The sequence below is a fragment of the Centrocercus urophasianus genome, unplaced genomic scaffold (genome assembly GCF_019232065.1).
Source record: "Centrocercus urophasianus isolate 14NV4802_14NV808 unplaced genomic scaffold, USGS_Curo_1.0 seq_16, whole genome shotgun sequence".
Lineage (NCBI taxonomy): Eukaryota > Metazoa > Chordata > Aves > Galliformes > Phasianidae > Centrocercus > Centrocercus urophasianus.
In genome coordinates, this window is record NW_024884711.1 from 6,274,579 (window position 1) to 6,526,397 (window position 251,819).

Below are 251,819 nucleotides of genomic sequence, written 5' to 3' on the forward strand. Positions count from 1 at the left end.
GTGAAAGATAACCACATCAGCTTAGCAAAAAACTAGAAGAAAGGCAAGCAACACCAAGTAGGGAACAGAACTGTGCAACAGAGAGCTGTGAAATGCAGGGCAAGACCTCTTCCTTTTACTGAGCTTTTATGACAGTTTGAATGCTTATGAAGCTTTAGATTTACTTTTCCATCATATATTTCAGAGGATACAAAGAACAAGGAATATCCCGAATCGCTTCTAGCCTCCGGGAAGGACACGAGGAAGGTGGAATCCACCTGAGTAGATCCAGTTTTGTCCTTCAGCAGGTCCCGGTGTTATTAAAGTAGGGCTGAAGGAGACGAGAACAGACGAGCAGTTCTCCTTAGTCACAGGTTGGAGACACGCTGCCTAATTAGCAGTTACATACTTCCTGTGTTACACCGCTCGCAGCATGCATGCCAACGGCTCGGTGTCCTTCCAGTCGGGCAGCTAAGGACACAGCTCCTTTGAGGAGCCCTGCACACCACCGACCTGCAGCACAGGCTGCGACCTGCCCCGAAGCGACAGCAGAAGCGGCTTGGAGTCACCGCACGGCCTGTTAAGGACTAAGAGGCTTCCGCACACTTGCGACTCCACAGCTCCGAGCTTGCAGACTTCTTATACCCCCATCTCCATGGAAACAGCACAGCTCCCAAATTAACGCACCTTTCGCATTTAAGGAACTTGATTTCCAACCCAAGCCACCAGAGCCGCGTTCACCGACAAGAAAAAAGCAGGAAGGTTTTCCGTCGCCCTTGCTCCAGCCAGAAAGCCGCGAGCACCCCAGCGTCAGCGACACGCAGTGCGAGGCCCCAAACACCAGCTGCCAGCACTCACCTCGCGCTCTCACCGCCACCACCACCACCACCACCACCACCACCACCACCACACATCCCAAGCCCTCCCAGCAGCGGCTCCCCCGGCCGGGCTCCGCGCCCCCAGCAGGCGCAGCCCCGTGCCTCCCGCGTGGCCGCGGCGGGGCAGAGCCGCCCGCACCCCGCGTGGCCGAGACGGCGCCGCCCCGGCGCTCCCCCTGCCGGCAGGAAGGCGCCGCGGCCCCGCGCCCGGAGGCGGCCGTGCCCCTTCCCCCAGCGCCGCCCCGGGCCGCACCTTGCTTTTGGCGGAGCCGCCGCTCGAGGCGGTCGCCCCCGAGCCGCCACCGCCGTCGGTCGGGCGGGGTCCTCCGGCAGCAGCGGCCGCTCCGGCGGCGTTGGAGGCGGCGCTGGAAGCGCTGGAGGCCGTGGAAGCCGCGGCGGCGCCGCGGCCGCTCTTCTCCTTCCGTTTCTTCTTGTCCCGCTTGGCGAAGAAGTCGTCGAGGCTCCTCTCCTCGGTCTCCGCCATGGCGGCGGCGGGGCCGGGTGCCGCTCCTAACGGCGGCGAGAGGAGGCAGGAAGCGGCCGGGCCGGCAGGTGCGTCCCCAAGCGCTTAGCGGCCGGCCGGGCCCGCCCGTTGCGCGGCGGCGGGAGGCTGCCGCACTCCACGCCGGTGGCCGCCGCTTGACACGGCACGAAGCGGAGGGGGCGCGGCTAGAGCCAGGGGGTGGTGTCTTCCGGCTGACGCGCCGCCGGGCGGGAGAGCGTGGGGCGGGCAGAGACTTCTGCGCGTGCGCCGAAGCCCCTCGGCCAACGAGCGGCCGAGGAGGAAGCGCCCGCCGGCCAGTCAGAAGCCTCCGGGGCGAGCCGCTGACGTCGCGACGCTAGAATGCGTGGCGTGCGGGGAGGTGACGGCGCGGATGCCGATTGGTCGAGGAGGCGCGAGGGCGGGCGCACCGGGGACCGTTGGGCTCAGGCGGCGGGATGGGTGGGGCTGTGGTTGCGCGTGCGCGTTGGGGCTTCTCGGCGCGTGCCGGGCGCGGGTGGCGCCGAACGTTGGCTGCTTCCCGCCTCGGGATAACGGCTCATTCCTCTCAGCGCCCGCGGAGTGGTGCTCGTACGGCGCTCCTATAGCCGGGATATCAGTGTGTCCCTCGTGAATCCTGGGGCAAATTAGCCAAGGTGGGGCTCGTACCCCGGGGAAACGCACCTCACCGGGTGCCGGTGTGGGGGCTCAGCTCTGAGCGGTGCAGCAGGAGCGCTCCTGAAGGTTGTTCACCCAGTGACGCTGAGAGTGCTGCGTGGTCAGCGAGGCTTTCTGTTTTACCATAGGCACAATTGCATCAGTGGAGAACAGATTCCACGGTGAAGTCTCGTTCTCTGTGTCCATAGGAGCACCTGGTCTCTCACATTGCCCTCCTCAGCTGGTAGAAAGTTGCTAAGGACAGGTAGGTGGGAAAGTCTTCGAGTCTCTTTTGCCTTCCCTTGCATTTGCATTGCATTTCTGCCTGGGAAGCTCCCCTATCTCTGCACTGCACCAGGCCGTGACTTGCAGGCTCAGTGCTGATAACAAAATGCAACTAAGCAGATAAGTTGTATCCCTCAGCTTTTGTAGCAGAGAAGCTAATAATGGCCCATAAGTACAGTGCTGTGGGTGATTCTAAGATACGCTTTTTGCATTTCAGCTGCTGGTAAAATGTTTTCATTGCATTATTATGGGAAATCCCTAGTATCAGGCTAAAGAATGTGAATCTGATACTTTTTTTTTGCTTTTAGTGTCTGCGTCTCTTATCCCTTGCAAACAAAATAGCGTAAGGCTGGAATGACCAACTCTGGATTAAAAACTTAATACCTGTCAGGAGCCAAGTACTAAGAGAAATTTCAGCTGTTAAATGTGGAACAGACTTAACATGGTTTCAGTGGAAACCATGGAAAATAGGAGCAATGTTTTAGGCCTCTGAAGGCTTAGATCCAGATTTAAAGACACGACTGAGTTGGCACTTTACAGGAAGCATTAGTTACGTGGCTATGCCTAGATTTTCCTCCCACCTCTAGCTTTATGCAAAACTGCAAAAATATGCTGATGTGCAGAATTTGTAGTCAGCTGCAAATGTGTTGCGTTAGCTTATATGGTTGAGATTGTTGTGGTGTAATATATTAGAGTCATTTAAAAAAAAAAAAAAAGGTCATTATTGACGTTCTTTTCCTCTCAAATTCGGTGATCTTCAGTCCTTGAGTAGAGGACAGTTGGCTGAAGAATGGCTTGCAGGCACAGACTAGCAGAAATAACATTTGCAATGCAAGGACTTTATCCAGAATGCCTCGCAGTGGTGACGGGAGCATGAGCTCAGCAGACAGGTTCCTACTGCATGACATATCACTGACCTGTGCAACCAACCCTTGGAAAGATGCAGTGTTCTGTGTGCCTCTGCTTAGGTTCAGATTTGCAGGGAGGACTTTGTCTCTTTTCTCCCCCATGTTAGTGTGTGGCGCAGTGTGCTTGCCGTGGCGTACTGCCATGCCTGCACACCTTCACTCTGTCCTGTGGTTATGATGTTTCTTGCCAGGACACTGTTCCCTGTGCATCTTGATGCATTTTACATATACCAGGGAATGAAGCAGTAGTGCATGTTGTAGAAATGCAGCACTAATCACTATGCATGTGGAGAAGCTGCAGAAAGGGAAAGCAAAGGGTGCTGTGGGTGACGATGCAAAACTTGGGGAAGAGTTAGGAACAAACTTCCAGTCATTTTGTGTTTTGCCTTATCCTGACTTATCTGTACCAAATTATCTCCATCCTGTGAAATGAAGGTAGGAGTACCTCAGACTGCTTTGACATTTGCGGATCACAAGATAATGCAGAACATTAACTTGGTAACTCTTAGGCAGATGCCTGCCGAAGGGAATTGGAGAAGGTGCTCTTAGGAAAGTGCAGCTGCTGGGCAGAGCAGCTTGCAAAAGGGTTCTGGTTCAGTCTCTGCCACAGCAAATCTGCTTAACAACAATCCAAGGATCTGTGTCATTGCATCTCATGTACGGCTCTTTATGGCTATTATCTATCATCACCACTACTCTTGATGGTTTCTCAACTTGGTAAATTCTGCACAGATGTGGAAGAAGGTTTTATCACTGCTCTGAGCAGCATACATTCTGTAAGAGAAAAAAGGGGTTTGCCATCATTTTGTTCTTTTGGGTTGCTGGCTAATCTCTTAATGTCTTAGAAAAATCTTCCAGGCAGTGCATGCTCACAGGGCTTTTTGTTTCCAGAGATTAGTCAAGAAATTGTCTGTCAAATAATTGCACCAGGAAGGACTTTCCACATGTGGGGAAACGTGCGTGGAAAGGTTTGACAGTTGTGTGCTGATTCCTCTTATTCACTGATGGATCAAGTGTAGTGGATTTGCAGTGGATTTGAATCTTAACTGTCATTAAAAATGAAATAGTTTTGTTAGCTAATGTTTCAACTAAAAATTGAAATATCTTCAGCCTGTCACAGCTGCTATATGCAGTGTTCTCTAATATATGCCATTTCTAAGTAGTCTTTGAGTCCACTTAATAAACAGTCTTATCTCTTTTTGTATCTGTGTTGTGAAATCCTGATCCAACAGAGTGGACAATAAAAGGATGTGACCCAGACTGCAAACAGAGATGCTGTTGCTCTCCTTAACCTTCAACTTCTCCAAAAGTTTAGTTTAGAGTCAAAGCATATTTACTAAGTACTGTTTGGATGCTTGCATTAGTGCTCTTACTAGCTTATGCATTGCAGAATTAATTGCATCAAGTTGATGTAACAGTTGAATTGCTCGGGCTTCATTTTAACTACATTTCACTCTAATGAGCCACTGGTCTTGTAACACAAGAGTACTTGTCATTTGTGCTGGTTGCATAGTACAGGAGTAGTCCAGTCTTAATGCATTTGTACTAAAACCAAGAAACAGACCTGGTGGGAAGTAGCGGCACTATGCTGCTAACATAGTCCCCCTCAGCTATCACAAAAAATACTGAAAGAAAAAGTCAAACAAAAAACCTCTGATATTCTTTATTTTTATTATAATTTTAACAACATGAGTAAATTGAAATCTGTAAGCAAAGCAATTACATGAAGAGGGTCTAATAAAGTTGTTCAAGCTACAACCTACTTTGATTGTTGAATCAAACTGAATAAAGCAGGCTGCTTTGATGGGCATTTAGCTTCCAAGAACATACTTAGCAGTGACATCTTCTTTTGCTTTGAGTGGCAATGATCTTCTATAGAATGGGAATTTCATGATCAACTGAAAGTTAAAAAATAAAATAAGATTCATTACTACAAATAAGACAGTTATTGAACTAAATGTTCACTTCAGCTGCTGAAATCTCCCCAGGACCTGACTGTGCAGCAGAAAACAAATCTGATACACTTTTTATTTCAGGATGAGTAAAAATTTCTCCCTGACGTGAGCAGAAGAGCAAGTCAGAATCTGGGATTCAGATCCTCAGAAGTTCCACGACTAACAGTGAATAAGGATCTTAAAACACACACTCACACAGATAACAAAAAACAACCAGACAAGCAGTCCAATGCTGTAGAAGAGTCTACAGGCCGTTCCCTGAGGATGACTGTTAGAAATCTGAAATACATTTCTTCAAAAAGGGTCACTGAACAGGCCAAATTCTGTTCTGAGACTTCAGGAGCAACTTACGTGATTAGAAAGGGAACTTTCCCAGGAAGACAGCTTTAATGTTTTGACTGTATAACTGGAAGAGGAGGGAAGGTGTAACGTACCCAAGGCAAAAAACAGAAACAACAGCATGGATGGTTTGCAGCCAGAGGCATAGCCCCCAGGTGGTGCAGCTGCTGTTTAATTTCAGATTTTGCCTTCAGGGAAGCGGGGCTGATGGACCTTCTGCTGTATTTTTAAACTTCATCCTTTTGTGACTACTGAAAAGCTGTTCTGTCCCACATATCAGGAATTTCACCATGGCTGGATGTGGGGTGTTCTTCCCCTTTGGCAGCTTCTCCAAACCTACCCACCTACCACCCAGCTTTAAGAAACCTGAGAACTGCTCTAGTCACATTCTCTTCCCAGAGTGCCCATGCGTGTTTCAGATGAAAGTACCTGCTTTGCTCTCCATCCAGAAGGCAGTGATATGCAGCAATGTCTTTCTCTAGCTGCTGCTTGTTGGTCAGCAGATTCTCACGATCCCGCTGCTGCTGCTCAGTTTCTGCTTTGATTTCTGCCATCTCTGCCTCCAGCTTGGAAATGACAGAGCCCAGGTTTTGCAGTTCGATCTCATGCCAGTGCTTGGCATCGTATAGGGAATTCTCCAGACCCCTCTTCTATAAGGCCAGATATTAAAATAGTTTTAATATGCTTCAGAGTAATTTTTTTTTCAGGTTTGGCCAATATATTCATTGACTATGCTGAAGTGGCAATCTAATATTATGAGAGTTTCTCTTGTTAAACTGTCTGAAAAACGTGTATTATCATTACAAAAGCTGAATCAGTTTGGTTCCAAGGTACTGGGCTCCTCTTGAAAGCAGGCAGAGGAGAGCAACAAAGCTTGTGACAGGGTTGGGAGGCATGTCCTGTAAGGAGGGGCTAATGGCTCTTGGATTACATTGCCTGGAGAAGGCCAAGAGGTGATGTCATTGCTCCCTGCAGCTCTACAAGGAGGGGAAGCAGAGGGATGTGCTGGCTCTGCTCCTGGGAACCAGTAGCAGGAAGGGAAGAAAACAAAGCTACACCAAGGGAGGCTCAGACTGGACACGAGGAAAAATGTCTTTACTGTGAGGGTGGTCAAATACTGGAACAGGCTTCCGAGTGAGGCGGCTGGTGCCTCATGGCTGTCATTGCTCAAGGCGTTTGGACAATGCCCTCATAACATGCCTTAGCTTTTGGTTACACCAGGAGAGGTCATGCAGTTGGCCTAGATGGTCACTGAAAGTCTCTTCCAGCTGAACTGTTCTACCTTACAGAATACAACCTGCCCAGCAATCTCAGTGAAACTTAATATTAAGATGAGTATGGAGACACTGAAGACACAATGAGGGCATGCTCTCTGCAGAAAGCATGATGAAGTCGCACAGAAGATAACCATTCAAAACCACTGTTACCTACCAAGGTTCTCAAGGACTCAGTTTCGGCTTGCAAGCTCTGTATTTTGCAGGCAGTTTCATGGAACTCAGTTCTCAGGCCCTCTACCAGTTCTTCCTCTTGGCTTCGCACTGCAGCTGTCGCTTCAGCCTGTTGCTGGTGCAAGATTATGGCTTCTAGTTACAGTGTACTCAAATTATGGTTTAGTTGTCTTACATTCCAACATGACCATTAATATTTTTTTTCAGTTTGTGGCAATTCTGATTTTGAGTTTGATCACTGTACATTAAATTCCATCCGTTATGGTTTGGTTAGTTACTAGTGTCTAGGCACTTAATGTAAAATGGCCTATACATGTAAGCATACATACTTTGTCTATGTCAACAAAAGCTATCCAACATTCCTACTGGCAAGTTTAAAATCACCTATGAAAAGAAAACATTGCTGTAATTATACCTTGTCTTTTTTTTTTTGTGGCCCTACTATAACAATTTTCAGAAGTTAAGTGTTTTCACTTGGCCTATTTGATTTCGGATATATTCACACTGCCTTTATTCACATAGGATTCTAATGCTCTTGTTGCTTGCCATTTTTTATATATGCTACATTCAGGTGCCTCTAATATTGCTGAAGGAGAATATACTTTAGCCAAAATAAAATTTCTATACTTCTAATGATCTTTTAAATGCACTTTCATATACTTCTATGCTATTTTGTGATCTAGGTTTTCAGGCCGTAGCTCTGGGCTCTCTAACAAGAGTAATTGATTCTTCAGTCAAATCCAATCCAGATTACCACTGAAGTTAAACCATGTATAATACTTCCATTCTACCTTGAAAATTCATTTTGGTTCTCTTCTGATTTTCTAATCATGCATATTTTTATTGTACATGTTAAGATCAAATAACAATAATAAAACATCACTAGGTATAAACTGTTTTTCTGCATAAATACCCATGAAAATCAACCCAAAATTGCAAGTCTACCTGGAAGAAAAAGTGAGGCAAAGAATAGATCAGAAATTAAGGAGTTCTCATCCTCTTTCAATGCTGCAAAAGTGAAAAGACAGATTTGTCACCATTTGGATGACAAAATGGTGTGACCCAGAAGCACAGGGAGGCTGGAAAATGCACTGGTCATACTTAGCATAGCTCCTGCTACCTGTAGAAATAGTAACAAAGTGTATTTATCCAGATGAGATACAAAGGTGCATGATCTGAGTTTAATTTGGGGACAAAAAGAACCCAAGCTAGAATGTTGTACCAGAACCTGTTCAAAACCAGAACTGTTCTTCCCAGAAATCTCTGATACTCTGGTTCTTTCTGCCATTAGAAAAGCAAATCAAAACAAGTACAACTGCAACAAACTGGGTTTGTAAGGAGGGGTCAGGCTTTGTCTGCCTATCAGTTTCTCTGCTGCATCTGATGGTGGCCTCGATTGAAATCACAGCTGTGGGATCAAATGGTCATTTTGAGCTGGCAGTTTTCTCTCCAAATCATATCTGTGAGCAGATGAAAGGTTGGAGGTACGAAGGAAATGGAGAGAATGAAGTTGCGACTGACAGTTTGCACATACGGAGGAGTAATTAGAACAGAGAAGTGGGGACATTGAAGAATGTGTGTCCTCCAGGATAAACTCCTAGTTGGCCCCTTGTACATTCCCTAGCATCTTAGATATCACTGTCATACGATCTGTTTTCTTCATTTTGAACATAGACACCCACTCAGAACTTGCACACGTCTTTGCAAACGTATTTCTTGCTTTTCTCTTTGGCACCACCTCTCCCTTCCTCTCCCATAGTAACTCTGTATCAAAGGACAGATGAGACTGCATCTTTGCTAAATATCTTTGCAGCACAGCTGTAGTTATGAGTTGATGTGTCACTACCAACTCAGAATTAGATAGCTGTTAAAATACAGGATCATGAACTTAATGCTTCAGTTTTGCACAAATACTTCAGTTGGGCAGGAAAATGAGTGATTCTTTGTGACAGAGGAAGAGCTGCATTAGAAGGCTGGTTTAGATTCAGCATCAAGAGAGGAGACAACTTCCAAAGAGAATATCTATTATCACTTTTCATTTCCAGTTTTCCCCCTGCTGCCAAAGGAAACAATTTCAAGGAGAAATGCATGAGGAATGCGTAGCTGTATAACTAGCACAGAGTGAGGTATTTTGCCCTTTTGATTTATGGGTCTCTGTACATTCTCCAGAGAAGGAAAGGCCCCAGTAAGTAGGGTAATGATTGGTGCATCCTCTACAGGAGGTATCAAGTGATTAAGTTCATTTTTCTTAGCCAATGTTGCAGAGCCCTTAGAATCTCCCACAAATACCTGTGATACCAGTGGTGCCATTTCCAAACAAAAACACCAAAACCAAAAACCAGCCCTTGAAGTTATTGCAAAGTGCTGGGCAGATTTTAGGTTTGCTTTGAATCTCTAGACACTGGAGTAACTTATGGACACTGGCATCAGTGCTTACCTTGGTACGGAGCAGGGCACCTGCCTCAGCACGATTCTTTTCAATGTCTCTCTCCCAATGGATTCTGATTTTTTCCAGTATGTTGTCCAGGCCACTTCCCAGAGGAACATCAAGTTCTTCCAGCTGAGATCCAGCAAGCTGTTTGTACAATACCTTCACATCCTTGAACAACAATAACAGACATAAGAAAAAGTGAAACGGATCACTGAATGGTAGCCTCAGAGAGGAGTTTGAGGAAGAACTATTTTGGTGCCACAGAGAAATTAAACCTGGTCCCCAGTGGTGGGTGCCCTCACTGTTAGTGATTTAGTGCACAGGAGGGTTTCTTTTTCAGTGGCACTGGCTGAATGCAGAGGGAGAGGAGCTGCTGGGAAGCTGTTGTTTTCTTTGTGCCACATGTACAGGTGGAGAAGAGCATCAATGCCAACTTTGTTTCACAATAAACACTGCAGTAATACATGGAAGTTTAGAGGGGATCTTGCACATCTATTCCAATTTTCCATGTTTTCCTTCTTATCTAAAAGAAACTCCATCTTTCTTGTGGCTTGCAGCGGTAGTGAAGCCACCGGTCACTTTCAGCAAAAAGCCAGTCCCAGGCATAGGCTCATGAAAGTGGGGACAGGATGAAGCTCTCCCTCAGCACCCCAACCCTCCACATGCCTACCAGTATTGCCAAAATCTCGTATCTGGAAAAAATCAGCTAAAAAAAAAAAAATCAGCTGAAAGAAATGTAAGGACAGAGCCTCACATCCACAATACATCCCAATTCAATCTCTCCTCTACTTTAGAGCCATCAGCACAACTGCTGACTGCCTCCTACATGAGTTGAGTAGCAGCTGCCTAATTGAGGCCCCATTGGTGAAGATCTGGGCCAGATGCTGAAATCCTTGCTGAAGGGAATAAACCACAGTCGTGCAAATAGTGCAGGTGACCGTAATGAGTAACTGGGGATGTACTGCAAGGCTGGGCAATATGGCGATCCGCCTCAGCTGCCTGTTCCTGCTGCTTCCTTCAGCGCACTGCTCGGAGGGTTCGATTTTGGGAACCAGGCATTGTGCTCAGCTACATCCTGAGCCACATTGAGTTAGGACATTGTCAGCTCAGCACGACTGGAGCCAGTCCCCTGTACAGGCATTTTCTCTTTACATCTCTGTGGCTGTGAATCTGACCTTTTGCTTCTGGGATTTCCACATTCAGATGTCCAACCTTGTGAACGTCTTGTCTCCTATCCAGCAAAAAATGGGGTATGGACATCTGTTCAGTGCCATATTTATCAGACAGGAAAGAGTTGACACTCACATCTGTGTAACCTTATCATGCCTCAAAAGTTAGCACTGTAAATTAACAAAGAGGAGAACAGTAGGAAGTTTCCCCCATCAGGAGATGGCAGGTGCAGTGCTCCAGTGCTTGCTCTGCCCAGTGCACGATGCCAGCCACATGAAGCAGGCACACATTAGCTCTGCAGCACCCCAAGCCTGGACTTACTTCTTCGTGAGTCTTTGACAGCAAAGTTAGCTCCTCTTTCATGCTTTCTATCTGGCTCTCCAGATCCATTTTAGTTAAATTAGCATCGTCAATCACTTTGTAAAGGGAATTAATTTCATCTTCCACTGCCTTTCTGAATGGCTGTTCATTTTCATACCTGTAGAGAGGAAAATAAAACAGGCACAGCTCAGCAAGAAAAATGTGCATCTTTTTAATGACACCATTTTGTTAATTAGCTCTTGTGTCCCTGACAGGCACATGAGATGTGCTCTGCCTTCACCTTTGCCTCAACGTACCTTGTCATTAACATTGAGCCTAATGAAAGAGGCCTGCCAGCCAGCTGCGGTGCAGCAGTGTCAGGCTGACAGCACTGATAAGCATGGGGAGGCAAGTTGTCTTCCACCAGGCCTGATGTTTGTATACCATATGAATACGTGTGGATTTTTCTCTTTCTCAGTGTGACTGCTGTGGCAGCTGCTGCTGCCTGCTCCTCCCTGCCATACTCTCAAGTCATCAGGACATACAAGCACAACAACAGTGTGGTGTTTCTCTTTCTCTCCACTGCACACACACTTTATTTTTTAAACGACTTAAAATACGTGTGTAGCCTAGTGGATGTAAAGCAACAAGCAACAAAAAGACAACCCTATGAACATGACTAATGCACATTCTGATGTGATTAAATAAAATAAAGCTGAGGGGAGAAACAGAAGTTTAAGGGATGACAAAACTCATGGGAAATGGCTATTTGTAAATGTGCAAGTCCATTATGAGTAAAAACTAGAAGGGTCAGGCCCTGTGAGTAATACTTACAGAGCTTCACGTGTTCATGTACATAAATATTAGGCTTTACAAGCAGAAAGACTTTTTAAAAAGTCATTTATCATTACTTTGGATCTTCTTTCACTATTCATTTCTCTCAGTGAAGAGAAGGAAAATAAATGCAGCCCATTTCTCTTCTGTTATCTGATGTTTCCACAGCAAGGTTTGTAGTGGTGCACTGTTTGTGTTTCAGGTGCTGCAGCAGAACAGCCAACAGTTCACTGCTGCAGCACTGCAAATTGGAACTAAAAATCACACAAACTCTTGCCTCTATAAAGTTTCAACGCTAATCTGAATGAATACTGGCCTCTCAGGAAGAGATCAATGCCCTTATATCAAAGAATAACACTACACATGATTAGATTAATAAATATTAATCTTCAGAACCCATTTCAAAATAATGCTAGAATTGTAATTATTTTTCTGTGTTACAACAACCCTCCCACATTAGTTGGGCTAATAGTCACTAAGCCTTACAACCCCACTGAGTAAGCATTTGCCAAGGCAAAGCGTCAGGGAAGCAGGCCAGCCAGGTGCAGCCACAGGTCTTACCTGTCCTTAAAGTCTTCAGCAGAGGCCTGAATGTTCTCGGTGTGCAGCATGAGACGGGCGTTCTCAAGGACTGCTTCGCCCACCTGGAAGGGAGAGACAACACAGCTCAAGCAATTAGCACCTCACACAGGCACTACCTGCACGGCCCATCTGTCTTAAGCAGATGAACAGTTCTTATTCTGAAAATAATCTTTCAGCCTGGGGCTGTTCACATGACTCATTCCAGGTAATTTAATCAATGAGTTTTGTACATATCAATTCACAGTTCGTCTGCAAATTGGCTGTGATTTTTCACCAACACGTTCGTTGCTCCTAAAGATTCATCTTCTTGTAGAAACACATTCATCCTGACTGTCAGCTGGTCACAAGGGGTAACATTCATTACTGCACACAGGGTATGTTCAGCATTTAAGTCCCACTTAGAGTTTCTAGATACAGTTTAAGGAGCACTTATGCAGCTCCTATTCTACTTCCCATATCAGCAGTCCTCCTCAGGGTCGTCATCTTCTGTGAGCCAAGGAATATTTGATGCTTGTGCCTTGAGAGAGTGGTCCTCAGTTCCCAGAGCACTGTTTTTCTTCTCTGATGGGATTGCATACGCTCTTGCTGTAGATACAAGACCTGGGAAGCAGTCAGTCTTCAAATATTACTACAGCAAATGTGAAGAGCTTTGGAGAGACTGTGCCAATAAGACTGTGGTATTGTTGCTAGGATTCTTTGGTGTAGCTTTAATCCCCAGGAGGCACTTGAGGGGCAATCAAATCTGAAAGGCTTGTGACACAGCACCCTCTTGGGATTCAAGAGGGTTATAGAAAACGATAAAAAAGGCCACAGCCTGCCCTAGAGCATCACATGCACTGGCTGAAGAAAGGTCCAATTTGCTATTAGGGTGACAGCAACCACTTAAATCAGAGGCTCCACAGGCCCAGCCACCTGAGACCGCTGCTGCACTCTGGAGGAGCTGAACCGAGCTTGAAGCCAGAGAGGCCATGATGACAGCTGGGACCAACCTCCAGGATCAGCAACAAGCTGAAGCTGGGGACCTTCCTGGAAGCTCACTCAGTACAGACCCAGTCACATTGTCTGCACCTCAAGTCCTTGCTTCAGGGAGTGGCTGCCATGTGACAGGGTTGGTAGTGAAGGACCAAGAGTGGGAGGCTGCATGGTGCTACAGGAGCCTGTAGGGCTGTGACAGTCTGAGTAAAGAAGCATCTCTTTGGTCTCTTCCAGGAGATACGTACAGAGATTTGTGGTTGAAACCAAACCACCACAGGAATAGGAGCAGATTCTTAAGTGAGCCAGGAAAACCCTATATATAGAAATCTTAATTTGAATAATTAAGTCTGCAGCTGTATGGGATTGCAAATCCCTTGAAGTGTTCCGTCCTGTTCTCCCAAGGTGAAACACACTGTGGAATATGGGGCATCAAGGCTGCGTTCAGACAAGTCACCCCAAGTGCTGCCAGTGGGATCTGTGCTGCGGTGCGATCCTCCTACCTCCTCCACAGCCTGCTGCTCAGTGAAGGGGGTGGAGGGGGAAATGCAATGCCGAAACCTTGGTATGTGATGTGATAATTAACATTCTTACAAGCTCATAGAGTAGGAGAGAGCTAGGGAATATTATTGTCTTATTCCCTACATTGAGATGTTCTTGGTGGAGGTTTGGAAGTTAGTAGCAGTCTACATTTTTTAAATCTGAGGAGGTACTGGAGTAAAAGTAACAACTTGCTTACTTCTCACCTGCTGTTATAAGCAACAGGAAAAGATGACTGTACAATCAATAAATATACAATCAGCAGAGCAACATGGTTAGATTGGTATTCCACAGGTCATGTAATTAGGATTATCATGGTAGAAAGAGATAATCAAAAATAAATGAAAATGCTCACCCACATCCCAGGCTTGCAGAAAAAACTCCAGAAAGAAACCCTTCCCTGTGGCAGTCAGCCCTTAAATAGGTCTAGGAGAGGTGCAGCCAGGCTCCAGCCCTTCCATCACACAGCTGAATCGCCTTCACCTGTGCTCCATTGCTGACTCAGTGCTCACCTCAGGTGATCAATCAGTGCTTCAGGCTGTGACACAACAGTTCCCATACAGTGGCCATGGCTGGAGGCCCATTCCTACCAGCTTTAGCTTAGCCTGGCTTCCAGAGGAAACAGAACTTGTGCCATTACATGTTGAGCTGACAGTTTTTCTTTTATAACACTGGGATTCCTAGACAGAGGGGCTGAATTCCACAAATGTCACCAAGGGCCAAGATAAGCCTCAGTTTAGGTCTGAGAAACCTTCAAAGCACAGAGTAATGTACAGAAGTCAAAGATGTTACAAAAGTTACAGGTGTGGGCAGAGAACATGCCTTGTGGCATAGCAGCCAGACCAGCCACGAGACCCTTTCATGCTCTCCAGCACACAGCAGTGGCTCAGTGTATGGGGCTGCCGAATCACGGCCTGAGCCTCTGATTGACCACCTGAGGCGAGCACTGAGTCAGCCAGAGGAGCACAGGTGAAGGCAATTCAGCTGTGTGATGGAAGGGGTGGAGCCTGGCTGCACCTCCCAAAGCCTTTGGGGCAATGCTGTTGTGTCCCTTTTTTCCCCTTGCAGGATGGAGAAAAGGCCACGTGGCAGCAGCATGGTTGACCCACACACCGCTTGAATCTTCTTTCCTCAGTTTTAGAAAATTTGATCCTGAAATCTTTTTTCCCCTTTGTTTCTATAGAAATTACTGCTTATTGTTCTCCTGCTGCCACTCATAGATGAATTGGATGAAGCTGATATTTTTTTCCCTCACTCTACTCAGTGTAAATAAATGCTGCCCTGTGATTTGCCCTGACCTGCCAAAACAAGTCAATTTGCCTCCAGCTGTGAGCCCACACGGTTACAGTATCTGACCGAATGTCTATGGAAAATGAAAGCCTTTGAGGAAAGCGGGAACATTTTGCCTGCAAATATGTACGGTGCAGTTCAGAGAGATGTTAATCACAAATGGAGAAGTTGAGTTCAGTGCAAAATGGCTCATGGTCTGCAATGGTAGCAGGAGCAGGAAAGAGCTGCTAATTTTCCACTGCTGGTGTTTCTGCCTCTATGCGGAGGCAAAATGTTTTTTCCAGGTGCTTTGTAATAGTAATCCTGTGGTTTTGCTGAAGCACTTGGGATAACCTGTTGGTCACAGCTGACCCCCTCCAGCAGGCAGTAAAAACCCCTCACAGACCTGCTGCTGGCACCAGATGCCTGGTGGTAACTTCAGGGCTTTGCATCATGGCACAAACCTGAACAGTGCCACAGAAATAAAAGCGGTATGAAAAAAGGATTCGGAAGATGGCAATCACCACTGTAATCAGCAGAAGAGAGCTGTGTACCATTGAAATGCAGCAGTGAACCTGGAGGATTATTACTCCGTAAACCAAGTTTCATGAGAAATTCCAATTTACATGAGCCCTTTTACTGGCTTAAAAAGAGGAAGTGTAAGACTCCCATCTAGTGGCTCTCCCCTTTGATGTAGATCTCCTAATCAACAACTAGATCCAAACACATAGCATTATGTGAGACTGATTTGCAGTCACTCTGCTGACACACATAGGAAAAGATGCAATGCAGCACTTTAGGAAACAGCCTTGCTTGTGTCTGCAGGCCATGGGAGGGCCCTGCTGGCTCCATTTGCAAAGCCCAAAGCAGGACTGTGCTGCCTCGTGGGGCTGCTGCAGGCTTTGCTCTCTGCCAGGATGGCAACTTAGAGCTCAAATACAAATAATAAAAGCTCCTTTAAGCCCCATGTTGTCTTTCTGCATTTGGATCTGTGATGCACATGCACCTTCTGAAAGTGTGTTTTTCCAGCTCAAGTTAACACTGAATATTTGTGATACGAAACAATTAGAATGCCTCAACCGTTTTCTTTAACTTCACCTTGTGGGTGTGAAAACACAACTTGAACTTTTAGCAAAGATATCATTTGAATAGAAGCTACTGATTCACCAGGCTGCACCAACACCCACGTTCACGGGGTTATGTCTGGCAGCAAGAAAAACCGTGTGCTTCGAGCATGCAGACTGCATCCTTGCTGATGTGTGATGGCACTTACAGGCCAAACTTAGCCCTGGTGGCTGGCAGTTTCTCATTTTAGCAGAGACCTGTCCAAGTTTGGGACTGCACAATTTACCACACCTTCCGAATTCTTAGCTATGCTTTTTTAATAGCTTTGCATAGTTCTGCTGTTCTTACCAATGCCTGATGACTTTCTGGATGCTGCTGAGTCCATGGCCTCAGGTGTGATAACGAGTCTCATGTGTTGATTATTCATATAACAGAAAATCATTTGGGCTTTTAATTTTGCACGTGATGCCTTCACAGGAAAACTTTAGGAGACCCTGGCTTAATCTTTCCTTCTACATGCTGAAATGAATGGTTTCTATCATACCACTGTCTCCAACACATTCCAGTTCAAAGCTAGGCCAGACTAAAGGCTCATGATCCACGTGCTGCTGCTCAGGTGCCAAGCACTGATGTTGCAATGCCTTTGGGCAGCCTCTCACGGCTGGGCCTGTTTTCAGAGCCCAAAAGAGAAAAGCATGAAACTAGCAAGAGTGGCCTTTTGTTGCGCTGCCTTGGGAAAAGTAGCAGCTGCATAGAGGCCGGGGAGATTGATGTGTACCCTATAAAACCTGTAATGTTGCCTGCACACAAGGTTAAAAGCTAACAACCCCACCTCACAGCTGAATGTGAAGATGGTTGAGGTTTATGCTGTCATAGAATTGGTTATCCCATTGCACATGGGGTTCAGGCGGCATTTAAGGCATTCTGGGTGCAGCCCTGCCCTAAAAGTGCAGCACACTAACAACACACCCTCTTTCCTGAGCCAGAGGTACAACTCTGTGTTGTATACACCTGTGGCACAGCACAGAAGTTCTTGGGGAATGTGAAGCTGCCTTTCAGGCCTCCTGAAGACCATCCAACAGGGTCCTAAAAGAATTGCCCCCTGTAAGACTGTTGTAAGACATCAGGGGTTACGAGTGGCAAGACTATGGGCTGGAGAGCCAAAGAGCTGCAACCTTCAAGGAGCACTGAAGGAAGGAAACAGAGCCTCATTCTCCCTGCAGCAGGACACTGGCAAGCAGAGCCCGACTGCTTCCAGCTCCTTTACTCCCAGCAAAAGGAATCAGGAGGATGTGATCCTTTGGGGCTTGTTGCTGGTCCACGGCATCAATGTGAGCTTGGCACCCCCAGGCAGTGCTTCTCTTTAGAGCCTCCCAGGACTGCACAGCCTCTGCTCCGTGGGGATGCAGGAGCAGGAGATGGCCACAATGGGAAGCAAGGGGATGGAGTCGCTCATTTGCAGTCATGTAATGATCATTTTTCAATAAATAGAGCTTTTGGAAAACGTGATAAAGCAAACAAGGGAATAAAGTAAAAATCTGAATTGCTAATTAATAAAAAAACTGCCAACACAACCAACAGGCTTGTAATGATATCACGATGATGGATAAGCTAATTCGGTCCTAGCAGTTTCCTTTTAATAATTTTGATGCTCAGCTTAATAACCACAGCTAAGGAAGAAAAATATTAAAGAAATCGCCCATTTCCACGAGAGCAGAGTATGGCACTTCAGGGTGCATTTCAATCACTCCCATGCACAGGATGCCTCAGGCAATTCTCCTCCTTAATAAGCATTTTCCACGGCACGCTGCGAAACGATAAGGCTGTAATTATCACGAGGACAGACTTAACACCCTCCGTGTCGGCTGCACACACCAGGTTATGCTGCGCTCCTCCCCAGCCCTGCGCTCACCTGGTGGTACACGGCCTCCCAGCTCTCCCGCAGCGCGCCCCAGCTGCCCACGCTGGAGGACTTCTTGTCCAGGTAGACTCGGATGTGCTCTTCCAGCTCCTGGTTGACCTGCTCGAGGGCCCGCACCTTCTCGATGTACTCCACCAGGCAGCCGTTCAGGCTCTCATAGGAGAGCCCCCTGCCCTTCTCCAGCCCTGTGGCCAGGGGCACGGCGGAGCAGGAGCTGCGCAGGCCTTGCAGGAAGACGCTGCTGATCCCCAGTGCTCGGCGGGACACGCGGGTGCCCAAGCTGCTCACTCCTCCGGTGGGCACGGCACCCACATAGACACCAGGCGGCCGTGACAGGCTGCCCACACTCACCCGGCGCCCCGGGCCCCCCACGCTCTCGGTGGCAGAGGAAGGGGCTTGCTGCCCCAGGAAGGACGACCGGCGCCTGGGCAAGGGCATGGTGCCGCTGTGGCCCGCTCAGCCCCGCCGCCAGCCCCGCACTGGCGGGAGGGATGTGCCGAGCCCAGCAGGTCGGGGTTCGGTGGGGCTTTCGGCTTTGTGCGACGGCTTTCTGGAAGGCGGGCTTTGTGCATTGTCTGGGCGGCCGCTGGGTCAGCAATCCATTTCAGGGGAAATCTCCCTGCTGCTGCTGCTGCAAATGTGGCAGATGAACAGCACAATGGTGTTTACAGGCACAGCGGGGCAGGAATTCATGACAGCGTAAGCGTGAAAATGCCAGCGGTGTTTTCTGAGCTGACGTCCGGATGATCTCCTGCCCTAATCCATCTATCCATGAATTACAAACACACTAGCTGCTTGCTTACTCTAGACAGGCCCTCCTGCAGCAAGACATTACTTCAAGTTAACTAAAACCAACCTCTGAGGGGCCTGCAGAGCCGTGGCCATGCCCAGCTCACATTTTCGTGCTGCAGGGACTTGAATCCCTCCTCATTCTACGGACAGCTTCTGGATTTCTCGGTGTTTCGGCCTCCCCAGGGCACGCAGACCTGGCCCAGCAGTCTCAGCTCAGGGGCAAGCACCCTTCACGTCTCTGCTTGACTTTTAAGTACAAACACAATGAGATTGCTGGAGGTCAGGTTGGCAATGCGCCTTTGTGTGAAGCCTGTGGACACCACAGCATCTCAGCTCTGCATGTGGCTCTGAGTACTTTCTCAAGTGTTGTGGACTGAGGTTTCCAAGCAAACTGGACTGGCTAAGGGAGAGGAATCCTCCAGTGAGTTTGTATATTCCAGTGACAACTTGATTTGTTTCTTTGCCAACTTGTTCTCCCCTTACACCCCCTTTTCAAAATACCTAATAGCTGAAGATCTGATTGCTTTTGCTTTTTGCAAGATGCTCAGGAAACCTTTACTCTGTCACCTGCCAGCAGTTTGCAGGAGGCTGTTTGGTATTTCATCAGGAGGATCACAGGTACCTCACTGCATGTTGCTTGTCCCACACCTTCCCTCATGCCTGTCCCTGTCCACACACAGTTGTGTCTTACTGCCTGCCCTGCAACTTCTGAGGGAAGCAGTGCATCACTCTGTGATTCCGAGTGGAAGCATCCAGTATCTCTAACATTTCAATTGCATTATCTTAGGAAGCCACATCTGTGCTTCAGCACAGAAGAAACGCATGTGTGGGACAGGGAGAAAGAAGGGGTGAAGATGCCTTTATGGCCCCCAGCCCCTGAGGGAGCTGCATCTTGGTGCAATTCCAGCCATCACGTAATCAATCTGTCAGATTGCTCTGGGGATCCACAGACAATGGGACTCTGCTGGCAGGTGGTACAGCTGGATGAGATGTGTCACAGCTAGAATTCCCTTTTCTGTTACCAGATGTGGCTTGCTTCAGCAAGGCGTGTGGTTAGCAATGCTGCTCTGACCTTGCCTTGCCCGAGGTACCTTTCTGCTGATAACCTTGTGCAGCCGGTGGTGCAAAGCAGCCAGCCAGAGCATGGGGTAAGCTCTGTGCTGCCTCATAGCCACTCTCAATGAAGTCAGGAGTGAAAGAAGAAAGTACTCTACAAGGACCAATGGCTAAAGATGGATGGGAGACGGCTGAGGCCTCAAAGGACAGAAGCCACTCCACTTGCTGAGCAAAGTGAGAAAGACACTCTGCAGAGCAAAACCAAAAATTGGTCCCGTGTTAACAGTTCAGGTTTACTTGAAGAGAGAACATCGATTTAGCAAAGTCATTCCACATTCCATGTTACCCTCTGCTTGTAATGGCCCATTTCTAACCCATCATTTAAGGTTCATTCGCCTTTCCTATTCCCACACTATTATTACAGCTTGCAATCTGGTGCTTAACTGGGTAGGACTGAAATGCCAATTTGCTCCAAAACACTGCAGAGATTTCTGTTCCTATGAAGGGGACACTCTACTTGCCTTCTTTGGAGGTTGTCTGCTCTGTGGGAAGTAATTCAGGACTCATTGGGCTGGAGAAGAGCAGCTGCATGTCCAAAGTGTAATTGTTAGGGCATTTATGTAGGAAAAAAGGCCATTCTGATCTCTGCTCTTGTAAAACACTTTCAAAGCTAAAACTAGAGCTCAAGTCTTCCTATCTAAGAGAGATAGCATAAAAAAGTCACTGGGCAATGCTGCTACCCAGGTGGGTTGCCCATCTCCCGGACCCCACGGGTGTATTAGGTTCATTCATCATCCTGCTCTATCCCAGCTTTCCTGCTCTTTCCCTGCTGAGTTTGCAGACCCCAGTGGGATTCAGACTCTGACTCATCCCACTGGGTGCACAGGCAGAACTGGAGCCATGCACAGGATGCATGACAGGCATGTGAGCCACATGGGCTGCTACTGGAGACCACACTGGTCCTGTTCTGCCTGTATCCCAGCCTGGCAACCTAAAGGAATGACCTAAGCCAGCTGGCAATACAGTGTAGGGAGGGGATGGTCACCAAGCAGGAACACACAGCCAGGCTGAGAGACATCACATAACTTCAGATTGCTCTGAAACCATTGCAGGATGCTATAGCAAACACACTGCCTGCATCAGAACCGGCTTTACCCAGTGTTCTTTCAGGCCAAGCAGATTTAGCAACAGGCTGTAAAGGACAGGGAAGAAAGCAGTCAATCCGACAGGTGTTTTGCTTAGAAATACCTTTATTTTATAAAGCCACAGTTTGTTCTGTAAAGTTTTACCACACTTATAAAAAAGGGGTTGACAATTCTGAGGGAAAAAGAAAAGAAAAGCTGAAAACATTTCTTGTAATTCAGGGTTACACAAAGGTTATATTTATAATATATATATTTATTTATAATTTGGAGACAGTAGAGATGAAACTGCAGGAGGAGGGCGGCTGTGGGCTCATATCTCAGAGACTTGCTCGTGGCCCACAAACAGCGTTTCCTGACAGAAGGGGTTCACGAGCACCATCCCGCTGTCGCGGTAGTCGCCGTTGGCAGGGGAGCGTGGCTCAGAGAGGTGGTCCTAGGAGAAGGGCAGAGAGCAGCATGAGCGTGTCGCACCGTCGCCCTGCGGAGCGCACAGAGCAGCCCTCAGGTGTGAGAAAAGGGCTGTTCCTTCTGTCCTGGGGCGCTCGGTCCCATCCCGCAGAAAATGCCTGAGTCGTGGGGGGCTCCAAAAGGAGATCTAACCTCAGAGAGCCAGTTCTGCAGGCAGCGGGAGCCGTGTGTGAAGATAAGCACTCACTGCTCTGATAATCCTCTTTTCTCTGACAATCCTCAATTCTGCTGATAATCAGGCTGATTTTTTTCTCAGTAAGGGGACCCACAAATCAGACACACCAAACCAGTGTTTGACCTTCCACTTCTCTTTTTTTTTCACTTTCATGACGTATTCCCACCTGACAGCATGGCTTAACTTGTGAAAGATGCATTTGCACTACTTTTTGAGGTCAGACAACCGAATAGATGGCTTGAAGCTACCAGTCCAGTAGCATTCCAATCAGTTTAAAATGATCACATGGCACTACTGGAGGCCATGTGAATGGTCCTATCATGTGAAAGCTGCTGCTTCCTAAGTCTAGAACAGAATCCTGCTTCAGCGGGAGCTCCATGATTGCCAGCAAAGTGCCATTGATGAGGTGATTGTGAGTGCTTATCTTGTCACATCTCACAGATTTCTTTCTGAACACTTTTTTATTTCAATCCAATGAGTTAGTTAGCCAGCTGATCTCTTGAAAATCACTTCAGCTTAAGCTCAAACTCTTCACTGGTTCTAAGTTTTAAATACCTTTGAACTAAGCTAAATTATTCTTTTCTGACTCTGAGGCCAGCTAGTATTTCCATCAGTAGGATCACCTGCCCATACAGGAATACTACCAGTGAAACACAAAGAACCCTTCAGGAAAAGCTGAGGAGTGTGTGCCAGCCCTATACACTCCCATATGCTGATGTTTGGATCACTAATGTACTGGAGGACTCACTCTCTGAACTGGCACTTGAAAAACTATAGGCTTATTTATTATTGTTTATTGCACCTTATGATAGACTTGCTGGACAGAGGTTGAAGCTTTTTGAAAAGCTGTTTCCCTGAACATGCATAGAGATTTCATAGAATCATAGAATCATAGAATGGCCTGGGTTGAAAAGGAGCACAATGCCCATCCAGTTCCAACCCCCTGCTATGTGCAGGTCGCCAACCAGCAGACCAGGCTGCCCAGAGCCACATCCAGCCTGGCCTTGGATGCCTCCAGGGATGGGGCATCCACAGCCTCCTTGGGCAACCTGTTCCAGTGCCTCACCACCTGCTGTGTGAGAAACTTCCTCCAGATATCTAGCCTAAACCTCCCCTGTCTCAATTTAAAACCATTCCCCCTTGCCCTATCACTATCCACCCTCGTAAACAGTTGTTTTCAGGGCTTTATTAATATGACTTGCTCTCCTTGTCTCCCAGTATGGCTTCAGTTACAGTTTTCAACCACTAGTTATGCAAGTGAGGTACCTCTGATGTTTCCAGGGACTGGATCTCTCTCGGTAACTCCACAGCATGCCTGTTGAAGTAGTCCATGGTAATAGCATTATTCCAATAGCTCAGATTGTTTTCTGGGTTGGATGTCTTTTTCTTTCTCCTCATGCAGCAGACTGTCAGCAGAACTGCTGTTAACAGAAACATATGAAAAATTGGTTATTTCCTTTCAAGAAGGAGTGGGGATATGGCTTAAAGCTACTTAAAGAGAGAGCTGGTGACCTTCATTCATACAGTTCACCCTCAGTTAGATCCAGCTCCAATCTAACAGGAACCACATAGTTAAGTCAGGATCTGGCCCAAGAAGATGAGACTTTGGGCTTGGCAGAATACGTAGTTTTTACTTTCTTTTTGACATGAGTTTGTAAACCTTCTGATGTGGCTGCCTGGCTAATGAAGAAGCTCTGGTGTTGTAATGGATGGCATTTTAACAGCCTAGCCAGGGACTGACAGACGCTCTTGGACAGAGGACTGCAAATGATACTTCTGCATAGATGTCTTATGTTTCTGGCATGTTCAGACCCTGCAGTTGTGAGCAGAGGGCAGTGACAGACACTGGCCCAAGGCTCAAATACCAAATTCACAAATGCATGTAGTTGTACGTCCTCAACATCCAAAGCCCCTGCTACTGATCCCTGCCCCAGTACCTCACAGACAGAACATGGAGCATGTGACCACTCCAAAACAGAGACTGCCATGGGAACAGAGGTCCTGTACAGGATGAGACAGCAACTGAGGAGGGTTGGGGATCCTCTCTGGCACCTGCCTTGTGTAGCTGACATTTCCAGGGTAGCCCTGGGCCAAGCCGACCAGAACTGGGATTTTCCTGCCTGTCTACATCTGAATGGCAGCAGTGGTGCCAGTCTGTTTTCTGGAATTGCTCTCATTTTGATCATCTCTGTTGCAATTCAGTTTTGTAATCTCAGCGATTTTATGAGAGCTGGGCAAACCCACTGTAACAGACTTACTGCTCCCACTGGCCATTGCTTAGGCAGAATTTAGGTGCATACAAGGGTTTATTCGGAGGAGTAACGCAAAGCTCGGTGTGCTTATTTTACACCTGTGGAACAAATTGAACATTTGGGCTCGTAATCTACCTGATTTATACAGACAGACAGGTAGCTGGGTGCATACTCACTTTGATTTGTACCAGTGAAATAGGGAATGCCCTGCTGTAAATTCACTCCATAATTTCTAAACCCCTCATGATAGAAAAGGAAAAAATATTCATGAAGCAGGAAAATATATTATTTTCTCAGCTACAGCTAAAATTATTTATTAGAATTATAGCCTGGGGAAAGAAAAGACTGCAGAGAGGTCAGAACTGCCTTGTATGTTTTGACAAACATTGCAGCAACCCATATGCCATGGATCTAATTTCATCTCCCATCTATTCACATAAAATGGCAATGCGAAAGTGCAAGGCTAGAGCTCTATTTGAAACAAAAGAATAAGCTACCAAGAAAAAATGGTAATAGGTTTGAGTCAGGCAGTTCATGTCTCATTCAAAGGGAAAGGTGAGCTTATGCTATAAATCATCTTACAAAACTAATGGGAAAATCTCTTGCACAATTAAAAAAAAAGGTGGCTATTATCAAACTTACTTTTATCCAGTCTGGGCAACAGTCAGCAACTGGTGCTGCTGAGCTCCTGTGCAGGCAGCCCCCTCCTTGCCAGCAGCACTGCTCTCTGCCTAGGGAAATGCTCGACCTCCCCAAGGGCTGCGTTTTCACCCCATGCTTTGCTGGGGCCCAGGAGGCTGCTCCGAGTCCCAGCCTAGTCTGAAGGCTTGTTAGGATGAGAAAGTGAAGTGGGACATACAGTTCATCCTCCCAGTGCTCTCTGAGGCACGCCGCCATTCTGAAGTTGCCTGAGGAGACGAGAGCCCCAGGAAAGCACTTTCTGTGCAAATATTTTGAAAACTCAAAGTTTTACAGCTTATAAAATATTGTGGCTGCTGACAGGGAAGGATTGGATTTAGGTTTTAGGAGCTGCAAAGCCAATGACATTAAGTTGAAGGAGGTCTCTGCTCCTTCCAGCAGGAAATGGCCTTGCCGTGTGAAGATGTGTTTGCCATATAGCAACTGTGCTCTCTCCCTTAATTATGCTCCTGGCCTCCAACCTCAGCGCATAAACAAGCAAATGGATGAAAGGCTGTAGAAAATAAGTTCCCAAACTTCCTCCAACCTAAGATATTTTAGCAGAAGGCTGTCTGCCTAAACTGCTTCCAAGCAGAGGAGATGGGGTTTAAGAGGGAGAGAAAGGACAGCAGGACAGCAGGGCTTGAAGAGGGGTGCTCCTCTTTCTCTCAAATTAACTAACCTTCTTACAGCTGATTTTAGTGAATCTAATGTAGCTCTTAGAACAAAAATAGGAATGGTGTACAGTTCACCTTATCTATTCAGTCCCATGATTAGTATTATGTCTATTGTAGAAACCCTCTTTCCAGGCAGGCAGTTGTGATGGTCAGCGAGGACATCTAAATGGATGACACACAGAAAGGGCAGAGATGGTTTGGAATGGAAAAATGGCAGCAACAATACAAGGGAGCTGGAAGAGGAAGGCTAGCTGCAATTCCCCTCCTATCATCCCTGTTATGACATTCCCCTGTAAAGATGAGAAAGTGCTGCTGTTCAGTGCTGCATATCAACTTTTCCTCAGAGAATGATGCCCTTTGGGCACAGAAAGTTCTAATTTTGGTGTTCTGACACTCACCTGAATCCTTCCTGGGGTCAGGGAAGCTGTACTGACTTTTTGCTTTGGCTGCTCCATTTTGCAGTTAATCCCAGGTGCCACAAGAAGGACATCTCAGTGATGTCCCTGGGTCAGCATGAAGCTCCCTGTACAATGATTACTATACATTTAGGAAACGTGAGGAATTTTGTTCAGAGAGCTTGGAAGCATTCTGAATATGTATCCACTGGCCCACTTCTGGAGAGAGAAATGTCAACACGCACATTCAGGGGCTGAGAGTTGCTGATGCACTCGGGCTCTGACACCAGCTTCTATCTTGTCCAAGAGCAAATTGTGTCAGCACTATCTGATCCCTTACCTCTGGCACAGGACATGATGTATCCCACAAACAGGAGAAATGGGATTCTCACACTGTTATAGGTTTCCAGGCTGGTGAAAGCACACCAATCATCTACTCTCACCTGCACAACACCTGCACACCAGGAGACCTTTGCCTGGTAACTTTGGTCCCCTGCCCATAAGCTGTATTTCAGATACAAAACACGATGCAGGAAAATGCCCCACTTGGTTTAAGGATCTGGAGTAACTGCATTTCCATCACATTCCCAATAAGTTTGTTCAATACTTAATAACCATCATGGAAATGTGCTTGCATTTCCCTTGTAGGCTGAGCTCCTCCAGCTTCAGCTCCACTTTCTCAGTCTCCTTTTGCCTTTTTTGTTTTAAAAGCCTCCACTATGCCATCAGCAATGTCTCAAACGTGTGGGAAACATCTCAAACCTGTGGGCTTAAGCCTTTGCCTGGACTGTGTAATTTCACAAGTGGAGTTATGTTAAATTTCTCAGCTCCTGAATCATTCATGTGGCTCCTTTCTGAACTTCAATTTTGTTTTATTTTATTTTATTTTATTTTATTTTATTTTATTTTATTTTATCTTTTAAACATAAAGTATGATTATACACCATGTTCAATACTGGCTTTACAAAGCATCATAAGGAAATGATACTAACTGCCTACAGTTACCTGGTAGCCTTGTGTCTGTTCTTTTAACTCACATAAACGTTACCATGCCTATATAGCTACATACCCCCTCCACATACTCTCTGGCTCCACATTAAACACACTTGAATGCTGAAAGTTAAAATTCAGGAAATATTCAGACTGTGGGATGTTAGTTTTTTTCTCTGTGTCTGTAAATCATAGATAAACACAGCTTGTGGAGAACCCTCACCTTGATAGCTACAGTGGCATTTTATCCAGATTTTCTTCCTTTTTTTCTCATTTACTGTGACTGTATCTTAACTGCCCATCATTAAGCACCTCTGTAAAAGCGTGCCTGTCACTTGGGCTGTCTGCAGCATTACAACCTCAGCTGTGTTGCAGGTATCCCAATGGGTTTTGTTATTGACTACCTGTAGACAAGGGGTCTCTAAGGCTGGGTCAGACCTCATCCTTGAGGAGGAGACTCAGTGCTTGGAATCATTCTTCAGACTGGGGAAGCAAACATTTGCAGTTGTAGTGACTGAGAAAGTAGGTGAGATGATTTTGAAAGTGTCACAGTGTGTGAAATGTGACTGCACAGGGTTGGGTTCAAGGCAGATCTTCATCTATTCTTTGAGTTCTGCTGATGCTTCCATTTGAGGCTCAGCCTTTCCCTTGTGTTTTCTCACATCAGCACAACTGACGGACTGAACTGCCTTCTGTGCATCTGATTTACAGGTTTCAGTTCTTCAACATTTTATTGTGCCACTCTGTAATTACAGAGTTCTAAGTTCTGGGAGCCCAAGGACTGTGCCAGTGAGTTTTAAAACAAGTTCATATGGAGCCTCACTCTGCATTGCAGCCACGTGAGACAGGGGCACACACACGTGCAGAAGAATGGTCAAGGCTGTCTGAAGGCCACTGTGAAACTAACTGCAGCTGTGACATGCAGAAATTACTGGTATCTGTGTAATACAGCACTTTGCTTTTCTGGGAACATAATGATACGCTATCCTTCAGTTTTGCAGCCCTCAACTGGAGCAAGCAACATTACTCTCATTATTCATACCACAAAACTGAGGTACCGAAAGGTGAGATGATTTCCCCAGATTCACACAGCAGACGTGGCACGTTCCTTCCTACTCAAGCCATTACTTATCTGCCTAGAATGTGAAGGCTTTTCAGTGGGACTCAAACCTCTGCATCTTCATGAGGACTAGGAGGCTGCTGTGCGGAGGCTGTTCCTGCTTAATGCAGCTCAGTTATAAACAGCACAGGGCTGGGCCTCGATGCCCTTAACACTTCCTCTGGGCAGCATCCCAAGGCAGGAGGACAGTGTCTTCTCAGCCCATGCTCACCACAGCTGTGAAGACCTCTCACTTAAAACACTTCACTTCCTTGAAGAAGACACGAAACCCAAAGGGCTTTGTCTCTTATCTGTCTCTTAGCATCCAAAGCAGAAGTGAGGAGCGATCGCAGCATGGCTATTTCTTCGGCTGTGAGCTCTGTGCCCTGGAGGTGGCGGCAGTCCCCTTCTTTGGCACTGCTGCACACCGTGTGCTGAACACTGTGCACTGTATGCTGTATGTGCACTGTATGCCACAGAAAACGTTTACGTGCCTGTCTATCACGCATTTTAGCTCTGAGCATCCCCAGATTTTAAAACGAGAGTCCCACTGAAGACCCAGAAATTTGTTCTTGAAAGCACGACTTCGGTATCTGGATGGTGTAAAAACTCAGTTGCATTACAGCTGGTGTAGGTAACTGGCAAAACAACAATTACCTGTTCTAAACTATAGCTTTCAAGTACAAGAAGCAGGATAGATGCAGCCATACAAACACACACCATTTATGACACATACAATAAGAAGAAAAGTTCTCACCATATAATGAGCAGTAGGTTAGAAATCATGCCGTCAGACACTTATTCGTGTTATTAATACCTATCCTGAGTTACTGGCTTATATATGGCACAATACAAGAAGGCACATACACCAATGGGCACACTGGTCATGCTTCCTCTGCTTGTGCTGCATTTTGCATTTGCATGCACTCTACTCAGCAACTTTCTTTTCAAGTTTCTACTTGCAACTTTCTTTTTCAATACTGGCCTCAAACATAGTGAAGGGAAGAATTTATTTATCCTCTATCTCTAGTGATTGATAGACAAAGCACTGTTCATTAGGTCATCAAATATTGCTTCTTATTTTCATGCTGTACTTACTGTAACCCACGTTCTCTTCTCCATCTCATTCTCCATAGAAGTATACATGCACACTTGTGCTTTTGTTTCACTTTGTTTTGATTGTCAATCTTTTAGATTTAAGCCTTGTTTTGACCAGTGGTTTTAACCACGTTGGCAATAGCAGGACTGATGGCCCCAGGGGCACAAGCTTAACAGGTATGCTGAGCCAATCCAATAATTCTCAGCTGCCAAGAGTATTGGTCCTGCTTCCTTTCCAGGTGTGCACCCTGCAGCTTGTCTGCTCCAGATCTCGTGCTTATTGACCTGCAGGGAGCTGACTCAGCCCACTGTGTGCGCAAAGAGCAAAGTGAATATTTCTGACCACATGAGCAACCTGAAAGTGGCTCAGAGAGGTGCCAGGTGAGGACAGCACTCCCCCTTTGGGAAGGAGAATGCTCTGAGTAAGACTGACTCAGTCAACACATCTAACCATGAACTCAGCACCACTCATAGCTGTAAATAACAGGATTAATGCTCACTATTGCTGGCAGCTGCCCTTTCATTTTTCCACGGGCAGCAAAGGCTGGGAAATGCTTCTCCAAACAGATCAGTGTAACCACATCCCATAGCATACTGAGTGTCTTTTCCTTGGCTCCAAAGAGTGAAATACCAGAGACTATATTGTCCTACATTGCTAAAACAACTTTGCTAGGTAGGGGACACAACAGTGCCCACTCAAGCTTTCACATTGTTCAACAACTTTTTTTTTTTATTATTTTTTTTTTTTGCTGCTGCTGAGACAAATGATGAGACCCTAAGCCAGCTCTGGACACTAAGTGATGCTGGTCCCTCAGGTGTCTGATTCCTGTGGTCTGGAAGCCAGCACTTCAAATTCTTCCTGCTGCTGAGGCAGTTCCAGGTCAGACAGAATTAAAATGGAGGGAAATAACAAACTGGTTATCAGAATGATGTGACTTTAAAACTGATGGTTCACAAACTGCTTGCAATTAAATATTTCATTGCACAGGTAAAGCTGTAGTTCCCTAAGGTACCAGTCATAGTAATTATCATTAATCTTTTGGGTTAGCAGTGGGCTTTTAAAAAACAGTTCCTGGGCAGAATGTAGCACTCAATAAATCAAACAGTTGCACGATTTTTGGTCACCAACTCAAACATTTTGAAGTAAAACTGCTTTGCCTTCTACAGTTGTTCAGCCTTTGCCTTATACCCTCATGCGGAGAGCCCCCAAAGACTATGTGATTTCTAACAGCATCACAGAAAGTATGCTTTGTGTGTAAGCATTATACTCCTGCACTTGGAGCTGCTCTCCACATGCACTTTGCTCAGTGAACAAGTTAGAACAAGTCTGGTGACTTCTTCTCATCTATCTCAGTCTATCCTGACACTGTTCAACTTCACCATGAATGGCTCGAAACCCAAATTCCAAAGAATGCGAGAAAGAAAGAGAAATAAAGCAGCAGTTAACTTACAACATGAGGATATCGGTACGCTGATGGCCAGAATGATCCAGGCAATGTCCATCTTGCTGAGACAGATGGTAGCTCTGTGCTGGGGCTTGTCTCCCTCAGTGACATGGGAGATATTTCCCTGCACCCCAGGTTTCCAGGTCCCGGCAGGAACCAGCCTGTTGAGGAAGTTTCCAGTCGCGGTGGAACCAGCAGTGGACATGGAGCTGGATGACCCCGTGGCAGGCATGGTGGAGACAGTGCTGCCCAGTGAGGTCGTGTTCGTCACCAGGCCCTGCTGTGTTGGAGCAGTGCTCTCGAGGTCCCCCACTGCCAGGGAGGAGATGTTGACATCAAAGCTGGGCTGGACTGAGTGACCGGCTGCTGCTGGTGCAGTTCCAGGGCCAGAAAACAAGGGGACATTTGTACTGAGATTCAAGCTTACCCAAGAGTTGTTTTTGCTCAGCATATCCCATACACCATAGTGGGTGGGTTTAAAAGGCACCGACACTGCTTCGGGATCAGTTGGCGGTCCAGCAGTTGTGGTGGCAAACTCTGCATTCTGCACAACTCGCTCGGCCCCGTTCCCTTGCTCTGCTTCCCTAAGGCTTCCCGAGGTGTCAGGGTGGGGAGAAAGGTCTGAGGGCGTAGTTCTGGCCAACCCTGTGCCATTGGGGTCACTGGAGGTTGCGGTCTGGGACTGAAAGGGATGGTCTGTGAAAGGGCTCCTCAGGGTAGGGAAGGGAGAGTGCAGGGTTGTCTTTAGGTAAGGTTCTGAAGACTCTGTGAAGTTGCCTTTGAAAATCTGGAATATTTTCCCTTTGGGGCGAGTGTGTCCTGAGTACAAAGCACTCTGGTTATACAAATGATACGTTTCCTTTTCGCCAACACGAGGGCTGCTCGCCTGCGTTTGAGCAGTGGAAGCATCGCTCCCTGCCAGGCTGACAGGATGGGGGACGGCGCGAGCGGAGGTGGGGACGGGCTCTGCCGTGTGGCGGTCCTTGTGGCGAGGCGTCGTTCCCATGGCTGTGACAGTGGTAGTGTCCATCAGGAGGCCCTGAGAGGAGGATACAGCAGGAGACAGTACCTGAACAGAAAACACCAGCTCTTCCGTCAGTGCCAAGATCAGTAGAACACCTGGAGGAAGAAACAGAAAGGGTGAGACACAGGGGAGGGACAAGAAGATGGAGGACAGCGTGACTGTGTGCTTGTGCTTTGCTCCTCCCAGATGACAACCAAGCTGGCAGGAAAGCCTACCTTCCTTGTGCCCTGGAAAAGAAGAGTTAGTGCCTCTGGGAATTGGAAGAGAAATAGATCTGCAGTGGCTGTTTGGGAGTAGTGAGATGGGAAGGAGAAGGCTGCACAGAATCTCTGTGGTGAAGGAAGAAAGGGGCTTGCCATGTGGGTATTTTAAAGCATCATACATACCTGTAGGCGACCCCCATGAAGAAGATACAAAGCATCCTACTCTTCAGTGGTAGAAACAAAAGATATTTTCATTTTTGTTTTGGCCAAAGGCCTCCAGATGAATGGCCATTTCATGATGGGGAACCTTAGTCTGCTCATTATTTTGGCTGCAAAATCCTAAAGTTGGCTGCCTCCAGTCTTGGATGCCATTACGCAATCTGTTCTTGAGAGAGCAGCTGCTTAGCCCTCACTGAAAATTAGGTCAAGAAGGGATGTGCTATGAATGGACTTCCTAGCTTATGATGCACCCTTAGAAACTTGGGAAATCTCATCTCTGATCTCAGAGTATGAGATGTGGAAAATCCACAAATGTCAAAAATAAACAAGAAAATGTAACTAACAAAGACATTTTAAAAAGCCATGTGATTACTGAGGATCTCACCATCTAATACAACTGCCCCTTTTCAGATACTCACACACAAATTTTTGTTTGGGTCCTGTTCTATACTTATAAGTGCTGTGGGATTTGATTCTGTGAGATTTGCCTCCCACCTCCCTCTTTAGAGCACGTTGTTTCATGAGGTGCCAGATTCACGCCACTGGGAACATCAATTCTTACATCTATTCAGAGTCCAGTTAATGGACATGGGCAGCTGCAATAGCATAAGGCTCTCCAGGACGCAGGGCTAACATGCTCTGAGTTAGTGTGACCTGCAGGGACCACATCAATCACATGTCACCATTTCCATATGTGGAAACTGCCAAGTGTCATGCAGACCTCTGCCCACTCTGCACAAGGGATGAGTCTGTTTTGCACAGTCCACTGAGCATCATCAGATGGCACCATTAGCACACTACTAGTGTGAATTTCAGCCCAGGATCTCAAGGGGAAAGGTGACACTGTCTTAAAAAAAAACAGGGAAATAAGTTCACCAGAACTGCAGGACCCCAAACAGGGTAAGGATCTTCCAAACAAGACTGTAGAGTGCCTGCCTGCACATTCCCCACCCTCTGTGCCTCCAGGTTTGCCAGCTCTCCCTGTCAGTGTTGATATGCCATTTACTTCTACCTTACAAGGGAATATCTGCGGTGGGCACCAGCAGAACATTGGAAATGGGAATGGGGCAATCTCTGATTAGGTGCCCACTGGGTCTGAAGGCTTAGCCAGAGGCAAATGCCATGAAATGTGTGTATTCTGACTCAATACACGTAGCAGAAACTCACCGAAGGAGCAGTACTTATCCCTCTCATCCAGCTAAGAGCGATGCTTTGATCACCAACCATCGTTTCTGAAGCAGAACAGCAAGGAGCTCTACAACCACCAAAATTCACCTCACCTTGCCACAGTTGCCTCCTGCTCCTTCGCAGGGCATCCTGAAGATCTGAACACTTCAAAGAACTCAATAGTGCAGTGAGAGCCACTTACAAGCAGTGCACTTTCCCAATACCTGATGCTAAAATTAGCTCATATTTTTTTTATTTCTGAAATAAATGCCTGTCGAGTAAGTGATCCTTGGGGATACCGCTTCAAAATTCCTAGCCTACCACAGACAATATGCTCATAAAAGAATGCCTAGTCAAGGAGAAAAACATATTCTGTACATTGAAGTGCAACCCAAAGATCAGATTGTGGTGTATTCGTGGAGCATCACTTTTGGAAATGAAAGGCAGGAGTCATCTTCACATTTTTGGCAGCACTCACTCTGAGGTCAAGGTCAAAGCAGATATTTCTGTGTCCATATGGCTCGTATTGCATGCCAAGACAAGTTGCTGCTACAGAACAAATACGAAGAGGAAAGGATGAAAAATTATTTTGGGTTTGGTGTGTGGAAATAATGTTTCAGGAAACTTCAGGCCTGCTGTTCTGGGCACAGATGACACAGGGCAGTGGCTGATCTCAGAACACATGAGATTGCAAGGATTACGGCAGTCTTTGTGCAGCTACTTTCTTTCACACCTCACACAGAGAAAAACCTCCGTATTGGATTAATGCTTTTTTATTTTCTGCAGGATATTCCTCAAGTAACAAGGAAGCAGTCACCTCTTCTGCATGCTGTGCCCTGAGGTCAGCAACCCTCATCTTTGGCTAAAAGCCTACTATCCATCCCTACCACTTGAAATGCAGATAAATCAGAAGCCTGCAGTTGCGAGTATTTATGATCTCTCAGGGGCAGCCTGTTGTGGTAGTAGGCCGCCATGCATCAGGCCTGGGAAGCCACATACACTTAGCTAGTACCTCTGTAAGACTTGTAAAATGTTAGTAACTATTCAAAGGAAATGCTACTCTGTCATAAGCCACTTATTTGACAATAAAAAATAACACTGATAACATTTGGCTCTTTCAGGCTGTGACAGTCAGCTTCTGCTTGTCTGCTGGCCTCCCTTTAACAGTCCCTGCATGACCACCACGGCCCCATCAGCTGCAGCTCTGTAGGACATTTTTATACTTGGATTAGCAGGCAGCAGTAACTCTCTCAGAGACAACCAGAGCTAATGTGTGTCCATAACTACTTAAAACATATTTGGCTTGGTAGATCATTGTAAAAATAGCTGGTGCTGTATATTTAGGGAAAACCAGCTGGTAATAATGACTTCACAGTGGGCTCTGCTGGTCCTTTTAAGCAGAACTGGCATTCTAATTGATAAACAGCCAATTGGAAAGCAAAAGTGAAGTTGGAATCCGTATGTTCAGCGCCATCCATGCAGGGACATCTAAGCATGGGCTGCTGGGACTTGCAGTTGCCTGGGTGCCCAGAGCTCTGGCTTGGATTACTTTTAGGTACAAAGGGAATATTATTATGGTCCCTGATATCAAACTTCCCTGTTTGGCAACTGTGGCCTGAGCCCAGGAAAATGGTTTACTGAATTTCTCTACCAAAGCATTCATCACAGAAAGGGGCTTAACCAAACCCTCCAGACTTCCTCCCTTCCCAACCTTGCTCTGCGTCTCAAATGGCCCTGCACTAAGGACCGGGCCCCCAGCTTAGCCACGAGCAGATTACCACTGAAATGAAACCTATTGGTTGGTATAAAGTTGTCATGGCCAAAGCGATGACATCCCAGATGATACAGTACATAGGCAGATGGTCTTGGTCAGCTCAAAGCCCAGTTCTGCAGCCTTTGCCAAAATCCTTCAGTCCCGGCTGCTGGAGACTCCTCGGTCTGACCTTAGGACACAAGCTCTTTGAGGTAAGAACTGGCAGCCCTTTCTATATGTTGCCATCATGGCAATAAAGACTGATATAAGTACGTTATAGCAAAAAATAATTAATAATTATATTTTCAAAGGTCAAATCACATCACTAGTTTTTGGTGGGTTTGTTTTTTGTTTTTTTTTTTTTTCAGGAAGGGCCATTTCTAAGTTATAGGAGGAGCTCATGCTCAAGAGGGGTCATAGTGGTTTGACTTTTAAATGCTGCATGTCAAATTCCCACTTTTGGAGTCCAAATTTATGACTGCATTAAAACCATTCAACCCTGATGAGAAGGTTCAATGGCCTGATGTCTCAGCAGCCTGAACTGTGCCATCCCGTGTTTTTGCATACAGTACCAAGAATTGAACGTTAAGCACAAAATAAATGGACTCAAGGATGAAGCACAGCAGAGTGACAGTAAAGCGTACAGAGAGGATCAGTGTGTGTTTAGCCATAAAAACCTTTATTGACAACATGGTGCAATGGTTCCAGTCTCAACAGGACCTTACTGCAGTGCTTCTTCCCATCGTATTCTCACAGGATGAGTCCAGAAATGATGTGTACAGTTTTGCACATCAAAAAAATGAAGAAGCTCCAACAACAGCAATTTTTAAAAAGACTGGAGTTGATGTCCTCAACAATATCAAGGAAGCTAAATGCCCTTTAGAGATAGGAGTCAGAGCTGAGTTTCTCTGAATCAGAAAAATGAAGCAACTTGGGCCCCAGCAGCTCAAGTTCTTTCACCATTTTATCTCAAGACCTCAGCAGTCCTTGCCAGAATGAGGTCCTGGTTTCAGGTGGGAGTTAGTACCTCTCGGTGCTGCACTGGCTGTTCTGTGGGCACACTGTGTGCCACCATTCTGCATGGGATGGCAGCCGTGTGTGCAGCTGCCAGGTCAGCTCTCATATTCAGCCTCCCTGGGGCACCGCCGCTAAACAACACAAACTTATATAACTGATGATCTGAGCCCCATGGAAAGGTTCCCAATGGCTTTAGCAAGCTTTGGACCAAGCTCTAATTGCTGAAGACACAGTGGAAACTTTTGAGCTGCACATTCGCATTTTCTACAGCCAATGAATATGCACAAAGGGCTCAATTTGGCGCTTGACCCTTTCTGGCCTCTGCTACCTCAGGCCTCGCAGCAAGACAGATAAAGCCACCCTGAGCAGCACTTGGCAAACATTTTTCCTCTAGGAAGTCAGGAGAGCTTTCTGTGCAGATAAGTACTGCTGGAGTCATTATTTCACACTGCCGTGGGCAAAGGAGACACAGGGAGCAGCTTTACAAAGGACCCATTATCCACGGATCCTGGGGCCAGGACGCACGTGGGCAGTGTGCAGGATCTGGAACTCCCCGTGCTTCTGACCACCTCACCATACGTAGTGATGGTGAGGGTCTTGCAAAGCCTGCTCAGAGCACCAGCAACATTATTGTTGCAGAGAAAGCTTTCTTCCCAACACAATTAACATATCACGCAGCTCTCCGCAAACCCAAAACATTATAGGCAGCAAAATGGATCATTAATAGGTGGAAACTGCATAGAAAGTGCATATGATTTATTTTTGTTATGGTCATTTTCTTTGCAGTCTCTCAAAGCAGTGTGATTTTCACACAGTGCAGCAGCCGCTGTACAAACAAAGAGTTAAGCAAATGTCATCCCTACAACTGGTGGAGGAACCGAGGGAAGAAAAGTAGGTTACTCTGCATAGAAAATTTCTCTTCTCTGCCTATCAGTGGCTGTCAGGCCAGCACTCACAGGTATTAACTTACAAGTTATTGTCTGCTTTCCCTTGTAAGCATGAGACAGTGCGATCAAGCCCAACTTCAGTACCCAAAGTATTTGATAAAATGTACAGAATGAGGCACATGGAGTAACAGCTCTATTTGCAGTAATGTAGCACAGCATCAGCAGAAGCTCTGGAAATCACATGTATAAACACCAATTAAACAGTGCTCACTGACATTCCCTGTGAAACAACATTAATGGTAGCTATGGTTTTCATGTAGCAAGTATGCCACGGTCCTTTAAGAACACAAAAACATTGCTGAACACCATTATTGTTCCTAAGGTGAATTTCCATCAGAGATTTCAAGAGACTGACTCCGCAAATAATAACTCATTTCTGGTCCTCCAGGCATCTCCACAATGAGTGATACAAACACTACAGCCTCATGCAGTTACAGAACAGGCATCTCTCCGTTCATTCCCCTCCTGCACTGACAACTCTCAGATAGCATGGGTATCCGTGTCTTAGAAATGCTTTTGATCTCCAATTTATCTAAATACATACAGACATCCAAGCTGTTGATCCTCCCAAAAAGGCTCACTGACAACCCCGGACAACGATAGTTATTGAGGGGAGGATAATAGAAAGAAAGAACATGACTCCAGCTGCTCAAGATAATCACTCACCTGAAAATATCATTTGGACTTGTCAGCAGACATCCTCACCTTCTCACATCACACAGATTTGGAAGCTTCATCGCTCAGTAGAGAAAGGAAAAATACATCTTCTCCCTAACGAGGCAGCTGCAGGCAGGAGTTGCTGTTATTGTTGGAACTGGTTTGGAGGAATGAGGACAGAGACAGCCCAGGCAGGCGTGTCTTGCAGGGCTGTGCAGCGAGAGAGCTCGCTCCTTTATGAGTACCTTTGGAACTGCAAAGATCACTTACGGAGCCAGTCCCCCTCTCTCTGCAAGGAGATCGAAGGGCTGCTTGGTATTCCAGCTTGGTTCCCCATCAAGTCCAGATACAGTTTGTCTGACACAGGTCTATTCAGATGCCAGAGGATTGCTGGCAGTTCTCGTTCTCTGGGAACAAAACAGCAACAAGCACCCCAGCTGCACGTCCTTGTGAGACTGCTCCTTCCCTCTTTCGAGGCAGAGTGCCCTCCCTCCAGTGCAGCAGTGAGCTTTTTGTGTCTGGATGGATTTACAGATCCACCTCCTGCTTCTGCACCCCCACCAGATTTTCCACTCCGTTCAATTCTCTCTAATGGTATTAATAATCCTGTCAGAGGAAAATACGTGGAATGAAATAGGGATCCTCTTCTCTCCTTCTTTGCCATCAAAATACATGCTCTATATTTTATGATATTTCCATTCCTCAGTGATGAATGGGTAGTTTCTACTTTGTACCTATCAAATAAGTCCACAAATCCTGTGATTCTTAAAGTCATAATCCTGCCCACCTTCTGCTCTGGCACAGCTGACTGTCTGGAATTACACACAGCCCAAAGAACACAGAAACGTGCCCCGTTCATCCAAATTCCTGAGAAGGCATGGGCAAATGCTGAGTGCAGCAATTTGGGGGCTGCTGGAAATCCCCCAATAATCCCTGCTCCTCAGTCTTTGATTCAAAGTCCCCATCACACTCAAACAGCCCAAGCAATTTGTTACATGGGACCTCACAGAATTTGTCCCTAATATTTTGCTACCGAGCAAAGCCAGTTCTCCCTTCTCTCTTATCATATGGGTTCACAAAGGAGTGACACCACGACAACGGGTTTGAGGTTTGGCAGCGCCAACAGCAACAGGACCTCAGAGTGTGACCCCAGCGGTGACTTTAGGAGCATACAGTCCCTACGAGGAAATCTGGGCAGGTGCATATACCATATCACAAGTATATTTTTCCCCTATTTACACACAGAGTATTTTCACAACCACGATTATTTCATGGAGGAGTGATGTGCAGTGATGGAGTACAAACATTAATCTCAGATCTGCTTTGCATTTCTGTGCTCTTGTGCTGACGTTCCTTTTCTCCCTGCCATTTGCAGTTCACTTTTCATCCCTAAGGCTGCCAGTCTAAAGGTTCCTCTAAATAAAGATACTCAGTGCATTATAGAAAAAATCTCTTTACAAATATCAGCTTGTTTAGCAGTTTCTGGAACTCAGGGTTATTAAGAGCTTGCTGCTGAAACAATGATTGAGCATGAAGCTGCAGCTGGTGTAACAGGAGAGCTGTGCCATGTATTTTAACCTTTGCTGGAGGATTTGCCACATCTGTAAGCAGTAACTCAGCACAGACTTCTTCCCTGTGTGTTGTCATGGATGGAAACATATGGCTCAAAATTGCAGATTGTCATTTGGAATTTCACATGAAAACTGCTCACAAGGACAGGTGCCCTGTGCATTCCCTTGTCCAAAACCACACAGAACAAATCGAAAATAATGTTAAAAGCACACAGGTCTTCCCCACTCTGACAGCTTCCCCTTCACACAAAGCTTGTCCAGCCCCAGGTTTGCAAATGCACATCCCTTCCTTTGTAGCCTTTGCTTGGCAGCAGTTTTTGTTGGCAGGATGCTGTTGCCAAGGGAGACAGAAAGGATGTGCAGCTGGCTTCTCTTTCACCTGCACTTAGTGCTGCTGATCCTATTTATGTTGCTGCAGAACCTCTGGCTTCTGAGAGACCTACGATCAATGTCACCGGACCTTCTGAAGAGTTTTGACAATGACACAAATAGCCAAGGCCTCTGATGAAAAGCTTAAAATAGGATCTTGCCAAAGAGAGGATGTAGTTGATGTCATGGATGCTGACTCAAGCAAGGGTATCCATTTCACAACCAGCAATAAAAAGGGGGAAAAGAGGATTTAGAGCCATCTTAGCAATGGTTTCTGACAGCTTCCCAAAGCAGTGAGTAACCTCACTATGCCAAAGTTAGATGCCTGAGGTAGCCGTGGCTCTGGCAGGCAATTCACCTCATCATGAAGTATCTCTGTGCTGCCACAGGTTGACCTGCACCCTAGAGGTGCTCTCTCTTACCCTGATGAAAAGGGGTCCTATGGAGATGATAAACCTTAACTAGATATCCACCTTCCAGATGATGAATGTTAGGTGAAATTAATCATCCCTCTATCTACTTAGATGGCATCGTCACGAAGCAAAAAGAGGATTTGTTCAGAAAAATAAAGGGATTAAATAAAAGTGGTGTCTGAAAAGGTAAAACACAGTCTATGTATTGTGATACTTTCCAGCAGAGGAAGTCTTACCACTTTGGACATTCATAAACAGCTTCTGTACACAGGACACAGCCTTAGAGAGCAGCACCTCATCGGCATGAAGTGTGGATGAGGGCAGGGGTTGGAGCCTTGCTATGGTGATGCTTTAGGAAGCACTTTTTCCCATACTAGAGGGTAAGTGGACAAGCCCTGTCCATTTGAAGCATGCTGTCCATGATCTGTGCCTGACCCTGCATGCACGGTTGGTGCCTGCTGACCTGGAGAGCAGTGGTGGTGTGGTGGAGCTTCTTGGTGTGCACTCCTTTCCAAATCCTTGCAGTTTTAAGTAACCAAGTCACAGACTTCTGATTCCAGCACCAGGAGACATGTCTTTCCCAAAACTAATTTCTTCGGGGCTGATCCACCAGCTCCTACTAATTTACACCAACTTACCTATCAATCAAGAACATTCATTCTAGATTCAAGATAGTCTTTCATTACAGCACAGTCATTTTTAGCCTATCTGAAGGAAATGTGATTTATTACCAGGTTCTCCTTCTTTTTGTCCCTTTTCCCCAGTAACTTTGCTCCATGGCTGATTTCAAGTACTGTAACATGCTATATAAAATCTGGCAAGGAGGCAGAACAGAGAGCCCGACTTGTGGATCCCCTTGCTCTGATGCTGCAAACATTTATTTCCCCACTTGCAAAAGCTGTGCTCCAGTTTTCCAGTTGGAGTTACAAAAACATTGATGCTGCAGCCAGACGGAATGTTACAGCTGTGCACAGCCTGTCTTCTACAACCCCTTAAGGTATTTCAGTCCTTTCATCTGTTCACAGAAAGTAATGTGGGTGATTTATTACTTATGCCCCCTTCAAACTCATTATTACCTCCAAGTGCCTGGTTATCCCTGGATTCAATGTCAAATGAAAGCTTGTAATGAGGAGCCTTCACTGATTTGTTATGAGAACATGTAACACACAATTAGAAAGCAACTTGGGCATAAACTATTACATTTATGGGCAAGAAATCTTCACTTTGATTTTTGACCATTGCTCGGTTTAAGGAAAAGGGACACTGTGCTTCAGAGTAAATGACCTGCTAAGGACTTGTGCTGTTACTGCCTCTGTGAATGCCTTCACCTTTTGGGCAAGTGAGAACCAAACCAAGTCAGGATCAAGGGAGTCAAGCATTTTCAGTATGGGAGAAGGCTTCTAGCTTTGGGAAAAAAATGTGATTGTGACTAATTCCCAGGGCTGACCATGGATGTGAGATTACACTAAAAGCAGCCAGAAAGGCTGCAATGTGAGAGCCTTGCTATCTGCTGGGTTCTAAGGGGCTGGGAAAGCCTCTGGAGTGGGTGTATGTAAGGCTGCTACAGAAAAAGTGAGTTGTGATGCTCAGTGCTGTCTAAACCCTGACAGTGGCCAGGCTGTATGTAGTGTGAGGATGTACCCAGAGAAAAGGGTGGGATCAAGTTCCATTCTTGAAAGTATCAGCTGCTCACTGCAGGGATCAGGAAGGTCTGTTTTGTTCTATGAGGTGATTTGAAAGATTGTACAGGTATTGAGATATGGATTTTTTCTGCCAACCTTTGAAGCTAGGTATTGGCTGGGAAGGAATGATGGTCCAAGGTGCTGCAGTAAATCATAGGTTCTTGTAAGTAAGGTCACAGCAGCTGCTGGATATAATTTCTGCCAGCAAGAGCAGACTCTGCTGCTTGTATTTCGGTATCGTTGCTCCTGAATGAGATTCAATAGCTGGAGATAGGCAGTATCATACACAAAGAACACCAGGGTGAGGAGGTGATACAGTTACTCGATTAGTCAGAGGATTAGTAATTCTACTAGAAATATGAACGACGTTGCAATAAGGACCTCACTTCAAAAAATATGCTCTGTCAACTCATTTCTGCAACTCCCTGTTCAGCACAAATGCTGTTACACAACGCAGAGCAATGTTTCAGCCTTCCATGTGGATGGCACTTTTTACATGCACGCTGGCCATTTTAAAGAATTCCACTACCAATATTGTGTATTGCTTCTGTATGTTATTTTGAGCATGCTTTGGTCTTGCCTTTCCATCTGCACACACTGCATATCCAAAACACCTTTTGCAGTCAATGAGGGTTACAAAGACTTTACAAATCAGAGACAAGTAAAATCACTGATTTTCAAGTGATTTTCTGTTCTTACAGGGGTACTTGCATGAAGTGTGTACTGAAGAGATAATACATATGGGTAAAATTTTAAACATGAAAACCTTTCCTTGAGCCCTTGTTTAAGTGTTCACAGTGGACTTGAGTCATTGGAGTTTCATCCTGCCTCAGATGGGACAGGTGGTGCTGTCACATCTTTCTTTGAACCAACGACACAGAATCACTGTTTAGACAATAGTACTAATAAACATAAGCTCTATAGCAGCATTATTCACACAGTACTTTACAAGTTACCTATTTTATTTGTCTCTTTCCTTCTTTCTGGCTAACCCTGCCTCTATATACAGAAAAGAATCTACTCCACCCACTCCTGAAATGCCATTAACTCTGCACCTGGTTTTATTTTGGAAGGAAATTGTATTGACAGCCCTAAACCTTCTGATTATTCACGCACCAGCCCTTGTGAAGAGATTACAGGCATCAGCTTTGCTGTCTCGTCCTGTCAGCACATGGCCATTTGGGGATTCTTTGGGAGCTCAGCCTGGCTGCTCATCCAGCCGTGACTCCTGTTTCCCTAACCTGTTGTGTTGTTGGTGACAGGATGCACCAACAATAAGGTGACACCTTATCTCACCTTCCCCTGTGATAACTGAGAGCCTTCTGGCCCCATCTTTTGAGGCATTCAAGGCCAGGCTGGATGGGGCCCTGGACAGCCTGATCCAGTGGGTGGCAGCCCTGTCCATAGGCTTCCCCTCTAACCCAAGTCATTCTGTGATTCTCTGATTCTGTGATTCTATGATTTTACATGGCTGCTTGGCTGCAGCCAGAGGCAGTGCAGTACATGACATCCCAGTAGGAGTATAGAAATGCCATGCAATGAGAAGCTCCAATTTTGAGTGGTTTCAGTGTCTGCCTCAGCGGCAGCAGCTGGCCTCACTGCACTGTCCTTTGTCTGTACAACTGATGTGCTCCCAGGGGAGACTGGAGGTTTCCTGACACATCAGGAACAAATTTTAAACCCAACTATGTGTTGTGTCTTCCAAAAAGATGTAAGTGTAATTGTACCAAGTGATGAATTTGGAAAGACAAATTCATCCCTGCCATAGCTAATAACATGTTCCTGCCGCTTATCCCTCTCTGAAGCAGGCTTTCCTTTGGTCTGAACTTAATTTATTAATACACAAAACATAACCTTGAAGCTGGGGCAGAGCAGAACTGTGACAAGTTGTGAACTTTATGTTGGAGCGCTGTGGATGAGCTACAATTAGACACTGCTCTGGGTTCTCTGCAGACACGTGCTGGAGGAGCAGAATGGCAGTCAGATGTTACAATCCCATGAAATGTAATGATAATGCTGACAGAAGTGTCTTGTCACACTTTGCACTTATTACATTTTCCCTTTTCTCCCTCTTGTTTTAAGCATCCCCAGCTGTCACTGCACTGGAGCAGTAAAATGATTCCCGGAGTAAAGGGAAACACAGGGAAGAGATCCTGTTTGGAGCCAGGGCGCTCAGCGTGGCATATCTGCATGGAAGCTGCAGGAGGACATCAGTCTTTGCATTAACATTAACTACCGTGGCTAAGAGAATATATTAGCAACAGCTTCACTAAAGGTCAGGACACAGAGAAGGAATATCAAGAAGCATTGTACAGAGGACATAATTTTAAAGTAAAGTGCTGAGTTTCAGCTCCATTCGATCCGAGTTGAAAGGACTAGATGGAAATAAATAAAGGCAGGCGTGCTTGAGGGACCAATTAGAGGGCCATCGATAGCAGTGTCAGGAAACCCCTGTGGGAAAAATGGTGGCTTCTGCTACAGTGGTGTAAATCAGGACAACCACGCCATGAGTCACATTATTCAGCATGTAAATGACTCTGAGAGGAGAACACAGGAAAACTAAAGGAAACAGCAAAGATAAAATATGACTGGCAGCTGAAGACCAATGACTCCAAAGGAGAAACAGGAAACTGTAAAGACTAACAGCAATTAATAACTGGAATGTGCAGACAGAGGAGCAGAGGGGATCAGGTTTTGTTCTCTCCCAGCTACAGTGCTGGTGGCCACAGGCAGCAGTCCCAGCCATCCCAACCATTCCGACAGGAAGCCATCAGCACCACCACTATCTGGCTGCTTCACTGCTTCCTTCATGTGATTTGCTGGAAATCTATGTTTCAGTCAAGCAGAATATTTAAACAGGACTTCAGTACTTTTCATATCAAAAATACAGAAAGGAGTTGCTTGCTCCAGGAATGTTAAAAAACAAGTTATCACCTGGCTTGTATCAGAAACAGTGCAGCCAGCAGGAGCAGGGAGGTGATTGCCCCTCTGTACTCAGCTCTGGTGAGGCCACACCTCGACTGCTGTGTTCAGTTTGGGCCCCTCACTACAAGAAGGACATGGAGGCCCTGGAGCGTGTCCAGAGAAGGGCAACAAAGCTGTGAGTTCCAACACTTTGCTTCATATGTTCTTCCATATCAGACACCATTCTGTCATACTGCTCCTCTGCTGCCATCTGTCACATGGCAACAACATGTAATGGAATACTGGTGGGAAGGTTTCAGCCTCTATTGCCATACCACCAATACTGGCCTCTGATGTCGCAGACCAACATAATTTACTTTTGGAGCAGCTCTTGTAAAATATATAGAATACAGAGCCACAGAACCATAAAACTAGCAGGATGTTTGACCTTGTTTTTGTGAAACTGATGTGCCAGTCTGATTTGATGGCAATGGCTGCAATTCGTAGTGAGTTCTCAAGGTGCTCGTCACTTTGTATCAAGTTTTACTTTTCCTGTGCTTCATTCATGACAAGTTGCTCAATAATGTGCATGCTGCCAAAAGAAATGACATGAATAAGGCGTGACTGTGAAGCAAGGGATATTTTTCTCTTTGAAGAGAGGTCTTATAAAAGCCCAGTAAAGGGACATGATCCAATTTTGAGTTGGATAGCCAATTGCAACTCTATCCATTCCACTTGAAAATGTGCAGGTAATGTTGACTGAAAATGGAGTCAAAACATAAAATGATCATTTTTTGGGCAACCTTGAAGCCTATTCTCACATTCCTGTATCAAAACAAAGAGCACAGCTGCGTATTTGTCACTGTTCACAGGACGGTGTTTAGCCAATGTACCACACTGCACACAATTATCTGCCATCAATTTACTTAGCTCCTGTGCTGTTACAGGCATAGAGCACGGATTGCTGAAGGGACGTACCGCATGCAGATGCATTGCTCCGCCGTTCTGCTGGGCTTATTTACTGTATATTTATTCAAAGGTGTCCCCGCTGGGAGCTGTTCCTGCATTCTCATTCACTGTCAGTTACATTGCCAGAAACAAGGCAGCACCTACAGCAACGTTACTATTGCATTACAGCTATTTCCTTAAGATGACCTTGGGTCTGAGATATTTATCAGTGGGAAAATAAAACAAAAAGAGAGGAGGAAAAAAAGAGACATAGTACTTTGCAACGATTTGTGAAGGTGGTGTGATCCAAGCTTGCAAACTGCAGGCAAACACATCGTGCTTGCTAAGGCAGTATAAAGGATCTCTTCCTTAGAGCTCTGCGTCAAGTTATGCCTCTGCCTAAATTAATGCTCCCAATTAGTCCTGTTTTATTGTGCATCCATCACAGGAGGTTCACTGTTAGGGCTCTGAACAATACAGATCCATATACCGGTAATTATCAAAAACATACATTTAGCAAGATGCAAATGGTTCATATTCATCAGCAGCGCCTTGGGCCCACTATCATTTTTTTTCTGACAAAATTTTAATTTCCTCAGTCAAATTAATCTTTGCTTTTAGTAAATAAGTGCATTCAAAAACTCTTTGCACTGAGTTCAAGCTTGACTCCTGGTTGTTTGGGTTTTTTTTTCAGCATATCTGTAGAAAGAAGCTCTAGCTGTACCATGCATGTGTCAAAGGCAGAGGCTGAGATTCCAAGCTACGTGGCACAGACATGCAGAGGAAAAAGGGAATCCAGACTTATTCCTTGAATCTGCATCATATTACCTAACTCACTCAGGGCTGCTTCCAAACTTTCTCTTTTTTATGTGTAAAATCTTTGGCGCATGTTAAAAATGCATGTGGAATAGCTTAGAAAGGACTGAAGGGATGGTGCAAGGATTGAATGTACTTCAGGCACAGACCAAAATTACGGTTCCAGAATAAGCCTGTGGTTTTTAAGGGACAAATAACTGCCACAGTAATTATTTAATGGAGCTAAAACTTTCCAGGTTTGGAGTCGGTCCAGCTGTGATATATTTCCAGAAACAGGAAGAGAAGGAGCAGTGCAAGACTCAGCCCTAATCTGAAGCAGAAGAAGTGTACATCATCTGTGTGCTCACTGGAGCACAGGAGCAGCTGAGCATAAAGAGCCTTTCTGCACGGAACAGCCGCTCTCTGCAGAGCATGACTGAAGGCTGTATATGATGACAGTAGTCCTTGGGAGCTATTTTTAAAATGATCTCCAGAAACAAAATAAATGTATATGTTTTTTAAAATGAAACATTACAAGGAATTGTTGGAAACCAAAACAAGTGATGCTAAGCTTTAACTTGAGCAAGGGCTTTCCTCTGGTTTCTTACTGCTCTACAGAGTGGCTCCCTCCCTAAAACCCCTGTGATCCAAGAGGATTGTACATGCAGCACTGAACTGTCCTAACATCTCTGTCTCATCATCTATTCCAGACCTTGATGCCTGTGTGGACAGAGACATGGATGAAGGAGAAAGGGCGTTGCTGGAAAGCCATACTTCTGGGTTCTTGGAATGGCTGCAAGAAAGACGTGCCCAAGGAGAGACTGAGTCACTGTGGAGACAGCTGCTCTGCTTCATTTCTGCATGAAAGGGAAATGTTTTAAATCTCACTCCCTTGATGGGTCCAGAACAGTAATGGCCTGGGCAGGAAGAGGGTAGATCAAGCTGTGGGCTACACTCAACACACAAGTTTTTCCTACTTGCTGCCATGCAGCCCAAATAGCACTGAGAGAAGAACCACCCTGAGATCCTAGCAGGGATGACACCAGCATGCTGCTACAGAAATTAGTCTTTAAAATCCCTCGAATTTTAATAAAGGTCAGTATCTTCTTCTACAACATGCTAACATTTGTCCTGTGTGACTCAACGTAGGCTTTTAACTCCACAATGCACTAGCTTTTCCACTAAAGACTGAAGTCAAGAGTCAATGGATCATTGCTCTCCAGTCACACAGGGATGAATGGGTGGATGGAAGAAGATCGTTTGCCTTTTCTTGCAGCATGATTTGTGGGATTCGATCTGACCCATCATTTTGGATTTCTGGCACAGGCAACCCAAATTTGGCCATCTCACATGCAAGTGAGAGCAAAAGATCAGACCCTTAGCTCAATGAGTCGTTTGGCCGTATGAAACCCAAAAAGCACAGACAACATGGAGCCATCCTGGGGCTGGCTCTGTAGCTGGAAAGTTGCAAGGCCAAGAGCACTTCATTGTTGGATGATATTTTTACAACTCAAAGTCAGAAGTGCAGAGCAACCCCTTTGGAGCTGCAGCCTAACAACTGCAGCACAGGTCATTAATGGGATCACGTCAAAACGTGCTCTGCCCTACTGCTGAGCTACCAGCCTTGAACAAACACACTGATTGCAAGGAGAAAGAGGAAAGGGAAGAGATAGGGTAAGGGAGAAGCTGAGTAATATTTTTAGATAACAGGACAAAATAACCAATTGTAATCTCAATTTAAAAAAAAGAGTCACCCATTCGTTGTCAGCAGTGAATCTGATCAAACTCAACCTCCACAGAATAATTGATGCTGATGGGGATTACGCAAATGCCGTTCTTAACAAATGCCTGACGGTGTACATTTACATTTCTTTCAGTGAGGTGGATATGATTACGCTGAAGAGTCTTCTTGTCCAAAGAAGAAATCTGTGGATTGACAATCCATCCCTCCTGCGTACTCACAGGCACGGGCAGGTGACAGCAGCAGTTGTGGGGGAAAAAGGCCGGGCACATCTGTGTTATTTTTATTAACATACACATTATATGTGATACTTTGATATTTCACTTTTGCTATTGATAAACAGACTGGAAAAAAAATGTTGTCTTTCATAGTTTAGATCCAAGCCTCTCTTCCAGTAAGCACATTAAGATCTTTCAACAGTCAAAAGTTAGAAAAAACAACTGATGCTGTCTGCACGAGAAAGACAGTCCCATGAATCAGGTGGAGCATGCTGAGATGGTCTGAAATGTCCAAGCATTGCACTCTCCTTTGGGACAGCAGATATAAATCCAGATTTGCAAGACTACTTTTTAAAACTGTAAAAGACCCCGGGCCAAACTGTCTCATAGGATGCAGCATGATCCAGACCTACAGCAAAATCTCATACTGAGTAAGCACGGTATATAGCTTATGAAGACAGAAGACATTTAAAAGGATGACTGCTCATTCAAAGTGAAGCCACAATCAGATTTACTTACCTCCAAACGTACCTCACAATGACTGAGGCTCGGCTCCGTCAAGTGCTCTGACTGGTTAACAAGAAGCAAAATAATCTGGAACAGAATGGATGAGACTCTATGTTGATGCACCAACCTGAGCTAAACCCTGCTGCTGGCTGAGCAGAGCACTGCTGCAAGGGATGGCAGAGAACGGCTGTAGGAGATCTGGACTTCCTAAGCTCACCTGATACAGCACACGACAATCCGAAAATGGGCAGGGACATGTGTATGTTTGGTGGCCCTGCTAGGCAGGGGGGTTGGAACTACATGATCCTTGAGGTCCCTTCCAACCCGGGTGATTCTGTGATTCTGTGATTCTGTGACTGGAAAAATCCACTCTCTGTAAATATGCTACAGATAGAAGAAGTTTTAGCATGTCTATTCCTTTTAACCATTTGCAGCTTACCATCCCAAGATACAGGGGCAATTTACCTAAGGGCTCCGTTGGTGAAATTTTGTGGCATTTCCTTTGAGGCCTCAGCTTGACAGAAACAATGTTTCCCTAATGAAAACCCCATACCAAAGGCTGGCTCAAACCCACTCAATGGATGTATGTGACTGATCTCACAACATTTCTATTTAATCAAATACAATCCATGCATGTGTTCTGCATTTCTAAAAAAAGGAAGACTTTCCCAAGTACATCTTTCTCCATGTCACTAACATGTAATATCAAAGCCCCAAACTGACACTTAAATGACAGCATTAACTCTTCAGTTACTGCTGACTGGAATGGGGAGGACTATTACAGAGATCTCTGCAGATAGCAGGTGGAAAGCATTGCTGTGGGGAAGGAAAGGAAGAAGGAAGGACAGAGGAGATGTTCTAGGACAGGGGGGAGGGAGAAAGATGAGCTAGGAATAGGCAGGGAAATAGAGAAAAATGAAATGGTAGAGCGTGTGTATTTTCTAACAGTAATATTGGATATGAGAAATAAATGGATACAGGGAATAAAGAACATTATCTGCAATTGTTCTATTTCTGATCATCGTGCTAGCCTCCCACTGATATGGCTGAGATACCTCCTCTGAGCTGAGTGCACATTATTTGTACTTCAACTCACAGATTGGCATCAGAGCACGAGTAGGGCCTTTCATGCAGAATAAATCTGACATTCTTCCTTTCGATCTCTGTTTAGCATCTGAGGAAAAAAACCCAAACTTTTTCATAAATATGTACAGGATATGCCAAGATGAATCTGCCTTCAGAATGGCATTTTGGTGGGACTGCACTGCTGCAATTCAAAGCAGAATTTGGCCTTCGACTCTAATTGCTCCCAACTCTAGAAGTACTGAATTGATTTTATTCAGACATGAACTGTTTTCTCCTTCATCACTGAGGTCTATAAAACAAGGCGAGTTCAAATTTCCTAGCGTCAGCTCTTCTTGAGTTATGAGGGCAGAGAAGCTGCAACCGGAACAAATAGGAGTAGCTGGTTTCTCTTCATGCCCACATATCATAAAAACAGCCAAGCTGATTTTGCTGAGAGTTCTCAAAAATATTCACCTTTAGGCTGGAGTCAAGCCTGAGAAGTATCTTGCCCCACCTGAGGAATGTGCTTTGGGAAATTTGGTGCAGCTGAAAAATGGAGGGGAGCCTGGAAACAGAAACTGAGCTGAAGCTGTAATTGTGGTTTACTTTCACAGGACTAATAAACAATTCTCAATTCTTGGCCATAAATTAGCTTTGTAAGGATGCAACTTGTTCCTGAGTGGCCTGTGGCTTTCTCCTTTCCTAGAAGTGACAGTTTTGCTCCGAGATCACATAATCATAGGCTGTTTGGGGTGATTTTAATGTGTTTCATATGTCTGGCAGACACAACTCTGCCATGACGACCACTGGGAACATCTGCATGGCTTTACCCAGCTCCTCACTCCCCGCCAGCTGCAGCAGAGCTCTCTTTCAGGTTCAGCCTCGCAGCCAGAACCACACGAGCTGCTGCAAAGCCTGTGCTGTGGTTTTATCATCACCCAACACAATGATGGCTTTTACATCAAGACACATCTTGATCCTATCACTCCTTCAGGCACTGCAGGGACACTGCAGTTGTTGTGACTTGCTAACCCATTCATTTTTCAAGAAACATTTGAGCCCACGCTCATCTTCTGCAACTTTGGAAAGAGCAAAACAGATTTATTAAAATTTGAGCGTGTGGAAGCAAAAGCCCAGGTCTGTCTGCTCATAATGGAGGATGCTGCTTCAAATAGGAATTTAAGCTTGGTGCCTAAAAACTGACCACCTTTGTTGCACATGATGCACAGAATAGCAGCAAAGGACGTTTTGGTTCTAGATGTTCTTGTTTGGCACAAAAATATTCGCACTTAAAAATGTTCTGAGCATCACGGCACGCACATCCTTAGCCAAAGGCACTGATTACAGAACACCATGTATGCTACCCTGCTTCGTGTGTCACTCCCAGGACAGGGAGTCTCCAGCAGAGTGTGCAGCCACTGAAGATATCACATGGGGCCACCATGTGAAAACATGTCATTACTCAGTTGTCACGCTGTCAAATGCTGCAAGCACTCACTGCTCTAGTGAGCCATGAATGACTCAGTTTGATCCTGATCAAGCTCTTCTGGCAGACACAGGAATACTGAGGCAGAAGTGCCCATACCAAAGGATGCTGACTTTTGGGGGCAATCAAGGGCAAGTACTGTGGGCAGAAGACAGCATTTCCTCAAGGACCCAGGTATGTGCCCTGCTGTTTTTGCTTCATGCTGCTGAGACAGAAAACTGGCACAGTCCCCTGATGCTACAAGGAATCCCCACTGAGTTCATCCCCACACTAACACTCATAACGAGATGCAGGGGAGCAGGACCTGTCCTACGAGGCACCTGCCATGCACTGATATTGCAGAGATTACAGGAGCAGAGCTGAGAGCAGATTCTGACACACGGTCTTCTGTCTGATTTCAGAAGTTAACTGCAATAAGGAAGCACTCCTGTTTGGAAATGAGTTACAGGATATGCATATTTATGGGGCTGTGCTACCCCAGGTGCACACATGCAACTCCCATTTAGCTGACGTGGGAATGCTGAGAGGCAGAGAGACAAATTAGGAGGATGTTTACCACTCAGCAAAAATACAGCATTCTTATTTAAAAATAATATGACGATGCTATTTCTAAAGCATCTGCAACACAAGGTTTTGCTGTCCTTCACGCCAAATGAGTTACATTCAGGTGACAGGTGACCCTGTGCTTCTCCCTGGCTTCACTTTGAGAGTGGGGTTTCGTACAGACTCAGCTGGCTGGGGTCTGCATGTGGAGCAGCTCTCAGCAGACCTGGGGGTGCTGCTGCTGCTCACAGCAGCTCAGGAATGAATGATGCCTGTGGTGTAGGGAGCACTGATGTACTTGAGGCTAATTTATTTTACGGATCCACTTCCCAAACACATAGTTAATGAGTACAGGATCTATAAACTACAGACCTCAAGCATGCCCCGTTGTGTCAAACACCAAGTGACTGTGATGAGGCAGGACCTCACGTGGCAGCTTTTTTCTTCGTAAGGCAGCACAGAGCGGCATGCGAAGGAACAGGTGGGATTTGACATCAGAACAAAGAGACTTGAAAAGAAACACACCCAAGCCCATACGCCAGCCAAGCTGCCTTGCTTGCCCCTGCCTTCCTAGGAGCCACTGAATGAGCCTCCAGCAGATTCTGAGCAGATACTTGGAGGAGAGAAGCAGGCAGTTTGCAGCTCCCTGCAGAAACCATCACACATGGCACAGCAGCAGCACAGGAGGGCCCAGCAGCATGGCAAACCACCCCTGTCTTCCTTGTGCTATTTCTGTTCCACTGAAGTGTAGAATACCCAGCTGACTGGCTTGCTGGTGGGACTTCTGGGATGCATATTCAAAAGGGGGAACATTTGCCTGCAGGTACAGAGAGGGGCAAATGGGGAGGGAGAGGGAAACAGTTGATTCACAGCAGTCACTGCAGAGCAGCAAACATTTGCATTAATTTTGCTCATCCCAACAGTACATTCATTATATCTTTCCATATACTGAATCCATAAGTGTGTATGTGCTGAGCCAGTGGACTGCCATAGCAAGCTGCAAATAATGAATGATGTATTACCTCTCTTATAATGGATTGGTTATTCCAGCTATACTTGCCTTGATGCGATGAAATAAATGACAGCAATTTTGCTAATACATGGATTTTCTGCTCTCCCCCTCCTTTCCAACAGGGCAGAAAGGTGTCCTTTAGCATTTAAAGCCATGCAGGAACACAATACTTATGATGGAAAGTGACTATAATGTAAGTATGCCATAACCGTAAGTAGCATCTGGTTAGAAAAGAAGCTGATATGAGGTATAAAGAAGATATTTTACACATGACAGAGGTAATAAATCTGCAGTTTGCTGGAGGATTTAGATCCAACTGGAGATAAATTAATTGTGGATGTTTTTAAAATATGGTATAGCTCCATTAAGAAAGGACTCAGAGTTGGAAGTGTTCCTGGTTCAACTGGTGATATCACAGCTGTGTCACAGATGGATGCCAGCAATCAGTTTGCTGGTTCAGATGGGAAGTGCATTGCATGAGCAGTGTTGCTACATTCTCCATTAAAATGCAGACCCTGATTCAGTGGCAAACAATGACAGAACCATGGCTGACTGCAGAGTGGTCCCTCAATGTCAGTGGGAAATGCAGAGGAAAGATACTATGGTGACATCTTCATAATAAGATTATTGCAGGAAGGAAACTGCCATGCAGAAGGAAGACAAGGACTATGCAATGACTGGGAATGCTGGTGAACGTCTAGGATGACTCTGAGTTCAATAAGATTCAGATTTCTTTAAGCTGCAGAGACTCAGAGTCTGATCCTCAGGCCACCAGCATCTGTGGAAGGTTCTCCAGCAATCTAAAGCCTTAACTTAGGTCTCATTTTATACCTGTGCCCTGTTCCGTCTCTGCAGAACAGCAGTGGCTCAGACTGCCCTAATCCTTGTCAAAGGGACTAAACTTGCCCAGAAGTCAGCAGCCCCAAGTTACAAGGGTTCAGTAGAGCTGGATGCTGAGCCAGATGCTAACTGCTGCCTGCAGCCAGCTGCACTTCCTCCAGCTGCTGCAGCTCTCATCTTCTCTCAGAGCAGCAGCACCAGCCCTGGTGAGATGACAGCTCCTCCTCCTGCTTTCTCTTGGTTACTCATTTTCTAGCTCTCCCAATGCTTACTGGGGTTCTCAGTCCTCAGAGTGTATCAGTCCCAGCTGACAGCATCCCACAGTGAAGGTAATCACTCCTGATGCTTATCGTAATCACCAGTATTACTGTTTTTGGCTACAGATTTTTTTTCCGCAATGAATGCTGACTTGCCTCTTTCCCTTCTGCCACTTTGCTTAAGTCACACGTGCCCTCAGAGGAAAACGTGGCAGCATCATGAACAGGAGCAGAGAGCTCTGTCGTAAGGAGAGCTGGGATGCAACGTGATTATCATGTTAACCGCTTCACTGCCCTTTGGATGCTTGGCTCACATTCAGCAAAGTGACATCAATACGGTGCTCAAGGCAAGTGCTGCTAGGCATCACATTCAACTAAAATGTCAAGAGAAGCCCTGGAGGCTGTGGGGACCCTTGTGGGATGTGGGGCTGGTCAGCCAAGTGCTGCAGAAACTACTGGGAGAGCTGAGAATTGCCTGGGAGGAGCATCGTGCCAGCCAGGTCCACACTCGCTCAGTGACACATGCAGCACATTGCATGGGGATAACATCGTGTGATCTATAAGAGGGGAGATTGAGATTGGATATAAAGAAGAACTTTATTATAAAGGTGGTGAGGCACTGGCACAGGTTGCCCAGAGAGGTGGTGGATGCCCCATCCCTGGAGACATCCAAGGTCAGGCTGGATGGGGCTATGGGCACCTGATATAGCTGTAAGTATCCCTGTTCATTGCAGGGGAGTGGGACTAGGTGACCTTTTAAGGGTCCCTTCCAACTCAAGTGATTCTACAATTCTATGATTCTGGGATGATCTCTGGGAGGCAACCGAACTAAAGGATACATTAACAACTCTCTACAGCAAACATTAGATAAAGCCAAAATATTCAATGCACTTTTGGCCTTGCCTTACTATTAGCCTTTTAGAGTAGACTAGATATTTAGACTAGATATTTAGATATAGACTAGATATTAGAAATAAATTCTTTACTGTGAGGGTTGTGAGACGCTGGAGCAGATTGCCCAGTGAGGCTGTGAATTCCTCCTGTGCAGAGGCATTCAAAGCCAAGCTGAATGGGGCTTTGAGCAACCTGGTCTAGTAGGAGGTCTAGTGGGTATAGAGGCTTATAGCAGGGGAGTTGGAACTAGATGATCTTAAAGGTCCCTTCCAACCCAAACCGTTTTATGATTACCTTCTTGCGTCTTCAGCTTGGTAAATGAATTTTGATTTGTACCTTGAAGGCCAGTTCAGACACTGATGAAACTGTGCCTTCTGTCTGCTAGCAACTAAGAGGCATGGATGGAACCCCCTATTCCAGTACTACCTGTGAGTTGTACCCATATCCCATACCCCATATCGGACCTCAGCTACAGCAGGGCCAGGGCTTTGCTGGAAATGGCTTCTTCAGGCCTGACTGCAGTAGAGCCATGGCCAGAATCTTGCCCCTTTAGCAAGATTCATTTCCTACACAGTCTATCTTTTGTCTACTCCTTAATCCATCAGTGAAGTTACAAAGTCCAATTTCCATGGCAACAGACTGTGAGGTCAGGGAGAAAGTATTATGCAGGACTGAGGATCTGAAGTGGATGTAAGGAAGGAAAGGATAAAATTACTTTAAAAATTAACAGTCATAGCAAAGTGAATAATGAGGGGGGGAAAAAAGACAGGTTAGATAATCTGCTCCTGGTGGGAAGACTCCTGGCATTTTTCAAGATAGCTGGTGCCAGCAAAACAGACCTTTGCAGAATCCCAGTTTGAGTTTTCGCTCCCTTTGAGGTCAACCACAACTCCAATGGGGAGAAGATGTGAGTATCAAGCACTGCAGAGGAATTCCCAGCAATCAGGAACATTTCTCAGCACCTGCTTTGCTGAGCAGGGATGCAATATGCAATGTTGTCCCCAGCCTTCAGTGAAAGAAACCCATCACCTCCACAGATTGCAGCACATGGAGATTTCAGACATTTTTATTTCCAGAGAATGCGTCAATGTTTTTCCCTTAAATATCTGCTCACAATTGGGACCACAGCCTGCAGCTGTATCTAATTAGCAATTAGTTGTTCACACCTAGCACAGCCCTAAAGCTGGCACCCACATGGGTGCTGCCAGGAGTCCTGCACAACAACTAAGGAGAGAGGTAGGAATAGGCCTTTTTCTTGACAACATTCCCATTCATTTGCCGAAGCCTGGGGCTGGACAAATTGTCACACAATTTCTTATTTTTCTGCAAGAAAGCTGGTAGTTCTCTCACATTTTAATAGGGTCTCCTGCTGTGCCGGGGACACAAAGCAGGAGCAGCTCCATGTGATGCCCTCGCCGTGCCATCACATCTGTCATGCTGCAGCATCTCCAAGGGGCTGCAGCCCCTGCACACCATGACACCTACTGCATTTCCACCTTTGTTACCACCTTCCCCTTCTAGGGGATGATCCAGTACCTACAGTTCTCTGGAGACATGTAATTAAGCGTGTCGCCCCTCACCAGATGAAAGCTGCCAATTCATTATGCTAAGGGCTTGCTGCTTGTACCCCAGGATGTATATTTTCCCCCAGTAAGTCTGCCTTCCTCCTTCCTGCTTGCTCAGCAGATGCTGCACATCAGAGACTGAAGCTTGGGGGTCTCTGCTTGCCCCCCAGAGGAGCCTTCTCTGTTGCTCAGGCAAAAAGGGAAGGCAGGTAGTGTCAGTCCTGAAAGCATGCTGGTGCTGCGAGGCGAGGGGGGAGCAGACACGAGGAAAAACCTCCAGCGCACATCTAGGATTTATAATTGTGACTCAAAGTATTGCTTTTTCCACTGCTTGATCTGAGAGCATATTTGAGTTGATCTGAATATCAAAGACATTCAGAAAGGCGGGGAAATAAAAAAGCAGGGGAGGAGGCACCAAGATGGTAGTGCAGATAGCCCGGGTTAAGGATGAATAGAGGGGACATGCCTGGCCAGGAGGTACAGCTGCTTAGAGATGGTTATTTTTTCCTGCTTTATTTTCTCTAGTAAACATCTTATGGTCTATTCATAGGCTACACGTACTGTTTTCGATGACAATGTTTCCTGATGGGTGACACTGCAGCTATATGACACAGCTTTGCCCTGAAGTACTATGGAGTAATATCTGCTGTAAGGTAGTTCCTCCAAACTGAACAAACTCCAAACAGAACAAATCCAGAGCTTGACTTGGCTCCCATGGATGCACGCTTATCACACTGAGCCAGATAAAAGGATAGACAAAACCTGTGGGATGAAATGACACTCTACAAGCCTGAAAAGAGGAATGTATGTGCATGGTGGGACACAGCACAGCTGCTGTGGTGTTTCTCATCCCCTTCACAGTGCATGGCTGTAGGAAGGTGAATGTGCTCAGGTCCATAATACAGAGGAGACAGTATGTTCATAGCTGCCCTGTAGAAGGAACATACAGAAGTGCTAATCGTGCCATTTGGCCTGACAGACCAGATCATCACTTCTTTTATTGGTATTTCCCACTTCCAGCAAAATACTCCTCCTCTACAATGCCAGAAGAGCCTGGGAGGTATTAGGAGAGAGAATGCCAACTCCACAGCATGTTCCCCATCACTCTGGCTCTACATAAATCCTTCACTGGGTCACATACATGAATAAAAACCACAGCCTGCTTTTATTATCCAAGGTCCATCAGTAACAGATGACAGTGTTGTCACCAACAGGATGGCTGGATTGCCAATGGCTTAAAGGGAAATGCAGCTATAAAATCTTATTCATATGTATTGTATCTGTGTGTATAAATATCTATGTGCACCCTGATGTGTATGTGCATACAGATATGTATGCATATATAAACAGAAACCTACAATTACTATTTTCACACTCACAGGTTCTTAGAATGCTCCTACGATGTCATTAGCATTATTATTTTATTAATTCTATTTTCCTGCTGTCTTGAATTTAAACATAGCACATACGGTACTGAAATGTACAATGATCAGTCTTCCTTTAATTCTGAGCTACGATTCCTCGCACTTTTCCCCATATGTTGTTTTGTGGGTTAGCTCTGGTGTGACTTCCTTCCCTTCCTTATTGATGCAGAAATATTCTTGCTTCTGATTCCTTCACTGCTCCTATTGATTTCACACATTTCCTTCACATGATCACGGGTACTTACTGTTTTCACGATTTGCACATTTTCACCCATCTATAAAATGGCTCTCATACAAGTCAGTCAAAATCACATTCTGATTTAAAAAAAGACATTAACAAAGTCTTTTTTTTCCTTCTATCCAGCTTTCAGATCAGTTTTGCAATGACTTAACAAAATCTTGACTTGTTTACCTGTGGTTTCCAGGTTGGATTATAGTTGCATTTGGGGTTCTCTTTTTAGGATCTACTCCAAGCTTGGCAGCTCCTTAAAAGTTGTGTGCTCTTCTCACAACTTGTCATCTTGCATCTTTATTCTGGCATTGCAGTTGGCTACCTTTGGAGGCTTAAAATTAGCATGTTATTATTGTTTCTGAAGACCCATTAGAATTTGACTCCTACCTATTGGAGAAATTTTGATTTCTGTTTATGTACTTGCTCATAATTTGGGTTCTGTTTCCAATCTGTCACTTGCTAAACCATCTGTGCCATCTGGAATGTGCCTGGCCCCAATTTGGGGGGATTCTCTTCCTTATGAAATTCATGAGATTCAGCCTGCAGATGCTTTCACTGCTTCTCTGACAAATTTAGTTAATTTGGCAGCTTTGAGGTTTGCATTTTTCTCAGTTTCTAGGGCTGTATTTGTTACTATGCTATAGGTGCTGGGGGTCTATGGAACACGTATACACTAGAAACCATCAAGTATCAACAGCTTTGACATAAAAGTTAACACAAAGATTTGGCTAGTCAAGATCCTTACGAGCCATTTTTTCTCTTGTGTGCCATAAAATCAAGGGAACTTGAGAGTGCAGGTATAACATAAATGAAATTCACAGCTGAACAGAAGGTCATCATCAAGTTTATGTTTCATATCAAGCAGCACTGCTGACAAAGCATCCTGGAAGAGCTGGAATTGCCAATAGTCTGCCTCAAATATTCCAGAGAGTTGAAATCATAACTTACCTATCAGCAAATTAAACCCTGAAAGGTTTTATAGATAAAGAACCGTTGCTGCTGAGTAACAAAAATATACTGGAGATCTAGAGGGATTTGACTTTGATGCTTTTCAACCAACTTGGTGAATCCAGTAGGTTGATGAAGGCTAATGAGTCTGGCCAGGCTTTTGGTGGATTACCTGAATGACTCCATGTTAATCAAAATATATTGCACCAACTATGGGTAAAATGGAAGTAAACAGAGCATTTGTGCTTCTAAATCTGGCGTTAGAGAGGTTACTCACTTATCAACATCTAGGCTGAAAGATCTTACAGCAACTTATTCTTTTTTTTTTTCTATTATTTGATGTCTCAACTCTTTTCTGGTCACATTCAGCTCCTATAAATGAATGCATTGGTGTACAATGATAGAAAACTTGGTCCAAAGAGTACAGTGGCAACGTAAGACAAATATCTTTCTATTAGATTTCACTGAAAGCAAAAGGAATTTTTCCATTCAATTTCCCCCACTCTCCCAGACAGAAATTATCGAATGTGAACATGTGAAGTTAAGTATGTGAACATATATTTTAGCACCTTACAGAAGTCAGCCCACTGTCAGAAAGGTAATCCCATCCAAGTTGAAGGGATTTGAAGAAAATGAAGAAACCCAGGTAATGAAAAAACTGAAACCAAAAGGCACATAAAAGGCACAGAATCACAGAATCCTTAAGAGTTGGAAGGGACCTTTAAGGGTCATCTAGTCCAACTCCCCTGCAATTAACAGAGACAGAGCAAACACAGAAGGGGAAGATGAACAGGCATGGATGGCTGTGTTTTCTTCTCCCGCACAGGGAGTCTTGGAGCTGTATTTTGCATTATTAACAGCAAGCTAACTGCCACAGCTTGAAGCTCCCACTGAGGTGGGTGAACCTGACACCAATCCGTGGATGTATGCTGTATTTATATATCATTGCCACCCCCTTCAGATGTCTTAGCTGTTCTGGTGATTACAGTTGTGTTCAGTAATACTAAAACACACAAAGAAGCCATCTGAAGTTAAAAGGTTCTATCTGAATTTATATTTGTTGATTTCATTAATGTTAAAGTCTCCTTTGGAAGATGCAAAGTTCTGTGGCTTGAGTTGATGCCAACGGGAAACATCCCAGCAGGAAGACTGATGTGTGCTTCATCAGGATGCTGGAAGGAGTCTGTCTGCTGGCCAAAATCTCTCTCCTACTGTTTATAAAACACTATCTCACTCAGCTAGCCCCCTTTTTACAGTTCATTACTGCACAGTCTTTTAAAAGAGTTGGCTGCTATTCAACCTCATGGATTCAGAGTTGCAGAAAAGCACCTTTCAGGGCATCTAAGCGTCCCTCCAACCTCCTGGCTACTCAAAGAACTAGGTAATATTTCACTAGGTCTTGTGCTTAGACATGCCCTGTTCTTTTCTCCCCCGATAATCCCAAGTGAAAAGAAAATCCATCGATCCTGTGTACCACAAGTAATTAGAACTGGGGCTGCATATCACTCCGGTGAGTAGTATGGGTCAGGATTTTAAACATGAAATGATTTTCAGTGGATTCAGCACTCTGTCTCAGCACAATGCAGCCTATAAACTGAAAATGCCCTTAAAAGATGGAGTTTTTATTCTTCATTGTCTTCAATTAATGCTACTATAATTTAGAAACCAAGCCGATATTTTTTGTTTGTTGGAAGCCAGAATTACATCGAGAGATATCACCATTGTATGTGCAATTACTTTTAATTCTCCTAACAATTTTTACGATTCCTTTCAAATAATTTGTCTCTCTTGTGTATTCATATTTTCACTTTTCATTGCAGGCATTTAATTTTTATTACCACAAGAAAGCATTCTGAAACCCTTTTATGATGTGTTTGTTTAATTCATCTAGTCATTAGCCTGTGATGAAAGTGATGCCTCCAACAGATCAGTCAAAAACCTTCTACTGGCAATATATACAGATCTGTTGTGAGGGGTTAATCTTTTATTAGATTACAGTTACTCTAAAAGCTGGTATTCAGTAGTTTAATAGCTTTTCTTAATTCTAATCTTCTGCACTCTAAGAAATAGCTAGAAGTAGAAGGTCTTTGAGCTTTAATGCAGTTGCATGGTTTCCTTTGGTAATTATTTACATTTTTATAAATTAAAAATTCTTTTTTTTTTTTTCCCTTTCCAGACAACTTCATCAACATTTGAATAAAACATTTAGGAGTAATTGAGAGATACAAACTGTTTCTTGTCCTTACAAGATGGAAATGTAAATCTCCTTTCAGAGCATGTACTTCTCTTGGCAATGAGCAATGGTTTTGGGCTTGGAGGTCTCTGGTTGGACCAAGATTGGCCAAACCAAAATCGTTTGCTGGGGTCTGTTAGGAGTGTGCTTAAAGCTTTTGTGGCTTTGGTACAGTTGTTACCATAGTAAACGTTTTTGCTTACTGACATGATTACAAATTTTGATTAACAGTTTCATGTACAGCAGGAGGAACCTGAAATGAAACCAGCTTTGTAACTGTGGGAACCACACTAAGGAAAACCGAGGAAAACAGATGATATTTTCACGTAATTGGAATATGCTAAGGAGTAAAGAAATTGCTGATTCCTGAGGAATTTGCCAATTTTCTTTTCAAGCCCCTTTCTAATGCACTTACAAACGCATAAATTGTTCTAATGCTCTTTCGGTCATAAAAAGCGAATCTGTAGGGGAAGAACTGTTTTTCCTTGTCAAGTTGGGCACCCTGCCTCGTTACAGAAATGAAGACAGTCTGCTTCCTTCTCACCATGCCACCGTGATCAAAGGAGCAGGATGCGAAAAATTTCCTCGCTGGAACATGCTGTTATTCAAAGCCCTTTGTAGGCACCTCACAGCAAAACACAAGTGTCTGGTTCGAGATAAAAAAAGGCGTGCATGTACTTATTTATTCCAAATAATGTACTTATTCATTCCAAAAAGAAACATACGTATGTATCTGCACATGTGTGTCTGTGTATGCGGTCTCTAAAACTCAATCTGTGGGCCTTCTCCTTCCCCCGGGGCCAAAGCTGAGCCCTGATGAGGACCTGTGCTGGCTGTGCTGGCTGCTGGCAGGGCTCTGCCATCCCTCCTCTGTCACCAGGCAACGCTATCAGCCATGCTGCACGTGTGCGCTGGACATTCATCACCACTTTGTATTTCCAGTTCTGCATTTTACTTTAGAAATGGAAGGTGTTCTTGAGTGAACAAGGTTTTCGTTGGATGTCAGTACGCATACCCAGCCTGCACACTCCAGCCCTGCACCAGCCTCACTGGATACACATCAGCCATTTGTTGCAGTGCAGTTAAACTCTGACTCCCCCAGATGGGTGGGGGGAAGTGTGCAATGTCACCTGAACTGGGGACTTCACTATATGAATACACTGCCATCCAGTAAGCTGCAGTGAGACCCTAGCTGGTTTCGATGTCAGGATTTGGATGTGTGAAGAGGCAGGGTGGTTATAAGATAACTCGGTGCATGACACGGCCAGCACGTGGTGATCCATCTGCAGGGATGGACACGTCGGAACAGATTTGAAAATGTTCCAGGAGGCACAAGACATGACTTCAGAAAGGGAGAATTATCTGCCATTACCCTGCCTATGGCTTCACTTCATTACACAATACTTCCAGTCTCCTACAAGAATCTCCAAGAAAGAATGTAGGGTATATGGCTCTTCTAATCCTCATAAATCTGGAATTAACCCAATTACAAAGAAGGGCCATCATTAAAAAGGAGTGACTGTGCAACCACCTTTTCAACGTCACTGTCACTACACTGACAATTTAATTAAAACTGCAGTGCGTTTAGTTATATTAGTTCCTATCAATACAAAAGATACAGATATTTTTTTTTATTCAAATCTCACAATGTACTTCAGCACTGCTACGCAGAGATTACACCAACAGATTTTATCATTCCTGACGATACATGACTATCTCAAAATAAAATCCTCATCTTCACACGAGATTTTCGTGCCAGAATGTAAATGGAAATGACTAGGAACAATCACCTTAACCACAGAAACATGACTCTGAGTGTGTGAAGATCATGTTCTTTATATCATACTCAACACTTCTGTCTTGTACACCTCTGGCTGATGAAGGGAAAGAAAAGAGAGAAGAAAAAAAGGAAGAAGGAAAGGAAAGAGGAAAAAGAAAACAGAATGTGAGAGAATTACAAGGTAAGCAAGTGAGAGATTAATTTTAAATTGATTGTACTTTTTTTTTTTTTTTTTTCTGGTCAGCAGAACTCCACTGTGATTCTGGTCTCGCACACTCAGGTGTAAAGCTGGAGCAGCTACCTTGATTCCTGTGGAGGTAGGAGGTACAAATGCACATCCAGTGAAAGCTGGTAGAGCTCTCCTTCAAGACTGAAAGTTCTCCTAAGTTTTTCAGTGATTCCTGACATCTTCTGTGGCTTTCTTCAAACATAGGAAAAGTGCAGAAAAAAATTGTCTCTGAAGTCAAGGAGATAGAAGCACACTGAAGGGGCAAAGGTCGTTTTTGACCTCCAGCTCTTTTCTGATGTATTAGTCTCTCTGAAATGTGAAATTCAGATTTGACCTCTGTCTATTTTCCTGCCAAGCACCTGACTTGCAGTCCTTATCAGACAGAAGGAAACAGCAGAGTAAGACAGATTGAGTAGTTTGCATGAAATCAGTATAAAGAAACAGATAATGCTTCAAGTGTCAGCAGGTTGTGTTTGCTGAAGCAAAACCCAGTTCTCCTGAACTGCCATCATGGCACCTAGAAAAGAACACATGCAACTTAAAAGCTGAACGATGCACAAAAAGCCAGTGTTGGCTGGGAGGAGGATCTGGGGCAGAAAGCTGACTAGAAGGTTAAGCTGTTATCTGCCAGAGTAACCAGTGTCTCGTGCTCTAAATGATTATTGCTGTGCATGTAGAGCATGGCTGGAGGGTCCTGGCAACTGCCACAAGCTGATGGATGCTGCTGCCTCAGACTACTACAAGTTGGACTCGATGATCCTTGTGGTCACCTTCCAACTCAGAATATTCTGATTCTATACCAGTGCTGCCTTTACTGCCAAAAGGCAACATGAAGATAAGGTGGATCTGGCACCACCAGAACAATGGTATCCAAAAAGCCCACCTGTAGACTCATGCCTGTATCTTGCCAGACACCTTAACTGGTGAAGAACAAGAGGTGAAGTTTGCTGAACAGGAAGCATCATAGGAAAGGGGAGGGTTAGCTGCAAAGATAATCACCTGGGAGATGAGTTCTGAGTTTTGCTTTATTTGTACATGAAATTCTCAACAAAATGAGTCTTTTTCTGCTGCTGCTTCTGCTGTATTTCACACTTTTTTTGCCTTTTTGGGAGCAGTGTGTGTCATCTCCCAACTGTTCTCCTCAATCTGCATGTCAGCTGCTTGCTAGCACACTTCAGGCTACCAATAAGCATAACTAGCAGCCAGTGAGACAAGAGCATCTTTGAAGATTCAGATGCAGTGCTCCCCTTGGGATGACTTGCTATTCCAGATTAAAAGCCCTTTGTGAATCCAGGCAGGGACACTTCAAGCAGCCAAAATACTAGATGAGTATGTTCACCTCGTGATGCAAGAATATCAAAGTTGCTTAGCTTCTAGAGCCAGATGAATAGCACAGGCAGAATAATTTGATTCATGCACCCTCTCATGCATCATTCCTTCCTTCATCACCTGGATTTTCATTTAAATGCTGTCTGATTTACTCAACTGCACACATCATCTGCAAGGTCACCCATTTGTCTCACATTTGCAACTGAATGTCCCTTTCTGACCTTCCTCTCCCCAGTTCTCACTCTGCTCCTCAGGTAAACAAGTGGAGCCCGAATCTGGTGGTGTTGGATGCAATTTGATCTCAGCAGGATATCTCACTCTGCTCGGTCACACTGACCTGTTGCAGATTGGTGTTTATTATATTCATTCACACTTAGGAAAGTAAGTAAACAAAGAAACTATTCCCCCCAGAATGTAACTCAACATCCCAAAACAATTACGGACTAATTATAAACTGATTCTGCATGTAGGACAATTGAATGTTTAGTGGAAGGACAATTACCACCCTGGAAATCACCACTCTGCATTTCTTATTAGCACCAGAAGCAAGATATCAGGCATGGTGAAGACATGCTGCTCTGCCAAAGACTGAGAAACACACTTGGTTGCAGAAAGCTTGTGCAAGGCTGAACCTCTCAAGTGCAGAGCTGGCAGCAGGGCCAGCTGCTACAATGGTGCTGGGATTGGATCTGTTTCATGAAAACAGGATGATCTTAATACAAAGTTATGCTGTGATGACTGCAGTCGGTGACAGAAATCCCGATAAACCTCAAGATGCTCTGGCTTTGGAAAGAGCATTGATGAAACCTTCTGCCTGCAGGAAGATGGTTGGCTGCCCAGTGTGGACGGAGTGTGCTGATGAGTAGGAGTTGCAAGAGACTGCAGAGCAGCCAGCGTAAGCCAGCACTAACAGGAGCTCCATCTGCAATGGCTTAATCCTGAATGCCCAATCAGAAGTGCTCCTAGTCAGAATTTGGTAAATATTTGCTAAAAGATAAATGAGACCAGTTTTTAACTGTTTCTGCATTACTCTTTTTTCCTTTCCAATTTTGAAAAGGAGAGAAAGCAGCTAAGTTTTAGGTATCATGGAATATAAAAAAAATAATAATCTACTTGTGGTTTTTTTTTTCTGAAGAGAAATGTCCCTCAGGCTTCTCTCTTGTTTCAAAACCTCAAGAAACTTTCATGTTTTCAGTTTTAAACAGGTTAGTACAAAATAATACTGACAAAATCAAAATTTTCAATGAAAAATGTGTTAAAAAAACCCCACCATTATGAAAAATATTATCTGAAAAATAGATCCTTGCTCAAAAAGAACAGATTCTGCCTGGACTTTCCATCATGCCATGCCTGGAGAGAACAAAAAGTACTGCTTGAGTTTCTGGCCATGTAGAATTACCAGCTCTCCAAGAGTACTTATGTGAGTATTTAGAGCTTCATTCAGACATAGTTGCATGGCTCCCAGTAGATGTGGTGAGTCACCCTGCTGTTCTACTCCAGAAGGAAGACCAGGGAACACTCAGGAAGGTGGCACAGCTGCAGACATTCAGACCAATGCTGGTCAGAGCTCTCCTTGGCAGCACGACCGCACCTCTGAGCTAAATAGGTCTGCTTTTGCTTCGTCTCCTCCAAAGTTCATTAGCATTGCCCAGCCTTAGGAAGCAACATTATTCCCTCTCTTTCACTGCAAGAAATCCCAAATCAGTGTCCAGAATAGCTCCTGGGGTCTCCAGTGAGGTTAAATAATGACATACAGATCACTGGTCACTATCACAACTGAACCCAGTAATGGCAACGAGCATAAAGTAAGTCATCCTATATTAGCATTTTCTCTAGCTCCATTAAGCTCCTCAGCCATCACCCCATCTCCCACTACTAATGCCCCTGCTTATGTTTTCTCCTTTTTCCCAGTATCTCCTCACTACACTCTGGTGGGTTTGGTAATCACGTAAGTCACAGGGCGGCTCTACTTCATGTTAACCAAGAGTCTTGGCAGTACAAGCTTTTTCGTGTAAAGCATTTTTTCTCCTTCCTGCTCTAATTCCTCAGGGCTGTGGAGGAGTGGTGTTCAGCGTGCTTGGTTAATTTTTATTAATGTGATCTCTCCCTTTCCCTGTACTGGTTACATGTGGGCGTGAAGTTGATCAGCGAAGGGAAAAGTAAAGTTACACATCATTTATCTTCTCTTACATTTCCATTGATCAATCCATACAACGTTACCCGTTTTCCATTAATTTTCTATTTGTAGCACACCTTATTTCTAGAGCCACAGTTAGCAAATTGATTTGCTGCTCTTAAGCAGCAGTTTCCATTTGCAGCCTGAGAAGCGGGATTAACACAGCGCACTCGCCGTTTTGTCTCTGTCAGTGATACCTCACACAAAACAATTTTTCTGTTCAGTATGTTTGCTGATTGAGTTTTCCTCCCGAAACGACAAGCGCCGTGAGCACGCAGCCCACTCCTTGGGCTCGAGGCCAGGTCTCCAGTGTAGGCACAGATTACAGCTTTTTGCAGCAGCATTGATAGGGTGCGTAAAAATCTGAGGAAACCAAAACATCTCCATTCCAATTCACATAGTGGCGGGTACATTGTCTTCACTGCTGTCACCCCCACTCCTCTACCAGGTTTTAAACAAAACTCGCTCAGAGACTTTGGGTATCTGAATGTGTTTCAATGTATTACAAGATAATCTGTTAATTCATCAGATTGTTTGGGCATAATGCACACAAATGATAGTCAGCATAAGAAACATTGCTGTTTTTCTATTAATACTTTCACATAATGCTCTCTTCCCTCCTGAGAGTTGATTAAAATGTAATTTAAATTGCTCCTGTCTTAGAGCTTCGCTGTCTATTATCTTGAACGGAGTCAGAGACTCCCTATTGTGAGGGTGTTTAACAGCAGAACATCAACTGATCTCACTTCTGGTTCATTGCAGCCAAATTCTCCATCTTTCTCACATACCTGATCATGTTCATTACCAACAGACGACGAGCAAAGGTGATAGCATCCAAAAGAGACGAGCCAATAACCAACTGGCATTTTTGTTTTATTCAGCAAAAACCACCACCAGCTACTGTTACCATCTTTTACAGTGGAATAACACTGCAACACAACAGAATGGGACCTATTGCTGCTGTTGCAATTCTTTTGCCCGCATTAAATACATCTCAGTTGATGTATATTAACTTCAAACACGCTTTACCACAATACATCATTGCAAAATATTGTCTGAACTTTCTGGCTCACTACATGCTGTTTAATCACTGGAAACTATTCTAAAAATGCACTAATGCTCTAAAAATGCTAAAATAACTGGTTTGAAAGGGAGGAGAATTTGCCACTTATTTAAATTTAAAGACTTCTTTTCATTCTTTAATGAAAATAAGAAACATCTGGCAACTAAACACCTTCCTCAAGAAGGCCGTGAAGTAATACACTTTCTTGCTTATCTCAGTGCAAATTCCCCATCCAAGAGACAAAAGCTGTTGCACCGAGCTCTCTTCTAATATTCTAATAATTTAATATCAAAGTAGATCACAGCACCACAGTAGATAAACTGCAGTAAACAAAACTTTGTAACAGAAATCAGCAAGATTTTCAATACAGCTGCTTTCTTTCCCCCTTCATTCTGGTACAAAGCCAGAAGTCTTTCTCCATTTTTCACGCTAGGTCTCAACACAGCACATTTCCACATCAATTTGGCACTGTAAATTAGCTAGGAAAAAGCAAATCCACAACCATTCAACATCACAGCTGCACCAATGCTGATCTCCACGACTAGGGCATCCAGTTTTGGCCAGTGTTGGTGCTCCATAGAGCAACCACATGAAATCTCATCTCACTTCTAAGCGCTTTACACCCCTGCTGTGCTTGCACCACATCCATGCAGCATGAAAAATGATATGAAATCTTACCAGCTCTGAAAAACATAATGCTTGCGTTCTCAATCTGACTTAGGGCCTTGTATTTACGTTCCTTGGAAAATATCCCACAGATGTGGAACAAAGCTACCTCTATCTCAATCAATTAAGCAGTACCTGGGAAGATCCCCAGGTCACGGGTTGCAGTCATTCATATTTTCCAGAAGCAAAAGCATTTCCAGGTGTGGGGCTGGCACTGCTTCAGTAGGGCTGCCACAGCAGCATGGTAGGGATCAGCCACACTGCAGCTTGCACGCAGGCCCTGCTCTGGCAAAGGGAAACCACTGAGCTCAGGGGTGTCAGAGCCCCACAGCCCATTGCTCAGGATTGCTCCCAGGCATGTTTCATTCACTAGCGTACATACTGGCATAAATAGTACAAAGTGCTCATGAGAGACTCAGAATAAGACTAAGACCAGATGGAACCACTTCCAGAGGTGCAATGTTAAATGAATGCTGATTGGGAAGAGGGCTGGGAAAAACAAAGCCTGCCTGAGTGGTGGATTTCACACGTTTACACTACTTGTGAACATGCAAAATATTAATTCTGCTTATTTATATCACCAAAAAAATCCTTGGTCAACTGGACACTGTTGTAATCTAAATACTCTACCTTCAGATAGTTTTTCTGCACAACCGATATGCATTTCCTGATTAAAAAGGGATTCTATATTCCCAGCAGCAGGATCAGATGGATACAAAAAACATTTTGGAGAAGCCATGACCAAGCTCTAAGCCACTATTTATGAAAGAAGGCTTTCAGAGGAGAGAGGTAATCACACAGCCACGAGCAGTGAAACAAACACGCATAAGGGTAGAGTTGTGTTTATGGCTGACAGAGCTAGTAGAAATTTGTTAAGTAGATTTAGTAGAAATATGCCATCAGACAAAGATAAATTATCTCACTTGGCGTAGTATTAACTCTGCATTGTTATTGCTTAAAACATAGAAAGATGAAAAAATTCCAGGATTGCTTCAAGGGATGTTGAAAGAACTCTGTGTTTCACCACAATGAAAGGAGATTTTTTTCCTGTTCCTTCAGGACCCATTATGTAGCATTTCTATTTTAATCTCCCAATTTGAAACCATTTACTTTGAACTTCTATATTCTATATTCAAAGATGGATTTTATTCAATTATTTTAAGCATTTACCCAGTTAGCCTAAGTGCATTTTCTATCACAGGCAAAAGGATTTGAAGAACTGTGTCAAGAGGGATCTTGAAAATGTCGTCATTTGGTTGTGCTGACCGAGACTCCTGAACTAATTACACCTGACAACAGGAGACTCAAAATCAGATAGAGCATGAAAACTGAGAAACAAGCAAATTAAGACAAACATGCATGAGCTAAATGGATAAGTTTTTCCCACTTGCTAGCAATTATGATTATAACACAAGCAGTATGACTGTTGAATTATGCATCCGGTGTCGGTAAGAGCCACACATTCATTCATTAAGACTCCTGCCAACCTAATTCCCAAGAAAAAGTTTTTATCTTCATTTTGACTTGCATGAATCTGTAGCAATTCTTACAACAGCAGTGTTTTTTGGTTTGGAACTCTAAGGGGCTTAATGTGGCTGCAAAGCTGAAATGGTGACCTTTTAGCAACACCTATCTAAATCAGGAATGCTGAAAAAGGTGGAGACCATGCACAACCCAACCTGACTCAAAGCAGTAGAAGACTCTGGAAGCAAGTGCCTGCATCTATATTGGCAAACAGTGTGGTGCAACAGGTAGGTAGCTGTAAAGTGGAGAACATGTACACTACATGTGTTTTGGGGGCTAGTTCTGATTAGCTCTAGTTTGGTTCTGCAGAGTGAACACCTTAGGTGGCTGAGATGCACCAGCGTGCTCTCAGGCTGCTTCTTTCACCTCTGTTTCACCTGCAGGGATGCAACTGGCTGCACACTGAGATTGCTCCTTGATGAGAACCAAAGTGCAGCGCAGGGACCAGGAAGGAGACACGCTTCTTTCTAATCTGAACAAAAGTGTGGCTGACCTCACGTAAACTGCCTGGTCTACATGAGAACTCCTCTCTGCAGTCCAGAGTGCTATACCAGGATACAGAGTAGAATGCAGTACAATGAAGCCACTTTAAGGGCAGCCACTTACGCTTTGGGCACTTGAGAAATCAAGGAACTAATAATGCTATTTGTCTACAGTCAGAAGATTTTAAAACAGTTAATAGACAAAGGAAAAGATACTTAATGAAACAGGAAAAATTTCACAGAAGCTTTGCATTCTATTTGGGAAGGTTCCTGCAGTAAAACACTGTAATTTCTGACATCTTCCCATCTAAACATCTCAGCAGATAACAAACAACCTGAAAGCAGACATCATTCATAGAGCTTATACATTGCTTTGTGCTCAAATTACAAACTGCTTTGCATAGTTTTAAGCATGCAGCTCTCACTGAGTTCAAATGAGTTTCACATGACTGAACCATCATGAGCTGCTTAAAAAATATCCCCCCTGGGTCTTAAGCAAAACCTCCTTGTTTAAGTGTTGATTATTATTTTTTCTCCACTGAGATTAATTAAGATATTTAAGGAGCACAAGGGGAAAGGAAAAATAGGACTTGCTCATCTGATTCATTTTTCCGTGCATGCGGGTAATTTTCAGTTGCAGCCGAGATCCACCGGAAAGAGAAGTCAGCATGTACATGCACACCTCTGGTCACAGACTTTAAGGCAACAACGCTGGTTAGCTAACGAGAATCAGAGCTGAGAAACCGTAAAGACATTTATAATGAGGGACAGATCGACTCGCATGAATGCTGCTAGAAGCTAATGTTAGGCAGCCAGACACTAGAAAACACTTTGAAAGTGTGAACATGTTTATATTTTAACAGAAGCACTGATATTCTAGGAGCTCAAAACCACCTCTTGTTATTTGCAGATCTACTTCGGCTGCAGGATGAAGTCCACTGAAAAAGAAACCAAAATGAAAAAAACAAAAGATATTCTTCCTTGCCTGTAGCATAAATAGAGGCAGATCTGAAAACTGTACTCCACTAGCTGTAACAACCACACCAAGTTAGCCAGTTTACAGGACTGCGGTCCAGGACAGCAAATCAGCCCTGGAAAAACAGCATTTAAGCTCAACTGCAGGTGAGAAATCAGGATCTAACTAACCTTTTTTTCCTCCTATGGGACTGGTTTGCATGAGACTAATTTAAAACACAGAATAATACAGGCAGTGCATGAGCAGTTTAAAAGTTTATAAAATATCCTAATGCTCTCAGTACTCAGACAGCTAATTTAGATTTTTGCTGTGGATTAACTCACAAGCAGTCCAAACTCGTCTTTCCATTAACCCATCTCGATTAGCAAGATCCTGACTGCCACATGAGGAGGGAGCTCAGATGTGCTCATATGGATTTTGAGGCTGAAGTGCCCCGATTACTGTTCTCCTTTGTGACAGAGGGTCCTTTTAAATAGCTTCACTAATCTGACGTACGGGTTAGATGGGGAGGAAAATCTTCAGTCACATCAGCTTAAGAACTAACCTCCAGGATATGCATTAATTGAGGCAGTGCACACTCTGACAGAAGCCAGGGCATGGTCTCAGGCAGACTTTGAAGGCTTAGATCTCCTCCCTCTTCCTTAGACACAAATGATCATGACATAGTAGAGCAATTAAAAAAAAACCCAAGTACCCAATAGAGGGGAGACAAAACAATAAAATACTACTGAAATGTAATGCCTACCTATAGAGGCATTCAATTAATCAGTTTCTGTGCACATGAGGTAACATTAAATACCGTCCCAGCAGGCTATCCAGTAACTTTGTGAGTAATAATTACAGCTCCCAAGAAGGACACAGCAGGAATACTGCTTATCCATCAGTGTGTGACTCTTTGTACATGCCCACAGGATAAATTTTCTTATGCAGAGGAGAAAAAACCCACGTAAGGGTATTCCAAGCTTCCTCTGATACTGAGCCAGAGGTCTATAGTAGGTCTGCCTTCATCCACTGCAAAAGACCATGATGTGATAACAGGCTTCAGAATATTTTCATACGGGCCTAATCAGGATATGGTGCTGAATGGATCATTATTTGGACCTGATAATGCCATTTTATCTGATGATACAGCACAATCTACACAAGGGACATTCAGCTGGTGGCTGTTAACAACTTCTGAAGCAGAGGCTGATGCTCAGAAGCACCTCAAGTGGATGACCAAACTGAAAGAGACCAGAGCCTCCATAAACAATAAACACAAACTTGTCGGCGTGTTTCACTACACAAAACTGTCTCATGCAAATTCTGGGTGAATTTTTTGAAAGAAGCAGCAACACTAAGTGACAGACCTGAGGCAGACCTACCTCAGTGCTGGGAATGATAGTGGGCAGGGAACGATGCACTACTGCCGCCTGCAAGGCTTCCACCCCAATGGTCAGGAGAGGGCCCCCTTCTGCAGAAGTGACCAGCAAGCACCCTCATGAACATGGCCATGTCTTGAGGAACTGGGCAGATACTGGAACATAACCACTCTTTTTAGTTTGATTTTGTGTGTGTTACCCAGTGGTTTCATCAAGGAATTTTGCTCCACTCAAACTTCGTTACAAAATACTTAAATAACACAACATCTGTGTAAAACTGTAGATTATTTAAAATACAACGATTCATACAATTTGGACACTATTGCTTGCTTGTTGAGAATTTTCCCAATTTTTTACTTCATTTTTTCAGAGCTTCATTCCATGCTTTCATGGCTTCCACGTTAGTGAGCAGCCCAGGAAGATGAACAGGGTAGTTCCTATTTGGTCAAAGACAGCATTTCAGGCTATTTGCAAACTTAGGCAGAGACAAAGCCTATCATCCATACAGACAGTGCAGCAGGCACTAAAGGCCACACATTCCCCCCTTTTCCCAGTGAATGACTGCAGCTTGCACACAAAAAGGAGCTGTGGAGCAATATGATGGAGCACAGGTTTGTGTTTCGGACCTTGGCACACACACACATTGTCTAGTGTATGTACAAACCAGTTCTCTTACCAGCTTCCTAAAGGCCCCATGGAGTAGACTAGATCAGGACCCTCTTAAAAATGAGAGCTAGTTCTCGCCAGTGTGAAGAACAGTGGATCCCAGCTCAGGTCTCCCTCCAAGAGAACTCCAAATCAGCACAAGCACAGCCTCTAGTGCAAGATACTGCTCCTGAGCTGAACTGGCTTTCATTAAATGAGCTGTCTCACAGCCTCTGTTGACTTGGGAATTTAAAGACTGATGGAAGCTGGAAACAGCTGCAACTCCCAGAAGTGAGATCTTGTTATGATGAGAAATGGAGACTTTCTGGTGAGAACAGTGAGCCAGGAAACCTTCCTGCAAAATCCAGCTAGCAAAATCCATATGTGTACACGTCTCTGTTAGAAATCATCTGCCATCTGCATAGGCCAATGATGAGATTACAAGGAGGGCCAGCACGCGGATCAGGGCTGCTTCAAGCCGCCACAAAACAGAGCAGGAGACCAATTACCCCAAAGGCTTTTCCACAGCAAGGTATCCTGTTACACAGAGGCCACATTCTTGAGCTTTTCCCACAATTTTTAAGGCTAGAAAGTATCTCAGAGACTTAAACTGAGCCCCTGAAGGACAATTTTTGTAGCTAAGGGTAAATGCAGCAGGTGCTGAATTTGCTCACTGAAATGCATGGTAAAGTCATATACAAATAAATTGCCTGTTCAGACATGCATATTCTGGGTTATTATTTGGACAAAATCTCACAATCTTGCCCTTCGTCAGGCACCACCTGGTTCTTTTACACTTCCCACTAAAAATAAAATAAGAAAGAAATGACCTGACAGTGGGAAGCAAAACACAATTAGTTTGCTGCTGGCTTAGAGAGGACAATCGTTCCACAAGGTGCATCTGTTCAGTGTATCAGGGCTGAAGAAATCACATGGCACGGGATGGAGACATCTACCCACACCAGGCAGTGCTTTCATTCAAATTTGTGCTTTACTCCCACTGATGCCAACAAGGTGGAATTATATATTTAGCATTTACTGATGTAGAAGACACATTCTGCTGAGGACCAAATTTATTTATGTACAGACATATCCAGAAATGCATACTGGGCAACCCCAAAACAGCTCCGTTTTCAATATAAGCAGTAGCTAGCAGCACCTTCTCTTTTCTGAGCTCCGAAAGATTATGGCACATAATATGACAACAATAGCAGAGTTTTTCTGCCGATACAGATGACTTTGCAGCAGGCACCAGCAGTAGCATTTACTTTCACCAGAGATGAAAGCAGCTTAATAAACTGCATCTGCGTCAGTGCAGCACGATGCATGTGTACAGCATTAGAGAACAACAGGCAGCACAGCAATTGATGAGTCAGGCAGCAGAATTATGGTTGTGCTAAAGGAACTGGCCTACATTCTTCAACTAGAGGTCATATCTCCCCAATCATTTATAAGTTTCAGTTAAATTAGCTGATTGTTACAATGTCACTTCTTGGGCTTCTGATCTGTTTACATAATTATCAAGTTGCATTACTGCTTGTACTGTTCTCCTCCTCAATTACATAGCCAATATTCTGCTAGATGTGTCAAAGCAGAAGTAAAGACACATCAGTCAGAAATAGATACAATCAGATAAAGAGGATTGTGTTGAGCCCCAAATTATCAATAGCTTGCGTTTACTGGCAGGAGGGAAAATGTGAATCGTGAAAAATAATTAAAGCTGCACAGGTTTTTACAAGGATAGATTGAAAAAATGGGAGACTTTTAGCTAAGAGAAGACATGCACAGAAGGGGTGGTGAGAGCTTTCTATACACTAGCAATCAGAAAAGGCAAATGCAATATTTGTATTCATGCTGACTGGGAATTCAAGAACTTGCAGACCTCCAAAACAGCAAGGTGCGTGTAAATGGAGAAGCTATGGAAATAAAGCTAATTTGGCACTGGGTCCAGAACAGATCAGGAGAGGGACAGAGGGGTGGCCGCAACTACAGCCTTGCTGTTTATGTAGAAGGGGAATTTAATAGTACAGGAGCCAAACTTCTCAGCAGAAAAACAAAAAACCAAAAACATCATATTAGAAAAAAAGAAAAGAAAAGAACACAGTCTGTTAACCTAAACAGCATTAAATTGAACAATAATCTCTTTTATTTCGGGGCAAAAGTCAATCACTGAATAAAGTTAACAACTGTCCCCCAGGGAATTTCCTGCACTCTCTTCAGCACTGCCTAGCACATTGGGCTTTCTCAGTAAGATAGTATCAGATTAGAAATACCCGGCTCTGGATATTAGCCATGCCAATTTGGATGAGCTGCTATGTTCCTATTATATTAGAGTTCTTCCCTCATTAAAGAAAAATGAACTAAGAACAATCAGTTTCCAATCATGTTGTTTTCAAAGTGACATTAAAACTAATGAATAGAGCAATGGGAAAAAAATACCTCCAGGATGGATGTAGTAAGCTTAAGGGCTTGAGGGCAGTACATCAAACGTGGCTTGACTCTTCATTCAATACAATGTGGTTGTTAATGAGGAACAATCAATAAACGTTCTTCAAATAAAACACCAGAGAGCCACACATGAGATAAGCAAACAGGAATTAGCCAAGAGGGGCTGCACCTTTCTTTGTTATTACCACAACTGCAAATGCCTTGATTTAGACTCAAGGGACTCCGGTAAATGCTGCTTCCTCAACGTGTTGCACATAGTTATCTGAAAACTCTGTCTTAGGAATGCCTAGTTAAAGGGTATCCAAAATAATCCCAACATCAATGTTTCAGTGAAAACAAGGATCAGGGTGGATTTTCCGTGTACGGAAATGCTCAAAATTCAAATCAATTAGTTGTCTATCTTATAGCTGTAGAGAGCTACAGAAATTTCAAATGTTTCCAAGAAATAATTTCCCTGAAAGATTCCTTTCCTATTCCACATGGAAATTCTGAGGTTACACAGCCCACACCATCAATTCTTTTGTGAACTTCATATATTGAACAACCTATATATTTTATGGGAACAATGCAAGCTTGCAAATCCCCTGACTCAGAAGTAAGTTGCCCTTCTTTTAAAAAATGTAAGAATTATATATAGATTTTTAGATAGATACAATCCTTTTCTATGCTTCCCGATCCTGGGACATTTAAGTGAAAGCCTACAGATAAATCTCCAGCTAAAAGTTAAATGACTTTACCAGCTGTCCACAGCAGGGACAGCCTGTAGCTCATTTATTATCTCATCTGGTCTCCCAGCTAAGTGTGTTTTGGTCTGGTGAATTCCAAGATGACAGGCCTCTTAAAAATTGTAGGTTCTGGGTATTGCTGACAGCTGTATTTGTTATTTGTTGGGTGGCACACCTCCGCCTCTGTCAGCACAGAGCATGGTTTTGGATGATGCTGGGGATGCTATTTTTTTCAGATGAAATATAAGACAAGAACATAAGCATTATTTGCAAGGGTGAGACAGAGATTTTAAGTGAATTGCCATCACTGGTAATAACTAGCAATATATCTTTCTGGTAGTTCAGAATTTTTCTTGTTCTATTTCCTAGAACCCAAGTCCCTCCAGATGAAGGGACAGCCATGACAGGTAGCTAAATACTTGGAACATTTGGAGCCACAGCATTGTTCGAAAAACAAGAAAAACTCTGTCTGAAGTGAGCATTAGATATTAGACAGATATCAGATTTTTGAGAGGTTCTGGCAGTCTAACCAGGAAGATCCAGCTGAGAAACCAACTTATTCTTCCCTGTAATGCAAGATGAAACATTTACCATAACGTACAATTTTCAATGTGAACATGCCCCCAAAGAGCATGCAGGATATCAGGTCACAGCACGGCAGGAGTGCTCAGCAGGCACGCATGCCTTCACATGCATAGATACAGAAAGAACCCTGTGGTTCATCCCATTATATGGCCAGCTTAATCCACAATGACAGCTGATATAGGTCAGAGATCCGAGTTACCACTTCAAGCCCACAAGCAGCAGCAATCCTGCAGAAGGCTCTCCAGTACATCTGCTGGAGCTCTGCTGTTTGAGTCTGGAGCTGCAGGCTCACCCTTTGGTGCACACTGCAGGTCTCGGAACATCAGACAGTACTTCTGAAAGGGAGCTCAGCCCCAGTCACTGGAAAGGCCTTTCCCCACTCCTATTGTCATCCACCGACTGTTACTTTTAGCGTTACATACACGAGGAGTGATTACAGGAAAGGGTGAGAAGCAAAGAAATGCAGTGCCTTGGAATAAACGTTGCCAAAGCTAATCCTGCACACACATCCTGGGCAGACCCACCAGTACGCAGAGCAAGGAATTCTAAAATATCAGGAGCCACTTCTTGTTAGAAAAGAAGCAAAAACACATGTCTGGGGGCTTTCAGAAAAAATAAACCTGCCAACTCGTCACTGACTGCCATTTAACCTGCAGGCAAAAGTGCCAAGACCCTGCAATTACAAGAACCTGAATTATTCTGCAGGTATTGATCTCCCCCTGTGTGGAAGAAGAGCAATGTGATGACTCTACCAACCCCTTGCACAGAACAGCTGGTGTTTGACAACAACAGGGAATCGATGTCTGGGCAAACCTGGTTTTTGTGTGTTGCGTTGTGGTTTTGGGTTTGTGGGGGTTTTTTTGTGTGTATTTTTGTTTTGTTTTGTTTTTTTTTACTCTTCAGTGATAATTCAATTTAGCAGCCATAAAGCAGAAGTTAATTCTTTGCCTGACTGTATTTGGGTTTTCAGAGTTTTCGTTCTGCTGTTTCAAAAAGCAGCCCTGCCTAAAATTGTTGGAACACTTTATTCAAAAGTACAGACACCCCCCATCAGTCTAGAGCGGGCCCCATTCTTCCATTCTTATGAGTCTCTTTAGGATGTTTCAACTGAAAAATCATATTTCTATTCCAGTTGTCATGGAACAGCCAGTCTTTCCTGGTGGAAAGAAGAGCTGGCATTATGTTCTGGAAAAAAAAAAGTCCCCATAAATGTATTCTTTATTACTAATATCAAAACCTTGATTCTGCCACATTGACACAAGCTGACTGGTTGATTTAATGGAAAGTCTCCACCTAATGAAAGAGGAAAGAACTGGCACTAAATAAACAAATAGCAAATAATAATTAAATAAAAAAAAGTTCTAAGAACATTAGCATTTCAAGTTCAGGCTTATATCCTGCAATCTGCTTTGAGTACGCTTCAATTTGGCTCAGTGCAGAGCAGCTTGGATGACTGTTGTCATAAATTGGAACTAATTGCTTAGCTATCTGCGCAGAGGAATCTGTCCATTTATGAAGGACTGTTCCCTTGCCAAACTCCAAAATTAATTTCTTGAAACACCAATTCATACAGGAGGTGAAGGTACACGGATGGTGATACTGCCTACTTCTCCCTGTAGAGTCAGTACCTGGTGCCAGGGTCCCTGCTCTTGCTTGGCTGGTAGGGACACCATAATGATTTTGGCAGACAAAAGTAGCACATTAGACAGCAGTGAATCGGTTAGTGGGAGATTGCAGTCTGAGAATTAAGTGTGCAAGGAAATAAAATAGCCAAGTTCTACTGAGTATATGAGTACAAAAAGATGGAAAGAACCATAGGAACGCCTCATTTTTTAAAGTTACAACTTCACTCCATGCCAGACTGAGGCTTAAAGTTGTTACTGCTTCTACTGTAAAAAAGCCTCTCAAAAAAAAAAAACCAAGTGAAATGCTCAGGCTCATTACAAAGCTGTGTTCACTCAGAACACTAACGCTGACAAGCAAAAGGTCATTATTTTAAGATTCCCATCATCTTATTAGCAGGAAGAAATTCTCTTCCATTAGTAGTAGACAGTTGTAATTAACATTACATGTAGCAATACATTAATTTGTTATTTGAAAACTCTCCTCAAGCATACACTTTAAGCTACCTACAGCTTCGTGCAAGGAAGGAACAAAAGGGGAAACTCAAGCAGGCTTTTAATCAATATCAGATAATACTTTCTGAAGTAACAGAAGTCCCAAAAGATGTAGTCTAGTTACCAAAACCTCTAACTTGACAGTTTCTGCAGCACACTGGGGTGCTTGCACATTATATTTTACATCAGCACAAGTACAGCCCACCAGGAGTGCAACCTGGGGGTCAATATGAAATCAATGGAGCTGAATAACAAAACCAAAGGTATACAGATGAGAAGAAAAGCAGAAATTGAAAGTGGGGAAAAAAAAAAAACTTGTTGTCTTTTTAATGTAATTCTGGCTTTGTGTCATATAACTTAGGTTCCATGTCCTGCACGGTCATAAAGTACTGGGAGAGATAATAATAGACCTTACATTCTTATTCCTCAGTAACTCTTAAATTCAGAGGTGTGATTAAAGAGAGGAGTGGATCAGGGCTGGAAAATATGATGTGGGAACATCTGGAAACAGTTTGCAGAGTGTAAAAATAGACTAAATGTCCTAATACATCTATACTTCTGCTTGCAGTGTCTGTGATTCTGCGCTAACAAGCACTTTTACAAACTTTTATTAGCAGAATATCAAAATAATGAGTATGCACTTACTCACGTGGCACTTAATCCTTTATAAGCATGAGATTAGAAGTATCTCTTCTCTCACAGTTAGAGCACGTGCTCAGCCTCATTATTGTCAAATCTCTTACACACTGCCAATAAATTGAGTACATCCATAGCCTGAATAGGGCACTCTCACTGACATTAGGCTGATAAGCCAACCTCATCTGTCTCTTGGGATACATGAAAGGTCTTGATCATGCCCCTAATTCTTTGCACAAACAGCACACAAAAAACAAGTCTAAGGTTTGATCTATAAGAGTAATTGCAAAAGGTCAGCATGAAAGCGTGTTGAACTGCTATTCATAAGCCAAAACAAAACAGACGGCTGAGTCTTTTTAAAAGTCGATACACTGTTCAGACTTGAAATCTCTACTTTCTCAGAAACATCAGCTGCTGTTTTCTTCAAGTGTGCTCACTCTGAGAAGCCTCCAGGGTACACTCGGGTTCCTGCAGAATAAGTGGTTCCTCTCCTACTAAAGCTTACCAACACCAGTTAGCTGAAAACACTATCTTTTCTTCAAAAAATTAAAAAAAAAAAAAAGAAAAAAAAGAAGGAATTGCATCTGTGATTCTTAATAGGATGAAAACAGATAAATCAATGCGATCCTATCTCTCCCAGGAAAAGAGAAAAAGGAAGAGATGCACACAAACTTTTTAGTGTGCGCTCAGTTTACCCATTGAAAGCTCTGGGATCACATTACACTATATGTTATGCTATATGCTAGAAGTTTGGCCAGCTTCTAATAAAGATAGCAAGTGAATGAAGAACAGGACTAAAGGTTTCAGCATACACTACAAAGGGAAATGTACATACCTGTTTCACTGACCTGTGGCAAGCAACGTCATCCCACTAGTCACTAACATTTCACTGTAGCTTATTTACTTTGGTGATAAGTACAAAGCCTTCCATTCTGAATAGAAACACACGTTACTTTTTTCCCCTCATAAATTCAAAGTGATTATGAGGAAACAGCAGGGGACTTTTGCATCCCAGAAGATAAACTTGCTATGTGAGTGGAGTTCTACACACCCACCATCTTCAGGGCTTACATTTACTATAAAGTTCTGAGTGAAGCAGGAGTAAAGACATTTATTTTTTGATAGATATTCTTTGATTCTAGATTATTAAGTCAATACAATTGGACTTGTCAATACAATAAGTGAAGAACTTGCACTGATGCACTGGACAGGATGGAGTTCTGATCTATCATATCTTTAATTTTCTGACTTTGACCATAGAATTGTCTGGGTTGGAAGGGACCCAAAAGATCGTCTAGTTCCAACCCCCTGCCATGGGCAGGGCTGCCACCCACCAGCTCAGGCTGCCCAGAGCCCCATCCAACCTGGCTTTGAATGCCTCCAGGGATGGAGCACCACAGCGTCTCTGGGCAGCTTACTAGGGCCTCACTGCTCTCTGAATGAAGAATTTCCTTCTCACATCTAACCTAAACCTTCCCTCTTTTAGTTTAAAACCAGGACAGTATTGCACTTGTGTACAGGGTTTGAAAAGTGAGTTCTTGTCCCACTTGAACACAACACTTATTATCACTAAAAATAATCAACAGAAAGATTTCCTCAACTTCTATGCTTGTGTCCCACACTTGATGATGGGCACACTCCTGAGCATGCTCTGAGGCATGCTCTTCTGGCTGTAGTAGCTTCATCCTCTTTACTCCATTTATCTATCAACATCTATTCCTAGTGTCTCCTGAAAAGTCAGAGACTAATTGTTGCCTCTGGTTTACAGAAAAGAAGCAGCAGATTCTTGAAGTTAAAGTTTCCACGTATCATTCCATTACTGTGGGCAGACACGGAGATTGCACAGCTTCAGAGCAGTCAATGGGATCAGTCATACCAGAGATTTGGCTGCTCACTGACTGTACCTTGACCATACAGTCATTTTGCTAAATTTAGCAGCTTGCTTTATCTAGCCTTTAAGCTTCATACTATCTGGGGCCAAAGAAGGGAGAACTGGGACCTTTCCTATAAAACACTCAGTTCTTTCTGCCATGGAAAAAGACAGACAAGAGCTGAAAAAAAGCCCAGATTCAATTCTTTCCATTTTTCATTATACTAGATGTTCTCAGCAGAGATTAATGTCTGTTCACGATCAAGCATTACTTCATCCAGGAAGGAAGGAGAACTACTCAGTCATCACTCTGAGAAATGAAAGTAACCTGAGATCAGGCCATCACTCTTTGCTTTGATCAAGCCATCATCTAAACTATGTTCAGTCAAGGAGGAAAAAAAAAAAAAAAAAAAGTGGTTGGAGACAAAACTTCAAAAGTTTGGGTCCACGATCACCAAAACCAGACGATAACCAGGAATCACACAGGCAAAAACATTCTTCAGATATTTCTACAATTTCCAACTGTCAGTTTTACCTCACTTTGGCAATGTTTCTGCACTCAGGGCTGATGCTCAAATGCAATAAAGATTCCCCATCTAGAAACAGGTGCTTGAAGCACTGATGCTCTGAGCACTCCCAGGTCAGGATGTCCACACTCCATTCACGTCAGGGCATGGCAACGTAGTGCTGTAGCCAGATTGCCCTCTGGGGCCTAGCAGGGTGTCTGAAACTGGCACCTCAATTTTGCTCTGCCAGTGATTTGCTGAAGGTTTTTAAGTAAGTCTTGAGCTTCTTCCCAGAATAATTTGGCTTCCCACCTGTAAAGTTGTGCACCTGGTTGCACTCTATTTCTACCTACAACAAACAGTACACCAAGAACAGAAGCAGTTTAGGGCTATCCATTCCTGAATCTCACCTATGAGGTACAAGTTGTTCAGTTTACCTGCATAGAACTGAGAGCTTCAGAAGATGAAATAACACACGCATAATTATTTTGTAACTTTTCACAACTATGCCTGTCTGAATTACCACAGATGTCTGTGTCTGCGGTACAGTGTACAGTAGAAAGGTTTTGCTGGCTTTTTTTTTTGTGTGTGTGTTTTTTTTTCTTCCTGTTCCTCAGTTAAGAGAAGCACACTGTAGCATGCCACAGAAATTCACAAGACCACAGCCTTTGTACTCCTCACAGCCATGCTGGGGGCAAAGGTACATATAACCATATGGCTGGGCATTACTGTGTCTGCTACCTGCTCCTCCTGCACCTGCAGGGAAATCAACCAGAGGCATCCATCTGCCACTCCACTCAAGGTTCCTCCTTGGGCAGGGCACCGTGCTTAGGTCACAAAATAGGTATACTTTTGGGGATCATTTGCTTATAAAGATTCCTGTCCCTTCTAAATGTTCACTATTGGTGTCTGTCTCACATGATATCAATCAGCTTGGAGAGCTGCTTGGTATTGAACTGAAAAATTTAAAGTAAAGTACAACATGGAAGCAGCTGTCAAGAAAAGCAAGCAAGAAAAAGTTATTTCAGTTGGTTGCTTACGTGAGTAGATGAAAAAGGATTTGCAAATCTTTTCACACATGCTTCCCTAAGACTATACTAATACAGAATACAGGAGGACCTTTATTAAGATGATGCTTTAATGGACATCTAACTTGAAACCTTGCAAGCAAACTAGAAAGTAAATGTTCAGAAAGAAACTCAAAGTATTACACAACACACAGAGACTCTACGGTTTACTTCTAGTGAGAACTTCCTTCTAACCTCACCATGTCTCATGTTCCCACATCCTCTATTCACTTGTGTGAAATATTCCCTAAATAGCACTAAAGAGTAATCATCATTTCCTATGCTTTCACATTCCCTTTTTACATGCTGTTACTTTGCTAGTTGACTGGTAATTACTGAGCTGCTTCTCTACCAAAGTGTGTTAATGATTTCTATTTCAGTTGTAATGACAACTTTCAGAGAAGAGAAGCTCAGAACCCTTTTTTCCTTCCTTAAATATTCTGGATTTTCTCTTGAGCTGGAGCTTCCACTCATTCTTTCAGTCTAAGCACTGAATTCAGAGAATGCAAGCGTAGACACTACCACAGGAAGGGGCAGGCATTGTTTTTTTGGGGGAAGCACCTTGGGTAACCACAATTCTGCCTAAATTTTGCAGCATTCCCTTTACAGTCTCATCAATTCTTGTTGAAATTCAATTAAATACAATTAAAGAATAAAAACTGTGGGTACTTTATCATTGCCAGCAGCATTTTAGAATATTCCAGTCCGAATATACTTTAAAAACAGCCCAAAGGCGTTCTAAGCATATTGGCTTAGATCTTAGCAAAGCTCCTTTAAAAAAAAAAAAATATACATATATATCCACTACTTCTCTCCATCATAAGAACTGGCTGTAGAGAGGAGCCATGACAAATACAATTCAGTTCAAAGCAGAATAAATAGCTAGAAGGCTGCTAATGGGAATATTGTAGATGCACGGCATAAAGGCATACTTTTCTAAGGTCGCTTCTTTACATCAACTCCCAGCTGTGCCATGGGCTGAAGACTAGCTATCTACAACACTGGTTAGCCTCCACCTCACTGGGAAGGCTATAGGAGACAGGAAATAGGGCCTCCTCATAAAGTACTTCAGAAGTTCTGTGGTGTTCTTGTCAAATCAGTCACTGCAATACATTTTCTCCACAAGACGGTAGAACAGCAAAGAGCAGAGTGTACTTGCAGACACCCAGTAGCTTTACGTTTGTAAAACACCTGCACAGTGGCTTCCAGGTCCTTGCTGGGGTATGTAGAAACTTCCAGGCTGGAAACAGAAGTGCCACTGCTGTGACAAGAGTGCTGTCCCAACTGCAGACTCACTAATGACTGTTTCCATGATCCTTGTTGATGCTAAAGGGCACCTCTTGAATGAGTTATGAGCAAAGTTACGCATCTCCTTTTTTCCCAGTTGAAAAATCTTCCCACATTCCAATGTTAAGCAGCCAAGGTCCTCCAGAAATTAAAACAGGGTGGAGAAAGGAAACAAAGCACAAGATTGATGCGGTTCATGTGCAGACTTGCCCTAGGAGAAATACCTTAATAATTCACAGCAGCCAATGGTGCACCATAGAGTAGTAAATGCACTTAATGCACGTGCTTTCTTATATTGAACAATGGACAAATGAATTAAATAGTGGAATAAAAACAAGTTTTATTTTAAAATAGTGGCAAATTCAGTGAACTAGGAGGTACCTATCTTCACCTGGATACATACAATTCCCAATCTATAATCCTTACAGTTTAATATAAATGAAAAGTTCTAGACTTACCATGAAAATACATAGAGTTGGAAGGCACCTTTAAAGGTCATCTAGTCCAAATCCCCAGCAACAAACAGGGATAGCCACAGCTACATCAGGGTGCTCTGAGTCTAATCCATCCTGACCTTGAATGTCTCAAGGGACAGGGCTTCCACTACATCCCTGGGCAAACTGTGCCAGTGTCTCACTGCACTCACTTTAAAAGACTTCTTATCATATCCAACCTGAATCTCCCCTCTTTTAGTTTGAGATCATTTCCCCTTGTCCTGTCACAACAGACCCTAGTAAAGAGCCTATGTCATTTTTGGCAGGGCTGTGCTCAATCCTTTCATCCCCAAACTTGTATTGGTACACCAATGACTTCACCTGACTGCCATGAATTTTCGAATATTACTGAAACTGACTTGGCCATCAGCCAGTTCACCCATGTCCCTGGGATATATATCATCAGGACCCAAAGACTTACGGATAGACTAGACCCACAGACTTGCTCAGGTTCCTCAGGTGGTCATGAACCTGATCTTTGCTTACAGTGGAATAGATGATGTTTCCCTAATCCCCTCCTTCCAAAACAATCATTACTCAACAGTAAGGAAAAACAATATAAACTATATCAAGGAAGCTCTAGTGTCTAGATTTTATATATATAAAAATTGCCAAGAGATACTTATGACTGGTGATTTATGTCTTTACCAAAATAGATGTCCTTCAAACACTGTAATTTACTGAAATTAATGGTGTCTTAAAGCAGGAATACATACTATGAATTAATGCATTTTTGAGCTTATATAATGTCAAGTATAATACTATTGGCATCCTACCTTTCTGCATAAAAATGCTGCATGTTGCACTAATACATATTGGCTTACACAGAAAAGCAAACCTAAGAATGTAAGTGAGCTTTACAGATTTACCAGAGTTCCACAGTTTCACACCATAACTCAGCCCAGAGTACTACAATTTTACATCCTCCAAACCTGAGAAGCTCCCACTTTATCGTCTAGAGTGTTTCAGGGCTGTCAAACTGAAGCCATTGGAGCTAATAACTTTGTAAAAGGAAAACCTTCCCACTGCCAAAATCACAATTGTTTCCTATTCTTGCACAGATGCATTGTACAAAATGTGTTCTGCTTTGTCGTGAATGAAAAAGCAGCCACAGATGACTAGTCTCATAGAATGACTTCATTTTCTTTCTTACTGCAGACTAGATGTGCAGGGAATCATGCTGATCTGAGAGCTATCAAGTGGTAGGGTTTCAGGAGGGCTTTCCAGCTGCAACAGACAGCTCTGCCAAACCCTTTCCGGCACACTTGTGAAAATGCACCCAGACATAAGAAATAAGAATAATACAATACAATAAGAAATTCCAGGGTGGCTATGAATTCCTTTGTTGACTATAAAGGAATTACTTTTTTTTTTTTTTTTTTTTTTTTTTTTAACCTACCTTGAGCCACAGAGTCCATGTAACAAAAAAACATGGACCTGTAAGGCTGATCAGGAATCAAGCATTAGCTGAAGAGCACCCAAAGGAGGGCTATAAAGATGGGGAAGAGCCTGGAGGGCAAGGTGTATAGGGAGCAGCTGAGGTCCCTGTGCTTGCTCAGCCCAGAGCAGAGGAGCCAAGGGGAGGTCTGATGGCAGCTGCAGCTGCTCACAGGGAGCAGAGGGCAGCGCTGAGATCTGCTCCCTGTGACAGCAACCAGACAAGAGAATCTAAGGGTAAAGCCAGACTGGGGGTCAGGGACAGGACTCGCACCAGAGGGCAGTGGGCATGGAACAGGCTTCCTAGGGCAGTAGGCACAGCCCTGGGTGCTGAAGTTCAAGGAGTTTTCGGACAGTACTCTCAGGAAGAGCCAAAGAGCTGCCCGACATTGTGAAGCTGAGGAGAACTGTTCCTCACTGGCCCCAGGACTGAGGAAAAAAAAAAAAAAAAAAAAAAAAAAAAAAAGAGTTCTTGATTTGCCCTCTACCAAGTCATTTTTTTGCTTCCCTCATTTCACAAGATCTGGTAGATCCAGGGGAAAAGCAGTGCACTGAACATGAAGCAATGCTGCCTCTGCTGCCTTTTTTTAAACTTGCTTTCCTCTGTCTTTTCTACAAAGTACACCTATGATGGAAGCCTCCAAAATGAGAAGATAGTGCCACAGGCAAAAATCAAAATAGGCCATTTTCCCCTTAGTTTTTCAGAAGTCTCTTTTACAGAGGTTTCCCATTCTGGTTGCCAGGGACTCTCAGCAGCAGGAAGGCCGGCTGAGCTTTTTATGAAATGTCATTTTTGAAAGTCTTCTTATTAATATTTTTCCAGATTTGTTACAACAGCAGAAGATTTACTGCACGTTTTAGAGTTATGTTTGCAGTGTTCATAATCCGTGAACATGAAGGATGTTGAAACTATGCAAAAATGTACTGCTTTCCAAAGTAACATTAATAATACATTCATAGCTATTGAGACCTGCTCTATACTAGTTGAGTTAGAATATGGGTATAATGTATTCACAAGCACTGTGGATAAATCACTTCAATAAATTCTTCATGCTATGCTGTAGCCTCCAAAAGCTCCCTGCCTGATAAAAAATAAAAAAATAATAATAATCAGCCTGGATGAACAGTCTGTGATCCTTCTCACTACCTTATTATTCATCTTTGCTTCTTGTCATAGCACTCAGTAATCAAAGTTTTCCAATATTTCTTACCTGGTCATCCTAGTTATAAAAATATCTGATATAAAGGCAGATTTCTGTGTCCATTTATATTAATGCTCACACCATCCTGGAAGTAAATTTAACAATATGATAACAGTAATATCCTTCAAACAACATCTCTGAATAATTTCTTCAAAAATTGTATATTAAATGAACATACCACATGACAATCCTTTCTTAATGGTGATAAACATCCTCCTCTACTCACAACTAACCTTTGAAGAAATATACTTCTATAAGCTCACACATTTCCTCAAAAAAATAACCCAAACAACTGTAAATACCACTTTTGAGATTTAAGCACCAAGCTGAACCAAACGCTTGGGCTGAGTTTCATTCCTTTGTGAATAATGCTGCCCAGAGCAAACACAGAAGCACATCCTTTCCACTAGACCATGAGCAAGGGAACACACCATTCCTATCAACACAGCCACTGAACAGGAACAGAAAGCCCTGTCACAGCCAGTGACAACATGCCTCCAGTGCAAAAAGCAGGACATACATACAATATTTGTATGTATGCAGTTTGGAGATACGGCAGAACTGCGTGTGATCTCCCTTTCTCCACAGATCTAAGCTTGAATCCCCTCAATCCACAGGACAAAAGAGGCTTTACACTTGTCCATGCCACACTGAAAAGCATCACCTCTGCTAGACTGTGAAACACTGAGCTCTCAGATCTCCCAGTCCCTAAAAGAGACAGTGAGTGTAAGAGGGAGGCTGTCACAACTCTGTTGTCTGAAATGTGAATTTGCAAGTCGTATTCTATGTCTCTACTCCATTTATCTCACATTTATGATTACATGTGTTAGGAGAGGTGTTGGTAACATCATCTGATTTCCAAATGAGTATTTAGATTCATGAATTCATTTGGATTCACCTCCCATCCTCTGACAGCAGACACCTGAGGGTGCCGAGAAGGGTCCCTGTAGGGGACAAATCCCTTTGAGGACTAGACACTGAATCATTCAACCAGGAAATTTAATTTTAAAAGACAAATACTAGGACACAGATTTCTTCTTTCATTTTTCACACTTTTTGTAGTAATTTGAGTACTTCTAAAAATAAAACCAGAACGATGGCATAATCAATGTCTCATAATGGAAAAATAATTGTCTTAAATGAGGCTCATGCTCAAAAGCACAAAGAATAAATGACCAACAATTTTTGAGTGTTACAATATTTTTAGCCATACGGTATTTCTGATTAATTGTTATAATTACTAACTAAAAGCCAACTATGTGGTTGCTTCTGTACGACACATCCAAATACTCTCAAACCCTGTCCCAAAACACTCACAGTTCAGAAGGTGAGACAGGCAGAAAGAGGAGATACCAAGATACATAATGACAAGAACAACAGTCCAGGTGCTCCTTAGCATTAGGAGGCAAACTAGGCCCTGCTCTTTGCAGATGCATGAGGAACATCATTCCTCTGAGAATTAAAAAATGGACTCTAAGCCTTTTCTCCTCCATAGTCAGCAAAGGGAAAGAAGGAAGAAAAAGGGAGCATATTTTGAGGCTTAACAACACACACCAGTTCTACAACATATTTTGAGCCTTTGGCAATTTATGGTAATTAAAAGTAACCCTCAAGCTGTTCTTTGTGAGAGGAGGCTGCTCTGGAGCACAGCCAGCTCTGAGTCCAGAGAAGCACAAGCTTCCATGCTGATTTGTGCCATGCAGCACTGGGTCACAGCAGAACCTATGAAACAGGGGAACAGTGCTGGAAATTTTTATAAACCGCTGAAAACCACTGTGGGAAAGGCATTTAGCTCTGGTACCAGTGAAGCATTTCTAACTGGGTGTCCTGGTTTGAGCTTGGTGCTACAGTCTGCCCATCTCTCTCCTTACTATCTTTTATGAGGCCACGTGCAGGAACCAGTGATGCTCTCAAGGCTGCAAAGAACCATATGGTGTCACCAAACGGCATCATCATCTTTCACAAGAGAGAAGGATATTCTCCACGCTGGAAAACATCAATGAAGACAGATGCCTGGTATTCTACAGGAGAAGCTCAATGGCCAGGAGAGTTGAGAAATGATCCCAATACTGATTCACACCAAGAAGTTTGCCTCAGAAAACCCTTATTTTCTGAAACATTTTGAAACCAAAGCAAGTTACATACACTGTGTACCACTCACCCCAAATTCTCACAGGCCATGTAAACCACAGAGGGAAAGGACTCTCCTTTTTCTGTGGTAGCCCTTCCTTGGAAGACACATGCAAAGCAGTCAGACTTGTGGTGTCTCTTGTCTATCAGTCTCTATCTCAGAAGCCTGAGGATCTACATCTGGTTCCTTATCAGCCACATTTGTGCTTAGTAGTGATTTTGCCAGTAATAGCCCCAGGCATAAGTGTCCCAGGGGTCAAGAAAGATGCACTGCAATATGCACAGCTGAGGCCCAGGGTCTGTTACCCTATCTTGTAGATGATCTCTCTTTATGAGATTGCTCTGCCTTAAAAAAGCTGCAAGTGTCCATTTCTATTAAGCCACAGCAACTACTCCATTCCTGGGCACCCTCTTTGTCCACTCTAGGGAATCAGTCTCAGCACACTCTCCATCCCTAAGCACCAAGCATTCTCTCTCTGTTCTGTCTGGCAGAGCTAACCCCATCTCTCTCCAGCACAGGCTTCATCCTCAATAACTGCCAGTGCATTCTGCACAGAACAGACTGTAATGTGATTAACTTTATGCTTCACAATCTTAGTGTGAGAAGCAGGTCCCGGGGTACGGATCTGACGTGAAGCTCTCAAGCATGTACAAGGCCTCAATCAGAAAAACAGCTCTTCTTGAAATGGCAGAATAAAATAGCTTTGCACTACATGAAAGGGCTAGTTGCTGTAAAAAAAAAAAAAACAGTACTTCCACTACTGAAGAAAAAAGACATAAAAATGATAATTTATTATCATAATTACCATATTATCAATGATAACAAAAATAATGAGATAATTGCTCCATTCTCTCCAAGACAAGGCCAAAAGGGGTTTTAAACGGTTTTTCTTCTCTCTGTGCTGTGCTTTAAGGCTCTGAATTAACTCTATACAAACAGAAGTGCTTCGCCCTGCAAGCATATGCTCACTGCTGCCCATTTACCAGGTACTTACACTGTTTGCTATCTTCACACTTTTCTTTGTTCCTTGACATCTTAACTGTGTGTCTGTATGCTTACTGTTAATGCCTTCAGCAATGGGAAGCTGTGATGTCACAATGAATTTGTAGCCTCTACAGGAGAGAGTGATAACTAGCATTTTAGACCATACTGCAAAGTCATCATTTTCTTTCTCATGAGTTACTAACTTCAAGAAGCTGTGTCTTTTTCAAGTGTACAAAGAATTAGAAACATCATGCTAAAGTACTAAGAGATTCTCATAGGCTAGTTGCAAAGGAATTCCAGGAGCAGCAAAGCCCTGTGACTTACAAAATGGCCTTTCAATCTAGCCAGTAGTCTGCTGCTTTCTCTGCAGTTTACACATAGGTACTGTCACTAATACACCACTGTTCACTCAGAAAGCAACAGCGGGCCATGTGAGGCCTTGTAGAAGTGCCCACCTCAAATTTTCAACTCCTTTAAAGTCCTGCTTCAATACCTCATAACTGCTGATGACACTATCAAGCTATTCAGACCAACGGTCCCAGGTATGAGAGAGAATTGCTTGCTCCTTTTCTATCAGTAGACTAAGATCACAGTCTGTTACATGGCCTGAACACTTCCACCTAAGCAATACTTTGGCTTTCTATGCAGAGCATGCTTTTGCCTCTGACAAGAGTGGATGATGGCAGTTGCTTGAGATGTATCCACATGTACCATCAATATGGAGTAAAAATAAATGCACAGGAAATACAGAATTTGCTCTCAATAAATCATGAATGTTTTAGTATATAGAATAAACTTATCTGCAACAAGAATACGCACTGTATTTGCTCACTGGGCCCCACAGTTGCTTCCTTGATGACCCTTTTATTGACAGGATACGAGGACACCTTACCCTTCTTATCTGAAAAGCTGGAGTTTGTGTTACAGCAGAATTAGCGAGCAATGTCTCATGAAGGCTGTCCACACTGCCATGCAGTTTGCCATGGTCAGAGCAGTTAAGAGCAGCCTTTGAGTACCAAATGCACACGGGAGCATACAGAAAGGACAGAATACTTCTCTTAGAGCATGACACATATCAAATCATTAGCTGTAACATTTCAAACTGGAGACTTAATTTCATATTTTCACTGGAATCTAAATTAATTAATGTTTGGACAGTGCTGTGGCCTTTAAAAAAAATACCAAGCAAGAAGTATTCATTACCACTACAATGAACTGTAAATGAGCACTTGATTCAGTGTCTCTTTCTTTCCTTTCTAAATCTTGGCTTTTGCAAAACCCCAATTATTATTTGTCAACTTTGAAGTAATAAGGCATGTCAAGTTCTGAACAGCATTACACAGCTTCAAAATAAAATCTACTCCCTTACATTAGAAGAAAAGGGATGGGATTTTCCAAAGTATCTTGGTGCTCCACAACACAGTAACACATCTACTGCATTTTTAAATGCATCTGCAGAAGTTTCACACTAAACTACCATTAGGATAACAAGCAGATTAACATATAATTAACCTGCTTAGGTACTCAGGCAAAGCTCACTGATTGCTCTGCTGAGTTATTAAGCATTTGCTGATTTGGAAAACCTAGCTCCAGAATCACCCTTATCTGCGGATACAAGAGGAACCTCATTTCAGATGAAAAAAGAAGCTCGGAGAACCCTTCTGATCACCACAGCACAGAAGAAGAGTTCAGCAATGGCAAAGCTAGAGGAACCATACAGTGCAGTTCCTTCAAAAACTGGGGCAGTGCTGGGGGGTTCTCCCCTCAGTGCTGGTACCAGGCACACATCCATTGGCATGACAAACAGCATGTACACCAGGTACCTCCACCCCCAGGAAACATGGCCTTCAGGATGCAGTTCTCTTGCCTTCTGTAGGTAAAGGGAAGTGAGGTGCTCTACGCTTTATCTCAAATCCCAGAACTTTTTGGGAACCTGATAGAGAAGCAGTTTTAAGTTACTTTAAGAAGCTATAATGCAACAAAAAGCATAACAAGACGCAAAGCAGCAAAGTCTTAGACTACAGTAAGTAAGAATTCAGCTTAGACAAGATAATAATAGATATAAAAATAAGAGAAATAAACTATTTACCTTTAGAAGGCCTGTAAGATCCTCAAGTACACAGGAACATTCAGGCAAGCTACCCTCACCTCTACTGCCAACCCTTAAATGAGGTCTGAGAAGGGATGGATCGTGGCTCCACCTCTTCCCATCACTCAGGTTCTTGCACCTGAGCTCCCCTGGGTTGACTCTGCCTTCCTACCAGGTGCTCAATCACTGGTTCAAGCCATGACTTAGCATTTCCACTACAGAACAGTATTTTTCTTTCCAAGTTTACTTTTCAAATACCTTTTGTGAGACATATAAAAATATTTGATTTTTTTCAAGAAAAATATGGGGCTCCAGGGCCATGTGAAACAGTGCTCTGTGCTTTTCCCTGATCTTAGAAGCAAATCCTGCCCCTGAAACTTCAGACTTTGGAGGATATATGTAGTTTACAGTAATAATGTACACAAAAAAATACATTAATACCAGTTATGTATAGACCTTGATTTGTCAAAGAAGTTTTGTAGATGTTTCTCATGAAAACACAGGCCAGCCATATTGGCTGCTTTGAGGATCAAGTGGCTTTAAGACTAACTTAAATGATATTCCTGCAAGCGTTTTTTTTTTGCAGGGGGAATTCTGAAGTCTTTCAATGAGTTGAATGTGCTTAAATTTTGAACTAGAATCATAGAACCATAGAATGGTTTGGGTAGGAATGGAAGTTTAAGATCATCTAGTTCCACTCTCCCTGTTATAGGCAGGGACACCTCCCTCTAGACCAAGATGTGGACTCAAGTTCTTTGGAGATCTACCATAGAATTGAATAGGACATTTGTATATATGGTACTTAGAAATGGGTCAAGGATAACGCCCACTACAAGATGCTATGCTCTTTGGATGTTGGTTTTATACGTATTTCTTCTAAATTATTTACACAGCTTGCAATAAGCTACCATGGGAGTCCATAAGTGATCAAAACTAACATAATCTCTAGAGTTACAATTTCCTTGTTCGAAAAGTGCCAAGGGGTGGATAGAAGCGGAAACATCTAAAGGCTTTGCAAAAAGGCAAAGCCATTTCTAACACAGCATTTTTAAACACAAGGGTATAAATATCACAGTATTACTGATGTCAGTAGCACATGTCCATGTGCATGGCAGTTCACACGTTGTGGAATATCAGATAGAGATGTTTATTAAGTACTCAACAGTTAGTCATTTTTCCATCCTTCTTGCAGGAACGCTGTCACAAGCACTGGATTATTCATGGACATTAGACAGCAGTGTGTGTGCTACCATACAAATTTTTGTATGTCAAATTATTGGAACACAGCCCAACAGAGATACAAGCGTATGGCTTGTGCTGCTGTAGGAGTAGCCTGCCCGGTGCTACGAGCACTATTTACATATTCAACTGCATTTGCCGCATTACAGCTCGACTGCAATGTTGTCAAAAACATACCAATGTCTCCTGGACAGACAGCAAGAAAATAAGGCTTTGTGGAAGGAGGTGTCTGACAGGATGTTTCTGGTTTATAATGCAACATTAAGCTAAGCTGGTGACATGGAATCTAGGAATAAAATCCAAACCCTGCTGAAGTCAAAAGGCAGTTTTGCCACTGAACTCAGTAGGACCACTATTTCATGGTCACCAGGCAGCTGTCTGCGTATCAGTAACATTTCTTTCCCCACTGACTTGATGCTGAGTCTCAGGGACACACACAAAGTTTCATAAGCTGCTAAGTCTTTGTTCCTGAAATTTCATTTCTCTGAGAGACAGATGAACAGAATTTTGAAAGGGAAAAAAGGGAAAAGTCAAATTTGTACTCCTGCTTATTCACTCTCCTTTTAAAGCTTCTCTCTAGGCTTCAGGCAAACAATAATGAATCTAAAATAGAAGCTTAGACAGATACATTGTGTTGTAACGCAGATAGCTCCAGGTCCAAAACACAAATAATTCACAACAAAGGATGTAAAGGATATTACGGATTTTGATCTATCAAATAATTTCTTTAACAACAGTGAAAGGAATTTTAAAACCAAATCCTTGCAGCCTTTCACAGTTTGGATAAACAACCACATTATGCATATGCATTTATTATCTTGTGGTCTTTGAACATAATGGTCATGGACACTGTTACTATAAACCAACAAGCACGCTTGACGCATACAAACACCGGGAAGTTACGCGTGTTCTCATTAACTTTCAAAAATCTACAGGGTTCTAACATAAGCAGTGCCAGTATAAGCATATAAATGAAGGTACTTAATGCCAAGAACATAATCAGACTATCAAACGATATGTGCAAAAGCATGAATTCCTTGTCTGCCAATAGAGTGAGCAAACATAGTAACTGTCTGTTGGCTTTTTATCCCAAATTCAGTGCGAAGCACTCGAGCCATGACCTGAAATTCTATAGCCCCAGGCCTGCTCCACATGGTTGTGATCAACTGATGGTTGGACTTGGTGATCTTACTGGTCCTTTCCAACCTTAATGATTCTATGATCTTTCTATGTCTCAGCAAATTTGCAAGAGCAGCGGAGAAGTTTACACAATGTGGAGAGCCCGTTTTCCTAAATCTGTGCCTGCTCTCAGCAGAATAAGGCAGAACATCCCTCCACCCTCATACATGTGCCTCAGACTCTTTAATGAGACTGTGTGCTCTGTGAAATGTGACCCAAATTTAAAAATTATTTAAAGACAAGACAGTTCATGGAACCAGCAAATTTAAAATAAACATTGCAGATTGTTCTTGGGAACAACCTCAGGTTTAGAATCACAAGAGTCATCTGATTCAGAGAGCTGTGCTTATGCAGCTGATGAGCAGGGACATGCTGCCTCTCGTGTGCAGCTGAAATCCCACCAAGAGGCACATTAAGGGTGCAGATGGCTACACCTGATAAAAAGACATGTATGCAATTTACTTTCTTTTATAAGGTGTGTTGGTTTGCATTTAAAGTTCTCTTGAAAAGGTCTGTTTCCCAGGAAAGGATTTCAGAAAGGAAATGGAAGCAGCTTCTTTCAAGAAGGCAAAGTTTTGTTAAGGAACAGAAGCAACAACCTTTAATTGAACAGTAGGAAAAGAACGTGTGGATGTACTGCTTGCTGTGTGCTACGATGGGCAGCCTGTTACCAAGCCATGTGACTCACAGATAGAAATCCTGCACCCCAGTGAGCATCCCAAAAAGCTTTGTACACAAAACACTGCATACCCAGAGGCTGTTTACCTTTCTAATTTCTAAGCAAAACAGATGGACTCTCTTGCTAGATAACCACTCCCCCACTGTTCTCTTTGCTTAAGCTATCACCTACCAGTCCAGCAGTGCACTACAAAATTCTATTTTCTTTTCTCTCTGCAAATCCCCATGAATGATAGAAAGAGATTCTCTCCCAGTCTGCATCAGGTAATCCCCAGTATCTTTAAGCATACGTCAGCCATATGTTCCTATCACACAGATTAATTATACATGGCTTGTGCAAACTGAGAGAGCTCTGCCAAAGCAAGCAGGCTCATTTGCACTGAGGACACTACCTACAATATCATGTGGTCACAGGGTCAAAGGATGATGGGAGCTTTTCAAATCATCTAGATAACCCCTGTCTCCCCTGAGAGACGTGTTTTTCCACCAGTGCTTTGTCAGCAGAGCCTCTGACACCCTCCTGATCATCCTGCTCCAGCCCCTCAGTGTCCTACCTGCTGCAGCACTTTGGCCTGATGTCTAATGGTAAGTTCCCTGCTGCTTTATAAATCCATTTCTTCATGCCTTCCCTACTATAGGCATAGAAAAGGTTATTCCCTGGCTTCTGGCCACAGTCTTTTTTTGTGCTGTTACCATGCCTCCCCACTTGCTTACAAGCATCAGTGTGTGCCATCTTATTAAAGCCACGCAGTTATTCACAGACACTGCTCAACAACAGGAGTGATGATCTTGGTTCCTGTAAGAGGCAATAGTCACTGGGGGACAATAGTGCCCAGCACCTCTCAGAAGGCACGGTGAATTGGGTGTTGGATGCCACATGAATTTAACACACTCACATAGCTTCTCAAATATCAGTGCCCTGGACTGGAGTCAGCCTTTGTGCAAACCCTTCCTGCGGGGTGAACTTCCCTGCAAGAGATTTAACAGAACGGCAGCCAGGCTGCTGGGTACGAGGGAGGAAGGCAAGCTGCATGTACAGCAAAGTGATGCAGGGTTTGTGACAGCCTGTGTTACAAGGCACAGCCACTCACTGCCATTTTTGCTCAGCTTGCTACCGAGAGTTGTGAGTCTGCACACAGGCGGCTCGCTCTATTGATATTGCTGGGCACTGTGCCAGGCCTCGGTGATGAAAGAGTGATGCTTGGGAAGGCTCGAAGTGATAATGGCATGAAGAAACACTCAGGCTGGCATTTATTTCCAGATGCTATGGTGACAGGTCCTCATACAGACATTGGTGCTGTAAGTAAATAGAAAATAAAAGTCCTTCCATTTCTTGGGAAAACAAATGTCTGAAGAAGAAAGTCTCACGCACAGTGTGTGTGCCAGGGGCTTCACCAGTTACCTTCCTCCACATTTTTCCTAGTTTACATGCAACTTGGATCATCTCCGTGAACACTGCATGCGTGGCAAATTATAATGTGCATGTTTTATTACAGAAAATGCAGGCATATTGTGGCTTATGCTGTAGGGCTTAAATCATCACATTAGGTCCTTATAAAAAATGGAGATCGCTCAGCCTCATGGGAAAGGCATTTGCATCTTCATCATTATAGAGGCAACCAACTTCATCCATAAAGATGTGCCTAGAACAAATGGCAGCAAATTGTGGACACATGTTTTGCTTTAATTAGTCCTCATCAACTCAATCTAGCTACTGACTTCAAAGAGCTCTCACTAAGAAACCTCTTCCAAAATTTTTGGTTTAATCTTTTCATTTATTTATTTATTTTTAAATATCTCAGAGATCTCAGATTAAAGAGTATTTTTGAAGATACAGTCCGAAAGCAACACTTCCTTCCATTTCTATCACATGTTTAATTACTGATTCATAAATAATGAATGACGAGGTGTAATGCAGCATTGCCCAGAGCCCATGTCCTGGGCCAAATGCAGCGCTGCCATTTTCACAAAGTCTATCTCTTGACAGCTGGGATCAGATTCAAGCCAGCCATAACTATATTCAGAAGAGCAGCTGCTGCTAGTGCCATTTTCACATACTATTCTTGATCAGCGTTAAATGGATAGAAAATGCTCTTTTTGGAAAGCGCAGCAGGGGAATATGGATGGCAGTAGACTGATTACATAAGTCATCCAGAATTCACTAAAAGGATGGATGCTACATTTAGTGACTTCAAATCTTATTTACATATGGGCCTGATTTTTAAAAAATACAGCTAACATCTCCTACTAGTCTATAAATCAAGTAAATCTTCTCTCTGAGCTCCAAAGCTTAACAGTCCTCATGCATATGAGAGTCCCACTGTCTCAGTATATAGACACACAGCTGAATACAGTACAAATGAACAGAGGTGGAAATGAATACACAGAAGGGCATAGCCACTACTGGCCCAATGGCACAGCTGGGACTCAACACATGTGGCAAGTCTCATGGCATTGCACTAGTCTGGGGATGAAATTACTTCTTCCCACACAACTCAGTTTTGCCTCTGCAGCTGATCACTGTTTGTACAAAACCCACCAACACTTTATTCAAGCCATCCCAGTTTATGATGTGTAAGAACACATGCATCATGCATGTCTCTCTATAAGCCTAAGTCTCAATTAGTTGCTCACACCATTCCAGACAAAATGAAAACACAGTATCAGAGTCAGCATCACAGATCCACTTGTAGTTGGAGATGAAGAAGGAAGGCACAGGACATCAGTATATTAGGCCAAGGTAAAACATGATCTTTTGACCCTTTTTCAGAGGTGGTTCTTTTTCCCCCTTCTGCATAGTAATGCAGTAATAGCCATCTTTCCCTCTTTTGTGCAGATAAAATAGATAAGACCATGCTGCAGGTGCTTCATTTAGCATAAATACACGTTACAGGAAATATTTCTTTTGCTGCAAAATGCACACTCTTGAGATTGTTTTTAAGTATTGTGGTGTAACTGGGGAAAAAGTTAGCTTAAATCATACACCTACAGGGCAACTAAGAAAAAAAATACAATTTAATAAGAATTAATCAACTTGGTGGAACTTGCCACAGGCTCCTTACAAATCAACCTACTAACAAATAAACGAATCAGACAGAGAGGAAACTCATTTCAAATGCCTAAAATATAGGCTACAAAGCTGTAACTGTTACATCTGTTTATGACAGCTACACTTAGCACACATATTTGCTGCACTCAGAGAAAAAGTGCAGCTTGTTTATCTACCTATCTATCTATCCATTTATCTATCTATTCATTTAATGGAAATAGTCATTCCTTTCAAATTAAGTCATGGAGTTCACCATATCATGATCAAAATCATGTATATTTAGTTTGCTCAGTCTTTCCCTCTTCATTCTAAGCATTCCTCAGTTTTATGACAATATCTTCAATTTATTACCCTGAAAATACAGTTTAAAGCAGCAGGGGTAGCAATGGGCAATGCCATCAAACAGGGAAGCATGATATTAAAAAATCCCAAAGGCAAGCAATCTCAGAAAGACCCAATACTACAATAGGTTTAATATGGAGTATGTTTATTAGAGCAGAATGATCTTGGGTGCACCTCTGGAGTCTCCCTTTCAACGTCATGAAACCAACTGATTATTTCCTGCATCACAGGATTAGAACTGCAAAAGAAGCCAAACTAGCAAAACAATTCTCTCACTTCATACCCTAACAGCAGTGAGTAAAACAAATATATGACATTAACTGCATTCCTGTAAAAGTCTACAAAAAAAAGTCTACCTGTTTGATTAATTGTCATACATAGCCTTAAAAGCAGTATTTCTTTCATTGTTCATCCTATATATACAAAACATGTTTTTCTGGTTTCTGTTTTGCTTGGAACAGAATAAGAGAAATCCGTAAAGAATGTTAATAAGAGACATACACTGAAGTCACAAGTTCTGCTGAACTGAAAGGACAGCATAGAAAAAACTGTTTACAATTCTTCCTGTAAAGTAACAATTTCCTTCACAAAGCATACTGATGAAATGATTACACTTATATTTTGTCTTTTCTCACTTTATCTATCCTCTAAAATTTTGTACAAAATGCTATTGCTTATAATGTTGACACTGAAAGTTGTCCACCTACAGAAATGTCCTAACTACTGCCTAACACTTAAAATCTTGCTTTGTGCCTCTGGATAGGAGAGACAGCCTTTATCTGCACAATATAAATGTCATCTCTTTTGAAGTATTTTCACTGGACCTTCATGCTACATGAACTCTTCTAAAAATTAGAAAAACAAGTCATCTCAGGAACTGACACAGCATTTATGACTATGTGAGCCCAAGGCTCCATTCACTCACTCTTAGATCTCTTTGAAAGATCACCACCGGATGGTTGGTCAGATGGACCCCATTTTTCCATGGAGAACTATGTATACAAAAGCTATGATTACAACAAGGTTGCCACATAATTCTTCCAATCACCATCCTGTGCTCCTACTTCTCATTCTTCTGAGTGTTCACAGTCTCAAGGCACAGCAGATCACACTTACCTTTGTAATACACTCTGCAAAATCACCTGCCACTACAATTTCTTTTTTAATACATCTCCAAATATCTCAGTAAACAAGAAAATTTAGCTTCCTGATGGTTCCTCCAGGTACCAGGCACACGGTAATGTACCTTTCTGAATTGTGTGCGCCATAAATAATACTTTCTCATTTAAATATCTGAATGATTGGTTTCTTGTAAATAAATATATATATATATATATATTTTTTTTTTTACTTACTAAACAGTTGGCAATAGAGGACCTGTAAGCTTCTCTTCATGGTATCATGTGGTCCTGCTGGTCTGCCAGTTTATTCATGATTCTGTCAAGGAAAACAAGAGAAAAAGATCTGTGATTTGGTAACAAGACTCATGCTTTAATGTTACACCTGTTGATTACAAAGTCAGATGAAGCTTCACAGGAAAATTGTATTGATTAGCAAAGGGAAATTGCCTAACTGTGCTTCAGCCTTTTTAGCCACGCTTTCTAACAGCTTGGCAGCGAAGGGTATTGCCACAGACAAAAAAGGGAAAAAATCTCAAGAGTATAAAAAATCTGTACACCAACAGTCAGTTCTGTGCAGTGCCTACAACTTGGTAAAGTGTTACCCAACCATCTCAGAATCACTCAAGAAGTCCTCAGACAATATTTTCAAATACACGTAAGAATTTCTCATCTCAGTTCAAAAAAACATCATAAAAAATAAGCCCCAATCACACTGGCATTAATTATTCACATTGAGTGGAAAATCAGAAATGCATAAATCAGAAGTGAAAAGCCAGCATAGTCCCAAAACACTGTTGTGAGTAACGTCTCACTCAGGTCCCAAAGACAACACAGTATTTAAGCTCTCCATTCTATAAAAGAGCATTTGTTGAAGATTCGTAACCAACTTCAAAAGACAGGACACTGAGATCATCCTCTTAAAACTCCTGTTGTGCATGTTAAATAGAACGTGCTATCCTCTAGCTTCCAGTTCAACATCATTTCTTCTTCCAAACCACCTCGAACATTCCTGAGTCATTTTAACATGTCCTCATGAAAATCTTTCAAAACTTATTACAAATGCAGTCTTGAGGAAAAGATAAAGGAGTCAAACCAATAAATAACACGTTGGAATTGAACAAATGCTGACAAGTTTGTGAAAACAGAATTGTATTTGACATTTGGGTGGAAGCCGTATAAGACTGTCACTTTTTCTGCCTGTTCTGTAAAAAAGATGTTTGGTGTTATGTTATTAGACACAGCAATTTTTAGGTACACAAGCACGATGTTCTCAGATTCTGCCATGCTCACATTTCCATTTAAAAAGAGACCATAAAATATCGCAGGAACTCACAGAAATTTCAATGTTTTAAGGTGTTTTCCCCTAAATAAAAGCAATTATTTGTGAATTGTGAATTGATTTACTATTTTTTAAACAGAGTCAGACTCATAATGGTGTTTGATCATGAAAACTTGCCGAGGGACTCCTGTTATTCCCCTTCAGATTTATCTAACAGAAAGGCAGACAGAGTAAAGCTAACAGTCTTTATGCATAAACAAGCACCGTTTGGTACAGCACATTTCAGAAAGAAATATACAAAAAGTCTGTGGATTTAGGGTTGCAATTTCAAATTCTTCTTCCTTAGCAAAATTGTATTTATGTAACTCCACACTGTTCAGTGCTTGTAAAACCTCTTCTGACATACACTTAAAATCAGAGCGCTTGGGGATATGGAATCTACACTGTCAGTGGATTCTTTGCATATATTTTTATTAATATCTTAATGGGGAAGGTATGCTAAACAAACTTTTTGAGCTAGGCAACTGTGATGTGATGTTTTGGGCTGTGAATTACAATTTATTCACATTTCCCTTCCATCTCCATGTTAATGCTACCCATAGTGTATAAAAGCATTTTGCTTATAAATTCTGGTATTGTGGTTAAAATAAATGGTATGCTGCTGAATATTTATTTATTTAGATAGGACTCTCAGGGTAAATTACCCCATTCTAAGATGTAGGAAGTAGTGTGCATATGGGGAAAGAAACAAAGACTAGCACTCAATAACTTTCACAATGTACTTCTAGAGTCTTCTGTTAGTATCTTCTTGACTACATGGCCACAAAATCCTACTTAGAGAACTCAGTACTTTGTCTAAGCCAAATGCTTCAAGGTTATGGGCATCACTTATGGCTTAAATGTAAATGAACACAGAGCAAGAAAACTTTCTATAATTTTGAATACCTCATTTCTCATGTAAAAGATATGCATGCAGAACAAGAATTTATCTGACAGATACTAAAAGTTAAGAGAGATTTAATAAGGCTTATTTGTGTATACTTGGAAGCCAAATCACATCAGTGATGGTTTTGCAAAGACAGAATCTGCTTGCATGCAGTAACACTGCACAAGGGTCAGGCCGATGAACCTCACATTACAAGCCTGAATCACCAGCTGACATAAGACCAGGGGACTTGGCACTTCTGTTTCAAAGTGAGGAACTGGAGTCTGTTTCATTTCCCCTGTCCAAAAGACGCACTCTATACTTGATAAACATTGTACCTTGAGGTGTTCGTCCCTCTTCTAATTCTGATCTGAAGAGAAGATAACAAAACTGCATGTAGTCACCAATATGTGGGTATGCAATAGATTTTCACACTGCACAGTAATGTTGCCTCTTTCTTCTCCATTCCCAACTCCATCTATGATTCTATTTCATTTACAACTGCTGCTGAGCTTTACACTGCACTAGTTTTGAAGAGCTGTCTGATACAAATCTGGGAGTGGTTCCAGCTAATCTGGAGCCCCTCCTCAGGTTTACCTGTGTTTGCAACTTTGCAATTAGCAGCACTGAATTTTACCTGCCATTTTTCCACCTGAGATAGCAATTAAGAGCAGAATTATTACTAGAAAGCAAACATATACATATCATACATAGCTTCTGAACTTACCACAGTTTCAATGCTAATATCAATTTCTGCAAATCCCAGTCCTAGTTAAATAATGGAAAATCTCCCTTCCAACACAAACCATTCTGTGATTCTGTGATCTATCATGGACAAGAGACGTTACATACTGAGTGGTAGCTGAAGGGGCTCTGGCTCACCAATCCACACTCTCTAAAGCAACTGAATGCAGTTTATGCACTAAGAGAGAGTAGTTGAATTTTGCATATGTGAACGGAAAATGTGGGCACATAGTTCCTTACCTTGAGCTGACTAATGTAAAACCAGAGTATTGCCACGTGTTTTATATAAGCCAACTGCAACGTTGTAATGTAAAAAATACATTTCAAAGCATGCATTAAGCTTTAATAATCCAACATGTATTCTGACAACATGAGTTTTGTACCCATTTTAGCTTCACTTTATTCTTTAACTCTCCCTTAGTTTTCTCAGGAGTACTCTTCACCAAAATAATAATTTTAAAACATATTGTGCTTCAATATTTGATGAGCCTTTTGCAGTATTTGAAGGAATTATCTATTACAAATAGGTTGGATCTTTGATTAATATTTAGAAAAAAAATTAGTACTCAACTTTGAAGATAAACTTCTTTTCCTAGATTCATAGTTAGGTCTCTAAGTACATGGGTATATTTTCAATTACTGTTAAGACTCACTGGCTCTCCTTTGAAGACTAGGAAATACTGAAAAAATTGTAATGGAAAGAGGAGAAAGGTGAAAGACACACCAGTTACATCCCATGAAGCACACAAACTTGTTTCTCTTTTTCTGACTATCTTTTCTACTTTATGGATTGTTCTGGAAAGAAGAAAAAGCTGCATCACTGACAATTTTCAGCTGAACTATTCCTGGTTCTGCAGAAAATGAAAGAGGAAAACAAGACGCACTCTGAGTACCTCCATTTCCAATTGTTGCTGATGAATCCTCCATCAACGAAACTCAGCCTTGACACTTTTAGTATTGTCCTATGGGGTTTTACAAGATAGGCTCTTTACTTAAAACTCACAGAGGTGTGATTTCCCCGGGAGTTAACTGCCTCTTGCAAAGGGTACTTTAATGGCGACCAGATGTCTCCCAGCAAAAAGGAAAAACTAATTTCTGCACCTCTCTTCTTGGTTGAAGTGTTCTTGTTGCATCACACACGGAATTCACAACAGCCTGGCAAAGCCAATGATCCTGACTATGAGGTGGACTTTCAAAACAAATGGAAAACCTCACAAGTTCTCACTCAATACTGTCTCAGGGTCAGATTGATACAGCTTTAATTCTAACATCAACGTCTTCACCCACTGCTTCCCCTCGTTAGCCACTCTTGAGTATTCAAGCATGCCTCTTAGCAGGAAGCAGGTGTACTTTTCTTGGCTACACAAAGCTGACACAGAGCTTTGTGTTTTCATGTTTGTGTGATTTGTTTCTTAATTCAGTGGCCTATTTCTACAATCCAGCTGTTATTTCGCAAAATTTATATCCCCAAAACCTTCAGGGCATGCTAATAAAAGGATGATTAACTTGTAGCACTAAGATTCCTTCGAGCGAGAATTCTATGTTCTTGTTCAGCATGTGCCATATTGTCCAGTGTGATTTATTTCTCCCAGCTTGGAACACGCAAACCATAGTTACCATCTTTCTTCATAACATTCTGAGTGTGGTTACTTTGATATTTATGTTCCCTCTGTACTTAGATTTTTAGCACTCTATGGAATGGATTCCTTGTTGCAAAGAACAAATCACATCTTCTTCCACAGTTATCCTCAAAGGTGCATACCCTTTGCTTTCCTAAGACTCCAAAGAGTCATATCTACCCTCAGGATACCTCAGCTGCACAGAATCAGCCTTGGTAACGTTGCGTAGACCTGTCATACATGCATAAGGATTAGTCATGTAGAAGCTGAAATAATCGCTATCATGAAAAATACACAGAGAAAGCAGTGTTTATACAGAAGAAAATCTGACAGCAACTGTTCCCTCATCCCCTGTTTCCCTACTTCACCAATAACTTTTGAAATCCCAGTCCTCCCTCTGCTGTCTAACAGTAGTTCAAATGGCTGCATCCTCCCATGCCTCCTCCCAGCTCCCTCCATGAACAGGGGAACACAGAGAAGTCCTGGGCCAGATGATCTCTTACAAGCTACTGTCATTGGTGTGGTGAGAGGAGGACATCAGCAGATAGTTCACTAATCTTTATCAACTTCCTTTATCCACGTGTCAAAGCTGACACATGTCAGTGAAAGGAAAGGCAGAAAAGGCTTTGTATTCCTTGTAACAAAAATAGAGGCACAAAACACTTTGCGTCACAATGACCAAGGGAAGAACTTATTCTGAAGAGAGCAGGTAACATTGCTTTTGCCTCTGACTGTCTAGTGCCTTGGCATCTTGGTCACATTATGAGCAGACCCTGGAATAGCCAAGGGTGAGTGCTGAAGGGGTCAGAAAAAAAAAAAAGAAAAAGATTAAAAATAACAGAGTGTAAATGAAAAGTCATTTGATGTGAGACTTCCTGGCTTTGAAGTGTGCATGCCCTCCAGTAATGTCAAGCCCCATGACCTTTTTGGAAAAGCTGTGACAGACAGGGCTTCTCTACAGGCTGATTATAACTGACATGAGTTCTTCTGAAGGACATCAAAAGAACTACAAAGCACTCTAGCTCTTGAATGTCCTTTACACTCCATCAGTTGTGTAAGAGGGACTTAATTTCTTAATTTTGCTCTTCATTAGCTACTGTTAGCAAATAATTTTGAAAGTAGCTTCAGTGGGAGAGAAGCCTGACCAGCAATTGTCGTGGTTGCTTCTTGTTCCCATGGGTGCACAGACGTGTGTCTGTCTGCCTACTTGGAGAATGAGAAGGTTAAGAATGAGCCTCTCCCCTCCGACACTCATCTCTGTGGAGCTCTGAGAAGCTAGCATATTTATAAGGATCAATCTGACTTAGCAGCTACAAGGATGATTAGAATTTGATCATTAGTACACATTAGGAGTGAAGAGAAGACCCTCGCATGAATTCTAAAGATTTCATATGGTTGAAATTGGATCCAGTAGCATTTATAAAGTAGAAGTTCCTTTGCTACATTTTCTCCTACAGTTAAGCCATACACTACTTATGAGTTAGATCTTATTTTATTGCACTCACACCATACGTAAACCTACTTTCCCACTGTTGTCAATTAGCTCTAAATGGATTAAACATCTGGTTACTGTTATCAAGTCCCAGAGGACATTGCCAATTTTCTGCAACAACCTAACATTAGATGGTGACACTGAGGTCATTTTAAGGAATTACAGCATGCCGTTAGACACTCTGATTTTACAACCAATATTCCATAGACGGCTTTCTGGGTGCCTACTGTACTTCCACTGCTTACAAAGGTGTTTTATTTTTCCAGTCATAGTATCACAGTGCAATTTTCCAAATGCAGGAAGTGACTTCTGCCACTTGAGTTACATGAAAATCTCCATTATCTGATAATGGGACACACAACTGAGCCACTCAAGTCTCTTTCAGGAAACCTTGCATATACAAGTATGTGCTCTGTGCATTTACTTCCACTGGAAAGCTAACAATGATAAGTCGAGGTCCAGCTACAAAAATATTTCCCTTATAGTTTTTTCTTTCCAGCTATTAACAGCCATTTGAAACTAGTCTTTGATGTTGAAATTTTACGGAACAGCTTGAAACATGCTATTTTTGCCAACTGTTTGAAAGAAAAGATTCCATCTTCTCTGAGTTTGGAGGAGGAGCATCTTTCATGCTTTCATGTTGCAACATTAAAAAAAAAAAAAAAAAGTGAAACAGCTGGGTCAAGAGACTTATACCAAAATAGCCCTTAGTGAAAAGAACCTTTCACTGTCCTCTTACAAAGATATATACTTTTTTCCTAATGAAATATGATGGATTTAAGTCTAAGTGGTGTAAGCTTTCATTTTTTCTTTATGGATCATATGAGACCCAAAACAACAAAAAATATTTTAATATTATTTCAACATAAAACAATGTCATGCAGCACTATGTCTAAGAAGCATTCAGCAGTGTAAACTATCTGCCCTTTGATATGAAAATTTTATAACCGTTGCAAGCTCTCCTGCTAGAAGTATTTCTCTGCACACAATGCTGCCCCAGTGTAGATTCTCCTAAGCAACCTCCTGCAACTTTGTGAGATATCTCGTAACTTCTAGGAAAAGGAAGAAAATACAGCTCCTTTTCTTCCTTCTCAATAGAAACAGGTAAAAAGCAGAACCCAGTTACATTTCCAGATCAATCCTGTGCTGGTATACTTTCCCAGGAGGATCTTCCACAGCATCTCGCCTGCCTTGCGGTGTCCCTAATGTGGCTGTTGACATCTTACTTACTCATCCCATCTCCCTGGCTTCCCTGAAGCCCAGCTCCTGTGGCCTGGTTTAAATGCCTGTGCTGAGTGATACTAACTCATCCTTTACATGTGGCTGTTTCTATTCATTGGGTTTCAGAGATTTGAAGGTCTACCCTTGATTCCAGCTTTGGGAACTGAAAATTATGATTTCAACAACTAGAATCACAGAATCATAGAATCACCACGGCTGGAAAAGACCTCCAAGATCATGCAACCATCCACCTACCACCACTATAACCCCATTAAACCAAGTCCCTTAGTACCACACCTAAACGTTTCTTGAACACAAAGGAGTCACACTAAGAGCTCTCTCCAGCTGCAGGAATCTCAAGGTTTATGGGGTTAACTTTTCTGCAGCGGTGTTAAACTGTTCCCTTGTTCCTACTGTGTAGGATACACAACAAAAAAGACCTAAGGTAGGGAACAAGCAAACAAATAGCTCTGTGTGCTCCATAATAAACACTGGAGAAAAAGGGTATACCTTTGTGAAGCTGCTAAAATTAGGCCTTTCACATTATTCTGCTTGATTAAATGTAAATACTTCAAGTAGGAAAAGGAAAAAGGGTGCAAAAGAGAAGATATTATTTTACAACAAGGTGCTGTATTACAGAGATTTGTTGATTGGGTCAGATTTTCAGGAAGGGAAATCGTCAACTGCAAACAAAGATCTGCACATCTGATGTCTAGGCCACATTCAGAAAGGTGCTTGAGCATTAAAGATGCAAGCAGGCATTTTATTCTCAAAGCTACCAGTACTGTAGCACTGAAAGCACTGCTGTTACATCAACTGTAGATGACTTCAAAGAAAATCAGATGGAAAGAGCTCAGTCTGACATTCTAAATGCAAGATCATCCATTCCTCTGGCAAGGAATACTATTATCCAGCTAAACAAATACATCACAAAGGAGGCTCAATACTCAGCACCACCATTCCCTGCTTTACAGTAACACTGAGGCGAGGCAGGAAGTGCCTATAACTGCTTTTATAAAGATCTCATGCTATGCTTTGGCTGTGAAAACTTTTATTCAGGGTCCCCTCTCTTTTACAAACATTCATCAAACGCTGTAAAGACTGAGAGGGCTACAGGATACAGAACAGGGAGATGTTCATGATTGACTAGTTAAGTTTTGGCCCATCTCTAGGGGAATTTCAGCTGACCTGACATAGAATAAGTCTAGATGAGCCCAGCCCAAGACCCACATATTCTGTATTGTCACCAGACTTCTTGGCTCATCTAAATCTGCAAAGCATAGAGGAAATAACCAACACTGAAGGACACCAATGCAGTACTCTTTCTGACTCCACCAGCTGGTGAATCCAATTCACAAAAACAGGGCTTTTCTGAAAACTGAAGTTCGGAAAGGACAAAGAGCTTTGTGCTCCACCAACACATATTCAGTGTATTCTCTTGTATCAAGCATGATCACATAATTAAGATGTACATAAACACACAATACATAAATAAATAAAAAAGCAATTACAATTTTGAATTCAACGTTTCTGTTAGGTTTTCTGTGTATATGGTTAAGGGTGGCTATGTTCTCTGCTTCTTTCCTTTTTCCCATATTTATATCAGTATGCTCATTCACTGACAAAAGAGGAAAGAAAAAGGAAAAAAAATGAATAAACACATATATGGTATTTTCTCTCCTCCTCTCTCTTTTTTTTTATTCCTGTGAAAATTAGATTTCCCATCAAAATATGCATTTAAAAATAAGAATACTTCCATGCCAGCTTTGCATGGAATGTTTTGTACCATTACTAATAATGATTTGTAAGTATGGCACAAGGATCTAATTTCACAATGACAGGGTATGACAGACACATACAAGTACCTAAGATTGAAAGAAACATTTGATTATATTTGAAAAAGAAAAACCAACCCACAAACCCACGGTGGGAAAGCATAACTACCTTTTGAATTCTTAACAGTTCAGTTTCAAAAGAGCATTAATACATTTAACAGTAATCCATACTGCTGATTTTTTTAACCAACACAGAGCATAAATTTGTAACAAAAACAGCACAGTCTGCAATGAATTTCTAGTAAAAATATCGGTACAATAAACAAACATGAAAGGTGCATTTTTGAGGGTCTGTGTGTGTCTTGCCAGATCCTTTTGTCCCCACAACCTGGTAAAAAACTGAAATGTTTGCTGGTTTCTTTTGAACAGCCATTTTAGAGCACACATTCATCTTGGAATAATGTCTATCACTTCAAAGCCTGCCTGAAGTAGCTTCTTGTATGAAATTATAATAACTCATGCTCTAAGAATAGAGAAGCCTTTGGAAAATTTGGATGGATGGATACATAAATGCAGATGCACAATCATCTGCCATGGAAAGTAAGCTTATGTCTTGACCTACGTCTCCCTGGTTAAACCTTCTTTTAACAGAGCCATTTACTACCTCTCCTATAATCAGACATTCAATATGGTAAGAAGAGAAAGCAGATAAAGTGAGCTCTGAAAGATGACTGCTCTGCTTTGGGGAACTGATCAGCATACAGCAGAAAGTAGAAGAGAACACTAGCTCAGACTTGACATTACATCTGAGAGTTTATTATGACTGTGTCTAGTTCAAGGGACATCGCTTATTTATCCTCAACCTTCAGCCACAGGGTTTGATGTCAAAGGAAAAAGCAGCCACAGTAAGAACAGGGGACTACTCATCAGTGACCCAGTCATAAATAGCAGCCCCTCTAAAAGAAGAATATTTTGCATGCCATTTTGACACTGGAGGAGAAAATAAAATTGATGAAAAATGAACATGGCATCAAGCAAAAATACAGCCCATAAAAATTTTAAACTGGGAGGGAGGTGGCAGGAAATAGGCTCATGGTAACTTCCAAGCTATTCATTTTCATCTATGCAAGGTTATTGTGGTGCAAACCCTGCATTTTATTTGAAAATGCATGTAGTCCTGCTTGGTTCAATAGGAAGAGTTTACAGGAAAATTAAATGTCAGAGCTGTGCAGCTTATTGGTTTTGCTCAATGTAAATTCACTTTTTGTGCAACTCTGAATAATAATGCCCTGCTCTGTGTCAACATGATGAATTAACTTCAGTGGCTTTGGATAGGGGAGTGAAGGAAAGAGAAGGAGAGATAGGGGCACTTCCAGTGCTAACCTGGCACTGATAACGGCACTGTCTGGGATTTAGCTCTATATGACAGTTCTGGAGCTTTAGAGAGGATTTAGCACACTGATCATTGCGTGTCTTATTTTTTTCCCTTTTGTGTTACTCAGCTAGCAAGACTGCTATTGGCTAACCAGCTCATTTTCCTTCCTTCACTGGGTTTGAACACTGGCATAGACAGACATGCAGGTAAGCCACAAGGAAATGCATATAAAACGCATATAAAAGAATATGGGAAATCTCAAACAGCAGCATCTGAAAACATGTCATACTGTCAAGTAAGATTACGTACAGATGCACAATTTATTTTAATAGCTTAGTAAAAACTCTCATTTACTGCCCAGAAATGTGATGTTTTTCCTCAGGCAAAACCTACTGACCCTGTGGGAAGCTTTGCTTCAAGACACCCCAGCACTTGTCCCAGGATTTGTAGATCGTATGAGCAAAGAGCACTGCTTTAAAAAGGCTGGTTTGTCATTTTGGGGTTGTTGTTGTTTTTGTTTTTTAATAGAGGTAAGAAACAGCATGGATAGGAAAAGAGTAAGAATTGCTGTCACTGCACATTTGAGAGGTGGATTTAATAAAGATCTGGATGAATGATTTAACTCAGCTAAAATGCAGGAGGAACAGTTTCAGGTGTATCAAATATTCTTTTCTTGTATCATAAATAAGATAACCTAAGCCATGTTCAGAGTGGCCAAGCCTCAACCCAGAGTAATTCCAGAGACATTGACATAGTGTGATGTGATTAAAGTGGCCTTTGAATATGAAAATGAACTAATCGAGCAGAAAGGGAAAGAACAGTCTTATGTAAAGCAGAGAGAAGCACAGAAGAGAATCTGGTGGACACAGGATTCTTAAAGTGGGATTTTTGTGAGTACAAGATTGAGTGAGACTCACCATTAATACTGAAAGGTAATGGAGCCTAACATACATTCATGCATATAAAAACTGTCTCTTTATCTTCCTGTTCCTGTTTTCCTATTCAAGAAAAGTCTGCTGTGCTGTAAGCTCAGCCCTGCAGAAATGAAGGATTGGAGGTGCCCATCCACAGGCTCATTTTAGAGCACGGACCCACCCAGCTGAGCTCTGAGGCAGCCCAGGGGTGCAATGAAGGATTCTTCTCAAAGAAAACTGCAGCTTCTCTCTGGCTTCAGGAACCCTTGCTCCAGCACTTCTACTCTGGCAGCTAGAAAAGATGGGAATCAATAAGAAGCAGTAAGAGCCCTTTTAGTCCATCTGTCCCCGCAGAGCGAAAGTCAGCACTGGCTCTGGTCTGTCCATGCAGTGACAAACTAAAAACTAAACAATAAACTCACAAGCTTTGCGTTTTGTCAACAGTATTCCAGCCTCATTCAGTGTAAGAACAGAGACTGGCCATGCACGTCCACTGAGTCAAAGTCAGACCAAGAAGGAACCTGCTGCAGGCTGCATCGTTGCCTTGCCATTAGCAGACAACCCAAAGAGCAAGGTAATGGCTGGGAGAGTAAATGCTTCTCATGTTGAAAGCCGCCCTGGGGTGCCTCAGCAAACAATGCCAGGGAAGAACAACCACCAAACTGTGTACTGGCAGTCATTAATTGTGCCTTCCTTGTTTGCTAAGAGCAGGGCAGGGAACACCTGCAATAACAGAGCAATTCTTATTGACTCCAGAACAAAGGAAGTGCAACTAATGCTATTCCTGGGAAATTGAAGCACAAACATCTCAAGTTGGACTCCTAAATTAAATGTCCCTTATTAACATTACATTGCTGTGTCGTATTTTCCCCAGTGTGTAATGTCATTTCACCTTATTGGTACATTGTGAAGATAAATTCATTAATGTTTGCAAAGTACTCAGATGCTGCAATAATGAGAGTCGGAGAAGTGCTCCCCAGGAAATTAATAACTCCGGCTTCAGAGCGAGATGTGAGTGATGTGCAGTTATGGGAGGAAGGGGTAACATAATGAACTACTAAGATAAAATAAAATATTGATTCATCTGAGCAGTGTTGACTGAAATCTTTCCTTATTTAAGACAGCTTTGCTTTTCAGCCTTAATAGGCTTTTAAATGTTAACTTTCACAGTTATAAAAAAGCTAAATAAGAACAAAAGACCTGTACCACAGAAGCTTACAGACATCCACTGAGTCCTCTAGAGAACTGTGAGCAAATAGTGCAGGAAGATCAGCGAGAGCTCAATGTCCTTTGTGCGGGACAAGCACAAGGGAGAGGCAGGTGAAAGCTCATGCAGGACAGATCATAGGGCCTTTCTTCAGATGGGGAATGCTCAGGTATGGAAATCTGTTTTCTACTTTAAGTACTAGGGAAAATAAAGTCTAATGGTGAGAGGCTAGAGAAGATCTCTAAGATCACTTAGTCCAACCACCAACCCACACCACCATGCCCACTGACCCCAGCCCTCAGTGCCACATCCACACAGTTCTTCAACACCTCCAGGGACGGTGACAGCACCACCTCCCTGGGCAGCCTGTGCCACTGCATCACTGCTCCTTCTCAGAAGAGATTTTTCCTAATATCCAACCTGAACATCCATCCCTTAGAGCAACTTGAGGCCATTACTTCTCACCCTATTGCTGATACCCTGGGAGCAGAGGCCGACCCCCACCTCACCACAGCCTCCTTTCAGGCAGCTGTAGGGAGCAATCAGGTCTCCCCTGAGCCTCCTCTTCTCCAGACTGAACCATCCCAGCTCCCTCAGCTGCTCCCCATAAGATTTGTGCTCTCACAGCTCTGTCCCCTTCTCTGGACATGCTCCAGGACCTCAATGTCTTTCCAGCAGTGAGGAGCCCAACACTGAACGCAGTACTTGAGGTGCAAATCCAGATTCTTCTACCTGAGTCCTGTCAACCTCCCTTTTTCCGGCACAGTGCCACCCTCATTCCCAGTCCCAGCCACTCCCCTCAGCATCTCCTCTCTGTGCCTCACCATTTTATTGCCACTTGTTCACCTCTTTGCCCCACTCCCAGTGTCTCTTACACGGGGCCATATCCCAGCCCTGTCCTTTCTTCCTTCCTTATGTCAGTACCTGAGTCAGCCACCTGGATCATGTTCACAACTTCTGCATTTTTCTGGTCTGCTGACAAAATCCTAGGAGAGCTGAGCTGCAAAACTTAAAAAAGAAACTGTATGTGGACAAGGACTTTTCAGACCAAAATGCAGACCAATCTGGCAAAATTCCATTAAAATGCAAAAACCTTTAACTTTCCTCAATAAACCCCTCCAGTCCTTGTCTTACACTCTTCATTCTCCATGAAAAATTTCAGTTTCCTGATCTGTGATATGGAAGGCCCACAAAATAATGAAAGGCACTGTAACTTCATGATTGCCTTTTTTTCCCTGTATTCTTTCTTTCTTCAGGGACAGCTGAACTCCTTTTGCCAAAATGAAAAAAAATAAAAATAAAAATAACAGAAATTGAAATGGAAGTATTGTGGGTTGGAAAATTTCCCTTTGACTGGTACCAACAACATTTTACTGAGCTCAGTATCAGATGAACTTTACCAGCCTCAAGGTCAACAGCGTCCTTCTCTACATTGTTCTGCATTCGGGGAGACTCCAATCCATCGAATCATACCAGAAATTAGAATCTATTCACAGAAGCAATCAAACCATCTAATAGGGGATGTCCTGTAGAGAGATGTGTGTGATACTTCATATACTTCCTTCCAACTTATGCAAGCAAAACTTCTGTTTTTGTTTTAACCGTACACATGGAGGTGTATTATGATTGACAGAATGTATCATCACAGACTTCTTCAACTTCATTCATATTGAAAGATGTGAATGCAAGTCTTTAACTAAAAATTATTTAAAGAGATTATCTAAAATAGACTCAATAGCTTATGGGATACTTCTGCAACAAATGCATTAATTGTATGCAAACTGAATTAAGTCTTTTATTAGCATGTAATTGAAGAAAACATTAATACATTATTTTAATTTGAAAAAATCATAAGTTAGAAGCTCTGAAGCAGAAAGCTGCATAATCAGAGTTTTAACATTAAGACTTCATTGTAAAAATGAATGCATATAATGAACTCAGAAAAATAAAAATGTAAGTGTCTGATCCCTTCCTTATTTCTTGTACATCTGCATTGGAGTTCGCCTATTGTCAGTCAACTAGCTAATCATCAGCTTTTGTTTGGTGTGCTTGTGTTTTTACTCAGAGAGGCTGATCTGGGAAGACATCTGTTATTTGATGGATGATAGGCCGTCCGGAGCCTCAAAGCCCTGCAAGGCGTTTCTGAAGAAGCAGCAGCAGCAGATACATCTGTTTCCACCAGGTAGGATAACAACAGTTTACTGTGACACAGCAGAAAAAAACTCCTTCCCTCGTTTTTCGCCAAAATGCTAAAGCAGGCACACAATGATGCAAACAAGGAGCAATTCCAGTATAGTTTTTTAGGGCTGGGAAGGAGACTGACATACTTTCAACTATTTAAGTTTTCTTGAGAAAACAGAACACCTCGTGCTGAAGAACAGTGGAATTTGTCATCATGGTCACAACCTACTGGATCTGTAAGCCAGGTGCGCTCACAAAAAGTAGGAAAACACTGAATCTGGTGATCTGTTGGTGGTACAAGTCTGTAGTTGACATTAGAGGACATTGTAAATGCTTTATAATTCACATATAAAGAAAAATTTGTGTTGCTGCTCTCCAATAACTTAACTGAACAACCCAGTTCTATATACAATCCACTTAAAATTCCACTTCTGCACTATCCGTGGATCAATCACAATACTGAGTAATCCTCCTCGCTATGAATTCCAAGGGGGAAAAAAAAACAGGCCATACCTTTATCTTCAGATTGCCTAAGTAACTTTGCACAAAGAAGCTGCATTCTGAAAGCCTTCATCTTGTAATTAGACACTGAGAAAGCATTAGCCAAGAACTGCAAGTTCACAGAGTTCAGTTATTTCTTAGTACAGTACCAACTACTCATCTATTTTGGTGAGGCATTGGAACAGGCTGCCCAGGTATCCCGGTGGCACAGTCACCGTCCCTGGAGGTGTTCAAGAACTGTGTGGATGTGGCACTGAAGGTCAGTGGGCATGGTGGAGGTGGGCTGGTGCTTGGACTAGATGTTAGTGGTCTTTTCCAACCTTACGATTCTGTGATTCTATGATGATTATATTAAGAATAATCACCTAAACACGAGGGTTGTTGGTTCCTTTTGGCTTGTTTCTTACTGCTTCAGCTCACTGTTTGGAACACTGCAGAGACAGCAGACTTGATGCCATGTTGCCCCATTGCTTGGTGAGTCATTGGCAGACATGCAAAATGGAAGTGTGATGCGCGACATTGACTCTTCATATTGGTGCATATGATAGAGAGAGGCTCAGCAACATCCTGCCTTTTTTAAGATCTAAGATATTTTCACACTCTGTTTAGATGAGAAATCAATCTTTCAATTTTTTGAAAAATAAGGCTCTATCCTTTAGTTTGGTGGTTGTTATACATCTGCTTAGTTACCCACAACCTAGCTATGCAGTGTAACATCCAGCTTCTTTCACCGCCCTGCTAGAGCTATTCCATGTTGTATAAATAATGAACACATTGATACAGCAAGGGCTTGAACCTGAGTCTCCTGCATGTAATGTGAGTGCTCAGTCCTGTAGGTGACAGGGCCAGTTTCTCTGACTCTCTCTGGCTAATGAACATTGAATTATTTATCTGAGGTAAAACAGTTATAGCAGGAGAAATTGAGAGGTACAGACTTATTCCACAGCCTATAATTTATGTGAAAATAAACCAACAGACATAGCTTTAAAACTCAAGCAGTTATTTCCTCATTCTCTTTCTTGACTTGGGGAAATATTTATGCCCTGAAACCTCCGGATGATATTAAACTAAAATTATCTGTTAAAAATTGATGCAGATTTTGTCAAGGAGACTAACCATAGGCCCCAACACGCAAAGTATCTGAACAAATTGCAGGACTTTTGTATGGGATTAGGTGGTCTTCATTTAGGTTGAAGAAAGATTGTGTTTGCTGTAGGTGACTGGCAGGTGCTTCCAAAGCACCCATGGTGGAGAGACAATGTCAGGCAGTGTCACAGCATGCTCTGACCTTGGCACACACATTGAAGGAGCATCTCACATGAATGTGGAGTCCCAGTTTCAACACGTGCATGGCAGGGTTTCCAGTAGCTGAATGACAGAAACAGCTATTCCTAGATACTATCTACACATAAAGAAGTATCCCCCCAAGCAGCCAAAAGCTTGCAATCCCAGGCAAGACAGACACGCTAAATATCAGTGTTACATCTACATGGTCTTTTGCAGATAAAAGCAAAACATGTTCTGCTGAAGATGAGAGAGACAGCTGAAGGTAAAAGCCACACAGTGGGATGCTATGCTCCAGGGAATAAATCTAGTTTGTTATCAGAGCTTACTGGATCAAGCATAGCTGAGACAGCGACATGGCTTCCCAGACAAGGCTGTGTTTTTGGGGCAGTCAGAAGCAGAGTGAGTTCAGGTGGGTCTGCAACAGGCCATCAAAGGACAATCACTAAGCAGGAATTCCTACTTCAGGCAAAGAATGCCTCTCTCTGAAATACAAAATAATAGACCTTTGTGGAAAAAGACAGAACCTAGAGGAAATGCGTTATACTGTATAACATGAAAAGCTCAACAGATGAAGAAGAAAATGAAATAGTAACAAAACAGTAATAGTAGACAATACAGTACATCACATGTTAGTTTTCAAGCAAAACTGCAAATATTTTTGACCTCTGCCAAAGCAGGAACCAAGCACATTAGTTCTTGCTTCACAGAACTCTGGGGCGTCTGTAGGAATTATTATCAAACTTAACAGCAGAGCTGAGGCAAAGCTCATCTCCCCTTAGTTACATAAAAATTTGGAATCTCATCTGAGCTTGTTGCATAAGCTCCTTTTTAATCAATGCAAAAAGATAGGGCATGCTAGGTAATAGCTGACCCTATCTTAACATGGTTGGGATGAGGCACTATCTGAAAATTAGGGTGTCCACCTCTCAGTGGGCGCCCATCTTCCCATGATAATTACATGGGAAGTCTAGGGCCCTTGCTCTAAGTGAACAAGCCTTTCTTGGAGAACAGACTTTTTGAAATACATTTCAGCCCAATTAGTCAGTTCCAAATCAAATCCAGGGATTTAAGTAGAATCAGAATTCAAATCAAGTCTTCCAGACCTTCTGAATTCCTACTCTTGAGTGTTGCAGAGGAACATACAGATGAGACTTCTGCCTAGAGCAACTGCATGTAGAACATGATACTCATGCCATGATACAGCATTACCAAAGAGATGCTGGTATAGTAGCAGTTCAAAGCTAAAGGTGATGAAACAGCTGGAGAGATTATGTACAAGGAACAATTTTAATAGTATGTGAAGTATAGAGATGGTAGAAATAGGACAATCAAGAAAAATTAGGAGAAATAAAATATAGGGAGAATAACATAAAAAGGGTTTCACAGTACTCATGTACACATTCTGTTACGGAACAGTCTTCCAAGAGAAGTGAAGAAAGCAAGTCCTGACCTTTACAAATTAGATAGGCAGAACATTTGGAAATACATGATCAGACTGAATAATTTCATAGGAATTTTGTGCTTGAATAGACCGTATCTCTCACTAGTGTCCACGGTCCTATTTTACTACAGCCAGTTCAGTATGGCACTTTCTTTTCAGTCTATAGAAAATATCGAAACCTGGACACAATTTGAAATAGCAAATAACGATCAAGAGCATATCTCACTGTACAATTTATTACCCTTCTTTTTCACGGCCTTTGCCATGCCCTTTAGTGCCACGCTGATTTACCACACTGTTCTACTTAATTATCTCCAGTGCTTTATTTCAGAAGTGATGCTATTCTTAGCTGTTTCCTTATTGTTAGCATAGCATTCAGAGAGATCATGTTATTGCCTATTTTGAAGTCGTAATTTAGAAAAAAGGGATACATTTCAAGTATTTGGGGAACAAGATTCAGATGTGCATTACAAAAAGCTAACTCCAAGATCTGTTTATACCAACAGGTTTGGGGAAAGAAAATAAAGTTAACAAGCAGCTTGTTCCTTTCTGGAAGGCACCAAGATTAATGTGACAGTGAGGCAAGACAAGATTTGGGTACTTGAGAAATTAATTACTGCTCAGAGTCTTTAACCCAGCTATAACGCAGAGCAAGGATGCTCTCACCTATCTCATCTGGGAACACGGGTTGAAATGGGTAAGGATATGCTGTGAACTGATGGTGAACATACCCAATGTGGAAATCAGAAGACAATCACTAATTAGCAGAGATTTCAGACTGCAGTGGTAAAATAAAAAATCTTTAGTTCTTAAAATGGAGCTCGGTGGGTCTACGAAGGGGTCACTGATGCATCAGCTGAGACAGAAGGGAACTGGATTCTGGGCCTGTGTTCCTCTGGCCATGGGAAGGCTATTCTGTTAAGTCCAGTCCAAGAAAGAAGCACAACAATGATCTGTGATTTTTATTTGCATTCTTACGTAACAGTGCTTCACAGCATGAGTGAAAGCCTAGTAAAAAACAGCAAGAATTAAAATGAATTTAAAAAGATACCTAGCAAAGCTGCATCTAAAGAGCAGAATGAAGTACCTAACACTTATTAATAAAAGCAATTTGTACCTTCAATGAGACTGAGATTCCTGCAATCCAAAGTGACTGCTGACAACAGGATGTAGGCTCCTATGATGTCTGCTTTCAAGTATCCCACCCAGAACTGAAATCAAAGTCTCAATCTCAATATAATACTTGAATTGCCTCCCCAGTAGGTACACTGTTCGTGCTTAAAAGTTAGCATTTATCAAAACACAACAAAACATTTCTACCAGATGAGAAAGATTTGTTCTAACTTGAATAGTGGGCATGTGCTGACAACTGAACAAAAGCTGCTTGTTTACCACTGGACAATGGATAATGAAGGGTACCCAAGGTAAGGGCATGTGTGTTTGTGCATGAGAGAGAACAGATTATGTTGCTAACAACAGAACTGCTTTGAGGGGAAACTTATTTTTGCCTCCTCCCATTCATGGAAATTCAAAATTCATGGAAAAAACTATGCTATTTCTTAAATCTTTTCTCATTCCTACTTTTTTTTTTTTGTGTGCCGATTGCTGCTCCCATCTCCAACAGGAAAGTGTCAGTGTCAAGAATGAGAGACATGGTGTAACTGCAAATAAAAGTTAATTACTGTGGAAATTCAACTCCAGCGCTTTAATTAAAGCCTGACAAATGTATCATGGACCCCAGGCACCAGTGTGGAGTACACCCATTAGAGAGATTACTCCTCTTTATATGGCCTCCCATGCTAACACAAAGGAAGTATCAATCACGTTGGAAAATGGCTTTTCCAAATCAAAGATGCCAGGAATTATTCTATTACCTTTCTTGCAGAAAATTTTCAGAGTTATTGAGAGGGATTTTTATGCAAGAAGACAGCATGTTAGCGTAAATTTTTGCTTAATTGCTAGGTTAATGTTAAATTGCAGCTTTTCTTTAAGGAAAAATGGCAGCTGGCAAGCCCCTTCTGTAAAGCCGCGTTTCCTCCATAACTTTACGGTATGTAAATAGGTATGCAGAGACAAACAGCTTCAAAATGACACGCGATGAAAAGGAGCGAAGGACACAGAAATGCTTGAAGCCATCTTCTCTTAGGGAAAATTGCAGCAGAGTCTGACTGTTCTCAACAAGCCCACGCAATTTTTACTGTACTCCAAAACCAGTTTGCTGAGATGAAGCATTTCCACTGGAATCCCCACTAAGAGCAGCAGGGCTGAGTCACTCTGTGTCACCATGTGGGCAGCACTACTTTCCCTCTGGGCTCTATCCCTGCTGCCAATTCATGCCAGGACACTGCTAGGAGAGAGAAGGTTCTTTCAAAAATATACTTCATTGCCCCAAATGCAATATTTCCTCATCCGCTGGGCACTTGGAAGTAATGAGCAGTGCTGACAGCTAATACAGAACAGAATGGTTTTGCTTACATTTGCTTGCTATTTAAGGTTCTGTTTTGCAGGGTTTGTGAGTGAACAAGAAATAAAATGAAAATATGCTCAGATCTTGAGAGTCATTTTGTTGCTCCTTCTGCAGCTAAGATATTTAAATAAAGAACTTTTGCTTTCACAGCCTTGGCTCTCCCCCCCCCCCCCCCTTTTGATCCTGAAGCAATAATCTCATATTTATGAGATTATTTTTGTTGCCATGGAAATTAATGATGTAAAAAATTCAGCATTATAGTTTCTGTGTAAGTAGGCAAGATGTAGGCCTCTTTGAAGACAAACGTTTTCCCAACACCTCTGCCTACTCCACCTTCCTATACATGTGGCAGATTGCAGCACAAGCACCAGGACACACACATCATGTACAGCACAGCACATCATTACACATGGCCAGAGAGATGGTGGGTGCCCCATCCCAGGAGACACACAAGGTCAGCTTGGACGCGGCTCTGAGCAACCTAATCTTGCTGTAGGAGCCCCTGTTCAATGCAGGAGAGCTGGAGTACATCACCTTTAAAGGTCCCTTCCAACTCAAAAGATTCTGAGATTCCTCTACAGCTCAGAACTCCCTTCTGTTTTAATCTTATGGGACTATTTTTAGGACTGTGAGCAAGGACCCATCCCTACTCCAGTTCCTCACTCAACTTCACATGTTACATGCTTATCCTATGGTGATTCATCACTTAATGGTGACTGGCTGCAGACTTTTTGTTCAGTAAATCCAGGAACAAAACACCCCAAAGCATCCTGCTCTTATATTGCATATGCTGGTGGCTGAAGAGTTACATTGCTCACAGCAAATTTTGAGTTGTGCCACATTAAAAGTACAGGTCTCAACACTTTGTCCATGTTGTCCATACCTTCACTCTTTGCTTTTGGAATCATGGCAGTTATTCAGAAAAAGGAAGGAAAGCCAGGATTCAGAAATGTCAATTTTGTGCAATCTTAAACATATGTAACAAGATCCCAAGTATGTCCAATGAGTCTGACGTACATGCTCAGAGGAGTCAAGGAGTTTGCACAAAGCTCCCCCAAAATGTAAAAATATGCCCCAAAAGCACTCAGCCCTCGTTCAGCTATGACTGTTCCTTCAGAGGGATCCCATGCTCCTCTCAGGCTGTTGGTAACACAGAACTCCTTCTCCTACTCTCTTTGCACTAAACCTCAAACGCACCACACTCCAAGCCAAGTGTGATGCAAGCAAAGTATCACAGAACAATACTGTCCACATGTTTTTGGCTGTATGTCTGCTTTAGAAATGAGATACTCCTGAAGGACTTGCATAGAAAGCGTGGGATTTCCAAACCCACACAACACAATACACAACAACACAACAAAAGGGTTTTTCACTCTCATTTGTTATTCTCAAATTTGGCCTGAAGAGACTGAGAGAGGTAAAACTCCGCGCTCCTCAGTTCACAGAGACATTTATAGGGCTGAGAGTATCTGAAGCCAACTGTGACGATGGCTGTTGCAATGTGGACATCTGCTTGCCGAGCCTGATACATTTGTTTCCTTACAAATAAAAGGGCTGAGAGAAGCAGCCAGATTTTAATAATCTCTATCGATTTATTCACAGGAAAAGTGAAAATCTATATTTTGGTATACTTTATAATTTTCATTCTACAAAAAACATTGTTTTAGCCATAGGCAATTTCAAGTAGGAAACAGTTTATTGACTGATTAATTTCGTAGAACATCTCTGAAGGCAAAAAACAGGGAGCTACTCTTGAGCAATAACTGATATTAATGTCCCTAAGCATTAATATCATGGTTCTCCAGCCTTCTGACCCATTCTGCATGAACACACAGAGAGAAAGGTATTGATTACTGCCTTCCCAACACTGTCATGGCTCCGGCCACCACTGGAACTGACAGCTGGGTTTTAGAAGGCTGCTGCACAGTCTGCTCATATGGATTAATGCAGACATTCATGCAAACTCTGCACTGTATCACTTTGGTTTGCTTCCTTTTGTTTCTCAGGTGCTGACCATCACACAACAGAAAGATAACATCCCTGGAGTGCTCAAGGCCAGGTCGGATGGGGCCCTGAGCAGCCTGTCTGGTGGGTGGCAGCCCTGCCCATGGCAGGGGTTGGAACTGGGTGAGCTTTGAGTTCCCTTCCAACCCAAACCATTCTACAATAAGGATTCTACGTAACATCTCTCCCCCTATCTGCAGTAAATTCTGTTCAGTAAAGCAAATTCCACATACCTGGGGTTGCCAAGGCACAACCATTCCTGAGTGCTGAATTCACAAGAACTATTTCAAGTAGCCCAATTACTTTTCTGAAATAAAAAGACCCCTAACATTCAGAGAAGACACATTTGTCTGTGTTTACAAATGTTCTCTCAGCCAAGCTATGATACCCGAACATGAATACACCACACTTCTGACAAGAGATGGAAAGATTAACATACTGTAAGTCCAGAGGGAAATCCCTCTACACATTGTTTTTGAAAAGCCTAGAAACCAGCTTTTTTTTTTTCCTTTTGCAAGTGTGTGGTTGCTGTTATCCCTTAGCAACAAAGCTAGTCACAGCATGGCTCTGCTGTAACACATTCCAGAAATAACTAGTGGGACTGGCATTGTTTGGGCTAACAGCAAAACAGGTCATTTGTTGTGTGTTAGTGCTCTCCATCTGCTGACCACCTGCACATCCCAGGGACAATCCAAGAAACACCCACATATTCTCATGCATATGTGTGCGTGTGCACCAAAACATACACACGTATATTTAAAGAGTGCATATAAGGGAAGATCCCTTATGTGAGGGATGGACAAGAAGGATGGAGGATGAGAAAACAGAGGCTTTGTTCTGTCTCTAATTGCAGGTAATGGGTCTTGCTATGTCCTACCTAAGGGCTACATGGCCAGGAAGAACTGATGCTGTGTCCCTCTGGCAGCACAAGAGCTGCCCTCTCTCCTAGAATGCAAACTCCACCCTCCTTAAGCAGAGACAGTGCAGAATGGAGCCTACACTGCATTCCTTCATTTTTCCATCCTTACAACAGCACAGAAAGAGCAGTTCTGAAAACTGGTATGCCACTACAGAAGCTCCCTTGTCACAGCATGGAGTGCTTGGAGGCTTTTCTCCTCACTTTCCAGAGCACACTGAAGAGACAGAGGGTCCATAGGATACAGCAGGCCACGTCCTATAGATCTGACCTCATCCAACATCCTTTCCTTCTGATAGAAATATCAGTTTAAAAAAGGATTTTTTTCCCCACAATATAGTTAATTCAGGAGTTTTTTTAATTATTCTGCTAGACAAATTGCCATTGCCAGCATTTCAAATATGCTTCTGTTCCAAAGTGGGATAAGGGATTTACACTGAAAATTTTCATGGCGAAAAGACAAAACAAAACAAAAAAACCTACAGAAAAAATCACAAAGTAGGAAAAAAAAAAAAAAAAAAAAAAAAAAAGGTCTCAAATACTAGCTTGGTCTGTCAGAACTACACTGGGGACTTGAATTTATATCTCCATTTTTTTCATGTGAGTGCCTAAATCACAGTACTGTTTGTTCTGGACAGGGGTAGTCTGCGAATAGAAACTCTTGAGAAACGGAGAACTTGGGAAAAGGAGCTGAGATGAAATAGTTACATATTAGGAAATTCATGCTTTCCCTTCAGTGCATTGATATTTTCTGACAAAGGCTTCTAAATGTCCAGGCTTGCTCAAATTTCTAAGAGATCAAATCTCAAAGCTCTGTGAAAAACTTCATGTGGAACTCCACATGGAGAGACAAAACTTTGCCATCAGCCACAATGGATGTAAACTGTAGGGCCGCAATAACAAAGTGTGGACAAGAACCGAGTACCTGAAGTAGAAGAGAACCAGGATACAGATGAATAGCAGTTCATCAGTTCCAGCTAATATCACTGTCTGAAGATTTTCCCTCCACTCCTCATACGCTTTTGCACTGCTGATCATGTGCTATCACAAAACACAAAGTGGTATCATGGTAGTGAATTCAAGCTCATAACTAGGCAGAGTTTCAATCACAGCATCATTGAGGTTGGAAAAGACGTCTGAGACTATCAGGTCCAACTGCCAACCCATCACCACCATGCCCACTGATCACATCCCTCAGTGCCACACCTGCACATTTCCTGAAAAAGAGGCAGACTTCAATCTCTTTCTACTCCGTGGAAAGAATATAACCTCAGTTCAACAGAAGTGTGTGGAAAGCAAAGAGGACACAAATCACACGTGTGAAAAGCTCAGCGCACTGCTACTGCAAACCAGAGAGCTGCTTTCTGCCATAACACACGCTGTGCCTTAAGGTGCAATCTGTCCTGCTGTGTATAAAGCTCATTTATGATTTTACATTTGTCTCTTCATAAAAGGCTTTTGTACATGAGACCAATGCAGGGCATGGATTAATGCACCACTGGAGCACATTCAGCCCTCCCTACTGTGCTACACAACACACCTCGGGCACGTTTGATGGGCCATGATGGATGCTGAGTATCTGAACGGCTCCATGCTGCAATATATTTCCCATACCTCACAATTCTTCAGTTCCATAGCACTCTTCTGAATGCCAGCCCACTCTGTTGGGATGGTGCTTGCAGGGAGAGGCATGTGGCTGAAACCCGGTGTGGGGTGTGTGCAGCCTCAGGTGTGCTGCAACCTGTGGCAGCTGTGAATCAGTGCACAAGTGAATCACCTTGTAAATTATCAGCTAGCTGCTAAAATCTCTTCTTTTGACAACCTTCAATTACAAAGATTTGCTCTATTCACACCCAAATTAAGTGTAAAAATTTGCCTTTCAACTGCTAATTAGCTATGGAGGATATAGTCACATTTCTGTTATGGCAGATTATATTTTCTGTTAATTGTTATTTACCCCCACTGTCTTGAAACTATCATTTGATATCTAGCAATGTTAATGCATTTTTTTAAATAAGAATTCAAAAAAGAGTTAAGACTCAGATGTCTCTTTGGAAAAAAAAGACACTATAAAAGGCAAATATCAGATCCTTGGTAGAATTTGATGTATATCTACTGAAGTCAGTGGAACCACATTGGTTTTTATAGATACTAGAAGTGTGCCCCAGAGTTTCTTACACACAAAGCAAGCAGACCCAAAAGAGTTTGTAGGAGATAGAAAATGGGAGGAAAAAGGGGGAAAAAAAAAATCCCCTAAGAAATGTAACCTTTTGATGACCTTTTCCTCGATTGAGGCTTTGGCAGTTATTTAGCAAAATAGCAATAATAAAAGAGTTGTTTATGCACTTCACTGTGTCACACAGAAAGTTATTAACATAAGTAGCATCAATGTCTCCTAAATGCTACTTTTCTACCCTGACAAGGCTTGTTGCTCGTTTTGTATGTTTAGCTAAGCTTGTGCTCAGGATTCCCCACCCTGCAAGTCAAAGTCAAAGCTCAGTAAACAAGTCTGTTTGCTGTCTTAATCTGTGCTATTTTTCACACTTGTGGTAATTATAAACATGCATTTCAAGGAAATATAAAGAATGGCACTGCATCCATTTCTATCACTGTTAGCATAGGACCTGTATGGATTTTAATTCATTTGTTTCCACTGAATTATAGTTTCATGAAATAAACAAACTTATTCCATAACTAACAGTTAAGTAAGGAGAAACAATTTTACTGCTCTATGATGGTTTTGCAATGAAAGAAACAGTGTTTCACTTAAAACCAAAGTCAATCCTTTCTAATATCATCAGATTGTAGCATACACTAATATTTGATCTCAGATGACTTGATCCTGTCATGCTGGTGAGTACATTAAATGCTGGAAAGGCACTGAGAGAGGAAAATGATCCTTAAGGTTTTATTTTCTTCTTTGTGTCACTGAACTGCAATAATTCTCCAATTTATTTTCCAAAGTCTACATGTATATTCAGAGGAGCCTGAGGTTAAATTCTGTCCCTTTTGAAGTCCTCTAGTGTAATTGCTCCTGACTTCAGGAGAGTCAGATTTTGACTTTACATAATTTTGGAGTATAAAATACAATTTCTGTTTCCATTGAAATCAATACCAAATCGTCTTATAGGTAGGCTTGGGCTTCAAATATGAACCAGACTATTAAATATACATCAGAACAAGGAATATAAGATTATTCCTCTTTTTCCCATGTTATGAGTTATAACAGCTGAGGTCATGAAAACCTGACCTGTCTGAAATACTGCATGGTTTCAACTGAGAAAGGATTAATGCAACCAGACTTTTTTCGTTCCTGAAGTTAATAATTACAAGTCAATTAAAGTCTTTGCTTTCTGCTTAAGTATGGGGACACCAGGTCTGTGCAAGGACTGGTGCTCCCAGGTACCCCAGGAAAAAAGGAATTTCTCCTGTATTTACTCCTCCTATAACTCCATGCTCTCTTCCACTAAGAATGCAAAGCAGAAAACATGAGAACAAATAACTGAAAGAGCTACTTCAACAGTCTTTGGATTTCTTATGCTGATGCAACGTGCCTCAGCCTGTAGCTCTTGCTTTGCTTGCTAAACCATGAACATGAGGACAGGATAACTGGACCTCAAGATAGATAAGCAATTAAATATAAGCTCTCAAAACCATTTTTGTAGAGGAAGCGAGGAGGAACAGTTCCCAGCACAGCAGAGCCAGGGAGATGATGCAAATAATACAGCTATTTAACTGCTGATCATAACCTGCTGTGGCATGAAGCCACTGCTAAAAGGCCCATGTTTCATGAGCCAGCCACTCCGTGCAGCAGTTCCCCTCAACCTCCATTTGCTGGTTTACTGGCTTCCCCAGTGTCAGTTTCAAAGCTCTAGGAAAGAGAAAACTCCTTGCTGAAGAATGCAGATTTTCCCATTTGAAAATGCTCTCCTCCCACAAAGGGACATTTCAGTCACAGAAATATCATGCTGACTCACACCAGTGCTTCCTGAGCAGATGTGCTGCAGAGGATCCCCTCATGAGGCTTTCCTTGCTGGTGGTGTACTGCAAAATAGGAAGCACTCTTCTCGTATGGAAAAAGCTGCTCCATATCATTGTGTCATCTAGGAATTTCTGAGTAGCAGCTTGTAAATCTGGGTGCTAGGGGACACCACTTTTCAAAGTAACCCCACTGAGGCAGGATTTTGGTTTGTAGCTTTTCATGACAGCACCAATGTTTCAGTCTTTCAGCTACAAGGAAACTGTAAACACTTAGTTCTTGCTCTCTCAGATGTGTCCTCTCTTATTAGATCTCTCAGGGCTTGGGCGCGAACTCATTGTCCAACTGAAGCTTTCTCCTGTTGATTACCAAAGCCATCCAACATGGCTTGATTAGACTGATGCTGCAGGCAATTCATTGGAATCCCATAATGGGTGCCACTGCTTTGCTGAAGTCACATGGAACTCATTCAACCTCACTCATATTGGTAGGCTTAAATAATCCCAACACTGACTTACTTCTACGCAACCAGAACTATGACCCTGCCATGCTCTCTTCCTTACCCTGCCCAGAAATCAAGTCTTTTATACCTGCAGAATCATTCCAATGTCTACATGTGAAGCAAGGGTGAAAAAAAGAAAAAGTACTGTGCCACTGAACAGAGGATTGGCAGAACAGTTCAACATTCCCACACCCTTCTTCCTGACTTGCATTGATTTGTGTCACAAATTAAACACTGTACACAAAAAAAGCCCACAAAAAGCCCCTGATTTTAATCTTTCAGCATTGATTAGAAGAGCATGAAGAAGGAAAAAAAAAAAAAAAACATTTTCTTTAATACCACTGCAGCTGATTACAATATATAACAAGATCTTTAGGGGCATTTCCATTGCTTCTTTGCCACTCTGAATATTGGGGAGTATTTTTTCTTTGATACATGTTCATCTCTCAGAAAAACAGTAATTTGCAAATTACTTGCTCTTGTTCTCTCTGGTTAAGCTGCAGTTAGCTCCCCTCTTTTCAGATACGCATGCACAACTTTTAACAAGGGAAGCAATATCAGCTTTTCTGAGCCAGTAACGCTACTCGCATTGTTCTGGTAGCTTCAAGCACATTTTCATGACCTGTTTCACCATCCATGAAGGACTTCAAAATAAAGAGCACAGGAAATTTCCCAACAATGTCCTGCTAGTGGGAGGCTTTACTGGAACTGGTTGATGGCTTTATATCCAGAACATGATTGCCACCAAGGTGGCAACACCATATGGTGCTTCCTAGTCACCACTGGATTACATGGAACCATTTGAACAAACTGATCATTCACAATCAATAATGGCAACCCAGCTCTTCAAGCATTGGAATAATCAAACTACCCACATCTTACAGCTTCATGGAGCTGAAACAGAATGGCTGTTCTTCAGTGGTACTGCCTGCAGTACCCAAGTATTATGTCGGGGAATGCTTACCTCATGCATTCCCCTGGCAGACCATCTGACACTGACAAATACAGCCTTCCATGCCAATTACAAACAAACGCATATGAGCTAGCAGAATAAATCTAATCACTCCGACTACTATTCCAGCACATTTTACTGCATAAAACACCACTTACAGACAGATCCCAAATTTAAAAGCTTAAGTCTTCCACTTAAAGGAATATTTTTTGCGTTCTCTCACTGTAGTAAGTTGAGCCCTCCTGACTCCCAGTTACAGCTGAGTGGAGTTGAAGGAGCTCCCCGAAAGACAAAACATTCAAATGAAAGATCATTATTCCAAATGCTCACAGTAAAACAGAAATCTACCCATTCGTATGGTTTTACCTAATGAAATACTTTCAAATGACAGCTTTTTCTGGTACTCAGATGATGCTTGCTCCATTCAGCTTTTTACTTCTTACTACAACAAAACCCTAGAAAAGGAAAAAAATTCTGTTCTTTGTCACTTTCACATGAGCATTCCATGTCATCTCCAATCTTGACAGTCTGATGGCAAGCAAAATTAGCAAGAATGTTAATCATTCACAACTGCTGATGGCAACCAGCCTTGCAAATTTGACAGGAAAAGTCAAAAAGGAGACAAGAGGTTCAATTATGTCATTTAAAGGTCCTAACCAGACAGGGTAACATCTATTAAAAATTATCTTACTGATGCATGAAACAGAAGAAAAGAGCTGGCTGTCAGTTTGTTTCAGTGCCATGTGGCTAGGAGATCAGACTCATGGGGATTATTCCAGCTTGCAGAAAAGACTCATTTTCTTAAACACGTGTACATAACTTCAATAAAATGTGTAAGTAGCCAAGACAGAAAGTCTTTACCAGGCCTGTGCAGCAGGTGATCTGAGATCCTGTAGGTTACTTTTACATTGACTGTGGCTTCAGCTCCAAGCTGTAATACCAGCTCAGGATGCTCCATCTTGTAATTAAAGGCTTAATCTCCTCCTACTCATCTGGGCAGATGTAATGAAATACGCCAGTTACTCCCTACTCTTGTTTTGGAAAAATGCCCAGCAGATGACAACAGCAACAAAATTAGATTACCTATTCTGTATGTCCACTTCACAGCATAATCATACTGTCCTTTACCAGACTTGCCTTAAAGCAAGAGATATTAAAAAGCTCTCTATATTTTTCAGCAAGTTCCAACATTTCAGTACCCTGCAGGAAAACCAAAGTCTTGCTCCTGTGCCACCTACTTGCAATAGCACTGCCGGTTCCCTCTCCTCTCCCCTCCTTTGCTTCCTTGCAGTTCAACATACTGCAGGTATCAGTGATAAAGCTGAGTCACATTTGGTTGGAAACAATGATGAGGAAAAATAAATGACACAGGTCATAACTGACAAGTGAGTGGGGAGAATGTAAACAGCAGCTGTCTGCTGGCTTCTGAAAACTGTTCAACAGTTCAGCTGAACTCGGAGAACTCCCATGTTGCATGCAAATACGTGCAATTTTGCTGGTCTAGACTGAAAAATTTCAGTCACATCCTTCTGAGATAACTTTGGCTCTGTAAATAAACAAATCCTGCAAATCTGGTCCTTTAAAAATTACCTGAAGCTATGCCTCTGTACATTTCCATTGCCCTAACACTCCTGTCAGGCCTTTTTTTCTCCGACTCTGGTGAGCCGGCAATGGCCACGAATCCCTAAAGTTGTGGTAGCTTAATATTCTAAGATTAGGACTGCTAAAACAAAGCATTCCAAGCATGCTTCTGAAGTGAAAATCCCCTTTTTACACATGCCAGATTATATGTGTTTTGGTAGAATTGAAGATTTCTGAACAGAAGAGCACGAAGAAAATCTGGGTGTTCCCAGAGTAAGGAGTACACAGATTAGGCCAAAAATTGGAAAGAATATTGAAAACTAATCCTGCAGGTACACAACCTGATTGTAACAGGCTTCCTTGCAATAACTTCACCAGGAGAATAAGTGAGCTGTACTCCAGCTACCTTTAAGAAAAGTTGAAAGACAATCTGTTGAATGCTATCCAATAAAGAAGCTAAAATAAAATAGAGTAGCTAAACATAAATGCAATAAAAATCTAAGTATTAGTGGTACGTTTCAACCTATTTATAGATCAAGTAATGATCTTGATGACTACTCCATTCTTATATTCTTTGATAAGGACTAAATTATATTCTCAATTAGCTAGAAAAAAGTATGAAATAAATCTTTTTCAGTTGTTTTGGATTTATAAAGAATCAGAAGCAGGTTCATCCATGTTGCGTTACCACATCCACCTGTGCAATGAAAACAAGCTTAAGCAAAGCCTTTGCTCCCAGTACTTCAGTGTATGGGGGGAGCATATGGCATTTGTGGTCCATTACAGAACTGCTGCTGTATCACAGCCATCCTTGATGTCACTACAAGGTGTCAGAAGTGCGGGGATGAAAATAAAATCAAAAAGCTGTATCTCTGTATCCAGTATCTCTATTAACAAAGAGCCTTCATCCACACACACCATCCCAAGAGTTTCAGTATAGGTCAAATAAGAAGTTGTTCCAGAGTTTCATCTCCTAACAAATGACTGCTCACAAATGACATCCTAAATCTCTCTTGCCTACTTTTCACACAGACATTACAAGGCATCTGTATGCCTTTATAGCTCTTACAGAGCCAAGTCCCACAACTTGATTTTGACTAGCAAACTACTGGTCTCATCTTTATGTTTACATCTTTGCAGATGCTTTTAGACAATAGGTATGCCTGATTCAGATGACTCATTTCTTATAAAACCATGAAGATGTGAATACTCTTGGGAGCATCAAGGAGAAAACAGCTGATAAGCAGATGACTTACAGAGATCAAAATGAGATAAGAATAGGAACTGCCTTTCCTTTTGTTGGTTTTTATTCCTTTTCTGCCTCCAACAAAACAATTCTGATGATGTCATTAAAAATCACAGGTTCTTATAGAAAACAGGCTCAGAATGTCTCAAGGCAGCTATTCTGACTCTATAGCCAAGGCCAAATTAGCAAAATGGTTGCTTCTACAACCAATAAAAGTGACAGTGGGGCTGATGAAACAAACAGCAGTTCTGGAAAATCTCCCAAGCAATTCATGTTTAATTTAAGAATTTGGACAGCAAGTTTGACATTTGATTAAATCTGAATTTCCAAATTAAACAATATAAAGAGCATTAAATTAATAACATTACTAGATCTTGCCGGTGACATAACAACTCCCAGTGCCTCTCCAGGTGTTGTTAGGCACCAGCAGTTGAACAGAAGCTCTGATAAAACTCAGAGTCAACTCTCCCCAGACTGATTAAATGCAGGTGCTTTCTGCCTCCTGTTTTCACATTCTGCACAGATCTAATGTGCAGCACAGCTGAGACTCATTTCACTACAGCTCTGCAGCACAAGCTCTTTCTGAATTAGCTCACTGATCACCCCAGAAGCAAAGGTGTTCACCTTCAGTTTTGCTTCCTGACATGCCTCTCCAGCTGAATTTTGCATTATCTCATGAGTAAGTACTTGAAAGCGCATGCAAGTGCTCACCCATTCCCTACAAGCGTAATGTCTAACAGCAGATGTCCAGCATCTCAGATGATGGTGTGCTCAAGCCAGAGCTGGGGAAGCCAACAGACAGGTGGTCCTGCTCCTCTGCGCTGCCAAGTCAGCCCTATTAATGCAACAGGGCTGAAGGCCATCAGTGCAACAGTCAGAACTTAATCTCCAAACCAGTCTCTGTTCTAAATAAGTCTCACCAGATGGTTACTACTTATCCTTCTGATGGTGTCTGGGCATGTTCCCTCCAAAAAGGTAACGAACCTCAGCAAATCATTTTTCTGCGCTGGGCCAGGAAAAGCTCTACCAGAAGCAAGGCTGGCATTTTGCTTTTGTTATCAGGCAAAAAAGAGATCTTTCAGGTGCAAGAAAAATCAACATTGCTGTCTTCATCTGTCCCCTGCAGCTGCCAAAATACATCTGACTAAATTGTTCACTACAGAGAAGAGATTCAATGGAGAATGCAAATCAAGGTGGGGCTTTTCACAGACCTACCACTGCTTCTGCAAATGCGTTGCCCAACAACCTGTACCTAAAGGATGGGTCAGGAATAGATAAGGCATATCTTCAAAAACACAAAGGGATCTTCAAAAATACAAAGGGTTTTTACTTAAAGGGAACTTGCTTTTGTAACTCTGTTGGACTTCCTGCTGGCTTCTTTGTCTCAGTGTGGAAAAATACCTGGAAAAAAACCTTGGATAAGGGCTTAGCCTAAAAATCAGCACTTGGGTTTATTTACTTTCTGAGGGACTTTCCTGAAAACATTAGTTCCGCATTTCAGGAATAGTAATGGCCAGCACAGGAATGCAGATAAGCAATTCAGGAGTGTTAGCACTGATCTGGGTTACATACGCATCTTTTGCCACTGGGCACTCAGAGACTTGATTGTGCCTGTTCTTACTTATCCAAACGTGAATTGAGGGTTTCTGCATAGCTGCAGCCACGCACTTTGTGTTTTGTGTTTGCACCCTGGTAACAGGTAAAATATTGCCCTAAGATACTTTGCAAACCTGCGACAACTAAACTTGAGTGATAGAAAGATATTCCAAGTACGAGGAGGTGCCCTGGGTAAAAAAAGAAAAAAAAAAAAAAAAAAAAAAAAGAAAAATATCTGCAAATTATGAAGAGCAGAAACAGAAGTTAAATCATTTCTGTGACCTTTGTTTACTTTTTGCACGTTACCTACTCAGTTGTTTCTCATCTACAAGAACAACACTATTTGTTCCCACCTTACCAGACATATACTTAAACTTTACTTAGAAAACACAAAGAGTGGCTGTTCTTCCATCTGAGCAGCGTATCGAGACACAAGAAAGCTAGGCTCACTCCCAACTATGATAGAGATTTTGTTTTTGACATTTGGCAAAATGCTTTATTTCTCCACAGTTCTGCAAACAGTGTTACAGTTCCGTTATCCCATGTGAATAGTGATTGTCCACCTAAAAAAAAGAGAGAAATCATTTCCTTTTTGCTACATATTGTCTTGCCTTTATCCTACAGTCTGCAGTACTGGGACTTCTCCCCACCACGGGTTTAAGTAGTGTCTATGATACAACAGGGCTCTGAGGTATCTCAGAACCTTCAGATGCTATTGGAATACTAATATCAGTTCAGCAGTTACCACTAACAATTCTAAATTACTGGAGAAAAGTAATCTGTGACAAGTCCAAATCCAAGTACTGCTGCTACCAATGAAACTCCTCCTGCTATTAAGATACTAGGATTTAGCCATAAATAAGGCAGGCATTACTTTTAACTGTCAAGCCTGTAATGCCTTCTCAGTAAGAAAAAAAAAAAAAAGTAGAGGCAGAGCCTAGTTCTGCAAAACATCTTTAAGACTAAAGAAGCCTAAAATTTTACATGAACAACAAATTCAGGTTTTCCATTACTCAAATCAGAGAACTCCATATGAAGGAAGCTGCAAAGGAGAGACCTTAATTTATCCAACATTAAGATTCATATTGTTTGTTGTTTGACTATCACAGTTTTTATTCCATTCTACAAGATAACATGGCCTATACTTTGATTGGCTAATTACTTACTTCTGACGAGAAACTGGTGAGAACGCCATGCCTTATATATGAAGCAGTGGTTATGGTAAGGGAATCAAGGGTGTAAGCCTGAATCAGAGCATTATATCAAACATTTACAAAGCTGACAGTTTTAATGGGCTTGGAATGATGAATGCATTGGCATTCTATTACTTGTCACAAGCTAATAGAAAGACCTATTAAAGTTATATAAATTATTTGTCCAGCATAAACAAATGAAGATCCATATTCATTTTTTCTCCAGCTCCTGGTGGCCATCATTGTTCCATAGGGGCCCAGCACAATGAGACAAGGTCACTGATGTCTGGATAAAAAACCCCAAGGATGACTGGTAAACAAAGAAATGGAGACTCGTCAAGAAAGGAAAAAGCACATTTCAGCTTTGATGTCGTTTCTCTCAGTCCTATCCCACAAGAGACAGTTATTCCACATGTATTTCTGATGCCCTAAAGGCCACATACAGGCCCACCGATCAGGGCCAGGCTGCAGGAAGCCCACACTTACAACAACATGGCTGAGAAAAGCAGGTGACAGGAAAATGAACAGAAAGATTGTAAGAGCATGTGTGTCCACATGTGAACAGCTGTATGCTTTATCATATTCCTCTGAGAAACATTCATCCAATGTGCTGATAATCTTTGCAGCAAAATGCATCTTTTGATCCAGCCCCTCTAAATCCTTTTATTCTCATTTCTGTGCCAATCCAGTTCTCATCTCCTTAACAAAGATAAGGACATTTCCATTTTTTTTATTGTACATTGCCCTGGCTGAACATTTTAGGCTCCATTAGGAGCTCATTGCTCACACAGTTTCAGGGAAAATGACACAACAGGCTCCTAGCGCAGAGCAAGGCGAGGCCTTTCTTCATGGTATCCCCACTGCACAGCATAAGATATCTTTTTCTGTTGCCTTCTAACAATGATGAGTTATCTCATACGCAGTGAATGGGAATGCATTATCCTTTCAAAATTCAATGGGAAGGATCTGCAAGGGCAAGCACTTTTGCTGCTTTATCACCAAAGGGAAATGGGGATCCACAACTGAAACTTAGATGGTATCACTGCTTATTTCCATCAGGCAGGGGCATGACATTTAGGACCTTAGGCAGAAGAGAAGATAGTGTTGGAAATGATTATATACAGGAGATACTCCAAGGAAAACTGCTAAAAGAAGAAAAGTAGTGGAGGAGCACAAGGGAGACACAGAGCCCTCTGGACAGATTTACAAGCAAGGTCAAGTGAAATGAGGCTTTTAACTAGGCACCTTTGGCTTGCTCAGTGCATGGAGAGAGAAGGCTTGAAAACTTCACATATGCTAGCTGAGAGCACAACTGCCCAGCTGCCTCACCAGTTGCCAGCACATCCTCATTCACTGCACAGGACAAGTCTCTGGAGCCTAACACAGAATGCTTCTGCAAACATGTTCAAGGCTCCTTGTCCTTGCTCCAGTAGCTCATGCTAGCATTGCTTGACTGCCATCCACGAGAAAGCATAGAGCTACATTGGTTCAAATTAACTTGGGTTGTGGTTTCACCGGAATTAAAGCCCACTGTATTCAACAGAACAGTTCAGCAGGCCTTTGAGCAGGCTCTTAATCACAAAACATATCTTGAGACTCAAAGGAATATATGCCAAGTATTTAACTTATAGTTTGATAGTGTGGAAATCCCATTAAGGTGGAGTGGTGTCTAGGGAGGTGGCATTGGAAAATTGCATCTTGGTAGTGCTTTTAAACATTTGTGCTGCTGCTGTGCAGGGTAGGAATCTTATTATGCTAGATAGTATTTCTGCATATAAATGAAAGTAGAAAGAAACCACTGAGAGGAATCAATGAGCTAAATGGAAGGGTTTTTTCTTACTTAATCACAGTCCAAATGGATATTTTCTGAAAGTTATTCTTGCCTTTCTTTCTCACTATTATCCTCAAGCACGTGAAATTCCCTCTGATGGAAGACAGCTGCAACATTGACAAGCCCTGGAAAAATGCACCTGACAACCAAACCCCAGAAAGACACATCTGTAATGCCTTCTTTCAGTGCAAAAGAAATCAATGCAGCAAGGTATGAGCTCTCACTCAGTGGCTACTTTTTGACACTTTGATGGCTACGTGCAAGGTGACAGCCTGCAGGCACATCAGAGAGGACTCCAGGACAAAGCAGGACTGGAACTGGTCAGTAGGTGGATAGAAAGCTAGATTTTGCAGATGATGCTGGGAATTCAATAGATGGCAGTCTTACCTCAGAGTCAGTACTGAGCTGACAGACCAGTATGGAACTGAGGGCAGTTTGCTGCCAGAAGTGCTGTATATCTTACAGGAGGTGCAAAAGGAAGGCACTAGGCTGAGAAAGCCCTTTGGAAGATTGGGAGCAACAGTTCATTTTTCACTGAGAAATGGCATTCTGCCAATTTCGAAGGCATACTCTTATGAAACCACAGCATGCTCTTTCAACACCGTATCTCCCACTCTCGAGACTGCTCAGGTTACCGATTTTTGTTTTAAATATCTGTGTAAAACCAGGATCTTACTGCACCAGATTCTGTATAATACACTGTATACAGTGTCAGATGGGCACCTGATCTAGTGGAAGGAGGAAGGAACTAGATGAGTTTTAAGGTTCCTTCCAATCCAAATCATTCTGCAATACTCTGATTCTATGTCACCAGACTGAGAAGCGTGGATTTCTGATTTCTAGTATTCAACAGTACACATGTCACTTAACTAAGGGTCAGTTAAGCTGTGACTTTGACCACATAATCAGAGAGGAGAGAGGCAGAAGAATTTCACTTACATCTCTGTAAGATTAACCCTATTCACCAGACTGGGAAAAAGTATGCATTCCTAAACAGCTGGGAGAAAAAAGCTTTGTCTTCTGTTATGTCATGCACAGTTCAGCTACCTAGAAGAGCTGAACTGGTGTTAGCCAGGAGCTGTTTGGACCAGCAGCAATATTCCATACTCAACCTTTCATGCAAGAAGTAGTTATTTTGAGGATCTTGTCTCTTCACTTGTCCTATCTTTGTTGCCCAAACAGTGTGTTTAATCAAAGGCTCAAGGCACCTGCCCTTGTGAGCAATACACTAATTTCACATTAATCATCTATTCCTATACATGAGCTGTTGTCCCACCAAACCTACTAAAATCAAGGAGAGGGGCTTTTATTATTTAAAATAGTTTACGCAAAAAACCCAACACCCACATAACAATCATGTACTAGAATGGCCAGGGTTGGAAGGGACCTCAAGGATCACAAATCTCCAACCCCCTGCCGCATGCAGGGCCATCAACCTCCCCATTTAATACTAGACCAGGCTGCCCAGAGCCCAACCAACCTGATCTTGAACACTTCCAGGGACAGGGCATGCACAGCCTCTCTGGGCAGCTGTTCCAGCATCTCACCACTCTCATAGTAAAGAACATAAAAAATGTAGTTGTTAAGAGTGAGCTCCCCACATGAAGCTATTGTTGAGCCAAACGATCAATGCTGAAGTATCTCATGGGCAATGATCATCACTAGTGTAACTGATGTCCAAAGAAGGTGCCACACACAGGTCTATGAAATACAGTAATGTCAGTCACTTTCCTGCACTAAACACAGAATAATTACCCCTTTCTTTCTGGATTACACTGTCAGCAGTATCTCACACCACATTTTCCCCACTGAAGCAAGAAGAAATCAGGTGTTGATGTACATAGCCAACACTTTCATAAATGTTTTTGTGAACAATTAAAATGCATCTAGAGCATTTGGGGAAAAGTGTGTACACTTTTATGATATACTTAAGTACGTCATATTTACTTATTCTTCATGAGTACTTGTATGCCTATATATATGCACAGCATTTTACTTTTTTAAAAATCACATGCTTAATTAGATTTGTTTCCATGTTTTACCTCAGCGCAGAAAGGTAATATTCCACGCTGCTCTTTATGCACAAATTATTTTGCCTCATTTGCAGAAAACAAGGTGACTTTTAAGTAGTAAAACAGAACAGGAGACCAAGAAACAAGCAATGATCAATGGAAACAATCTGAAGAGAGGTAAACAAATATATTTAAGAACAACCCTATCAAGAAAAGCAAATTACTGTGTCAATCCTTTGAAAAATTGCAACGTACATTCCATCACAGGCCTGATTTAGTGTACAAAGCAATCAACTGCTCTTTAGTACCTGGCAAAGAGACAGTCAATAGGTACAGAAAACAGCATTCTCGTTCACTTGCATAGCTACATAGCAATCAGATGTGCATATTACTAGGTAAGGATGCAGAAGCACTGATTCTGAAAATATGCTTCAGTGAGCATTAGGAACTTTTGAGTTCCAGCTTTGTCTCTGGCAGTGATTCTGCATTGCTTTTAACAAGTCACTTCATGGCTTTGCTGTAGTTTAACTGGCTGTACGTGGAGATAGTATTACTTACCTATCTTAAGAGAAGCTTAGGATTCCTAACTACATAATGGAACTCAAGTGTTGCTATCAAAAAGCCCTTTAACTGAAAGAAAAAAAAAAGCCAACATGACATACATTTCACGGAGTTTCAACCATTTGTATTGATTCATTGCTTACAAAGACAGGAAATGTTTAATCATTAAGAGGGAGAAAAGAGGCAGAAAGTATCACATGCTTCTCAATCGTCCCCAGTTCCCTTTTAATGTAAAGCACTATGACTGCTACAGTGTAGAGTGCACGAGAGGGTCACTGCTAATAATACCAGCAACATCCTGAGACTTGAAATATCTATAGCTGCACATACAATCCAAATGCTTCCTACCCAGAACAAAAAGCCCTCTACCTAGGCTTTCTCATAAAACAGAAAGCTTCTGTCCTGTGCCAGTTCAGATTTCCAACTTGTGAATGAGCTACTGTTCACTCTCCTGTTTACAGCAAGGAATAAGGATTCAGTGATGTTCCTCTCTGCTTTTCACTATGAACCAACCTAGGTGACCTAGCTGCCTTCAACAAGAAACTTAACTAACAATGAATCTGTTTCTCACCCATTTCACATAATGAAGCACAAATGAAAGACCTGGAAACGTTTTGCTCCTCCATATTGCTTGTCACGATGCAGCTTTTCAGCAGCACTTCATTTGCCCTCTACCCATTTCTGCAGAGTCGCTTTATCATCAGCCAGCCCTGGAAGGGCAGGAGCTCATGGCTACTAAAATGAAGGAATGAGAAAGTCAATGTTTGTATGCACAGACCTGCTCTGCTCAGGCTGAGGCCTCTCACAGGCACAAAGGCTCTTGACAACCAAATACAGAATCCTGCTGTCTTGTTGTAACAAACATACATTTGCAGATATATTCCATAACCCTAAGTGGTAACCCCAAACAATTGCTCATTCTGAAATTAAAATTTGTTTGGAAACAGCACTTGGATTTCCAGTGGAAATTAGTTGGGAAGAATTTGTTGTTGTGCATGAAAACTCACCAAGAAGTGTATCTCCAAGGATCTTTATAACTGCTGTTTGTGTATGCTTAGACTCATTTCTAGCCAACACTGGGAATTATTTCCAAAGGGAATATCTCGAGTACACTTGCTTCAGACAGATTTTTGTTGGGCTCATCCTGACTTTTTAATATAAATTCAAACCAACTCATATGGTATCTCAGTCAAGTCTGACTCCGTTCTCACCTTTATCTTTTTCTTAACTCCATTATATTTATCAAGCTGTCTCCATAGCCCTGATACTAAGAAACAGCTTCATATAGACTGACTGCAAGAGATGCTCTCCTCTGCGCAACATCACAGTTTCCAATTCCTTCTGGAGTTTACATATGTGGGGAAAATCCATTTTACAAGCCAGTGAGAAGGGTTTACAAGCAGATTAAAGGATAAAACTGCCAACCACACTAAAACACGTGGTCAATACACTGTTAACCACAAATCTATAACTGTTTTGCTGATAAAACACTGCTTAAGCTCCATTTCATACAGATTGCTGCTTTCAGATTCTTAGTGACACGAGCAGCAAAACAAAGAAAAGAAATTCAGCTGTTTTCAGAAGAGCTGTGCTGGCTCACAGTCAAATCTATGTAATTGATTTTCAAACTCCTCTGCTGATTTTCAAAGCAATTTAAGGAAACTGGAATGGAATCTCCCCTAAGTTTCCTTCAGCACAACTACTCATGGAAAGTATTTTGACTGGGCTCTGTAGTACTTGCAGTATAAGAGACTGATTCACCCTTTTGCCTACAAGTGGTGCTCATGAGACTCCAGCTGAAGCTCAAGCCCAAAGCCAAACAGCGCTGCTGAAAAGCTAATCTGCTTACAGAGGCTGGAGAATCTCCATCTGCAGAGGGCTGCAAGACCCAGCAGGGCAAAGCCATAGTTACCTTGACCCGGTGCTGGGGTAATCCCCACCGAGCTCAGGGCTGGATGAGACCCCTTCCAGCCACAGCTTATGTTTCTCTGTCTTTGCATTTAGCAGGTGACTAAAATGCAGAAGGCGCTTCTTGTGAAGCTGCTTTCTAGGGCACAATCACCCAGAGGAGTGAAAATTCAGTGAAAATGTGAAGTTGGAGAACTTATCTTATGATGGTATGCTGGAATTCACTGCCAGCTAGCACCTTCAGAGGGATCTTATCTTGTGAAAATAGAAGAAAATATGTTAAAAAAAAAAAATCACAGGTACTTCCTTCATCACATGCTCTTTCTGTGGTCAAAGGTAGCCAAAAGAAGAAATAGGTTAACTTGCAAAAATCCTTCTGACTTAGTTCACATACACAAAATATGGAGCCTATAGGACAAGCCTGTCGCAGTACTATAGTAACACACCTGTTTTTCTTTAAAGGATGCTGAGAAAAGTCTGGACACACAGTACCCTTCATTCAATATCAGAGTCAATTAAGAATAGACAACAATACAGTAAGAGTCCTGTAACAATATACTAAGTGTATATGCTAAAAAAATAACAAGCATCTCAAATGCACTGAAATTAAGGTAAAACAAATTATTCAGTGCACTTTTATCTTCTAGAAGATCTACACTGTTAACTCTTTCTAATCCAGCCTTAGAGAATCAAACATTCATTAGAGAAGCAGATACATACATTTGTATCTAAACATCAAGTTATACCTGAAATCTTCCCCAGTTACAGAGACAGTTTGAGAAAGCATCAGCTTTGTATCAGCCAGCCCCACCTCCTGAAAGTTGGTCTTTGTTGTTAATTATCACACCCCATGTGAGCAAAAGCAACTGAAAAAAAACAAATAAAAGAGCTGTGCTTTTAAATGGTTACCATTGAATATGCAAATATTGTTGTTGAAGACATGTACAACACTAAGCATAAATCAAGCTAACAGCAGATAGAGACTTTGATTTGCCTCTGGAGTACAATTCACTTAGAGAGTCATTGCTAGAAGGTAACAGTTGTGCCAAGCAGTGTTTGATATCTAAATAATTGATTTAAAGTCTTGTCAGTCGATGGCTGACCATCAAAGCCTTCTGTCTGCTATGAAAGTACAAAACAGAGAAGACGTGCAAGAAAGAGCAATCAGACTTTTACCCTGCAAGTCAAAACCTGATGTCTAAATGCTTTTATTTCGGCTTCTTCAAATGAAAGCATTTTGTTTCCCAGTTCATGCTGGAAGCCGCTTGTTAAAATAACCCTCCTTGGGAGCTTTTGTCTTGGTTTAATTAGCTCCTGCTTATAAACACACATACATCATAGCAGAGACCAGAGGTTTTCATTCTTTCTCCGTTTGCTTACCTCCTCCTTAGGTATTTTTCAATGGAGGTGAGACTACCTTGAAAACAAATTTAAGCCTCCTGACAGTAAACTTACTTGACTTCGATCTCTGCTGTAGAACCACGTAGAATAAAAACTATTCAAAGACAGATCATAAACTATTTTCAAGCTGAGAACGCCTCTTCCAATACTCTATCCCCAAGAACTGCAAGCACTGAATTTTGGTGATAGCACTAAGAATTATGTTTCCATTTCTGCTCCTGGCTAGCAGCATTACAGCAGATGCATTCTTTGCGTTTCAAATTTGATTTCAGGCTGTGAATGCCACAGAGCTGCTCGGCACTTTGCTAAGTCAGCTCAAAGAAGGAAGGTGGCTTTAGGAAGGATTTAACACTCCTGGCAAGAGGCAGTGTAAGTTTTATATATAATATATATACTTAAAGCACTGTCCAGAGGGGGCAAAATTTGACAGGACTGAAAACAGGTTACATTCTATCTTCAGTCATATTCATGTAAGTCTAGTCTACTTCATCTGAAAGATGAAGCTTTCACATGTCTAACAAATGCATTCAGAAACGTTCATGCCTTGGTTACAACAACAGAAACTTTTTTTTTTTAACACATAAAAAACTAGTTTAGCTGTGCATGCTCAAGACTGTGCTCTGCATTCATAGGCACTCTGGTGGTGTACTTACTCAATTGAGAATTTTTGCTTTCATGCAGACAGGACTGCATTTCCTCCAACAAACCAGCTGTCTGCCACCTGGATACTTGTGCTCCCAGGCTACAGGACCAGTATATACTGCCTCATCTTTTGAGGAATGGCTGTAATGACAAATTCTCCACTTAAAGTTTTGGTTTAATCTAGGAAGTGGCACTGGCTGCAGTCAGGTTAGTCAGTCCCTCTCATGTATGACTATATAGCAATGTGGTACAAGAGGTTCTCAGAGCTTGCTATTTTCATAAGCTTTCTCCTAAACTTTCATCTTTGTAAGGTGTTTCACTAAAATATGATATTTGGCTTTAAGTCAAACTTGGCTCTGACTCTGCACAAAATTTTTTTTACCCCATTATTTACTTAAGCAGAATTTCTGGGTTCCTCCATTCTTTGCTGTTTGCATCTCCCCCGGTGCAGACGAGTGTTCTGGATTACTTTTGCTATCAGTGTTGCCCCCTAAACCAACAATCTTATATAAATGAGACACTGTGCTGGCAGGTAATACTTTAAAAAGTTTACTATAAGGATCAGGAACAGACACACAACCACCAAAAGAAGAGTTAGTATCATGCAGGAGAACTTTTAGTGTCAGACTTGGATGCCACTGTGTAGTCATTTAACCTTAAAGTTGCTCTGCAATTCCAAGATTTCGGCACAAAAAACCTTTAAAATTCATTTTAGATTTTAGAGGATTGCTCATGATTTATTGAAAGTGTACAAAAGAAAAGCTACTGAAGGGTAAAGTTCTGTAGTCCATTACCCAACTCCACTGATTTTCTCAACAGTCCATGCTTTCCAACTTCAGCTGGCATTTTACACTATATATTCTAATACATGAATTGACTTCTCAGACCACAACTGTTGTCCTTTGGACTTTGTTCATAGCTGTCCCTTCTTTTTCTTGTAATCGATGCAACTAAAGCTAGTGTAATATTTACTCTTGCCATCTTAGTTCATACAGTCCACGCTTACTTGTTCCCCTCCTTCCCCACACAAGAAGGATTTCATTTCTAGGTTGGCTGCAAAGTTAAATTGAAGCTTTTTGGCTGTATCTCTCATGATTGTTTACTGTACATTAAAACAAAAAGTGACCAAGCTCTACACTACCTTGGCGCAGCCTCACCTTGAGGTATCATGTACAGTTTTGGGTGTCACAGTACAAATCAGGCATAAAACTATTAGAAAGTGTACAAAGGTGGGCTACAAAGATGTAGGAAGAGCTGTAGGGCAAGGTGTGTGAGGAGCAGCTGAGGTCCCTTGGTTTGCTCAGCCCAGAGCAGAGGAGTTGAAAGAAGGCCTCATGGCCGCTGCAGCTCCTCACAGGGAGAGACATCAGGTTTGGGCTTTGGGTGAAGCTGTGTGGAACCAGGATTGAACTCTACGGTCTACGTAGGTCCCTTCCAACACAGGGTATTCTGTGATTCCAAGATAAAAGTCAGGTTAATCAAGAAGTCTACTTTTGTCAAGCTTGTAACAAACCTTCTGTAACTGGTTGTGATTTAGTACCATGGCAGAGCATTTTCTGATAGTTTTAACAGGTAGAAAGCATTTTGGTTTCCCATGTATGTGTACAAAAAGTGCTTACGTTCCATGGGTGCCTCTTTCCTTTTCTTTCCCCATCCTCAATCCCAAGCTACAGCATTAAATGCTGTCTGGAGCACTTGGAGCAAACCCACTTGGAGTGTGTAGTTTTAAGTGAGCACTGAACCAAAGCTGTCATAAACATCACTGCACCAGGGCTCCTGGCTTCCAGTAAATAATTGTAATGAGTTCACTATCAATCAAACATACCCCCCTTGTCAGAAATAAAGCCTGCTTTTTGACTTTTAAGAATAGTTATTAATGTCAATCATGATTCTAAGTCAATCGCACCAGGAGGGCTGAGGCTGAATCTTGAAAATTACAAGTATGACATGACAGATGGTAATAGGATGCCTTTGTTATTCATGCAGCCACAACAACAGCTACTCTACTGTTATGGTATACAAGCAGAAACACAAGCAAGGCTTTAGGTCAACACTTCATACAGTGACAAGACAAACGTAGTGAAGGGCTTTGTTGTACAGGCTCTAATCCGGGCAGTTGCATAAAAATGAGACCTGTATTTCAGACTGCCATCACATGCATATTACTAAAAAAAAAAAAAAAAAAAAAAATACAGTTTTACCTATTTGCTCTGTATGTATATTCCCAAGATACCCTTGGTAGGAAATATCTACCCCCTGCTAAAAATCTGTCAATGGGCACTAGCTGTGTCAGTCTAAAATGCACTGTGCGGAAGTAACAGCAGCCTTTCTTTTTTTATCATGACATCCCCAGTCATTACTACCAGCAGTAGCTGGTACAGAATCAGGTAGGTTGCTCCAAGAGAAATGTCTCCTATTTATTTCTATGCAACCTAAAGCAGATATTAAGACCACAATAACACTATTTGCGAGAGCAAATTATCACCTACAAAACACTATTTTTCAACATAGTTTCCACCATTAGCTATGCATTTTTGACTGTGACAAACAAGAGCCTGCATGTCACACTCATAGAAGTCTGCACGGCCATCCAGAATGTGGCTTGCCTTTCACACTGCTGTCACCACTACTGAAAGGCACCACCTACTTCTTCGGCTGTGCTGACATCCATGGTTTGGTCCCCATAAATGTTCAAGAAGCATCAATAAATGTCAATAGGGGCCATTTTTCCCCCCACATGGAGGAATTCAATCCCACTTTTTTACATATGCACCATTCTGTCAGACTGCCCCTCCTGCTGTCATATGGCAACAAAACGTAATGGAATATTGGTGGGAAGTCAACCTCTACTGCCACACCACTAACATCCTAAAATAGGAGGTAGTCCTTGTATATGAGATATGTCACAAAATGCCTGTTCTGCATGTATGTATTGTGCCCCACAGCCTCTACCTTGGCTGATGACTGGACTTCCAGTGCTGCTTTGCACTTCACCTTTTAAGACTTCGCAGATCACTTCACACCCTGAAGGTCACACGGCCATCACACAGCTCCCCTCTTAAGTCTCCTGTGCTGAAGGAGCAAGAAGCCAAAGAAACATTTTTTCCTTCTACCCTTGGTACTTTATCTACAAATCTTACCTCTGTACTGAACAGGCTTCCTTAAAGGGTCAAGAATCAGAGGTTTCCCAGCTTTAGGCACAGAAACAAACATGTTTCAGAAATAGCAATAGAGACAGCCAAGCAGAATGCTAGGGAGTGTATTCTTAAGACATGAAGCTTGCAAGGCATTCAAGAGAAGAAACACATATCTAAAATCACTCTAGCTGCATTAGGAAAACACTGCACATTTCTGGCATTTATTCTGTCGCAGACTACTGCACATCCACAAAGAAAAAGAAGGGGACGGTCAATGGCTTATTTCATGTGGACACAGAGCAAGCACATGATCTTGTCACTGAACTGTCTACTGAAGACATCACCACAGGTCATCAAGATGCAGCATCCCTTTCTCTGCTGTGAGTCAACAGCTGCCCCTAAGAACAACTCAGAGGTCAGCCAGCACTGCCAAAGAGAACAGCAAACATTACTGCATTTATCCTTGCAAAGACAATATGTTCTGTGATACACAGGTGGCATTTCCTCTGGTTCCCCATCTCACATGGTGTGAGTGTACTCCAAAATAATGCTTGGTTTCACTCCTGAACCCCCTCCCAGCCTTACAGCTCCAGAAAAGTTCCAAACAGGAAGAGGAAATATTTAATAAGCTTTGTCACCAAGCTACTAGTCACTGAGTTGTTCTGCATTGGGATAACTTTTTCCCCCACTGATACTGCTTTTGGAACTTGGTGCTTTGAGTTTGCCCATCAACCGTCAGTAGCACGCTTTGCAAAGATCACAGCTATCTAAAAAAATTACCTCACAGATGGAAAAAAAGTAGCCCATTCAGGCTTTTACACATAGATCTTTCTACAGTCCAAAGACCTGCAGCACTGACATTGCACAGCCAAGAATTTCCCATCCACCTGTCACAGCCCTTCCCACCAGACCAGGCAGACGCAGCTATGAAGTACTTCCACCCCTCCGCCGTGCCTCAGCCATTCACTGAGTCACCTCCAGGGCTGCCAAAGGGAGTTTTGTAGGCTCTCAAAGTCCCTCTTAACTCTCAGTGAGGCTCTCTGCCTTGATTGCAGAGATCTTGTACAGAACACAGCACAAAGTTATAATTCCAGGCAGGCATTGCTCAGTTGTCTGAATCATATGCATGTCCATCATACGCTCTTCTCATCCTCAAAGGCTGCATGACAAGACTATAGCTGCTTACACAATAGATAAACAGCTCTGCAACATCCACATGTTATAACACTCACTAGTGATAGGTACCAACAAGCAGAGCTTCCCAGATGAGAGGTGGAACACAGAGCTCATCAAAGCAAGAAGAGGTCAGCAAACAACTTGCTCCTCCTCAGACAAAATGGGTGACAACACACACGATTTGACTTCCCATCTGTTTATCATCTTCAGCTTCCCAAGCAAGCCCACGCCAGGCCTGCACAGAAGTCAGCAAGAGACAGTATGTTGCATTTAGGAACTGCAAAGCCCCTGGAGGAGGATATACAAGAGGATAAAGAATGGATTTTTCTATACACAGCCAAACTGAATGGAGAATTCCATGCATTGAAGGATCTCAGACTTCAAGCTGATCAGCCATACTTCAAAGATCAAAGCCTGTAACAACAGACAAACCCACTACAGTAACTCCAAGTTTCCTTGTTTGTGTCTTTTAATACTTGAAAAGTTGTATGGACAGAAAAAAAAGATAAGTTCCACCTATTTGTCTGGAAACTTTCTAAAGTTGAATAGCCTGGTCAGAAAGGACTAGCTAATATCAGAACACAAATGGCAACTATAGGTGCCCAGAACAACAGCCTAATACCTTCTCCATGGAGCATACATACCAAGGTTCACTATATCCAATCTGCCTAGTAACAAGTTTTTCTTGTTATGTAAAGCATTTGAATTTGACATTTCCTTCCCATAAAGTACTGACTCCGGCAGTCTTGTGAGAGAGGAGCTATGAAGTGTTATAATTTGATCTGATAACTTTAACCTACTAGTGATTTTTTAAATTTTATTTTTAACATCCAAAGATAAACACTCAATTTAGTGCTAAATGTTACTTTGGATGCAGAGAAGGAAAAGGGGGGAGTGATGCAATCTTGGTAACACAGTCACTGTGTGTTTCATATGAGCAGTAAGGGTCATCAATAAAAGCTGTAGCCATCATAAAACACTCTAACATTATAAATGTGACAGCCATGCTGAGATAGGGCTGGTGGGGTTTTAACTGCACAACAAAATATGACATTTCCCAGTGTTTTATGTCAGTTAACAGTGGCAGGGCCATGTTCAACGTGTGCTGATTTGTTTGGGTTGCAACAGAAAAAACGTTTTAGATCTTCATTATTTAAATTTTACAATGGAATCATTCAGAGTTACAATAGTGTTTAAAATGTGCAGCTGGGCTATGACTGTCATTGTGGGATTTTCCATTTCCCCTTGGAAAATGCTGTATGAGGACACTGCTGAATTACACTCAGCTTTCAGCTGCTCTTCAGACAGATTCATCTTGTTGGATACAAGACAAGTGAATTAACAGATAAGTATTACAGAGATGAAGAGAAAAGAGGAAAAGCTTGTCTATTTGAAGTTTAGTGTATAGTCCAAGCACTATTAGTAGTTTAACAGTAAGTCAAGTAGATGTAATTAGTATCCAAAATAAATGGACAGAAGTCAATTCATCAGATTTTCTGACTCACAGACATATAGAACCACAGCCACGGCTGCAATTCAGGCCACAGCCTAGATGGTGTTCATCAGGAAACTTCTGAGAATCCAAAATTCCTTACCTGAATTAGGAAGGTGGCCAAGTCTCTTTTTCCATGAGTCAAGGAAGGTAACAGTTCCACCAGATAACAATCTATTCTAGGCTTCAGCAAGGTCTTTGACATGGTCCCCCACAACACCCTTCTGTCCAAATACGGGTTTGACAGGGGGACTGTTTGATGGACAAGGAAGTTGTTGTGAGACCACACCCAGAAAGTGGTGGTCAATGGCTTCACATCTAGAGAGAAATCAATGACGAGTGGTGTCCTTCAGGGGTCAGAACTGAGACCAGTGCTCTTCAAGATCTTCATCAGTGGGATTGCTGATGCCCACAGCAAGTTTATGGCTGACATCATGCTGTGAGGTACACCTGAGGGACAGGATGCCATTCAGGGAGATGTAGACAGGCTGGGAAATTGGCCCACGAGAACCTCATGAGGTTCAACAAAGCCAAATGCAAAGTCTTGCACCCGAGTCATGGCCTCTCAGTATCTAAGGAGAGGGTCTATAAGAAAGAAGGGGACAGATTCTTTATCAAGGTCTGTTGTGAAAGGACAAGGGGAAATAGTTTCAAACTAAGATAGGGGAGATTTCAACTTGATATAAGGAAGCAGTTTTTTATGATAAGGACAATGAAGCACTTCAACAGACTGCCCAGAGAGGTGATGGAAGCCTCACCCTTGGAGATGCTCAAGGTCAGGCTGGACAAGGCTCTGAGCAATCTGTCCAGCTGGAGGTAACCCTGTTCATTGCAGAAGAGTTAGTCTAGATGACCTTCAAAAGGTCCCTTCCAATTCAAATGACCGTTACAATTCTATGAAATCAGCTCAACTATTTTCTGAGCGATAAAACTCAAAAGACAGATGAGAGTTCTGCCTTCAAAAATTACTTTGGCATCAAAGCAAAAACTGAAATGGGATCCAGTTCCTCTTGGGCAATCAGTTTTCAAAATCTTCACAATACTTTCACAGACAAAGCATAAAAAAAAAAAAAAAAGAAATCTTAACAGTCGCAAATTGTACCTACTAAATTCACAGAAAGCAATTCATCTCATGCTTGGACAAAAGAGGATACATGGAGAAATGACTTTCACTGTACAGAGAATAAAAAAGGACCATTAAGGAAAATCTTAAAGATATACAAGAATAGGCCAATATATATAAATAATAGTTTAAAAAAAAAAAATCTGGCAAAGTATTCATTCCACTGGCAGCCCGTTTCCTAAACTGAACCTTTCTCTTTCCGTCTCCTCAATAAACTCTTGAAATCCCCTCTGACCCCTTCCTGGAAAGAGAAGGCTGTGCGATCTCAGCAGAAGGCTGGCTTCTGCCAGGTAGGGGCTGGAGCAGCACAGCTTTGCCTGTACACGATGCTCCAGAGGACACGGAGGCACTCTTGCCCTTCAACCCAAGACATTTGTTACATCTTTTCTCTTTTAGTGACTTTTGGGGAAGAAAAGTAAACACTGAATAAGAGCAACAACTTGTTATGCTTAAGCATGGTAGAGTCATACATATGATGCTTTAAATACCCCTGAGCACGCAGCCTATTTTAACACATCCTGACCAATCATCACATCACCATGCCAGACAACACTAGGTCATGCCAAAGAGATGGAGATTAGCTGATGCTTTTGCAGAGAGGATTTACTGTCCCTCAGTGTGCGGGCTTCAGGAGCCTCATAAGTACTGAGAGTCTGACAAACAGATCCTAAGGATTTGGATTACATGAGTTCCCAAAACAACACATCAGTTTACTTATTGAAAGGCTATCAGAGAAGCACTGCACACTAAAGGAAAAAATACAACATGAGGAAAAAAAAAAAAAAAAAAAAAAAAAAAAAGTATTTTCATCAGTGCATCTCCATTTATTTCCCCCCCTCCACAGCACTATGGATGAGAAACAAGGACAGAATGAGCCCTTGGGATGTACAAGCAAATGTTTTCCTCTCTTTGCTACAAAAAAACTGAGAAACTACATCCAGCCCCAACATCGCTGCACCGCTCTGCATCACCTCCCTTCAGTACCCTGGCAAAAAGGCTGCAATGCTCTCTGCTGAGGGCTAAATACTTTCTCACGCAGCCTGGTGCCTGAGAACCATGAAGATAACTTAAAGCAGCGTTTGTTCACCTTCTCCCCAAACTGCACATCAGCATGGTTCCACTGACCGGGCTGTGAGTTGGGAGATGAAGCAAACCATGTTCTGGCAGCCCTACGCTTGTCCACTGGAACAATGCATGTGGTTTCCTCTGCTGGACACAAGCACCTGCCTTGGCAGCTAACAGACATCCCCAGTGGATTTGAAAAATGCTAGACAAGAAGCTTTTCCTTCTGCACTTTGAACTAGAGTATTAAGCCTAGACAACAAAAGAAAAGTATTTTAAATAACTGCTATTGGATGTTTTTAGCTTGTCTTCAATTTTTTCTTTACAAAATAAGTTGCTAAGATCACAAGGAAGTAACATCTTGAATCCCATGCTCAAGGATCATTCAGCCCTTCTCACTAATAGCAGTTTACCCGCTGGGCTATGTCTTCTCAAAGCACAGAGGAGCAGCATATGCAAAGGGTCTGCCTGACCACTGTATATCTTATACTTTACTGTATTATTTGTGCTACTTCAACTCAGTAGAATTATCTTAGCATGAGACTGGCATAATAGTGTCTAATCAGCCTTATTATCCTAAATTTTCAATTGTTTCCTGGTAAGTTGCAGTTATGTCTTAGCTGATTATCCACTTAAACTACCAAGTACCAATTATAAAACACAGTAACATTAACATCACAGATGCCTGAATTAAGAAAGAAGCAACCCTAGATCATTCTTTTGAGTAATGAACTGTACTGCAGAGGCAGCAGACCTCAGTATGAAATGCCTTTCTCCGTGATTTAAAATGAATAAATAATGATTCTAGTTTACAAATAAGTTGTTTTCCTAAATAACACATCAATTAGTTAGAAACAACCCATGGTATAACTTTGCTTAGAGTTCACATGAGCATCACATGCAGGCAATGGCACTGGCAAAGTGCAATGCCTCGTGCAGTCAACAAAACATGCCCCCATTAAGCATTGTCTCATGGCTGATCCTCATGGAATAAAATTCCATGAATCTTGTTTCCCATCTGCAGAGAGGGCTGAAAAATTGAAGCAGTGCTGCTGAAGAAGCCTTGCCACCTGGCCATGCTGTTTGCCAACTGATCTCCTCAAACCCAAGTGAACTGCAGAAATTCATAAGCAAAATGCATTCCTGATGATGAGATAACTAAAATCAGCCCAAGGTACCATAGTGGAACTACTGCAATCAGTGTGTCTCAGTGTCAATAGTGCCCACAGAAGACCTAAGTTCTTAAGGCCACACCAGCTCCCAACTCTTCACACAACACAGAGAAGGCCAACTGGTTGCACCCCAAGTCACATTTGGAAGTTACTCTTTGCAAAGAACATCCAAGGTGCTGGATATCCATTAGAGTCTGTGGAATTAGTCAAGGAGGCTAGAAACCTGGGACTGCCTGCACATAATGTGCAGTAGCAGAAGGTTCACATCCAGCACTAGGAACCCACAGCGGGCTCATCACCAGAGAGGATGCTCAGACTGAGTAAGCTGCTGCTCACTCCACTTTCAAGTTGCCTGGTTTTACCTTAGGACCCATCTGGCTCTTCCTCTCTCTGCACATTACTTTTGGAATGAAAAGTTTCTTTGGAAAGAAAGACAAGCTGCTTGTCTTTCTTGAAGAAATGCTGCTCCCTTGCATCTTCATGGCTTTAAAACTCCTTCCATGCCACCTGTTATTGTGTGAGGAAGGGAAGAAGTAACAGGCTTCTCTCTGCATTGTGCAGAAAAGCTATTCCCATTCATGCTTTCTACTCTGAACATCACGTCACCAGGAGAGATTAAATCAAGGAGTGAAAGGTGAATGAGTGAAGAAGTATACAGAAGGTCCGAAGCAAGGGGAAAGAACACAATTGATGCTATGGAAGGTCAGGTTATTGTTAGTTTTGGAAGACCACTGTAAATTGAATTGTTTTCAAGACAGTCATTAAACAGCTTAAAAATGGAGTGAATCACAAATATAGAGGATGAGCAGTAGAAGCAAGTGTCCTGAGAAGAATTGCTATAATCACCTAACAAGCACCACCCTGGAGCTGACCAGCTATCCCCCTACCAAGATCTTTAGTAAAGGCATATACAAAGACTTACTCCCTTTGTAAGGTAATCCTTGGCAACTGAAAATGTTTCATATTAAAATGCAAGTGACATAACAGAGTAAACAGCTGGGGCTCTAGAAGAGGGAAGGAATGAATTTCAGCTCTAAGGACAGGAAAAAGACAACTAAAAAAAAAAATAAAAAAAAAATACAACAAATGACCTTTCCTCCCCACATTCCTCCCTCTTCCCTCTAGAACTCAAGCATTAAGCTAAATATTTCCCCATATTCACTGCCAAGCCAAACATGTAATAAGTGTCTAAAAAATGCTGTGGCATTGCTTAGCAGCTCCTGGTACATTTCTTCCAGTCCTTATAATGGTGGCAGCAGTTCTGAGCTCCACAACTGCACCAGGCTGAGATGCCTGTCTGTATTTCTACATCTGTCTATTTATCCACATAACCCTTTCCATTCAAAGTTCCCAGAGCTCAAAACAAACACGAGGACCTCTTATTAACTCAGGTAAGACGAATAACCTTCCAACAGAGGCACACTGACAAGTGAAGGTGTTTTGTGTCACAGAGCAAGTCACTCAGACAGACAGCTATAAAGTCAGGAATACCTCCCATCTCTTCTCTCTGCTCAATTTGCTGAGCCACATTTATACTTCCCTCCATCCTATTTATTTTGTCACCCCTTATTTCATGATTGACATGCTTTTGCCAGCAAAATTCCTTAATGATGAGAACAAACACAACAGAGCATTTAACACCTCTTTGTAAAGCCAAGTACACAGATCATTTGCATCCCCAGTCCCTTTTTCTTTGGTAATTCTACAGATATAATTACCTGGACAAACTTGGAATGACTGAGTTTTGTTTCCACAGACAGGAAGAATAAAACTCAGTGAATGGGTCTAACAGCCAAACGGGGCAACATACTTCAGTAATCACTTCTGCTATCTGGTTTAAGTGAGCAGATGAGAGCTACAGTGGCTCAAATTTTACACTTCTTTCATACATCTGCTCTATTAAATAAGAGTGCAAAGACTTACCACTCAGAAGTAACTCATCTGAAGCACTTCTACACTGGCAATCATTTCTGGGAGAGATTATAAAAGTAATCTGGGGAAAAAATAAACAATAGAAGTAATCTGGATAAATCCTATGCAATTAAAGGCTTAGTGCATGAGTGTTCAACCTTTTGGCTTGTCTAGACTGCACTGAGTGAAGAGGAATTGCCTTGAGGCACGAAAAAATATTTGTATACTTAATGTATGTAACTAACAAAACTAAAATTATATAAAAATGAGTCAAAACAAAGAAAGCAACAAACACATAGGACAGGTGGGATATCTGACTTGGCTTTGGACACTGTTGGTTTCACAACAGTGGCTGCAATTCTCAGTGAGTTCTTGAAGTGTTTGTCAGAGGCTTTTGACAGAAATGTTACACTTCCTGTGCTTCACCCTCCAAAACAGCAGGTCACAAATGTACATACAGCCAAACAGCAATGCCATGAACAAGACACGATTGTGAAGCGAGGGATGTTTCTGGTAAGATGGGGCTTATAAAGGTACGGTAAAGAGACCTCATCAGATTTTTCTTTGAACTGAACGTCTGACTGCAGCTTTATTCATTCTATCCAAGAATTCAGAGGGCTGTAGCATGAGATATGCTAAGCTGCATGCAGCCCCCAGGCCACAGGTTGGTCATGGCTGGATTAGTAAAAAACTGAAGTTTGATGGACTGCTGGAAAGAACAGTTTAACCTGAATTACAAGATCTTCACATGACTAGACTGGATTGCCAATTAGTCTGCGTATTTATGAGTTACAAAAAGGGGAAGGACTCATACTAGAGATCATTACTTAGTTAACCTGCCTGCCTCTCTGCATTACAATGAATTTAGTAATTATGGTTTGGAACACTGCCACTTCCCTAACAAGGGATTTAATCCACAACTTCTGGCAGAAAAATCTACTCACCACCAAGTTTGTCATATTTACTGCTGAGTCCTAAACACAATTGCTTAAATAAAGCACCTAAAAATACTCCACATAGCCATAAAGGGGGAAAGCAATGTCAGTTCAAAAAAGAAGTCTTTGTAACCTCAGGCAGGAGTTTTCCAGTCAGACAAATCTTTTCCCTTTACAAGTAAAGCTCTGTTAATTTTTAAATAACACGAAGCATGCATTTATCCATTTGGCTCTCCTGCCGCAAGACACAGGTTGTGTCATCACATGGCTACTGATCAAGAAGGAATGCCTATGCCTTTTCTGACCCTTGTAAGCCAATGGGTTGTGTGTGTTTTTTCTCTTCCAGTTGCACCATCTAGCCATGAAAGTTTACGGGCTGTTTCATCATTATAAGAAATACATAGATTCATCTTGGTCAATCCCCAAGTCACTCTACACTGATGATCTGCTTACTGCAAAGAATGCACCTGCTACTGAAACTCATTTAAGAAGCTGATCTGTAACCAGAAAAGGGAAATTATGGGCAATCTATCTTCCAAGTCACTCAAAGGTGTAATGAGGAAGACAATGGAAAATATTACACCAGGAACAACCCTGCTTCAGCAGTGCAATAAGTCAGCTTATCTACGATCTTTTTCATCATCTGCTGTTGAATTACATGAATTGAAAGTATAAATGCACTGTAATTGTTAATTAAAAGGAGAAGATCTGAAGTGACTGGTATTTCATTGAATAGATCGGAACAACGAACTCATATGAGACCAGATCCTGATACCAAATAGTTCACACCAAGTAGTAAGTTGGCCCATATTCACCTAGTGTAATATCTCTGAGAGGACACTGCCTTTAGTACACAGCTATGAAATGGCATGATCCTGAACAAGAATATCAGAAAGTTGCCTATGATTTTGAAGGTAGTTTTTTATCTTATTAGACTTCTCTGAAACTCTGCAGTTAGAATTCTATATGCAGTAGCTATCTTAATTGGAAAAAAAAGGAGAGCAAGAATATTAATAGTTGAATTTTTCCTTCCATGGAGACAGGATTAGAGAAAAAAGCTGCAGAGAATAATCCTCAATTCACCCCAAATGTTCTTAGTGTTCTTCCCCCCTCACTCCCCCAACTTAAAACTCAAGTAGACCATAATGTATCAACCTTTTAAATACACAAAAGTGACACTGGAATCAGCAGCTAATATTCTTCACAAGACTAACAAAGTTTTGTAACATAACAACACTCCTGTACTGCAGAATAGCAGAAGTCCCATGTTTGGGTAAGTATAATTCTTGGATGCATTACACAGTGCATAGTATAGAAAGTAACCAAGTAATACTATGATTACTGAGAGAAGATTTACAACCAGAGAAGCTGCACCAAAAATTTTACAGCAACGTTATCCACAGCTGCAGGTATCAGTGTTTTGGACCAAAGAACTGATACTACATCTGACAAAAGTCTTGCTTACTTAAGCAGACTCTAGGCTCACTACAAGACTGAAGTCTCTAGCTGCTTTTTTGCTATCAAATCTTTGTCCCCTTGATGAGGCCAGTCCTGTCCAAAACATTGAAAATAACTGCACAACGTCAACCACTAAGCGAATGGGAAGATTGGTTTCAGAGAAGATCCTGTATGCTTTTTCAAAGCAGTTAGTGATGTAGTCTGTTTTCTGCAGTCAAGACAGAGGCCTCACTTACTCAATGCTTCCTTTTACTCAGTAAGGACCAGATCATCTGCCCAGCAGAAAAAGCTATGTAAAAATGGGATAAAGTGTCTGTAGGAATTTCCTTGAACTGATACCTCCATACCATTCAAAAAAAAGTTCAAAAATGCAGAAGGGAAAATAAATTCAGCCAAAGGACACATCCCAGAAACAACTGGGCATTTGTGCAAAGATTCTGCATCTTTGTAATAGTTCTTGCCCTTATCCATACACTAGGCTGGCATCAACTCAGTTTTCTGTTACTAAATTATATTTGTGGTCAGCACATTATTTCAGACATTAGAAACACTGCAGCAAAGCAGTGAGTATCCATCTATTTGATAACAGTAATCAGGCAACCCCTTCCGAGGTATGAACAGCACTGCTGCTGCTCTTTTTCCTTAGCTATTTTTCTCCCGCTACTGCATACACCATCAGCAAGACCCAAATAATCCCCACCTACACAGCTTGTTGCACTGTGCTTGGAAAGGGCCAGTATGTAAAGCAGTGGATTAACTCTGACCTTTACCTATTTACACAATTACTCAGCTGTCAGCCACGGGCAGTAAGCTCCAGTGATTAGATCAGCTTCAGCAATCCTTCACTGATCATATTTCACAAACTTAGATGCGCTTGTAACTCAGTACCATAAAACCTCAGTGCTTGTACTACACTTAACATGATAGATTTTTAGACTGTTGGAGGGGAGGATCTCTAAAGAATAGAAATTTTAGCTTTTAGCATTTATGCTAGTAGGGAGGGTCATGAAAGAGGGAGGGGGTAAAAAAAAAAAAAAAAAAAAAAAAAAAATAGTGGCTGTGTTTTTGATGAAGATTCCCAATCATGCAAAAATTTACTTGCCTTGCACACTGGGAATGGCACTCTATTTAAAGAAAAAAAGTGTTTAAATGTCTCTGTTTCTTGCCATAGAGTCACTACAGACTCCATGACAAGAAACAGCTCAGTATGATTCCTGCAGTACCTAACTTTGAAAAGCAAACAAACCCACACCAACATCAGACTTCTCTGAAGAGATTAGATTGCAATTACCTTTATTTAAAGGCTAATTTAGTGTGAAACTGTTTCTCTGCTAAAAAGGTAGGGGAAAAAAAAAGTGGGCTAAACCAGATAGACGAAAGTTGCTAAGGGAAGAAATTTGCCCAGGGATGAAGTCATTCTTCCAGGAGCTGAGACTCCCAATTTCTATTTCTGGCACTCCTGCTGTCATAGTGCTAAGGCCTCAGGGGTTGGGTACGAGACTGGGCTTTCTCCCATCCTCTTAAGATACCATACTTCTGCTTATAAACAGCCACACTAATTACAGTGTAGTTGCTCACAGAGCACTGCCTGGCATAACATGCTGCCTCAGGTGGACATTACAAAGGTTCATTAACAGTTTACATGGAGAGCTCTTGACAAGTTTCCTGCATCACTGCAAGGTGGCGTGGTACAGCTGCAGAGCACTATTACTGGTACTTTGAACAAAAAATAGCAAGTGATCCCTTTCTTACTACAGAGTTTAGTATTTGCCTTAATTCACTCAAACATTTCATACGAGAAGGTGATTCAGTACAACTGGAGGTTATATTGAAGATAAAAACATTGAAAAATACCCACGGAAGTGTTTCATAGCTACCCTCTCTACCATGTTTCAATGAGTTATCGTCTCCTCACAGGAAAAACTTCTTAATTGCAGCCTTCGAGTACCTCCTCAGGATAGTTATCTGTGTCAGATCTCAGCACCTGAGATTATACAAAGAGTTTATGCTAGTTCTGCTGCAAGGGAGAGCTCCTCCTGCTTGTTCTGCCCTCAGGGCTTTCCTTTCACCAGCTCCAGCCTCAGCCCACACTGGAGGGACTGAGCTATGAACACAGGTAGTGCTGTTGCGCTTCTGCACTGTAATGAGTTGCTGATCTCTAGAGAACAACCATTTCTTCTAAGAAAATAAATAAGTCACTGCTGACAGCCACAAATCAAAGTCCAATTCTAGGGAGCCCTGCAGGTACACTGCATCCTCTGGTTCTTGTAAGTTAAACATACGCCTTGGGAAGAGGGCAGTGAGGTATATCGCTTAGATACAAGCCCCTACCCCTTCTGTATTCCAATACTTTGAGCTCTTCATATACAAGATCATCCATCTAGAAATCTTATGCACATCTGTAAGGAGAAACACCCAGCCTTCCATGAGAAAGGAGCCATTACAGGCACAGTACAGATGTCTTGTTGCACGTGACATTGAGTTGGGTAGTCCTTCAAACCACTCAAGGTTAGCCACCCTGCTCTTCTGATAAATCTACTGAACATATTTTTTAAGTTCCTAAAAGCTTTTCAAAATTGTGCATTTGCTAGCCTATTACAGAGGCAATTTGACAGAAGCAGTAGTACAAGGTCTCACCTGCATTCAGTTATTTCTTTCATCATGAAGAATTACAAGAGCTTAAAAAAAAAAAAAAGGATCTCTGATAAGAACACAAATTTCTTGTGGCGAACTGCACTGGTTCAAATGCTTTTCTCTAAATTCCTCTTGCATTGAACAGACACCTTCAATACGACAGTGCCTATGGTACTGCAACAGTTATCAGCGCAGTTCTTGGGGAAGATTACAGGAGAATGGGCAGAAAGGCTTCCTCTATACTTGGACTTCGACTGCAGAGGGTGGAAGGTCTTCATACTCAAGAGTCAGTGCTATAAGGAATCCTTCAAGGAAGGTGCCCCTAACAGATTTCATCACATCATTTTCCTGTGCTTTTTCCAGTCATGCAATGAATAATCACAACATTTCTTCCCAGAAGTGCAGTTTATGTGAAGAATAAAAAAACCAAAATGGTTACTGCATTAGGACTGCTTTGCTCTCAGCTGCCATACAGCACTTGCCTCAGGTCACTATCTAGTGGTGTCACCTGCATCATAGATAAATCTGGCATTAGGATTTCTCAGCCAAAATTTCTTTAACAAGTTCCAAATTCGTAGAATTATAGAATCACCAAGGTTGGAAAAACCTCCAGGATCATCCAGTCAACCATACACCTGTCACCAATATTTCCCACTGAACCACAATCCTCAGTCCAACATCTAAACATTTCCTTAACACTTCTGGAGATGACTTCACCACCTCCCCAGGCAGCCTGTTCCAATACCTCATAACACTTTTGAGGAAGAAATTTTTACTGAAGTCAACCTGAATCTCCCTGGTGCAAAACTGAGACCATTCCCTCTATCACTCTTACCTGGGAGAAGGGACTTACTTCCACCTTGCCACAACAGCTCCTTTCATGCAATTGCAGAGAGCAAGAAGGTCTACTGTGAGCCTCCTTTTCTTGAGACTAAATAATCCAAGTCCCTTCAGCTGCTCCCGTAAGACTTGTGCTCCAGATCCCTCACAGCTTCACTGCCCATCTGTGGACACACACCAGGGCCTCAATGTCTTTCTCACAGTAAAACTGAATGCAGCATTCAAGATGCAGTCTCACCAGTGTATTCCTTTCACTCCTCAAGACCTGGAAGTCAGGTACCACGCCACCTGAATCACGAATGAAATAATGCTAAATTAGGAAAGAGGCCGGATGGAAACAGGCTGGAAACTCTTAAGATACCCAGGAAAAAGCGGCTTGGAAGTCACACAGAAGTGGTTTTGCAGAACACAATGCAAGATTTTCATGTATATGCACAAAAGTGAAGCTGTGAGGCAGCACATATATGCCTAATAAGTTAGGAGAACAGGAATGTAAGTTTTCTTATAGATTAAAAAACATCCAGTGAATATATTTGATCTGAAATGAGCTGAAACAAAACGCTAACTGCCAATACAAAAATAAGTTCAATCTGAGCATGTATGTGACTGAGAAGCAGAGTAGTTCTCTACAGAACTAAAGTTCAAGGGATGACAATATCCCAGGAGAGAGGCACAAGCAGGAGAGACTTAGTGCAAAGCTGGATAAAAGTAGATTGGTCGTCAGCAAGCAGACAGCTAAAATTAACCTCAAAAGGTGCAGTAAGATGATGGAAGAATGTCAACAGCGTAAGGGGAAGAAGGAAAGACATCAAATCCCTCAGAAGTGGAAAATTAAGGCATGGCAAACATGGACTTCAAAACAATGCAGAAAAAGGCAAGTTACTACTGAGAAACTGAAAGCTGAATAGACTAACGGACTGCCAAAGAAAGACCAAAGTAAGAGGTGTGAGGTCATTCCTGCTAATTGGTACTGACAACCACAGCTCTGAAAGCCAAGAGGCTGTGTGGCAGAATCAGGAAATAAAGTTGACAGTGTGGGATAATTTCAGTACCTAAGATGGCACCACCTCAAGAGGGATTCCATTGAAGGAGATGGAAATCACATCTGAAAAGAGGAAGCAACAAATTAATAAAGCTTGGTGTGATGCAAAAAGACAAACAAACAAAAAAACAAACAAACAAAAAAAATCCTTCAGTTCAGAGGAAAGCTCTGAGAATGAATGTTTACATATACAATTTTTTTGGTAAAATGTGGCCTCAACTATTAAGACAACAGAAGAAAAGCTAACAGAGCAAGTCACAGAAGAACGGTATGTGGTGACCATCTAAAGCCAACCTTAACTACAAAAAAAAAAAATGTCTTCTGTAAATAGATACGAAGGAGCAAACAAAGAAACAACCAAAAAACACCCCCCAAAACACCCACGCAGCATAGAAGAAAGTCGCTGAACAACTTGAAGTTGATGGATAACATTCCCCATGTATAACATTTGACAAAGCTTTGCAGGGAAAGCCAGCAGTGCATTCTAGTCAAATAAAAAGCAACCACCATTCTCTTACATAGTGAACCATTTACCCATGCCTTTCAATACACGCTTTCAAAGATGCTATCCATTTTAATCAAGATGTCACACTGAAATGCATTAACACATGCTTTTGCAGAACATTAAGAAGATAAATTTTCTCCCCACTTTCTAAACACTTGGATTTAGCACTCAGCTGACTCTCTGCAGCCCCTCCAAGCTAAGTGCAAAGAGTATGCTGGCTTCACTTGAGAAAGTGTGAGTAACAGTGCTTCTGCTATCCTAGTAACAAGCGTTCTTACGACTTCTTTGCATGGCTGCTTCCATACTAAATGGTGGAGGAAAACACTTGCTTAAAAAAATTTGCTGTTACAAAAGCTGTTTAGGCAGTTCATATACATATGAACATATACATATACGTATATACGTAACTTAAATCATCCATACAATGAATGGATGAATAAAATTACAAAAACAGCAACAAAATAAAGAGTTTACACCACAAAAAGAAATTCTAAAAGTGCATGTGAAGGAATCTAACTACACAGATACAGAAATAAATACAGGCCATGCTGTAAACATTTGTAACATTTTCTGTACTGACTTCATTCCAGTAAGAGGATCTTTATTGACAGGGACCTCTTTAGCACAGCAAAGTGGTGCTATCTCAGCATCACTGTAACCACACCCTTACAGAGCACTGGAGTTTAAAAGTTCACTTTGGCCTATTTCTTGCAAGAAGCTGAACTCTAAGTCTGAGTCTCCCCTGTATTTCACAAGTTTTCTGTACTCCATTTGCTATTTTTGGTTCTCTTTCTGAACAGCTAATAATTGAAGCAGAGTGCAACCTTTTCATGCTTTAAATCTGACCTAGAAACACAGAGATATAATTCAGCAGACCGATCCCTTAGTCTGTTTGACAGCAGGGGTGGTATGGCCTGTTCTTTCTGCAAAAAGCTCAGTCTAGTGGACTAAGAGCACAGAGTGAACAGCCAAGCCTGGTGCTAGGATTTAGAAGTGGAATTTAGTTCTCTGCTTTGCGTGATCCAGGGGTGAATTCTGTGACCACCGGCGTCAGGGAATGGGAGAAGAGCATTTCCTTACCTCACACAGTTTATACGAAGTTGTCTTCAAAGCTATGATTTATTATGGGCTGCGAGAAGCTAGAGAACAAACAAATAGACATCTGAAGTAGCTGACATCCTCAGCTTTTGTTTCTGCGTTCAGTAAGAAAATAGAGGCAGCACTACATATCATGTATACTCAAGTATCCACTTCTTTTTCCTAGTTCTTACTGACCTGTTCAGGTTAACATTACAGAAAATTTAACTTCTGTGCTTTTCATCACATTACAGAAATGACAGCAGAGCAGCAAGGTCCTAGACTGCAGAAAGTGAAAACGTGCTCAAACGTAACAGCCATGGGCACACAAATAAAGGAAAGAAGCGACTTACCTTCAGAAGGCCTCGTGCATGCAAGGATTACCAGCCTTTGCCTCCACTACTGACCTGTAAATGAGGTCTGGGAAGGGCTGGATCCTGCATCCACCCCTTCCAGTCACTGAGGTGCATTGCTGCACCTGAGCTCCCCTGCATTGGCCCCACCTTTCTACCAGGTGCTCAGTCACTGGTCCAAGCCATGAGGTAGCATTTCCACTACACCTTCACACGGCATTTTCCTGTCTGGTTTTACTAAGCATACCAGTTTACTTTTATACCAGCTATCAAACAGGGAGTCATACTGACAAATTACTGCTTATCCAGTGAATTTCCCACCACACTTAAATGAACACATTCACCTGCACCTAAAAATCTTCCACCCATACCAGAAGTAGCAGTGCATTACCATCCCAACACAGACATTATTACTTACAGCTAGGAATGGAAATGAAGAGGAGCAACTCATCTACTGGAATGAGTTGTGTTAATGGTATCAGCATGAACAGAATGTTATCAAGAAAGCCTAGAGGTCCTTTGGACTAGATGGAAAAATCACTGCAGTGTGTCACATGCTACTTGAGTGGATGACTAAGCAGCAACAAGTGTTAAAGTACATCTCTTTACTGAAGAAGAGACAGAGTCTCCTTGAAGAAAATCTAGAGACAAAAGTTTTAACAATCCCCCCTCAGTGACCCACATTAAAACAAGAAAACAGCATTTGCTTTGATTGTTAAGGCTCTGATCTCACTCCACATAATTTTCCTTTTGATGGATTTTTATATCTTATGACTAGTGTCCAATGTCAGTGGTAATTAATGGCTGCAAGTACAAAAACTCCCTATTGCAAGTTGGCTTTGTTGTTACTTCTATATCAAGATGTCTGCTTTGCTAGAGTTAACTTCTGAAGCACAGCCCTTCAGGATTTAGCAGATGAATCTATGACTTCCAGCATGCTTCTGTGTAGCAATAGCAAAGAAAAAAAACCCACTGAAATTACTAGTTGCTATCTCATCTTTTTACTTTAGGAAGCACAGGGAAACACTACAGATCAGAACTACCTCTGGGGACAAGGGATCATGAGGGTTAAAATTAGAGAAGACAGTTTGACAGCTTTCAATTCATGCGGAAGTATTACTAAAAAGTGTTCTGAATTATGTCACACAGGGCAAGTGTCACTGTAGTGAGAACTTACAGTGCCAGCAAGTGTCAGGACAAATTACACTGCAGGACAAGCACACTATATGTCACCACACTTCCAAAAGGCAAAGCTTCCACCCACTGTCTAGAAGCTGATTCCATTTCCACGTCAGTATATACCCAATTGCTCTTATTCACATCAAAACAGCACATGGCAAATAATACAGTAACATTACTGACAACTTCAGGATCCCTCCCTAGTCGGAGGGACCAAATGCTCTGATTCTCCAACACCTTAAAATACAATCACTTCAAGCCTCTGGACTCACATACATAAACAAGTGCCTCGAAACCATTCGAAGGCACTGCTCACCATGCTAATGAAAAATCTCTGTCTGTCTCTTATACTTCTGGGTCTGCCTGTATCCTTCTGGTCTTTCTCACCTCTTAGATTAGATGCCCTTGGCAGAAAGGAGAATTTGCAAATTATGCTAAGCCTGGCACAATACCTGGTACAACTGATGGCTCGTCCATGCCTGGGGTTCCTCAGTACTAACAGTAAAAGTGAAGAAGAGGAACATGAAATTTATTGTACCAGAAAGTAGAAAGATGGGGCTAAGTCATAACAAGAGCTATAAAATACTTCATGAGCTGAAGGAAATTTTTATTGAGTCTGAACTCTTCTAATATGACTTCCTGCAAGTTTTCAGGAACTCCTCCAAAGAGGTTTTAATTTAATACTTAGACTGCTGAAACAAATTAACCAAAACATGCATAATATCTGTTATTATTGAAATAACTGAGTTGAGTATAAAGCAGAAGGAAATCCATTCCCATGCTTCCTCTGATTTATTTTTCAGTATTTTTCATCAAAAAAAAATCAAACACAACGGCCAAAGAAAACACAACCACCTAAAGGCCACGATGTCGATATGTAACGTTCTCAAACAAATGACAATATGAAAGTTTGAGGACTCAAGGCCCAACCTCAATTAAGACACCACTGCCTCCAGCTATTTATTCTATCCTACAGCCTATGATCCAAAAAGCAGAGCTACTATAGTAACTACGATATGTACGATACCTCAGTTGCTTTAAAGCAGAGAGCAAACAGTACTGAAAATGCAATGAAGTTCTAAATGAAGATGCAGTCTGTACACAGAAGTAGCTGGAGTGCTAGCTCATGATCCACATAACTACTGCGGGGATGACAGCCTTTGGCAAATGAAAACTAACAAAGCAACTCTGGAGCTGTAACAACACTTTTTGCTGTGAATAAGTGCCAATAAATCCAGTTAACTAAGACACCGCAAGACATTCTGACCCTGTACGTTTTTCTGAGCCGCCAGTACGAGCTCTTTTCAGAAAGGAGTCAATTTATGTGCAACTCTGTCTGTCACTGACTTGTGTTCTGAATGGCTGAACTTGAGCTATGCCTGTGTAAGCTGAATTCCCCTCCATGCATTCATTCTCCATTCCCAGAATGGCTGCTACAGGAAAGCAAATCCTATTTGGAAGGATTACTTGTCACACAACTGCCAGAAGCCCTGTCCAAGACTGAGCTCCTTCCCATGCCAGAAACCATAAAACGTTAAAGGTCCATGCATTCAGAAAATGCACGATTAAAGTGGGCCAGTTGGGAACACAAAACAGTACCACCATACTGTATATTCAGAAACAAAGCCAGCGCTCCCCTCCTTTGGTTCCCTTTATATTAGGGATTTGGGCTAAAGCTGGGCTGAACTCAAGCATGAAGGTGCACAGAACAAGAAAGCACAGGCCAGACCAGGATGTGCACTTGTTTAGCCAAGCAGTAGTTGGTAGCAATATGGATTCTATCTAACACTAATGTGCAGACAGCAGGTACCACACAAGTACATGTGAGAGAAAATTAAACATCACAGAATTATCTATTGTCTAGAGCAGTACATGCAGGTTTTTGTGTTCTTTCTACACATATCCCCCCATTAAAACATCATGGAACTTACTGTCATGGAAACTTACTGGAATGTCCCAAGCACTCAAGAGCTTGAACGTGTTTTTTCCTTGCAAGTTTTATTTGCCGATTCTTATCTTTGCATTTTCTAAATATTTCACACATTCCGTCCCTGTTATTTCTGTATATAAGAGACCATTTCCTAATTGGCAGGATGTCATGACATAGCCTGTTTCCTTCTCCTTCTTAAAAAGAGGAACTCCATAAATTTTTTTCTTCCACAAGAAAGGAAAGAAGACTGCATACTTGTGACAAATGGCAGGTAACACAGGAAACTGGTGGGCAGTATTTTGGTACAAAGGAGAAGCAGCAGCATTACATCCCACCAGCAGAAACCGTTCCTTTATTATTGAACACAAGCTGGTGAGAATGGAGCATCACACAGACTTTGGCTGAAAATCCTTCCTGGAATGCAGACAACACCAGCTAGTATCAGTTGTAACTGCTCTTTTTTGTGCGAAGTGCACAGCTGCCTGATTTGAGCTCTTCAGCGTCATAGAGCTAGAGTTGCAGTTTTGCATTTGCTCTGCACCAATACTTCATTGATTGGAGTGGCTAGAACCTGAAGTCCCATAATAACCATCCTCCAGCCATACAAAACTACACTTTCTTCAAAATCAGGAGTTTTATTTTAATAGATTATCTTGTCCAGTATCTTTCTGAAGAGTTTCTACCAGTTGAATTTTTTATTTTTAAATCTGCTCTGAACTTTTCCTGAAAATAACTCAGTAAAAGAAGCACTTAGAATAACTGATAGCATACTCAGGCACCAGGCAAAAGGTAACAAGAAAGCGTATGGAGCTCTTCACAGCTATCAACTTTAAAGAACACGTTATTATATCTTCAAACAAAAGTATTAGAAAAGCTGTATTAGTTTGAGTAAACATATCACACAATAATCCTAAAAGTAAAAGAACACTAAGAGCATAAGAAGAAAACAGCATAATTTATGCCTCTAGCAGCACTGAATTTAGACAGATTTTCTGGTTAAGATTCAGCACTAAGAGATATAGGTTCCAAGTCTACTTCTATCTACATCTCTGGGCAGGTAATAAGCATTTAGACAGATGATACATTGCATGAAAAAAAAAAAAAGTGAGGAAAGACCTACCAGCACAGCCTAAAGCCAGACAACCTGTGGAGCTACCTTAGCAGACACTTCACACAAAAGCTTGAATTGTAAAGGCTCTGAGAATTCACATTTTTCACAGGCTTTTGAAAATCTACACCTCCCCTGGTCTGATTATTGACCAGTCATACATTTATTGTAGACCACAAATGGAACACGATGGAAAATGCAGTAATGACAACAGAGCAGCAAGGTCCTAGGCTGCAGCAAGTAAAGAACTGCTCAAGTACAGCAGCCACAGAAATAAAAGAAAGAAGCTGCTTACCTTCAGAAAGCCTCAAATACACAGGGATTTCCAGTGGAATCCCTTTGTCTCCAACACCAGCCCTTAAATGAGGTCTGGGAAGGGGTGGATCCTAGTTCCGCCCCTTCCAGTTATCCAGATACACTGCATGCACCTGAGCTCCCCTGGGTTGGCCCCACCTTCCCACCAGGTGCTCAATCACTGGTTCAAGCCATGACTTAGTATTTCCACTACAACAGTTACTAGCAGTGAGCCTCTAGAGTGAACAAGCTCCCGAGAGCACTTCGCTTGCCACCTTGGGGAAAGCCATTGCAGAGATAGCTGTACTGCACTGAAGAGAAACAAACTGGAAGAAAAAAACTTTATGTGCTTTACCTTGTAGTGGGAAGTGCAGATGCCTCCAAACATATTTATATCCATACAGTCCATTGGTTCTGACTTTTCTGGTAACAGCAGCTCTTCCACCTTTTTGTTTTTGTACTTTTAATTTGCCAACTGATGCAACCTGTAAATTTACAGAAGTGGGTAAGTTATTCCAAGACATTTATCCATCTCATTATACAAGGCACTCAACTTTAATGCATATGGCACTGTGCCATGTATCTTCTATTGCTCTCAAGAGCTTTCAGCACAATGGCTTACAGTCCACTGTTTCAGTACATCATTGATTTTTTATTTTTCTATTTTTTTCTTTAGGAGGATAAAGAAAGAGATTCTTTCCTTGGATTTATTTTTCAGGAAGTCCCGTGTGTGCATATCATGTGTTTAAGAACATGCTTTTACCTTTTGAATTTCAAACGCTCATGATGCTAAATTGTCAATTTACTTCTGAATTTATCTGTTAAAGGCTGATTCTCAGGGAAAGTTAAATTTAAATTCTAGCTCAGGAGTAGGAATGCTACTAATTTGAGAAAGAAAAGAGTGACAGATATAGATCAGTTTTCAGCAATTAAGGTAACAAAAAGAAAAAGCTCCTTCAAAAAAAAAATTACTTTGCTGCTCAAAATTTTTCAGCAACACGCTATTTCTTTTCTAGAAATACTTAGGGAATCTCAGGGAGATTCCTTAAAAGTATCTGCAGCTGCACTGCATGTATTTAAATTTGAGCATCCAACCAAAAGGAGCTCTGAAAACCAAGGAACAGCTTTTCTGATTGAGCTCAGCAGCTGCCATCAGTGGGACCTATGAAGGCATCACATATGCTTGAACCGTGGGCCAGATCATTTGGCTTACCAGGAAGGGGCAGTAGAATAAGAAATGCAAAATACGTGCACCTTGGTACATGCCTGGATGCAGGTAGAGATTGCTGTGAGGGCATGCCTCTGCATAGCACTGCTGAAGAACTGACTAAAGTTTAAAAATTGTCACATGGCAAATTCCTACAGCACAAAGACCTCGTGTATGCAAACGTCAACTGTGTGACTGTAGGACAGATATGAGATAGTTTGCACACTGCAAAAGAAGAATGAGCCAACAGCAGCTGATGTGATAAAGAGTTTGTGAAAAGACATCTAGAATGTTTTTTCTTGGTCGTTCAGGAAGATTAATTATCCTAAAGCAAAGAATCTGCTCAAATGCTGATGGAAGCAGAAAAATGAATAGATTTTAGTCTGCCATTATAAAAAGAATGCTATATTATTTGGATTCAAAACTTGGGTGTATTCTTTGTATATAATACTGTGTTAATATTTTACAGTTTGTCCCCTGTAATGATAAACATTACTTGAAGTAATACCCAGGTTAACTAACAAGATGTCTGGAGTGTCTTCGAGCATCTTGTTATATGCTATGCCTATAGCTATTTGCTCAGAAACTAAAGCAAAAGGGATTGTTAGAGAAAATTTTCATCTTGGTTGGCTTCTCTCCTGATTTCAGTTACGCTGTTAACCTACAAAGGTACCAAAGGAAAAAAAAGTGACTGCACTGCTCTTGGCTCCACTTGCTGATGTTAGATCTACCTCTCAAAAGTCTTACCATGTGAAAAGCAGATTTCAATTCTTCTATGTGTGCCTGTGTGCACAAATATTCTATCTAAACCTCTCTAATTTGAAATTATTGCAGAGTGTGCTAAAAAGCATTGCTTTAACAGCCTGACACATAGAAACTTGGTAACCTCTCCAAAGCCTTCAAATAAGAACATCACTGGTAAGGCAAAACTTCTATTTTGTGTGTCTTGTGAGTGTTTTCACTTCCAGAAGGCAGAAAGTGAACAGGCAAGGTACACAAAAGGCACACGAGTCCCACTCCACTGATTTTGATTAATCTTTTTGCAGTCAATGTTGATCTGGGCCAACGATGACAGAGACAAAGTTGCAACTACTTCCCAGATACAAAGAACTCCCAAAATAGCTGTGCAGTTTCAATCTTGAGAGAATTATATGCAAAAATGCGCACGTGTGCATGTATTATTAAATCCCACAATCAATCTTACTGTATTACTTCCATTTTTAGACCATAATAAAGGACACAAAAACATAGTCCTGCCTCACCCTGGGTAGAAGACTACCTCTAGATTGCAATCTGAATGCCAGTGGTCTTTTACGTGACTGTTACTTTCACCATTTCCCCCATGTCTTCCACCACAAATGCTATAGTGGGGCTTTGTCACAAAATGCTTCTTGCTGCTTTGAAGCACTGTGATACTTTACTTGAGGGCACCTCCTGGTGAAGCCTCCCTTAGCAGAGAGAGCTTAATAAAGCAACATGAACTGTTCAGCCAAGCTTCTTAATTAGAAGTATAACAAACCTGCCATCATTACGACAATGCAAATACTGATGAAAAGTAGTGTTTTGAGTGCCATGGAAGTGTATGTAACCAATTCAGAATAAAGCTCACACATCCTTTCTAATTCACAGAATAAGGCTGGAAAAAACCTCCAAGATCACCTAGTACAGCTGCCAACCCAACCACATCACTCCACTGCCCACGTCCCTCAGTGCCACATCCATACGGTCCTCCAACACCTCCAGGGACAGTGACTGCACCACCTCCCTGGGCAGCCTGTGCCACTGCATCACTGCTCTTTCTGAAAACAGATTTTTCCTAACATCCAACCTGAATCTCTCCTGGAGCAACTTGAGGACATTCCCTCTCATCCTATCACTGCTACCTGGGAGAAGAGGCCCAGAGAAAACTGGGGAATAGCTTTGCGGAGCAAGATCTGTGAGGCCTGGTGGACAAGTGGATCATAAGCTTTGTCACAAAGACAGAGTAAAGAAGATGGAACCAGACTCTTCTCAGTCATGCCTAGTGAAAGAACAAGAGGCAAGAGACAAACTAAATACAGGGACCTCCATTTAAGCACAGGAAATTCTCACTGTGAGGTTGTTTCAGCGCTGGCAGAGGTCCCCCAAAAGTGTCATTTTATTATTGTAAAGTGTCATTTCAATAGAGCACAGCCATTTAGCACTCAACTGGACCCAGCCCCCAGAGGGCTTGAGCCCCTGCCAGCCTCAGCCACCCTGCCAGTCTGTAAACAGAGCCTTGTTTCCTAATATCCTATTTATTTACCTGTTTCATTTATTTATTTATTTTTGAACAAGTGTGTCATTACTGACATATCTAAGTTGAACATTCAAACTGTGGGACAAGAATTTCATTTGAAGTCTCTGTGCTATGGATGGGACAGATTGATGAAACAATGAATTTGAAAATCGAACTGGACGTTGCAGACACACGTGCCAGCTCATACACTTCCAGTCAAAACCATCAGCAAACCAGAGGCACCAGGGAGCGTTTCAGTGGTGGACTGCACATACTGCCAGCCAGGAGAAAGGACTTCCCAGCAGAGGTGTGCAGTGCTCTTACCAAAAAGGTGGCTCAAACAGCCCAGTTCCTCAGTCAGCCAGGAGCACTGATCAAGAGGATCAGAGCTTCCCCATCACCACTGAGGAGTTCCATGTTCCTAACACTACGTCACTGATAATCTCAGCATCTTTATTTCTAGTACTTCAAACTCAAATTGGAAGAGCTGTATTTACAACACAGTACAGAGCAGGTCCCAGTTTGCAATCTGGTCTCACTCCTAACCTATTACTGGTGAGTAATTACTATTACTACCTATTAGTACCTTAGCTTTCAGTCAGGAGATTCAGCTACAAAACTTTTTGAGGGTTGATTTTAAGTTTAAAACATAACTGCAATTAAAAAAAAAATATTTTGTACATTTACTGTGGCCAGCATATGCCTCTAGTTGAATTATTTGTTGCCAGACCATGGTAACTATGTTATTTCATGATTTCCTGCAGTGCAGTTCAGGTAATGACAAAATAGCTTCACTTCAAATTGTACTGACCAAACTAACTGTTAAGTATTACAGCCAAATTCCTACCCTCTAAATCACTGGAGAGAGGTTGCTAACACCATGTTGTATTTAGTGATACCACAGGATAAGCCTTAATAGCAAAAACTACAGTATTACTAAGTTTCACATTTATGAATTCGTTTAATTATTTAGTAAATTTGGCCAGACATGGCAGTTAATATATTTCACAAACAAGGATGTCGTGATGAAACAATTAAGTAGAAAAAATTTTACATGGATCTGACTAGAATAAATAATTTGCAAGTACCTACACTAGAATTTATGCATAAATTAGTTGCCTCTATTTACCTGACAAATGACAAATTCATTTTATAGCATGGTGAAAAACCCTAGTCTAAATTAATTCTCACAGAAGAACTTGTTTGCCTGCAATGAGATGGTCTGGAGAATAAGTTTGCTAGGTTTTGTTGATGCAGCTGAGGCCTGTTGCATGCCACCGAGGGACTTGGCTTTGCTCAACTCTTGCCACGGCCAGCTGCAGGCTGCAAGGCAATGTGTTGCCTGCTGACTCAGCTTATCTGCTAAGGCAAAATTCAGCCCCGGCACAACCTCCGAGGGAAGGCAGCACCAGAGCAGACGCTACAGCACAGGCACTTAGCAATATTGCCTCCTGTTGCCAGCAGAGGAAAGATTGCCCAGTGTTTTCAAACTTCTTGAGGCATGCTGTGTCAATACATAAAATGCCTTTAATATATGCACATTATTGCAGCTATTTTAGCATAATATTGGCATGTCAGTCTTATTAGCAGGGAAAAAAAGGCTTTGTAACTAATAACTTGAGTTGTATTTTATTCTGCAGTATGCTATTCTACCTGCAGATCCTACATACAGCTGTATAATGGCATCTCTCCCATTTTAACACTTATAGCTGATTTCTTCTCACTTTCATCTCACCAGTGAAAGACTAATGTTTAATCTATTTCATATCTGGCATTCATTCACTGAACATCAGTTTACAAGGGTAGAGGAAATCCCATTAATCTTAATAGGATTAAGGGTATTTCTACCGTTTTGCTGTTTTCAATTCCTCAGAAATAAAGAATATCTTTAAAATGAATAGTTGGCGGTCAAACAGCTCATTAGAGTGATCCATCACAATCAGAACAGGTAGTATAAACTTGTAACTATTTCATTACATCTGCTGAGGTTACTTCATTAGGACCTACAGTAAACCAGGAAGTAGATAAGTCACACTGGGACTACAGCAAAGTAGGCAACACCTGATAGCTTGCACGTGTGGGTTTAGTTCTGGTTAACACAGCGTTCAAGTAAAGTTTTATACTGCCTTCAGATGCAGGTGGTATCGCTGTTACCATATTGCTGTCTGTTCCTGCAGCTGATCTGGTTCTATCACTTTACAAATGTAAGGATTGGAACTTTACATAGCTTTGAACAGTTCTGTCAGCATCTGTTTTCCAGAAGCACTGCTGCAAAGCACCAGGAAAACATTGCAGCATCATTTTTTTGCTTTGCTTTTTTGAACCACATTCCTCAAGTTCACTCTTCCCCATGTCCCTCCCCCCCCGAGAAGCCAGCTGTGACACGACAGAATCACTCAGCAGCAGCACATTCCCATCACTGATTTAGCACCTGAAGCAGCAGAAGGAGCATTTTTAAACATTAAACCAATAGGATAAAGGGCGACTGATCCTATTTGCTCTGATTAGTGGCTTTTTCCACAGAAAGAACTCCCGCCATAGAGCCAGAAGCTTTCTGTGGTTACAAACGGGGGATTTTCTGTTAGATCATCTGTCTCGCAGTTGAGCTGCACAAGCACAGCCATTAATTCACAGAACAGTTCAATCCCCTTCCTATTTTTTCCCGGAGAAGTCAGTTCAGTCCTTCACGCACAGCTGTCCTACCTCTCCTCCGACCCTTCCACTCTATGCAAGCTTTAACACATTATCCCGAAGCGGTCCGTGGGCCCCTCCTACTATTCGAATGAAACAGACGAAGGCTCTCGCTCGCAAAGCCCCGGCTACGAGGTGCTGCCTCGCACAGCACCACACGCAGCCTTTCCTATGGCCGCGTTCCCGAGCGGTGTAAGGAAGGATGCCGTCCTTCATGCAGCCTTCTTTTAACACAGCATGCACTGCACAGGCTTCGCTCCTCACGCCGTGGAGCAGCCCTGCCTTCGGCTCGGTATCGCCGATACATATCCCAGCACACGCGCTCGGGCACGGCAAGCGCCTTGCAGGTCCCGCTTTAACGTACCCTGCCTCCTAACAGCGAGGCGAGGCTTTTCCTGCACCGATCGATGCGAATGTCACCTCTCCTCCCCGCTCCCGCCCAGCCACGAAGAGTAGAAACCACCGCTGGCCATTCCCGGCGCGCGCCTACCTCCGAAACCGCTTATTCACGTACGCCGGAGGGATGCAGAAGGACATCTAAAACGCAGCGTCTTTAAGCCAGCAGGGAGACCTGCCGGGCAGATGCCACTTCAGACAGCATTTCATCCGGAGAAACGGAGAGCCGAGGGAACCGAGCCCCTTCCCCTGCTGTTCCAGCCGGGAGCCGCCGGCTGCTGGCCTCCGCCGAGGGCGCGGAGCGGAGGGCACACAGCGGAGCGGCGGGCACACAGCGCCGCGCTCTGCCGCCGCCCGGCCCGGCCCCGCCGCCGCCGCAGGCGGAGCTCCCGCGGGCCGCGCACAAAGCGGGGGGCGGCTGGCCGGGAGGGGCCCGGCTGCGGCAGCGGGCGTGTGTCTGCCAGCGAGGGGCTGCGGCGGAGGGAGGTGGGAGGCAGGGCTTCGGCGCGGCCCCGCTGGGGCACGGAAAGGGGAGGTCCGGGGTTCGGGGAGGCAGTTTGAAAAGGCCGAGAGAGCCGCCGAAGCAGCGCGGAAACAGAATCAATCACAGAATACCCCGAGTCGGAAGGGACCCGCGAGGATCACAGGATACGGTTGACCACCTGGGCTGCAAGTGTATGCTGTTGGCTCGTGTTGAATCTTTCATCAACTGGCACTCCCAAATCCATCTCAGGGCTGCTCTCAAGCCATTTGCTGTCCTGTAGCTACCTGTATCTGTGCTTGGGATTGCCCCGACAAGTGCAGGACCTCGCAACTGGCTTTGTACTTCATGATGGTGGCATGAACCCATCCCTCAAGTCTATCTCCGTCCCTCTGGATGGCGTGCCTTCCCTGCAGCATGTTAACTGCAGCACTCAGCTTAGTGTTGTCTGCAAACTTGCTGAGGGTGCACTTGATCCCACTGTCTGTATCACCTACAAAGATGTCAAATTACACTGGTCCCAACACCGATCCCCAAGGAACATCACTCGTCACTGCTCTCCACTTGGACATTGAGCTGCTGACTGCAACTCTCTGAGTGCACCCATCCAGCCAGTTCCTTATCCAGTGAGTGGTCCATCCATCAGATCCATTTTTCTCCCACTTGGCAACTAGGATGTCATGCATGTAGGACGGTGTCAAATGCTTTGCACAAGTTCAGGTAGATGATGTCAGTTGTTCTTCCTTTCTTCATGGAGGCTGTAACTTCATCGTAAAAGGCCACCAAGTTTGTCAGGCATGACTTGCCCTTGGTGAAGCCATGTTGGTAAGCACCAATCACCTCACCTTTATTTTCCATGTGCTTTAGTAGGGCCTTCAGAAAAATCTTCACCTTGATCTTGCCAGGCACAGAGGTGAGATTGACTGGCCTGTAGTTCCCTGTATGTTCCTTTTTTCCCTTCTTGAAAATGGGTGTTATGTTTCCCCTTTTCCAATCAGTGGGAACTTCACCAGATGCCATGACCTTTCAAATATGATGGATAGCAGCTTGGCAACTTCACCTGCCAGTTCTCTCAGAACTCGTGGATGGATCTCATCAGATCCCATGGACTTGTGCACCTTCAGATTCTTTATATGGTCTTTAACCTGATCGTCACTTACAGCAGGCAGATCTTCCTTCTCCAAGTTCTGACCATTGCTTTCTGCAACTTGGGCAGTGTGGCTAGAGCCCTTGATAGTGAAGACTGAGGCAATTTCTCCATATCCCTCCAGTTTCCTTCTGGAGAGGGCCCACATCTTTCCTGATCTTCCTTTTATCACTGATATACCTGTAGAATCTCTTCTTGTTCCCCTTTATGTCTGTGGCTAGATTTAATTCTTTCTGGGTTTTGGCCTTCTTAACCTGATCCCTCACTGGTCAGACAGCTTCTTTGTAGTCCTCACAGGTAACCTGTTCCTGCTTCCACTCCCTATAGGCTTTCTTTTTGAGCTTAAGCAAGTTCAGGAGCTCCTTGTTGATCCACAAAGGCCTCCTGGCATTCTTGCCTGCCCCTTCTTCTCAGGATGCACTGCTTCTGGGCTTGGAGGAGACGGTCCATGAATACTGACCAGCTTTCTGGGGCTCTTCTTCCGTCCAGGGCTATCTCCCGTGTCACCCTGCCAACCAGTTCCCCGAAGAGTTTCAAGTCTGCTCTCCTGAAGTCCAGGGTCGCAAGCTTCTGCATACCCTCTCTGACACTCTAAGGATTTTGAACTCCACCATTTTGTGGTTACTACATCCAAGGCTGCTCTGGAGCTTCACATTACTCACTGGTCCAGTGCCCTGGGCAGGCTGTTCCATGCCCACCACCCTCTGGCACAGACCCTGTCCCTCACCCCCAGCTGCCCCTCCCCTGGCACAGCTCCAATCTCTTGTGTCTGGTCGCTGTCACACAGAGCAGAGCTCAGCGTTGCCCCTCCCCTCCCCTGCAGCCGCCATGAGGCCTGCCCTCAGCTCCTTTGCTCTGGGCTGAGCAAAAACAGGGACTACATCCTACCTTCCAGAACCTTCCGTATCTCCATAGCCCTCCTTTAAACACTAAGAGTTTTATCTCATTCCGTAATGCAGCAGCCAAAACTGTCTATCTTACCTTTTGTGCCTTCCTACACTTCATGGGAATTTAAAGTGTGACAGGAATCCAGGAGGAGGGCTGCAATGTGGCGCACACAGCTTCAAATCTGCCTGAAAGCCACAGTGATGAGCTGGACATACTGGCCTACTCCCTCTGTGCTTCTCTCCAGGGGATTTGCAAACTTCCCTCCCATTAAAGGAGGAGTTGCTGCTGGTAAAACATTCCCTACACTGAAAATACAGGATATTCAAAGAGACTGTTCAGTGGAAGAGCACCAACCACTGCACTGTTTTTGTGGCTTTCTGTTCACTTTTCTTCTTTTGCCCAGTGCTTCATGCCAGTAACAGTATGAAAGGCCGCATCCACATCACACCACAGAAACATCTGCACTCAGTTATGTTGTGTCTGCCTGCTTGTGCATACCCAGTTTGTAATGCTCAAAGGAAACCAATTGCCAGCTTATAGACTTTGTAACATGCCAACAGTCTTTGTAGTTATAGAGGATAAGACAGAACCTCTGCTCCAGTGCCTGGCAACAAAGGGTTTTTGTATGTAAAATAAATGTATCTGTCCACACAAAGTGTCCAGCTAGGAGGAATTGTAGAAAGGCTGTACGTGTGCAGTTCAGCTTTGCAATATGCAATGCTTTTTAGCAATCTGTGGAATCACCCCCACAAACTCTTTAAAAGTTATTTTTCCAGGTTTTATGCAGTAACTATACCTTAGCACTGCACTTGGTAGTAGCTGGAATATCACCAGAGCTAGATAACAGCTTTATATCCTCTTCTGATAGACTTGATGCAGGGCCAGTGTTAGAAATGGAGTAACTGCTGAAGAAGAAGTTCCTTCTTGGTACACATGAAATTCTAATCCAGATCAAAAGAGAAAGGAGAACCAATTGCTTTTCCTCCTGGACTGTACAGACTGAGGTAACAGTCCAAAGTTAAAAATAATCCTATGCTCCACACAGAGGGGAACAGTTTGGCAGAACGTCCATCAACTCTAATAACGTTTTAGACAATTTTGTTATGGAAGCGTTATCCTCTACAGTTGCTTAGAGTAATTCAGTAGGAAGTCTCAACTGCTGAGGAAACATTAACTTAGGGTTCCCATCAATCACATATGAAAGCCATATGTCAGAGAAATCCCTTCTTTCTTTGTTTTGCATACCTGAGGTTTAGTAGTTTGTTTTTAACAGAGGCTAAAGTACATTTTCTGAAGAAGACTATGGTTCGACCTCTTCAGAGATCTCTAATTTAAGGAAAGGTTATGTCTTGCCTATGTTCGAAAGCCAGTGAGCACGGCTCCTCCAAGGCATTAGAATTCAGAAGTAATTATACAGAACAAATGAAAAGACTTGGAATTTCTTCCTCATTGGAATAAAATTCATTTTTATGTTATAACTATGGCTATAAGAGATTTTCAAAATCATCTCGGGATTTACAAAAGCACAAGACATTATTCATTCTTGTAACTAATGAAAAATATGAAGGAAGTTCTGAACCAAAGAAAATGGCAATTTTTGGTGCAATAGGAAGCCCAGATTGAACATTTTCATAGACAAAGTAAAATTTGTCTTTATGAAATGAGGGTAAGGTGCAAGGTGGAATGAATGAGACTATGAATATAAATTCAACAGAAAAATGCTTTTGTCCATGAGGCATTCTTTATCACTCATGAAAACTGAACCTTGATGGATCTTCATCAGCTTCAAAGAGTCTGGATGAGTTGCACCAACAACACTGACCCACTATGAATAAAACATTCACAGAAGAGCCAGGGAAAGCCTGGTTTCTCCTTCCAGAGACCAAGCTAGCCACATCCTTCTGAGAAACCAACTCATTTCTTCAGATCTTTTCTTTCATAGTTTGGCAATGTGACTTCAAGCTATCTGTGACAGACACAGCAGGTGATAAGAATACAGCAGGTGGATAAAAGGCTTCCCATTTTCAGCTAAGAACAGTAGATGTCATATTAAAAAAAAACAAAACAAAATCACAGAGCCTGAGCCAGCAAACTAAATTAATACTGAATTTTTTAGTGTCCAATCAAAAAATATGCCCCCCAACAGCTGTTCTCATGGCAGTGCGCAAGCAATGCTATTGCCAGCTCTCCATGCGGAGGTGTCACAGATGAACCAAACAGGCTGGGTGGGCCTACACAGCTGCCACCATTCACTCTTTCTGCAGACCAGTATCATGGTGGGTAACATTCATTCACCAGAAGCTTATAAAAATGCAATTTTAAAGCTGAATCATTACGTCACTGGGAGGAAAAAGTATACAGAACTTATTACACAGTATTTTTCCACCCCCTTCTTATTCTAGAAGGACTGTAATTATTCCCTGCTGCAGGAGCTGTACAGTAGTAATCCCTCTCCTCCTACATGCTTCATTTACAACTTGAGAGCTAACAGCCTATTAAGTTTTTAATAAATTATACTAAAATATTGTGGCACTGTTCTAAAACTTGGAAATGAATTGTAATGGCTATGTTCCCGATAGGTATAGAAATAACCATTAAACACTTAGCTTTTTTTTTTTTTTTTTTTTTTTTTTTTTTTACAAAAATGTGTTGGCTTATAAACATCTGTGATCATAAATATTTCTCAGAGAAGAACTGGCAGTGAATGTGTAGTATTAGGCTGATTTTTTTTTTTTTAAAGCAGAAAGCTTCTTCCTGTTCATTATTAATCTCTTTTCCTTTCATCTCAAATTTAATTCATCTCCAGATTTCTACTAAGTCATAAAATTATTCACATGCTAAGAATAGGGAATATGAGAACAGGAAAGACCTCACAAAGATAGGGTAAAATTAACAATAAAAATACTGGGCAGAGTAAGGAAAATATTAGACCTTCAGTCTTTCAAGATTACAGCATTGGCCTCAGCCATTTTAGAAAGTTTGGAAAATAATGCTTCTCATTTTACATTCAGAGGAGTATTTTTGATGGGGGGCTGAGCAGTGCTGTGATAGCAGCAATCAATGAAGTCTTCTGTTATTGCCATCAAAACATTCTTCAAGTAAGACTGTACATATATGTACATATACATGTAAGACTTACATATTCTGGTGAAGAACATGCAATATTCCACCAAAAAGTACATACTAAACATTTCAGTGCTTGTCACAATTGTTTCAGTTCAGTCCTCTAAATATTACATATCAGGCTTCAAAATATGGGTGGTTTTCTTAGGTACTAAAGAGACTATTCCAAACAAGAGGTTCCGAGGATAAATGCACCTCACCCAGATATATAAATGAAACATGTTTCTGAGGATGTTCACTGGTGTCTGAAAGTAAAAAATTGATTTCTTTACCAGGAAAAGATTTGCTTGCTGCAAGAACTTCTTAAAAACTATGCATCTAGAACAGATGAAATGTACAAAGGCTTCTCCAAAAGTAATGTCTCCTATTTTATTACATTGGCCCATGATGTCAGAGGTGGATGCTGGTGGTAGAGTAGTAGCTGTTGAACCTTCCCACCAGTATTACATGTTGCTGTGTAATGGACGACAGCAGAATGACACCTGACATGGAAATGCATATGAGGCGAAGAGGCAGGATTAAATTCCTTCAAGCAGAAGCAATTGCACCCGCTGACGTTAATTGATGCTTGTTGAATGCTTATGGAGACCAAACTGCGAGTGCAGTGACGCCATGTCTTCACATAGTGCCACAGTGCTCTTTGTATCAGTCGTAGTTCCCATGGAAATGAATAGGAGGCATTACTTTTAGAGTAGTTTTGAATCACTGTCTGGGAACAGACAGTGTAGTATCAAATTAAGTAACTCTTAGAAGTACCTTATGGCCAAAGAAAATGGGGAGAATGACTGTAACGGTATTAATAATTGATTAAAAATAATAAAAAGAACTGCAGGAAAAGTTTTGATCAACACTAAAATATATGAGTACAGTAGCAAGAACTTCAATTATTTTCCTATCTGTTGCTAAACGTTCTCAGCTAAGTACTTAATCCCGTAATTGGGTTTTAGTAAACTGGCATTAGGACAGCTGTTACTGTGTCAGCACCACGATAAAAATCCAAAGGGCCTCACCAGAGATCATCATCCTGACAGCAGAAAGATTTTTGCTATTTTCTTAATAAATAACAGATAGGATACAAACTTCCCCTGTATTTAGAACTTCCCTCCTGCCCAGAAACTAAACTCACTGTTTCATTATAATTAGTACCCTTGCAGATTTCTTTATAATTGCTAATTACTTTTTAATCTCTCTGGCAATGAATAGCTTTTCTAAACTTAATTGATTTCACTCACAAGGACTAACAGATTACCCAGGATTCTGCTCACCATCTGTCATGTAAACACAGGTAAAGAAAAATGTTCTTTGCTTTTTCCTTCTCAATTACCCCTATTTTCCATTGGAGTTGTTCTAGCCAGATTTAGACTAACATGCAGTACCTCTGATTTGACTCATTTATTTGTAATGGATTATTGTTTCAGAAGTAGAAATGAAACATATAGTGAATGTTAGAGGCTTTCTGTGAGTGGCAGAGGGTTACATGAAAGCACAAGATTCTCCTGCAAAGACTGTGTTATTCTTAATCCTAAATGTAAAAATCCCTACAACTACAAGGTTCAAAAATAGAAAACAACTGGATTAGTTCATTATTGTATTTGTCCAATGAAAGAAAACTAAACTAAGTGATGTTATTTGTCATCTCATTCTGCACTTCAGGGAGTGAAGGAAAAGAAAACCTTGTTCCTCCAATCTCAAAGGTCTGGACTGCTTTTTAGTGAGAACTAATTGCCCATAACTTACAGCTCTAGGAAGTAAGATTTTAAGAACAACTTTCTGATAAGAAATTGATTGCACTATTCCCAATCCAAGGAGATTTGTCTCCTTACCATTGTAGCACCATATTTCTGTTTTTATGAAAATGCATCAAATGGAGATTATGGGGTCTCTTCTTTACAGCTCAGCTACGTTCTAGAGATTTGTTAGGTGCACTTGCTTGCAAAACACACGGGACGATTCTGATTCACTCATGCATTACTTTTTTGCTGTTGTGACTCCACTGAAAATCTCCTAGCCACAGCAACTTCTGGTAAGTATTCCACAACAGCTTCAATGCCCTGAGTAATTTCTCCTCACGTTGGCAAGGAAAAGAAGGTCTTTTTCTTAACTAACTTAACCCAACTTGCAATTGTGGAAGTGTTTCAGCTGGCCAACATACCAGCTGTTCATTATCATCTATAAATGCGGGGTGTTGATGAATAAGAAGAATACTGCTGTCATCTTTAAATTAAAAAAAAAAAAAAAGTATGTTTTGTGCTGAAACCTAGCATACCAATCCTAAGTTAACTGATTCATTTTGATCACTTTTGTTTGCAAGTAAGATTGTTGGACATCCATTTGCCAAGTAAATAGAGGGAAAAAGATCATTTTAAGAAACAAAAGATATTTCATTTTCTTTCGGTATCTTCACAGGACAGGGTGGGATGGATTTTGTTTTCCATCCATTTGTTGTCCTTCTTTACCCTTCACTGCTTTCATCCCTGCTTGCAAGATCTTCACAACCATTTTTACAGAGCTAATCTCCTAAACAACCCCTGCCTGTCATTTCCTCTAGGTGCAGGAGTTTGACTTCCTCATTTGACTCTTCCAAATTCTGGAAAGACCAGCCCATAGTTCTGTTGGGTAAATCTCCATCAAATCCCAGATTTGCCTCACTGATTCTCGTGTACTGTAATTCAATTTGGAGGCAATCCAGACTGCACTGTGTTTTGTGCAAGAAGCTTCTGATCAGTCAAGACCAGACTTTATTCATCTATTTCTATTATATGTCAATAAAGCAAACAAACAAAACCCTCTTAAGCACTGTGCAAATTATGCTGTCTGAGATTGTTAATATTACAGAAAGCAGGAGTTGTTAATGGCTGGCATTTGGAGACAGTGTTTGTCAAAGTACAGGATGATCAAAAAGCAAGGAGAGAGGACTGGTAAAAGCTAAATAGTAGAAGTTTTAAGCATTTTATAGATAATCCCAGGTTGGTAACAACTGTAAGACATCAGCAGCTGATTTATGTAACATTAATAAAATAGGATGGTGAAAACAGCTGCATTTCTGCTGGATATTTACCTATATCCTTAATGAGTATGAATTAGCTATATTAATTAACTCTGACATTAATTGCAAGACACAGTGTGACAACACTGTGATCAGAGTCCAAAAGGCTGCTGTTCCCTGCCTTTCTGCTGGGGCGACCCCAGCACCTTCCTGTTAGCCCAGCACAGGATGGAGGGACCGCTTCACACACAGCTGCACCCACTGGTGGGCTCAATCACCTCCAGAAATCTCACCCATCCTCCACCCTTATCCCAACAGCTTCTTGTTCACATCCAGTAAAAAGGGAGGTCCTAAATTCTGGTGATGTTTACATGCATGGTGCTTTGGGGAGGTAGGCTGAACTCTGGTCGCTCCCTGAACACAGCATGCCCCATCGCACCAGGACAGCAGCAGGCCAGCGCCTGGAAAGAAAACAGACGTGTTGTGGCTGTGAAGCCTGGAGCAATGGTTTGTCCTGCCTCGTGGTAGAGTGCAGAGAACACAGGGTGAATATGGTGCCAGGATTTCAAGGAAGCCTTCTCTTGAAACAAGCAGCCCCAGGTGGGACTTCAGAATTGGGGTGTAATGCAATGCCTTGAATTTGCACAACACACAGCAAATGCATGTATGCACGTACGTATATGCAATATTAATTTAATGTTGTGACATGCAGCTCAAGTTCAACAAAGCGTCTGCACTGTCTGCATCCACCTTCGTCACTGTGAATCAACTATTTTTTCAGTATCACCAGCAAGCTTCTCAATTCAAGAGTAAGGAAATTCTTCTCCAATCACTTAAGAGTTACAGTGCTCCCATCTGTCCTGTAACATTCTCTCTGCCCATGGAATATGAAGGTTTCCAATCTACTTGCCTGATTCTGTTCAGAATACTGAATTCAATAAATTCAACCTTGTTACTGACAACCCTCTAGCAATTCACAGTGCTATAATTTATCAACCAGATGATTCTGATGATTTTTCAGGCTCACAGCCACATCATGAGACTTTAACATTAACAACATTGCTTGAATAACAACTTCAGAAACGCTAAAGCGTTTGGTTAAGAACTAATCAGAAACAAAAAATACAACCACCCTACAAACCCCCTGTTCTCTGCAAGACAAAGTGGAAATATCTGCCTCATTCTTTCCCTATGCAAACATCTTTGGTTTCATGAGATTCACATTATTAAAAATTGTACTGAGGCAAAAGTTGTAGAGCCAGCTGAATGCTGCTCATTTTCAAGTCATGAGCTTCTATTTGTACAGTCAAGTCACACAAGTTAAGAGGGTGGAAGACGAAAGCAATAATCTAGTAATAAGGAAGTGGGAAGAGGTTTGAGTGCTTCCAAAGCCTCGCTCCCTCAGGACAGCACAATTACAGCTGAGTTTTTAAATATCCGGGGCTCCAACTAATACCATGAGCACACAGTAGAAGGTAAAACTGACAGATTCACACATTAACAGTTCACTGAATTTTGCATCTTGACAACTGCTATATCAGAATATCATTTATTTTTCATAAGCTGCCATTCAAAAATAATTAGGGAAATTTAATGCAGAGCTGTATACAGTGCAAAAGAACATGTGTGGTTTAGTGTTGTTCTTTATTAATTTGCATTGTCTGAAAGACCATCAATAGATTTTCAGAGCTGCAGTTAAAGTTGGAAGGATTGAAGGAAATAATGAATGAATGAGCAGAGAACAAAGCGTATCGATAAAAGACCAACTAATGTAATTCGTCCATGGAATTTTACCACTCATGCAGAACATGTTTGTATTCAAAGTTTGAATTTCTCCTTGTCTTTCTGAAGGAATGTCAGGAAATACTGACCACATTTCAGCTTTGTTTTAACAATTTTTCACCTGAACAGCTGCCCGCTTTAACTATTTAGTGCCACTGCATCAGAGAACTGAATCATTGAACTTAATCCTCTGTTATTTCCTCACTCAGACATCTCTAAATTGTTTCTTCCTCTACCCATCCAGCCTCCAGTGAGTCTCCTCAGCCTCATCACAGGCTGAATTCAATCTCTAGTCATCTCATAACCAACTTCTTCTAAGCAGTGATTTTATTTGTTCAGCGCCTTTGGATTTATAATGCCACTCAGTGCGGCACCTGCCTCATGTCACCTCATCCAACCATTCACCAATGGCTAGTTAGGAGCTTGTTTATTCATCCCCTCCAAAAAATGCTTCACCTAAAAGAGAGCTTCAATTCTCCATTTCTTAAAGGAGTGAAGAAACCCATTTTTCTTTGTCAGCTGCATATTCATTCACATTGTTTTTTTTTTCCCCATCATTACTCACTACAGGATTTTTCAATCATAAAAACTTCTTTGTCCTGCTGTAAAGGACATTCTGTGTTCTCACATAGGAAAGTTCGCTCCTTCTCCAGAACTGTTAACATAATCTAGAACCGGTTTTCCTGTTTCCTCCCAGTTTTTAATTCCTATTTTCCTAGACAAGGCAAGTGAGAATATATGGGGATCAGAATCCATGAAAGCAAAATAAAACTTAGACAGGTTTGGTCCAACATGTTTCTGAACTCCACAAATGAAAAAAATTAGAAATATGCAGTACTGCTTTCCATAATGCTATCCTACTAGTATTTTCCACTTCATTGCTGTTCCCCCATTCCTTTTCATTCTTCATAAATGTGCAGGATGTTCACGTAGAATACATAACTATGGCAGTGTATTTTTCAAGGCCTTGAAAAGAATTCTGCTCTGTTTCAGAACACAGTAAGTTCTGGAACAACCTCTCCCAGATCTGCTACTGAAATTTGTGCCTCAGTTCAGATTGCTACAGAGAAGGCTTGAAACACAATCCTATTAACTCTGAAGCGGGGAAACTTCAAATCAAATTTAATCTTCAAGGCTTGATTTCATTTTGGTTAAAAACATTCAAAAGCTTTCCTTCTATGTGGATCCTTCACTTAGGGAGAATGAAACAAGGAGGAAGACTATTTCCACACATATAGGTTATTGCTGGAAGAATATCTTCTCTTGCTCTGGGTTTGCTCCTGCCCCGGGAAGTTTCAGCAGTCACAATAGCTGACAGCTGACAAGAAGGGACAGACGACCATGCTGTTAATACCAAGGGTATCCCTGCAGCCTCCCTGAGCTGCTGAGCACTGTGCTCAGCACTTGCATTGGTAGCACAAGATGTTTGGCACTGTAACATCCAGCTGCCTTAAATGTAAGCCCTGCTGTTGACTCCAAGGATCAGAAACTGTATTACAGACACAAATGAGAATTTTTATTCAAATGTTTACTGTATGCTTCCAAAGTGTTTTTTATTTTCTCTTTACCTGTTGCGTATTTCCTATCATGTTTAGTAGAATGAATGACTAAAAATCCTTACCTGGCTATAAATAAATATATGGGTTTCTAGGTCTTACCACCTCTCTTCTTAACACAGGGGATGATTCAATGTCCCTGAATACAGGGGGAAATGAAGTGACAACAGATCTTCTGTATTAGATCAAAACACATTAGGCACAGTTTCCTTAGGGGCGTAATTGTAGTTGGCCAACTTAGTGGCATAGGACAGAGATTTAAGAACTAAAAGGAATATCAATCAGGGAGGGAAGCAGCCTACTACAAATTTTACAACTAATTTTGAAATGCATGACATAAACAGTCGGTTCCAGCTGTTTCTTTCCAATATAAATTGAGCTGGATTCAGGAAATGGGAATGAAAGCATCAACTTGGTAAATAAATTTATAGCAGATACACTATTATCAGGTTCATTGCCCATAACGTGACAAAACAACAAAAACACAATATAGAATCTAGCAATGAATATTTAACAAAATATAGAAAAAAAAAAGAATGGAGATACTGCGGTCAGTCATGGGGCCAACAACAGTGCCAAGTGTTGCACAGAAAGAGTACAAAATCCTTCAGAAAATGCAAATTCCCAGAAACACTGTAAAAAAAAAAAAAATCAGACTTAGTCTGGAAAGACGTTATGCCCTTGCAAACAGCTTGCTTTTGCAGCATTAATTTTCCATGAATTGCCTTGCTCAAAATCAAATTGTATTTCCAAGACTGTTTATGTCATGCATTTCAAAATTAGTTGTAATTTTGAAATTGAGTAGTTGTAATTTTCCACCCCTAAGGAAACTGTACCTGATTTTTCAAACCAACAAGCATTCTAGATGTTATTGTGTATGGAAAATAATATGTATGGGCAATAATAACGAAAAAAGTATCTTCCCAAGAAAGATAAATGAGTACACTTGCACAATTAAAAAAGGCACAGGATTGCTTCAAACTTGGCCAGACTTGCAAACCTTGATATGAGTGGAGGTGTATTTATAAGTTGTAGCACAGCAAGAGGGCATGAGAGAATCCAGAAGTTAGGAATTTCATTGTGAAGTTCTGGTTCTGCTTAATTAAATGTACAGAATGTGCCACTGAAAGCAACTGCAACATGCTGATAAAATGCAGGCTCTATGCATGTCTTCAGCAGAAAAAATAAAGGTGAGTTAACATGTGTGTTACTAGTCAGAAGCAGCCAAAAATCCATCTTTCTCATTTTAGCACCATCAGCCTCTACATTCTAGTCATAAAAACAATTCTACCATCACATTTTACCTTGTTTATGGGGCTTTAAAAATTGTTCCTTGGTAAATATCTGCAGGGATTGAAACATTTCCATTACTCACATGCTTCTGAGAACATTTGGCTTATCTTTGAAAGATCCCGAGCAAAACATTAGAGGTGTTAAAGAGAAAGGGAGGTAAGAATCTCACAAGAAAATGGAATCTTTTTGAAGACTTCTGTATTCAAAAAGGAAGACAGATATACCATAGTTGTTTGTGTTAATAATTTGGAATTATTTCCATTACTTGAAATGTCGTTACGAATTTGTTGGCTATCCAGCATGACAGTGGCAGTAGTGGCTTTCAACACACCAAATTATATTACCCTACTTCACATTTACGTGAGCTTGTGTTGAAACAAGAGCAACTGCAATAACCAACTGCACAAAGAATCTTAGACAAAGCAAGGCTACTGCAGCTAAAAATGAAAGTCTCAAATCTGACACATTTACTCACTTTGCAAGAACCTTACTGCATGAGATTGCCTATTAACTAGAATAAAAAGACACTGCCTTAACAGAAGATGAGTTTCTGTAATGAACATCTGACTACGGAAGAATTCCCATGAAGTTTGCAGTACAGTTATAAACAGTTCCTGCTCAGCATCAGTCAAGGGTATAGGCTTTGCACAGGCACAAAAAGAAGCATGCCTTCATGTTCTCCACTTCCGCTTGGATACCAGCTTGTTGTTAAGCCAATACAGGCAGCAAGAAATCCATGGCATTTTTTTATTCTTATCCACATCAGTCCTAAATGAAGTAGGCTGGGTTTTGTTTTTATTTTGGATCACTGCTGAAACATTTATTCACTGCTGTCTCAGCAGTGAGCAGGTATATTCTTAAATCTTCGTTCAGCTTTCAGTGAATCATGCAGATACTCCTGAGTTCAGTCTCTCACATCCACTCCTTCAGGTCATTCAGATTTTCCACAGTGCTGACAGGACCTTAGTGCCAAATTAATTACTGCATATGAATTTGCTTCACTAGGAAGTCACGAGTTGAGGAAACTATGATCCATAAAATAGTATTGTTACAGCTCTGATAAAGCAGGAGAGCTGTCTCTTTAGTAGATCAAATAAAATATTTGGAGGAAATGGACAAGTTTCCTGCCATGAACGGCTTTCATTAAGTCCTGAATCCTAATTGTTTATCTCAGCTGTATTGGCTGATGTAATGCTGTTCTCCAAAAGCCTTGTCTCCCTCTACTATATACAAACACAGTGCAATTCTCCTTACCTTGCACACTTATTTCCAATGAGTATTTGTTGGCCCTTTTTTTTTTTAAATAAAGAACTGGAAGAAAAAATAGAAGGAAGTAAAAAGTGAGTAAGAAAAATGATCAAGAAGTCACATTTTCCTGAATTTTCCTGAAACTGAACAGTTACTGAGATGTTAGAAACTATTGCTGCACAAAACTGACTGCAAATTTTGTTGGGAAATGGCTGTGATCAAGGCCCAAATCCACAGGCCTTTGGGTTTCCCAACCTGTGATCATGACAGACTTTGAGCAGCACCACGCGGATTTACATTCTGTCAAGTTAGTGTGCTGTTGAGATTTTTACTGCACAAACCTATTGACATGATGAACAGCAAAAGAAAAATAAAAGGGAAGTACTGGAACTGCTAAGGAACTAGCTGAGAAAAGACCCGCAAAAGGAACATAATTATTAAAAAGTTCTTTCTGAAGAAAAGTAGTGATGGATTGGAGAAACCAAGCCAAGAAACAAGCACTTGCCATAGGGTATCAGACATAATTAAGGAGGCAGGAGATGGAATCTAAATCAGTTATAATAGACACACTCTGCCATTTCACAGCTTCTTGCTCTAAGTGTGCAGTCCTTGCAGCTAGAAAGTGACAGTACTAACAGAATGGTAGGAAGGCTATTTGGTTACCACATTCAGAAGTGTTTTCACAGTTTTGAAGAGAAGATCCATGAGTATCTGAACTTCTTCCTGGGGAAGTTAAACTGTGAACTGTGGGTTGAAGAATGAAAAAAATGAAGAATGACAGAAAACCAACACCATGCATACAACCAACCAAAGACCAAAACAACAGAGGCAAGTCTGTCAAGGCAAAATTAATTGCAGCTTATGGCATCTGAATGAAGTCACACATCTACACTATTACAGAACACACTGGGAAAATAAATGTTACTGATGCCTTCTGCAGACATTTCTTCACATTTTGTGCTCCCCATAGATAGCATTGTCCCTTCACCCCCATTCATCCTTCTCTAGTTATTGTTTCCTTATTAAAACACGACTTGATGAATTGTTGCAAAACCCTTCTGGCCTGGAGGAACCCCTGTACCACCAAAGGGTAAAGATCATTTTAAATAAAATACACTAAAAAATACTGTTTCTGGGTTTGGCTAATGTATGGTGACCCTCATAGTAACAAAATTCTTATCTATGTAGATGACAGGCCTGTGAAAATTCATTGTATTCCTAAACCAATCATTGTTTATTATAGAGATTAAAATGGAGGTCTTACGAAAGGAAAAGTGTACATCGAACAGAACAGTAGAGTGATGGTTCCAAAGTAGATCCCAGGTTGACAGCATTACAAGATAGGGATGTACTTGTGATGCTAATGAGAAAAACACTTAGCTGGTATATAATCATAGAAACAACAAAGATTATCAAAAGGAAAAAGCTAGTAGCAATAACCCTCAATCCTGGGAAAACCAGTCTAGATTAAGTTCTGCCTTTGCCCAAAGGAAATGGCTGATCTAAGAAAATAAATACTTTTTGTAAACAAGATTGATATTGGCAAGGTTTATTCTATCCCACAATAACGCAATGAATATTGTCAAGATTAAAAGTATTTATAAATCAATATTTAGGTGATAGGACAAAAGTAATGAGTAGCATTTGCTAATCCTCCTAGCCCTGTTATTCATCACAGTAACAGTGCCACATGATGTCTCCTCTGAAGTCTAGAGGAGGAAGAAAAGCTTGAGAAGATTTCATCTAATTGTGAATTCTCTGTCTCTGTTCCACTCACATTGGTGTTGCTTTCAGATCACTTCTGCAAGTCCCCAAGCACACCCTGAAAAGTATTCTTTCCTTCCTCCCCAAACCACACTCAAACTTTGCCTTTCTTCATTTGCCTCAGATTTTTCTGTGTCATTCTCCATTACTAAGTTTGTTTGCTAACTCTTACCAGTGGCAACCTTTGCAAAATTCTATTATTCCTGTGCAGCTCCCTCCTTTATTTTGTGCTGATATGTAAGAAATGACAAAGAACAGCAGTGCTACAGGTCTAAAAAGTTCAAGAATCCCTTTCCCACAAACACTCTAACATGGATAATTATATCCTAGACATTTAAATGCCCAACAAGTCTATAATGATACTTCAAGGCTTTTTTTTTTTCCCCACTTCAGCCCTTAAGTTTCCATCAACTTGAAGGCTCCTAATAAATATGAGGGCTGTTCTGAAAATAACGTCTCCTATTTTATTATGTTGGCCCACAATATCAAAGATGGATGTTGGTAGTTTGGCAGTAGGGGTTGAACCTTCCTGCCAATATTTTGTTACTTTTTGTTGCCTTTTTCAGACGACAGCAGAGGGGTAGACAAAATGATGTGAAAGAGCATACCATACAGAATTGCAGAACTGGATTCCTCCATGTGGAAAAAATGGCATTCATTGCCACTTGCTGAATGTTTATATGAAAAGCCAACAGTGGATGCGAGCACAGTGAGTGGTGCGTTTCAACAGTGGCAACACAACACAAAAGACCAGCCATGTTCTAGGCAGCTGTGCACAGCTGTCACACCACAAAATAAAGAATGTCTCCAGCAGCTCATTTGCACAAATCAGTAGATTACAACCTGTGAATTGTGATGGAGCTGAATACTAGCTTCAGTGTGCTGGAAAAAAACGGTGGCAGTACTAAAATACCATAAAGGTCACATCAAGTGTCCCACAAGAGCTCACAGAGAAAAAAGAAAGATATCATATGCAAGTTTGTCAGGAACTATTGTACTATTAGTACAATTGAGTCCATAGGTGACAGTTCCCTGAATTACTGTTGACAAGGCATCATGTCACCACAATGAGATGGAGTCAAAACAGCAGTGCATGGAGTGATAACATGTGAATTCTCCCTTGAAGGAAAAGTTCAAGATACACCACTAACTGATTAAGTCTCATGTACTGTCTTTTGGAGTAGGAAACTGGCAATACTTCCAGACTACCTAGAACCCAGAAAAACCATTGACTTTGACTGCTACATTGCAACACTGACTAGGCTGAAGGCTCAAACTTCTGAAGACAGACCAGAGAAGGAGACAGCCTTTCTTTTGCAACCCGGTAACGCTACACTCCACAGCAGGCTGAAAACCTTGAAGAACATTGCTGATCTTGGTTAGACTGTCCTACCACATACCATATAGTCTGATTTTGATGCCTTCTGATTCCCATCTGCTAGGCTCAGAGAAAGATGGTCTGTGCAGGTAATCCTATCCTAGCAAGGACACAATCATAACAACTGTGAAACAATGGGTGACCTCTACTAGGGCAGATGCTCACAAGTACTGCATACGGTTTAGTATACATCTCTAGTGAAAAGGCATAGAAAATGGAGGCAACTATGTCAGAAAAAAAAAAAAAAAAAAAAGTGTGTTTTGAAGCTAAGAAATCTCTCTGTTACACAGCTGTACAATTAACAAATGCACAGTTAGAAAAGCAGCATGCTTAAGATAATATTTTACAGGTTTACAGTTAGAAAGATTACCATAGTGGAAAGAGACAATGAAAAATGAAATGCTCACCCATATCCTAGGTTCACAGTAGAAAATCCCAAAAGGTGGGACCTCCAGAAAGAGACACATCTCTAGAAAGAGGCCCTCTCCCAGTGGCAGTCAGCCCTTAAATGGGTCTAGGAGAGGTGCAGCCAGGCTCCAGCCCTTCCATCACACAGCTGAATCGCCTTCACCTGTGCTCCATGGCTGACTCAGTGCTCGCCTCAGGTGGTCAATCAGTGCTTCAGGCTGTGACACAACAGTTCCCATACAGCAGTGTTATTGTGCTCTTTTTATCTGTTGTAGTTTCTACAGAAATAAATAGGTTGCTCTGAAAGTAAGGACTCTTATGTGAAAGGCCCCATATTTATGTAAGACACATGCTCACAGACATTGTAAGTGCATGCTACTATGCGTGTATGCCTTTTTGATGTGCTTTGAGGTGAAAGGCAGTATATTAATGTGTGATTACTATCATTTCTTCAATAAGAAATCAAAGGAAAAGAAGATCAAAAGGTAGTGATTTCATATAAAAACACAATGCAAGGGCTCTGTCTTCCTGCTTTGTCGACCGTGTTATTTACTGCCTGTAATTATTACTGCCCTTTCCATGATATAACTAGGTTGCACGTTGTAGATTATTAGAGCGATTATTCAGTATTGGTAAAATTTTATGGTTTAATTAATCCCTAGTGCAAGTAAAATGATTAAAGTCAGTCACAGCTTTATCTATGAATGGAGTGAAACCAGACTGTTTTTCTAGCACCTGGCCTGCTGCTTTATTTCATTGTTCCATTATAATCTTTATCTTTACTGCCAAAAACCCACATAATTTCCACTGGCTCCACACGAGACTCAGACAAACTGACGTGTAGCTCTGCCAGGAACAGCTAAGGGAGGGCACAGACTACTCTACTTACTGCCTTTTGGTACCACACACCGTTCCTTTATCCAAAAGACCTATTTATGAAGCATTGCTTAAATTCTTACTTATTTCATGGTGATTTCAAGAGTAGTTTGCCGATGTGAGGATGAGAAATGAGAACTGACCTCAAGTTCTGATCCGTCTTTCAGCAACTACCAATATTTAAGGAGTAATCTCAGACATATGAACAACAGTAAAATGCACTCAAGTGAGAACTACAGAAGTCCCCACACCTCAATGTGTCTCAGTAACAACAGACAAGTTTATCAGCTAGTCTCTGTTTGCACTGCAGATCTAGTGAGAACATGATGGGAAGAAAAACGTGAAAAAAAATGGAAAGCATCTAGCAGAGTACAGAATACCTACATACTGAATTGAAAGTTGGAAGGGAGTTTGACCTGGACCAAAAAATGAGATTTATCCAGAGTCCTTGATTCCAATTATCATTACATTTCTTCCGCCACAAAGTGCTGGATATGAAACCAAGTTTTCTTTTAAACACAGATGAACTCACAGTGTGACTGGTAGAAAGTTTCTTTTAATTTACCTCCATTTTAAACATCTCCATGTATCAAGAATTAGATGCATTACACATCAAATTTAAAAGAAAAATATATGTACAAGTAAACCAAATCTTGGTATTTTGCACTTACAAAACATACTTTTCTTCTATGTAAATGCATCAGTAACTATAAGGATAATGATTTAGAGCTCAGGCCTTGTTTTCCAGTAAACTACAGTATTTGTTATGTTCTTAAGAGTACTGTATAATTAAAATCTGTTGCCTCTATCAGAGGTGAGTCTTTGAAGAATGCTGTTGTGCAGCTGGTCAGAAAAACAGAATGCATGAAATATTCTCAGATTTAAGTGTTTGATTGCTCTCATTATAATGAGAAAAATGACAGTCATGCTGGAAATAAATTATTTAAGCCAAGGAGAACAACACCTTGCATGTGAAAGAAGCAGCTCCATTGTCCTGCTTTTCCTAATTTGAATAGCAATTTGAGTCACTCATATTCTAAACAAAAGATAAGGCTATCCATCAACAAAAGCCATTAGTTAACCTGGAGTTCCTGCACAATGCATAGTGAGCCCAAGAAGCTCTGGCTCCAGAATGACCATGACTTCAGTCTAAGGCACACAAAGCACACATCAGTGCTTTCTTGAGTTCTTGCTCTGTATTCATTATATTGAAGACTTAACCAGACCTGTTCCTACCCTGAGAGAGTGCCTTTATGAATGGCTCATAGCTGCTGTGGGATTTTTCTTCTCCTCATTGCTTCTGTTGCAGAAGACCATATAGTGAAAATATTGCTAAGTGTTTGTTCATACAAACTGGCATATTTCTATTTCACTTTTTCTTTCTCAAGTAACCTGGTACTAAAGCAAATAATAATTAAAAAAACTGTTGAAAAACTTCAGTGAGGTATACACGGATGCTATGTGGAAGATTTTTGCAGCCCTCAGTTTTAATCTGGTAAGATTGATAGGGATATGGCCTTTTGACAACTGTGACATTTTTAAGAAGAAGAAGAGCATGATCTGCAAGTTTAGAATCCTGCTTGTCTTCGGCTTTACCCACAAGTGCCTCTTTCTTAGCAGGAACAACAGAGGGTACAAAATCTGAAGACGTATTTGTGCCGTAGTAATCTTCTCCTTAACAAACAGTTTGAAATAGTACCACAAACATAAAGGAGGTGCATTAATGAGGGATGATAGGTTTGGCACCCTCGGGACAGCGGCAAATGTATTTCTTATCTAGAGCTGAGACTTGCTATGTAGGTCAGATGTGCAATCCTTGCAAACTTTCAAACACTCTGGTGTACAACTAATGAAGACCACCCTCACCTTCAGAATTGGCATTACATACCTCCAGTAGCAACCAGAGGTCCCTCTTTAACAGAAACAAATCCTAAAAACATGCATGATAGTATCACAGAAGCTAGAAAGAGATCTAGGTGCACCTGTAATACATTCTCTTGTCAAGGATTCATTTCTTAATGCTAATTAATCTGATATGTTCAGGTGTTCCAATTTTACCATTTTGAAAAACAAAAAATTAAGAATAATTTAAGACCTTGAGTTGCTTTTGCAATGATGAACCATGTAGGAGGTATTTTTCCTCAGAAAAATTTACCTCACCAATCTGTTCCTGTATTTGGAAATCATTTACCTACCACCTGGGATCATACGAACTGACATACGGTACTGTTATATCTGCCTCCTGGCAGCTAGCATAACTACATGAGAAGAAAGTTTGGCCTAGTTAGCACTAAAGAGCTATTAGGAAGAGATGAATGATATTTTTTTCCAAGCTGAAATTACACTGGAATAATTCTTAAAATATTGAAGCAATAATTAAAGACCAGGAGGGATCCACCTTGCCACATTACTATTTTTAAACCTAGGGACTTTAATGAGAAACAAAAGAGAAGAACAATTTAACACAATAAATAATTCAGCGGTGAATCTCATGGCCACCAGAGAAGACATTTATGAGGAGTTTCAAAAAATGATTAGATAAAATTATGAAGGAAAAATCCTTAAATGACTATCAGATCTTGTAACAGGAGCAAACTCCAGTGCAAGAGGCACCTCTAGTGTGTTAAACTGACAGAAGCTGGGTGAATATTTTGATACAAGTGTTTCTATATGGTTGTCATTTTTAAATTCTGTCTCTAAAGGATCCACTATTGCACACTGTCAAAGACACTGGGGATGGTCACCTTTCTGTCTGACCCTGTAGCTGAATATCAAGTCATACTCCATTATTTACGTGTAATCACATACTTTTATTTATGTTTGAATACAGATGTAGATCACAGAATCATAGAATGGTTTGGGTTGGAAGGGGCCTGGTTTCCTGCCATTGGCACAGACACCTCTTCCTTCAGGTTGCTCAAAGCCCCATCCAGCCTGGCTTTGAACACTTCCACATCCACACTGTCAGGCATTCACATTTTCTCTGCGCAGTCTGTTCCAGTGCCTCTTCACTATCTGAGTGAAGAATTTCTTCCTAATATCTAATCTAAACTCTCTTTCACTTTGAAGTTGTTACTCTTCATTCTATTACTACACTCTCTGATAAAAACTCCCTCCCCAGCTTTCCTGCAGGCCCCTTTAGGTCCTGGAAAGCTTCTATAAGGACTTCCCAGAGCCTACTCCAAAATGAGAAAGCCCAGCCCCCTCAGCCTGTCTCCATAGCAGAGGTGCTCCACTCTTCAGAGCATCCTTATGGTTTCTCCTGGACCCATTCCAACAGCTTCATGTCTTCCTTGTGCTGGGGCCCCCAGAGCTGAATGCTGTGCTGCAGGTGGGGCCTCACAAGGGCAGAGGGACACAACCACCTCCCTTGCCCTGCTGGTCACACTGCTTTTGATGCAGCCCAGTATCCGCCTGGCACAGACAACAGATTGTGTGCACACACTTTCCAAATGGTTAGCTAACGGGCTTTTTAAATATGAAAAATAAGCTACCTGTGGAGAAGCGGGTATATGGCAAAATATGTATTTGACACTTTTGACATCATAATTTTATTCAGGCTCCAAATGCTATTTTGAGATCTTTTAACATCCTGCAGTCTGCCTTTTATGTTAACCACCCTACATCTGCTCTGACTGCAATAAAAGATTCTTAAAAGGAGAGGGACACTTCCAATCCACAACAGAAAATACTTGCTAAGCAGTAAATATAGCCAAGAGTTCAGCTAATATCCTGTGCATCGTCATCTGCAAATCTGTGATAGTCACACATAATCTGTTTTATTGAACTCATGGAACTAGTTAAGTAAGCTGCATACAACTAGAAAAGCAATGACACTGACTGACACACAGGCTTGAAATCAAACAGTGTGCCAAAGGTTGGTAGCCCAGTAGCCAGTCCAAAAGTATGTAGATTACATACTTACTGATATTTCAAATGCAACTGTTTTATTGATCTGAAAGATTGGATAAAAGAGAAATGTGGTGATTATGCTCCAGAAATTGAAGTGATATTGCTGGTGAACTTACAAGCTGTGGGGCAAAAACAAAAAACAGAACCAAAACAACCCAGAACAGAATCCAGCATATCTTTTTGATGAGAAAGTGACTAAATGAAATCTTCTCTTCTGCATGACAACCGTAGCTGTCTACAGAGATCAGAATCCTATAGAGGATGCAAAAAAGCTCAGTCCAAAGCAATGTGCATGGTTTTTATTTTCACCTGTCCTTGGGCTCCTGGCTGTTAGAAGGTCGAAGCATTTTAGGGGAGTTTTGTATGCAGTTTGCCTGAAAAACATCTTAGCCACTATTTTTCACTGCTTTTTCACAGCAGCAATAAGACAACAGCACAAGAAGTATAATACATATATATCTCAGCCGTGTAACCCTTACTTTCACTGTTCCCCACAACAGCTCTAAGTGAGCTGACAGCATCCATAGAAAATACACTGAGATACACAGTAAGCTTTTTTCTTCACAGGCAACTTGTTTCCATCCCTTTTGGTTGTTTTCTAAGCTTGCTTTTATGTGCAGACAATGATCCACAGGAGAGAAGACTCAAGGGTAGCGGTGAAATGGAAATGCCAACTTGTTTTTTTTAGGGTTAATAGTCTCCAACGTATTAAAAAGATCTTTCTGAATTCCAACTATGCACCATTTAGTACAGAGGGGTTGGCAACAAGGAAAGCAGCCAGGAGCACAGTTAATGGAAGTTGTCCTTATTTCTTTGAAAAAGGATTAATCTTCCTACTATCACTCAGCAAACAAAGCTCTAAAAGTGACACTAGGGGGAAAGAGGCAACCAAAGCAACCAAAAACAACATGAAGGAGTGGGAAAAGAATGTCTCTTCTTATTAAAAAAGAACACCTTGGAATTTGCCAACAGCAAATGAGCACTTTATTGTCACATTTTATTTTCTCCTGTCTATCAAAGCACCAGATTTGCAATGGCAGCCACACAAATGGCAGATTTTATTATGATCTAATATTTAGATGTTGGCAAAGGAAAAACATGTTCTGCCACTGCACACAGTGAGCAACAAATCTATCAACTGTCTTTCACTTTAGTAGATGCTTAGTAGAGGGTTGAGACCTGTCAGCAGGTCTTACACCAGGGAAATGTCATTGATTTCAATGAAATTATTCCTTTATTGGTGCAATCAAAAGGAGGCTTAGAGCCTTTAGTTTTCTTCTTCCATCTTGACCACATACGCAAGTTTTACTTACGTTTCTCGCAAAACAAGGGGAGAATAAATGCATTAACATGTAAGGTCAAAGAGGGAGGTAATCAAAGAGAATGCAGGAAACAAAACCATTTCTAGGCTTTTGGAATCTGATGTGTTAAACTCTGAGAGCAGTAAGATCATATCATTCCAAAACAGCATCTCTCTCCCTGAATTTGCAGTGTAATGCTAAAAAGATTATTTATTTTCCACCCTTCCTCATAAATAATGGACAAGGTCTAATTTCCTGCTCAGATTGCTGATGTTAAGATTAACAGCAGTTTACTTGCTTGGTATGTGGATGGTAAAAAGTCAAAGGACTGCTTTTATACACAGAGACTGTACAATCTTTTCACTCTTGCTGTTACAGCTGCAATCATAGCCTTGTCTGCAGCCTTGAAAATTGCTATTTTTTAGTTATTTAACAGCTGTACATGTTCAAATGGACAGGAGATCAAATTGAGCCTTGACTGTTATGGATAAGGCAGAGAAGCAGGAACTCTGCTATATGCACATGTGCACAGAAATCCATTGCATGCCGTGGCTCCGTCTCCTGGGTGTGCATGGCTAATGCTTATTCCTGACTCTAAAAGATGCAAGTGGTTTGGGTGGTTTGCACTACATGACTGGTCCTCACCTGGAAAACAATTCGCTGCCAGGGGAACAAAATGTTTGACTTCTTCCTTTCCACAGAAGAGAAAGTTTTTCTTAAATTCTCCTGTTTTTCATGACCACGGAAAAGCACAACCTAAGATCTTCTGTAAGAAAAGTGCAGATTTTCCTTTCATTTGTCTTGAGTTGATGACAACCTCATTGACAGCACTGCCAACATCAAATACTAGAAAAGACAACAAAAAAGAAATCCTTCTTCTCCACTTCCCCAAATCAAAAAACAAGTCAGAACCCTGATTCATGTTACTTTCACAAAAAGCTATTGCTTTGTATAGATTTATTTAAATATATGTGTAAAATGATGCTATTAATTTGCAGAATCTGGACGTAAAATTCATTTAAATTGAAACAATTTCACTTTTGCTATTATAAAGGATTAAAACTGGATATATGCATATATGTTGCTACTTCTGTTCTTAAGGAACAATTCCTTTCAATGTCAGAAAGTGTATTTGCAAGTTATCTCATCAGAACAGAAATGTCTTCAACCAGGGCTGAGTGAAGCTTAAAATGTCCCAAACCTTGACTTTAGAAGAATAAATAACCTAATTTTGTTCTAACAACAGAAAAAGAGATAGGGAAATGGAAAGGGAAGGGAAAGGGGGAAGGGGAAAGGGAAAAAGAGAGAGAGAGGAAGAGGAAGAGGAAGAGGAAGAGGAAGAGGAAGAGGAAGAGGAGGAGAAAGAGAAAGAGGAGGAGAAAAAGGAAAAGGAAGCAGAAGAAAGAGAAAAAGAAGAAAAAAATAAAAGGAAAAAAGAAAAAGATAAAAAGTGAAAAAGAAAATAAGAAGAGAAAAAAACAAGAAGAAAAAAGAAGAAAAGAGGAAAAGAGAAGCCAGGAGGCAGGTGAAATATGTGTTCTTTGCAGATATGATTTTCCAAAATTATTGCACCACTGAAATTAATTACTTTGCAAGGATATCATAGAGCACTACTTTGTAGATTGCAGGTATTTCTAAATAATTGCATTTCTTTTTCTACTTAAAAAGAACAATTGTTTTCTTTCACTGAAATTAACTTATTCTTTACTTTGCTGTTTTCCTTCATCTTGACAAAGATAAAGTGAACTCGTAACTCTCACCAGGGCTGAAATTGATTCAGTCTTCAGTAGATGAAGTTCAAAGGAATTGCACAGACATAACTAACCTTATGCAGAGAACAATGAAGAAAATCCATCTGCACATTTTTATCACATGCATTAGATCAATAAACTGATTATCTCGAGAGTCCTTATCAACTGTGTGTTCTCAATCTACTCTCCTTCAATCCATACAAATTTCATTATGCCGAAATTTAGGTATGGACCTGGATCTCTTGGAAATCCTTGGTCCATACAGTAATCAAAATGCTTTTATCATATACTTCTCCATGATGGGATCTTTATGTTTGGCTGCCCTTTAATAACACTGGGTGCTATAAATAAGAAATACAGTGGTGCTAAGTGAGCATTTCTCTGGGTCTTACAGTGCTGACTATCTGATGAGATCTGGAGAATAAAGCAGGAAGCTCACATAATTAATTACTGAAGGAGTTGCTCACATAACAAAAAAAATATTCAAAGAAAGTAGCACAAATGCAACAAAATTAGACAATTTTACATCTGCAATATTGAAAAGGTAAAATTGAGTTGGGTCTTCTAATGAGTCCTAATTCAACAGATTAATACAAGCCCAACAAAACATGACCACTATCATTTATCTACTAGAACTGATGGCTACACCACCTGATATGAAGAGAAACAGTAAAAAATTGAGGTATTTGGAAACATCTGCATTTAGGTTTCTTTATGCCCATCTTACTGTGGCCTTTTCTTTACAAGCATTTTTGAGTTCAGAGCTAAATTTATGTTTACATATATTTTGATTTGTTGACTTTCTGCCTATAGCTGTGTGTTCTGCTACTGTTAATATTCCCAGCTGTATTTGAACTGGCCTCCTCTACGCTCATCTCCAATCTTAAAACTTGCAGTGCTGCTATGCCTTGTTATGTCTACACAGAGGACAGAAATTTGCGTTTCAGAGGCCACTGGGTAGGAAAACCTTGATGTCATTGCAGCAAGTTGTAAATCACATGTAAAATGGGAGCTGTCCTCATTTAAATTTGAGCAGTTTCTCTAGTTCTCTCATAGCAAAGGTGTTTCTTTTTTCAATTATAGCTCTCATTATATAGTCTCAACATAATTTACAACAGTTGTACATAAGATGTCCACCAAATAGGTAAGGGAGTACATAATGAAGGTGAATTGCTGTTAGTTGGTATGAATTACAGGCCCTTTTACGTCCTCTGTGAGCAGTACACATAGAACAGCAAAGTGTACTGACTCAGAAGCACTCAGAAAGTGCTTGGCCCTGCATTTTCTTCTATTTTGTATGCAGCATTCTTGCAAACTCACCATATCTAGATTTGCATGTATGACATAAAAATCTATCAACTGTAATATACATTTAAATATTAAAATTCTCTGTACACCACTCAGTGAAAGGACACTGTTAGCTAGCTTGTTTTACTGAGAAAAAAAGTTCAATCAACACAAAATGCATTTATTCATTCAGGCCAGGATACAACATCTAAAAATGTGAGAGTGCGTGTTACTTGCAGGGCCACTCCTTTACAATGCAATCTTTTTTTTATTCTTTCTTTCCAAATCTAACGTCACTGGGTTTTAATCTTTTCTATTTAAGTTCTGTAATTATGAGATGAATATTTTATCCTCTACTATATAACTCTAGGATGTTTAATTTGAGATGATGAACCATATTTTAACTAACACATTAAAATGCAAGATAATATCCAAAACGACTTGGGTTTTCAAATGCACTGATATATGGGGTGTGAACCTTACAAGGCACTTCCATTGTACCTACATTTAGTGTGAAACTGCTGTTATCTACAAGCTTATCACCACAAAGAAGTGACAAACTGTATCAGCAATATATTATCACAGAGAAAACTTGTAGATTTAAAAGGGGTTAATCACACAGAAGATGTGAGCCTCAGTGTAAATGCTTCCTCTTCTGTTTTGTTTCTCCCAGTGTTGCTAAAATCCATGTGTCTCTTTGGCAATTCCCACTCTCTGAGGAAGAAAAGATGTCATAGAGTTGGTGCTCTTGCACGAAGATATTTGGGTGCTCCAGAATACCTCTTATTTCTCAGTTTTCTTCCACTCACTGTCTCTTTCATTTCTCTCTTTGTTACTTCTGTTAGCTGTTTTTCCAGTGAAGTAGTTAGAAGGAGTTGAGCCTAATTGTTTATGCGGGCTATGGCTTGGAATGTATCCATCCCTTGTCATGTCCCTCCCAAGAGGTCAACCTCCATGAATGGCAGCCAGATTTTAGCAAGCTAAAAAAGATGACAATGTGTGTGTCATGCCCATGAGAAAAATAAGTTACACACATCTGCAGCATTTGTCTAAGAAGACTTAACAATTTCTTGTTGAGTTGCCTTAAAATCCTCACTGGAGTACCTCTGCAAGGCACTAGATCTTGACCAGTCTTCAAAATTAGGATCTAGTCTGGATCAGTGCTCAGGGTCATCTCCAAGTAGAGACTGCAAAGCCTCACTCCTGAACATTACACTCGTCTGCTTCCCTTGATTGCCCAGTCCTGTCTTACTGATGGCCTCTTTCACCTCCCTGCCTTTGTGTGGGAGAGATGTCTGAGAATAGTGGGTGAGCTTAAAGATGTTGTTTTTTGTCTGGCATGAGTATTGTAGATGCTTTTGAACTTTCAGCACTGTCAAGTCTGTCACCATGACAGAGAAAGAAGACTGGAATTCTTGTATATATATTTGAGTTTGTCCAGACAGCCAGAGCTTAAAACACTGTCTTGATACTGGCAATTGTTTGCTGCACCATACTAAACTGTTTAAATGGAATATGACATATGACCAGTAAAAATTTATGCACCAATGTCTGGCAGGTCACACCAAAATTACAAATCATAGAATCACAGAATATCCTGAGTTGAAAGGGACCCACATGGACCATTAAGTACAACCCGTGGATACACATAGGTCACCCCAAAATTCTAACCCAATGTCTGAGAACGCAGTTCAAACACTCCCTGAACTCCAGCACCTGGGGCCGTGCCCACAGCCCTCTGCACAGACTCCGTCCCTCACCCCCAGCTGCCCTCCCCTGACGCAGCTCCATGCCGTTCCCTCGGGCCCTGTCTCTGTCGCACAGAGCAGAGCTCAGCGCTGCCCCTCTGCTCTCCTCAGAGATGAACTCCTGATATTACTGTTGTTAAACTCTTCAGTGCAATAGCCCCAAGAGATTCTTTGTAACTCCTGCCTCCACTGTATTATTGCCAGCAATGCTATGATGTAAAGAAGGTATCTGTACTGTATAACACATCTGAAGAGAGACATCTGTTTCACAGCTTTCAGCTTTATACATTTAGTTGTCAGGGAGCAACCAACTCGCAAGGAATGGTCGAAGGTACGTTCCCTCTCAAACCAGTCAATGTAAAACTCAATAAACTGCTAATCAGAACAACTGCACAGGTGCTATACTCCCCACACTGTTGAGAAAAAATACTTCTAGTCTCACTTCAGGGGTGTCTCTCCTCAGCACAACTTACTCCCTAAGTCTAAACGCATAAGCAGGCAGAGTAATTTCCTGGGTGCTCTCAGAGCTCTGCTGCAGGCTGCTGGCCCGATGATTTCTCTTGGAGAAGTATTCTTTGTGAGATCTCCTAATGGACTCCCAGAGCTGCTAAGTGCTGTAGAACACCAATGTTGCTGGCAGCTCTCGTTCCCCACAGGGAGCACATCAGTTTATTTTGTGGGGGCACTTACTGGGCAAGTGCAGCCCTCAGTCATGCTTGGGCATTCCCTGCTGAGCAGAATAGGATATGGAAACCTGTGTAAGCAGGTTATGCTTGTCTCTGGGTCACCTCTGTGGTTAATTAATATCCCATATCAAATATTGAATGGGTATCAGTTGCTCTAAGCACGCTGTATAGTTCTCAACCTCCATGTTGAGACTGCTATTTTAGGACAACCTCCCCTAATTTTAGCAATATGGCTCTGGCACTGTGCAGCTCCATTAGTCTACTCAAAATCCAGAGGTGTATCATAAGCTTAGTAGCAGTATTGTGTGTGTTGTCATCAGAAAATATTTCTTCAGGAAAGATAGTTTGGCATCAAACTTGTCGTCCAGAAGTCCTTTGCTATGTGCTAAATGTACGTTAAGGAAAAATAACACATGGTTGCAACTTTGTCTTTTTTCATGAGTTTCTCCAGAGGTCATCCTTAAAGCTTTGTCCCAAAAACTCACATGACAATTTCTTCTCAGGGTCTGATAAAATCTCAGAAGTTGTTTCAACTCTGTTTTATATTGAAATTAATGGACCCTTTGCAAGAAATTACACAATTTATTGGGTTTGCGTTTGTTCAGATAGTATTATTAACAATTGTCACCAACATAGGCTTTAAAAAGTCAATAATCTGAAATAAAATTTGACAGTGCATAACTGGTATGGCAGATAGCAATACAATCACTTCACAGAAAATGTGTTGCTTCCATAAGATTCCTTAATTCAGTTGTATCAGTTAAATTGTTGACTCCGTTGTAATCTCTGTTCACAATGGAAAATTACATTGCCTTGGAGAAACTAATTACCATGTCTGGCCATTTCTCTGTAGCTCCTAGGACTTGCATTAACTCTAACAAAGGATGGAATTGCCATAGTAACTGCCAATCTGCTTGCTTTTGCTGTTTTTGTTTCCCCGATCGGAAGCCCACACCATTAGCCAGTTTCATCAGATGACCATCCATGAGAGACAGCAGCCAATGCTTTTAGAGAAGACAATGCTTCTCTATCAGACCAGGATGCTGGAAGTAGAGAAAACAACGCATGAATGCAGATGATAATTGCAGCCCAGCTGCACTTTGGAACTTTGAACAGGGAGATTCTTTGTCACAGTCGTTGAAGTTTCCAACAACACACTTCTACAGCAAATGAGAAACTTAGGAAACTTATTCCTAATAGCAGAGTAATTTCTCTTCTCCATCACCAAATATAACACAATGGCTAAACTACATGAAGTTTCTTAGAAGGAATGAATCAAACTATAGAAATCAATTAATAGCTAGAAAGAACTCTCAGGACTCTTCATACACTTTCTTTAAGTAATAGGTCTGCAAAAGCAATTAAATGTTAGAAATATGTAGTATATAATATATACTATTACATGATATTATTCTGCCTTTGTTGTCTTTTGATGAAAATACCTTCTCAAATTGTTCATTTCTTGGGAGAAAAAAACCACCTCTGTGTCTGTGCTACATAGTGTAGGGAATCTGCTTTAGCAGGGAGATGGACGTGATGGACTCTTGAGGTCCCTTCCAAACCCTGCAATTCTGTGATTCTTTTCAAATATATGGATATTATTTTCAGTTCTCCCTGCAATATTCCTTCTATTTATATCCTAGTAGCCTGTTATGCCCCATGTGCCTAGCAGCATGGGAATTATAAGTTTGTTCTTTAGAACAGGGCAAGTATGGGACTGCAGAAAAATATTTCAATAACAGCTGCATTTGGCATGCTATGATTTAACTGGCCATATCTATCATCTCTACAATTTAGAGGAAGTACAGGTCTCAGTTCAGCTGACACATGTAAAAAGTTTCTGTGACCTGTTCCAGAGGTTTTGAGTCATGGTCATAGAACAAGGACTGAGAAGCAACATGCTAGACAGCATATTCATCCCCTACCTGCAATCAAAGTTACTCAACACTCAGACCTCTTTTTGGATCCATCTAAAGCAGGGCCATCCAACCAAGCTTTTGCTGTTACTGTTCTTAAGCTGCTCATGGTGGTGATACAATTTCTGATTTAAAAAATGATTTTCAGTATCTCCAGTGTTTCAGACTACTCCTTGTTTCACAAGTAGAGAAGCAGGACAGAAGCATCACCATATGCCTAACCCACCAGTGACTGGTTTCCATAGGACCTGGAGGAGAAATGACTTCCTTATCTATTGAAAAACTTCCTGAAGTACAAACAATGTGATACACAAAAATCCCCAATTTTGTTTCTATTATAGCTGCTGGAGATCATTTTAAGTATTTGGGATGATACTATTTAAAGGATAACCTTTTCTGTTAGGAAAAACAAAAACCACAACACAATCTTTTTAACTCCAGAAGGGTCTCAGCTTCATAGAACTGGAGATTCATCTGAGTTGGAAGGAACGCTTAAAGGCCATCTTGTCCATCCTCCCGCAATGAACAGGGACACCTACAGCTGCATCACATTGCTCAGAGCACCATCCAGCCTGTCCTTGAGTGTCTCCAGGGACAGGGCATCCACCACTTCTCTGGGCAACCCATGCCAGTGCTTCACTATCTTGATCATAAAAAGAAATTCCTTATCTCAAGTCTTAATCTCCCTTTCACACTTCAATTCTTCTGATCCTGAAACCTCACACATTGCAATTCCACAAAAATGGCTTGAAACAAACTTTTCCATCATCTCTCCTTTTTTTGTGGAAAGAAGGAAAAGCAGTCTCTTAATATATCTTGTTCCAGAAAACAAGTACTTACAAAGAAAACAGTGCTTTCAGAAAGCTTCCTCTGAGGTTTCTGGAATTATCTGGCCATCAAATAAGCCCCAGCAGCCCTATGGGTTTCTTCCTACCCTTTTATTGAATGCTTTGTGTTCCATGTGGCTGTTGTCTCATGGGCCTGGACTCCTAAAGCTTTCATTTTGAGCCATATCTTATGCTGTCTGGAATCCAGACTGAGAAAGAAAGCCTGGATTATGAGATAACAGGCCCTGTCACCAATTAGAGACGTTCGTTCTTTGTGAACACAGAAAAAGAATATTTCAAAAGCTCCTAGAAATACATATGGAAGGCCATTATCTCTTTTTAATGTATACTTTGTATACTTCTTAGGCATCTGCATATTGATTAAAAATAGCTTTGCACTTTATAGTGTAACTACTTAGAACAAATGCTTTTATAATATGAACCATATTTTATGATATTTTTGCCATAGGGAAGGAATTTCAGCCCATACTGGAGAGTAAAGAATTGCAATAAAGTTTGCATTTAAAAATTAAATATCCTAATTCTGTAGTTCCTTAAAATCACCCAGGGAATATATGTAGAATTTATTTCTCCAAGATCAAACGTTTTTCACTGAATCACCATATTAGGAAGTCTGCATGTTCTATTAGTAGTTAGTTATTTTTTAAGAAACAAGCACTATTTACCCTGTCCTTCTATAAATCACACTTACAGCTGTACTTCAGTTAGGAAGTGTAAATATTTTAGATCAGAGTTGAATAATCGCATTATACTTCATTCCTAATTTACATGTAAGAGTACCTCCTAGCTACTAATGAAGTATACTTATAGCATCAAATACTATATATACTACTACCAAATAATACTGATTCTATTTTGGAACCCAATTTGCTCTTTACTTAAATGGTTGGCAAAATCTGATGTACTTCAACAAATGCAGAAACAAGACCAGAATCCTTTCCTCTTACATGCTATAGAAAAGCACCAAAAATCTGCAACAACCAATGGAAAGAAAACTACCTGATATGCTCTATATAGCTCAAGAATAGTATAATCATTTGCCACGTGTAAAGAAGCAGTACAAATTCCCTTTGTACAATAACCTTTAAAAACATTATTTTTGCAGCAGAGAGATCCAGTACTCCATGGTTTGGAGTGGTGTCTCTGTAAAACACACCTGCCTCCACAGGCTGCTGATGACAGCTCCCAATTCCCAAGAAGCCAACTGTCTTGCACCTTGTTCCCAGTGAACAAGCATTGCTATTCTGGACTGGCACTACTGAATTAAATTTGTCCCATGTGTTTTCCACAGAGTCTTTAATGAGTGTGAGCTGCCTGGAAGCAAAGCCTTTGGGAGCACAAAGCAAACAGAGGAACAAACTTTTAATCAAAGAATCTAAGTATGCTCAAAGCTTGATTGTGTGAAAGGTGGGGGGAGCTGAGGATTCTCAGCATCCCACAGGAATCAGTAAGCAAGGCAGAAGGTGAAAAGCTTGCAGCCAGAAAGTCAAAATCACCTATTCTCCTAAATCAGGCTTTGTAAAGCGTCCCTTGTAGTGAGTGATTCTCTAATACAGACAAATTCACAAGAAGTCATGTGTATTTTGAAATAATAGCCCTGAGAGAAACTATATTATATTTTGAGATATAAATAGATCTGAAAGTTCCCAAAGCTATTTAATGGCTTTCTGATATCATCCCCTTAAAATGATTCTTACAATCCCCTCTTCATGTCAAGATTTTAAAAGAAATTACATTCTGCAAATTCAGACCAAAAATTCATTAAGGTAAGGAGAACTTTGGAATTTCCCTTTTCTTTAATTCTTTCTGTGAATTAATCATTAAAAAAAACTACAGTCATATACACTTTGAATCTCTGTTGCTTAACAAATATTTTCCAGTCATACCCTGTGGCTTCAAGTATTTGTGTTCGAACATGTTTCATGCATCCCAAATCTCCTTCTTATCAGACTGTGTTATGGAAGGGTTACATGCAATATTGAAAACCTCATAAGCCACGAAGCATAGGATGTAAGATTTTCAGATATGCAAACAGTACTCAAAGCTGAGATTGCTGTATCTTTACAGAAGACTTCCACAATAACACTCTGCTGGATAAGATCTATTCAGATAAGAGCACGTTGCCAGATATGGGTCCTAGAAAGGGTTATAGATCCACCACACCCCATATCAGAAGCTGTAAGTACCTCTGAAATCAAGGCACATGCTCAGCTTTGCAAGAGCAGCTCGGGTGGATATGTAAACAGTACTCTAATCAGTTAGCTAACTAATTCTAAGCTAGGCAGAAAATTTCTACATGTGTAGCAGTGGTAACATGGGGCTTGGTCTGTACTTAAAAAAAAAAAAAACAACAATAAAATAAATACATAAACTGTTACTCTGCACTAAGCCTGGCAGCAACAGATGAACTAGCTAATTTGTAGCTAATTTCATTCTATTCAGAAGATCACTGCTGCATTGCAGCAGTGTTTGCATAAGAAATGCTCACTCAGAAATGAAGTAGGTCCTGGCAAACAGAGTGGTACAGTGGCTGCAAATGCAGTGGGCATTCAGCAAAATCCTTACACTGATAACAACTCCCTGAGCATCTTCTCTGAGCAACTGTGAGATGGGATCACTGCCATTCCCTTCCAGAAGGACAAATCAGTCACACAGCCAAGACTTTACTTCTGACATAGATATTCAAGCTATCCCAAGATTCATGCAGGGTGTGGAGGGGAAGTAGCTATATAATTGGCTGCCAAAATTAAGACCAAATCTCCAGAGAAAGAAAAGGATTTTCATATAAACAGGTTTATGGCTTTTAATCAGCTTTCTTTTCCAGTCCTATTGATAATGCATGGTTAAGACTGCCCATGCTGCTCATGGCACTGACCATACTGAATAATTTTTGTATCCACTGTTATAAACATATTGCTTTGAAAAACTATTGAGATTTCCTAATATGTAGAAATGGGAACAGGAGATCAGGTTTTACCTGAATTCCATGAAATAAACATTCCTATAAATGAACAGCATAAAGATTTACTGAACTAATAACAAAACATAGGTATCTTATTGAGAATTAGTGTTGCACAATGACAGTTTCTTCACCTGGGACCACTTGAGTGAGCACAACAAGGGAAGAGAGCGTAGTAGCTAATATTTGTTTTATTCTGGATAATAGTTCTTGTTCAATTCTGCATTTTATTTCACTCATAGTTACAGATACAACATTTTTTAACATGTGGTTAAAGTATTGGTGAACTCTTTCATGCATACTACCAAGACACATCTGTCCACCAGACTTACTAGGTTATTCTTTGTAACAATTACTTGAAACCTGGCCTTATCTATAGCTGGGAAATAACAAAATTCTGAATGTGAGTAAAGTCATGTTCTTGACATACTGTCAACAAGTTCAATCAAAATAATTCTTTTTTTTTTCACTAACAGTTTTCAACATAATGCTATAAGATGCTGAGCACTTTCCTTTAGGCTGCATCCAAAATGCTTTTCCCCAAAATGAGTGAGTAAACTGTTTTCCACATAAGTTCTTTCTGCTAGAAAAACTCCTGCTTTAAGAACACTGCTATTGAAGTATTAGGACCAGATATCTGACAGCCAGAGTCTTTCTGACCTAAAATATTTGATGATTTTATTATTATAAGGTCAGCCAAGTACTGGTTGGAAACACTGATAGGTACAGCAATGCAGCCAAATAAATCCCATGATATCATCGATTAACGCAAGAGAGTAAGTTTCTGAGCACCAACAGTGCACCTGATTGGTGACAAGTCTCAGCCCTAGAAATGACCTCTGCTGCAGAGCTCAGGCACAAATACAGAATTCCTAAGACTCAACAACTGAAAATGTGTTTGTTTGGGGCTCATTTGTACACATTAAAATTCAGAACTATATAATTACTTGGAAAAAAAAAACCTATATGCCAAGTCATAACTTATCCATCTAAAACCTTTGTTTTGCATTTATTTTCTGTTGGGATTTGGGGCCCAACTTCACTTAGTTGTCATTTCTTTTTGGTGTGTACTGTGTGACTGAGGCTTAGAACATCAATTATCACATCATAGTGCTCTGCATTGCTGGTGATTACAAGAGACCCAAAGGATAAGGAAAAGGTTCCCCATAGGCTCCTGCATTCTGTGGATTTCTGATGGCAGATCTGCCTCTGGTTGCTGCTTAAGAATGTAAATTTAGAAAAACAAAGAGCCTGTCTCTAAGCCTATTATAATCAGTAGGACTAAGTCTATTAATTGAAGTGTCTTAAAAAACTCAGAGATGTCAGTGGAAAATTGTATCTGACTCTGGAATAACCCCACAAAAGAATAGCATAATAATCATGAGATGGACATAATGTAAAAGTGAGGAGCCCTGAGCTGCAACCCAGATTGTCCAGGCACTTAGTTGCTTCCATGGCATATTCCCTAGACTGCTTTAGGTCTGAGCTTTATTCCATCTGGAATGCCTAATGCTCTTCCCGGTGAGGAAAGTCACTATGAATCTTCTAACTGGAAGTGAATTCATAGCACAGGGTGCAGACCGTTTTCACCTGCTTTGAGATGGCTCACTATCTGAGCAGCTTTTCACTACAAGACCTTACCTTGAAACGTGGTACATACAACAGAGACAAGTAACTCACCAGCATACACACTACTTTCCAATTAGTTACTCCCCATGCTTCCTTTTTACCTATCAAAATGCAAATATCTTATAAAGTTTATCTGTTAGTTTGTGAATTTTCATCCCTTGAGAACAAAATGAACCATCTGCATGTTGCCTTTAGTTTGGTCTAAGTTTAATTTTGTGTCTTCATTCTTAAATTAGAAATTAGTTATGAGTAATATGCTGTTCTGTAATTAAGCTGCCACAGGGAAGATGCTGAAGTCTAGGAAACATTTTTATGGAGTCATTTCTCTTAATGATGTCCACATTTCATAATCAGAGTGTTCCTATTTCAGGAAGATTTTGGAATTCAGAGACTTTAAAAATGTAATATTCTTGCCAATAAATGCAATTGTGCAACAAAATAGTATTCTAAAAATTAAGTGTTTGATACTCTTCTGCACTGGACAGCTGCACCTATGGAACACCTCTCATCACAACAGTGCTTGCTGACTTGATATGGAGTAAAACGGACCAATTTATGACCATTCTGTGTCTGCCTTGAAGGAACAACAGAGTTTTAATTCTTAATTATGAACAGCATCATTTATGTTCTTCTGAGCTTTCTATTATCTCTCCAGCTCATCTCAGCCCCTGACTGCTTTCAGAATGAAAGGTTTTCACACAGTAAACATCCTTTTAAGCTTTGGCTTTTATTTCCATTTACTATGGTTTTTGAGACCACGTTTTCCGCAGTTTTCTACCAACTGCTGAGGAATATTCTGAACCTTTGAACACTGAGCGGCGGGGTTCCATCCTAAGCTCAAAGGATGCAATACTAAAGAGCACCACGAAACTTGTTATACATTTTAAAATTCATCTTGTTTTTTTTTATTTTACAAAGTCCTAAAAGTTTCTTGCGTTTAATGACCTGCTTTTCCTAATTTCTCTGTGTATGTTCATTTCTGAGGTCCAGATATTAACCATTTCAACATCTTATTTAAAAGCCTTTCACTTAAATGTCTTCCTTTATTCTTTGTCTCTTTTTTTTCTTTCTTTTTTCTTTGTTACCTTTTCATCTCTTTTCCATTCTTTTCCTGTCCTTTTTCTTCTTCATTGTCATGAGTGAGTAACTCCATTCAGTTCAGTGAATTTAAATTGCTCTAGATCCGGGTCAAAATCATGCTTTCACAAATTTTAGTGTGATGCACTTTAGAATAAATGAGTATCCTGGTTTGAAGGACTCACAGATGGACACAAAGAAGTGCTCCATTTTAAATGGCAGATCAAGAAGGAGAAGGCATGGAGACAGTCCCCAACTGCAAGAAGCTAAAATAAAAGGTACTTTTCCGTGATGGTTGCACCTTGGATAGTGAACGGTGTGAGACTGAGAAAATAAGCATTTGTATTGAATATCAGTCCCTGTCTGTACTGGTGGAAGCTGTGCCAAAGCCTCTGCACAAGGCAGGCGTTTGGTTTCCACAAGCTTGTGGGCTGGAGCAGAGGGGACAGTGCCCGCACAGTGCACAGCCACACTGCCATGTGCTCTCCTACAAGAGAGGAACAGCTCTGGGGAAATGATAAAAGCCATTTATGATTCAAATGACCACAACACTGATACTTACATGGTAGGAGTGAATTAACTCGTTCACTGTGTCTGGAAAGGGGTGAATTAATTCATCTTAAAGGATATGCCCACTCCTGATTCACATCAACATTTCTCCAAGCTAATTATTCTCCTTTTCTGAAGGATTATTAACATTATTTTTTCAAACCAAAATCTAAATCATTCTACTACTACAACAAGGCTTTTGCTAATGGAAAAAATAAAGAAGTACTGTAGAAGGCAAACAAACAATGCTATAAAACAGAGTGCTAGGAAATACTGACATGGAAAGCATGATTTGAATGGTAAGCATTGGTGTTTGGAAAAAGATCTCTTTTTATCCTTCAGTTTGCCTAACACTGTTTTGTCCTGCAAAGAAACAGCTCACCAGTTTGGATGATTACTGATAAGCTCCAGGAATTTACCAGTGACAGTGGAAGGGGCCCTCTGATTGCTAAAAGCAGGTTCTTGACTGGATTAATTTTGCAGGAGTTCATATTGCCATTTTTATTGGTGTCATGCTACAGACATGTTTTCTGGGTGTCAGCAATGGTAACTATCAGAGCCCTTACTTGAGATGAATGTAACTATTTAATTTCTAGTTCTTGATCTAATGCAGATACCCCCATGTTTTGCTATGCTGCTCTGGGACCAAGCAGCCCTCTGGCCTCCGCACTAATCACGAACAAGTACTGGATCTTTTTACCAAACGTTGCATTTTCCAAGTATCTCTGACATTTACTGCTTATAGAAGATTTTAATAAGGACAAAAGCATCCAGAGCAGAGGATACTAACAAAAAAGTAGCTCCTGTCTGGAGAATCTTTGAACAATATTAAAGAAGATAAATGAAATTGTAACGTATGGCTTAATAATGGTTGATAATACATTCTCTTACATACTCCCCTACAAACACACACACAAGTTAACCTTTTCAAAAGGATTTTTGCAGAGATTTTCCTGACAACGTACTAAAAATAAAGCAAATAATTAAATATGGATTAGCCGCTCCAGGAGATAAAGCCAAACTCCATTGATTAAGAAAATGCTTCATCCTTCTTGTTGAGGCATTGGCAATCCTAAAGTCTACTAAAGTGTCCAGTAGCTGTTAATAACATTAAAATAAAATAAAATAAAATAAAATAAAATAAAATAAAATAAATCTATGTGAAACACAGACACAACCCATTTTCTTCTTACTCTTTGTATGACTCACATTTTCTTTAGGAATTACTGATGGTTTCTGAACTAAAGGATATTGGGAGATTTTAGAGCAACAGCCTAAAACATAAATGAGAATAAGAAAGAAATGCAGCACTTGCTTGGACAAGGCAGCTGTACTAAGACAGTTAAGGATGGTGTATTAACCATACATAAAGTGTACTGTCCTCTTTAGTACCTTAAGCAATATCAGGGCATCACTAAACCTGCACTAGCTCCACACGGACAACTATCTACCACTAGAAAAACACTTATTATATCTGACAGATTTCACAATCACACTGGGACTTGAACTAAAGTACATTACAACAAGCAAACAGCAATCACTCCTACCCTTTATTGCTTCAGGGCAGAAAGGATTTTTTTTCTTCCAGTTCTTTTCTTCTCTGAGCTGCAATGTCACAGTATGCTGAAATAACCACGGTAGAAACTATCCAGTGTGTTGTGTTTGCCTTCCCTTCCCCTTTTCTTTTCCTTTCCTTTTCCTTCTTTTCTTTTTTTCTTCATTCCATTCAAAATAAAAATGTAGTTATCTTCCTATTTTGTTATGTTAGTCACAGAAAGCAAATCTCATCACTTTCCCCTGGTAAATGTGGGCTTCTTGCCCAATGGGTCATAGGTTCACATTTGACCTTTTTTTCGGGGCAGTCAAATGCAAATTAAAGCACACTTTTCCCTTGGGATGTTTTACATTGTTCAATTGCTGTATCTTCCAGCAAAATTACTGTTAACCATGTGACAGCTTTGAATCCTCTCCATAAAATACCAGCAAAGCTCATCATCGCATCTCCATAGGTTTTAAATGATTTGGAGTTTACAGTCAGAACTGCATTTTCCAGCTCAGTGAATCCTTTCGCTGACTGTTGCTCTAACATCCTTGTTGTTTCCCATCATTAAACAGAAACTCACCATACGACTCACAGTAATTTGGATTTAATTGCAAAGATATGACTTTGGTCCAAGAAGATAATATGGGAGGGAGGGGTGGAAGGATTATTCCCTTTTTCTAAAGTGATGACAGAATTTCTTTGAAATGTTTTCAAATCCCTAGCACCATATTTTTTCCTCCTTTCGAAAGGTCCTTATTAGATTTCTTCTAATCTAAAACATTCCTGGGGTTTCTCTCTTGTGAAATTGACTAATAAATGGTGTGGAAACTTGGAATCTTTCATAAAGGCTCCAACAACATGAAAATAGTTTCCATAATGAATAGATTTGGATCTCTAACTCCCTCCATAGAAATGTTTTAATCATAAAAGACAGAATGGAGTTCTCAGGGGGCTGTAATTTAAAATAGTACTGAAAAATACTTGCATCTACTATGTAATTGTGAAATATGCTTTAGTGCTCTGTTTACAATGAGCAAGCAGATGATTATTTTATTGCAAGAAATAACTGGCATCTTCAATGGATTTTTTGTGACTAAGTGCATTTTTGCTCCTTGAAATCCTCACATTTCTGTCAGTCTGAAAAATGATGCAGTCTCAGCCTACATCCTGACAATTTGTAGGAGGATATCCAGCATTTGGGTCAAGAAAGCACCTTTAATATATAAGATTTTTCACATGTATTTGAAGCAAATGAATATCTCATATGAACAGCAAGATGCTGTCAAAAGCAGTGTTCTTCCACAGCATCATGCTATGGCTGTCTCAAGAATGATGATAGAGAGAACAGGGCATAAATCTAAATTTCTCATTTTCCACCTCCACATTTTGAAGTGCTGAAAATGGAAGAAATACAGAAAGGCAACCAAGTTTGCAGATACTGTTATAGCTCTGTGAATCTTGGCTCTACCTACAACCAGGACTGCAACAACAAATTTTCATCCCAGCTGCACATCCTGCATTTATTAGCAATTAACACCATTTTGATTTAATTTCTATCTGCTTCTATTCCTTTTTACATATGCAGCATGTTCCACACCAGCATTTGAGTTTAATCTTCTAGTATGACTGATAAATATGGATGTGATGGGAGGTTCGTGGCTCTGTAGGAAAAGAAAAATAATTCTGGGATTTGATTTTATGTATAATTAAGTAATGAAAATATTAATAATATAGTTTATATAATTTCACTACTGATCTAGTATTGGATGCATAAGTAGAGAAAGAGTGACAGTAGCCTTACACACACAAAGCTTCCTGTGACTGCAAACATCCAGAAGGGAAAGTTAATTCTGAGCAGTTCAGTGAATGATAACTTATGATAACTTATTCAACTGTAGATAGGCTGGCTTGGGAAGAAGGAAATTGTCAAGAATCTTCACTTAAAATCAGAATTCAATCAAGCCTTGAATTTCATTTTTCATATTATAATAATTTACTCTTGATATTGCAACAAAATTTTACTTAAATAAATTGTTAAAAATGTATTCCAGATCCTGTCAAATCGGGCAACAAAATATTGGAACATGGGGTAAGCAACAACAACTCTGGGAGCATATTTAATTTATGACAGAGATCAATTTTCCCATGCGGATAATAAACAACTTCAAAGAAGTTGCATTCAGAGATTCAAAATAGTACATTCTTCCCACTATTAGATAGAATCTTAGTGAGAGCAGAAGCATTGCTGAAGAAACACAAGCAAGACAACATTAAAAAAAAAAAAAAAGCAGATGTTTTGAATCAAAACTAGAAAACCACCAAGAACTAAGAGTGTTAAGGTATCTGGTACGGTGCAAAAGTTATTTCAAATGTAAGGGTATACATATACTCAAAATGACCTAAGATTAAGACAGCATCTAACAACCAAGTATCATCCAGCACTGTCATCTTATAGAAGTGTTCTGTATCCTTCCGTCTCCATTAGAGGCTATTCTATAATTCATAAACATTTTCTTGTGGCTCTGCTCAATGAAGATACATGTTTGCTGTTCAAAGTCATTACTATGCTTTTGTGACAAAACTCATATGGAAGACAGTACTCGTATGCAACACTGCTTGGAAAAGCTTACATTTGTCTAATTCTTTTGAATTGCCAACTGAAATTCACCCAAAAATAAATAGTTCTGTTAGGCATAACTTAAAAATCCAGCAGAAGAAGCTCATAATTTGATGTTTTTCGATAACACATGCAGAGGCCTAGTGTTTTTATTTCTATTAACTTGCATAGGACTTCCCCATTAAGGTGGTATATTGATCTCACAGCTCTTGTTACAATGTTCCATTTTAATATACTGACCAAAAAAAAAAAAAAAAAAAAAAGGCAGCAGGACAAGCAGGATAAAATGCTCAGGAACTTTCGATCTAACATCTCTGAAGAGCTCCACAAGGACCTATTATAACAAAGCAATTGGATGATGTGATGACAAAATTAAATTGAATGTAGAAAATTGCAAGGTAGGAAAGAACAATTTAAACTACTCATATGCACTGATAACTTCTAAATTACTTAGAAGATGCCAAGGGGAAAGCAAACAAACAAACAAAACCCATGAGTCATCAAGAAGAACTGAATAAAGACATTTGTTCAGGGTGCAGATGGTGCCTAAAAATCAAGAAAAGACATGAGATTGTATTAAGGAGGAAATAAGTTATACTATTGGAGTTAAAATGTTAATAACTACATCACCGCTGAGTCCTTGCTTTGAATAGGGCATTACCTATCAAGCAATATTCTCGTAATCACCTGAAGAAGGCTATCAAATAAAAAACCTGCCTTACCACTGAATTATAACAGATCAAAAATAGTACAGCCTTTAAATAAGTTAACATTTCAAAGGAAAATGGCTCGGCAGCTTGGGATCTTCACTACGGTTCTGGAGAAGAGGAGGCTCAGGGAGACCTTACTGCTCTCTATAACTACCTGAAGGGAGGCTGTTGTGAGCTGGGGGTCGCCTCTTCTCTCATGTAAGTGGTGACAGGACCAGAGGGAGTGGCTTCAAGCTGCACGAGGGGGGATTCAAGCTGGACTTTAGGAAATACTACTTCTCTGAAAGGGTGGTCAGGCACTTGAATGGGCTGCCAGGGAGGTGGTGGAGTCACCGACCCTGGAGGTGTTCAAGGAACGGTTGGATTTTGTGTTGAGGAACATGGTTTAGTGAGAACTATTGGTGATAGGTGGATGGTTGGACTGGATGATCTTGTAGGTCTTTTCCAACCTTGGTGTTTCTGTGATTCTGTGATTCTGGCTTTCTTTTACTGAGCAGTTTTGGAGATTCACATTGGAAGTAACAGTATTGCAAGATGCTTGGGGCCAAATGGAAGAATTTGAGTGCCTTGACTTTAATTCCCTCCTGGAATTTATTTGTGCTGACTGCTGACCAAACTGTCTCAATCTTAACATTAAAAAGACAGGAATTACTTAGACACTGTCTCCTTTTTTTGTGTGTCTGTTTCAAGTCCAGCCATCTCTGCATACACTGAAGATGAACAGACATGCTCATCTTCCGGTCTGGATGCAGGCACACAGTTTGTGCAGTATTTGTTTCTTATACAGACATATGGGTAGCTGATCTGTTTCACAAGGAAAAAGAAGCAACAAATGCCAAACTCATGCCAGTTGTAACAACACTGGGTTTAAAACAACAACATCGAACATAAAAATAAGAAAACTTTGCCAGAAAATGTATGACCAGACTCTCATCTGTTGCAGCTATGTTTTCGTATCAGTGGATTTCTGGCAATTTACAGGAGGCTCTGGTCACTTTTATACTACATTTGTACATCTTTATTTCAGGGATTTATTTGTACATCCTTTTTTAGGGATTCTTGATTCATTTTCTTTGTTTCACACTCACAAAAGAACTTTTTCCACCATCTGACGTGAACATAAGAGTCTGACAATGAATTCAATACTAAATGAGATGGAACTCTTGAATTATTCTTACACTGTTGTTAAGGCAGAGCCAATACCTGTGGGAAGCCACCTCTGAAAGAACTAGATGCCACACAGGTAACATTTGTTGACTTATTCCTTTACAAGCTGATTTGCAACTGGGCATTTTTTTGTCAAGTTCCTTTGTTTTAAGTATTTCTGATTGGTAATGAGGAGAGATAAAAAAAAGTGAATAAATAGTTTAGGAAGAACTGAAAATACTGCACCACTTATGTACAGTTTAAGCTCCATCTCGTAAGGTCTATATAAAAGAGGTCAAATACTGAAGCGTTGAGTTAGGCAAAAGGAGCCAAAGCTTTACAAACAGCTAATACAAGCAACTGAGTAATTTTATATACAGTGCTTCTCAGCATAAGCAAAATCAAGTTCAGACTTTCATTACTTGATTACAGTGCCCCACTTATTTTGACAAATCGGCCTCTTGGTCTTTGATAAAAAAGCTTTCTTTATTTCCAAAAATACACTTTAATTCCTATGTCCTTTTCTGGCAACTTGGCTAGTAAGGGTGTTTGCACCTTCCTCTAGGCTGGTGTAATGCTGTGACAGAATGCACTCTTCAATTTTTACAGTTGACACCTACGGATTTAGATTTGATCACAGTGCTGCCAAGAATAAAGCTTTCTGTAGGTACGTTACTTTGTTGACCAGGGAAGAAATATTAGGATTAGCTCAGAAAGAAGACAGGTTATCTGTGTTGATGACAGGAAAGTTGACTTGAAAGGTTGATCTGGAATATGCTTTCAGAAATTCTTCCCCTTTGTTTCTGTGAGAAACCGATATTATTGCAATCATGTTTCTACCATATTTCAGAGCTTCTCTCAGTCTTCTTCAATAAAGCAATATTTTTCAAGGCATTTAATTCCTAAGTATTGACTAGTAGAGGATTCAAATTAAAGAAGATTTCACTTACATTTAGCTCATTTTACTGAAATAATTTTTTCTCCTCAGGACAACAAAATATCACCTCATCCATTCAAATATTTTCATAGACAGATTCAAATGAAATTACAGGAATGAGGGAAAAGAGCTGAAACAAATGCAATTAAATTGATCGTTTACATGAACCCAAAGGTAAGGTCACATTTCCAAGTAGGGTCCCAAAATCTTAACCATGTCCTAGTATTTACAGGCAATTTCAGTGTCATTGTATTAATTTCAATGGAATTGTACCCATTTACAAGAACAGAAAATTTGATCCATCCATTTATACTGTCAGCATTCTTCCGACTAGAAGGGAAAGCCATAACTAGTTCTGACAGATGAAAAATGAGGCAAGAAAATTGAGATTGGGTTGTTTATCCCATCTCTCACTGAAGCTGATTAGGTGCAGATCAGCCTAGAGTGTGTGGAATGTTCCCTGCTGTTACAACTTTTAAATACAAAATAGATGGCCTCCTAAATGGACCTAATGAATAAAGTACTAATTGTAGATTCATTTTCTTAGTACTCTGTTGTGTGAATTGTTAGATCATCTGAATGCTCATTTTGACTCAACAGCCTAAGCAGCTAAACCTGGAAACCAGCCAACAAGTAGATACACACATTTTCAGTTCATCCTTGAATGTCATATTTGAATGTTCTCTTACAGTTTGCAATTCTTGTTGACCCGACCAGCTGAGCTACTCGTGCCTTGGAACACCTGGTCACCAGTTGCTCAGGTTCTGGCTCATGTTATTTTTGCCCACTTCTTGGATGAAAATTAGTCAAATATGGCAGATTTCAGAGTAGTCCCTTGGAGAGGAAATACTAATGATGGATGCACAAATGTTTTTAATGTAACCCCATTTGCACACAAAAGAAGGATAAACTCCTACTTCCCTGATCCCCATCAGGAATGCCACACCTTACTGTAGTCAGCATTATCCTAAGATTCTCTTTCCCTTCATTTCTCAAAGGTTAGTGCGACTTTGGCTTCTTTGCTTTTCATTTTACTGCATTTCCTTTTCCTTCTTCCCTTTCTCCTGTTAGTCATAGTTCTGCATTTGTTTTGTAATTTCCTTGGAAAAGAGTTTAGCCTTAATAGCTTCTGCTTTAGGCTTGCCAAAAGCCTCTGTTCTGACTGCAGCTTTTACTATTTTTGCTATGGTTGAACAATAAGGAATTCTCCCTCATCTAACCTATGTGGAAGAATAATTACTAAATACAAGAGTCTTTAAAAACCGCTGTTGCATATCTTCTGCATGTGCTAGGTTCAGGAGCAGATTGGCAACTGATGGAAGAAAGTAATCTCCACTGCCAGACTCCCTGCTGGAGTTTAAGAAATGCTTGTACTAGCCTAAAGATAAAGTAAAACTAGAGGAAGTACATGCCCTTCTACTTTCTAGGTGAAAAGAAGGCAAAGCCAGGAAAAGCCAGTATGCAGAGAAATCTGAAAGCATGAAGTCACATGAAGAGATCCATTCTGCACAACGTAGCTTTCACTCAAGACCAACTCAGCATGGCAGAAGAGCCAAAAAAAAATGAAAAGAATGAGCACCAATATGTCTAGAGAGTGATTTATGAAACTGAATTAGAAAATAATCACCTTTACTAGATAGACAGGTTTCTTTCTTTTTCCCAAAACAGCCCCGTGCAAATGCTGCTGCAAAATTAATTCTGAGAGCACTTTTTCATGAAGATGGGATGGAAAACTATTTTGTTGGTTGTTAATTTAATTCAAGTATGGTATGCATCACTGTTAGATGTTGTTCAAACAAAAACCCTTTGAACTTTTACAAAGCTTGACAAATTAATCATCTAAATACATCCGTCAACAAAGAATGTAAGACATTTATAATGCATTCATTGTTATATGCCAATTAACAGCACCACGTAGCAGCATGTAGCCTTTCCTTACACTCTGATGTTGATCAGCTGGATAGCTGGATAGCAAAATAATCACCATCTTCAAGACATCTTCCCCTTACCCAATAGTGAGAGAAAGCTGCTGTTGTTTCAGATATATAGATTGTACTCTTCTCACCACGAAAAATAACTGTTTCAAAGGAAACTGGTTTAGAAGTAAAAAGTGCTGGAAAAGACAAGAGCTCAATCAAGCTTCACTGTCATGTATTTTAAGAAATCTCAACTAGATCTTAACCAGGCAGTCATTAACATGTCAAAAGTGACCTTACTTGAACAAGGGCTAAATAAAAAGTCCCAAGAGTCATTTCACTGATGATGTTCTTCAGTAAATCTCTGAATAAAATGCTTGTGAACAGCTGAGAAAGAATTATGGAGATTGACATGGAAAGAAAATGACACTTTCGGGTTTATGAAAATACAGAGGACAAAATGATGCATAATGTATTTCAGGTGCTGACTTTTTGGAATGAACAGTGAAGAAAATCAAAATTATTGAGGTTTTCCAATAAAGTAATTGCTTGACAAAGCATAATATGAAAATGTGAGAAGAAATTAACACCATTATAGGAACATATTCATTCCAGCTTTCCTCCTGAATGCTTGAAAGATAATGAGCAACTAGCATTCTATGGTTCATCCTACCAATTGCAATTAGGGATGATTACCTAGGCATGTGTTTTACCTACTTATCAAATGTTTAGAAAGGAATCTCTCTGGAACCTGCAAGACTTCTATATTTCATGTGCCGTGTTTTGTGTCTATCACAAACAAGCCTTTATGAGAAACTAGATCTTTAGACGAGAAGATCTAAAAACTATCAAGGATAAACATTTTTGCACCAATCTCTCTAATACATTCATGTCATAGGTGACCAAATCTTCAGCTCATAAGTAACAGAGGAGGGAAAACCTGCTGTTCTGAGAGCTGGAATATCATGTGATGATTCTAAGAATAAGAAAAAGCTCTTATAAGAAGGAAGGGAAATTTGCAGTGAAGACATAAAGCTATGGTAACTGAAGTCTGCAAACTGTTGCAAAACCTTGTTTCTATCAAAAAATATACTGTAAAAGCTGAAAACTAAGTATTCATTAGGGATGAGGATTAGAAGGCAAGAATAGGACTTCTCTGCTAAATTGTATGTTTTAAACAGAGGTTTCCAACTACATGCATCTCTGCAGAAGGAAGGGCAGTCATATTAACTACTGGATAGGTAATTTAGTACTATGTATGAAAAGAACACCTTAAATCTGATATTCTTCTGGGCCTCAGAAGATCATTCAAAAATCAAAACGGACAAACAAAAACAACACAAAAACCCAACAACCAAAGCAAGTCTCCAAGACAGACTGAATAAACCATACTCAGCATTTCTGGATAATTCTTCTGCTATTTACACTGTTCTTATCAGATAGTTTCTCCAGAACACATGCAAACAGACTCCTACCTTACTCACAAAGTACGTTGATTGTAAAAGCACTGTTTCAACAAGATCACAATAAACCTGAAGAGTGACACCCTAAGCATCAAATGGACTAGTTTTCTCCATCCCATATTTTTCTCCTTTTCTTCAACAGCTTTTGAAGAAGCTCTAAGAAAATGGAGATGCACTCAGAAGTGCTTTGTCAAAGTTCAGATTGCAATTCTTAGTCCATTGTACGGACTCAACAGATGTCTGCAGATGGATTCAAAACAAACAAACAAACCCACAAAAATACTGGAAGAATAACAAAGACATATCCTGCATTCGGTCTAAATATATAGTACAGCTTTTCTACTCTTGCTGAGCTTACCCACTGTTGAACTGGGTTAAACATGCCTTTTGAAAAGAATTTCCACCTTGAACCACCATGTATATAATGTGCCAGTCCCTTCAAGATCTTTCATGCTCATTTACTAGATGTACTTGGAGCTGACGGAGTTTATCATAGCATTTGTAATACATTACATGACATTTTACTTGCATTCCACTATGAAAAAGAGCTAACACCAATATGAAGAAGTTCTTACAATTAATAAAAACAAAGATGTATGAAGTCCTGGTTCTGAAGTAGGAGAATGGCAGACGAAATGCAAAGCACAGAAATCCAGCTGCTAAGAGAGAACTGGTACTGTGGTTGGGGATATTGGCACTGTCCCAGACTGCTGCCTTGCTCATATCCACACAAAACTAATCTTCCACAGACTCATTTATAATGGCCTCCTCAGGAAAAAAACTTTCAATTCATGAAGGAAAAAAAATATATTCAAGTTCAAAAATACCTTTCATGAATTATCTAGCAATAAAGATTCCAAAGTCCTGAAAAAAATCCATGGGTGTATCCATTTTGTTCCTCAATGCTTTAAAAATACTCAGACAACATGAAAAGGCACTGTCAGGGCCTTGAAGATGCCATGATTCCTGCAGAGCTTAAGACCAGCTTCCTGTAGTGCAAACAGCCTTGAATCGAAGTGACTAATTAATGACATCAGCTCCTTGGTAACACAGGTGCCTTTTTTTTTTTTACTGTAAGCAGTAACAAAACAGCTGAAAACTGGAGGCCATGTAACAGTGAGTGACCAAGGAACAGACACCAGAATCACTGCCACGTTTGTGAGGCATTCAGGTGCAACAAATAAAATACCCTTCTCTCCCCTCTATGTATTCTTAATCTCTTCAAATGATGAGAAGACTCAGGGAGTTGAACGCACTTTCTGATGCACTGCCTGCAAAATACAGGGGAGGCAGATAAAATAAGGAGTGAAGAGATTAAAAGAATGTTTTAGAAGCTGTAGTTTCAATGTGTGCTCATGGAAACTATTAGCATATGAACAGCAAATTGCACGAATAGAGATACAACTAGTAGCAGCAAACTGGACATTCTCACACATGGAATCCTCTATTATTTGAGATAAGGGAATTAGCTCTGAGAATGTAAGAGCTACAAAGGAGCCAGTTTCTGAGGCGATAAACATCAACCCACAGTATTACTGATACACAAGGAAAGTACATGGAGCTCTCCTACCACAGGATGATGCAGAAGTACCCAACTCCTGACCACTTGGTTAACAGCATGCTTTCCATGACGTGAAACAGATAACACCAGTGTTCTTCTGGCTCTGCTGACACATCACTCACACTGCAACTGGACAGCAAGCTGTGCTCCCATGTGTTACTACACGTGGCAACTTTTAAGATACGATTTTCTCATTTCTTATGTTAGCAAGTACATTTTGAGATGGACACATTAAATATCTTAATGAAAACTAGCATGTAGGTGTTTTGCATGTTATACTGTCCGATGCATCAAAAACATGCACACACACACAGAGCACTGCTCATTTCACACAGCTCATCCAGTGAAAGGAAGTTGTTGCAGGGTTTCAGCCTAAATAGACTGAAAGAAAGGATTCCAAAGCACTGTGAAAAACTCACTGCACAAATCTCCAGTCAGTAATAAACTCTTCCTTCCAGCAAATAGGTAGCAACTGTCTTCTAGGAATGCTAATATCTCATTATTTTGTTAGAAACATATGTGATGAAAAAGTGCATCATCTTCTGAAGGGTGCCGGTAGCTGCTGAACAAAAATAGGGCCCCATTTCCTCAGTCCTTTGTTCCTTAACTTGACATTTCTCACTTCATGGGCAAGAAAGTCATTATCTTAAAACACAATATTAGAAAAGCAAGAAGGAAATGAAGTGGGAAGAAGTTATATGTGGGGAATATTGAGGCACATCTTCAGAGCTGTAGATCTTCCAACAAGGGAAGGAAAAGGAGAAAACCAGACATACAATCTTATGTTCACTGCTGAATAAAAATGTCTGCTGGCAATTGATGCTTGTCTTCTCGCTTACAATCCCATTGAGTTATTCCTTTAAGTCTGTGTTTGAGGGGAAAAAAAAAAAAAAAAAAAAGCAAATCTCTTACTAATTGAAGTGCCTATTAAAAGCTGAAAAGCTCCAATAAATTCCAAATAACTGTACAGCATCAAGTGGCTGTTGAAATGCTTCTTTTTCTTTTTTCCTTTCTTACTCCTTTTCTCTTCAGGGAACATCTGAACAATTTTGAGAGTTGGAAGAAAACTAAAAAGCCCCATATGGTCAGATAAAAAACTCATTGAAAATACCAGAAAGCAAAACAAAACCCTTACAACTTCCAGAGCATCAATTTAGTTGGACTCAAATACATCACTCTGCGTCAAAGTGAGTTTGTGCCACAAGCAAAGTTTTCTGTGTCTAAGAATCTGCACATGTACACACAGATACATAGAAGTACAAATTGGGAACCTCAGTTCTTGGCAGCAAAGGTATCACTCAATCGAGGCTGATAAAGCCTAGGGCTGATTTAAAGCCCTGCTATACGTAGCTTTGTACAACATGGATTTCACTCACAGATATATATAACTTGCCTGCTTACCAAGCGCTGAAGAACAAGAAGCTAGGGAGACATAGGAGGTCTTTTTGGTTTTGTTTTTACTCTTTTTATCAATAGTTCAGTACAGTGCTTTGAATCAAGCATTTATATCAACACTGACTCCATACAAAAGATTCCACTAGTTTTGCAAGCACAGATGCACATCAGATAGCTTTCCTGTGGCTACTTCCTGTACTGATCCAGTGGTGTGGACGTAACTGTGAGTCACACTGCCAATTGCCCACGTTAGACAAAGATTAATAAGGTAATGTTTCTTAATTGCAAATCTGTGAGAGAGCTTAAAGAAACATTCTGCTTTTAATCTTGAAGTGCATCAGAAGTCTAACTATAACTGCTTAATTTTCTGAAACTGCAACGTTTTCCCTTTACTCATTGTCATATAATATTTGTAAGATACCTACACCTCCGCCCCTAGGGTGCTTCATAAGCAATTAAAATGCAATCATCATAATAAAGAAATAAATAACCTTAATTAAAACATTGCACAGGAACCTTCCTCAGATGCAGAGCCAGTGGGGAGCTGTCTATCTCCGAGAAATTTTACATATCTATCAGACTGAGATCCAAATGCAACACTGGGTTTCATGCACACCATCGGGGTTTATTACATTCCCTGAAGGCAATGGATTCATACCCCACCAAATAGATGATAGCCACATGTAGATTACTTCTTTGTTTGATGTGGTTTTTTTAATTGCTTCATGTAATTAAACTATAAGAAGTTTTCTGGATGCTTGGACCACACACAACCATCTCCCCCACTCCCCTGCTACTCTTCTTAACCTCTTCCTTTCAAAAACAAACAATGCATCTTCAGTTATGTCTCTTCTTTTTGCACTCCTTTTGCATTTTATTTGTCCTCACTGGGCTGTTACGTTACAATCTTTGGCACTTCCTTCTCTTTTCTCTGTTCAATGTTATTTTTTTTTCTGTTCAACGTTACCATTCCCTCATCGTTTCATACAAGGGAGAAATTTGCAAAATAATCTCTTATTCCCTGTTCCCCATCAGCAGGCCTGGATTTTTCTCAGCTCTGAAGACTACAGGAAAAGAACACTGTTAGTTTGAAACATGGCCATTTTCAAAAGCACTACACAGACCTTTTCTGGGTACTAAAACTTCAGAATTGAAGGAGGTGAAGCACAAAGAATTGATTTATTTTAAGTGATAGGGCAAAGAACAGCAATTCTTCCGGAGTCCAAACTCTGTGACAAAATAATTTATTCTCCAACTACAAAGCAGTTTTTTTCTTCTTTACATGGCATTGTATTTTAATTTTTTATACGGAATAATCCATTCCTTTTATATATTTTTATACACTTTACAGTAATTCTGATCAATTTCTGATTCATAAAGTCTGTGACTTCCATTTTTAGAACAGATGCTTATCTGGCCCTGAACATCTATCATGGGTGTCCAAAATCTTGGCTCACCTGCGTCGCACTGAGTGAAGAGGAATAGTCTTGGACCACATGCAGAATATATTGTATAGTTAATATACATGAGTATCAAAACTTATGTTTTTATATTTTTAACTAAAACATTAAAAAAGGGCAACAAAATCATAAAACAAGCGGGAGGGACACTTAGGGCAAATCATTTCTTCTAGATAAACAGCAGAACATGCAAATATTCTGCTGGTCTTGAAGAGCATGATGGAAATAGTCTTGAATCTGATGTCTCTGCCAGAGATATTGGCCATCATAACCCCCTTTTACACTTTTCATGAAGAGCCCATGCCCTTAAAGATGCTTGGTTATCGGTGTAGTAATGGCAATGGATGTTTTCAAGGACATCAGAGCAGACCTTCCACCCAGGATCTTTTCTCTTACAGCTGCAAGTTCGATGTGAATGGACAACAAAATTCTCATGAAGCCCCACAACTAAAGATTCTACTGAAAGAGATATCTTTGCTATAAGAAAAAGACAGAAATGAACACAGTCATTTTTTGCCTCACCCAAGTAGGCGTTTTCCACAGTCACACAGGAAGAGGTGCAGCTCAACTTCTTCACCCCAGTCTGCTGTAAGATTGATGAGCTACATGTATTAGTTATAAATGATCCTTTCCACACACTTTGAAGACAAAGTCCTCGAAATCTGTACTACTGGTATTCACAAAGTGCCACGTGAGCTCACAGCTCTCACATGTAGCAATGAAGCATTCAGATTCTGACTGACACATTTTAAATTCAGGAGATATCTCAGGTTCCAGATGGGCTTCAGAAGAGTAAAACACAATGGGATAACAACAATTCTTTCTTCTCTGGAAGGATTTCAGGATCTTTCCTTGCATAAGGCATTTACTACTTACTTTCAGTTAGTTACTGAAGGCAAAGTTATACACCAGGCTTGTCCTGTAATAACTCTGTTCAGAACATATTCTCCTGAGCTGTCTTCTTGTATTTCAATTCCAAACTAAAGGAAAATGAACTACAGGGGGCTGAGTTGTGGCAACATATGTAAGAGAACTATGATTAGATGCTGTACTTAAGGGACAGACACAGTTTAGTGGGCAAATATTGGTGACAGACAGATGGTTGGACCAGACAGATGATTTTGGAAGTCTTTTCCAACTTTGGCGATTCCATGATTCTATTATTTTGTTCTATTGCTTTGAAACAAAGCATCATCTTATGTAGTCATCCAATAAATTCAGTATAAAAACAACCATTCTTGTCACGGGTAATCTGACCAGATACTTATACCAGTGTGCACATACATGCACAGCTAAAAAGGTAAGCTGTTTTCTGACTGACATCCACATTTGGCAACTCCTGACATTGTTCTTAGCTTAGTTTCACAAATTACAATAATGTGCTTGATTAATTCATGGCATAATAGTCCCAAGAGGGTATCACATACCTCTACATTTTATTTCTGATATTCAGAATCACATATGGCACACACCATCTCAGCATGGGCTCTCTGCAACCCCACTGAAACAGCAATCCAAAAACCCACCAAGCTTCATGTCACTATCATTATTCGGCAGGCTCTCCTGTCACTCCAGCCTGCAGCAGCTGCAAAGGCTGGAAGTAGCAGCCAATGCTTCTTTCTTTGTCTTTGTTACATCCTCCTCCCAAACCAAAACAAGCAAATAAACAAAGATTTTGTTTTGCTTTTTGTTCTTTCTTTCTGAAGTCATTCTAATTTTGTCCGTCCTTTCTGAGCACTATTTTTACACTCTAGAAATAGTGTCTCAGTAGAAGAAAGAGCTTAGAACATACAATTTGTCCAATAATAATTACAAGTGAATCAGAGTAGATAGACATACCATTGCTCTATTTCCAAATGAATAAAGATTCTCGGGAGAAAAATGTTTTCAGGACTACTAGAAAAGTAAAGGACTACTGAAAGACCCAGATTACATTAGAATTGAGACTAAAGGCTGTGATAGGATTTCAAACTGACAGACTTTGATGATAATTTACTACAGAGTATTCTACTATTTTTGTGAGAGAATGGAAGACAACCAGAGATAATTTTGGATGTAAAACACAACTAAAATTCTGTAATTCATAAAAACGCTTGTGCTTCAATATGGATTTGAACCTCAGGTGAAAATTCAACAGCTGTAGATTCAGGAGGAGACATGCTATAACTTTAATTTTTATATTTTTGGTACAGACAATGTCTTAGGTACAAATAAAAGAATAAGCATGTGTATAGATCTATGTAGTAAGATATCTTAGATATATAGACATGCATCTATACTACAGGTATGGTAGTGGCATATTTGGCAACACGTGTGTATCTATACCCATGAATACATATGTAAATGTAGCAATGTTTGTGATTTTGATAATAGTTTTATTTTTATTATTTTGGTAATATTATTGTTATTTGCATGAATAATTTGGTTAAATGTGAGTATCAATCGTTGTTGTCTTTAATTCTATGACAGCTCTTGGAGTTACAGAGAGGAGATGTGAGCGTGTTTTAATTTGTGAATTCTATTTTAAAAAGCGCCTGAATGTGGGTGCTTTGTTCATCTATAGCCTTGTTTAGATGAAGAAGTTAGCAGGCGAATTTGAAATTCAATAGGTAATACATGCTCATTTCCTTTATTAACACTGTTTCCTGTATTAACACTAAGTGTACAGAGTAAGTTAGAATAAACATGCAGAATAATTTTTCATGCAAAGGAAATAGATGTCCATAATATAAGACAGAGAGGAATTACTATTTCAGATTATAGTTGTAGGTAAATTTGAGTGGGATAAAAAGTAAATTATCCTCTATACATTGAATGGTATTTAAGCAAGTTGCAACCCAGAGTAGGTGAAAGGTTGCCATCAGAAAGGGATTTATCTCACAGTAGACTGGAAAAGAGAGTTCAACAGTAGGAGAAGCTAAAAGCTATCATCTTGTGAGATCTAGATCGTTTTCATGGATGCACTCATATATCTAAATATGTTTGTGTGGGTTTATATTACAGAGATTGTAATGAAGTCTTTATGGCTGATTTTAAAGTAATTCCACGATGACTGATTTATCTCATGTGCTTGCAAATCCCAGAGTTCTTTGTAACCATCATTACTCAAAAATATTGTAACAACATTTCTAAATCCAATCTTACACTTTTCTCAGTTAAAGACAAGTGGAAGTAATAATTTATAAGTTCCCCATTGTTTTTTATTGTGGAAGCCCTCAGGTGTAACATCTGATTCAAAAATACCTAAATCCTTTCCAGTACAGTAAGTGCTCTAATATACCATTTCATTTTACTCATGACAGTTTCTTCTTCCATTAACTATTCCTTCAATGAAAAGTGTCTTACAGTTCATACTAAATTAATATAAGTAGCAAATATTTGCCTTGCAGGTTCATACACAGCTAGGAGCTTTTAATTTACATGCCAAAAACTACACCGGCCAAAATATTATTGAAAATAATATTGTCTGATGGTCTGTTGTCTGATGCTGTGCTAACATTTACATAGACTCCAAAGGATGAGTGCAACTTCCCTTTCACATTTCACAAGTCTCATTTTTCTTCCAGGCAGAACATGAAAAACATTTTACACTTCATCCTACGATTCATCATAACTAATTTATTTCCATAAACTGGGAGAATCGCAAAGATTCACCTTAAGACTGTTAGACAGATTACAGGTTTAATAATATGCTGTGATTGAATTACTGCAGGTATCAAGTGTATTATAAATGAAATAAGAATTCTGAATGTATGTTTTAATTCATCTTAAAATTTTAAATCTGCAGTGCAATACTTGAGATGTAGCTAAAGGTTTTTTCAGAAAACTGTAGCAATAAATGCATGCTCATTTGTCTCGTGTCACCTGCCAAGGACACATATTTAGAATTTGTTTTCCTGAACTTGGCTCCACTGCCTAGAAATTAGCACTGATTTTCAAACTATATTCTTGCTTAAATAATAGCATGTTTATTCATATTATGACTAAGCAATTTTGTTCTGTTGCTCATAAATTAAGTCTGTTTTTAATGACTTATGGAAAAACATTAATGAAGTTTTCCTTATCTGTTTCCCATGTGAGATCTTTGAGTTTCAAATCTAGAAGTGATGAAATGATAAAGTTACAAGAAACTGGAAAATTATTTTTGTGCCTTCTTGATCCAAGAAGTTAAATGGTGGAACACCTCATATCCCAAAGTGACACTGGCGTAATTTTACCATACAAAGGGTAAGTCTGATAACTGCACAGTGGTATTGTCCACTTCTCACTGAAGCTGAACAAACCCAAATCATTGCTTTTTTTCCTGTTATTAGTAGTCTGCTTTGACTTAACTGCTGACATTACCTTCAGAAGACAGCAAAGCATAAGATCTAAATTCTGCCTTTACATCGTTGCTGCAGGATAGCAACCAGTGAAGCAGCAAAGACAAAAGCAGTAACCATGATTAACTTACTATCTGATAAAGATTTGCTGCTCTCCCTGAAAAACGAAGCCTTACCTCTGCTGCACTCGTAGAACTGCAGACTGCTGCAAGACAATTATTGTTTAAGTGAAAACTGCCATTCCTTGAGATGATTAAAATCTATAGTTCTACCAGAACCCGGAGCACGGATGCTGTCTGTAAATAGTTAGTGGCATTTTTGCTGTGGCCCTCAGAAGGACAAGACTTAAACTGAAGCCAAAATGTAACAGCTTCCTTGTGGACACCTGAGCATACAGCAATTACAGATCAGGTGAGACATTGCCAAGGCAGCAGCTATGTAACTTTGTGAATCAGTGCAACTACTTCTTTTGTATTTGTATCTAATTACAATAACCTACAATAGTCAGTGCTTTGGTCAGAGTTCCTTAGTCAAGGTAAGAGCAAAGGCTGAAGTAGATTCTGATCCAAATTGCCAAAATTTTCCACTCGCATTCACCTTCAAGGGGAGCAAGGACAGCTCAGCACTCCGTGCACTGCACTCACAGGGGTTTGCTTTCATCAAAACACCACCAAACTACGAGAGCTAGGAGTCAGATGGTTTCATAAGGAATGAACACAGACAGCACTTACAGTGGGTAAAATGGGTAAATTTCTTGTAAGTTATTTGGGCTTCTCGTGCCCTGTAACCATGGCAAGTGCTCTCAAATGGAAAATGCCCAGCAGCTATTAAAATAGTATTATGGCAAACTCAATTTGATTGTCTTATGGATAGCTTGAAATCGAATACACCAAGGTCATTAACCTTCAATACCCAAATTTTATTTTTCTGTAATTATGTTTTCTAAACACAGGAACTCTGTATATCAGAACCAACAATACCCACATTACACTACTGAACAAAAGTTGACCTTCACATTTAGAATTCATGGACAAAAATACTTTTTAGAGCAAGCATTCATTTGTTTTAGACTATTTCCCCTTCTGAGGGATATTCTGAATTTCAGGTTAAGCTGTTTTCCTTCCTTTGTTATGATTTGCCCCAACTATGTAATAAAAATGCTCATACAATTCACATTGTATGGTACTTATTAGCTCTTCTATTGCTCTTGTGTTGTTTGGAAATAAGTATGTATAAACTCAACTTGCCCATTCTTTATTGTGCAGTGTCACAGGATTATAGCCCTTCATTTAAAATTCTGGGTGTGTTTTATAGAGTAATAACTGCCTGAAAGCACTGTATTCTTCATGATCACTCTTTCAGAACATGAGATCTCAATTCTTATTGTGACCTTCAATGCAGCTACACTTAAGGTAATTTTTCCGTGCATTACCGTCTCAACACTTGGCACGTTTAGAGACCCCTCTTAGAAACTGTAGCACATACAAGCCTATTTCAGAAGAAAGTTTTCACTCCAAGCAAGCAGTTGGTTTGTGACAAACGTGTTGCCCTCCTTCATAAGGTGATGTATTTAAAGTCATATTGTAACCCACTGTTACTAACAGTTATCCACGTTTACGGACAAAAGAAACAGCGTCAGAGGAAATGGCTGAAAATGAAATGAGAAGGACAAAAGGGAGATATAGCAGTAAGTGACAGAGCGCCCTAGGTATCTGTATAATAAGGGAAAAAAATCAAATTGGCAGAAATCGTGTGCGTTGTTTTTATGTTGACTTGTATTTAGGATTTAGTTACTTGTGGAACAAAACCACAGGGTTTTTTTGTGTGCACAGGACCTAACAAAGTGGGTCCCAAAGCATATCTACAGATTTCACTGCTACAGCTTGGTTTCTCAAAGATCTGAGGATTTGGATCTGAGAATCTGTAGTGCCTCCTCATTACATTCAGTGTTAACATCTATTTCCTAGATGTTAGAAATGGGGAAAGCAGCCGATTCTCTGTTCCACCTCTGCTAATAACAACAATCTTGTGTATGAGCTATGGTTTTAAACAACGGTTATTTGACGTTTCTCCCAGTTTAGGTCCTATAGATTACTGTTAAGTACACATAACTTACACTATTAAAAGCCTCATTTGTTAGGACATAGAGGAGAAACATCTATCTTGCTGAACCTCCTGAGCATAGCAAAGAAAAAATAAACCACTTATTTCAGCACAGGGCAAAGTTCTTGCCTTCCTTCAAAGCGTAAAAGTACAGTTCTGTTCTTCAACATAAGCTGATAGAGTTCATCTATCTGTAGGTACAATTGCTTAATTATCATGGTGAAAAAGAGTAAAAAAAAAATCACCTATCTCATCACAAAGGGAACAGCAACATACAAATGGTGGACCTGAAATCAGATAACAGTATTTTCATTTCGTCATTACTTGAACCAGGATCAGAATCAGTTTCACACCAGCTTTATTTTGTTAGCCTGGCCATTTTTGTGATCTCATCTTTCAAAATTTTTTTTAACCTGAAATATCTTTGTGAAGTACTTCAAGACTACTTTTACTCAGTTAAATTCTGGTGATCTTTTAAAACAAATAGGCCAGATAATGCTCTGTGACATAAAAGCACTCTGGCGTAAACCAGTGCCTTCAAAAGGATTCTTCATGGATACAGAGATCTGAGCTATCACGTTGCAGTGGAGGGTCAAAGCCTCATTCTCAACATTCCATAGGGATGCTGAACAAACTTTGCATTAACAGCACTCACCCTTACTGGGAAACTGTGAACAGTTTTGTTTGCCATTCCTGTCCTGTAAGCGTGTGAATGTTGCATTGCATCTCTCCCTAAACCAAACTCTTTTAAAACAAAACTGAAAGCACTGCAATCCAAAGGCGGCCAGTGTATCTAACATATACCATTATATGCACAGACTCAGAATTTCAAAATAACGTATAGTTGACTTTTTTTAAATAATTGAAGGTATTTTATTAATCCCTATTGTTCCCTGCATACATACGACATATAAAAATTGATGGACTTTTTGATATTTAGCAAACATTAAGTTGGATGGTTTATTTCAACTAAAATCCTGTATAGCAAAATAGCACAGGTATCACAACTAAAAAAAGTGCTTCAGTGCAAAATATGGAAAATTCAATTTGTTTTCATTTGCTGTAGGACTGTATGATTTTTCTTCAAATGCATAATAATAAGAAAAAAAAAGTGCAAAATCTATTCAGCATGATGGAAAACAGAGGACTTTTTCAAGTAAACATCATCTGGCATTCATATCTTTCTCAAAGCCACAGCTGTGAAAGGGATGCACTCAGACCAAAGATGTCTTCCTGTAAAAGAGGAGCAGTCTTGTAACAAATTTGTTATTCTACACGTTCCAAGAAGTTCACTTTTTTTCTCTATTTGAACACATCAGAAGCAAAGATCATTGCACCTTAAAAAGTACATATGTGGGCTAAAGAATAGTTCATAGTAAATAGTTTCCTGGCTTGTTTCTGTCTTTAAACTAATCTGTTTTTAACTCATTATCCAAGGTTGCATGCCATTTAAGGAGATGACTGCTGCCTAAAACATCAGATTGAGTTCTCCTGTCTCAACATTATAAACCAAAGTAAAATTAGACCTTTGTCTTCCAAATGATGTGGATATATGCTTTGTCTTATGCACTTCAGACAGTTTCTACTTCCAACAGTTGCAGATCCCTGGGATGCTGTGCAGCTGTACCAGGCCAAAGTATAACAGTGCCCTTGCACCTCATGTTTAATGCTTGTTACTGAATATGTCAGGTTGGTGACTCTGCTCTGAAAAGTTAGAACCTTGCCCTATGTGGCTGAGCTCTATTTCATTTCTGTGCAGTTAAAACATAAGGAAATAAAGTATCTTCTCACAAAAGCAAGACTATCAGTCCCAGGGATGGCTTTGTTCCATACAGATGGCAGGGGAAAGCAATTTTCAAAAAGAAAGACTCAGCAGAGGAAAAATGCAATCGTAAAAAATCTACTGTGGTGAAGCACTGATATAAATCAGCGTTTATGCGAGCACTTCACAACACTCCTTTAAAGAATACATGAAGGGCTTGAAAATAATGTCTTTACTGTGTTTGAACATAAAGAATCTTAGATACCATCCAAAGACAAAACACAAACTTTCTGGTTGCTGGTGCTTGTTTCTCAAGGGATATTGTTATTTTCTAAAGGCAATAGAAATTACTAAACTTAATTTCTGCCTACTTCACCAAAGAAAAGTTCTCAGCGTTGAAAGAACCCTAGGACTGAGCCATTGAATCTAAACCAATGTAGTATCACAGTTATTTGGTGTCAATTAGCCTGATCAGTTAACCTGTTTTCTCAGTAGTTGATGTTGTCTAAAGAGGAACTGCAGGAAAAAAGGAGACAGGCTATTCAGCAGGATCTGTGGTGACAGAACAAGGGGAAATGGCTTCAAGCTCAAAGGGGGTAGATTTAGGTTAGATATAAGGAAAAAATCTTTTACAGTGAGGGTGGTGAGGCACTGGAACAGGTTGCCCAGAGATGTGGTGGATGCCCTGTCCTTGGAGACATTCAAAACGAGGATGAATAAGGCCCTGGGCACCCTGATGTAGCTGTGGTGTCCCTGTTCATTGCAGGGGAGTTGGACTAGATGGCTTTCAGAGGTCCCTTCCAACTCTAAGGACTCTATGGTTGTTACGGAGTAATGCAGAGTGAGGCTGCTGATAGGATCTTCCCCGGGTTGAGAAGACCATCTGCACGGCCATTTGGAATGTGGTTTGTCTTCCACATCACTGCTGCAACCACTGAAATGCACCACTGTGCTGATATCTGTTGTTTGCTTACCATGAAAACATTCAGTGTCAATGACCATCTATGGGTGCAACTTAGTCTTATTATTGTGATTAGACTCAGCTCATTGATGTAGCCTATCCATAGCCCTCTGCAGAGCCTTCCTATGCTCAGTCAGATCAGCAATCCTGCCCAACGTGGTGGTTTCTACAAACTTACTGAAACTCAGTCATTAATAGTTAAACAAATCTGGACCCAGTACTGTGATCTGGGGAGTGCCAGAGGTGAATGGCTACCAGGTTTGAGCACTTTCATAGTGGCAGTCTCTTCTGTCTGGGAGTTTGTGCTATAGCATGAGCCTGGTGCCTCTCGTCCTTCCTCCACTTAAGACCTCTGGGAAAGGTCAGGTTTAATCTTCCATACACCTTGTAGGCAACTGCAGCCACCACTCAGAACCTCCCCAAGCCTTTTCTAAAGCTAAGCAAAAGCAACTCCCTCTCACTGTCCTGAGACGCTTGATGCCCTGAGCTCTCCCCAGTCCCAAGGCCCTGGGATGGGACCATAAAATGAAACATAAAACACAAAAATGATGAACCCAGCTGCTCACTTCAGCTTTGCCTGTCCAGGTCAGGAACAAGCCTCAGAGATGATCTAAGGTTTTAGGTGCCTATTTCCATGCCTGCATACAAGCCACTACCTTGTTTCTGAGCCTTCTGTTGAGCTACTGGTCCTAGGTTCTTTTACAAACAGGTGACTCTTCAGACATCCTGGTATTGTCTTTCCCAAAAACATTTCAGAATCTAATGTCAAGAGAAGTCATTACCATGCAGCAGATGGCAGCAGAGGTGCAGTCTGACAAAATGGCATCTGACATAGAAATGTGCATGAAGCAAAGGTGTGGAATTGAAATCCTCCATGCAGAAAAAAAAAAATAATGGCTCTCATTGACATCCATTGACATCTGCTGATTTTTATAGAGATCAAAAAGTGGATGTGAGCACAGGGAGGCAGTGGGTGGTGTGTTTCAGCAGCGGCAACAGTGACACGGTACAGATTTTGAGGACCACAGCATGCAGGCTCTTGTTCATCACTAGCAGAAATGCATAGCTAATGATGGAGAAAAACTATGTTCAAAAACAGTGTATTGTTGCTGAAAATTTGCTCTATCAAATAATGCTACTGTGGTCTTTGTATCTGTTGTAGTTTCCATTGAAATAAACAGGAAGTATTACCTTCAGAGGGACCTACGTATTTTATATGCAGCCCAAGACAATTCCTCTTCACTCTGTGTGGTCCAGGCAAGGCAAAAGGTTGGATACCCATGCAATCCTAATCAGAACCACGCTTTTCACCTTCGTGGCTTCAGCACGTCAGAACAGATAAACCTACGTAACCTTTATGGCAAGTGATGCAGTGACATTTCCCCATTAAAAGCTCAAACGAGCCTTTGAAGTGTCCTTAGTTTGTCATAAGTCTGAATTGGATTTTAACTGAAAATTCAACAATGAGTTATAATCTCAGCAAAGAGCTCTTGAACATATATTTTGTCATCACTGTATTGTCACTGAACTGAGAAGGACATCTCAGATTCTGCAGTCTCATGGTTATTTCATCCTAGACCAACTGACTGAATACTGTGTGTGGTCACAGTGCTTAGGAGCAATCAATCTTGTTCACCAGGAAAAAAGGTTAGATGGGAAGCAAAAACAAAACCAAAAATAAAATCCAGTGTAAAAGAGAAATTCTAATAACAAAGAAGTGATGCTGCCAAGCTATTGCTTCAACCAGGAGCTACAAAACTATACTGATGCCAATAATAAATAAGATATAAATATCTTATAAGAATAAATATAGAAGAAGTAAAATGAATATTGCCATTAATAGTTCTGAGGGAACTCGAAATTTCTCTTTACAAAAGCTTCCTGTGCTAGCAGGAATCTGAAATCTAGTAGGACCTTTCATATCTTATTGCTCACCACCTTTCCGTCAGAGCCAGAAGTCCCAATAGCTTACTCTCATCTGGATTTGCAAATTAGTCATGCTAAATCTAAACAAAGATTTCTTTAAAAACACATCTGAAGATGTTGCTGTCAACCAATCTGAAAGACTGGTACCTGCGTGATTTCACTGCCTTCCTTATCCTTTACCAACTGGACACCATATCTTGTTTCCCCAGAAAAGCACCCTGACCTTGAGGCTGTAGGGAGATGTACAGCACAGTGCATACTGTGTGGGGGTAGAGAGAGAAAGCTAAAGGAATCATGATTCTCTAATCCAGTGATTAGAACTCCTCCTCACTTCCAGCAAGCTAAAAAAATATCTGTCTCCAGATATACTGAACTACATCCAAATAACTTAGAGATTAATTCTTATTTCAGTTTATATGCTTGAGCTATGGAGACATCAGGGATCTCAAGAGAAACCAGGTAGAAAGCACACATGGACAGAAAAAAATATATTCTTTCAGGTAGCTTTGTTCTTCAGTATTCTGTCTGGGCAAATCTGACTCTCCCCTTGCAGTGCCTATAGAAGTCAGACATTTAAAGTCATTTATTGCATGATCAGAGCAAGAGACTTAAGAAGATGGCACATCTAAATTTCTTTCTGGAACAATCTTTACTCAATCATAAAAATGGCTGCAGTTCAGTAAGTTATCAATTTAGCAACGTGTTTTATAAGGCAAACTTATATACTGCAAACATGTCAGTACTTGCTTAGATATCCATGGGGATAATCTCTCCTGCCATTTTTAATAGAGATTGGCGTCACTCTCGGTTTTATGTAAAAGTAGCTTTGCTTTTAAGAGTTGCAAGAAAACTCATACAGCCTTTTCCATCCATATCCTTTGAGAAGATTGTTCAGAAATCCCTGTGTTGCTAGGCTAGCAATTCCCTTGATGGTAGCAGAAGTGCCAACAGAGACAGCCATGTGGGCTGCTGAAGCTCAGCTTTAAGAAAACAAATACTGGAAAGTTGTTAGCATGTACATTTGAAACTCTGATTTCAGTTCTAAACTTGCCCCTGTATAAGTTCTGAACTCCTGCCTTCCAGGGAAAGCTCCTGTTCACGTAGATCAATATTAGATGCTAATTTCCTTTAGGTTTCCATTGCTCTCAGTTCAAATTGTGTAGCTGGAAGTGCTCACTGTTGAGGGATGCTGCTGTATTTTATCATTCATCCAGCTGAACTGAACATCATTTCAAGAAATCATTCTGGACAATGTGGAAATTGCTAAATGAATGAAAGAAAGAGTCTTGGGTATTTTCTATGGAATTCATGCTGTCAGAAAGAGCATCTGTTTTCTCATGTGCTGCATTAGCTCTACACGTATGAACTGAATTTAACAACAGTGTAGCATTATCTCTCTAAAACAGTGTGTCATATTTGTGGAGTTACTTTATGTAGTTTTCTAAAGAATATGTTGGGCCATTGGACTAGCGGCATTTTTTAGCACTTCATTGTTTGCAGTGTTTAAATTCCATATGAGAGACATGTATCAAAACCAAATGATGTTTCTCTTTCCATAACTGCAGCAGATTCTGAATGTCCTGAGGCTATAAGTGACTGGCACAGAGATGAGATAGCACTGCCTAACAGCAATGGCTAGAGAACAGTAGAGCTGCCTATACTCCTTTAAACATGTATCATTTTAAAAATGTGACTCAGAAAAAGGAATATTTGTAGTCAGATAAGTATTAAGTTACAAATTATTTACAAACCAAGTCTATGTTGCAGCATTGCTGAAATAAGAACAACAGACAATAATATGGCATAAGGTTCAGTTATTTTTTCTCTGAAACACGTGAGGCATGCCATTGCCCTAACTTCTCGGGAAGTACCTTAGATTGAAGGTATGAAGGTCTTTGTTACATTCCAGGTTCATGCCACAATTTGTCTTTCTTTAGGATACTGTAGCAGTGAACTAAGGAAAGTAGGAGGAAGGAAAAAAAGACTAGCATGCAATGCAAACACCGGAAATGTGCATTTGAGGAATTTGTCCTGGTGTTTAATTGATACCCCATGTCTCCATCTCTTGGAATGGCTTCTGTTCATGGGTTGTGACTGTGTATGTATCTGGAAACAGAACATAATATTGTAAATGAAAAATGATTGTAATCTTCTGAGCTGAAAGCATAGGATTGGAGATTATCTCCTCAATATCAACTCATACGAGCCCTTACCAGGTAGGTCCAACTGGTTGTTGTATAGCAAGACACACTGAAGATTTCCACATGCCAGTGCTAACCAACTCTACTAAGGCTGTGCACCAAGTTTGTTGTGGTAAATGTTAGCTCAACGTATCAGTTGTAAAGATTACGTTCAAGTGCAGTGAATTTGATCTCTGTGAGATATACTAGATTTACAGATCATGCTACACAAGTTGCATTGTGTGCTGTTTGTATGTGCTGTATGGCTGCAGTACACGCAGATATTTCATGACTGAAAAAGATATTACCAGTAGATTTTACTGAACCTGACTTGAAGACTTCAAAGAACTGGTTCACTGGGTAATTGTTACTTCATTTCTGAGAAGCTGTTTGTTGTGCTCTCCTCTTCCTTCCACAAACTCATTTTCTCTGCCTCTCAGTCTTCATTTCCATCCCATTCCCACCTTTCAATGTCTTTCAAAGCATGCCAAATAGTAAGACAACCAGACAGGTACTAGTAAGGCCTCTTCATTCCTGCTACTGAAGTATAGCTGTTGCAACAGCAAGACATTTTTCTACACTCCCTGAGGTACTGCTTCACAGCACAAGTCTGAGTGCTCACATAGCACCTAATTCAGTCTTCTGTCTTTTTTTCTTTTTTTTTTAAACAATAACGACAGTGGTGCTGTGTAAGGAGATACCATATATGATAATGGAAGGGGGGAAAGATGGGAGAGATGTTTCTGGCTGGGGGTCAACATGGATCAAAGGATCTTCAGTCAGCTGAAAGACTACAGTACCTCTTAATGTCTCTATGGTAGGAAACAGAGCACAGGTGCTACAAATCACTGGGGAAAGGCAAAAAAAAAAAAAAAAAGCATACATTAAATACATCAGAAAGTTGTCTTTGCAGCCACAAGACCTGAACGTCTTTTATAAAGCTTCTGCTCTGCACAAAGAAAGAAAGCTACAATGACATCTAACTCCCCAGAGCAGTTTCTAACAAAAACAAAGTCTTTTCTCCATTTTACTTGTTTTAAAAAACTTTTATATTGACTTTTTTATATTTTGACAAAGGCAAAATATACTATGAAACACTTACCCCATGTATTTATAAGCACAAACTGCCACTTTAAGAATAAAGTAAGTAAAGCCACAAAATGTATAGCTCCGGCCTGTCAAAAACATATTGCACTTAAATCAGAAGAAACATTTCACACTGCCTCCTCAAAATAATTTTACTAGCATTCTGTTTGACTATGAAATTAGTTGTGGAAACAGTAAACCTACCCAGCTTTAAATTGTTAAATGTCAGAGCTGGGGTTATGTTCACAAATGATGTACAGCACCAACTGAATGACCTTTACTGAGTAAAAAATTTGTTGCAATCTCTGGTGAAGCCTTTCCATTGACATGACTTCAGATTAGGTATTATGTTAGAATAAATACTGGCTATATCTAACAGTGAAGGAAACATTCAAGATACTACTTTGTTCTCCCTCCCTCCCGCCTGTCACTTCTTTCTCATGCATCTGCTAAAGCCCAAGGCTATTGGAAACATTCAGAGTTGTCTTTGAAAACTAATCTGCATGGAAGAGAAATCGAAAGTAATGACAACCTCTGCTCTTCTGGCTACTCTTGAGTTGTGTGCACAGATGAAAGAAACTAATTGTTTTTTTCTGGGTTAAGGACCCGGTTTGTGTCACAAACTCAGGTAGCCACATGTTTTTTTTCCCTCATAAAACCAAAATGGATTGAAAACGAAATGGGCACAAACGGGCACCTTCAATTTAGGGAGTCATGATGGGGCTCCCTCCATTCTCTCATTTTCTCCAGGACTCTGAGAATTCATCTCTACTAAATGACAAACTGTCTAAATGTGCTTGGGTTCAGAAACAAATCTCTCTAAATTCCCTAGGTTGGCAACACAGCACTATCTTTTTGCAATGGCATTCAGGTGCTTAGTTGTGTCCTATGCCAAGATGTGCTAAAAAAATGAATCTGGGCCTGTCTTCTTCCCATTGCAGTTCAGGGTGTGGGGTCAACACAGTAACTTGCTACCCTGGAAAGGATGCTGATTTGTCTGGATTCATCTTTTCAAAGAAAAATATATCAGTCAGCCTACAGCACAGAATGACATTTAAGTTGTGTGGTCTGCTTTTCTGAGCGTGGGTATGGGCACGTTACGTGAAGTGCCTCCTTAAGCAGCAGGCATTTTCAGAAGGGTGCAAAAGCAGAGTACCAGCCTAAGTACACAGCTCACAGACAAATGAGGAGTGCACAGATGGGATGCAGTGCCTGAAGCCCACATGGAATGAGCAACAGAACCAAGCATGCATTTTGTTTGGTGGTGACTGGGCAATGTCTGTGCGCTTGGTAGTGAGTCCTGATTTTGTATTTCAGTGTGGTCATGTGAATTTTGATGATGCTCAAGGAGCTTTCTATTTAATTAGTCACACCTGAGGGAATTTTCATTCACTAAGTGTTTGAGTACCTTGTTCTTATAGGACACTTCTGTTGTCACTGTACAAGAAGAACTGAACTTCTCTTCTGTCAGTTATTTAAAACAAAACTTGTGAAAAACAGATGTAGAAAGAAATGAAGAACATGCTAAAAAATTTCTAATTCTTCCCTAACAAATGGGAAACTTACTAATATCTGTGGAAAATGCAACAGATAAAATAATAGGCCCTGGTGAGTGATATATAAACTATTTCTTTATTGACTTGAAACCAATTGGTAAATTTACCAGATAGGGATAATTGCTATAGGCGCGTTCATGCTTCTGCTACTGATCTAGCTGTTTAATTGCTCTTATAGGTTTGCTGTTCATTGGCTGTAATGTGTGTAATTTATGATCTAGTCCTTCAAAGCATGGGACTCTGTACTTTGAGTATCATCTATCTTCCTTGTAAGTACTGTTACAGAAAACTTCTGACAGGAGCATCAAATATAGATGCATAAAGCTATACAAAACAAGTGACTGAAAAAGCAATATACATGCTCAGAAAACCAATACAGTCAGCTTGCAAGATTCTAACTGTGTGGAAAGGACATGAAACTGTTTGATTATTCCTATAAGTGATATGCATATATTCGATTATCAGAGACATTTACTATTCATCTAGATTAAGCTGTGCAAAACTTAGTATATTTGGCTCAGTGCTTGTCAGCTAGAGCTCTTGGAACAACAGGGGACAGAGGAATTGTAAGAGTAGTGGGCTGAAGGGAAGCAAAGAGAGATGGAGCCTGCACCAAGACAACACATTTGGATGTATGTGAGGAGGTGAGAAGTGGATATTAACAGGGCTTCCTGCAGTTATACTTCCATATGGTTAAACAGCTGTGCTTGCTTCTCTCAGAAACATACTTTGCTGTTACTGCCTGGAGCCTGATTCATTCAGAGTTACACTCTGGGCCATAGCATAATAAAGCAAAACCTTACTTTCTATTTGGATTGCAATAATTAAGTGCCAGGTATGTTAACAAGCTTCTAGGCGACTTAAAAATCTAACTCTTTCCACCAGCATTCTTAGTACATAATTGAATTGGTCTTACACTTTATTTGAGCCAATATGAAAATGGATCTATATCTAATGTGTACTTAGATCTCTTTATTTTGATTACTTAGAAGTAGAAAATGAGAAATATTATTACTATACACACCAGCTAAATCACTCCAGCTGGATTGTGAAGCTGAGTAGTACACAGCAATGCTGGCAGAAGAGAGTGAGAAAAAAAACCGAAATGTGTAAAGGAGAAACCAAACAAGGAAGATATTCAGTGTCCTGAAGAATTTTTTTCTTAATACCCAATTCTTTTTAGACTCATAACCACAAAACTGAACAGACCATTCATTCTTATTTCTGTATGTTAAAGTCTGCGGGTTAATGTACACTACTCAGATTGCAGAATCTTATCTTCCAAATCTTGATCAATGTCTATTTTAACTGTTGTCTTTGCTTTTGATGAAGAAGGGAGGAAGAGCATGTGGTCATATGCTATTTAGTTTCCCCCTTTTCTTCAGTCACTTCCTCTTTACTTTGCTATTACTCTTCAGGCAAGAATTATTAAATAGCATACATTAGCCAGACTTGAAGTTGAAACAAGGAATTTACTCAGAATATTTTAGGAAGATGGTGGAACTTTAGATGTAGCCAAGAGATGTTTGCTGACATCTCTACACTGGGTGATACTGGATAAAAAAAAAAAAAAAAAGTCATAAAGAGTTGTAAGATGATGTTAGGTTTGGATTTCAGCTATTTTTCTGGGAACTTGGTCCTGAGATAATACATTCTGAATTGAATATTTTTTTTTCTGTAGCACTTTTGTTTTTCTCCATTTATATTTAGTACAAGTGTTACCAATACATCTGTGTACACAATACAGCTAAGATTAATTAATATATTCTATGATTTTTCCATAAAGCTGCTAGAGCTGGCAGTGCTGGCAATCAGGAGTAATTCCTGCATTCAGATTGTGAGGAAAGATTGTTTAATTGTGAGGAAAGAACCAAACCCAAACACTACCAGAAGTGACATCTCGTATTTAAGTGTCTGTAACCAGAAAGGTATTCCTACTCTGTAAGTTCCCAGGATGACAGTTTCTCTTCTAAAACAAAAAGCCAAACCTGTTAGAGTAGTCCAAATTAAGACCATAACTCTAAGTCCATTTTTCTTAGTCACATTCTGACTCAAAAAAATATACGTTGTGAAAAAACATGGTACTGCATTACATTTCTTAACTATCTCTTCATACAATTATATAGATTATATCCAAAAGAAGAAGTTGAATTGTAAAGAACATTTGACTAACGTATGCATTCCTTAAGATATGATCAAATGTTTCACAACAAGGAAGAAAAAAAAAAAAAATGAACACTGCTTGTGAAGAGCTCTAGAACTTTTTGTGAAAATATCAAGAACCACTAGAAATATCACTGAATATCATCAAAGATATAAACAGAGAAAACTTCTCTTTAAAAGCACAAGTAAAAAATTATCTCTAAAAAAACTTCAAGAAGAGAAAGTAAGATTATTAAGATGATTTCAATTACACAGATCACATCATGAGTTTTCTAAAGAAAGCATAATCCTCTACTAAAGCAGCTTCTTCAACTTGACAGTACAAGTTTTGGTTTGAACCCAAAAACCTCTTGTGGAGCTTTAATATCATCTCGACTAAACTTAGAAAAAAAGAAACTCTGCACAGGTTATTTTAAGCATTCCAAAAAGAATTTTTGCAAGTTTAATACATCAGGGTTTTTCTGTGCATACATATAACCAATGAATAGACAGATGTTATAATTACAAAACACACCAGAGTTTGGCTAAGCTACTATACCAAAAAGAGAATAAATAAGAGTGCTTACCCTTATCCCACACTCACCATAAAACTGCAAAGAAGAGATCTCCAGAAAGAGACCCTTCCCCACTGGTAGCCAGCTCTTAAATGGGTCTAAGAGAGGTGCAGCCAGGCTCCAGCCCTTCCATCACACAGCTGAATTGCCTTCACCTGTGCTCCATGGCTGACTCAGTGCTTGCCTCAGGTGGTCAATCAGAGGCTCAGGCTGTGATTCAGCAGTTCCCATACAGCATGTAACAGTCCAAACTTGTGAATATGTTTTTCTTTTTCATCACTTTGTCCATATATGCTTTTAATTTACTAGTTATACCTGCACAGGAACTAATGATACATCTGGACTCTGTTCTGGTAAACAGGAACTAAAATGCATTAGAACTATGTTTACAATTGTGGTATATTTTGCATCACTTGAAATTTTTCAATTTGTGACTCCATTTTCATCTGACATAAATACATGGCCTACAAAATTTCAAATGGAATGTATAGAAGTGCAATCAGACATTCAACTCAAAGAGAAATCAGATTATGTCTCTTTACCAGTCCTTCACAAACCCCATCTGGTCAGAGAGAAGCACTCCTCACTTCACAATCATGCCTCATTCATGTCATCGCTTTTTAGTTCTAGGCACATTTCTGAATGACTGTATTCAAAGATGAAGCACAGGAAAAGTGCCATCAAAAATCTCTGACAAACACCTTAAGAACTCACTGAGAATTGCAGCCACTGCCATCAAATCAGACTGACACATTACTGTCACAAAAACAAGGTCGAATATGTAGTTTTATATTTTTATTGCTCTCCCTTTTAAAAAAATGTTTTAATAAAAATATTAAAAACTAAAACAAGCTTTGTTACTTATACACATTAACTATGTTACATATAAGGGCTGTTCTGTAAGTAATGCCTCCTATTTTATTATGTTGACACACAACATCAGAGGCAGATGTTGGCGGTATGGCAGTAGAGGTTGAACCTTCCCACCAATATTCCATTGCATGTTGTTGCTGTGTGACAGATGGCAGCAGAGCAGCAGTCTGACAGAATGTCTGACATGGAAGTGTGTAAGAAGAAAAGGCATGGAATTGAATTCCTCGTGCAGAAACAACTGCCCCCACTGACATTCATCGACTCTTGCTGAATCTTTCTGGAGGCCAAACTGAATGTGAGCACAATGAGGTGGCAGGTGATGCATTTCAGCAGTGGGAACAGTGACAGTGGCTGGCACAGGCTCTTGTTCATCACTGGTAAAAATGCATAGCTGATGATGGCGACTCCAAACATTTCCCAAACTGTTACAATTCTTTAAGAAGCTTTATTATAGCTAGAAGAGTGTAGCTTTTGCACTAATGATTTCATAGCTGTTTTAGCAATTTCCCTTCTTCCACCACCTCATGTATCCCCATTATCTTGAGGTCTTACTGTCCTCTAGTGGTGAAGGACTATGACAAGTAAAGTTACAGGAGCATTTAAAAGTGGATATTCTCTCCATTACATCTTTCATTTTCTCCACATAATTTTCAGGCCTCTCAGCAAATGAATTCCTAAAAGCAGCTGCTGATCTCAACTGGATAGACAGTAATAAAGTTACTAAGGTAGTAAGTTCAACAGTTTCTTGAACTGTGAACTATGGCCCAAGGCTGAATTCATCAGGTAGTTTACAATTAACCACCAGTATATTGTATTATTTTTAGCTTTAAAAGGAAAATCAGCTTCCTTAGCAATTCTCATAAATATGCCCATAAAAATAAAGTATGTTCAGACTTTAGATGGCTTTTTCAGCCTATTTCTTCAAAGTGCAGTCTTCTAAGTATTACATTTGTTACAAAGTTTTGCTTATAAATGCACACTTCTAACTTGCCAATCTAATGATGAATTGTAATAATTTCTGAGTTATTCTGTCCCCTATATCCGTTTCCAGCACTTCAAAGTAGAAGTAGAACCCCCAGGTAAGCCATTTCATGTTGGGTCACAGAAAGACCGTGCAAGGCGGAAGTCAGTTACAGTGATGGATACAGCCACAGCCATACAGGGTCACACGAAAAAAAGAAGACATCTACCTTGTCACCATCACCAGACAGCTGCTGGGCCCTACAGACCACTTAGAGCAGATGGTGAACTACAGAACTACTGATCAGCTCTTGCTTAGCATAAGGGTGTCAGAAGAGGACAGACGCAGATTCCTTTCATGCAGATGAACAAAATGCAGGCACCATAACTGGGCAGAGGCAACAGTGATTTCCACACTCAGAGCTTAAGAGCTGGCAGTTTCAAACTTTTTTTTGGAACAACTAGATTATGAGATTCAAAACAGATCGTCTGAATCGGAAAATCCCCCACAATTTAATTGTGTTTTATATCAAGACTCATATTACACAGAAGTAAAAAGCTGAATAAAAAGATCAGCCATTTCGCTTATTCAGACTTGCTGCACAGCTTGGAGCACTTGTGAAAGCCAACGTGTTAATAAAAGGCAGTCCAGTAACAAGCAACCTTCTAGAGCAAGGTATTCACTGACACTGAGAAGAAGTAGAATCATATATAATCCAGGAGAAAACTAACTTTCGAAAAATTACCATCCAACTTTTCACTGCACATCCTCAAGTAGAACTCTTTTAATCACACTTTATCAGACACAGATATTTTTGAATAATAAATGAAATCATAAAAAGTGATCGATTTGATTCAGTGCAGGCACAGACAACTCATAGTCTCCTACAGAGGTCTGCTTACAAACGTTGTGACTGTGATATGTAGACATGAAAGACATCCCTGTATCTCAGTTAAAAAAAACATTGTTTTGTAGGTTTGTTCAGCTGTCATTTATGTAAAGCACCTTTTGCTTATAGATCATCTATTCTAATCATAACAACTCTTATTTTTAACAGGTTGTCGATCTCTGGCAAGCTATAACCTCAAAACCTTCATCAGATTCCTTCTGTCTTTCTAGATCCTGTCCCTGTACACTGAATTTTACAAGGATATGTAATTGCATATTGGATACACTATTTTGTAAACTGAACATAGGCTAGCTTGGAGCTCATCTTAACAGTGTATGTAAATAACCAATCTTATTTCAGAAAGCTAGTTCTTGCAGCTTTACTTACCTCCATAGGACAGATCCTCAGATCCTTAGATTTCGTTCATTAGCTGTTGACAACTCCTGAAATTAAACAAAGTCTAAAGTGAAAAACTTCAACAATAAATCATGTGATATTATATTATACATTAAAGACAAAATCAATCTCTCTAGAGATATTATGTAAATATTTCTAAACTTCAGCCCAGTATATTTTAATTAACAGCAAACAACGTTTTAAGACAAAGTCAGGGCACTAATCAGAATTCAGCAAAGGGAAATGGCACGCAATGTGATGCTGAGCAATAAAACTGGGAAGTAGACTTTCCAAAGTAGCCAGAGCTTAGAGACTGGCTGAACAATGGCCTGCTCGTGGGAGGTGCTGAGTGACTACCTCTGCATCACTTGTTTATTTTTCCACTATTTTACTTTTTAAACTGTATTTACCTTGACCCACAAGTTGTTGGGGTCTTTTTTGCTCTTCCAATTTTCTCCCTCATCCTGCTCAGTGAGGGTTGTGAGTGAGTGAGAAGCTTAATTGTGGCCAGGGTCAATTTACCACAACATCTCACACATGAATTGTTTTAACTGCCTCTCTATATTTGCTAAATAATAGCAATGTTAAACATGAAGGTGCTGAAGTGTCCCAAATGTCCATGCTGAATGGTGAAGAACATTATGACACAATTCACCCAGCATCGATGTCCTCGAAGGATTAAGGGTTGGGTTGCTCCAAACGAAGCTTAAAAGAATAATGTAATAATGTGAGTCCATTTTTAAAGAACTTCCTATGATACTTCATCCAGTGAACAATTTTCTGGGTCAATTCATTTCAGAAAGTTAAGACAGCTCATCCTCAGATTTTCTGTGACGCTACTTCCAACATTTCTGCAAATATATGAACAGCTGGATGTCTTTCTGAATTGTTCTAAGGGGTGGTTTAAAGCAATACTTGTTTGTTTACAAATTAGACATTGAAATAAGATATTCTAATCTCTAAACATTAGAGAAAACCAACCCATGAAACAACAGGGAAGCAAGTATAATCTTTCTGTTCAGAAAGGCTTGTGCTAATATAGTCTCTACTACTCATTAAATTTCTGTAATGCATCCAGAGGCAGCATTAGAGAAACAATATCTACAGCCTTCTGAGCTATTTGCTACTGTTAAATGGATATTAGAAGGAATCCAGGAGCTCTTACAATAATGTAGTTTTTCTTCTGGGCTTAAAGGCTGGAGATTTTGACTTTCAAAGACTCTGAACTTGACAATAATTCAGTTTAGACATCAGCATGAACATACTTCTGATTATTTCTAGAGCTCAGACAGCAGAATCTTGCTTTGTTACAGAATTACAGGCTCATTGGTTGAATCACCTTGGACATTATTGTCATTATTAGAGAAGACAGTAGCTCTTTTCTTACAGTTATAACATATTACATATACATTTTTTTTTCCTCACTGAAATGGATTTTAACTGGAATAGAAAACCAATATAATCACAAATGATATTCAGACAATAAATTATTTTTCCCCAGGAAAACACAGGGAGAAAGTCATCCAAAGTCCCATTAGTGGCAAATAGCACATTTTCTCCAAATCCAGAATTTCTACTAAGGGAAATACTTCTCCTCTATTGCACAAAAGAGTCATTTCTCCCTTAACAGATTTTGAGATTCAGAACTGAGTCACTGGAAATATATTTCTAGGAGATTTCTTCTTTTTTTCTCATATTAAGATTGGTCATGGCTAGCACATAAGAGAGAAAAAACACTCCTCGAAAGTAGTGACATTACTGTTTTTCATGCTGACATTAAAAGAAGTTCTGGGATTTGGGAACAAAATATTATCCTGACTTTAATGGATATATATCTCTGAAATAACCAGGATGGTTGAAGACACAAGACAAAGCTTTTGAAGAGGGTGACAGAGGAAAATGGTACCTAAGCCTGCCTTCAGCACAGAAAACTTATTTTTCATGAGACATAGAACACGCTTAGTTTAAAAAACTATCTACCAAACATGCCTTGTCTAAGGATAACTTAAGGGACAGATAATCTACAGCTATCTTATTTATAAAAAGGAAGATTTTAAAATGGAGAATCCAAAAATTTAAACAGAGCTGTGGAAGTAGCACACCATTGGATTGGGTTGCCACACGCTGCAATTACTAGCACCTACTTCTTGGCAAACCCAGTATCATCCATTCTACTTTATTCTCCTTCAGCGTGTTCTAATAGTGTCCAGAGAAGGGCAATAAAGATGTGAGGGATCTGGAGCACAAGTTTTATTTGGAGCAGCTGAGGGAGCTGGGATTGTTCAGTCTGGAGGAGGCTCAGGGGAGACCTGATCGCTCTTTATAGCTGCCTGAAAGGAGGCTGTGGTGAGGTGGGGATCGGCCTCTGTTCCCAAGTAACGACAATGGAATGGCCTCAAGTTGCTCCAGGGGAGGTTCAGGTTGGATATGAGGAAGAATTTATTCCGAGAAAGAGCAGTGGCACAGGCTGCTCAGGGAGGTGGTGCAGTCACCGTCCCTGGAGGTGTTGAAGAACCGCGTGGATGTGGCACTGAGGGACGTGGGCAGTGGTATGATGGGGATGGGTTGGACTAGATGATCTTAGAAGTCTTTTCCAGCCTTAATGATTCTGTGATTACAAGGTCACTATTTTAAGGTGGTTAAAGATAGATAGTTCCCCACAGTGCCTCATCCTTTTATA

At 41.1% G+C, this 251,819-nt stretch overlaps 3 protein-coding genes across 8 annotated transcripts in view; all 3 read right to left on the reverse strand.

Annotated features, from left to right (window-relative positions):
* Positions 1-1,418, reverse strand: part of CDV3 (CDV3 homolog) — a 13,396-nt gene extending 11,978 nt beyond the window's left edge. For 2 of the 3 annotated variants that reach the window (XM_042817531.1, XM_042817528.1), the window contains exon 1: positions 1,111-1,418. In XM_042817531.1, the coding sequence (XP_042673465.1) occupies positions 1,111-1,341 (231 nt within the window). In that variant the 5' untranslated portion in view covers positions 1,342-1,418. The remainder of the gene's footprint in view (positions 1-1,110) is intronic. The other variant, XM_042817529.1, reaches the window with a different exon arrangement.
* Positions 1,419-1,659: 241 nt separating this feature from the next.
* BFSP2 (beaded filament structural protein 2) lies at positions 1,660-18,452 on the reverse strand. The gene is made up of 7 exons (XM_042816824.1): positions 18,006-18,452; positions 12,227-12,309; positions 10,853-11,009; positions 9,368-9,529; positions 6,914-7,045; positions 5,912-6,132; positions 1,660-1,975 (listed from the first exon to the last, which is right to left on the reverse strand). The coding sequence occupies exons 1-7, from the start codon at positions 18,450-18,452 to the stop codon at positions 1,660-1,662; spliced, it is 1,518 nt and encodes a 505-aa protein (XP_042672758.1).
* A 2,678-nt stretch (positions 18,453-21,130) lies between these two features.
* On the reverse strand, positions 21,131-174,315 carry TMEM108 (transmembrane protein 108). Of its 4 annotated transcripts, none has more exons than XM_042817521.1 (6): positions 174,161-174,315; positions 167,871-168,000; positions 100,570-100,651; positions 30,291-31,403; positions 22,917-23,071; positions 21,131-21,440 (listed from the first exon to the last, which is right to left on the reverse strand). In XM_042817521.1, the coding sequence occupies exons 3-6, from the start codon at positions 100,607-100,609 to the stop codon at positions 21,318-21,320; spliced, it is 1,431 nt and encodes a 476-aa protein (XP_042673455.1). In that variant the 5' UTR covers positions 100,610-100,651; positions 167,871-168,000; positions 174,161-174,315; the 3' UTR covers positions 21,131-21,317. The 4 variants fall into 4 exon arrangements, with proteins under 4 accessions (XP_042673455.1, XP_042673456.1, XP_042673457.1 ...); XM_042817522.1 differs by lacking the exons at positions 167,871-168,000; positions 174,161-174,315 and adding exons at positions 154,173-154,242; positions 167,517-167,571; XM_042817523.1 differs by lacking the exons at positions 167,871-168,000; positions 174,161-174,315 and adding an exon at positions 163,423-163,498.
* Between the last annotated feature and the right edge of the window lie 77,504 nt (positions 174,316-251,819).

What these genes read in the sequence shown, in the direction of transcription:
- BFSP2 (XM_042816824.1), bottom strand. Translation starts at nt 18,452, where the DNA reads ATGCCCTTGCCCAGGCGCCGGTCGTCCTTCCTGGGGCAGCAAGCCCCT. An exon ending in TGTCAAAGACTCACGAAGAA is followed by an intron (nt 9,530 to 10,852) that starts GTAAGTCCAGGC and finishes TTGTTGTTCAAG; the next exon opens with GATGTGAAGGTATTGTACAA. An exon ending in GTGCCCTGCTCCGTACCAAG is followed by an intron (nt 7,046 to 9,367) that starts GTAAGCACTGAT and finishes ATCTTGCACCAG; the next exon opens with CAACAGGCTGAAGCGACAGC.
- TMEM108 (XM_042817521.1), bottom strand. Translation starts at nt 100,609, where the DNA reads ATGAAGAGAAGCTTACAGGTCCTCTATTGCCAACTGTTTA. An exon ending in CGTACCGATATCCTCATGTT is followed by an intron (nt 23,072 to 30,290) that starts GTAAGTTAACTG and finishes TTCTGTTAACAG; the next exon opens with CAGTTCTGCTGACAGTCTGC. An exon ending in AGTCCCTGGAAACATCAGAG is followed by an intron (nt 21,441 to 22,916) that starts GTACCTCACTTG and finishes CCCTTCTCCTAG; the next exon opens with GACCACCTCTCTGAGCCACG.